This window comes from Megascapheus bottae, chromosome 15 (assembly GCF_031878675.1).
Source record: "Megascapheus bottae isolate mThoBot1 chromosome 15, mThoBot2.hap1, whole genome shotgun sequence".
Lineage (NCBI taxonomy): Eukaryota > Metazoa > Chordata > Mammalia > Rodentia > Geomyidae > Megascapheus > Megascapheus bottae.
This window is the reverse complement of record NC_143523.1, coordinates 5,167,627-5,455,984: the sequence shown is the minus strand read 5'-3', so window position 1 is coordinate 5,455,984 and position 288,358 is coordinate 5,167,627. Positions and strand designations below refer to the sequence as shown.

Below are 288,358 nucleotides of genomic sequence, written 5' to 3'. Positions count from 1 at the left end.
ACGCCATCCCCTTTACCCCGACCTCCTTCTTACCTTTAGGCTCCATTGCAAATCCTGCTTTCCCAAGGGCAACTCCTGATTGCATGTATTGGAGAGAGCTTTTCCACTTTTAAAAATTCTTTAGTACAAGGATTTAAAGAGAAAAAAAACCACTATCACTCAAAGTGGGTCAGCAGGTGGCAAACAGAGAATCATCTAGATTTTTGTGTGGCGTTTAAGCAGAGGCAGTCCCTCTGAAATCCAGTCTGGAAGATGTATCTAGAGGTTTTAGAATTTCCTCCTTATGCCCAGCTATTTTGCTTGTATGAAGTAATCAGGGGTATAAACATCTGGCCTGTGGGCTATGTAAGGCTTTTGAAATCATTTGGGATAGTTACCTCTACTTTTCCTATGCTTCTTGCTGGCTGCCTGCCCACAGCCAATATGGATAGGCACACATATATGAACATACTGGTGATTATAGCGATTTTCTTAGCTGGTGGCTTATGGATTAGTTTAGATAGCATTTTGTAGTCTATAAAACTTTCTATTTTTATTGCCTTTATGGTTGAAAATAAATCCTGACTTCAAAAGAAAGCAAACGAAAACCTTTGTACATCCTATATGCAGATGTTCCAGCCACAATTATCTTCATATTTCCCATTTTCCATCTTTTCATTTTCTTTTTTCTTTTCTGTCAGTCCTGGGCCTGGGCACTGTCCCTGAACTCACAGCTCCACTTCTGGCATTAGTTAATTGAAGAATTAACTATCTAAAGATAAGAATCTCATGGGCTTTCTTGGAACTGTGAGCCTCAAATCTCAGCCTCCTGAGTTGCCAGGATGACAGACAGGAGCCACCTGCACCCAGCACCATTTTCTTTTTAGATGGTAGCTCCCCTAAACGGCCTGAAAGACATGGATGGCACTTCAAATTGTTTTGGGGGTGGTTATCTTTGGGGCCCTAAGAGCCCTCGCATGTTTGGACATAGTAGTACTTGTTAACTGTTGAGAAGAATTGGAGTGGCTCTCTCAGAGGTCATCCCAGGCCTCCGGGCCTGGCAAGGCTGCGCTAAGAAGATCAGTGTGGCCGGAAGGGGCCTGCAGAGTTGGCAGGAGCTCAATTCTGGTCATTCCATTTACTCATCTGGAAATGGTTCCATAAATTGAGTAGTTGATTGCTGTACAGAATCTTTTTGTTCTTTAAGAACTTGTGCTTTTTTTTGTTTTTTTTTTTTTTTTGCTCAATCATTGATTTCTATTTCTTGATGGTTTGGGATGTTTATTTATAGACTTTGTTCTGGAAATTAAACTTCTGCCCTTTCTTGGTTAAAGCCCTCAAATCTCTGCGTCTTCCCTTTCTCTTTTAACTATTTATTTATTTACTTGTATTTATTTTTCTGCCAGTCCTGGTGCTTGAACTCAGAGAATGGGTGTTATTCCCGAGCTTCTTTTGCTCAAGGGTAATGCTCTATGACTAGAATTACAGTTGGACTTTTCTTTTGTGTGTGTGTGTGTGTGTGTGTGTGTGTGTGTGTGTGTGTGTGTGTGTGTTTGACTTAAGGGTCTCATGGACTTTCTGGTGTAGGCTGGCTTTGAACTCTGATGCTCAGGTTTCAGCCTCTTGAGTAACTAGGATTGCAGGTGTGAGTAACTGGTGCTTGGCTTTTTAATTTATTTTTATTTATTTTGTATGCGTATGTGTATGCCATGACTGAGGCTTACACTCAGGATCTGGGCACTGCCCTTAGCTTTATAAATCACCCAGTCTTGAGGTGATTTAGAATGAAGTTCTTTGACCCACCATTCTTCAGGCTAGCTGTGAAGCACATGACATGGACAATTGGACAGGGCCTTTGTGTCACATCATCCCTTGACAAAAAGCAGATAGGTGGGAGTGTTGAGAGAAAATGTGCATGAGTGGTCTTGAACTTGCTTTTATCCCATATGTGCTCTTGAGGTAATGAGCAATTCCGGAGACATCAGGCGTCACCACAACAGCGCTGTCCTGGTGAGGAAGTTTTCAACACAGAGACACAGATTCAACAGCTAAGGCATTTTTGTAGTCTCTGGCCTTTCCACGCCACTCTGAAGGCATCTGTGTCTCTGGATGGTGTCCACTGCGTGGGCTACTGGGCAGGCTGTGCTGGGTCTGGGCTTGGAGCCCCAGCTCTGTGGGAGGGTGACAGGGAACCTGTCTGGTTCCAGTCAGAGCTCAGCCACCCTGCCAGGAGGAACTGCAGGAGGTTGCTTCTCATCGCCTCCCCTGGAGCACTCACCACCCAAAAATCATCTGCGCAGGGCTCTGGACAAGGAGCCCATGAAGGGTCACCAACCAGAGAAAAAGGAGGAGAGAAGGCCCAGGCCCAGGCATCTGGCTGCACATCTATCAGAGCCAGACCTAAGATTAGAAGCGGTAGGTTCCTGGCTCTCAGATCTACAGTCAAGCCCCAAGGCCCATGCTGTTTCTTGGCAAAGCTCTTTCTACATTTCTCTAACTCGGATCCACCCTAGTTCATCTCTGGAAATATTGTAGCTGTCATAATGGTTGTTTTAATAAAATACTCATCTGACGACCTATTAGTAAGGCCTATTGTTGACAGGAAATGTGCATTCGCCATGTTTCCTATTATATCGTTTCTTTCCTGCCTCATTTTTCTTGGGAGGGCAGGAGTCATGGAGATAATAGCATATTGACAGAAAGAAAAAGCAAGGGAAAGAGATCTTGTGGAGGGGGGGAGGATTTAGTTCTAGGCAACAAAGGTTTCCAGCAGGAAATCCACAACTCATTCATTTCCTGTGGGGCCGCTTAAAACAGTATCTGCCTCTTCTCTTCACAAACTGTCCCCCTCTTTGGGGGCAGATGCCCAGGCCATATGGGGAAGCTAATCTTGTTGCTTCTGGGGGTTGGAGTGGGGAGACAGAGTCTGTAGAGTATATGACATAAACTCTTCTCAGTCTAACAGTTACCAGAACACAGTTGAGGTGAGTAGAAGGAGGAGTCAGAAAGCATTTTGCTTTCTAGAAACTTCTTGTGCTCAAAACTATTTCTTCTTCTTTTTTTTTTTTGCTATTGAATTGCAAGTAGTAAATTTCCAGGGGAATCCCCCATGCTCTCGCCACTTGGAAATGGCAATAAGGGGACCCTTTGTTTTGAGCACCACAGCCATGGATGATGGCCTCTCTGTTCTGCGGTTCTAGGATAACCACACCCTATCCATACTTGCTGTGCTCTGGCTTGGCAAAACATTCCCAGGAGCTGAGCAAGAACCCTGGACAGGACTGGGAGAGTGATCCGTACGAATGACAGTTATGGAAGCTATGAAATGGTCTGGGGGAGAGGGGTTGGGGAGGGTGGAGGTTCCTGGCTCAGGGAACCCAGAGTGGAGGCACTGTCTTCAGGCCTGCTGGCTGTGCTGCTTGCATTCCTTCCAGGGTAGCGCCCCCTGTGGAGAGAAACTGCAACTGAGCCCTCTGGCTGGGTGCCGGGGCTTAGGGACCTGGGACCACAGGTAGGGCAGGGTGTCTCCAAGAATCCTGGCTTGTTCTTCTGGAAGATGGCACAGACAGCTGTCTCCTTACCCCAGCCTCCACAAATCGTCTCTCTTCCTCTGGTCCACAAATCACCACTTTCCTTTTTTTTTGTTTTTTTTCTTTTGTAGTGGCTATTGAACCCAGGGCCTAGTTCTGGCTAGGCAAGTGTTCTGCCACTTGAGCCACGCTCCCAGCCTTTTAATTTCTGTCCCTATGAATTTGACAGCTCTAGGGATCCCAAAGAGTGTGTGTGTGTGTGTGTGTGTGTGTGTGTGTGTGTGTGTGTGTGTGTTTCACACTCTCACTTGGCTTTTCTGGTCAAGGTTGATGCTCTGCCACTTGAACCATATTTCCACCTCTAGGATTTTGGTGGTTAACTGGAGATGAGAGTCTCAAGGACTTTCTTGCCTTGCCTGGTTTTGAGATACAGTCCTCAGATTGCAGCCTCCTGAGTTGCTAGGATTGTAGGTTTGAGCCATTGGTACACAACCTCTTTCCCTTCAAGACTGAATAATATTCTACAGCTATATGTCCCACATTTTGTTTATTCATTGATTGTCTGATTCATAGGTTCTTCTGTTTTCTGACTATTGTATTGATGGGTTTTAAAAAAATCGTTGTATATGCTGGGTGCTGGTGGCTCATGCCTGAATTCCTATCTATTCAGGAGGCTTAGATCTGAGGATTGTGGTTTGAAGTAGCCCGGGCAGGAAAGCTTGGGAGACTCATATCTAATAAACCACCCCCAATTCTAGAAGTGGAGCTGTGATTCAAGAGGTAGAGTGATAGCATTGAGGGGAAAAGTTCAGGGACAAGATCTAGGCCCTAAGTCTGAGCCCTAAGATCAGCATCAAATAAAAGTCAATTTTACAAAAATGAACAATTTTCCAAAGGTACCCCAAGTCACCAAAACTTACAGGACAGAAGTGTGTCTTCCCACTAGGCCTGTTGGGTGCTGGTATCCCCTTTTCTCCCAGTCCTGGAACAGAGGGGTAACTGATTTGGCAAGGCCTTTAGGGCGGGTACTGTTCCACTAGCAAGACAGTAGCTGCTGTGACATATCAGACTCCATATTTCAGTTGGCGTAGTAGTGAACTAGAAGTTTACCTTTCATTTGTCTAGAGTGAAGCTGTGCTTTGGTTGTGGATGGGGTGTCACTTATCCCTAGGGATATTCAGAAGCCCCAGATTCTTTCATATTCTACCTTCTCTTAGGGCCTGGGCCTTCCTCTACTGGAAGGGGAAAGAAATATGAAGGCTGCAGGAGGTATATCCATTACTCAAAAGACAAAACCATGGCTTGAGCCAGGTGCCAGTGGCTCGTGCCTGTAGCCCTAGCTCTTCAGGAGGTTAAGATTTGAGGATGGTGGTTTGAATGTGGCTCAGTGGGGCATGGGTTTGGGTTGGACCATGTATAAATCTCTCACACCCACAAAGGTGGTAAATTTGGAATGGGATTTTTCTTTTTCATGGCAAGAGCTAGGAAAACATCGGTGTTTAAGAGGCCATGACCTCAGGGGTGAGCGGGTCTGTCTATGCAGAGTGACATCACATTACAGGTCCCCCCCCTCATGTCACTGTTGATCTGGAGGTGATTTCCTGGGTTACCTCCATGTGGAAGCACGTTTCCACAGACAGCAGACAAAGATCTCTTAACCCTGAGTCCCCTTCCTGTCCTCTCATCATAAGTAACTCATGTCTGCCGTGGCAGAGAGCCTGACAATTTCCACGAGGAGAGCTGGGTGCAGCACTCTCTCTTCTTGCTGGATATAAAGAAGCGTGACAGCATTCATTGGTCTCTGGGGCTTTGGGAAGTTGGTGTGTAGAGGTTCCCTCTGTCCATTCATAATGCCTGTTATAATTTTTAGGCTTTTAAACAGGGTGCTCTCGTCTAGTTTTCAAATGTACCCCCATTATCAGCTTGAGAAGCCATTCTCCAGTATCTCATTGTTCAAAGACTGACTGGATGATCTTCATTGCTGTGACGCTTCTGTCTCTGCGGGGTGGATTGTCAAGAAAGACTTTAATATGAGAAGGGGGAACGGGGGAAGTAGCTGCTGGATTCCCTAAGACATGTGGTCTTAAGCACAGTGAGGAAGTCGGAAAGGAGTTATGACAGGTGCTGGTGGCGCACGCCTGGGATTCCAGCTACTCAGGAGTCTGAGATATGAGCATCACAAAGTCAGCCTAGCCAGAAGTGGAGCTGTGGCACAAGGGGTAAAGTGCTAGCTTTGAGTGCACAAACTCAAACACAGTGCGGAAACTCTGAGTTCAAGTCCCAGGACAGGTGCACACACAAAAGAGTTATAACAGACCAAGTGTAGTGTGGGCTAATCTTGCTCCTGGAACAAAACCTCCTCCAAGCCATGTGTCTGTCATTAGGAAGATGGTTGACCCCTCCATCTGGGTGAACCATGTGGGACTCCAGGTCATTGAGGGGACAGGAATCGTCTCTCTGCTGCTCAGGGTACCTTCTCAGTCCCCAAGGAAGCAGCCATGTGGGTGTAGATGGAGAGTCACAATTGGCGTTGTTTCTGGATGTTTCCTTCTTTGGAAGAGCCATGCTGTCTCTCTTTCTTCTCCCTTTCCAGCATTGTCCTTGCCTGTGGTTTGTCTGCTTGCTTTTTGCAGGTTCATTCTAGTGGACTGGAAGCAACGAGTCCACTGTGGCACGTTCCGTGCACAAGCTGGGCACAGCTGAGGCAACCCTGAGGTGACTTAGATAAGAGGAGATCTGGCTAGTGGTGAACGAAGGGAACTTGTCAGCTCTGAGCTGCCCAGCAGAGCCACCAGGCATGACGTGAGCATGTGAGCCGCTCTGAGGACTGCAACATTTGACCTATTTTAGCAACAACAAATCCTTCCTCTCAAATGTACTTCTCTAATTACAGATGAGTTCCTAGTAGGCTTAGCGAGGGTAAATAAAATTGATTCTCTCCACAGAGCATTGGAAATGATAAATGTGTTCCAGCAAGAGCTTCAAAAGCCTATTTGTGGCCTCAAAAAGGAAAATAATTGTGAGATGGTGACTAGTGGGTGGAGAGTCGTGGCAGGACTTGGTCTCCTTGCAGGAATGCCATGGGTCTGATGGTTGAAGTCACTATCACAGGGCTATATGTTTTGCATTTTACACTTGGGGCAACTGAGGCGTCAGAGGGAGCCCCGAGCCTCTCGGCTTCTAGCTGCTTTGGCTGACTCTCTGTTTGAAGCCTGTGAAGAATCCCTGCTTGTTCCCTGGGGCCTTGAACACTTAGAGCACCGAAGGCATGTTCTGTACTCATTTAACGTCCCGGGCTGCTTCTGTCTTCTCTGGGCCTTAACTTTTTATTTTTTTGGCCTCTGAGATCTTTATTATAACCAACTCAGTCTCTACCCAGGCACAGGGTACAGATGCAGCAGGAGGTGTGAGATGTCCTGGCATCTGTATAAGTGGGCAGGGCATGAGCTGAGGACTTGAACTTGACTTCCTTTCCCAGCTATGTGAACTGATTGTATTTGTGAATCTTTCTGGACAGATGGGTCACACTGCATCCAGTGGGTTGGTCTTTTTAACTTCCATGTCTCTAACAGACACCATCATACCTGTCCTGGATATCTCCTGGGTTACAGTGCCTGTGTGGCAGTGGAGCGGCAGTTTCCTCAAGTCTTTGTATGGAGGGCTGAAGGCTTTATTCTCCGATCAGCTGAAGAGTGTGGCATCGACTAGCTATGTCTGTCACAGGCAGCAGGAGTGTGCATGCCTCTGCTCTTGTCAGCCTTGTCTAAAAGCTTCCTGCACTTGGAAAGCATCCTCGAGCCTCAGAGGGACTGATGCACTCTAATCTTTCATTTTCTTCTTTTATTTTGGTGGTACTGGGATTTTGAACTCGGGGCCTCTTGCTGGCTATGGTTATTATTTTTTTTTGCCAGTCCTGGGCTTGAAGCTCAGGGCCTGAGCACTGTCCTTGGACTTTCTCAAGGCTAGAGCTCTTCTGCTTGAGCCTCAGCACCACTTCCAGCTTTTTTCTATGTATGTGGTACCGCAGAATCGAATCTGGGTCTTCATGCATGCTAGGCAAGCACTTTAACCACTAGGCCAAACTCCCGGCCCCCAGGCTATGGTTATTTTTTTGAGGTAGGGTCTCAGTCTCTGCTGGAGAGACTTGCACTTGCACTGCAGTCTGCCTATTTTAAGGTTCCAGTCCTACCTGGGATGACAGGTGCATGCCAGCTTCCTTCTGTTGAGATGGAGCCGCATAGACTCTTCTGCCTGGGCTGGCCACGAGCTGTGATCCTCCCGACCTCAGCCTCCACATAGCTTAGAATGATGGAAGCATGCCACTGGGTCCAGTCATGTGGTAAGAATGGGGTCTCATCACCTTTTCTGCCCAGGCTGACCTAGAACCATGATCCTCCCATTGTCTGCCTCCCAGGTAGATGAGATTGTAAGTATGACCCTCCAGCACCTGGCCTTATCTTTTCTTTTCAGTTCATTTGGATCTAGTTGATGACCAGGATATGGGCTCAGGTTGTAGTAGGTGCCCAGTAAATAGCTGTGGAAGTTCTGAGCCACACAAGCCCCATGAGAGATCTTTGCATCCATCTAACTGCCTAGAAGAATTCAGCTCAGAACTCCAGGGCTGCCTGATTAAGGCCAGGGAGAATGGAAAAAAAGGCAATCCAACCCGAAGCCAGCAAAGGTATTAAGGGTGCGTCTACACTCGAGCCCTTCCCTGTCATCAGGAGATATAAGTAATTTGTGCAGGCTGATCCTGGCTTTCTCATTAATATGCAAATGAGGCATGCCAGTTGTTAGGTTAGAAGAAAGCTGTCATGTTTATTGTGACAGATTTAATGGATGTGTTTGGATTGTGCATTCAATGTGTTTTCAAGAGCATGTCTTATCTTTGTTTAGGCAGTAAATCAAAAATGTAAACAACAATTCATTAGCATCTGTCAGAAGCTCAAAGCCACATTGTTTCACTTGACAATCTTCCCAGAGGTAGGGTTGGGGGAAAAAAAATCCCCCATATCTGACTTATTCAAAATTAGTTAGAAATGACATCAGCTTCTCCCCTCCTTTTGCACTCAGATGTGTAAACAGGAATTGAAGAACAGTGGCTCTGCTTGGAGAGCTGTGAGGGCCGCAGGACTACAGATAGGGAGGGAATGCTTGCACCCTGATACAGCTATGCCTGTAGACTCTTTGAGCCTTGAGCTCCACAGCAGTGGTCCAGGTGAAAACAAAATCACCGACACCCAAGTGCATTGTCTCAGTTTATGCCACATCACAGGCAGCTTGCTGGGAGAAAACAGTGGAATACTAACACAAGTTAAGAAGGAATAAAAATTAGATTAGGAACCAAGGGAAACAGACAGAATATTATGATATGACTAAAGCAACACAGTTCAAAATTTCATGTTCTGTTCTACCATGGAGTTCTTAAATTTGGCCCGCAGACTTAACTTTGAGCTTCTTGGAGACCAAACCGAAAAGGAAGGAAAAGCTGTTATTTTAGGACAAACAAGTATTTTCATGAAACTTGATTCTAAAAGTTTCATAACATCTTATTGTATTGTGCAGCCAGGGCCTACATAAGTTCTGTAATTCTACTATCTATCTATCTATCTATCTATCTATCTATCTATCTATCTATCTATCTGTTTATTTATTGATAGTAGGATTTGAAGTCAGGGTCTTGTACTTTCTAGACAGGTGCTTTCATATTTGAGCTACATATCCAGTTCTTTTAGCTCTGGTTATTTATAAGGTAGGGTTTTACTCTTTCCCCAGGGGCTGGACAGGATAGCAAACCTCCTGTTTATACTTCCCCCCATATCTGGGAGGACAGACTTGCATCATCATGTTTACCTTTCTTTTTCTTCTTCTTCTTCTTCTTCTTCTTCTTCTTCTTCTTCTTCTTCTTCTTCTTCTTCTTCCTCTTCCTCTTCCTCTTCCTCTTCCTCTTCTTCTTCATGTGGGTCATGGGACTTGAAATTGGCCTGGGCACTGTCCCTGAGCTCTTCAGCTCAAAGCTACTGCCCTACCCTGGAGCCAAGACCCACTTCCCGTTTTCTAGAGGTTAATTGGAGATAAGAATCTCAGGTCCTTTTGTGCTTAGGCTGGCTTTGAGCCTTGATCCTCAGAGCTCAGCCTCCTGATTAGTTAGAATTACAGGAGTGAGCCATGGTGCCCGGCTCTTTTCTTCTTTCTTTTCCCCCTGAGTTCACTTGAACCTCCATCCTTCCAGTCTTAGCCTCCTGAGTGGCATGAGCCACCATGCCTGGCTAGTTGTTGGGCTCTCTAGCATCATTTGGCGGGTTTTCCTGAGTTGCTTCCAAAGCTAATTCCCCACACTCAGGACCCCTCCTTGTCTGACTCTATCCTCCTCCTCTCAGCTTCTTTGTCCTGTCACCTCAAAGTCCTTCTGTCCATCACGGCCACTCATTTTCCTACTGCTTGTGGAGGAAGCTTGGAACACAACTCCAATCTCCACATACACTCTGGCTTTTGTTCTAGCTGGTTTCAGCGGCTGAATCAAAAGGGCAGACTTAGGGGGTTCAAACAACATGCATTACAGTTCTGAAGGCTGGAAATCCAAGGTCAAGATGGCAGCCAATCCAGTGACTTCCTGTGTTGTCCTCATGTGGATGGAAGCTAGGAAAGGCAGCCATTTTTTGTGTCTTCCCTCCTGCAGGCAGTGACCCCATCACAAAGGCTCTATCCCCAATACTCCACCACAGGCCTAAAGGCCCCCACTCCAGGATGCAGACTTCAGTCTAGGACCTTGGGGGGTGGGGACCCCAAGCATCCAGCCTGTTACTGCTCTCACGGTCTTGTTAAACAAGTCTTGGCCAAGTCACCAGCTGCGTCCTCATGGCTGGATCCAGTGCTGTCCTCCAGTGCTTCTCTCAAGGCCCCTCTGGGGAGCTCAATACCGTGTTCTTTTTTTGTGGGGACTCTGCAGCTCCGTCTTCCTAGCTGCTTGGCCCCATGGACTGCTTCTCCCAGCTCCTCTCACACCACCTGCCTTGTAAAACGGGGGCTCCACTGCCGAAGTTCTCCCCATGCCCCTCTGTCCCCCTGCTTGATCGCTGGGTGAACTCATCAGCTTCCTCTCCATGGACATGAGTCCTAATTAAGAACCCCCTTCTGCGATGCCTCCCTCTTCTGAGATGTCCCCCACTTTCAGTCAGCTTCCGCCAGGAGGGCGGGCTCCTATGAGCTCTGATCATCCAGTAGCTTCTCTAGAACCTTTTTGTGCATCTGCCATCCATCCTCCTGTTTCTGCCTCCTTCTACCCTGCATTTAGGACACATCGCCGGATCACTCCCCACCCATGACTGTCTCCCACTGGAGGCGGGACATGCCTGCGTTGTCCCTGCAGGTCATCAGGAAGTGGAAGTTTGCGAGTGTCTGGCCCATACCCACCTCTTCCACGTGGTCTTCGGATGTTGAGTGTCTGGCTTTGAGCCTGGCAGGGGAGTGCAGGTTGGTGGGGGCATGAAGGAGGGTAGGTGGACTCTGTGGGGCCTCGGGCCTAGTGCCCAGGGCAGGAGCCAGCTGGAAACACGGAGGCAGAGCTACTCCAGCTGGTTTCTGCATGTGGCATGTCCATGAGTTGAAATCGGGGCGCCATGAAACACCCCAGAGAAGTTTCCTAATGCTTCCTTCCTCCTGACCACAACAATTCCGTCAGGCCCTGCCCTCCCCAGAGGCCATGGGTCACCTGGCTCGGACCTGATTTGGGTCAGGACTGGAGGAGATAGGTTAGCAGTCCTCACCTTGGCCTTGGTCGTGATGGAAATGCAGTGCTAATGAGAGCAGCCACCTTTCAGCTCTGCCCTGAGTGGGACTTAAGGTAATTGACGACCTTCTCCAACAGACATGGGTGTCATAAATAAAGAGCTGTGAGCACTAAAAATAACACTGCTTCATTTTATTTTCTTGTTCAATGAAGTACAGATCAACATGCCACCCCCACCCCCCCAGGAGGCTCTGTCCACGTAAAGCCATTAGGAATCTGGAGAGGATGGGACAAAGAAAACATTTATTCGAAAATCAATAGCTTTCTCCTAAAAGGGGTTAGGGAACTATATGAAGCAAAAACTCATCCCGTGGATTTGCCAGGGTCTAGGAGGCTCCAGGAAGGGAGGGGTTAAGATATGGATTTCAACTCTGAATCTGAAGGAAGACCCCTGGGTGAGCTTTTCATTGTGTCGACTAAAAATGTTTTAAAAATCAATATTGCAGTGTATAAAAGGATCTTCTAAAGACTGAGTCAGTCCTGACTGCGGTGAGGATGGGGGAGGAAGGGATGGCTCTCTCTAGGCTCCAGGCTATTGAGGTGGGAGTGTTTGGGTGATTCCTGTTTCTAAAGTGCTCATTGCTTCTGAAGACACCGGTAATAGGGATGCGGCTCTTCTCATCAGCTGAGCATTTTACTCAAAGATAGTTACCGTACCTTCCCTTACCTCAAACAGGTCAAAGTTGCAAATTACACATTCAATGGCCATGGTAGTGAACAAGACTCACTCAACAAATGCTCACACAAGTCCCCCAGACACTGTGGTGGCCTTCCAACTTTTTAACCTCGATCTATTGACAGAAAAAGAAATGATTACACTTCTGACCTGGGTATCTCAGGGGTCTACAAGGAGGAGGTGACATCTGAATTGGAGTGATGTCCTCCATTTAAGTAGTCTGAGGTGGGAAGATTTGTAATGGTTAACATATAAATTATATTATGATTATTAATTATTATTATTTTGAGATAGGGTCATGATAGGTCACCCAGGCTGGTCTCAAATCCAAGATTTTCCTGCCTCCCCCTCCCAATGCTGGGATTACCAGTACGACAACCACACCTGGTCCACTGATGATACTCTCTTTAGTTTTAATGTACTCAACTTGACTGACCTTTACAAGACACTCTCCACCTTTTGCTTCATTGGATCATTGTAACACAATTGGGCCACACTGTGACCTTGTGGTCCAGTGGGAAGGAGTTAGTCACAAGTTATCAAAGAGGACATCATCAGAGCAAGAGGGGACTTGGGAACTCATAGATTTTTGGCAGAGCAGAGGCAAGCACAGGTCTGCTGGACCCCAATGCTGTTCTTGAGGAGGAACTAGGCCTCCCTAGATAGCAGCCAGGAAGGGTTCCAACAGGGCTGGGCGAGGATGGTTCAGGAGGATGTGTGTTCTGCAGGGGGTGGGGAATGACTCAGTAAGATATGTGAAGAGATGGAACCAATCAGGAGACTCTCTGCAGCCCTTGTCCACTGCTCAGCCAACTGGACTAGGACACCCCCAAGGGGGAGGAACCAAGGGGTCCTAGGTATAGTAGCAGTAGCAGCAGCAGCAGCAACAGAGAGTAAATAAGAGGCAGAGACACATACAGACATAGAGACACACGGCCATCCAACTCTGGGACCATCCCTTATACAAGGAATGTTTTGCTGTTCTGCTTCTGCTTTCACACGCACCTAATCTGCTTTAAACACGTTCCTTCCTTTAATTCTTTTATCGGTGGAGAAAAATCAACCTGAACCCTAGATGGTATCATTTTGGCAGCCACCTGGCAACCCCGGTGCCAAGTCTCTGCCTGGGACTTGGGCACTGGTGTCTGGGAGCTCCGGTTGAGACTAGGTTCTGGGCACCGAGGGTACACAGTTCTTGTCCGGGAACACACTCTTGGCCAGATGAGAGCACTAGCCGGCATGACTTTGCCTTCCTCAGGCCTACCTCTTCTGCCTTTCTCCAAATGGAAATCTGAACATGGGTCAGAGAGACCAAGCACTCCTCTCCCTTCTGCAGTTCTACCTTCCCAGGCAGGAGGCAATGGCTACAGTCATGTCTTCTGTTCCCTGACTACAAGCAGGCTGAATTTCCAGCTTCATCTATTTGACTTCCTTTCTCTCAAGGAACTTACAATTTAATCAGGAGTCCCTAATAGTACACGCATTCTAAATTGCAATCATTTATTGCATCTAGCCTGGGGCTTTTCTGTCTGTTAGAAATATCAGGGTTATTTCCTTCTTTTAAGAGTTTATGTAAAAAAAAAAAGAGAGAAACTTTGCAAATAATGTTTCCTGTTTAATGTTCTCTACCGAAATATCAATCTGCAAAAAATAGAAATCCTTTTTTACAATTCATCTTAAGGATAGAGTTCCAGTTTCTTATAATGTAATGAATGTACTGCAGATAATGGTCCAATAGCGCAAATGAAAGGCGCATATAATCAAAATGATAATGGAGCGTATTGTACTGCTTGTATAATAAAATCCATACCAATATGGAAATCATATCTCAAGGCAACATTCCTCTCTTTGATTTTTTTGTAATAATTGTACATGTAAGAGCAGGGCAGTGAGGAGATGGGGGGGCACAGGGCTTTATTGCCTCATTAGGCAGCTGGCATTCTGGTGGTCCAGACCTGACAGTAGTCAGCCCCTAATTTCCAAGGGAACCTCTCCTGCCAGGGGAGATGGTTTGCTGCCTATGGCGGCTTCCTCAGCCCTTTCTCTGCAAATGGACTTACAGGGCTCTTTTGATCTCTTTTGGCTGCTGGGCTGTCGGGAGTCTAGGGCGTGGGGAAGGAGTGAAAGAGAGCCATCATCTGCGAGCTTCTGGTTGCTTGTGTCTTTCCTGCATGGAATGTGAGCTGGGTGGGTGTGCCAGCACGTGAGCTTTCCATGTGGAAGACCCTGTGCACACCTGCTGTGGAACTGTCCCACTGTGGGTTGGGTCCATGGACCCACATGAGAAGGATGTTGGCCTAAACTCTCTGAGCTTCACGTGTCCCTTCCCTTGGTGAGCAAGTTCCCTGCTCTTTCCACGGGATGCTTTGCATGCAGACTGGGCAGGGAGGGGTCCGAAGGGCAGCCTTCAGCAGCTAAGTGTGAGGTAAGGGAGCGGCGGGGAGTCCCAGGACTGAGTGTTCACAGCAACTGAAGTGGACTTCCGCAGTGGGGAATGGGAGGGGACCCTGGTGATGGTCAGAAGCTTGCTGCAGGCTGGGGAGTAAGACTTTGAGAGGAAGCTGATCTTTCTCACCAGCACGAAGGTGCAGGAGAGCTGGACTCGCGCTGCCAACACCTCGGTGGTCATCCAGGTGTTGAGGGGATAAAGGCAAGCACAGGACATTGCTCCCCTGCTGCTGCACCGGGAGGAGAATACGGTGGACACTGGACGCCATTTTCTTATTTACAAACGGTCACAGTCTTGGGATCCGGGTGGGGCTCAGTGGTAGAGCACTAGCCTAGTGCATGTTCTGGGTTCTAACCCATCTTCTGCCATTTTCCTTCCCAGGAAGCAGTTCCTCTTGGCCTACATGCTGAGTGGGAATAACAACAACAACAACGATAATAATAGTAAAATAAATAATAGCCTTTTTCTTCTTCGTCCTCATCCTCTTTTCTTCTCCCTTTCCTCCTCCTTATTCTTCTCCCCCATTCTTCTTCTTCTCCTTCCTCCTCCTACCTTTCTCTTCCTCTTCTTCCTTCTCTTTCTACTTCGTCCCCCATTTTGTTGTGTAGCAGCATTGACTTCAGGAAGGACTTCATCCTCTTGCTTAGCTTTCTTGCTGGCACTCTACCATGTGAGTCACACCTCCATTTCTGGCTTTGTGGTGGCTAATTGGTGATAAGCGTTTGCTCATGCTGGCTTTGTACCTTGATTCTTGGATCTCAGTCTCTGAGTAGTTAGGATTACAGGTGGCAACCACAGCACCTAGTGATCGTATTTGAAGTACCACACAACTCCTGTGCAGTGAAGAGGAGCCATCATGTACAAAATGCCATGTGGCCCCCAAGGTATCCTATGGTCTTTCCTCAGGGAGCTTCCAGGGCATTCCCAGGGGAAGCTCCAGGGACATGAGCTCACAACCTCATTGCTTTTCCCTCTGGGCCATCAGTGGTGGTTGCCAGTGTCTCTGGGTCTCAACCTGTAGGCCTTCCTCCTGGCATCCTACCTGGAACCATGTTCTGTTCTGTAGCCACCCCTAGTTACCTCCTGTCTTTCCCTGGCATTTTGGGAACATCAGCACTAGAGTAGCAGCTCAGAGGGGCCTGGCGTTGTCACTTCGGACCCTCTGAGCATTGGCTGCATCTCTTCTGAGGAGAGAACATTATGGAGTCCCCAGACAGGCTCTGGGTGCCATGAGCCCACACCAACCTCTGTGCCAAGATGCTTTGTTCATGTCAAGAGGACCACATGCTACTCAGTAACCAAGTGTGAGTGCACTGTAAAGCAAAATCACTGTTTTGTTTGTTTGTTTGTTTTTGTGCCAGTCCTGGCCTCGAGTGCTGTCCTTCAGATTTTGTCCTTAAGGCTAGCAGCTCTCCTACTTGAGCCACAACTCCACTTCCAGCTTTCTTTGGTGGTTAATTGGAGAGAAGAGTCTCAGGGACTTTCCTGCCCCAGCTGGCTTTGTTTTGAGATCTTTAGATCTCAGCCTCCAGAGTAGCTAGGACGACAGGTGTGAGCCAATGGAACTTGGCCAAAATTGCTATTTTACTTGCAAAGTTTGGGTTTTATTCACAAAGGCACTGTCATGCGTGATGGTCTTAGCAGCTCATTTATTTGTCTTGCTGGGTAAAACAATAAGCTGTAAAATCCTGGGCAATCTCCCAGCAGCTCTGAAAGTTGATTTCCTTCCTCACCCGTATGGTTCCCAGGGGCCAGCTGGGTCCAGCATGGGAAGGCAGCTTGGAGTTAAAAGTTAATTATTCTTCTTTATCATATTGAAGATGTTTAATTTTTCTAGTGATTTATTCTACTTTCTAATTATAGATAGAGTGATTAGAATGTCTTCTAGTCTATGCTTTTAAAAAAACTACCATTTATCCCCATTGCTGATCTAAAACTCTTCCTTGCTAAGTTTTGATGCCTGTTTCAGTGACAGTGTTTAGGGACTCTGGCCGAGCCTAGAGCCTCTATGAAGACTATTAGAGTTGCTGTGTACATATATAATTAAGGAATTTCAAAACACAAATTACTGCCTTTGGGGCCACTAGCCAGAATAGTTACCATCCATCACGTCAGCTCTTGAGACAGCACTGTATGTGTTTGGCAGAGTAAATTAACATACAACAACTTTGCTCAAATTTAAGATGTAGCAAAAAGCAGGAAAAGCAAACAATCAAGGGAGCCAGGGAGACTCAACATCACAGATCTCAAGGAGGAGAACATTCCCGCCTGGCACCTGCCTCATCTGGCTTTCTCTACACAGTGGTGCTGAGGCATGGTCTTTCCCTCCCTTACCTCCTTCTGCATCCTAGCCTTGGAGCGATCTTTGACCTTGGGGAGGACTTTGGAGCCTCATCTAGATCCCACACTTTATCCATGGGAAACTTATTGTCCTAGGAACAATGGCACAGCATTTCTGAGTTTGGAAAACAGGCGGGAAGTTTCCTAGCTTACCCAGGCGGTAGCAGAGGAACAGTCTCAAAGCCCAGCGAAGTGGGAGGCCTGCCTCCTGCCTTTTATGTCCACGCTGGGACTCCTGGTCTCAAAAGTCTGCTTCTGGTTTTGAAACCTGGTCCCTTCCCAATATTATAGCATTCAACACTTTTATTTATTTACTTATTTATTTATTTTTTGCCACCAATAAAACTCTTTTCAGGGCTAATACTCAGGCTTTAAAAAATTCAATTGTCCTTTGGAGCCCAGTTAATAGAAGCACATTTCTCCAAAACAGATGTTGTGCTCATGGTCTGATGCTAATGTGGACAAGGCACTGGCTGTAGGGATGGGGGTGGAGCCTTCCCAGCAGGCAGAAATTGTCAGGCTGGTGGCGCACTGCTATACTCCTAGCTATACAGGAGGCTGAGACCGAAGGATCAAGTTTTGAAGTCAACTCAGGTAGGAAAGTCCATGAGATTCTTATCTCCAATTGACCACAAAAAAAGCTGGAAGTGGTGGCTCGAGTGGTAGAACACTAGCCTTGAGTGAAAAAGCCAAGCAAAAGCAACAGGCCCTGAGTTTAAGCCTCACTGCTGACCCCTCCAAAGTAAGGCAATCAAGTGGTGTCACAATACCCAGTAATAACCACAGCTAGTATTTTGCTTCATCTCCTTTTAGAGCTATTTCCTCATGCAATTGGTATGTAAAGACTCATCTATTAAAGAAATTGCAAACATTCCTTTTTAGCCTTTTACCCTGACTTACTGTACTTTGAACATTTACCAAAGTGAGTGGATATTTAAACCTGTGATTTTTTTTTAAACCTGTGATTTTTAATGGTTGTAAAAGATTCTATCACTCAGCTGAGGCCATCATTTTTTAAAAAATCGTATTTTATTGTCTGGATAATGTATAGAGGAGTTCCATTTACATTTGTCAGGTAATGGGTACATTACTTCTCAAACCTTGATACCCCTTCTCATGTTTCTGTGCCCCTTTTTCTCCCCCACCCAATCATCTTATTTTTGCCCTTCCATTCCCTATTTCAAATAAATGTATATACAGTATACCAGGTAACAAAATCAGATACAGTAACCACATGAGATTAATCATAAGTGGAAAAAAAGAGAAAAGAAATAACTTCACATAGTACAATAAGAACAATCACAGAGACAAACCTTTTGTTTCCCTGTCCTAGAGTTCATTGTTTAGTCTCATCCTGTGTGACCATCTTGTATTGTGATCCTCTGCTAGGAGAGTCCTAGATGTGTCCTAATTATTACAAATGAGGGAAGCCATGGAGCCTGTGCTCCTTTGGGTCTGGCTTACTTCACTTAATAGGATTTTTTTTCCAAGTCTTTCCATTTCCTCACTTATGGGGCAATGCCATTCTTTTTGATGGCAACATAGAATTCCATTGTGTATAAATACCACATCTTGTTGATCCACTCATCAACTGAGGGGCATCTGGGTTGGTTCCATATCTTTGCTATGGTAAATAGTGCTTCAATGAACATCGTTGTGCTAGTGGATTTAGTATGTCCTTGTTTCTGGACGGTTGGGTAAATGTCAAGGAGTGGAATTGCAGGGTCATAGGGGAGCTCTATGTTTAGTCTTTTGAGGCACTGCCACACTGCTTTCCATAGTGGTTGGACGAGTTTATACTCTCACCACAGTGTAGTAGTGATCCATCCTGGCCACATCCCTGCCAGCATCTGTTGTTATTAGATTTCTTGATAATGGCATTCTAACTGGAGTGAGGTGGATTTTCCAAGTTGTTTTGATTGCATTTCTTGTATTGAAGCCATCATTTCTATTCTGTTTTTGTGACTGATAAAAATTTAGTCTCTCTCTCTCTCTCTCTCTCTCTCTCTCTCTCTCTCTCTCTCTCTCTCTCTCTCTCTCCTTACTATTAAGGATAATGCTTCAATGAACATCCTACAGGCATCCGTGTGCATGTCTCTGATAATTCCCTTAAGATAAATTCCTGGAAATGTGAATACTATATGAAAGGTTATATGCATTGGCATTACCATTCATTCCTCTTAAAAATAGCATCTTCCTTGGTAAAAGAAGCAACTTGCTTTAAGACACATCTGCCTCTTGCGCTTAACATCCTAGCAGAAAGGGCTCAAGGCATGTTGTCTCCTGCAGCCCAATGGATAGATGTCACTCGAGGCAGAGAATAGACGCTGCAGGAGGGGTGGCGTCTCCAACAGCGAAGGAGGACAGTAAGAGAACATCCTTCTCCCTTGTGAGTGCTGCCACCAGCCCCTACCAGGAAGCAGAGACCAAACATGAAACAGGAAATGCAGAGTGAACAGGACATTGCTAGTACCCCCCAAACTACAGGCATGCCCTGTTGGCAGGGCAGAGAGTGGGGACTCTTTATCTGCTGAAGGCCCATTTGGCGAAGGCAGGGCAATGGGACTTGAAGAAGTAAGAGAAGGGCCTATTGCCACTTGCACGTTGTAGTAGCATCCTGGTTGGAATCATGGCCAGAGAATGTTCTAGAAGCTTTATCAGTCAAGGAGTTTACAGAGTATCAGACTTTCGCTGGGTGGAATTGTGTAGGATATGGTGCTTGGACTGAGCGGTAGGTAGCATGAGTAGCTCTGGCTCAAAGCTGCTGTTATTTACCGTTTGTTAGAGAACAGCTGGGTCCCCAGGGGTAGCTTACTAGCTGTGTTAGATAATACCCTTCTCCTTGGGCTGTCACCCCAATGAGACAGTGTGGTTTCTGCCTCCTCAGCGTGCAGCCACAACCGTCTTCTGATAATAACTCCCTAAGTTTTCTTGGAGCACAAACCACCCCACTCTCAGTGTTACCTCACTCAACTGGACCACACCCTCAGTATGCCAGCTCCTCCACGCCGGCATCCATCGAGGAATGGTCGTGTGACAAAGCTCACCCGCTCTCAGATTTGGCTAGTTTAATTGTTAATAGATGTCTCTTCTTTGAAATGAACAGTGTGTGTGCGGTGCAGCCTGGCACTGCCTGGAGTCTTATTAAGGGGTGCTGCTCTGCTAGGGAAGCAATTTTAGAGAATTAAGTCAGTACAAGATAGAGCAAAATAGAAGGGTGCAGAAATGCAGCTGTGTGTGTACATATGTGTGTGTGCGTGCTTGCACATACGTGGTGCATATGTACTGGAACTGGGACTTGACCTCATGGCCTAGGCACTGTCTCTGAGCTTTTGTGCTCAAGGCCAGTGCTTTGCCACTTGAGCTACACCTCCACTTCTAGCTGTTCTTTGTGTGTGTGTGTGTGTGTGTGTGTGTGTGTGTGTGTGTGTGTGTGTGTGTGGTTAATTAGAGATAAGAGTCTCATATAGGCTTTCTGCTTGAACTAGTTCAAACCTCGATTCTCCCATCTCAGCCTCCTTAGTAGTTAGATTATTGGTATGAGCCATTGGCACCTGGCCACGAAATAGTTTTCTAAACATATAATTTGAGCTTCTAGCAGATGGCCCTTGAATGGTTGTGGTGTGGGGAAGGGTCAAATGGTGCTGGTCGGATGAAGGGAGAGTTCAGAGAGAAAGTAGTACTTTTGGTGGGTCCTAGACAATACCTTTGTTTCCACATAATTCACTGCCTGTATAACATGCCTGGAGAGTTCTATGTGGGGATGTGGTTGGTGCATTCGCCATGGGAATCTTCCTTGTGCTAGGGGCCCTTAGGAATATGCGTTGCTCTTCATTCACAAGTTTGAGCATTGTAAAAGGCCAGGGTGGGTTAGGATGCTCTGTGGCCAAGGCAGGGACTCTCCGGCCTCTCCTCTGGATCCACTGGGTTGGCACATGATGGGTGTGGGGAGGGGTGCCTGGGAGCTCATGAGTCAATGTGTTCACAGACTAAACTGCTACTACCCTCGTTCCTTGCTCCTGACAGCATCTACTCTCTTGCAGTAAGACTGCCTAGTTTCTGTAACATATCACTTTGGGGACACCAAGAAGTTGTCACAATGAATCAAGTCGTCTGCCAGCCACAGAAACAATAGTGTAAGGCTCCATCCCAAAGGGCTGTCTTTTCTCCTAGCCATTAACATCAGGAAGTATCAGCAGTAAATTGCTGAGGCCCAGAACTTGGCCCGAGGATTGGCAGACTCCTCTCCTTCTGTTTATGACTTGAAGTAATGGAATTCTGTTTGTTGATGGCAAAAACCTTCTTGTAGGTGCTGGGTCAATATAGTTTATTAATATGGATCTATGGCACCATCAACGACACAGTGTAGATGTCATGTACACATGTTTAATGTAGTGGTTTCTAAATAAAAACAGATCCCGTTGGGGATCTGGTAGGCCTGGGGGTGGAGGTGTGACTCCGTTTTTGCAGTCTTTCAGAGAGGGTTCCACCTGCCTTCAGAACCATCCAACATGGTTACAGAGACTCGTTTGCCGGGGAACCCCTCAGATCGCTTACTTAGGCTACGAGGGGCTTTGCATGCGCTTCCTGGGATGAAAAAATTTCAGGGTTCGAGCCCACAGCTCACTGAGCCCTCTTTGTGACGAACTTGAGTTCCCTGAGCCTTTCACCCTTAAAGGTTGTGGCAGTGTAGGGCTGGCAGGAAGATAATTGGAACATCATGGTGACTGGTTCCCAATGAGCAGGCGACAGCTGATCACATCATCATAAATGGTAGAAGGAACGAGAACCTCAAGGATGAGTCCGGGGGGAATCCTCACTTCACAGGGAACCCACGAGGACTGCAGGCATAAGACATCTGCGATGAAGTCTGAAGATTAGGGATTTCTTCTTTCTTTCTTTCTTTCTTTCTTTCTTTCTTTCTTTCTTTCTTTCTTTCTTTCTTCCTTCCTTCCTTCCTTCCTTCCTTCCTTCCTTCCTTCCTTCCTTCCTTCCTTTCGTCATGGGGCCTGAACTCAGGTCCTGGTTGCTAATGTCTTTTGCTACCACTTTGAGCCACAGTGCCACTTCCACTTTTTTTTTTTCTTCTACTGGTTAATTGGAGAACTCAGGGACTTTCCTGCTGGGCTGGCTTTGAACCATGATCCTCAGATCTCAGCCTCCTGAGTAGCTAGATATGAGCCACCAAGGCCTGGCTTAGATTTGGAATTTTGTTGAAAAAGAGAATGAGAGGAGAGAGGGGACAGAAAGGAGAGAGAGAGAGAGAGAGAGAGAGAGAGAGAGAGAGAGAGAGAGAGAGAGAGAGAGAGAGAGAGAGAGAACACAGAAGAAGAGGAAGACATTGAGCAAAAGGAATGGCCTTGAAAAGAGGCATGGAAGTGTGAGGTCTGAGGATGTGTTGGAAATTCAAGGTCTAAGGAATTACCTACTGTGTTCAGAGCCAAGGGGTTGTGGAAGGGGACTGGGAGAGGGTGGGGTGTGAGTGTTAGGGTTGGATCCAGGGGACCTTGGTTCATGGGCTGAGTGGGCATGCCAGGTGCTCCATTCACTAACCATGGGTCCTTTCTTACCCATGTACCCACAATCCCCCGGGAGGGGAGGGCTGGCTACTAGGGCATCGCTAAGAGGTCCTGCGTCATTCCTCTGCTCTGCTCACTCACTTTATCTGAATGCTGAAGCAAAGGCCAAATTAGACTGTGAAGGTAAATACACCTAGAGAGAGCCACAGAATTGAAAATATAAGGGGAGGGATTGAGTTGTTAATCATATCACAGCATTTCAAAGAAAATGGGATGAGTCTTCCAATGAAACGATGACTCCAGCATATAAATTAATCTTTTGTATAGGAGAAAATGAAAGTCATTAAATGTCATTGTCTTATTTTAAAAGCAGCAATATCCTGCCTGATTGCAAGTGCTTGGGGGGGCAGGGATGATTAAAGGAAACCCTTATCTTTGCTGTGGCAAGGAGAAAATTGGAGAAAAGTTATCCAATTACAGATGATAAAGCCGATGGGGAAAAAAAATCCAGAGAAGAGGCAAACTTGGGCCAGCAAATTGGGGAAGACCATAGAGGCTGTGGCTCGGGGATGAGCTGACCGAGGATTCAATGTGCTGCTGAAAGCTGCAGTATCCATAAACGCTTGCTTTTGCTTGTTTGTGTGCATACTGTTGAATGTTGGATTTAATTGTCTTTAGGTAGGTGTTCAAAGGGTTTTCAGTTCCACTTGTCAGTTTGTGAGTACGACATCCCTTGACCAATGTCATCCCCCCCCCCGCCCCGTCCTTCTCCCCCATCTCTCCCAACCCCAATCTACACTGACCATTGTCATGCTGGACAGTGACTACTTCCAGCATTATAACTGTTTTTTTTTTTTTTGCCAATTTTTCCTCTCTCCTTTCATCTGTTCTCCTCTTCTTGACACTCCCTCTCCCACCCCCACTGGAAACACGTGTTCCAGCTCCCTGGTGCTCAGCATACATGCTTCCTTCAAAAAAGCCATTCTCTAGTTCTTACTTTGGCAGATGACAGCTATTTTATTAGATATTGCTATAGGATAAACCAGGGCTTTCGGAGTAGCAATGGGCTGTGGACTTTCCATTCATTGCCCTTGAACTTGGTTTCCACCTATAGCTCAGTCTGTGAAGCACCTGTGTGGGCATTCTTGGTGAGTTTGTGCTCTGTGTGGAATAGCTTTAATCCTTAGGTCTGTTCACTGTGGTGCCGTTGAGATTCTAGTCTGAACAATCCTTTGTGGTGGGATCTGCTCTGTTCATCATGGAATGTTTAGGAACATCTGTAAGTCACTCATTAGCAGCCTGGTTCCCCCAATGTAGTTGTGACAACCCAAAATGTCTTTAGAGATTGTCCAATATCCTTGGGGGCAAACAAGCATCACCCCTGGCTGAGAGTTGCTTAAGTAGTTCGAGCATCTATCCATTACTTACCGCAACCCTCACTGCTGTCACCGCTCTCTCCATCTTCTAACAAACCCTTGCTTCAAGCCTCGTGTTGTTGTTGAGTGTACCCAGTGCATGATGGTTTATGAGGTAACTTCAGAGTTTTTTTTTAAAGTACTCAACTTTTAGACAGTGTGTTGGCCCATGTTGGAATCCTAGCTGACTCAGGAAGACTGCAGGTTGGAAGTCATCTGGGCTTTGGGCTTGGTGCTTGCTAGGTAGGTATTCTACCATTGTACCACTGAGTCATGTCTCTAGCCTTTTTCCTCTCTTTCTTTCTTTCTTTCTTTCTTTCTTTCTTTCTTTCTTTCTTTCTTTCTTTCTTTCTTTCTTTCCTTCCTTCCTTCCTTCCTTCCTTCCTTCCTTCCTTCCTTCCTTCCTCTCTCTCTCTCTCTTTCTTTCTTTCTTTCTTTCTTTCTTCCAATCCTGCGCTTGAACTCAAGGCCTGAGCACTGTCCTTGGACTTTCTCAAGGCTAGAGTTCTACCACTTGAGCCATAGCACCACTTCCAGTTTTTTCTGTGTATGTGGTACCAAGGAATCAAACCCAGGGCTTTGTGCATGCTAGGCAGGCACTCTACCACTAGGCCAAACTCCCAAGCATTACTGTCCCATTGCACTAGGCCCTGCCTCTGTGACTCCTGTTTCCCCCATTTCTCCTCTCCTCTCCGTGCCCCCCTCCACGTGCCCATACTTCACCCCTAGATGGCACCTTCACAGCCCTCAGGTTTCCAGGACCTTTGCTTCTTTTCCCAGCAGGTTTATCACTTTATTTCTCCCAGCAAAAATGGGCATCTCCATGAGAGAAATTCACATGTCAATTGCAGAATATTCTCTCGGTCTTGTTCCATTGAGATCATATCAAGATCACGCTGGTGAGATGACCCTGGGCCAGCCAGGGGAGCTCTCTTTGAGGGGTACCTCAGCTTTCCCAGTCATGAGAATGGGAGCAGTCCAAGGAAAACTATGCGCTGCATACAAGGTCTCTCATGGTCTGTAGGGCAGTCAAAGACTTCTCGGCCCGGATGCTTTCCAAGTTCTGGATCCCACTGAGCTGCTGCTCCGAGGCTTGGCTCTGGGATGACCCCAAGCTGCAATCCCCAACTGATTTCCAGTTGAGAAATGCAGAAAACCCAGTTCATCCGTTCTCCACATGGCTGGGGTTGGATTTTCAAAACTTAAAAACTTTTTTTTTGTTGTTTGTGGGTTTTGAACTCAGGGCCTGAGCTCTTTTGCTCAAGGCTAGGACCCTACCACTTTGAGCCACAGCTCTACTGCCAGTTTTCTGGAGGTTAATTGGAGATGAGAGTCCCATGGACTGTTGTTTTGGCCTGGTCTGGCTTTGAACCATAATCCTCAAATCTCAGCTTCCTGAGTAACGAGGATGACGGGCAGGAGCCTGTCTAGAGACGAGAGGTGGGAGCCTCTAGTGCTCAGCTTGAATTTTATTTTTGCTGTTGTTCTGGAATCTTCCAACTCTTCTGGCGCAGACCTCATCTTTGTTTAAAACACACCGCCATCCACTCCACCATCTGCCATCATCCATTGCTGTGTGGCAATGTGTATGTGACATTATATAAATAGCAACAGAAATAGCCATGGAAGCTTTGCTCCTAAATACTGCTTTTCATCCTCAAGTATCTTTGCAAATGTTAACTTAACTAACAAACAGAAGGCCACAGTAAATAAATACATTTTGAGCAAAGCAGTCACCACCGGTCAGGATGAGAATCCTTGGTGAGTATTTTTTTTTTTTTTGCCAGTCCTGGGCTTGAGCTCAGGGCCTGAGCACTGTCCTTGGACTTTCTCAAGGCTAGAGCTCTACCACTTGAGCCTCAGCACCATTTCGGCTTTTTTCTATGTATGTGGTACTGAGGAATCAAACCCGGGTCTTCATGCATGCTAGGCAAGCACTCTACCACTAGGCCAAACTCCTGGCCCTGTGAATGAGTTTTCAGATGCAAACTTTGCTGGTCTGGACCAATGACTACTTGATAAGTACAGTATCCACACATGAGCTGGCCCTGCAGGCCTGCAGGCCAGATGTGATTCTTTCTCTCCTGGCCAGGCTAGGACTCTCCACCTGCCTGTCTCATTCTTTTGCTCAAGACCAAGACTCAAACTCATTGTCTGATGCTAGCTTTCCTTCCCTGGCTGGTGCTCTAGGATCTGAGACACATCTCCAATCCCTTGCCTCATTCTTCTCATCCTTTAAAGCAAACATTTGGTGATGTCACATGGGATGGAAAACACAGGAGCGAATGTGATTGGTTCTAGATTCTCTCATCCACACAGCTCATTCACAGTGCAGCTCATCTTGACTGTGGCCCAAGCCGGCGCAGCAGAGCTGTCCTATTTCTTTTCCTCTTGATTTATCTGGCTTCCATTCCCATGATCTCTTGAATATGCAACTTGGATTGAGTTTACATATCTTCCGGTTTCCTGGAGGGGCAGTCACAGAATGGCATGTGTGTTGCTCTGAGAAGGGAAGAGATGGATGGCTGAGCTCGGCCGAGGGGCTGGAGCCTTACCAAATGAGCCTGCCTCTCTTTTTTACATAAGAAACTCATTGTTCTTGTACATTCACTCTATCGTATTGCGATCTGGACTTCAAATACAGTTTTATTTCAAAGTCATAGAAAATCATACTCACGGTATAACATTGTAACACCTCCAAATTTTGACTTGATTCTGATTTCTAGGAGTTTATCATGCTACCTCACTTAAGAAAGGAAAGGTTTGGGAATGTGGAATGTGGGAATCCAAGGTTGGATTTCTCAGTGCCACATACACACAGAAAGCCAGAAGTGGTGCCATGGCTCAAGTGGTAGAGTGCTAGCCTTGAGCAAAAGAAGCTTGGGACAGAGCCCAGACCCTGAGTTCAAGCCGCAGAACTGGCAAAAATGAAACAACAACAAAAAAAAAGAGAAAAAAAGAAAGAAAGGAAAAGAACATCACTTAGAAATGAACACCAAAAGCTTTGACAATCTAACTGTATGTGGAAAACTCTCAGAAACTTCTGGTTTTCATCATTATCTTTTCATTTTATGTATTAGTTTCTGAGACAGAGACTCAGTGTGTAGCCCAGGCTAGCCTACAACTTACTATCTTGTCCAACCTGGCTTTGAACTCATAATCCTCCTTTCTTGGCAGTGCAAGTGCTGGGGTTACAGGCTTGCACTGTTGTGCTTGCTTCTATCTACACTTGAGAGTCTTTCCTCTGCAAATTATTTTACCAGCTACGGAAAAGTCATTGCAGTTTTTGTCCTGGGGCTATTTACTGTTCCTGCCCATCCGCTCCCCGCTCTCTCCTGACACCCTTTGGCACACACTCCAGGGTGGCTGAACACAATTTGAAAGCTCGGCCCTCAGCCTGGATTGTCCCTTTCCTTCCCTAACATGAAGCCTAAGCCCCCTTTCTGGGCCAGGAACCTCTTGAGGTGGAGGGTGAGCTCCATCCTGGTCTCCTGGTTCCAACACCTGGCCAAGGAGGCCCAGATTGGAGTTGTACTAATGAACAGGGCAGACCTCACTGTCCCTTCCCCGGTTTTTCCTTGCCTGGAGCTCATGCACCCAGCTGGTGGCTCATATGCCTGGGGCCATTTTGTCTCACAGGTTCGGAGCTGTGGTTTCCATGACAACCCCTTCAGACATGGGTATCGCAGGTCATATGTGCACAAAGGAAGGAGCAAGCCCGCCTTGACATACATGTTGTCTGCATCTGTAATACACACCGTTTTGTTGCTACAGCATCTGAAAGCATGTGTGCTGGGCTTGGCCAATGCAGCTTCTGTTGTCTTCTGACCTCTACGTGCAATCTGAGCGAGTCTATTTATAACAACTTACACCTTTCCAAGAAGCGGGAGCCTAGTCTTTTCAATAGTTAAAAAAATGTTTTGAAGGAATCAGAATGCAAAACTAGGTTTTGACACCTCTGTGCCTTTATAATTAAGGAACAAGAGGGACTTTTGCCTTCTAGATACCTGGGAGCGGTAGGAGCTCTCCTGACTGTTTATGGCCCCGCCAGGGCTGCATCTTCGAAGGCGGGAGACTCAGTTTTCCTTCTCCATTTTCTTGTCCTGCCAGCTTCCCGTCCCTTCCAGCAGGGTGCTTTCTTCTTCCACTTTGCCAAGCTGATTGGTAGAACGGATTACCTGGCTAGCCTTCCAAATGCGTGGATGTAAAACAAATGCTTCCTGCAAATATGGTGCAGTGATCAGCCCTGAAAATTCCTTTATTTCAAGATGATGTGTGATATTCTGACTTCTCCTTGACTGTTAGCTCGGGGTTAGCAATTGCTGTCTATTCGTTTCCTTCAAAAGAAGAAAAATTCATGGCTCTGCTTATACATTTAGAGGACGAGTTTTCGAAAGGAAATAAATTATGCAAATCTCCTGTGAGTCTCCTGACCTAAAAGTGACATGGTTTCCTTCCCACGGCTCAGCTTCCATCTTGCCAGGACCTTGCTCCAGTCTCCTACCGCTGCCTCTCTTTGAATATCTACCTACTCACTAGTACTTGGCCTTCTTGGCCTCTCTGAGCCAAGTGGACCAGAAACGACGCCAGCCTTCAGTGGGTGCTAGTGGCTCCTGCCTGTAGTCCTAGCTACTCAGGACACTAAGACCCGAAGATCTAAATTCAAAACCAGCCAGGGGAGGAAAATCCATGAGATTCTTATCTTCCATTACCTAGCGAAAATCAGAAGTGGAGGTGAGGCTCAAATGGTAGAGCTTCATTCTTTAGGGAAAAAAGCCAGACCCTAGTACACAAGAGCACACACACAAACACCATCATGATCACCCCCCACCCCAAGATGGAAGACTAACTCTGATCCTTAAGAAACTCCCTAGTCAAGAAAGAGAACAGGATTTCTTTTTTTTTTAATAATTTTTTAATTGTAATTAATAAAAGGGTTACATGATATTTGCCAGATAGAAGGTGCATTAATTCACATACATTGATACCCTTTCACATGTCTTGGTACCCATCACCCTCCCCCCCATCCCCCATCTTGGTTTTCCCCCCTTCCCTATCAAATTTCAAATAACCAAATACCAATAAATTCAATATATCAGATAACAAAGTGAGATACTGCAACAATATGAGATACCCAAGAGATAGCAAAGGAGATGAAAGATAACATAGTACTTTAAGGACAACAATCATTCATTATATGGCTTTTGTTTCAGTATCCGAGAACAGGATTTCTGACTGGGTGCTGAGAGATGAAGGGGACAGTCCAGGCAGAGAGCCTGGCTTCAAATGGATCAACTCGCCTCCTGCCTCCCCTCCACCCCCCACCAGTGTTGGCATGGAGTTGATTTCCAGGAGTTATCTGCCAAGTGACAAGTAGATGTTACAGATTTAGAGTAGTGCCATCATCATCCAAGACCCGAGTTCGAGTCCTGTCCCCAGCGGCACAGCACTGGAAACAATTCAAGGAGCACAAGCTTTTTAATCCAAAACATAGGCACATAGTCTTTAGGTCTAAGGCAAAGAGGTAAGATCCACTGGGCAGCAAGCTGACCCCGTGCTGTAGGGGGGAGATGGGTGTCGATGGCCACAGTGAGCACGTTAGGGCACGTGAGGAGCTGATGTTTCACAGGCTTTATTTCAGCGCTTTATCTATCTGTCCATCAGGTAAGCATGGACTACGGCTTGCAGAGTGGGAGCTGTAATGGCTACTGATGCCCCAAGAAATGTGATCGTCCCTGTCCTCGAGGCTGATCTCTGTGGGGACTGTGGCGTGGGTAAGTGGTAAGTAAGGGGGGGTCAGGAAGGCTTCGTCGAGGGTCAGTCTCTTTGGCAAGGGCTTTGGAGGACGAGGAAAGTAATGGCTTAAGGGGAAGATGATGGTAGGGGAAAGGCAGGGAAGCCAGTGAGGGAGGCGTTGGTGAGCCAAGGCAAAGCATCGGGTCTTATGGGCATATGTGGGGACCAGATGGGAGCTAGGTTTGTGCAGAGAACTGGTGTTAGTGCCCACTGGTGGAGGGCTGGGACAGGATGGCCAGACCCTAGATGATGGCAGCCCCCCACCCCCGCAACCCCGTGTGCCTCCCTCTCCACACGTAATCCACTCTGCAGCCCTCTCTCCAGTGGGGGCACAGAGGCACATGAGGGCCAGTGAGCCTGTGAGCTCCTAGTAGGTCTGGGGTCCATCGCTCCAATGCTGGTCCCTGCGTCGTTTGTCCTTTCCCTGGGGAGGCTCTTGGTTTGAGGGTCTCTCTAGGGCCACCTCCACAAGGTGGACTGTGGGCTGCAGAGCTCAGCCCCAGGCAGCGCACATCCCACTTTTCAAAAGAGTCCTTTCTCCTTGTTGCTTTCGTGCCAAGGTTATCTACTCAAGTATGTGCCGAGTAAATGAGGTTGTTTGGCTTATGGATACAAATAGATCCTGCTTCTTTTTTGACTTGCAAAATGAATTCCACCGTGACTGGCTCAAACTTAAGTATGGTAATGTTCAATGAACCAGTTGTCTATTTATTTCTGTTTACGCCCGTAGATCCATTAGCAACTTTTTTTTTCTTGTTTTCTTTTAGAATATTAAGCGGTTCCAACATATTCTAAAAATTAGTTGATTAGCTTGTTAGGGCACATTTTAACTGCTAGCTCCACCGAACGAAAGGAGAAAATGAAGGTAATTTTGTTTGCAAGGAATGTATGATTCGGAGCTGACTGTTGAAAGATGCGCGACGTCAACGTAATGAGGGAGTGTAATATCTTAGTTTGCATCAATATGGAAATAACCATGCGCTTTGACAGACCTGACGCTGAAGGCACCCGAGCCTGCTCATTATGCATGCTGGCTCTGATTATGAAAAATAGTGTGTTTTCTTTTAAAGAGGAATCCACATTATCAATCAAACCACACCAATTATTTCAGAAAGGGATCACAGTGAAACAGACAACGGGGGCTTTTCAACCAGCCCAGTGTCTGATAGGCAGGCTGATCTTAAGGGGTGTGATATTTTTATTTCGTGACAGTTGTTAGTATTAATTAGGGGTGCTAACGAAGTATTTTGTGCAGTGGTTCCCAGACAACCTACTTTCCCGGCTATCATCTGGATCTGTATTATTTTGTTTTAATGAGCCCTGTCTTCGGTAATATCAATGCGGTTCTAACGATACCTCTCATCAGGTTTGACTGTTCCAGTGCTTTCCTCATGGGCTGCCGTGCCAGGGAGACCTAGAAAGGACGCCAGACAATGGGGAAACTATAGCCAGCCACTGCAAAATTCAAACAGATCCGACACCAATAAAACAATGTCCATTGCCTCAGGGCAATCCCGTTCCCAGGTTCACGTCCTGAGGACAGGAGGTGTGCAATCTGCAGGCGTGGGAGGGGAGCGTGGGCTTGAAGACACCTCACCTCTGGCATCTTCTCTGTCCACACTGGCCGTCAGAGGACACATCGAGGAGCCCCGTGATGGCTCAGAGGCTGTCCTTAACCGTGGTGACTTGGGTCACTGTTTGTCCCAATTTGTTCCACTGTGAACTTCACGAGGAGGGGATGGGTGGAGCTCATATTGGAGGATTGGAAGTCACCCCGAAAGCTTACGCCTGTGGCTTGTGAAGTCAGTTGGTATTAGGATCTGTTTGCGGACTCATGATTGAGTCATTACTTAAGCCATGTGTGGATATCCTCAGAGGGTATGCACACACACACACACACACACACACACACTTCCCGAAGGAAGCAATGAAAGTCTAAGAGACGACCCTGAGTAAACGTGTGGACACACTCATCCTGTGCTGTGTGCCGTGTCACTCTTCCAGAGCTTGACTTCCTGTGGGACAAGCAGGGGTGAGAGCTTGTGATAGGGCGTGTGTGGAGGGCGTTTGTTCCCTCGCGGACCATCACAGAAAACACTCATTGAATGAGTGAACGAGGGAAGAGTGGAGCACTTCTCGGTGAGTTTGTTCTGGTCCCTGGTGGCCAGGCAAGTCCTTCGAGTGGAGTAATAGCGGTGTTGGGGGACTGCTGGTGCTTGGGCAGGAGTGTGCATCCCTGAGTGGGGGGATGAGTGTGCCTCAGTGATCCGGGGAGTCCTGGTCCCTCGGGACACTGTCTTCCCAGGACACTGCTTGCCTCAACCCTGCTGGTCCTCCTTCTCCCATGGGCTGCAAATCTCCTACCTGTGAGGCTGGAGTCACAAACTCCAGACACAAATCCTCTTCTCCCGGGTGGACTTTATCAGGTCGAGGCATTGCTGTTTCCCGTGGGCTCTGGCAGCTGCACACACACTTAGCAGGTGGAGCTGGGGCTCTGCACACCAGGCTGTGGGGAGATGCTAGGCGTATTTTGGCAGAGCTGATGATGACAGCCTTGCACCTGATGTCCCTGCCCAGAGTCTTCTGCTGGCCCCAGGCACATAGCTTGGTCACCTGAACCTACCTGTTCAAGCTCCCACAGATGCCTTTATGTTCCAAACGTAGAGTTCATCCAATACATAGAAGGCACCGAGTGAGGCTTGCACTGCAGGAGCTTTCAGACTGGTGAGAAAAGATGCATACTCAATGACAGAAGGCAGGGATGACAAATGCAACAATGGTCTCCATTCTAGTTTCATAAGAAGATCACGTGGGGAGACCACAGCAGCTGGGGAAATCCGGGATGGCTTCCTAGAAGAGAAGGCATAGTGTCCACTCAACAATAGCATTTGTCTTGGAGCTGTCTTCTTGCCATAGGCTCTAGGCTACAGGTCTGAGGTATAGAGGAAGGCAGTGGATGAGGGGGATAGGAGTGAAAGCTCCTGCTCAGTGAAGCTGGGTGCAGAGTGTGTGTGTGTGTGTGTGTGTGTGTGTGTGTGTGTGTGTGTGTGTGTGTACAGAAGGAGGATGAACACTTAATAAAAGCTTTAGAGTTTCTTTGTGTCTAAAGTGGTTTTATCTTCTGGGTGTAGACTCTGAGCCTAAATTCCTTTTTACCTCTCTATTATTGGATCTGTCCATCTTTTTAATAAGATGTTTTTAATGGTAGCAAAGGCCTGCCCTTTCCAATTAAGATGGTCTGCTGGATCTGACATTTATGGGAAATAGAGCCCCGGGTCTGCAAGAGAAGGTGAGCAAGTCAGGGGCTCACTCTTGGAGAGATTATCCTGAGCTGGGGACAGGTGTAATTTCTTCCAGAGACTTTGCTGAGCTTGGCATAGTCCACCAGAGACAGGCCTGCTGCGTGGACAGCAGGACAAAGCCAGGGAGGCTTCTCTAGTGGTTTGCTCACACCCATTCCTGGTGGGAAAATTCACAGACACGCACAGAAAAAGCTGTGACAAAAATCAAACATACCGAGTGTCCTGAATGGCACACACAAAATGCTGCGTGGAGAGAGGCCATGTCCCTCAGAGGATGGGGAGAAAGGTGGTGACGTGTGTGTGTGTGTTTGTGTGTGTGTGTGTGTGTGTGTGTGAGACAGTCATTCTAGTTCTTGGAAGCCGCTGTCTGCCAGCATGGCAAGTGGGTTCTGATGAGATAATTCTAAGAAGGGAGGTGGGAGGATTGGCAGGTGTTTGCCTGGGTCACATGACTGAGGGGTGTCTTGGAGGGGCTGGCACAGGGCTTCTCGGGTGACTTTGAGAGCCCTGGGCAGTGGGAGAAGCAGAGATGCTCCAGGAGCTCAGGTTGTAAGCAACAAACTCACTTGGTCTTGGTACAAAGGATTCTGTTGGAAAAATGGCTGGACCCGGGCTGGAGAGTGGGCTCAGAAGTGGGAATCTGTTGGTCAGGGAAGGTGAACAGAAACAGAGGGGTCAGAATAGTGAGGAGGCACGTGGTATCACCGTCATTCCTGGATACTGGCACTCAGCAGCACCTCCGCCAGGAGTCCTCAGCTTGGGGAGGGCGTGGCCCACTCTCCAGTCCCTCAGGTGAAGTAATTTCATGGGATGAGACTGGAATGCTGCTAGAGAGGGGACGGGGGTCCTGTTGTCCCTCTTCAACTTGGAGTATCCCTGCTCACCTCACCTCACATGACAGCAGGAGAAGCCTAGTGCAAGAATCGGCTAGGGGACAGACCGTTCCCTTGTGGGTAGTGGAACCACAGCAGGCACATGAGAGCTGCTCTAAGCCAGCTCAGCAGGACACCACAGGCCAGAGGTCTAGCATGTGTCATTATTCCATAAAAATGCGTGTATTTCATGATGATTGCAATACAAGCTCAGAAAATATGACCAGTTTGGATAGACTGCTCCATGCCAAAATGAAAAGCCACGCGTGACATGATGGAATTTTGGGGTTGAGGGTAGAGTTAGGAGTAATTACAGTATCACCAACACAGCCTCCCTAACCCTCTGCTGTGCCGCTGGGGTCTTGTTCAAATAGATCGGAGAGATCGGGGAATGATTTGACTCTAATTTCCAGGCTTGTTCGTCTAATGGTTCCTTGTGGAATGATGTTCAATAATGATAATGATTACAGAGCCCTGTGCTTCAAGCCTGTCTTGTCATCTGCAGCTGTGGCCTGCGGGCTTTGCCCGTCTACAGATGTTGGTGGACTGTTTCCTCTGTCCTTCGTAGCTGTAATTTGGGTTGGTGTCCCCAGATGAGCACGCGTGTCTTGAGCTTGGCATTAGAGGCTAATCGGGGCATTCCATTGTTATGCATAGATCCGGACCGGGCTGTCTGAGCCCTGAGGAGGCTTTGCAAACAAATAGAGTCTACAGGGTGCAGGGAGAGATGAGGGTGAGGACATGACTGAAGGAAAGCAATTCATTTTGTTTGTGTGTGTGCACCAGTACTGTAGCTTAACCTCAGTGCCTGGTAGCTTTTTTCAGTTTGGGAGAGCTACTATTCTACCACTTGGGCCATACCTCCACTTGCAGCTTTTTGGTGGTTAACTAGAGATAAGAGTCATTCAAATTTCTCTTCCTGGCTGACTTTGAACCTCAGTCCTTAGATCTCAGCCTCTCAATTAGCGAGGATTGTAGAATGAGCCACCAGGGCGCTTCCTTTCTGAGATGGGGTTACTACATGACACTACGTTACCCTTCTGGTTCTCATCAGTTTTCTCCTTCCTCACATCATTTGTGTCTCTTTCCCTAGAATTGAGGTGAGCCTGGATAAGCGAGCCACTTTCCTGGCCTTGTGAACATTTTCCCTGTCATTATAATATATCCCTTGTCTATTATTTTGAATGACTTACCAGGTCCACATAGGCTTATGCCATGGATTTCTAAAGCATATCTGTTCTTTTAATCATCTAGCTTGTTGTCAGTGTTTGGCTTAATAATGTGGCCATGATTATGAAAATGAAACTTTTGGATAGCTTCTGTGGGATAAATTCCCGGGAATCTAGAGATGAAAAAATGAATATTTCTCAGTCTCTTGAGACACACTGTTAATTGTTCTCGCTCTTTTAAAATACAAGTTATAAAGGAACACACTCTTCTTCCAGGTAAAGACGGCAGATTGAACATGCTAATTTTGTTCCTCAACCCCTCCACTACAGGAAGGCAGTTTTTAAAAAGGCCCAAACTTTCAAGAACATGCGAGGAAAACAGCAGCGCCGTCTGGGAGTCAGGAACAGATGGATGAGTGGCGACTGCTCCAGCAGATTGGAGAAAGCTGAATCCCCAGCCGGTGGCTGAGAAAATAGAAAACCAACTCAATGCACACAGCCGAGTCTTCAAACCCCGCCAGTGTGGGCGGCAGCAGGTGAGTGTCAGGAAAGTGGTTAGATTCTGAGTTCCTCTACTGTCTGGCTTGCATACATTGGATGTTATTTTCTGGAGAAGGTGAAGCCAAGTAACTTAGTATCTAAGTAGGGTCTTCCAGGTGTCTCCTCCCAGATTCCTGGCTGAGGAGGGAGGAATCTGCTTTCAGGAGTTTGCCCAGCACAGGATAGACTAAGTAGGAAGGTACAGATCTGAGGAGGTTTTCAGATGGCCTTCTAGGGACGTTCACAGGAGACCTTCCGCACCAGACATGTACATGCACTGTCTACACAGAGTTCCGGTTCCTCGTGTTTGAGCACGAGAAGATGAGGGACTGCTAGCCATCTAAAGAAAGTTTCTAGTGTAAAAGAGAACAAGGCAAACTACCAATAAACACTGACCCCTACCTCACACCACGCACAGAAAACAGTTCAAAGTGTTCTATCTACTCTGATAGAAAGGTGAAAAAGTAAGACTTCCGGCAGAAAACCGCAGGTATAATCATGACCATGAGGTAGGCAAGGATTTCTTAAGCAGAATACAATTAGGCTCCTGTTATAAAATAAAAGATTGATTCTGAGTTCAATGAAATTTAGAATTTCTGCTCTCCCAAAGACTCCATTCAAGCCGTGCATTGGTAGCTCTTGCCTGTAATCCTATCTACTTAGCAGGCTGAGATCTGAGGATTGCAGCTCAAAACTAGCACAGGCAGAAAAGTCCAGGAGACTCTACCTTCGATAAACTACTCAGAAAAATCTGAATGGCACTGTGGCTCAAGTGCTAGAATGCTAGCCTTGAGCACAAAGAGGCTCAGGGACAGTGTCCAAACTCTGAGTTCAAATCCTCAGACCTGAAAAAAAAAAAAGGACATTATTCAGAAAATGAAGAGTAAGCCAGTGAATAGGAATAAATCTTTTCAATTCATAGAGTAGGCAAAGGTTTTATTCAGATTGTATAAGCTCTATAAATCAGCAGCTAACAGATAGCTAATAAAAAGATTGCGTGATGATAAAAGTCTTCTAGAAATGAAAAATCAAGACTAAGAACAAGGGTTGGAAGATAAGGCTAGGATGTCTCCCCAAAATTGAACAAAGACTAAAGGATGGAAAAATTAGAGGATCATCTCAGAAAGCTGGAAAAGAGAGAATGAGAGGGCCAAAGCAATCAGTGCCACCCCAACAAAGAACATACATTACAGATTAGATAGGCTTGTGAATTTACAATGATTGCAAATAATTGGAATCTTCACATAATGAAGCTTGGTTATTGTGAATAGTCCTGAATGAAACAGGCTATATATGTATCTCCATTAGATGTTGACATATGTCTCCGAATAGATACCTGAGTGGCATACAACAGGATCACCTGGTAGCTCCATTTTTAGTGTGTGTCTGGTGTGTTTGCGTGGATGTACATGTGAGATAGTAGGGGTTTGGGTACTATGCTTGCTAGGCAGATGTTCTGCCATGGGAAGTCTCGCCATCTTCCAGTGACTTCTATTTATTTCTTCCATGTTGATAGTTTTCACTGTCTAGGCCCTTCATCTCCTTAGTTAAATTTATTTCTAAATACTTCATTTTAGTTTTTGAGGCTGTTGTGAATGGATTGTGTTCCCGATTTCTCTCTTTGTATGTTTCTTATTGGTATGTAGAAAAGTTATGTTGATCTTGTATGTCAATTTTGTATCCTGTTTCCCGGATCTGAGAGTTTTTGGGTGGGATATTCTGGGACTTTGAAGTAGAGGATCTTTGCATCATCTTCAAATAGGAATAAGTTAACTTTTTTTCTAGTTGTATTCCTTGCCTTATTGCTCTGAATAGGAGCTCACGCCCTCTTCTGAGTAAGGAGAGTGGAACCCTTATTTCATTCCTTACTTTAGCGGGAATGGTTTCAGGTTTATTTGGCTTAGAGTATTGTTGGCTTTTGCATTTGAAAAAAATACAGCATTTGAAAAAATCATCAATTAAAAACAATTCTTTCTTTTCCTAGTTTCTTTGGGTCTTGTTTCATGAGCGTGATATTGTCAGAGACTTAAAAAATATCTGTTTAGATGATGATTTTTCACTTAAATTTGATTATGTTCTACACTATGTTAATTGATGTGCACATATTGAACCATCCTTGCATGCCTGGAATGAAACCAACTTGATTATGGTGTGTTATCTTAATTATTGTGTTGTTGAGTTCTTTTTTTTTTTTTTTTGCCAGTCCTGGGCTTGGGCTCGGGGCCTGAGCACTGTCCCTGGATTTTCTCAAGGCTAGGGCTCTACCACTTGAGCCACAGCACCACTTCTGGCTTTTTGCCATGTATGTGGTACCGAGGAATCGAACCCGAGTCTTTGTGCATGCTAGGCAAGCACTCTACCACTAGGCCAAACTCCCGGCCCCTGTGTTGTTGAATTCTGTTTGCAAGTATTTTACTTAGAATTTTTGCTTCTATGTTCAACAAGGAAATTGCTATATCATTTTTCTTTGTTATGTGTTATGTCCTTATCTCTTTTTGATCAGGGGTTACACTGATTTTGTATTTGTTAGTTCTTTGAACATTTGGTAGAATTTAGCAGTACATCTACTCAGACCTGGGCTCTTTTTTTGTTGGAGACTCTATAATTGCTTAAATCTCATTGTTTGCTACAGATCTTTTTTTTTTTTTTTTTATAAATTGTTGGGGTGATGTATAGATGGGTTACAGTTACATTCGCCAGGTAGTAGGTGCAATACTTCTCACACATTGATACCCCTTCTCATGTTTTTGTCCCTATTTCCCTCCCCCACCCCTTCCCAATCATCTTGTTTTCCCCCTTACCTTTCCTATTTCAAATAAACAAATAAACATATATACAATATGTTACAAATCTTTTGTTTATTCACCACTCAGGTTTTATTTCTTCTTCCTAGGGATTGAGCCCAGAGCCTGTGCATTATAGGTAAATGAAGTAACAGTGAACTATATCTCCAGCTCCCATACAACATACTTTTGTAGGCATAAACACTCAGGTGTTTTAACAACATTTATGAATGTAACAGTTGAGCTGATGAGCTGCATTTTGAGGGAAGTTGCTAAAGTGAAAGGTAGGCATGCATACTTCTGAGGGTGGTGATCATGTATTCACAGCTTTGTAGCTGTAACCAGTTGAAATACTGGGTCTTTTGATAAGATCCATTCAGACCCATCATAGGTCAGCACAGTATATGCAGTGGCAAAATGAGTGAGAATCTATCTCAAATTTACTATATAAACAAAAGGCCTGGTGCTGTGGCTCAAGTGTTAGAGCACTTGCCTAGCAACCAGAAGGCTCTGGGTCTAAGCCCTACTCCTACAAGTAACAGAAAATAAAACAAAAAAGATGACTAACTTCTTAGTATTTTTGGTTACTAGGGGATCCTTTTGTGTACATATGCAGATTTTCTTCTCAATAGATTCTTCAAGGATGAATTTGCCAAAGATGTTCTTGTCATGTGTGTTTAGGTCAGGGAATTGACAGATATGGGCATGTTTTAGTGTTCTATTACAGTATTGCTTATTGACATACTTTTAATCACAGCCAGTTTATCTCATTGGTTTCTTAGAACAAGAGTCATCTATGCTCCATTCAATCAAAGGAATGGGATTCACTGGTTAAAGTTAGTTTTACTGCAAGTTTGTAAGAAGATTAAAAATGCTTGCAGTATGCTGTACTATCACAATTAGATGAAGGAAATAATCTACACATAGGAAAAACCACGAAGGAAATGCAATGAAACATTGCATGGAAGTGTTGGGATTTGAAATCAGGGCAAACACTCTCACTCTGAGCCATGTCTCCTACCCAATTTGTTTATTACTTTGAGATAAGCTCTTGCTTCTTGTCCTGGTATATGCCTAAGCAAGATCCACCTATGTTAGGCTTCCTACTGTAGCTCAGATGACAGGTGTCATTCTCATGTTCAGTTTTCCCTAGAGAAGGGATCTTGCAAACTTTTATGTATCGGCTGGCCTTGAACTGTGATCCTCTAACTCTCCACCATCCAAATCGTTCTGACTACAGGCATGAGCCAACAGGGTGTGGCTTTTCTATTTTCTCTCTCTGAGAAAATTATGACTATTATGATGAAGATCATCTGTTAGACTAAGATGTATGTAATAGCTTAGATATGATGGGATCAAGCTAAATGTGTCCAAGTAGTTGAATGGATAAAAAATATGATGCACATACACAGTGGAATATGACTCATCTATAGAAAAAGAAATTCTGCCATTTGCAACAAAATGGAAGTAGCTGCAGGATATAATGTTAGGTAAAATAAATACAAACACTGCAAGTTCCTACTTACGTGGAAGTAGAAATGTTGGCCACAAAGTCTTAGAAAATAGAATTGTGGGCCGGGAATTTGGCCTAGTGGTTAAAGTGCTTGCCTAGCATGCATGAAGACCCGGGTTCGATTCCTCAGTACCACATACATAGAAAAAGCCGGAAGTGGTGCTGAGGCTCAAGTGGTAGAGCTCTAGCCTTGAGAAAGTCCAAGGACAGTGCTCAGGCCCTGAGCTCAAACCCAGGACTGGCAAAAAAAAAAAAAAAAAAAAGAAAATAGAATTGTTATCAGGGTCTTGGAAGGGTGTCAGGGAGGGAAGGACATACAGAGAGATGAGGCCCAGTGGGGCAGAGGGACAGTTAATAGAATGAATGACTTGTTCTAATGTGCTGTATCACAGTGCAGTGACTGATTTGCCACAGTGAAAGTGACCACAAAATAGTTAGTATGGAGGATTTCCTTTGCTTTTATTGGGACAGGGTCTTGCTATGTAGCCTAGGTTTGCCTTGAACCCACAATCCTCTTGCCTCTGCCTTCCAAGTTCTGGGATAATGGCCTCCACATCTGGCAGAAGAGAGAGCTTTGAATGTAAGAGGAAAGGTAAGTCAGATGCCCTGATGTGATCATTGCATGTTGTAACATAACATATACTCATACACACATACATCCATACGTATACATACACATGCATATATACACATGTATATGATTACTGTTTGTCAACTAAAACTAAAAATGTATTCAAAAAGGAATCAGAAGTATGCTGATAAAAAACTATGCAGACTTCAAAATGGCTCAGAATGTGTGCGTTCCCTATCAGAGCTGCCTCTTCCTGCTGGATGCTCTGTCTCCCCATGCTAATTGTTGCTGGCAGATCTGGTCCTTTCCTATAGCTGCACAGACACCAGACATTGCCAATGTTTTGTGAACATCATTTTTTCCTGGGCCTTGGGCCTCAGGATGCGAGGCAGGTAGGGCAGCATGGAGTCAAACCTCTCTAAGGGTTGTGATGAGATTCTGGGTACTTTTTAGAGGTGAAAATGGCTCTGTAGAGGTGCAGCAGCCAAGCAGGTGGTAGGAACAGGGTGACCTGAAGGTTTTCTTTTCTTCTCAGTCTTTAGTGCTCGGGCTGGCTTTGGACTATGATCCTCAGATCTCAGCCTCCCGAGGAGCTAGGATTACAGGCATGAGCCGCTGCACCTGGCTAGGTTTTCTGGAATCCCATGAGCAAATAGCCCATCTCAAGTTGCAAATTGAGTATATGTTTGCTTAAAATCCAGATCAGGGTAGCGTGCCAGACGCTTGGCAGCAGGAGCGTGAATTAACACCTTCTTTCTAGAGGACAATCCGGTGACTTTCAAGAACAGTCTGATGTTTCTGTACACACCTCGAGGCAGCAAGCCTACAAACAGGGATTTCTTCGGAGGAGATAATCCCATGTGTTTGTAAAAATAGAATTGTGAAGTCCACAGTAGCTAAGATTATAATAACAAGCAATTGGAAACAATAAAAGGAGTCTGGCTAAATAAATTATAGTACATTTATGTAATGGTGTAGTATGCTTTTGAGCAATATTGAGTAAAGAGGAAATTATTCAATATATATTGTCTTAATGGTATATAATAGCTTGATTCATTTTGCATTGAAAATATATACTTGCTAATTAAAAATAATGTAATATCATACACGAAATTGGTAGCTATTATTCTGTTTCTGGCTGGCAGGATTAAGGGTGATTTATGTTCTATATTTTGCTTGCTAGATTCTGTCATTTGTACAAATGTATCTTCGCTATCTTTCTAAAGGAGTGGCTTGAGGTCCCAGATGTGTGTCTTGGGTCTGGTCTTGTGGCTTGGGAGCTGCTGGGCGTAGGAGCTGGCCCCAGACATGCTAAGTGTCCTGCAGAGCCCCAATATCAGTGGCCTAGTTGTTGAAAGGATGACTCTTCAGACGAAGCAGAACTTCTCAATCAAGGAAGACTGAACTACCTGGAAAGTCCATTAAACATCACCCAGAAGGATAAGGCTGTGATTTTTCTTGAGTGTTTGTGACAAATGACATTTTGACTACCTAACCTTTTTCTTTTTTTTTTTTTTTTTTTTGCCAGTCCTGAGCTTGAGCTCAGGGCCTGAGCACTGTCCTTGGACTTTCTCAAGGCTAGAGCTCTACCACTTGAGCCTCAGCACCACTTCCGGCTTTTTTTCTATGTATGTGGTACTGAGGAATCGAACCCCGGTCTTTGTGCATGCTAGGCCACCACCAGGCCAAACTCCTGGTCCCTAACCTTTTTCTTCCATTTTTATTTTTTTTTTAATCACAGGGAATGAATTCAAATGTAGACCTGGGACAAAATGTGGTGGTACTGGGATTGAATTCAGGGCGTCATACTTGCTGTGGAGGTACTCTGCTAGAACAGGACCCTAAGTTCATTTGCTTTAGTTTGAGATACGTTTGCCTGGATTACAATCTTCTTTCTTACTCTTTCCATGTAGCTGGAATGACAGATGGGCTCTTGTTCACTTTTTACCTATGTTGGTCTCAAATTGTGATCCTCCTGATTTTAGCCTCTTGAGTAGCTAAGTTTACAAGTGCCAGCTATGAGAGTGCAGCAAATAGCTTCTTGTTGATTTGTGGTTGTGGCTTTAGTGACTTACAGGTCATGTCTGCTAATCTGATCTCTGCGCTTTCCACAACTTTTGCAGATGTGAGGCAAAGAAAGGCCTTTGTTTGTCAAATGTGGAATTCACATTAAGGAAGAAATGTGACTCCTGGGGCACCTGGGCAGTGGCCGCCTGGCAGGTGGCAGGAGTCACACGGAGAAGCAGGAAGTCCAGATTTCAGCCCATCTCTTTGATTCTGACTCGAGCATGGGGGGGGGGGGGTTGTGAAACGGGCAGTGCGTCTATGCTATTGTTTTCAGAGGCACCTTGGGAGGAGAATGGAGGTGAAGATGGTTTTGCTTGGAGTCTCGACATTGCTCATTGACTCTGAGTTATCAGGTTTTCATTTATTAGGGCAAAGGACATTTAAAAACCCTCCCCCTTCTAACCAACTGTACTGTCAGCATGGCTTTAGAAAACAAGGAAGTTCTACCACCATGAAGGATAGAAGGCCCACTTCTCCGAATGGAGAGCTCTGCTCCATACTTAGTACCCTTACACTCCGTTACTTTTCTTTTTTCCTTCCTTCTTCCCTTCCCTTCCTTCCCTTCTTTTCCCTTCCCTTCCCTTCTCCTCCCTTCCCTTCTCTTCCTTTCCTTTCCCTCCCTTCTCTCTCTCTCTCTCTCTCTCTCTCTCTCTCTCTCTCTCTCTCTCTCTCTCTCTCTCTCTCTCTCTCTCTCTCTCTCTCTCTCTCTCCTCTCTCTCTCTCTCTCTCCCTTTCCTCTCCTTTCCTCTGCCACCTCTCTCTCATCTCTTTTTTCCTTTTGCTTCAAATTAGTGCAGGCTTCCTCGGATGTCCGAGAGACTCAGCTCCCGAGTCGCCTTGACTCAGAGCCCCAGAGCCCACGGCTTCAGTGGAGCACTTCGCTCCCGGCTGCCTGACCCTCAGCTGGGCTCAGTTGTCACCATTAGCTGTATCCTGGCCTTCTAATGAACAGAACAGGAGTGGCTTTGTTGCATACTAACAAAGGGACCCAAGTGATTGGAGGCAGGTGAGTCCTAGACTTAATGTAGTGATTTGATTTGATTTGTGACCTTTATTCCCCATTTTAAGCAGAAGAATGAACAACTATAATTGTGTACAGTGTTATTTTTTTCTTTCTGTATTTAACCTCTGACATTACCTCTAGGCAAATGCCTGCTCCTCCCAGGGCCCCAGGAGAGGTCTGCTTGTTTACTCATTTAATTCACAGTCCACCTTTTCTCCCTTTCAGAGCTGACATCTTTTTCTGTTGAAATGGAAGATGGGGGAAAATGTAGGTAGAAATGTAAGATTCTTTATTTCTTGATTCTGAGCCAGAGAACTTGCCTCTGGTTTCTGACTAGAATTAGTTTAAGATTCTGTCCCTGGTCTCTAGCAGGCATTGGGGTACACTGCAGGTGGCTCCCCCTTGCCAACTGGGCCCCTCCCCCACTGAAGGGCAGCAGGTCAGTGGAGAGAACTGAGTCTGAACCAAGTGGGCAGGACTGGGTTAAGGTGATGGGTTTCCTGTGCCAGGGACTGGGGATCCAGTTTGGGTCAGTAAAATTTGCATTATTTTCCCTGCTCTGGAGCTTCTGGGAAAGTTCTCTCTCCAGAAAGAGTTTCTTCTTCCTCTCACTGTGAATGGAGAAGCTTGTTGGCTCTGAATGCTGCAACCAGTTCTTTTAACGAGTGCGGAATGGTGGACGGAAGCCAATGATGGATGTGGTAGATAGACATGAAAGAGCTAGCCCCTGCCAGCTCTGAGAGATTGTGGGGCTTCCGGGTCAACAGCCCCTGGCATCCTATGCACCTTGAGCTTTGTGTTCTGTGATCCGACCATTTCCCTTGTGTTACTCCAGTTTGTACCTTCTGCCTCCTCTGGGGACTTGTGTCTGTGCACAGAAAGTCGACAGCATTGATGAGAGTATTGTTCCTTTTCTGAGTCTCCCAAGTTTCCTCTCCCCACCTCAGGTTGTCTGAGCTCCATTTCCTCCAAGAACTAGTTCAAATGTCATCTTTTGGTGGAAAAGTCTTCCTCAGGGAGAGTGCTGTCACCTCATCAGGTCTCCACAGTATGTTGGCAGAGGCGGAACCAGCCAGGCAGGCACTTTCTGAGGGGTCCCACTGGGATATGGGTCTGGCTGCATATGCCATAGCTTACCCTGGACAAGCATCTGTTTCTCACTTAGGTGGAACTTTGAGCAGCAATGTGAAAAGTGGTCAGGCTCCAAGCTCTTTCTCTGTGGTAGGTGCACAGTCTCTAGCCTGTTACCCTGGAATGCCTGGCCTGACCTTTGAACCATGATCCTCAGGTTGCAGTCTCCAGGCATGGGCCACCAGTGCCTGCAACCATAACCTTTCTTTATCTACTGATTTCCATGGATCAAGATGAAGTAGGAGGGGCCAGGAGTTTGGCCTAGTGGTTAAAGTGCTTGCCTAGCATGCATGAAGACCCGGGTTCGATTCCTCGGTACCACATACATAGAAAAAAGCCAGAAGTGGTGCTGAGGCTCAAGTGGTAGAGCTCTAGCCTTGAGAAAGTCCAAGGACAGTGCTCAGGCCCTGAGCTCAAGCCCAGGACTGGCAAAAAAAAAAAAAAAGATGAAGTAGGATTGTTGTTCTCATTAGCAGGCCACAATTCCATGTCCCTGTCCCCTTCACAAGCATGTCTAGACTGTGTCTAGACTCTAGAGTAAATTTTCTGTGTCCCGTCACTGAGAGAACCTCTGCTTACACAGTCCTCTTTTGGAAATTGCTAGCATGCATTTGGACATGGAGGCTCTGGGATGATACTCCAGCCTTGGTCACTGCCGTGGTCTCAATCTTACATAGGTCCACTTTTTTTTTCTTTTAGTTACGTTCTGGTTTTCTTAAAATGTCATTGTGGTGATGTGTCTTGTGTACTGGAGATGGCTAGAGATCAACAAAGTGAGAACTCAGCCCTAACATTTGGTCTTTTTAGTCTAGATTTCTTTAAAAAAAGATCCAGCCCTTTTTCTCTCACGACACTTAGTGTGGTGGGAAGGACTCGATGTTGGCAGTGCTGGCCTGGGAGGAAGGCTTCCCACCTGCCTGGACCTACATGCTCCCCCCACACTGCTGTCAATCATCCCTTCACAACCTTTGCCATGGCAACGCTCTCTTTCCTCTCCTCTCCTTACCCAGCTCCTCATGGCTCACCAGGGAGACTCTCCACTCTTTTCCATCCCCAGGTTCCCATCTTCTGTCCTCAATGTGTATCCCCTGGGTTGTACAGCTTCTCACGCAGAGCATGTGCTATTGCTCAGAATCTGCCGTCCATCTGTTCTTTGCTCTCTGGGCCCTTCTCTCTTGTCTCTGGGTGACGTCGACTCTTTATTGAGGGAACAACTCCAGTTCCTTCCTAATCCTGCTCATGGTTGGTTTATATCCCACCTCTGCAGATAGATACCTGCGGTGAGCTTTGCTGTTGGGTCCAAGCCCTTTCAAAGCAGGGATTCTGTTTCCTAGTTTTGCGCCAATGAATGAATGAATGAATGGATGTAATACTGTACCTTTGGGTGGTACTGAGGGCCAGAAAGTAGTGAGGTGGAAGAAAACTTGCAAAAGTTATATACATAGTGTTTTGTGAGCCCTGACCTTGACAAGGGTTTTAGGGCAGGGAATCACAGGCGGTGTGGCCCCAGTGTGTCAAGAGGACCCCAGAGAGGGGAAAAGACATGGCTGCGGTGGAGCCAGACAATTTCAAACCTGGTGGTGCAGTGCAGCTATGGCGTGCACTGTATAATCTAAACGCTCTCCACCCAAGGCTTCCATGGGCACTGTGAAGGGAGGTTTGAAGTATCTCAAAGGTTTAGCATCGTGTTGCGATGTGGCTATGAAAATCCACTCCTCAATACATACTCCAAGGGATTTGAGACAGATCTTCAAGTGAAGACCGCCCTTCCCTTCCCTTCCCTCCCCCCCCTTCCCCTCCCCTTCCCTTCCCCTCCCCTCCATTTCCCCTCCCCTCTACTTCCCTTCCCTTCCCCTCCCCTCCTTTCCTTCTCTTCCCTTCCCTTCCCTTCCCTTCCTTGCTTCCTTGCACTAGCCCAGGGAGACAGGAGGTAGAAATTTACAGAGGGGAAATGGAAATACAAGATTCAGGGGCAGCTCTGGGTGGAGCTGGTCAGGAGAGAATTTCTATGTTAAGATGGTGGGTTCAGAGCATCCTTGGAGACAGAGGGAAAAGACCCTCAAGAGAGAAACTAGAGGGGGAAAGGGAAAGGTTCATGTGAAAGGTATGCCTTACAGGGTCAACTGAGGCCAGATGGGTTGAGCTTATGGGGTTACTATCTTGGATATCCGAGTCCAAGAGCCATAGTCACAGCATTATTGGCTTGCTGGCTGGCCCTTGGAGGCGGTGATCCTGAGAATGGATTGAGCTTCAAATGCCTTCAACTCTAAGTCCCTTTGAAGTACCTCATTACTGTCCACCAGTCATACCTTGTTTCCCTAAATTCTCCAACAGAGGGGTCAGCTGGCCACCTGTAACCTTGCTGTCAGGTTTGAAGAATGTCGTGATAGTTCTGCTGTCTCCCTGCTTCTTCCCTGCTGGCCAACAAGGGCTGGCATATGTGACGCCATTCTGTCCAAAACTAATTCAGTGTTTAAGAACTCGAGCACTTTCCAAAGGCCATCTGTTTACGCTTCTGCTTACGGAAGCCCCTCTCCTGCGGCCTCCCAGGATTGGATTCAATAAATCCTGACGTGGAGAGATGGTTTTTTGGCGGGTCCAGAAGTTGAATGTTTTCCAAACGGTACATTATTGATATTAAAACCGATTCGTGCATTGCCAGCCACCAAAGAAATGTGTTAAATAGTATCTCCAGGAACAGAGAGGGGCTGGAGAAGCCTGTCCATGTTCATTTATCAGCAACGACACTAGCCTTAACTGTAAAATTCAGCAAGTGAGAAATCTGTGACTTTCCTGAAAATGAAGACAACATTCTCCATGTAGAGTCACACGGAAATCTACTTAGTAACACCTGATATAAAACAAGCTTCACCATGCAGTCTGCCTCCACTTCCCCCTCCTATGCCTGAAGCCACAAGGAGAAGGTTTTGGAGCGTGAGAGGTTTGGGTTTGAATCCTGCTGTCCCATTTCCTCCCTTTAGCATCCTGAAAGGTATGCATGTGACCTTGCACACACTAATCGAATTCTCACTGGGTTGTGGGTGAATTCAATGACATAGCACGCAGTAGGTCTTTACCTCTTTCCTGTGTTCCTTTTCCATCTGGGGTTCTGTCCTCCCCAGCTTATAGGGAATCGAGGCAGAGTAGCATGAGCTTCTACTATCTTGACTGGTGTGAGCTCGCTCACTGCCTTGTTTGCTGACTCAAAGAATGTAATTTCCTATCGCGGAACACTAAACAGACTAGTGGATATTTAATCAACGTTTTGTTGAATGCATAAGAATCGCATACAATATAATTCCATGCGTAACTTAAGTAACTTAAGCACTGACATAAATATTTAAAGACTTGTTGAGGATGCAGCTGCAAATCTGTATTGATTGCTGCTGCATGCTTTGTCGAGTGCTCCAAGTTTCTGTGGATTATCGTCCTTCCAGAGGAGGGCAGGTCTCCCTGTGGCTGAACATGGCCATGATCTCTGTTGGCTGTGGGAGTGGAGTCTCCCTTTACTTTCCCATCAAGGGGGTGTCCAGCTGGTCAAGAACATGGGGTGTGATTCCCAGGGTAGAAGGCTACAGCAAAGTTCTTCTGAGACTCTCAGACAGTCCTGGTTTTGAACCACGTTCCTTACATCTCAGCCTTCTGAGTAGATAGGATTTCTAGGGAGGAGCACTGGTGCCTGGCTTTTCAAATGTTATTTATTTCACTTTTTCTTGGGAACGCTGGCCTGGTCACTTGGCCTAATGATGGAATATCTTCTAATAGAAGCCTAGGTGTGAATTTCCAGGGGATGTGCTGCTGTGACAGAGCTTGTGACTCTGTGGACTCTTGCTGAGTTTAGGGTTGTGTGTCCAAACAGAACCTCATGCTGTGATGGTGAGGGGCATCTTTGTGGCTCCTGTTCCCGTGGGGATGCCGCTCTGTGACACCTTCTGAACTCGTAAAGTTTCAGTGTTTGTTGTCTGACATTTGGTGGCTGAAAAGGTGACACATGTCATCTTCTGGGAAGCAGAGCCTGTCTTTCTGATCGTGGTTTACAGACATGGTGAGCAGCGTGCACACACAGTTACACAGCCAGGAAAAGGTCGCCAGATTTCCCTCAATCAAAACCAAGAGCTTTTACTCCTCAAAAGATCCCATGACGTTGATCAGGATGCATTGTATCCATAAACTGCTTTGTTAAATGGCAACCCATTTGTACAACTACTTAAAGGTAACAGTACAAAAAAAGATAACAGGGGCCGGGAGTTGGCCTAGTGGTAGAGTGCCTGCCTAGCATGCACGAAGACCCGGGTTCGATTCCTCGGTACCACATACATAGAAAAAAAGCCGGAAGTGGTGTTGAGGCTCAAGTGGTAGAGTCTAGACTTGAGAAAGTCCAAGGACAGTGCTCAGGCCCTGAGCTCAAGCCCAGGACTGGCAAAAAAAAAAAAAAGATAACAGTAAAAAAATCCTATTACCTAAGGCAAAAGGATCAAGAACAAAAGTATTGTTAAAAAAGCAAAGGCCATTGTTCAAAAAGAATGTACTCTTTACCTGACATATGTGATTGGTTACCCCCTTGAAAATCACCACATAACAACAACAACAAGAAACAAAAAGCAAAAGGCACTGGATGCCAGTGTCAGTGGCTCATGACTCTCAGGAGGCTGAGATCTGAGGACCAAGGTTCAAAGGCAGCCTGGGTGTAAAAGCCCATGAAACTCCTATCACCAGTAGATGTTTGCATCATTGAGAGTACTCTGATTTCATCATACATAACACTGCAATGAACATGGAAAAAGAATGGGAACCAGTGGTGTGCTGGCAAGCAACTGTTTAAACAACCAGCGGTTCCAGTTTAGTGTATGTGTGGGGAATCTCCAGGAGACCCCACTCCAGGCAGCAGTACCAGGCCAGGACCATAGACATTTACTTACATTTTTCTATGTATGTGGTACGAGGAATTGAACGCAGGTCTTCGTGCATGTGAGGCAAGTACTCTACCACTAGGCCAAACTCCTGGCCCATGACTTTTTGATTGACCTCACCACATTGTCTTCCATAGCGGGTCTTTCAATCAATATTCCTTCATCAATGTACTATAGTCCCCCAGATCCATGGGAGACTTCATTCCGCAACCCCCAGTGGATACTTGAAACCTTAGGAGGTACCAAACATATATACCTTATATATATATATATATATATATAAAATTTTTTCCCTTTAACTATATACCAATGATTAAGTTTATAAATAATTTATAAATCATAGTAAGACATTAGCAGCAATAATTAATGCAATGGATTTATTACAAACAATACCATAATGAAACAAAAAACTCATGAATTGTTTATTGCTTATATTTTTCATGTAATCTTTTCAGATGTCAGTTGACCATAGGTAACTGAAACTGTGTAGTTCCCACATGGGTAACTGTCTGTCACTGATACAATATGTGCAAAGGCTCTGTGTGTGTGTGTGTGTGTGTGTGTGTGTGTGTGTGTGTGTGTGTGTGTGTTTGCTGGAATTGGACTCAAATTCAGGGCCCTGCTCTCTCCCTTGGATCTGGAGTTTTTTACTCAAAGCTGGCACTCTACAGCTTGAGCTATACCTTCACTTTAGCTTTTGGCTGTCTCATTAGGGATAAGAGTCTCACAAACTTTTCTGTCCAGTGTTAGGTTTGAACTTCAATCCTCAGACCTCAGCCTTTTGACGAGCTAGGATTACACGTGTGAACCATTGGCACCTAGCAAGGCTTTGTACTTTAAATATGAAAGTGTAATTTAACAAACTCCAAACTATCTATTTCACTTGAGTGTTGGGGTCAGGTTGGTGTCGGACAAAGCATTAGTGGGCAGAGGGAGGACGTTTTCTAGGTGAGTACTGCCGCTGATTGTAAGTTTTGTACTTTTGTGGGTGCTGTCCACAAGAAGTGCTTCTGCCACTGGATTTGAAAGGTTTTAAACTCACTTTTGCTGGCATAACATTGATATTCTATAACCTGCCCACTCTTGTTGATTTATCCAAAAATCCTCCCTCTTGCTTGTTTTAATATAACATGTGTTTTAATTATCCAGTTTACAGGGATTAGGGAGACTTGGAAATCTAGCATGTATCAGAACAGTAATAACCTATCTAGTGATGCATTTTGGAAAAATCAAGGCCTAGAGGGGAAATTCATCAAGTAGCTACTGCATGTATAACTTCCTAAAAGGGTCTGTTTCTGCTGCATCTCAAGCCTTCCTATTGTCATGATGGATGGATTTTTATTTTAATTACTCTTATGTTCCAGGGGCACAAACTCAATGTCTATAGTGGTCTTGGCAGCTGATCAACAATGAGCAACAGGCCTAGCTTCCCTCCGAGTGGAGCTGATAGACAGCTGCAGAGTGGGGTCTGGGGACTCAGCCTCAGCTGGACTCCATGGTGCCAACCAGGCAAGAACATCTGTTAGCACATTCTTCAAAAGTTCCCCTCCCCTCCCCTCTGTATTAGTCCTCTTTGAGTCTCTCTTTTCTTCCTTACTTCTCCTGCTCCTTCTTCCAAGGAAAAGAAGATGCAAGTGAAAGTGGGGGAAATGTCAGTGGGGGAAAGAACTAACCATTTTTACTGGATGTCAAAAAATCTCAGCAAGTATCTTTGGGGAAGTTTCTATGTGTAGGCAAAAGGACTCAGAATATCCAACCTAACAATGGAAGAGGACAACGCTGGAGAACTGATCCTACCTGAACCTGACCTCACAAGTTATGACAAAGTGGGGGCCGGGACTTTGGCCTAGTGGTAGAGTGCTTCCCTAGCATGCATGAGGACCGGGGCTTGATTCCTTGGTACCCCACATACATAGCAAAAAAAAATCCAGAAGTGGCGCTGAAGCTCAAGTGGTAGAGTGCTAGCCGTGAGAAAGTCCAAGGACAGTGCTCAAGCCCTGAGCTCAAGCCTGGGACTGGCAAAAAAAAAAAAAAAAAGTTATGACAAAGTGAAAGGAATCAAGGCAGGTGGCACTAGTGAAAAAAAGAAAAGAGACAAATAGATCAATGGAGCAAAATGGAGTTTATCTGAAATCGAGACAGGTGGATATGATGAACTGATTCTTGACAGAAGTACAAAGGCATATATGGCAACAGAAATAGGTACCAGGGCAAATGGACATCACATGAAAACAGAGAGAGGGAGAGAGAGAGAGAGAGAGAGAGAGAGAGAGAGAGAGAGAGAGAGAGAGAGAGAGAGAGAGAGAGAGAGAGAGAAAGGGGAGGGGAAGGGGAGGGGAAGGGGAGGGGGAGGAAAAAGAGAAAGGAAGGAAGGGAGGAAACACAACATCTCCACATTTGCAGTGGCTAGGACAAGCTTATTAGATTCCTTGATGAGGAAATGGTGCACGTGATAAACTCTATGAATTAAAACTGTCTTATTCTGGCTGCAGTGGCTCACACATGTCATTCTAGCTACTCAAGAATTTGAGCTTTGAGGATTTAAAGCCATCTCAAGCAGAAAAGTCTGTCAGACTCTTACCTCTGATTAAACAACAACAATAACAAAAAAAGCCAGAAGTGGAGCTGCGGCTCAGGTGGTAGAGTGCTAGCCTTGAGCACAAAAGCTCAGGGATAGCGTCTAGGCCCTGAGTTCAAGCCTTAGGATTTGCAAGAGAAAAAAATAGGTAAAAAGATTTGAGCAGGCATCACACACACACACACACACACACACACACACACACCCCACACCACACCCCCACACACATACACACACCACACCACACCACACACACACACACACACACACACACACACACACACACCACACACACACACACACACACACACACACACACACACACACACACCCCTCCTGCCTGTGTTGGGAAGGTCATCACAGTGTGTGAAGGCTCCTGAGATGCTGTTTCTTCAGCATTTGCTGCCTGTGCCTCTGCTGCCTCCGCTGCCTGTTCTTTATGTACCCAGGAGTGATGGAAAACAATGAGAATGTGTCAAGGCTTGTTACAGCCAAGCGGGGGCTTCCGCTCCAAGCAAATAGGAGTGCAAAATACATACGTATGGGCTTTGTCCAGACTTATCTACACAAGCTTGTTAATGGTGGCTTCCAAAAAACCATATTTCATTTCTCTGAGTTGAAGAAAGTCAATAATAATATTAGGTTTGTGGCGAAGGTCAGAAGCCTCTGCACTTAGCGTCTCTTATCCTCGGGTTTTAAAGGAAACCATGAAGGAGCATTATTTCTGACAATCCTGCATGGGAAATATCTTGACTGAGATTCTTGGACTTAATAAAAAGATTTATGGGGGAAATTCTGCAAGTAATCTCTTGTTAAAATAACTTGTGTGCTAACCTCAGGTGACAAGTGATTGCTCAGACTTGTTCCTGCAGCTCCTGGGTCTTCTCCTTAATCTTTTATTAGCTCCTTTCTCCAAACTTGAAATACAAGGATGGCAATTGTTTGGGTCCATTATCTTTGATGTGAGTGTCTCTTGGCTGTATTTGGATATGTGTTTTCTTTTTCTGAATTACAAATGAAGTAAATGTCACAATTTGATGATAATGGATGGCATTTAAATGCACACTGAATGTCACATTGCTTAAAAGTCAAGACCCTTGTAAGCAATATTAAGAGAGCGTTTTCTGGGCTAGGGACAGGAGTGGTGAAGCACAAGACCCACCAGCCATTGGCTCTGCAGGAATCTGAGACACGGAGGAATCCAAGGCCTGCCTCTCGTATAAACGGGAACTACAGCACAGTGCCTGCATACATGGGGACTGGAATGGTCTAAATAATCACCCAACCTGGTCATGAGCGTAAATGATCCTGGTAACCTTCTGTTATGGAGTGAGTTAAGCTCCCCAAATCCATGTACGGAAACTCGAACTCCCAAAAGGAGCTTTTTTCGGAGGCAGAGTCTTCAAGGTTAGACCAGGGTGTGAGGGTGGGCGCCTGAGCTCATATTACTGCTGTGGTTGTAAGAGGAAGAGGAGGGCTGGGGTGTGGCTTAGTATCTATAAAGTTCAATGCTCTGGATTCAATCTCCAGCATCACAAGGGCTTCCAGACCCTGGATCTGTGATTCAATACCTGTCAGCCCTCCGGGCAGAGACATTCTGTTTTGGCAGCCCAAGGTCACAGATGTCTCTGCCCGTCAGTCAGTCTCAGAGGAATTGGAGGCCTGGTCCCAGACCCCTGATGCTATAGAGCCTCTGACAGGATCCGGAAAGTACATGTGGTGTACCCTTTATTGGTGAGAATATACTGACTATGGAACATTTTTCCTATTCAAAGGAAGTCTTCGTGCAGTCTGTCCTTCCATGTGGTGTCATGACCGATGGGTAAGTCATCTTGTTGGAGGGAATTCTTATTAACCCAGGCCATTGGAAAGTGGAGCACAGGGCTTTTCTGCTGTGGATATGCCATTGCCTTCTCACTGGGGACAAATCACAGTGACTATGTGAAACTAATACGTGTCTCATGGATTGATCTTCAGGGGTCCCAGGTTTTTTGAAATATTCCTTTCCTCCCTTTCCTCCTCTCCGCTATGGGGAACCCAGCCTCCAGTGCTCGTATGCAGCCATAACTCCTCCTGGTCTGGTACATGCACACCCCGTCTCCCACCTGAAGCTCCCAGCTCAAAACAGGACCACACGACTAAACAGTAAGGCTGTCCAAAGTGGCTACTAATGGTCTCTTACCTCCCCAGGCCTTTCTCCCCAGCTTATTCCTGGAGGCAATTACGTGAACAGTTGATAACATCATCACTTTTTTTTTTTTTGCCAGTCCTGGGCTTGAGCTCAGGGCCTGAGCACTGTCCTTGGACTTTCTCAAGGCTAGAATTCTACCACTTGAGCCTCAGCACCATTTCTGGCTTTTCTCTATGTATGTGGTACCGAGGAATCGAACCCCGGTCTTCGTGCATGCTAGGCAAGCACTTTAACCACTAGGCCAAACTCCCGGTCCCACATCATCACTTCTTAACTTTGTGTTCCTGACTCCTCTCCCTAGGTCATGACTGTAATCCCTACTTCTAGTTGTTGTTGTTGTTGTCATTTTTATAATAATGTGAGCTTTGAAAATATGCTTAATTATTTATAGTCTGGCAGTTTCTTAAAAAGCAAAACATAATTTTATCCTTTGATACAGAGATTTCACCCAGAGATATCTATATAAGAGAAGTGAAAACATGTCCACACAAGGATTCCTTGAAGAATGTAGCAATGTTATTTGTTATTCATAAAGGCCAAAAAGGCTCTTACTACAAAAGGATACAGATGTTTGAAAAGATAATTGCAGTGTGTGTGTGTGTGTGTGTGTGTGTGCATGTGTGTGTGTGTGTGTGTGTGTGTGTGTGTGTGTGTGTGTGTGTGTATTTGTCTGTATGTCCTAGGGCTTCAACACTGGGCCTAGACACTAACCCTGAGCTTCTTCACTCAAGGCTGGCACTCTACCACTTGAGCCACAGCTCCACTTCCAGATTTTTTGGGTGTTTATTTGGAGATGGGGTTCAAAGGCATGGAATTGTGCATCAGCTTTGAATAAAAAGGCCAGTGAGAGCACAGGGAAATGAGTTCAAGCACCAGTACTGGTATAGGCACACACACACACACACACACACACACACACCAAGTAAAATAAAATATAATTTGTATGTGAGTAGGAAATTAGGTTAGGTTAGTAGTAAAGAATCATGATTATGAAGTTAGATTAAGGAGAGAATTTAATATACAGTAAAAGAGATGGTTTATTTGGTGAGCAAAAGGAGACTAATAAAATTTTGCTGGCATAATTCACCAAATATCTAGAATAGAACATTCCTTACCTTACATACTACAAAAGAGCAATTTATAGAATTAAATACAAGAGGTAAAACGTGGCAGAGTCCATGTGTAATTTAGGGGTGGGGAGACCTTTTATTATACTGACCATACTCAGACGCTTTCAAAGAAAACTAGACTTACCTAAATATATGAAAATTAAACCTTTTGGGGCCAGGAGTTTGGCCTAGTGGTAGAGTGCTTGCCTAGCATGTACAAAGGCCCAGGTTCTATTCCTTGGTACCACATATATAGAAAAAGTCAGAAGTGGTGCTGTGGCTCAAATGGTAGAGCTCTAGCCTTGAGAAAACCCAAGGACCAGCAAAAAATCGAACCCTCTGTATGGTGAATTATATATTTATATATATATTTAAAAACAATTTATTAACATTGATTTTTATATCATTATGGTGAATTATATTTAAACAAAATCAAACAATAGATTTGAAAACATATTTAATAGTGTTGACAAAGGTCATTATAATCTATTATATTCAAAAAACTCTCACAGAATGACAAAATGGGGAAAGAAAAACACAACCCCAAAGAACAGTGAATAATGCCGTGAAGAGGCAGCTCACAAAAGGGAAAATCAGAATGGCCAGCAAGCCATTTACCTGGGAGAAAGGTAACAATGCCATTATCACTGACACCCATGATGATGCTTAAAATTAAAATAATACTGAGCTCAGAGAAGGAAGTGTCATCTGCTTACCTGTGGGGGTGCCTGTGTGTGTGCGTGAACATGAGAAGTTACACACCACTCCATGCAGAGACATCCTGAGAAACACTCATTCCACAAGGACAGTATGGCCCTAATAACATATCTTATATTTAGTGTGTCTTCTAGGTTTCTATAACACACACTCCATGGTGTTCTCACAAATCAAACTCACCTAACAAAAAAGAATAGCAGGGAGTAGTGGTGCTTTCTTATAATCCAACTACCTGATTAGAGGCAAACACTGGGCAAAAAGCACAAGGTGCTATCCAAGAAATAACTAAAGCAAAAAGAGTTGGAGGCATTGATCAAGTGACAGAATACTTGCCTAGAAAGCAGGAGGCCTTTAAAAGAAATGCAAATCAAAACCACGCTAAGATTCCACCTCACTCCAGGTAGAATGGCCAGGATCAAGAAATCTAATAACCATAGATGCTGGAGGGGATGTGGCCAGGAGGGATCACTACTACATGCTGGTGGGAGTGTAAATTCATTCAACCACTATGGAAAGCAGTGTGGCAGTGCCTCAAAAGACTAAACATAGAGCTCCCCTATGACCCAGCAATTCCACTACTTGAAATTTACCCAATCGTCCAGAAACAAGGACATACTAAATCCACTAGCACAACGATGTTCATTGCAGCACTATTTACCATAGCAAAGATATGGAACCAACCCAGATGTCCCTCAGTTGATGAGTGGATCAACAAGATGTGGTATTTGTACACAATGGAATTCTATGCTGCTCTCAGAAAGAATGACATTGCCCCATTTATAAGGAAATGAAAAGACTTAGAAAAAAAATCATATTAAGTGAAGTAAGCCAGACTCAAAGGAACATAGGCTCAATGGTTTCCCTCATTTGTCATAATCAGTAGAAACCTTGGGCTCTCCTAGCAGAGATTTACAATAGAACAAAACCTAGATACATAAGGCCATATAGTATGATGCTAAATGAAAGGAACTCCAGGATACAGAAACAAAAGCCATATAATGAGTGATTGTTGTCCTTAATGTACTATGTTATCTCTCATCTCTTTTGCTGTCCCTTGGTTATCTCATACAGTTACAGTATCTTACCTTGTTATCTGATATATCACGTATATGCTTATGTTGTTATTTGAAATCGGATAGGGAAGGGGGGAAACAAGATGAGGGGTGGGGGCAGGGGGAGGGAAATGGGGACCAAGACATGAGAAAGGGTATCAATGTTTGTGAAGTAATGTACCTTCTATCTGGTGAGTATAATGTAACCCTTCTATTAATTACAATAAAAATATATGAAAAAAAAAGAAAGCAGGAGGCCCTAAAATCAAACACTAGTTATTGTCCCTCCCTCCTAAAGACATACAAGTAAGTAGAAGGGGAGTATTTAGGAACAGGAAAGGCAGGAACGGGAGGGGGCAAGAGGGGTAATGAGGGGTGAATGTGATCAAAGCACTCCAGATGCATGTATGAAAATGTCAGCTAGAACCCCATTTTGCGTAGTTAATGTATGCTTAAAAGGATAACTGAAAGTACTTCTGGAACAACTAACATGCTGCTTTGATGTTAGTTAGGTCGGCTTTGGCCTATCTGTGCAGGTGATAGGGGCTTGTACTCAGGGCCTACGTCTGCCTTCCTTCCTTCCTTCCTTCCTTCCTTCCTTCCTTCCTTCCTTCCTTCCTTCCTTCCTTCCTTCCTTCTTTCCCTTCTTTTTCCTCCTCCTCCTCCTCCTCCTCCTCCTCCTCCTCCTCCTCCTCCTCCTCCTCCTCTTCTTCTTCTTCTTCCTCTTCCTTTTCTCCTTCTCCTCCTCCTTCTTCCCTTATCTCTCTCTCTCTCTCTCTCTCTCTCTCTCTCTCTCTCTCTCTCTCTCTCTGCCTCTCTGCCTCTCCTCTTTCTTTCTTGCACTTACCACTTGAGCTCCAGCTTCTCTTCCAGCTTTTAGGTGATTAAAGATAAGAGTCTCAGGGACTTTCCTGCCCAGGCAGGCTTTGAACTGAGATCTTCAGATCCCAGCCTCTTCTGGGTAGCTAGGATGGCAGGTGTGAGCCTCCGTGCCTGGCTACGGTTGGCTCTGCACAGTGTAAGGAGCATCCAGACAACAGCAGTACATGCAGGAGCATGGGCCATCACTCACCAGGGGTGGCTGGGTGGCAGGGCCGGCCGGAGGGTGGGAGGTCCTAGCAGGTCCCCATGCAGGTGCAGGGGGCTCTGGACCATGGTGCTAAGGGGCCCAGCCTCTCCCTGGGGGCGGGGGGGGGGAAGCGCTCAGCTCCACTGCCCTGGGATGGGGCCACCATTGCACACAATTACACATGTGGCTCATGGCCGGAGGAAAGGTGGTTATGTGGTGTGTGTGTGTGTGTGTGTGTGTGTGTGTGTGTGTGTGTGTGTGCACAAAGACTGGCTCCTCAAGGGATACCACTGGAAAAAACAGATACACCCAGCTCAGAAAATTCTTCCAATGGCCTTCGGGCCTCTGGCCACTGGAGACCTTCCATGGTCCAGCTTGCGTGGATCTGTGCGTGTCCTGATGCCCTGGACAGTGAGTGGCTGGGCTGGGCTGGTTCTCCAGGTCTAGAGAACCTCAGAGGGAGACTCTCCTGGAAGGCAGGCAGGTGCCAAGGCCATGCCGAGAACCTTGCTCTTCTCTGGAGTCTGGCCGGCTGGAGGCTGGAGAAGTGGCGGTAGTCCTGGCAAGCTTCTGGAGGCCGCCAGCCTCAGCGGGGCCTCACCCCATGCGAAGGGGTGTGGACGCAGAGGGCGCCCAGCGTCCGGCCAAGTGTGCCCAGATGTGTCCTCCTGAGCCATGATGTTAGCCGTTTTTATTCTAAGGTCTTGGCATTCCGGTCAAGAGACCAGAGCTCCTCCAGGACTTCAGCGGCCTGGCATGGGCCGGGCGCAGCTCTGTAGATAAAAGGCATGGGTTTTCAGGCGCGGTTGGGTCTTAGGTCCTTACAGCCATTAGACATTCTTGGCTGGAGACAACGGAAAGTCCAGCTAGAAGGGAGGGACTTAAAGCAAGGGTATTATTTCTCTTAGCAGGCATGTGGAGCTAGGCCCGGCAAGGGTGGGTGACTAAGCAGCTCAGACGCTATCGAGGCTCAGTGCTGGCCATTTTCCTCTCCATCATAATTCATGTGCTGCTACTGTACACTGCCGGCTCCCAGATACAGAGACTGGAGCCCCAGCTCGCAGCTTTTGGGATGGATGAATCCGTGTGAATGGAAGAGGAGGGGCCTTTCTCGCTTGTCTATTTTATCTTTTAGAAAAAAAGTCTTGTTCAGGGACCTGCCAGAAAGTTTCTCCTCCTATCTTACTGACTGTTCCATCCAGTGTGCACTAACTGATGGCAAAGAGAATGGATGAATGGTTTGGATTAATTAGTAGTTAACCTTCTGGGCTGCTGGTAGCATATTGTTAGTTCCCATGAAAATGGTTTTATGTGCTTTTAGCAATGTCAGTGGGGAGAATGGTTATAGCGCAAGCCAGGATTTCCATCTTCTTTAGTCCCTTTTTCTTCTTTTATCTCTTTACTGGAGATTGAACTCAGGGCCTTTCTCTACCACTTGGGCCATGCCTCCTACCCTTTTTTGCTTTTTGTGATTTGATTCCTGAGGTCTCACTTTTGCCCAGGGTCAATCTCGAATTACTGCCCTCCTACCTAGACTTTCTGTGTGGCTGGGATCACAAATTTGTACCGCCACGCCTGGGTTGTTGGGATGGGGGTCATTGGAACTGTCATTCTGAGGCAGGGTTGCAGCTTCTGCCCCTCTGATCTCTGCCTTCTAAATAGCTGAGTTATAGGCTTGAACCACTCCACCAGGTCCTAGGTGTTTTGATCACAGCAGTGCACTTATGCCACATGCCCACCCTGGTCTTGGGGAAGCTTTCTTGAACACTTCCTGTCTAGGCAAAGGAGTCTCCATGTATCAATTCCTCATCTCTCTCCTGCCTTGGCTGTGCACAGACACAGGACATCAGAGCACTTACTTGAGGAGTCTGAGACACTGTCCACTGTCTTCCAGTGCTCAGGAGTTGAAAGAGAATTCTGGATGGAATCCATTCTCAGATCTGCCCAGGGGAAATGATCTGTTCTCCTGCAGATGGTTTTAACGGATAGTTATTCTGTCTTTGGAGTCCTAAAATGTCACCGGAAGTATACATGAATAGACCTGCTTCTACCCATCCCCTGGGTACTCAGTGGGTGTTTTAGGCAGAAGATTTCCCCCTGGACTTGCCTCTTTATTGATTTTTCCCCTTCCACTTCTAGAGTTCTAACCAAATTAGAATTTAGCCCATTTCTGCCTATGTCTTCATCTCTTCCGCCTCTCTCACTGTCTGTGCTAAACAGTGAAGTTTCTTGGACTAAATCTTCTAGACTGAAGTTTTCAAATCAGAAAATATGGCCCAGTGCCCATTTTTTTTGTATAGCCCTTGAGCTAAGGATGGATTTTATATTTTTAACTGGTTAGAGAAAAATGAAAAATATTTCATGGCAGATGAAAATGATATGCAATGCAAATTTCAATGTTTATAAATAAAGTTTTATTGAAACTCTGCCACGGCCATCCATCTCCATATTGCCTGTGGTTGCTCTGTGCTACAACAGCATCTGTCCAGACGCTGAGTGGCTCACAGTTCCCAGCATGTTTTCTTCCTGGTCCTTTCCAGAAGGAGCTGGCTCATCTTGTTCTACACTCTCTGCCTGGCTTCTAGCCATGCACATTCTTCAATCCAAGACATTCACTATTTTTTTCCCAATAATAATGCTTCCATTTTTCTAAGAAACTTTGTCTTCTGTTATTCTTTTATAAGATGGACCAGCTACTTTTGTATGGGTTTGATAGTTATGTTTTATTTAACTTTTTCTTTTTGCCAGTCCTGGGGTTTGAACTCAGGGCCTGGGTGCTGTCCCTGAGCCTCTTTTGCTCAAGGCTAGTGCTTTACCACTTGAATCACAGCACCACTTCTTGAAACTTTTTCAACAAGTATGAAAAGGTTAATTACATGAGATCTGTTTGTGTGTAGCTGTGGAAAGCTCAGTAAGATTTCACAATGTGGACATAATCTACGTAATTAACCAAAAGATAAATGAAGTTAGCAACAACCCTGTTTGTATTCCCATGTAAGTACGCCCCACCTCATCTTCTATTATGGCAATATGCCATGATTTGTCTAATAATACAATGGCCCAGGTTGTTTGCAGTTTGTGTTTAAAATACTAGTACCATAGACATTGCTGTAGGCTTTAAGGAGCAGTCTGCATACATTTTCAAAAAGTGGGAGTAGGGTTGCTGAGTCCTAGAATGTAGCAGTGAACATCTACAGTTGGCCTGTCTTGTGCCAGACAAGAGAGCTGGCTGTGAGTGACTTCTTGATGTCACCAGTTCTTGGGAAGGTCAGTCTTTCTATTTTGGTCATTCTGACAGGTGTGTCTGGTCATATGCCACTTTATAGGGATATGTAAAGTTGGTGGTGTGTGTGTGTGTGTGTGTGTGTGTGTGTGTGTGTGTGTGCTGGTCCTGGGGAATGAAATTAGGACCTAGCACTGTCCCTTAGTGTTTTCCTTCAAGGCTAGCTCTCTACCACTTGAGCCATAGCTTTCCTTCCAGTGTTCTGCTGATTCATTAGAAATAGGAATCTCAGGTACTTCCCTGACACAGTGGGCTTCATATTGCAGTCCTCAGAGCTCAGCCCAAGCCCAAGTCCCTGGTGCCTGGCTTGAAAGGATTTGTTCTCAGAAACGCCTTCTGAGATGATCATTGCACAGGCACTGCAGAGTGCACTTACACAAATGGGTGGCTGCAGTGGCTCAGCAAAATCATGTATGTGATGCATTGTTGATGTGAACAGAGCACATGTAATATACTGGGCAAACACTGACCTCTTTCCTCCTGGGGTTATTAATGAGATAAGATTTCCTGCTATTGTTTTACTACAGCATTCTGATAGAGATCTGAACCAGTGCTGGAAGGCAAGGGGCAAAGACTGTTAAAACAAAATTCTTTTATTCATAGTCATTGTCATTTTCTAGTTGTGACTCTTCATTTAAAGATGCTCTCTATTTTCTTCTATGTTTTTATTATGAATGACTATTGAATTTGATTAACTGCTTTTTCTGCATCCATTGAGATGATTAAGTAATTTGATAATGTGGTGCATCATTCTGATTGAATCTAGAATGTTAAACCAACTTTACATGCTTAAACTACTTAATAATGTTGTTTTCTCCTTTTTGTCTGTCACTGATTCTGATTTGCTTATATTTGTTTAGGTTTTTTGAGTCTATATTTGTGAAGGAATTTAGACAAAATGCTCTCTTCAGGTTAACTGTGGACACTAACATATCCTATTTTTAATACCAGTTTCTTTCAGACAGAAGTTCTACTTAATAAAGCTCGCCTTAGAATCTGGGAAGTCTTGTTGGGGGCAGAGCCCAGTGCAACTTTAGCATATAGGTGGGCTTATGTCTACCAAGTCTTTTGCTTTTTATTTTATTATATTATTATTTTTTTTTTGCCAGTCCTGGGCTTGAGCTCAGGGCCTGAGCCCTGTCCTTGGACTTTCTCAAGGCTAGAGCTCTACCACTTGAGCCTCAGCACCACTTCTGGCTTTTTTTTTTCCTATATGTGATACCGAGGAATCGAACCCGGGTCTTCATGCATGCTAGGCAAGCACTTTAACCACTAGGCCAAACTCCCGGCCTCTTTTGCTTTTTAGTAGATGGTGTCACCATCAATTGGTTGATCGGGCCAGAGATTTCGTACCCATCCATCCCTGACTCTTCTTTTTCCCTCATACCACACTCAGAACCCAGGCATATCCCAGATCTCCACATCCCCATAGCCACAGATGGTCAAGGCAGAAGGAAGTCATGAGGTCCAAGGCTTGAGCTGGATGGAGTGCGAAGGCTTGTCGCATGCAATCTCAGGGTCCAGCTGTCAGTGTTGGGTGGGTGTGAGGCAGTCCCTGGGAGATCTCCTCCTCCTCCCTTCCTTTGCAGGGAGCTGAGCACAGGGGAGGCGGAAGGAAGAGTTCATTGCCAGGTGCACAGGGAGCGGGGGCAGGGAGCAGTTTTGGGGAGGGAACACTGGCTCTTTGGATTACCATTGCCCCTAGAATACTAAGAATAATAACAATTATGATCAATTTGCAAACATATTATGAGAACAGAACGCCAATAGCATGGGACTGGAAAATATTTTGCTATTAATTTTATTGAGGGCTTGAATGATGGAGCAGAGCTCCTCCCCATGATATTTCTAGTGCTAAGGCTTTAGTCTTGTTCCCTCCCAAACTCCCAATCTCTTGAAACTGTTTGTTCCCCATGTATCCAGCCATAGGGACAAGGATGGTGGGGTGAGAATACCCCAGCACTGCTTCCCCCTGCCCCTGCCAAGTCCTTCACGCTCTGCCTCCCTTGCCCTCTTCTCCCCACTGCATCCAGGCCTTCCTTGGCAGGTCCAGTCTCTTGTCTCTCCTATCACTTCTCCTAGTTCAGCATCCATTATCCTTTGATAAGATGGTCTAAGGAGACTTGCTCCGTGTCCTCAGACATTCTCAAAGTCAATGTGAGGAGGGCTTGTTTGAGCGGCTCACACACCTGCACGGAGAATGGTGAGAAAGACCCCCATACAAGTGTTGTCATGCACCGTGGGTCTCACAAGGGCTGCCCAGAGGACATACAGGGTGAGCCTGTTTCAATAGCATTCTCTACAATTAGTCCATAGTTGTCGGCAGAAAGAATGGCTAGGCGTTTTCAAACCGGTGACCTTCTCTAAGCTTAAACATTTACCTTCTGCTCAGCTATCACTGTTCATTTGCTGAGCACATGTCCTTTCTTCATGAGGAGGTTGGGGGCAAATTCCTGTCTGGCTTTCTAATGAATGCAGTTTGAATCCCTCTCCCTTGGTGGCAATGGGATAATGGGACAATGGGGGCTGCCATGGGCTCAGATTCCATGGGGACAACCAGCAGAACCTGTAGCCCACCGGGTCAGCCTGCTTGTGTCAGAGGAAAAGTGCAAGGAGACGCCTTGAGTGTCCCCTTTTCTGGGGCTCACGATTTTCAGCTCATGTCTGTCTGGTGGGCTGTAAATGTTTAGGAATATCCTGCGGAGGTTTCATGTTTCCCTACCATGCTTTTCTTCGGAGGAAGAGCGTGAGCTCTCGCTCTCTCCTTGTGGTGGAAGCAGGAGTCGGCCCTGGAGCCTCCCCTTGTGCAGGCAGGACAGCAGGCTGGTCCTTGGAGGTCAGGTGATGGCATCAACAGATGAGCAGAGCCAGCACGGCCCCAGGCCCAGTGAGGACCCTGGCTCCCCGGGAAGGGGAGCATGACTGGGCAGATTCCTCCTGTGGGAAACACAGGCCCAGTGTCCTGCCTGGTCAGGTCTTCTGATTATAACAAGGGAAGACAGACATCTGTAGCTTCCCTTGAAGTTGGCAGCGAAAAGACCATTGATGGAACAATGGGGTGCCTGTGGGGCGGCCAGCTTGTGGGGGCAGGGCCGCAGGAGTCTGGAGTCATGCTCCACTGAGCTTCTGCCTGGGCCCTGTTGGCTCTGTCAGGTCCCTTGGGTGCCTTGTTTTCCACACTGCAGAGGAAATCTAGAAGAATCTAGAGGAATGTAGAAGATTCCATCTATAAGGATGAGTTTAGGATTTTTGAGTCTCCAAGTACACAGAGTGCCATGCTCTAATGATGGGGTGGTCAATAAATTGATGTGGAGTTAATAAAAGAATGAAATATTCATCTAGCATTTTTTTAATATATACAAAGAGAATCAGCCTTGTAAGACTTGTAAGTCAGATTTACCTCTTGTTCCCTGGCCTATTTTTTTCTTAACTAATTCTCTGCTAAATCTTCCTTTGATGCTGTCTGCCCCTAGACTTTGATTTCTTTTTCCTACATTAAACTCCAGGTTTTAAGAAAACAAAACTCCCAAACTCCACTGTAGACCCGTGGACAGAGTCTGGGGTGGGGGAGGGAGCTGGCTGCAACATTTCTGGCAGCGGTTCTGAAGAGCACACCGGGGGCTTCCTGCATGTGAGCTAAGAGTCCTGCTGCCCAAACCACGCCCCTACTCATAGTTTTGTCTCTGAGGTAGGGTCTTGCCAACTTTTTGCTAGGATGATTTTGAACTCACCCCTCCTGTCCCTACCCCACAAGTAGGTGGGATTATAGGTGCTGGTACAGTCTCAACTTTGGGGTGGCTTTCACGTGGGCCCTATGGTCAAGGACTGCTGCTCTGCAACCCGAAACCACTTCCACATCAGGCGCGACTCTCCTTGAGAATAGGAAGCACTAGAAGAAGCCCAAAGCCAAGAAGGGGCCTGAGGCTCTGGGAATGGCATTGGTGGCCTGGTGGACAACAGGGAATTTGCCGGTCAGGTTCACTTGTTTGATGGGTGTAGAAATCCAAGCTGGCAGGAACGAGATTTGTCCAAGCACACTCAGCTCAGGTGATTCCAAGATGCCCATTCCTTTGTCCTATAGAATGCCCTGTCTACACGTGAAGTTGGCACATGAATAGGGCAGAGATCCATAGATATAGTCTAAGCTGGGTTTTCCTAAGTGAACAAGACATTGAAAGCAGAGACTCACTGCAAACAGAGAAGGAAAGACCTCTGACAACTCCTTTGGCAGAGGAGCTGTTTCTTAGGCTCTTGGTTCTCATCCAGCCTTGCTTCAGATTCTACTGTGCTCAGACATAACAGCGACTCTAGCAGGTAGCCTTGCTTCCCGACTCTTTGATCCTTCTGAGACCATTATTCTGAGCTGGGACGAGGCATTTGTAGACAATTTACAAAGGGACTATGGAGACTCAGGCAAGAAATGGAATCGCTTAAGATCCCAGCACTCACAAGTTGCAGCGCCAGGATGACGGTCACAATCATTTGACCCCTGAGGAATCTAGAGACAGCTGCTTACTGCGTCACCGGCTTTGCAAGGTCAAGAGTGTATGTGTCCAGCAGCTGTGCTGCTCTGCCCATTCTGTCTTTATGTTAGCCGCATCCTCCTGGAGTCCCCGTGATGCAGCCAGCAGCGCTGGAGTACATTGATGGAAGGAGATCCCTGAGCATCAAGGATGTGACTCCCTTCATGCTTCTCTTCTCTCTGCATGGCTTCAATCACAGGAGTCACGGGATCAGACCAAGGCACAGTCACCTTCCAGGAGAATCTGCTAGTGTGGTCATCCACTGCCTGGGACTGAAGGAAAGTGATCCAGGTGTAGGGGTCCCCACCCACAAACTTCTTTTTCTCCTTGGTTCTCGCTTCTCCTCTGGGGTGCTGACTCTTGTAGTGCTGCCAGGCCTGTGGTCCAGGAACTTCCCTGGAGACCACACCAAGGCTGACCCAGTTCCTTGGTGCCAGTCACTGAACTCTCCATGTCTGCCTCAGCCATAACCTGGCTGTGAATTGCAGTCACCAGCCAGCCCCGATTCAGATTATTTCGGCCTGGTAGGTCTCCCTGCCGTGGACCACCTGTCTCTTGAGAGGACACACAGCCAACACCTCCCACAGCAGATGGCCTATCCCTCCTGTCTTTTGCCCTGTTGCAACCAAAGCCAGGCCCCACATGGACAGAAGAGGACCTGAGGGGCCGCAGCCAAGGTCAAAGCATCCATCTGGACTCAGGTATGCTGTGGGGTGCCATAGACCAGTTTTGGCAGAGGAGCTGTTTCTCAGGCTCTTGGTTCTCATCCAGCCTTGCTTCAAATTCTACTGTGCTCAGACATACAGCGACTCTAGCAGGTAGACCGACCACTGTCCAAGGCCTATGCGGGTGTCCTTTCATTCATCCCAGGCTTTGTCCAGAAGAGGCCTGGTTAGAGAAGACCCCACTTCTGCTCAGCCACAGGCCCCATGGATGGTGTCTGAAGACTGTGGTTAACGAAGTGTTCATTCTCTACCACCGTGTCCTATCAGAGCCCAAGTTCAGCGTGTCCTTCAGTGACACCACCGGATCGGATCTTATTCTACAGGTCAGTCAAACCTGAATTGGAGGCAACAGGATTGTGCCAAATTGTTCACAAATTAGACATCTGGACAGGAAGCCATATTTTGTGTTTTGAACAGTGTGAAACTTAGAGAGATGCACTTCTGTTCAATTCTCCTGTTTTCTAGAAGGTCATTGAGGTCCACGGATAGAGCAAATATTCAGAAGTAATCTGTGTATATGGATGTGTCTATATATGTACACATATATGAATAGCATTACTTTCTGCATTTCTCTGCTTTTATTGTTGGGGTAATATATAGAGGGGTTACAGTTACATTCATCAGGTAATAGGTGTATTACTTTTCGCACATTGATATCCCTTCTCTTGTTTTGTCTCCATTTCCTTCCACCTATCCCCTACTAATCATCTTGTTTTCCCCCCTTCCCTTCCCTATTTCAAATAAACATATATACAATATACCAGGTAACAAAGTTATATACAGCAATAACATGAGATTAACCATAAAGGCAAAAGAAGAGAAGAGAAATAACAGTATATTAAGAATAATCACACAAGATAAAGCTCTTGTTTCCATATCCTGGAGTTCATTTCATTTAGTCTCATCCTATATGACCTCAAAAACATACATTTTGAGCTATTGTAATTCTTCACTAGGAGAGTCCTACATGTGTACTAATTATTACAAATGAGAGACACCATTGAGCCTGTGTTCCTTTGGGTCTGGCTTACTTCACTTAATATGATATTTTCCAAGTCTTTCCATTTCCTTATGAATGGGGCGATGCCATTCTTTCTGACAGCAGCGTAGAATTCCATTGTGTGTAAGTACCACATCTTCTTGATCCAATCATCTACTGAGGAGCATCTGAGTTGGTTCCATATCTTTGCTATGGTAAATAATGTTGCAATGAACATCGTTGTGCTAGTGGTTTCAGTATGTCCTTGTTTCTGTCATTTGGGTAAATGCCCGGGAGTGGAATTGCTGGGTCATAAGGTAGCTCTGTGTTTAGTCTTTTGAGGAATCACCATACTGCTTTCCAGAGTGGTTGAACGCGTGTTCCCTTCTGGTCATATCCCTGCCAGCATCTGTTGTTATCAGATTTCTTGATAATGGCCATTCTAACTGGAGTGAGGTGGAATCTCAGAGTTGTTTTAATTTGCAATTCTTTTATGGCCAGAGATGTGGAGCATTTTCTTTCTTTTTTCTTTTCTTTCTTTCTTTTTTTTTTTTTTTGTGAGTCACTGGGCTTGAACTTGGCCTGGGTGCTGTCCCTGAGCTCTTCAGCTCAAGACTACTGCCTTACCCCAGAGCCAAGCCCCACTTCCAGTTTCCTAGAGGTTAATTGGAGATAAGAGACTCAGGTTCTTTTATGTCTGGGCTGGCTTTGAGCCTTGATCCTCAGATCTCAGTCTCCTGAGTAGCTAGGATTGCAGGCGTGAGCCACCACACCCGTCTGTGGAGCATTTTTTCATTTTTCCATTCTTATTTCCTCTTCAGAGAAGTCACTCTTCAGGTCTTTAGCCAACCTTTTAAGGGGATGGTTGTTTCTTTGAGGATTTGTTTTTGCGACATTCGAGTTTTTGAGCTGTAGGTGTATTTTAGATATGAGGCCCTTGTCTGTGGTATGGGTAGTGAAGATCTCCTCCCACTCTGTGGGCTTTCTACTTAGCTAGCCAGCCATGTCCTTTGCCATGCAGAAGCTCTGCAGTTTAATGCAATCCCCTTTGTTCAAACTTTCTTTAATTTGTTGTGTTGCTTTCTGTATTTTTTAAACTAGCAAGATGCACTGCTTATTCTGAGCAAGTGAACAAACATTTGTCTTCAGGAACAACATGTCAACATGGAAAAATGTTTTAGAAAAGAAAGTGCAAATCCATACCTCCATATCTGGGTGAATATAGTCATACTAACTCGGTTAGCTGTTAGCTGATAATTTTGGGGTGCTCCGCTCTTTTTTCTTATGCCTCTCTCCCCCTCTCACTTGCGGTGACCTTGTTTTTAGTCCAGTGTGGCCTTCATTGGATTCGTTTTCTCAGAATGGCACTGGCGATGTCCTAGTCATTTCCAAGCGCCGGTGAAGCGGGACCGCATGGCTGATCCCTTTCTCTTGTGAGCAGTGTGTTTGAATGAAGTAACCTTATTCACTTGATCTGGTGCAAGGGGCTGGAGTGTGAATCAGGAAATGTTGAACTTGCCGATTTATTAGAGGAACCTCAGTGCCACTGATTTGCTGGCCTTCTTCGAATCACAGTTCTGCCATCTCAACATCTCAATGCATACTGGCTTTTTTTAATTAAAGAATTTATTCACATTGATTTTACATCATCTTTCAAATGACGTATTTAACAAACAAGTATTCTGGAAGGGAATCTCTATAAACAATCACTGGCACTTAGATTTTGGAACATAATTAAAATTAGGCTGAGGGTTTGTATGTCATAGATACATATTAATCTATGTAATAAAACATTATGTCTATAGAGTCATAGATTTTTATGTCTATGTACTTGTGTTTGTATTTCCAATACCATGTCCATAGCATTGGGTACGCAAATACTGAGTCCTCGATCTTGTACTGTTTGGATCTAATAGCCACATATTAAGGATACCATGCGCCTTTGTTCCTTAGGTCTTGACTTGTCTCACTCAACATGATTGGCTCTAGATTCATCCACTTCCCTGCAAATGCCATTATTTTATCTTGTATGTTGGCTATGTAGCATTCCTATATATATATATATATGTATATATATATATGTATATATCACATGTTCTGTATCCATTCATCTGCAGTAGGGCATCTGGATTGTTTCCATCACCTAGCTATTGTGAATAGTGCAGAGATGAACATAGCTGAGCAGGTGTCCTTATCATATCTTGGGTTATAATGTTCAGGATAGATGCTCAGGAGTGGTATGGCGGATCATAGATCAACTTTCAGTTCTTTAAGAAACCTCTACACTGCTTTCCAGAGTGGCTGAACTAGCTTACATTCCCACCAGCAGTGTAGTAGGGTTCCTTTTTCTCCACAACCCCCCCAGCATCTGTCATTGTCTGAGTTCAAAATCTTGGCCATTCTTGTTGGGGTAAGGTGGTATCTTAGGGTTGTTTTATTTGCATTTCCTTTATGACCATGGATGATGAACATTTTCTCGTATGCTTTTCTGCCATTTTAACCTCTTCTTTTGATAAGTCTCTCTTTAGTTCCCTTGCCCATTTAGTGAATGGTTTATTGGGTTTTGTGGGGATTAGTTTCTTGAGTTCCCTGTAGATATTGGATATTGAGCATTTGTCTGATGTATTATTGGTAAATATCTTTTCTCAGTTGGTTGGCTGTCTGTCTACTTTAGTGGCTATGCTTTTATCTGTGCAGAAACGTTTTATTTTTAGGTAGTCCCATTTATCGAGTCTCTCTCCAATCTGTTGTGACCCTGGGATTCTGGTCAGGAATCTTTTGCCTGTGCCTATGAGTTCCAGCTTACTGTCTTTTTGATTTGCTTCTGTTTTAGCTGGGCAAATCACCTGACCAGAGTTGCCTGGAAGGAGGCTGGGATGGCAGCCTCAGCATTCTTCTTCAGCTGTCATCTGATACCTGCCATCTCCTGCCAGCCTCATTTACATGTTGCCAATTTGAGACAGAAACATCAAGTCTAATTTAGGCACCATTTTATCTGCTTATTTTCCACAGACACGAGTACATCTCTCTGTATTGTGTAAGTATTTAAGCTTTCACTCCAACTGTCTTTCAGCACTTACAACAGACAACCAAACAGACAAACTCACAGTGCCAGAAATCTTTCCATGTACCTCATTCTTCAAATGCTATCAAAATCAGAATGTAAGCAAGATGAGTGGAGGTCACACTAAACTTACAACGAAGTGCCCAAACCCATCTCTGAGCTAGTTCATAGAGTTCAGAGGTGGGTTAGGAAGTGGTGGATGGAGTGCCTTCTGCGGTCCTGATTTCTGATTACTCTGGTTGAAATACTAATATTACTGCACTGGGCAATATGAAAGATCTTCCAGTCTTAAGTTAAATATATAGAACGCCTGTATTCATCTCAGGCAAGCAATGCTACATATAGTAAGTAGCTCCGTAGCTGTGATTCCTCAGGCATGTAAGTTGGCCAGGACTCAGATGTGTTGAGACTCTCGGGGAATAATTCATCCACTCACATGAAACGTCACAGGGAAAATGAGCGAAGGGCGGAAGGCAGCCCAGTTTTGTTCCCATGAACATGGGACCCTCCACATGCAAGTGGCTTACTGCTGGTGCCGTACAGTCACCTTTCAGGTGTTAGGCATGTGACTCTGAGTACAGGCACCATTTCAGTCTGGCAAATATCTGTGGTTATTCTGGAGGGCTCTGCAGGACAGATTGTCATGTGCTGTTAGCATTTAGAACAGGAGGGAAACCTGAGCCAAAAGTGACAATTGTAGATTTCTTTTTGTGGAGGGCAACTAATACTCTGATAAAAGCTAGCAGGAAATGAAAATAGCTCCAGTCACTGCTCAATGAGCTAAGAGAGAACTCACCTTACCCTGCTGGGATAAGGGCCTTTGGAAATGAAAGGAAATTAAAATCTTCCTAATACTCCACGCTCCCCAGCCTTCCATACACAGACATCAAGATGAGTTTGAGGATATACTTTTTGGTTTGAGTCCACAGAGGAGAGATGTGATTCAGGGTTGAGCTTAAGCCTTGCAGGATTCTGGAAGGAGAGAGCCTTGGGGACCTGGGGCCACGCAGAACACAAGATCTTCTTCCCATTTTGTGTGACCCTAGGAAGCCTGAAGCCAGGACTACTGAGATGAAGCTTTGAGACTGGGCCCCACTGCTCTCTGCTACTGAGGGTAAATATGTCTGGGGAAGGCCCTTCCTTTTATGTCAGAACATTTCCTTTTTTTAAGAACTTGTATAGGGATCCCTCATAGGACCAGATTCTGGGGTCAGAAATTGTCTCTCTATTGGAAAGAGGAAGAGTGGGTGAAGGCGGCCACGATATTCAATGTACATAAGTGAAAGCAGTAACTGGAGAGGATGGTTGGGTTTAGGAAAGCTTAGGGAAAATGATGGAGAGGGTGGAATTGACCAAGTAACATGGATCAGAACACACCATACTTATAAACTGACATGTTCAATTGAAACTCCTTCATCCAACTTCTGAAAGATAATAAAATCAAAGAGAAAAAGGAACTGTCTCATATATGCAAACTGCATAGATGTTTGAGATTTAGTAGCTCTTGGTGACTGAGATTCTACCTCTTCCTGGCTTTTGAGTCGGTAAGGTGAGAAATGGAGGAGTGGAATACCTTTCTACAGCAGAGGTTGGCAGACTCATTCTATGAAGAGCTCCCTAGCACATAGATGCGGCTTCAGAGGCCGGGCTGGCTCAGCTGGACCCTCTTGGGTGTATGAAAGTAGCCATAGACACAATATGGACAAATGCTTTCAAGTGGAAGACTGGAATGAATTCCAAGTAATAAATGAGAAGCTTTAGGAGTTTGTGATAAAAAGGTCTGTATGTCTCCTCTAGACAAGAAAAGAGGCAATCAGAAGCTCCAAGAAAACAAATACAGAACTATAGAAAAATATCATCATGGGAGCAGGAAGCAATGTATCCTACTTGGATTAATTTCCCCTCCTCCCCTTCACTGCCTGCTCCTTTCCTCCGCTCCAGTGTCCGCCCCTTCCCTGTCCTCCCCTGCCTTCTGTTCCCTTCCCCTCCCTTCCTCTGCCCTCCCTTTCCCTTCCCTCACTCCAAATCTGTAAAGATTCATTTTGATTTAAAAATTTTAACATTTGGAAGAAACATACAATTTATCATCTCAAGTGTGCTACTGTAAGAGTAATCTATGGCAGCAAGCACATTCTTCACTGTTACGCAGCTCAGCTCTGGAACTTGCTTTCTGTTTATGAAATTTCACCTCTTTATCTATGAAATTACAAACCCCACTCTCTACCTTACCTCAGCCTCCTGGCAATCAGCATTTGGCTTCCTGTCTATGAATTTGACTATCTTTGGTAGTTTGTGTAAATGGAACCACATGACATTTGTGGTTTTGTGATGAAATGACTCCAGATTCATCCATGTGGTCACATGTATTAGGGTTGCATTCCTTTTCAAGGCCAGCTAACATTCCATTGAGTGGCTATGAAGCATTTCGTCTGTCAGCTTATCCACCCAGGGCCACTTGGTTTATTCCTACCTTTTGGCCATTGTAAACAATGCTGCTTTTCACATAGAAACCATTGCTGTTGCTTTATTTACTTTTTAATATTTAAGAAATTAAAAATTATCTTTATTTATAGAAAGGGGCTTCCATTCAACCAATATTGTTGGTTTTAAAATGTTGTTTTTCCAGAAGACCAATCACATATTCCCAGAGAAACCATATTTGTATTTCCTGTTGGGATTGAAACATCACACCTCATCATCTTCATCATCCTCATTTGCATCATCGTCCCTTACCACCTGTCGGATGCCCAGGGTATAGAGTTTAGCCTGGAATAACTCCTTTAGTTCCACCAGGTGGCTTTCTTCATTAGAGAGCAGCCGTGAGCTGCAGAGAGGCTAAGAGACTTGCCAAAGATTGAAAGTAGGGAATAATTCTGTCAGCTTGAAAGACATTGCTGATGGACTCGAATTGTGTAGACTCTATTGTGGTTTGACTCTGTAGATAAAGGCTGCTCACTGATTATCTTTAATCTAGTGAATTTATTGCAACTCTTCTTAATGGATGAGACAGGGTGACATTGTACATTTCATGTAGAAAACAGAAATCTGCTGGAAACTTTGCCAGCTAAGATAAGACAGAGTAGCAGATACGATTTAACTATTTAACATGATCGGATTCATTTTTCATGGGGAGCAAGGTAGATGTGTGTGGGTTATTGGAGCTGCTACTTCTATTTGTATTTCTCTTCTAAACACAAATGTGTTGTTAATTCATCTGTTAATGACATCTGGTTACCAAACCATAAATATATTTATTGGGTCTAATGGTTTATGCATGTTAAGCACTCGACAGTGATATTTGCAGATATTTAGCTGAGAACTCTGTAACTATGTCTCAATCACTAGTTAGCTTGTCATTCTTTTGTGGAATTACCTGATGCTTTGTGGCATCAGATGAATCATGTTTTTTTTTTCTCTTCCCTTTATTGCTGTTTTTTTTTCTTTCTGACAAACAGACAGAAAAGGGTGAGAAATACAATTCTCTTGTGTAATGTAGGCTCCAGAGATCACATTTTCTCAATTTCTTCTGCAAAGCAGCAAGTGTGACTTCTTGAGGCGTGATTTCCAAATCATGTCAGAAACATTAACAAGTACATATCGCTCATTACTCTGGTCTCAAGTATGGAGGGGGAAAAAGGTGCGAACGTGCGTATTAAAGTTCAAATCCTGCTACCTTGCAGTCCCATGGCACTTACTTAGAATTGGAAAATATTTGGTCACTAGTGATTTGCTCGCTGCATGCCAAGACATATTTCTGATTTTCTCAGCTGGGTGTGCGCTGCTCCCCACGGGCAGCAGAGGAAGCCCCTTAGAATGTCTTCATTCTCCCAGGATCAAGCACCTGGCAGTGCCGGGTCTGCCCTCTGCCCTGGGTGGAAGGAAGGAAGATCTGGGCCAGGGTTCCAGCCTGGTCCAATGCAGGATGGAGAATGGAGCCTGCACAAAGGGCCTGGCTGGAGCCCTAGCCCAGTGACCCAGCGGCCTGCAGAGGGTGTGACTCACCCTCCCGGATCCTTGGCTTTGCAGGGAACTGGGGAAGGGTGCTCATGGCTCATTTTCATTTCTTTAATATCTGGGGCACCTGTAGCCCTATTTCCGTTCCAGACATCCCCCAAAACTCATTTTCTGCTGCCACATTTGCTGCCACATTGACCTTATGAACCCCCAGACTCTTACCTCACCCCCTGCTGGCAGCTTTGTTTTCTTCCTTTTCTCTGATTCTTCCTTCTCTGGAGACTGCTTTCTTTTCTTCCATGCCCCGCTTGTCTTTGCTGATCTTGGGGCTTGAACTGAGGATCTTGGCACTGTCCTTGGGATTTTTCAAGGCTAGCACTCTACCACTTGAGCCACAGCACAAGTGCTGGCTTTTGTTGTATATGTGATATAGAGGAATGGAGCCTAGGGCTTTGTGCATGCTAGGCTAGCTCTCTACCAGTAGGCCACACTCCCTGCCCCTGTCTTTCCTTTTTAAAAACAATCTCTAATGATGCATTTTTTTTCAATCACTATTTCCTAACATTGTCTTTTTTTTAAAGCAATAACTTTACATCTTTTGATTCCTTAGACATCACTAATGTCCATTTACTGTCTTCAACTATCATCCTCACTGAATGCAACCCCGGTCTAAATCATTTTGTAAAAATGATTGACTATTTCCTCTTATTTCCCAATACTTCCTGCTTCTTTCCTTGATGTATCCTGAACCACATTTGAATGATCAGTTTCTGCTTATGTATTATGCCTTTTCATGAGCTTTCTTCTGCTTATCCATCTAGAGAACTCCTACGTACCCTTCAAAACCCAGCCTGACTGTCTCATCTTTGGGAAGCCTTCCTCAACTCTCTCCTTTGTTCTAGTAGTTCTTTGTGCCTGTCCTGGGCAGGATGATCAAATTACTTCATAGTTTATTTTTTAGTTTTAGTTTTAGAGGAACTTGTAGACTCTTAGCTCTCAGGATCTAGGATGCTTTTATTTTCTGACAGTGTCGTCCTGAGTTGGGACTCAGCACTGTTTGCTGAAAAACAGGAATACATGAATGAGTGAATGAACCCTCATCATCTCTTCCATGTTTGGTATTTGCTACTCTAACATTGTAGACATGAAAGCCACCATAATTTAATAATGTAATCGTAGTCTACGTTGGCTATACATATTTGCATTGCATCACTCTTTTTTTTTCGCCAGTCCTGGGCTTGAACTCAGGGCCTGAGCACTGTTCTTGGGCTTTCTCAAGGCTAGAGCTCTAGCACTTGAGCCTCAGCACCACTTCCAGCTTTTTTCTATGTATGTGGTACCAAGGAATCGAACCCTGATCTTTGTGCATGCTAGGCAAGCACTCCACCACTAGGCTAAACTCCTGGCCTTGCATCACTCTTTTATGCTTAGCAATTTTATCTTGTATTGGTCACCAAAGCCCATGTTTGTTTGGAAGAGGTTTATAAACAAGGAAACTCAAAGTGACCACTAGATAACTAACTCTATTAAAGATGGGAGCATCACACTTCCTAGATTCCCTAGGGAAACCTCTCACGAGAGACCAGGAGATGCCCTCAGTTCCAGGGGCCTTGACCAAGAGCTGCAATCAAATAGAAATCTCAGGGATGTAGGGCCTTTGGTGAGAGAGTTTGTGACAGGGATCTGAACACAGGGGTGGGGAGGGACAGTGATCTAGATCAAATGTCAGATGTCACGAAACTATTCCCAGTGTGCCCTTCTGCTTAGATGTCACACTAGAAAAACAACAGCAACTTAGCTAAGCAGACAGAATATAAACTAGCTGCATCTGGAGAGGGAGAAGGATGAGGGACTGACTGTGTGGACGCACAGTGGAGACAGGGTGTAGGGAGGCCCCAAATTTGTGTGTTTCTAGAACCATGTACCTCAAGGGATGACTTATTTTCTTTTTAGAATGACTCAGGAAATAAAGTGTATTGTCTGATAAGATAAGCTCTATCTGGAAAAATAAGCTTTACATGCAATATCAGGGCAAATTCTAAATGAACCAAAGATTCACATGTAAAATAAAACACTATAAATGTACTAGGAGAAAAATGAGATAATTCCCTTTTAACCTTGGAGTGGAGAAGCCTTATCTATGATACAAAATCCAGAGCAAAGGGAAAAAAAAAGGTAAAAGAAAATATGGATATCATGTCAAACAAAAAAGGAAGTAGACAACCAAAACAGAACAAAGCCAAACGATACATAAAACTTGGACAGGTAAATTATAATTCAATTCTAGTAAAGAACTAGCCTTCCTAACAAGAGGTCCTAGAAATGTACTTTTAAATTTTTTTATTATAATTAATATAAGGGTTACATTATATTCACCAGATAGAAGGTGCATTACTTCACAAACATTGATACCCCTTCTCATGTTTTTGTCCCCATTTACCTCTCCACCCCCTCCCCTTATCTTGTTTTCCCTCCTTCCCTATCCTATTTCAAATAAACAAGTAAACATATATACAATATGTCAGATAACAAAAAACTCGGGGCAGGGAGTTTGTCCTAGTGATAGAGTGCTTGCCTAGCATGCATGAAGACCCGTGTTCGAGTCCTCAGTATCACATACATAGAAAAAGCCTGAAGTGGTGCTGTGGCTCAAGTGTTAGAGCTCTAGCCTTGAGAAAGTCCAAGTCAGTGCTCAGGCCCTAAATTCAAGCCCCAGAGCTGGCAAAAACAAAAACAAAAAACACCAAACTAAAAAAAAAAAAACCTCAAAAAGCACAAGAGAAAAATAAGCAAAGATTGTAAACAGGTAGTTTATAGAAAAGGAAATATGAATTTTATATAAGAATGGAGATATCAGTTGTTTTCTACCTTTTGATTAACACTCTGGCTGGTGAGGCTATGGGAAGCAGATACATTTATTTTTTTAAGAGACGCGATAATCACAAGTGGATTCGAATCCTTGTGTGCCGATCAATTAGCAGGGTGCAAAGGGAATTAATATGCCAGTTGCATGGTTGGTGGCCAGGAGAGCCAGGACAGCCACTAATTAAAGAGAACATGAGATGAAGTCGTCATCTGTGTCCCAGTAAAGGAAAACTTAATTTGGCCTTTGGTGAGAGTCAATCAATAAATTAGTTGGCTGAGGGCAGGGCCGAGCAGGGAGAGACAGAGTCAGGAGCTGTGTAAAAACAGGCATAAGGACACAACAAGCAATTTGCAGAGGTAAGAAAAAATAAAACAAAATCTAAGCAGCCCCAGCATTAGCACGTCATTTCTCTGGGGTGTGTGTCTACTGCTGACTTCTTAGCCTTGGGAGAGGCAGAGAGAATCCATTCCACCCTAGACCCCTGTGATTGTCTCCATTAGGACGGCATAGAGGGACCATCAATCAGAAAGCCACGGTCACAAGGACGTCTGGGCCTATAGTTCCTCTTCCACCCATAGCTAACAATACTAACTGCAGCTCCAAGAGGGGTCCTCCCTTAGCCCAGATCTGAAGTGCAGGCCTGTTGGGTGTTGAGCAGAAGGGTGGCTCTGAAGTGCAGGCTCGATGCTGCTGAACTGATGGGTGTTCCATCACCAGGAGGTGGGCGGGGCAAGCAACAGCCCTGGGCTCCCTGCTGGCCTTGTAAAACTTGAATCATAGTGACAGGATTCTTTCCATCATCGTTTATGCTGATCCTTCCTGGCTACATTACTGTTATTTAGCATCCTGCTGTCGTCCATAAAGCACCTCTCTGCCATTAGTTTTTTTATTTCTCACTCTCCTGAGATTGGCTGTTCTCATTCCCTGTCTGGAGCTGAAAGAGAGATGAAAGACTCTGTCATGGGCTGTGGCACACGGGCTCCTGTACGGGTGGAGAGCCTGGCTTCCCCAGTAGAGCCCTGGGCCTGGGGGGTGGCGTCTGCTAGGAAAGCTGTGGGCTTGGAAATCAGGGCTGTGGGTTTCCTGTCCTGTTCTGCTCTTTATGGCCCTGGGCAAATCTTCCTGTTTCTTTTGTGAGTCTTGAATCATAAAATGAACAAATGATGGTAGCCATATTGGATGTTATACTTTCTCTCATGTAATAAATCCAAGAGACCAAACATGATTATCAAGAAGGAAAGGATCCAAACTCCACAGCAGGACACAGTGTAGCTCACTTGGGTAAGGCTGGCACCTGGAGGGCATCCATGATGCTCACCCCTCTGTGTCCTGAGCTCCCCTCTGCTCCCATTGCTGCCATGTGTTGCATTTCACCCTGAGTCAAAGCCAGGCATTGGAGCAGTCTAGGCCCTCCCACTTGACCTTGGCCCCACCCCTGCTGTCCTTTCCCACTCTGCCCCAACCAAGTTAGCCACCTGGCTGTCCCTCACACCCACCGGATTGCACCTTTGACATCCGGTACTTGCTATTTTACAGTGCTACATGGCTGCCCTAGCGTCTCCTGGTTCTTCCCCCCAATGGCACCCTCTTGGTGAGGGCTCCTGCATCGTCCATGGCTCTCCTGCCTATTGTCTCCACAGTGCGTAGGAACAACTGGATCAGACCTGTGTCTTCCACCTGTGTATTCCCCTGTGTCACTCACCACAGGCCACACTGGAAGGCCCATGGGGTGAGCTGTTATGCTTTTCCCTGATGTCTCCAGTGTACCTTCCTCATTGCCTGGCCATATCTACCAAGTAAATGAACACTGCTCTGCATTAACAACTAATAATAGCAAGAATGATAGTGATTCACATTACAGGCTACAAAGCAGCTTGGATGCAAAGCCCAGTAGCACTGGGGTAGTATAGCCATGATTGCCAATTGGGAGCTCAGACTTGCAAATGCTTTATGTACACTGGGAATTATCTTATTTCCAAATCCAGATTCCACTGGAGTACAGAACATTCTTTGCTCCAATATAAGGAGATTTAGCATTTTATCCTTCCTTCTTCCCCAGGCCAACCCCTGGGCATCAGCCTTTGCTGTACTGAGTCCTACAACTGGTCTACCTTGTCAGTGCTTGATTTCCCTGGGCTGAGAATGGACCATCACTTGAGCTCACCTTTGAGGTGTTCTCCTCAAAGGACTGGGTTTGGAAGACCCCCACAGCTTCATCTTGGAGCATCACCATGAATCAGGTGCCATGCAATTTCTGGCAATTCATCTGCCTTTTGTACCTCACAAAGGACAGACAGGAGATGGCTGTTCAGATCCCCTACATGTCCTAAGAAATCATTCCTGCCCTTCTGCCTATGGCTGCAACTCGATCACGCTCCTCTAATTCTCTCCATGGTCTTTCCTCTCCAGTTTTCTAGGGAATGGTTTGGAATGTCTCACTTCACCAGGATAATCTCTGAGACCACTCTCGAGGTAGGAGACAGGAGAGGGTCCTCCACTAGCATTCATACTCTGGCTCTTCTTTTGGGCTTCTCTACTTTTCTCTTGGCCAGGGCATCACTCCATCTAGCTTACTCCTTCCCCATGCAGAGGCTCTTGCTCTAGTCCTCCAGTTTCCAGTGTGATGGTGGTGAAGCTTTGAGAATCTGCCAAGTCCCCAGGCACTGGGGACTGCAAGGCTGGGCTGTCAAATAATGGTGTAGGCGCTGTCAAGGGTAAATGCTTTGAATAATGTTTTAAAATGTTATGCATACTATTTCACTTCTGATTTACAGTTTACTAAAAATAGTTTCACCTCCATGAGAATATTTGGTCTGTATCATTCCAGGGAGAGACACAGCAAGAGGTCCCCTGTCATGAAGAGCACTGAGGTACTGCAACACAGCTTTTTGTTTCACAGCTTTCTTTTATCTTCTGTGTTTTGGCACTCTGACTGGGCCCTGTGATAAATGCCAAGTAGCTTATCCCACTGGTGAGTCTGGAGCTCATACGGGATTCAGTTGGGGAGTCCTCCACCCAGGAACTCGAAAGGTGGGAGCTAGTGAATTTCACATTCAAGGTGTGCCTACCCTGGGGTGGCTTATGCTGGATCACTTCCTTTATCTCGGTCTGGTTCCGTTTCCGGATGCTGATGTTTCTTTTCCATCAGCCTGGGGTGTAGCTTGCTGGATAAACTCATTTTGTATATTTCTTTGTCCAATGCCAGATTTCTAATACTTTAATAAAGGTTTAATGGTCTCTTTAACAACTTTAAAACAATAAATTGAAGTCTCCAGCTAAGAAATATGAATAGATAAAATTATAAGACCCTTTGTCTTCAATGTGGACAGTTAAAGTTACTACAGATCTGCAGGTGTCCATTATTTCCTAGAAAGCTTAACTCCTTTTAGGTTAATCAAGTGATACACTTTTTAAACATGGTGTGTGTGTGTGTGTGTGTGTGTGTGTGTGTGTGTGTGTGTGTGTTGTATATGCTGGTCCTTGTGCTTGAACTCAGGGCCTGAGCACTTGGGCACTGTATCAGGCCCTGAGATTTTTGCTTAAAGTTAGTATTCTACCATCTAAGCTACAGTTGCACTTCTGGCTTTTCGTGGTGGATGGGAGATAATGAGTCTCACAGACTTTATTGCCCAGGCTGGATTTGAACCCCAGTCCTCAAATCTCAGCCTTCTGAGTACTTAGGATTATAGGTGTGAGCCACTAGTATCCAGTTGATAGCTCCTTTTTTTTTTTTTGTCAGTCCTGGGCTTGAGCTCAGAGTCTGAGCACTGTCCTTGAACTTTCTCAAGGCTAGAGCTCTACCACTTGAGCCTCAGTACTGCTTCTGGCTTTTTTCTATGTATGTGGTACCAAGGAATTGAACCTTGGCCTTTGTGCATGCTAGGCAAATACTCTAACACTAGGCCAAACTGCCGGCCCCATGATAGTTTCTTTTAATTGCCTAAAAAGTCTTACTGTATTTCTCTGGTTGTTAACTACATGTTTTTTATTCTGGTAGTTATATGTTTAACACCTTTGAAAGGTGCTGAAATTAGGTTTCCTAGCAGGTGCTATAAGCTGTATTTCTAATTTTAGGATTAGTGACAAATTAAAGAAATCGTTAACAGTTGATTATGTGGTAAAAGCACAAAGAAAGGCAAACACCATCCAAAGTATGTGCTTATTTTTCTGTGTTCCTCTCAACTTTTCCCTCTCCTTCTTTGCCCATTCAATCAATTGTACACTTGAGCAGCTATTATGTCCCATGAGCTGCCTAGGTAGTGGAACGCAGAGGCTTTCAATGGCACATCTGAGTTCTCAGAAGGAAACCATGGAGGAAGGAGACTCTGCAAAGACTTTCCTAAGAGAAGGAAGCCTACTCTTGATAAGAGCTTTTTTTTTTTTTGTCAGTTGTGGGACTTGAACTTTGAACTCTGGGTCTGGGCACTGTCTCTGAGCTCTTCAGCTCAAGGCTACTGCCCTGCTCCTTGAGCCACAGCATCACTTCCAGTTTTCTGGTGTTTAACTGGAGATAAGAGTCTCACAGATTTTCATCTCCAGGCTGACGGTGAGCCGTGATCCTTAGATCTCAGCCTCCTGAGTATCTAGGATTACAGGTGTGAGCCACTGGTGCCCAACTTGATTATAGATTTGAAGGAGTGATCGGCTTAGTAAGAGCTCAAGTGAGAACCATTGCCACTTACCCACAACTCCTCCTTCCTCACTGCTAATGATGGTTCTGTGTGTTGATGCTTCATCCTCATACCTCATAGGACATCCTCTTGTTAAAGTCTCAGATCATGTAATTACCATCTGACTCCTTCTGCTACAGCCCTGTCTGAGAGAATGGCTTCAGAAATTCTTTGCTGGCTGTGCCTGGCTTCAGAGCAAGATCAGAAGTGTGTGTTTGTGTCTGTGAGAGTTAGGGATTGGGTAGAGTCTTCTGGTTCAACCAGGATGGAACAATGAGGCAAGGTCCTAGAGAGGGAGAAGACTCCCTGGGTTGGGAAACTGAAAGGTAAAGAGGGCCCTTGACGGTTTCCAGGGTGACCCTGTATTCAAGGTGACTCTGAAGGAACCGGTGAAGTAGCTGGAGAGCCAGTAAGAGCTCTTGTCTGATGAGGCCTCTCCATGAGCTGAAGAGTAGATGGGCTAGTACCCTTCTCCCACAGCCTTCAAGGGAAGACACAAATTTGATTGCCCCTGGCCAGTGTAAGCTATTTTGTGTGACCTACACTGGTCTCAATTTAAAAAAAAAAAGAAAAGAAAGGAAAACCTCGACTCCCTAAGTCTTAAACTAGAAGTGAACTTTTGTTCCTACCAAGTTTAGAACAGGCATTCTGGGACCCGGGAGAAAAGCCTTGTGAGGACAGAAAAAAACATGCTGTCTGGAGCCACAGAGGCAGGTCTCTTCAAGTGAGCCAAGGCCTTCATCTTGGATTTCCAGCCCTGACTGAGTAACTAGGAGGGTTGTAAGGCTTTTGTTTCTCTTGTTTGAGACTAGGATTTCGGTTCTTAATTGGACAATTTTTCTCTACCATATGAGCCAGGCATCCAACCCCATGGCTGTGAGTTTTATATGAAGAAGAATGCAGACCCATAGACTCATTCACCATCTTTTGCTATTGGTATCCTTTGCCACTGTGAGATTCTCCAGTAAGAAAGCTGTCATTGGATGTTGGCACTTGACATTGGGCCAGCCCCATTAGTCAAAATGAACCTTTCTTCATCTTAGGCATTTGGTTACAGCAACAGGGGACAAATGCAGTGGTTTGTGTGGAATCCACTCAGAGATTTGTAGGCTTTGGAGTAGAGAGCTTACTGTTTTTGTTTTTGTTTTTCTCCTGGCCCAGGAATCTTACTTTTCAGTTGACAATCATCATAGGATGTTAACATTCAAAAGATCCTGAGCGGGGTGATGTCAGTCAATAAGGTGGCATGAGAGCATCAGAAAATCAGCTTCTCTGCTAAGCAATGGAGCATTAGTTAAATGGCCTAAACCAATGTTTTCCAAATTCTGAAAATCATACAGACACACAGACACGCAGACACACAGACACACCCTAATCTGGAGAAATGTGTCCCCAAACATGGTTGAATCTGGGCATGAAAAGCAAGATGAATGACAAGTTCTCCGTTGCTCTTTCCCTCTCAGCGCTGCAGTGGTCACCTAGAACACCAAGGCCTCCCCAGTCTCCACCCAGATGAGCAGCCTGACAGCGATGGGAAAGAGAAGAACCGCTGGGAGCTCCTTCCCAGAAGATCCCTTGTCCGTAGCTTGTCTAGAGGTTTCCTGGAAGACCCTATGCACAAAGCTGTCTTTATGTAGCAGCTGGGAGCTTCCCCAGCAGGACCAGCCTTTCCCCAGAGACAGCTGTCCGGAACAATCAGGCAATTGTTTAGGGCTGTAGCTTCCCAAGATGGTAGATAGCAGTTGGGACCAACAGTATGCAAACAAACAGAAGAAAAAAAAACTTCAAAGGAAAATCTAGGAAATGAAATGTCTATGGAGGCTTTGAAAAGCTCTGACAAATTCCTAGGAACTCGGAAGGTCACACTAAGAAGGTCACACTCAGTGTTTAGAGCTGTGCACCTGCCCAGGGCTGTGCCCATGCTGAGGACCGATGTGAGAAGGCCCTAAGCTCTCTGCGCTGGCTAACTTTCAGACTGAACAAGTAAGGAGTGAAGGCTAGGATAGATTTGTGAACCATCTGGTTGAGTGCTAAGGATTACCCAGCATCCACACAGAAGCCCTTAGCAAAGGCTGGGAGACTGACAAGCATTAAGCTAAACTACTAGATGACCTTTGAGCTTGCTGAGCCAACATTTTAATGGCCACACTTAAAAAAGACTTCTCATTGTTGATTCAAAGTAGCAGCGATCATAAATCCTTAGGAAGAGGAAAAATCTGATTCCCAGACATCATATGTTATTATTATTATTATTATTATTATTAGTAGTAGTAGTAGTAGTAGTAGTAGAAATAGTTTGCTGGGTGTTTGAACTCAGGGTCTTATGCTTTCTTCACTTGCTTGTTCTGCTGGTGCTCTAGTACTTGAGCCATGCCTCTAGCCCTACTTTTTTGTACTGATCCTGGGGTTTGAATTCAGGGTGGGATTGCTGTCTTTGAGCTTCTTTTATTCAAGACTAACAGTCTACCACTGTGAACCACAGCTTCATTTCTGGCTTTTTCGTGGTTAATGGGAGATAAGAATCTCAGGACTTTCTTTCCCAGGATGACTTTGAACCGTGATCTTCAGATCTCAGCCTCTTGAATAGCTAGGATTACAGGAGTGAATTGCCAGTGCTTGCTGGCCCAGCCCTGCTTTTTTACTATTTGTTTGGGTGATAAAGTCTGGCCAGGCTATTTTTGGACTATGATCTTCCATGTCTCCGCCTCTTGAGTAGGTAGGATTATAGGCGTAAGCCGCTGGCACCCAGCTACATTAAATTACTTTAAATGTGTAGTTTTCTACAACAAACACACAAGGCTTAAACGAAAAATTGATGCACAAGAAGAAAAAAAGCCAGTCAATAGAAACCATTCTTGAGAAAGCTCAGATATTAGATTTATTTCAGTGTCTTTATATCACTTATTAACAAATTTACTTATTTAATAGATGAGCAAAATAAAAAACAAGTAAAGAAAACCATGCATGTAGAACTAAGTGAAAGCATGAGTGATATCTCATCAAATACAGAACACCAAAATGGAAGGAAAGAAGAACAAAGTCTGGATTTGTAAAGTACAATGGCAAAAATGAAAAATTCCCTCTTGGGATTCAGTTGCAGATCTCCAATATGAGGACAAAAAAACTTGAAAAATACAAAAGGCATTAAGACTGAAGAAGGATTGAGAGGTCTGTGGGAATCTGTGAAGCATGCACATATATACCTCTGGAGGAAAGCCAAGCACAAGAGTAGAAAGAAAGAGACAGAAAAAATTGTTTAAAGAAATGATCATCTGAACTTGCAGCTCTGATGGAAAACCTATGTTTAAGAAGCTCAAAGAACTTTAGATAAACTCAAAGGACTTCATAGCTAAAGCACATGATGACCAAACTGTCAAGAGCCACATGGAAAGAGAAAATCTGAAAACATCACGAAGGAGGTAGCCTAGCACATACAGAGAAAACTCTGAGCCACATCAGCAACTGCATTTCCAACAGAAGTCAGAGACCAGGAGAGAGTGGGCGATGTGGTGAAATAAGAAAGACTGTCAAAGAAGAATTATATCCAGAAAAAGTACCCTTCAAAAAGAGGGCGAAGTAAAAATACACCCAAATAAAAATGGAGCAATTTTGTTGTTAGCAAACTCAAGAAGAAATGCTAAGATCACACCTTCCAGACAAACTTAGACACAGGACACAAACTTATGGATGCACATAAAGACACAAAAAAAATCAGTGAAGGTAACAATAGCCAGGCAATGGAAACAATCCAGATGCCCTACTGCAGATGAATGGATACAGAAAATGTGGTGTATATACACAATGGAATTCTACATAGCCAACAGACAACATAAAATAATGGCATTCACAGGGAAGTGGATGAATCTAGAGTGAATCATGATGAGTGAGACAAGTCAAGACCTAAGGAACAAAAGGCGCATGGTATCCTTAATATGTGGCTATTAAATCCAAAGACTACTAGAGCAAGGACTCAATAACTGCATACCCAATGCTATGGATATGGCAATGGAAATATAAACATATATAGATATAAAAACCTATGACTCTATAGGCATAATGTTTTATTTCATAAATTAGTATGTTTCTATGACATACAAACCCTTAGCCTAATTTTGATTAAGTTCTAAATACTAAGTCCCAATGATTGTAAATAGAGATTCCCTTCTTGAATACTTGTTTGTTAAACTTGTCATTTAAAATATGCTGTAAAAATCAACGTTAATAAATTCTTTAATAAAAAAATCAGTGAAGGTAAACACAAAATACAATCTATTTTTCTGTTTGTAATTCTTTTGTTTTGCTAGCTGGTTTTAAAGAAAACTATATAAAGCAATGCTCATAAATTTGTTAATGGATTTAAATGTAACTTGTATGCCAATAATAGCACAAAAGAAGGGGGATGAGAATAGAACTGCCTAGGAATATATATTTTTATATAGTTTAAATTAAATTAGTATTAATCTGAATTAAAGTGTTATAAATTGAAGTGTTAATTATAACCCTAGGGCAAACATGAAGAAAACAACCCAGAAAATGGAGGAAGGGGAAGAAACGATGAAATTAAAATGATGTATGGATGCATTCAACACAAAAGATGGTACTGGATACACAGAGCAACAGACATGAGATACATATAAAAGTAAATAGAAAAATGACAGACATAAAACCCATCCTGTTAGCAATTATAGTAAATGGACTGGCTTAAACACTTCAACAAAGGGGAGATATTGACAAAAATGGTTAAAAAATGACTTAACCCTATGGTGTCAGACAACATACATTTTAGTTACAAAGTCATAAATAAGCTGAAAGTCCAGAAAGAAGAAGATATACCAAGCAAAGAGCAATTGAAAAAGAGTTGACATTGCTATGTAGAAGCTTCTCTACCGCTTGAGCCATGCCCCCCAGCCCATGATGGATTACATTTGAATAAGCTCATTGCATGTTCAAAATATTGGGGTGTTGCTTCTTGTCTGGGCTGGCAATACCCACAATCCTCCTTTCCTAGGTGCCTCCCATGTAGCTGGAAAGACAGGCATGTGGTATCACACGGCTTGTTTTTGTTTCGATAGGGGTCCTAGTAACTGGCCCCTGTGGAGATGACTAGCATTATTCATCTATGTCCATGGGTCTTATTGAAGAGCACGAGGGACCCGAATGCAGTAGATGAATGGGCTCAGGTGTGTGTGTGTATGTGTGAGCACGCGTGCATATTTAATGAGTGAATTCCACTGAAAGGAGAATGCATATGTTTACAATCCCAGGCTGGCCTCCAGCTACAATCCTCCTGCTCTCCCCCTCCCAAGTAACTTAGATTAGAGGCATGAGCCCCTGTGCCAGGCTTCTCATGACAATTTCTTCATAAGGTCTATTTTGTTGAATAGACCATGATTTACAATGTGTTGGTCAACAATGTCCTAATTTTAGGAATGTTTGAAAGTAATACACATTCAGTGTACAAAGATGTACTTTGAGTGTGGAAATTTTATATTTTCCCTGTCTACAACACCTCGTGAAACCACTAAAGCTTCACAGACTTGCCGATATGTGGTGCATTAAATGTGTCCTGACTTTTCGTTTTCTACTTGGATTGGGTTTATCAGAATGGAACTCATCATGAGCTGGAGACGTGGCTCATGTGGCAGTGTAAATGTACCCAGTTTACAGAGTAAAGATCAAACCATCCTGGTCATCTCAACAGCCTTTAACACCCTACCTAGAAACCCTACCCTGACACTCACGGGCTTCGTTGTCTTGGAAAAATGCCTTGGCATCTTTGAGCCTCAGTTTCCTTGGTAGAAGATCACATCAGTAAAAACACCTAGGATGCTTTAGCATAATTGATCTATGTTAATGGTTCTTACTACAGAGCATGAGAAATTCTGGTGTAATTGGAGATGAATGGGCTGGGATGTGTGTGTATTTAAGAAGCAAATTTTAATAAAAAAGAAAATAGATGGGTTAATGGTAAAAAATTATAGCCATGTATGATAAAAAAATCCCTCTCCCCAATGGCAAGCATTTTCAGAATTTTCTGTGGTGTGTATGTTTTCTCACGTGTCCACTGAATGCCTGCCACAGGATGCCAACGGTGTCCTGCGAGCACTGGCTGAGATTCATGAGCATGTGTGAAACATCTGACAATGCCTGGACCAGGTGGCTCTTCAGTGAATGCTGGAGCCTTCTCTCCTGATGCCTTTTCTCAGCCCTCTGGAATGACAAGGTCTTGCATATTAGAATTCATCTTCTTTTGCACCGTACACATGATCCCCAGAGCTCATGGCTCCTTATCGCCTGGGTCTCGCCACAGTGAGGTGTATAATTGTGTATAGATTTGCTCTAGAAATATGTCATGGAGAGCATATGAGAATCGACAATCTAAATGAAACAACGAATCATTCTAATTTGTAAGCTCATTTGGCAATTTTATCATCATCTCGCAGATGTATTCAGATTCACTAAGTATGCTCTTCTGGTTTCCCCATTAAAAGCAATGTGGACTGTGGAGTCATGTCTCCCAGCATAACATGCAGCACACAGTAGGTGCTCAACCAGCAGTGCTTGAGTCCATCCAGGAGCCACAAAATGTGGGCTCATTTTTACTGATGAGAGAAGAGAGAAAAACACAGAGTCTGTTTAAGACATGAGCGATGTTTGTGTCAGGATGAGCGATGTGTTCCTACCTACACCAAGTGTGCAAAGCTGCTGTGGGGAGACAAAAACAAAAGGTTATTTTGAAGGCAATCAATTCTGCTTAATTTTAACATGCCATGTGTGCCAGGCCGTTAGTGTTTTCTCGCTAGCTTAGCAACTGATGCGGCAGAAAAAAAAAATATTTGGCAAATGCTGACCTGAGATGTTAGATGTGCTGCCAGCCTTACTAAAGGATGTAGATACATTTTTTTTATTGGTGCCAATACAAAGGCTTCAGTGTAAGGCCTGGGCACTGTTCCTGAGCTTTGGTGCCCAAGGCTAGTACTCTACCACTTGAGCCACAGCTCCACTTCTGGCTTTTTTGACGGTTAGTCAGAGATATATGTTTCATTTTCCTGGCCAGGCTGGCTTTGAACTGTGATTCTCAGATGTCAGCCTTCTGAGTACCTAGGATTACAAGTGTGAGACACTGGTGCCTGGTTAGATACAATTTTTATTTATTTATTTATTTATTTGTTTGTTTGTTTATTTGTTTCTGTGGGTCATGGGGCTTGAACTTGGCCTAGTTACCACCCTACCCTTGAGCCAAGCCCCACTTCCTGTTTTCTAGAGGTTAATTGGAGATAAGAGTCTCAAGTCCTTTTGTGCCCAGGCTGGCTTTGAACCTTGATCCTCAGATCTCAGCCTCCTGAGTAGCTAGGATTATAGGCGTGAGCCACCGTGCTCGTCTAGATGCAATTGTTAAATCGACTTCACACAAGTTGAAATGGACCCTAGAAACTTTTCATCCAAAGAAAGAAATGGATGGGAAGGAAGCTATTTAAAGCACTGCCAATAAGGTTGAATACCAGAAAATAAGAAACTCAGTTAGCTGGTCATTGGTGGCTCATGTCTATAACCCTAGCTACTCAGGAGGTTCACATCTGAGGACTGAAGTTTGAAGCTAGATTGGGTAGACAAATTAGACTTATCTCCAATTACCCAGCTAGAAGCTGGAAATGGAGATGTGTCCCAAGCTGCAAAGCCTTAGCCTGAGTGAGAAAACTAAGGGACCAGCGCCCAGGCTCTGAGTTCAAACTCCAGCAACAGTACAAGGAACAAACAAAACAAACCAGGAACTGTTGAGGCATTTGAAAAGTAAATCTATTGTCTATTAAAGAAAAATTGTTCTCTGAAGAAATGCCCCTAGACCCTCAAGCTTGTTAGGTCCTGACTGTGCATCTCTAGATGAGACAGAGAAATTAGAAGTGCTGGAGCTGTTCACAGGGAAATTCCATCTCATTTTTGCCTTTGCTTTCTCTCCCCTTCTTCTTATCAATTAGAGAGTCTTTGTTAAAATGATGACATCCTTTTCGCAGCAGTATACTGCAGACGGCAGGGAAGCAAACCTCTTAAACGTGACTAATGTACTCACAGATTCCTGCCCAGAGCACAATTTCTCAGGAAGATTTTCTGCATAAAGGGTAGCAATTCCCAGGAGGCAGCTGGGCAAGGCTTCTGGCTGGAAGAGGGGATAAACCACTAGAAACCTCTACCACAGAGGCTGTTGGGACAAGGCTGTGTCCCTCTGCCTGAGAACCAGTCTCTAAACTATGCTCCATCTCTGCCTTGTGATAAGGTTACACTGAACCGGGTTGGCATCCTTCAACGTTACTGTTCCAGAAAACATTTGCAAATAATTTGATGTGCTGTCAGCCAGCAGGCTTCAGTGAATCCTTAGAATTCAACATATGAATGTGGGTTTTCATGCCTTCAGCTATAAATAAGTTGGATATGCAAAAGTTTCTGTAATGTTTATTTAATAACAGTATTTTAAGAAATAAATCTTGATTATTCCATCACGCTCCAGTGGCAATGTTCCACACTCCCCGTTTTCTGTGACCTGGGGCTGTTCCTTCCTTCCTTTGTCTCATTTGATACCATTAAAGAAACATGCTTGTTTTTTTTTTTTTTTTTCAGATTTTTGGAAGTGGCATTCTGGCGCTTATTATAAATGGCTGAAATCAATTTCAGTAGAATCACCCCCGCAAGATTGTGGGATTGTGGGTTTCTAGGCTCAAGGCCCAAGTGCCGGGACCTCGGGTCGTGGACATGGGAGGGGAGGCATTGTGGAACTCTCGATGCAGAAAAGACTGGCCATGTCACAACAATCAGTGCCCTTGGCTTTCAAAGTACCCAGGAGGGAATCTCTGATTGGTTTCTGGAAGAAGGGGCCAGAGTGGGACCAGTGAAGACATGGGATGTACAAGACACGCCAAGTGCGCCTCAGAAGGCAGGGTAGCAGGTCAAATGCGTAATCGTGCCAAGGCTTAGAAAGGTACAGCCCAGGACGGCAAGACCCTTGCAGAGATGGCTGCTCTTTCCTAGAATAGCGTCTTCTAAGTTATGGTCCAGCCAAGCTCACTGTAGGACTCTGTGTGACAGGAGACATATAGAAAGTTCTCGAAGCAAGTTTAGCCATCAGGTGACAGGATCCCAGGGGTCAGGCAGGCATGTGGTCAAGTGGGGTGGCCTTTCTGAGGGCCTATGATCAGTCCCTTCCCTCAGCTCACAGGGCTGACTCTAAAGTGACCTAACATGGAGGCAAAAGGACCCTAAGGGGATGGGCCTGCTGAAATGACGTGGGCACGCACCCACACCTGCCTCAGGCAGACACAAGCTGCCAAGGGGTGGCCAGGCAGGAGGTGAGGAGGTCTGACAATTTCTCACTACGCCTGGGCCATCTTCATTGCCAAGGCAGGTCCTGCCTTGGGGAATGTGTACAGCCACAGCCATGATACTGCGACCACTCGAGACCCTACCAGCAGCACCTCTGTCCTGGTCCGTGAGTGCAATCTGGTCTCTTAGTTTTTTGTCAGTCCTGGGGCTTGAACTCAGGGCCTAAGCACTGTCCTTGGGCTTTCTCAGGGCTAGAGCACTACCACTTGAGCCAATGTACCACTTAGGATCTTTTCTGTGTATGTGGTACTGAGGAATCAAACCAGGGCTTTGTGATGCCAGGCAAATACTCTACCACTAGGTCTAACCCCTGGCCCCAATCTAGTCTTTTGTTTGTTTGTTTTTTAAACAGCTTTAGTGAGATGGAATTTCAATTTGTCTAGCTAAAGTGTTAAATGACTTCAATGCATGTGTGTGTGTGTGTGTGTGTGTGTGTGTGTGTGTGTGTGTGTGTGTGTGTGTGTGTGTGTCTGTGTCTGTGTTGATCTTAGGGCTTGAACTTAGGGCCTGAGCACTGTCCCTGAGTGTTTTTGTTTGTTTGTTTGTTCAAGGCTAGTGTTAACTGGAGAGAAGAGTCTCACAGGCTTTCCTACCCAGGCTGGTTTCAAACCCAGATCCTTAGATCTCAGCCTCTTGAATACCTAGGATTACAGGGCTTGGAGTGCTCAGTTTCTTGTTTTACTAGATTCAAAATGAATATGCATGGGCCATCACAATCAATTTTACAATATTTTTAATACCCCCCCCCCCCAAGAAACCTCATATCCCTTCCTTGTTCCCCTACTCCAAGTCCTCCATCCCTCAGTTCTTGGCAAAACACTAAGTTCTCCTAGATTTGCCTAGAAGATGTGTCTAGATTGAGGGCATTTTGTATCAGTGAAACCACACAGCCCATTGTCTGGTTCATCCATGCTGCAACTGGATGGTATGCTTCCTGCCAGTAAGGAGCAGTGGCTTTCTTGACTTCTCTGTTTATACAGTCCCTGCTAAGTACCTGGCACCCAGTGAAGAATGAGACCAGTACTCAGACCTAGTATTCACTGTCATGGCTGTGGCTGCCATTGGACGGGAGACGTGAAAACCTCCTTTGCTCGCTCTGTTTGTAGCATGAGGTGGAGGGTCTCTGTCTGGCTCGTGGAGATTTTTAAAAATTCAGAGATTTGCAAGTGAGTTTTATAAATCTTAATGTGTCTCTAAATTTAGAGAGCTGCTATGCGCAGCGCAGTGGAAGGGTGTGAGATGGTCCCAGTCTCGGGGTAGGCCCAGTTGGTCTGCACAGTCTAACTGCCCAGACAAACAATTTCATGAAGATTTGTTTTGGCTTCCTCACCCCAAATTAAAATATGTAAGTAAAGAAAAGGGTAAATCACACTTAAAAATATTTGTGTTGCTTTTTGAGGATCTATAAAAGTTTTTGGGAAAATATGCTCATTATGGCTATTCCCTACTAAGTAGAAATATATCCATACATAACCATGATTTCTTTTTTACATTTTAAATAAGTAGACTGGCTTTTTTCCCCCTCAAGCAAAGTCATAATTGTATTTATTTTAAATTTATATCCTGTCAGCTTCAAAAAGGAATTTGAGGCAGCCAGGAAAATCATAAGCTATAAAATGAGCAAGCTCCATTTTCTACTAATAAAATAAAAGTTAGGATCTCATCAGCGAAACAACTTCTCTTTGTGCTGTACTGTGTGCAAATATTTGGATTACTAAAGTGAATTTATGAAGCAATTACTTTTAATGCTATAAGAGGAAATTAAGTACTCATTGATTCTTGATTTATAAGCTTGAGCTAAAGATCGTGAAAAAGCAAATATAACTTAATTAAATGTCCTTTGGCTTTGCTACTATTGAGGTCTTCACTCATAAAGTTAGTAAAACAAACCATTCCTAGGACATAAATGGATATTGGTTCTTCCAGTTAGGATGCAAACAATTTACTGGTTAAATATATTCAGCAAAGTTAACCCAAGTGAGAGATTTCCCAGTGTCCTCTGGGGCTTAAAGAGATAAAAGCTATTGTAGTTTTAAGGAAACCATTGTTCTGGGAATGATAGACACTAACTTGTTGTAAAAGTGAGTAAACAAAGGGGCATTTCATTTGTTCCTATTAGAAAATATCTATTAATATGCTAACAAAATAGACTATAGATTGGTGAAAGAAATAGAGCTTGACTCTCTATTTATCGGCTAGATCCTGTGGTTATTCAGTGCTGACAGTGAACACATTAACCTGGGATAATTTAATTGAGTCTTCCAGTAATGTTGCTATTTTTCTACCTTGAAATAGAAATGATTTTTAAAAATTGGGTTCTTGAAGGTAACACTTCAAGTGATGCATACTACAAATCACAGAGCCAATGTGAGCCATTTGTTTGTTCTTAGCGACTAGAAAAGGAAGAATAAAGAAAGGAAAAATGGAAGGGAAGAAAAAAACCCTACAATGGCAAATGACACTAGAGAGAAAGAAGGCCTGGAAGGAAGGTCAAGAGTTTCCACATTCAGTGGTCCCTCGGCCACCCTCTGCCTGTATGTTCACCTGAGTGCGCGCTTCTGATTGGCTGAGCCCTGGGAAGGTTGCTTTAAATAAATTTCAAAGCAGCATAAATGCTAGAGCTTTCAGTGTCTCGTGGAAAAGAAAGGGGGAAGATTGGAATCCCCTCTTCCTTGGCATATGGCTTCTTTTAGGAGAAGAACAGCAAATGCTGAGAGGGAGAGCTGACATCTTAGACTCTGGTCAAAGAGTATTAGGATAACAAAGCATTATGAGAATGAGAAGGCAGAGGCTCCAAGAAGATGAACTTGCCACCGGCAGGGCCTGGGCTAAACAGCAAACATTTTGCCTCAGTTGTGCTGAAAGGCCCTTTTCAGTGATGGAGATTGCCTGTTCCTTCTGTGTCATCCATGAGTTTGGACCCAGGCCCGTGTATTCTAATTCCAGGTGTTAACTGACCCACATTTATGTACCGTGTCTTACCATACTAAGGCAACCATAATGAAATCACAGTCTGGGGAGGATTTAATAACAGGAATTTCCTTGTGTTTCTTGAGGCTGGAAGTCTGAGGTCAAGTGTCTACAGGGTGAGTTCTGTGCACCCTTTAGTTTGTGGAGGGACATCTCCTCCCTGTGTCTTCTCCTGTCTGCCCCTCTGTCTCTGGCTCTTAAAAAAGAAGTCTTTCAAGGATGCCAGCTGTATTGAATCAGGGCCCATCTGGATTACTTCATTTTAACTTAATTCAGTCTTTCAAGACTCCATCTCAAGTACATTCCTATGCCAAGGTGCTTGGGTGAGGACTTCAACATGTGAATTTGGGACCCACAGTTTGTTCTGTAACAAGAATGAAAGCTGAGACAGGCATACATAATGACATCCCCAAAGGAGCAGAATGAGCAAGTCCTGTCTTTCCCACTGCCTGTGTTCTGTACACTTCTGGCAGTGATGTGTTGGTGAACATTGGTCAGCCAGCTCTTTGGGAACCAAGGACCGATGTGCTGCATTGCTGTCTTCCGTGATATCTTTCCCCTTCATGTGGCCCCTCCCAGCCTAATGCTGTGACTTCTTTGATTGTGGAGTGGGTAAGAAACGGGTGTGAGTAACTCTGGGGCAGGCCAGAGTTGTTTCTGGGTGCCACTGAGTTCCATAACCAAGAATGACAGGGGAATGGGAGGGCAATAGAAACTCAAATTTGGTGATTTTAAAGCTATTTCTGTAAATCTTGATAAAGGGAACAGGTTCAAAAATATCAAGCAAGATAAATTATCTATAATAATTTCTCTATTGTTAAAATAAGACCTAGTCAGGTGTTGCTGTCCTATATCTGCAATCCTAGCTACCCAGGAGGTGGAAACACGGAGGGCTGGGATTTGAAGCCAGCCTGGGCAGAAAAGTCCAAGATGCTTCATCTCCAATATCTTTAAGGGGAGTCAGGGTGTGACTTCTTTTGTAAAAGACACAACGGATAAAGAGGGATGGCCAAAGACGTGGCATACAGAATGAAAAAGATTTTTCAAAGGAAACAGGCCATAGTAAGAATCTCAAAGATGATTTCAAATGAAAAGGCACTGATTAAGGCAGTTAAGTAATGGACATTTTGTTGGTGACTTTTCCTGAGGATTCCCCCAATGTTATTCTAATTCCCACTTGGGGAATTTTTGTTCTCCCATCACTAGTGGTGCCCCTTGAGAAAGAACACAAAAGAATACAGGCATCTCCAAAGACAGACTGGATTGCCATAATTTTTATTAGCTAAATAATATATATTGTTGAAATGGGTAAGTTAAATTTTGTAGGCATCCAGGAAAAGACAAATAAAAAAATTGCAGTGCAAGACTTTAAACTGATCAGAGATAAAATGAGCACATTTCCTCCCCAAAGGAAACAGGGTAAGTTAAGTCCCAAAGCAGGGCTAATGGATGCATAAGGCACAGTAACCTTTTAAACATGAGTGTCCATGGCACATATGAACATTTTCACAATTCAATCACCCCTTCTCTCTTTCTCTCTCTCTTTCTCTCTCTCTCTCTCTTTCTTTCTTTCTTTTTTTCTTTTTTTCTTTCTCTTTTTCTTTCTTTCTTTCTCTTTTTCTTTCTTTCTTTCTTTTTTTTTTTGCCATTCCTGGGCTAGAGCTCAGGGCCTGAGCACTGTCCTTGGACTTTCTCAAGGCTAGAGCTCTACCACTTGAGCTTCAGCACCACTTGCAGCTTTTTTCTATGTATATGGTACTGAGGAATCAAACCCTGGTCTTTGTGCATGCTAGGCAAGCACTCTACCACTAGGCTAAACTCCCGGCCCCTCAATCACTATTTCTTAACTTGAAAAAGTATCATAATTCTTGCCAATTAGTCTTGGGGATAATAAGTATAAGAGAAACAAATCACTAAAATCCCATCTAACCAAACCCCAAACTTTCTCTGTAAGCAATTTTTTTTAAACAAGAGAAATAAAATTTGTCACTCTAGATTGAACAACTAGAAAGTAATTGCAATAAAATAGGACTTCAAACCCTTAAGATATGGCAAACATTGGACTCTACATCATTTGCTGTTAAGCACTTTATTAAAAAGAGAAGCATCACATGATTTAAGCATCCAATTCCAGTAATAAAAAGAAACTGCAGTTTTTCTTAGTTTTGCAGTGAACATGAAACTTTACTTCAATTTACATATTAGTGAACTTGCGTTTAAGTGACACTTGCTTGTTTTAAAGAAGTTAAAAAAAAAAAAGCAAATAGCAAAAAAGTCAGGTGCTTGATGGCTCATGTCTATAATCCTAGCTCTGCAGGAGGCTGAGATCTGAGAGTCACAGTTCTGATCCAGCCCAGGCAGATAAGTTTAAGAGATTTGTATTCACTTCTAATTAACAGCAAAAAGCCCTAACGACAGGCATGACTCAAGTGTTAGAGCTCCAGTCAGTAGCAGGAAATCCGACCCAGAACACAAAGCCCTGAAAAAAATAATAAAGGATCCATAAGCCTTAAGAAGATAGAAGCAACAGAGTTAGGAAAATATAATTAATAAGTGCAGGAAACAGTTCTGAAACTCTTAGTCTACCTGTTAGTTTATTCAAGAAGGAAGGAGGAGGAAACAGCACTTGTGATTTAGGTTTATAATCGTAGACGCTCAGGAAGCTGACTGAGATCCAGAGGATTAAAGTTTGAAATTAGACCTTGTAGAAAGTCTGAGAGACTCTGTCTCTAAAGTGCCTGGCAAAAAGTTGGGCTAGAGATATGGTTCAAATGTACAGTGCCATCTAATCAAACAAGCTGATCAAATGTGAGGTTCTGAGTTCAAACCCCCAGTGCCAACAAAAGGAACTAAACAAACCATTAACAGGAACCCAGATGGCACACAGGAGATAAAGCAAGAATACTGACCAAACCACCAGATTCTCAGGTGACATTTGCAGTATGAAATCAATGGTTTTTGAATAACATCTACAGTAGCAAAACCAACTATCAACTATAAGATAACTAGAAAATCCAAGGAAAGGCTGAGGATTAGGGAGAGGGCAGAGGAAAACCTTTCAAGCATCTTCTATTGGCGAGGGTTCCAGGGTTTCATGAAGAGCTTGTTCACATCTTTAAGGAGCATGCTTTAATTCCCGTGCTTTACTAGCTCTTTCAGAGTACAGAGAGATGAAAACAAAAACTCCCAAATCTTGTTAGAAAGGCAGAATTTTCTTTAAATGAGAGGAGACAGTGCAGAAACCAGATCAGCCCATTGACCAACAGCCTGCTAGTCTCATTTAACAGCAGGCAAAAGACCATTAAATATTAGATCCATTAAATATAAGATACCCACATGTTTATATCTATGTCCATCCTACTTAAGATAATTAATGTACTTACTATGACTTGTTAGAGGAATTTTGACCAAGGGAATTCTTAGTAGAAGAAAAAAGGGAGCCTGATTTAAATAAATCTATTAATATACTCCTATAAACTTTAAAAAGTCATTTAATTCGTTTCAGTGCCTACTCTTTATTTTTAAAAAGGCCGTGGTAAACTACAGATAAGTGGATACTTCCTAGATATAGTTTTATGATGTATTTTATATCATACAAAACAATAGACAGTATCCTGCTTAATGATAAAACACTAGAGCTAATGCCCATTATAAGTCAATAAAAGATGAGAATTTTTATTATTACTATTACAATCTGATAGTGGCATCCAATTTCCCTGCCAAAAAGGTTTTAGCAGCTGAAGATGGAAGTTCCTGCCACCCCACTCCTGCCTGCACTGCACTTATCATCCTCATAAATCTCTGCCACCTTGAGAGAAAAACAGTATTTTACGGTGGGTTTTAGCTATCATTTCTTTAAGCATTTCTGAGCTGACTCTTGATGTTGCAAAGTCTTTTGTGCATTTGCGTATAACCTACCTAGGTCCTATGTTTGGTATTTCTTGTTTGGTGTTTGTTGTATTCATACATTAACAATAGTAACTGATGACACCTGTTAGGAAACTGAGTCATGAGGGTATTAGAATAAAGAGCAGGAAATGACCTCCACAGGCCAGATCAACTTTAATGGAAAGTTGAAGAGGGCATAATGTGCTGAGCATGGCATAATGGGGGTAGGGGTGGAGGGACGTAAGTAGGAATCAAGGGTAAGGGGCAGAGGCTCAGGTAGCTGGAGGGTTCAAAGACTTTCATGAGTTTAGGGTGCAGGTCCGGTTCCAGGAACCTATTGTTTGAACAAGTCTCGTACCCCATCTCTCGGGGGCCTGTCACCAGGGGGGTGGTGGCGGATGGAGTGGGCTTTCATATTTGGATTAGATTCTGGGTGGGAGCCCTGGCTGGAGAGGCTCTGGAAGGTCACCTAGCAGAAGGATAGTCAGTGGGCCAAGCTTTGTGAGCAATATTGAGTTGTAAGAACAAAGTGGTTTCCCGTCACTGCCTCCACCCCCTGACTAGCTGGGATCACATCACATTCCATTTGCGGGCTATAGAGTCGTGTGCCGAACATCACCTGGACTGGCCTTCAATGGTACTCTGCCTTTATTCATCAACTCAGATGCTGGGATTACCGTGTCTAAGTCTTCAGTTTTATCTATCAGTAGCTTATACTTGGTGTTTCTATTTATCCACTTTTAGAGCAGAAAGTTCTTCCCCAGTTGTATTCTTTTTTGGCCAGTCTTAGGCTTAAGCTCAGGGCCTGAGCACTGTCCTTGGATTTTTCTCAAGGCTAGAACTCTACCACTTGAGCCTCAGCACCACTTCTGGCTTTTTCTAAGTATGTGGTACCAAGGATTCGAACCTGGGTCTTTGTGCATGCTAGGCAAGCACTCTACCACTAGGCCAAACTCCTGGCCCTCCCCAGTTGTTTTCTATGAACAGTTTGAGTTACAGTTTCACATGGACGTGATTGCAGTGGACACTTGGGAAGGACTGAGGTAGATGTCAAGTGGCTGGCCGACTTCTCCATGCCATCCCGTGACAGAGTGATCCATGATCTCAATATTGCTTTGGGTTCCGCCTTTCAGGACAACTTTCTTGTAGCTTCAGGTTTGTTTCCTTCCCTGTGGCATGTGTCTGATAGTGGCGATTCCAGTACACGCCGGTTTCGATGTGAGCATTAACGGTTCTCGTAGTTTCCAGGACAAGTATCCTACCATTAGAATTCTAACTTAGAGTGTCCCTTGTTGTTTCTCTGAAATCAATTCTTCTGAATAGACTGAGAATATTTTGTCAAGTTCCCCAAAGTTTTTGTCCGTTGATTTCCAGTTTTATTTAGAGAGAAATAGTATTTATTTTTTGATTTTGAGATGTAGTCTAAGCTGGCCTTGAACTTGTGATCCTTTAGCTTCCAAGTGCTGGGATTGCCAGGGTACACCGTGTCTGACTGTTTCTTAGTTTCCCACACCTCTTCTGAAATCCCTCCTGTTTGCAACCCTTATAATGATTGTTCTCATATTTGTCACAGTTATTTAAGCCCTTTGCTAATTCCAACATCCATGTTGTTTGAGGGTCTGTTTCTATTGATCCACTCCTCTCTTGACTGTCCAAGTTCTTTAGCAGTCAAATAATTAATTGTGCATGGATCCTATGAATATATTGGCATATTATGTAAAAGCATGGATTCTTTTGTATTCCTTTGAAGAGTGTTGAGTCTTCTTGTTGCAGGCAGTTAGATGACTGGCAGATCACTTTGAATGTATAGGTATTTGGTTTTTACTTTCTTCGGGTGGAAATACCTAGAGGGTGGCTTCTTTTTTGGGGGAGGGTTTTTGCTTATTGTATATTTTTGTTGGAGTAATGTATAGAGGAGTTACAGTTACATTAATCAGGTAATGGGTATATTACCTCTTGAACCTGGCTAGCCCTTCTCATGGTTTTCCTCCTCTTTCAAGGGTGGCTTCTTATTAGAACATGACTTTTGCTCCGAAGGCACATTCCGAGATTTCTGTGGGAAGCGTGACTCTTCCTAACATGTTGACATTGGAAGCCTTGATAATGTCTCTCTCCCCTATTCAGACTGGGAACTAAATTTCTGTTCAACACTTTTTTTCTCCCAGGTGTTGTTTTCCTTTTAGGGAAGATGCACTCTCCAGGGCTAAGCCAAGGACTTGAGTGTACATCTCTATCTGGAGTGTGCATTGTCCTCTGAGGCTCTTTCTTTTCAGGATTTGCCCCTCAGTTTCACCCCTCTCAGCAGTTCCCAACATATGCCTCCTCTTACTTCTCAGTCCAGTAACTCTTTTTTTTTTGGCCAGTCTTGGGGCTTGGACTCAGGGCCTAGGCACTGTCCTTGGGCTTTCTCAAGGCTAGCTCTACCACTTGAGCCACAGCACCACTTCCAGCTTTTTCTATGTATGTGGTACCAAGGAATCAAACCTGGGTCTTCGTTCATGCTAGGCAAGCACTCTTACCACTAGGCCAAACTCCCGGCCCCTCCAGTAACTGTTGAGCTTTCCATTAGAATTCTGGTTGCTCTAGGCTAGGTACACCGAGGAGAACTAACAAGGGGCAAAAAATATCCTCAATGTGAAATCTTCCTGTTGTAGGTTGTTCTCTATGACTTTGAAGACTTCCTGTTTATATCTTCAAAGCGTTGCTATGCAGTCTAGGTGTACCTCCACCATTCTTCTGCATGGTCCTTCCAATCTCCCCTGAGATTATTGGCATGTAACACTATCCCTAGTTAAAGGCTTTAAACCTTCTTGTTTAGACTTAATAATACATTTGAGGAAGAATTAGCCTGATGCACATTGTTGAATTGGTAAACTACTCCACTGTTATCAGAACAGCAGTCTCTACCTGATTCCTGCTTTCCAAAACTTGAATGGTGGCCACAAGAAAACTACCAGCTGTATGCACTCACCACCTTACTTACATTCATATGTAACTGTAACCACTCTGTACATCACCTTGACAATAAAATGAAATTAAAAAAAAAGAAAACTACCAGCTGTGAATCAGTATACATATCTGAGGAAATGAAGTACATATTATATAAAATATAACTTTAATAGTAATAATATTTTTAGAAATTAATATGTTAGTGTTGAACTCTTTCATACTTATTTTTTTATGCATGCTAGAACTGGGTTTTGAACTTAGAACCTCATACTTTGTGAGGCTGGCACTCTACCATTTGAACCACATTTCTAGACCTTAATCTAAGGCAGCTTGATTGTCATGTCTGAGTCTATATTCAATCTATTACAATATCATATGCCATATACCATCTGAGAATTTTACCAAATACTTGTAAAAGAATGCCAGTGAATTTCTGAGCATGGTGGGACAAGCCTGTCCTGGATACTTGGGAGGTAAAGATCAGAGGATCACAGCTTGAGGCCAGCCCAGACAAAAAGTCCTTGAGACTTCATCTCAACAAATGGCTGTACGTGTCATCCCCAGGTGCATGAAGAAGAGATGATATGAAGCACAAATGTGAAGATTGCAACCCAAGGCTGGCCTGGACATAACCAGAGAGATTTTGATTGGAATGTACAGAGGACTGACAGAGTGGCTCAAGTGATAGAGTACCTGTCTAACAAGCGCAGGCCCCGAGTTCCATCCCCACTATCTAGACCAAGGAAACATGACATCATTGTGTCGTGCCATTCTCAGGCTCCCGGGGTCCTCCACATGCACTTTGAGAACCGCTGTTCAAAATACTGTTATTGTTTACACGGGCTACAGAGTGCAGCTTTCACATAAAACCTAGAATTAATCTCTTGGGTGAGGACTTGGTGCCTATTTTATGCTAGACTCTTTAAAATTTCAGAGCTCTCTTCAGAGTAAGAATTGTCACCTTCCACCCTGCCCCTTCTGTCCTCTTCTCACTTTCCCCAACATCAGAGGAGGTGAGCCAACTCAGTCACTCCCCAGAGGCCTTGCTCTGGTAGAAAATGGTAGATTGCTGGGGAGATTTCAGAATCAAGTCCATCTAACTTCAAAGCTCAAAAATTTCCCATCATCCCCACCTCTCAACAAATTTCCCCTTATTAATAATACTATACTCAGGGCGGTAAAGGAAATGGTAGCCTTTGCTTTTGGCTCCCTGAATGATCTGTTTAAGTACAATGTGCTCATTGGAAGCTTGGTGTGGCTGGGCTGACCCAAGCCCTTTGCTGGTCTCTACCTGCATTCGTACTGATAGATTACTCAGAACATGTTTTAGCATACTGCATCACAGACTTGGGCGTGCGGGTGATCATTCTGTGGTAAATGAAAGGATCAGGCCCTCTTGTGAAGAATAGGCAGCAATGGCAGATCAATTCCTTAAAAAGGTTTTCTCTTTATTACCGTCAAGGGGTTAGATCTAGGATAGCATAGCATACAGGCAATAAAGGTGAAATACAGGATACTGTGCAGATAACGACTATGCACGTTATTTTTTTTCTGACAGTTATGGAGGGAAAGCAAAACCACAGATGTCTGATAAGACTCAGAGACATCCTTTCATTATGTGCTTGGAGACAGAGGAATAAGGCAGAGAGGACCAGAAAGAGACATAGGAAAATATAAAGAGGGTAGAGAAAGAACGGAACACTCTTGCATTATATAGGTAGTTTATGATGACTGCACATCTGTGAACAATATTTAAGATTTATTTCTTCTCTCTGGTAAGTCCTTGCTAGGCAAAAAGTTGATGTCTGGGGCTATCTTACCTTCTGTGGTAGGAACTCGTAGAGAATGAAATTCCACAGTGTTGTCTTCATTCATAATGCATGCGCCATATATTTCAGCAAGTGACTGCTGGCATTCCGACTAGGAAGTAGAACAGTCCTGGCTGCAGTTCCAAAATTCAGGAGTCATCTCTGATCACTTCCTCTTTCACATCAGATGGATCTTTTCCTAGGTCTTTTCCTTCCCACTTTCAGGATTAGTGAAGTTAAGAATAAAAACAAAGATCCTACAGAACGGTTCCCCAATACCATCCACAGGGAAATGGAAAGACAGTCATGGCAAATGTTTATACAGGAAAGGAGCAGCCCCCCCACCCTGTACCCACTCCTGCCCACACCGGTCTGTTCTTCAGAATGCTGTGAAAACCCTCTGGGAGTGACAGCATGCAAGGAAGAGCACAGATACACTTTTAACACAATTATTTCAAGGTCCATTCATAAAAGCCCCAGAAACACAATCTCAAAAGTTGTCCAGAGAGCTTCACCTCAGTAAGTTACAACCAAGATGACTTTCACTGTCCAGATCACCAGTTCAGAATGGAGATACGTGGAAATATCAGGCTGGGACTGAAGAATCTTACTCGTTGTCAGCTGATTTGGAGCTGTGTCAGGGGCCCAGATTTACTTCCTGTTCAGATAAAAATGTGGTTTGCATTCTTCATTTGTACGCCATCACTGACCTGTTTGAAAGAAAGGAAAGATATACATTACAAAGCAACTAATAAACTAAGGGCATAAACTATTATACAAATGTAACCCTAACAGAGTTGAAAGAAAAAGGAATATGATGATACATGATCTCACCATCAACTAGTAACATTTGTAATACTTCAGGTTTTCCGTCTGGTCTCGTTTCTCCCATGTGCATGTGTAGGTGCACGCTCCTTTCCTTGTTAAAAATGGTCATATTTGTAATGTGATATAATTTGCATCTGGTTTTAAAATTTTAGGACTTCCTTCAATATTCCTATGATAATGAATCTCAGATTGCCAACTTGATTGGAATAAGAGACAGCTTAACAATGTTTAATAAAGCACAGCTTTAGATCTGTCTGAGAGACTATTTCTAGAGAAAATTAAGTTCACGAGAGTTCTGACCCCATCAGTGAAGTCCTTCCTTGGTAGATTCAAAGCATGATGGTGTGGTGAGAAATGATGAGAAGCAGAAGATGGGGCCTGGTTGGAGAAAGTGGATATCTGTCCTTGGACTATATCTGCCTTGGTCCCTTCCTGTATTCCTTTTCTCTGTTTCCTGGCTGCCATGAGGTAGACTGGTCAGCAATTTGCCTTTCCTGCCATGGTGTACTGATTCCTCTAAAACCAGGAACCAAAGCAATTTAGTTTTTCATATCAGGCAATTGGCCACAGGAATGACAAACACTAATACAGAAAAGTGGCACCAGAGAAGAGAAGTCATTGTTGTAACTAAGCTTGATATAGCCCTGGGGTTCTTAGGTCTTTGGAACTGGTTTGTGGGAGGAATTTGGCCACGATTAGAAAGGAGTGCTAGAGAAAGCCTTTGATGCTGTGGGCAGAGGGTGATGGGCGATACTGTGGGAGCTCAAAGGGAAGAAACCCAGTCAGAATTCAGACAGGGCAGTCTCAGCTCAGGAGATGTCAGGTGGGGACAAGGATGCTATGGAGAACTGCATTGGAGGCGTGCATTTTATCTTCTGACACGGAATGTCCCTGCGTTTTTGTCTGTGTCCTGAAACTTGGTAGGAGGCTGAGTTAACAGTGGCGGACTAATTCATCTCAAGGAGAACATCTCGAGACAGCCTTTTCAGGCTGTGACATGATAATTGGGAGATGCTTTTGGACACATTTACAGTGAGCATTGGGAACAAAAAAACAGAGCAAAAGAATTTGAAAACCATGTAGAACAGGAGTGAGTTGAAAGCTGTGGACAAGGAGTGTGCAGTCTTTAAAGACATCAGCATCACTCCAAAAAAGCCGAGCACTCTGCATTGGGAAAACACTGTGGGGTCATGCCAGGAATTGGCCACAGTCTCCCACCACACCTTGCAGGGTCTAGATGATAAAATACAGGCTCACGTGAGAGACTTTTCTTGAGAAGACAGCAGCCTCTGGGGCACCGTGTGTGCCACAGGCTGTCTAGGGATGTTTTCCAGATACCCAAGAACTCAGTGGCTAAGCAGTTGTCTGAGGGTGCCTGGATACTGCTTGTATCTAGTAGCATTGTCTCATGATGCCGGTTTTGCAGCCATGCAGAATGCAGGAGTTATGGAGTGATGGTAGCTTCCAACCCTGATTTCAAAAGAAAGCCTGTGATGCAGGATCACGGTGGCCGGAGGAAGAGATGGTGATCAGGATGGTGATAATTTCAGGAATTCGGTAAACCTGATGAAGAAAGCTGCAGGAAGGAATAGAGTCAATCAATCTAAAGGAGCCTATGTGAGCTGCAAATGGTTTGTGCTACTGAGATTTCTTTTAGAAAATAATTTTCTGCCCGGCACTAGTGGCTCATGCCTGTGATCCTAGCTACTCAGGAGGCTGAGATCTGAGGATTGTGGTTTGAAGCCAGCTGAGGCAGGAAAATCCAAGAGACTTACTCCAATAAACTACCAGAAAAAAAAAAAACATCCAGAAGTGGAGCTATGATCTAAGAGGGACAGTGCCAGCTCTGAGCAAAAGAAGCACAGAGACAAGTGCCTGGCATTGAATTCAAGCTCCAGGACCAGAAACAAACAAACGAATGAACAAACAAAGGTAAGTCATTTCCTTTTCCTAGGTCATAAATACACAAATACACACAATCTCTTACATTGTATGCATTGATTTTACAATTTCAAATTTTGTATTTATATCTCAGTTTATCTGGAGTTTGCATTTGTAATGGTGTTAGGAAGGAATCTCTTTTACTCATCAGACCCTAACATTTTGAAATCCTGTCCATTAAAATAATCTCTCCTGTCCATGTTTGTCTTGTGAGATACCCTTTTGCCATGTGTTATCATCTTCATTTAAATCTTTCTCCATTTTGCTAGTCTACTTTCCTGCTCGTAAACGATCACACTGGCTTCTTTGCCTCCCGGGCTTTGTAGTAGCTTTTATAGAATACTTACCTCTCCTTCCCACAGTTACTTTGGCAGTTCATGAGCTCTTCATTTATATGTCAACTAAATGTGTTGAGTTTGTAAAATTCCAGTGACGTTGGAGACAACTAATGTCTCCATAATGTTATAATGTCATCCTGTCCAGGAATATAGAATTTATTCCATATATGTAACCTGGATCTATGTAATTACTGGAATTTGAAAGTCTTATAAACCTCTCATCTATTCTTTGTTAGTTCACAGATTTATTATAATTTGTACATGGGCTAAGCCCTGCTTGAGGTGTAAATTTCAGTGAAATTCAACAAACTTATTTCACTTTTCTTTTGTCAGTCCTGGGGCTTGAACTCAGAGCCTGGGCACTGTCCCCAAGCCTCTCTGTGCTCAAGGCTAGCACTGTATCACTTGAGCCACAGCACCACATCTTGTTTTTTTTTTTTTTTTTTTGTTTTGTTTAAGTGGCACTGAGGAATTGAACCCAGGGCTTCATGCATGCTAGGCAAGCACTCTACCACTAAGCCACATTCCCAGCCCCAAACATTTCTTATTAATGCCTATAGGAAAGAAAGGTAGACATCAACCAATCAGAAACAACTAACAAACTAACTTCACCAGGGACATCCCAGTGTGGCAAACTGAATAAGATAATTGTGTCACTGTCACCATGCTCTGTGTAACCTCATACTGCGTCACCACGTACCATGTCACCCTGTCACTGTAACCATTTATACATTATCCCTGCAAATACTTGCCCCTGACAACATCCTCATAGCAGTAATTTCCCTGTCTAGTATTCCTCAACTTGGAATTGCTTCTTACAAAAATCTCTTTAATGTTTTATTAAACCTCAGATTATTTCCTTTATAGAATTATTCTTTCTTTCAAAATTCGATAACATGTCATAGTGACAGCAATGAGATCTAGAGTTTCATTTGTGGGAGGAATTTTTTAATTATAAATTCAGACTTAAAATAGATATGGAGTTGTGCAGACTTTCTATTTTTTTCTCATTTTGGTAATTTGTGCCTTTCAAGGGTTTGTCAATATTATTCAAAATTTTAACGTTATTATCTTAAAATGTTTCCAGATATTCTCCTCTTATTGTTTTAATATCTATAAGATCTGGGATACTACCCATTTTTTCCATTTCTATTATTGATCATCTCTCCTTTTGCTTTATCACTCTAACCCAAGTTTTATAATTTTACTGATGTCTTTGAAGAACTGGCTTTTGGCTTCACTGATTTATTTGCATTACCTATTGTTTCTATTGGGTCACTTTCCATTTATATCTTCATTATTTTCTTTGGGGTTTAATTGGCTTCCTTCACTAGATTCCTAAAGGGAAAGTTTAGATCCCAAAGAGTAGATTGTTCTTTTTTTCTAAGACAATTATTTAATGATATGCATTTTTACAATACATGCCTTTAGCATCAACTTCAAAAGTCAATAAGTTGTATTTTTGTTTTCATTCAGTTTGAAATAATTTCTAATTTCTCTTGTGATTATTTCTTTTGTTATATGAACTACCTAGCAGTGTATTTCTTAATTTCAGAATGTTTGGGCATTTCAAAGGTATTATTGTATTGATTTCTAATACAGTTCTAGTCAGAGAATATATGGTGTACAATTTCAAATTTAGCCCGATTTGGTTTAGTGAATATTCTCTATCCACCTAAAAACAATTGGCATTTTCAGGTATTGGTTGAAGTTTCTTGTAACTGCTCACTAACTTATATTTGCTGATGACAGTGTTCTGCATTTGCCTGATGTCTGTCTCCTTGCTCATCAATGGAGAGTGGAATATTATGGAAATTTCCATCACTTTTTTTCTCCCCTCACCTACTCCTTCCACTTTGAGCCACAGTGCTGTTTTCCGTTTTGTGCCTGGGTGACTTCCAACCATGATCCTCAGGTCTCAGCCTCTTGAGTGGCAGAGCCACTGGTGCCTAGCTCTGATGGTCATTTTATTTCCAATATGTTCTTATGCTCTATAGTAACCGGGTAAAAGCACATTTAAGATTGTCTTTTCTTTCTAATTGCCCTTTTATTATTAAAATATTCCTGAATTGTAATAGCCCTTGAGTTCATGTAGTTTTCCAATAATTTACAATATATAGTTAAGATGATGGATATTTTTTTCTGTCCACACCATTAACTTGCCAATTCCTTTAAAGCCTATACACTTAAAATGGAATTCTTATACAGACAAATAGTTAGTTCTTGCTGAATTTTTAATTCCATGGAATTAGGTCAAAAGAAAGTCAACCCAGAATAAAAAATACATTATTTTAAATGGTCCAGAAACTGGTAAGATAGTAGGATTTAACCAAGAAGGCGTCCTACTTACTTGGAATAGAGAATGTTTTAATCCTTGGATAATTAAGTACTCTGGTAATAACCAAGTGCTAGGATATTGAAGTAGAGAAGCAAGATTTCATTATTTTCGAATAACCTGTGGCTTTAGGCGGTGGTGTTCCTAGGATCAATACTTTTATCTCTGTGAGGGCAGCCCACGTTTTTCTGGTTACTCACCTCATATCGCCCAAGAGACTACGGAGCCACACACATAGAAGAGCCAGGACTCTTTCTGTATAAAGTGCTCTAAAACTTGCAAATTCCTCTTTTAGCCAGCAGGATTTCTGGCAGTTTCAGTGAGTTTTCTTTTTAAACAGGAAAAAATAAAAACAATTGTTTTTCACAGGATTGTGAAGCTCTGACCACTCTTCAGATAATTCAATACCAATGATAGTTAAAGTAGTTAAAAGACCAAGTCTCAACTTCTGTCAACAGTTGTGTGTAAGTTATAATTTTCATAAGCATTTTATCTGTGTCTAGGTGGATTCTTGTTCAAGACCATCCCAGATAAAATAGTAAAATCCTGTTTTACTGGCAAGCTTGTGTCTTGATGAATACCTGTAATCCTGGCTACTCAGAAGGATCATAGCTTGAGACCAGCCCACTTTGTACAAAAAAAACATAGCTAATGTGCCTCAAGTGGTAGTGTTCAGAAGACCCTGAGCTCAGTTCCCAGTACTGCAAAAAAAAAAAAAGTAAGTCAATATTAAAAGATACAACTATTGAAATACTAGGCCCTTTTATGTAACAATACATTTTGTTATACAAATATCATGTGTTGTCCTATCAGATACCTCACAGTACAATTAAGGTTTATTGCAGAATTCTTATGTATTGGAATCTGAACTTTCACCTCAGAATTTAGTTTCTAAGTTCTCAACTTCATGTGGAAATGTGGCTTTTAAAATTCCCGAGTGCAGCATAGAACAGGTTGACCTTTTTGAAGGAGTTTGCTAAATGTTTAGGAGAATAGTAATTGTATATTCAGATTGGAAGACACATATTGGATAGAAAAAATTTAAAGTGCTAGTTACAAAAACTCTCCCTGAACTATGATGAAGCTTTTAAAAAAATATAATAAGTTCTCTGCCATGCTGTGTTTGAAATTTAAAGGTCAAGATTTTTCTGCTGCTGTCTTCCAACTATACATTCACTTGACTCTGTCTCTGAACTCGAACAGTACAAAGATCTATTCATTCACCACTTGCTAAAACAATGGTCCCTCTAGGTAGCCGAAAAATCTAAATTATGAATCTTGTTGGAGAAAGATGCTGGTCCATAAAGATGTAAGATGGCCTTAAGCCGACAGATGCATCATTTGAGCACAATTTATCAGACTGAGAGCAGGAGAGCCATTCTCCTGAGACTGGAGCTCTGGGCTGAAGTCCACTTTAGGAGCTGTGCACGAAGCTGGACCAGGAACCTTCCCTTTCTGCTTGCCTTGTCCCCAGCGGGGCTGCAAAAGTGAGAGACAAAGAGCCATTATTTAGACTGTCCAAGGGGAAATCTGAGCAATAAATACACGTGTAATCCTAATCTCTTCCTTGGTGATACCAAGATATGGAGGTGGATTTAGGTATGCTTTTAGTTTAAGCTTAAGCCTTGTGTGGATTTTTGCCTCTTTCTATGATCTAGGACTAAAAATTCAAGGTCAGAGCTGGAAATTTGGGCCACAGAATCATTTCCTTACTCATAGACTAGAATACATACCTCCTAAATAGTGAAGAGTTTTGAGATAACATGTACAAAATGTGCAGCATAAATTTTTAAAGCTCACCTTCTATGAAAATGATTACATATCACACTAAATAACTGCGATTTATGGTTCTCTGGGAAAATAGAAGGAATCAAATTATTCATGAAGTCAGACTCTTGCGCGATTATCAGTGGACTTGTAGAAGACTGGCTGACAGGTAAGAATGTTACCCATCAACACTGCATTATCATGTGACCTTAAATCCCTCTTTACCCCGTAACCTCTGATATTTGAGCCTGTCTTCCAGACTCAAAAACAGAACAAATTAGTGTCCATACTTCATTAGATTTAGGAGAATGGTACTTGTTACTATCATTTTCTTTTAGGAATGTAGATTAGAATATTTATCAAGTGAGCATAAGTTAAATTAAGTTGCAGGGAAATACATAGATAAATAAGGAAAAAAAGACCTCCATATTTTGAAGAAGATTGTTATCTGCTTCCTTTTCTCATGAGTAAGTACGCAGTGGAAGAGTTGGAATTTAGGCAAACATTTAACTTTTCGTTGTTTGTTTTGCCAGTCCTGGGGCTTGAACTCAGGGCCTGGGCATTGTCTCTGAGTTTCTTTTGCTCAAAGCTAGCATTCTAACATTTGAGCCACAGCTCCACTGCCACTTTTTTTTTTTTCTGGAAGTTCATTGATGGTAAGATTCTCAGAGACTTTTCTCTTACCTCGTCTGGCTTTGAACCTTGATCCTCAGATGTCAGCATCCTGTGTATCAGGAAGCCATTGGTGCCTGGCTTTAACATGTTTGTGAGCCTCTTAATTTTGCTTGGCTAGTTGCATTTATTTCATTTTTGTCGTCTATCTGCCTCCAGTGATACTTATTTTCCATGGATGAGTGACATGAAATATATAAACCAATATATTATTTTATGAAAGGTAGTCAAGAGAAAAATATTAATCAAGTAAGAGAACAGGGGTGGGGCAGAATTCACCACGGAACAGAGTAGACTTCCACTTCAGCCGTGGCTCTGCCGCTGCCCCATCCCTCAGTGGGCAGGCCACTTTCTTGTTAATTCTCTGCGATAAGAGGTGTGGGAATCCTTTTTGAACTGTAGGACTGCAATTAGCCATTTCCGATAGCTGTGGCTGTGGAAGAGTACCACCTCTCAGTCACACGCCTAGTCCTCCTTGTTGCCATGACCACAGTGGCCGGGCAAGGATGTGCAGAGCGCTGCCAGCGCCTGGCATGGGAGGAGAGCCACATGGCACGGGAGGATGGCTTCTGACATGAGGACAGACGCTTGCTTGTTTGCCTGCCGCAGGAACTTGCAGAGCCCCTTTCTCCTGATGGTCTCCCGAGGGTGGCAGCAGGACATCTCTGTCTCAGCTGGGCTCCTGGTTTCTAGTTTCCGAGAAGGAGAATTGTCCCTGTCAGGGCCAGATCCAGGGAGGCCTCAGGCGCCTCAAGATGAAGCGATGGCCTCAGATGGGGACGGAGGTCTGCAGCCAGGGAAGGACATCTTGGTAGATCGCCCCTCAGCCTCAGGGTGCTGCCTGCTGCAGAAATGACACTCAGACGAGAGGCGCTGTTTCTCTGAGGGCAGCCTTTCCCGTGGGCAGCCCACATCCAAGGCCTTGCCCTGGGCGGGGAGGAAGCCCAGTTGTGATGCCAGCTGCATGCGATCCTGTCAGGTGCCCTGGCTGCTGGACAGTGAGATGCTCACGGCTGCTTGCTCCAGCCCTGTGGGCTGGGGGCTCTGAGTCTCTGCATGTTTTCTGAGTCCACAGCTCTCCCTATAGCCCATGTCTTCAGACTGTGGCCCACTACCAGAGGGAATTGGAAGGGAGTGAGGAGTGGCAGACGGAATGATGACAGGGAGTCTGGGGGCTCCTGAGAGGAGGAGGAGGAAAAAAATGGCAGTGGAGCTGTGGCTCCAGTGGTAGAATGCTAGCTTTGAGCAAAAACAACTCAGACTCAATGCCCAGGCCCTGCGTTCAAGGCCCGGTCCTTTCAAGGAGAGTCGGCCTGTATAGTATATATGTCAGGAGGTGCTAAATAAATACTTGAAGAAATAGCAGAGAAACTGTTGAGGCTGGGATGGAGAAGGGCAGCAGGCATGGTAGAGCCCTGAGGTTGGAAAGAAGTTCCTGGGATCCCAGAGCCCCCGCCTTGACTCTTGGATCAAAGGCAGACACGAGCTCTCTCAGTTCAAAAGAACGCGCTCTACCACTTGAGTGGAAAGGGCAGCTGCACACTGGTTTCTGTGCCAAAGGCACGGGCCCTAGTGCCACTAGCTGTGTTCAGCTGTGGGGACTCAGGGTGCAGTGGACCAGGAGAGCTCTGACCACACCAGTGGACTAGTTTCTTGAAGGAGGCGTCATTTGGTGGCTGGTAGGAGGGAGTGGGTCCCAAGGGACATGCCTTTGGATGGTGCATGGAATGAAACCTCTGAAGCCCTGAGCCAAAATATACTTTTCTGCTTTGTTTTCCTCTGCATTTAACACAGCTTTGGAAAGCTGACTAAGGCATGGCTCTGTCTTCTTATTTAACACACCCCAACGGTACTAAAGCATAACCAACACATCCTAAAACATATTTACAGTGTTGAAAGCACATGCTGTGGTAGATGGGATTGTCTGCACACTTCCAGGATCATCCCGACACCCGGGATAGTGAATGTCGTCATCTGATCTAGCATTTCCTCCGCCCCTTTGCAAGCCTATCCTGAACCTTCGCTACCCATCACCTCTAGAGCAACCTTTGGTCCAAGCAGGTGAATTGTGCAAAAAGTTTCTGTTCCGATTCTTTAGCTCAGCCTGGTCACTTCGAAGATCACCAACATCGGGTGTGGCAGTGGCTCAAGGCATCACTGCGCTGTGTAGCAGCCCTGTCGCAGGGGTGGACCACGGCGTGTTGAGGGTCACAGCAGTCGCTCTTGGTGTCACTGTGCTGTGTAGTGGTCCCTTGGATGGGTATATCACAGGGTGTTTGGATGTTTACCTGCTGGTGGGCGTTTGTGGTTTTTTCCCAGCTCTTGGTTATCACAAAACTGCTGGGAATGTTTGTACACAGTGTTTGTATGAGCATATGCTTTCATTTGTTTTGGGTAAACACGAGGAAGGAAGGGATAACTCATATGGTAGGTCTATGTTTAAACTTTTTAAGAAACTGCCAAAATGTTTCTCAAAGAAGGATCATTTTATATTCCAAAAATAGTGCAGGAGGGTTTAGTTTGGTGACGCCAGGTAACGTCGCCAGCATTTGGTATGGTCAGTCTTTTTCACTTCAGCTGGCCTAGCAAGAGTGTAGTGATGGCTCGTTATAGTCTTCATTGTAACTGGGCAGTGATTTCCAGTGCATTTTGTGTGTATTTTTTGTACACCTTCTTTGCTAAAGTGTCTGTCTAAATATTTATTGTTTTTAAACGGAGTTGCTTATACTCATCATTTAGTTATGTTTTTGATGTATTCTGGGTCTAGTCTATTGTCAGATAAATCTTTGTGAATATTTTCTCGCTGGCTATGGCATGCCTTTCAAGATTTTCTTGTTTGTTTGTTTGATATGAGGAGCCAATTGTTCCACTACCGTCTGTTGGAAAGATTATCCTTTCCCACTACATTGCTTTGGTCCATTTGCTGAAAGAAAAAAAAAAAGATAAAGAAAAACCCAAGTGGACTGTCTATGTGTGGGTTGATTTCTGAATTCTTTTCTGTTGCCTTGGTCTCCACGTCTTCATGGCTTAAGACATGACTTGACTGCAGTAGCTTTGGCTCAAATCTTAACAATGGGCTAGAATGTGTCTTCCCATTTTGCTCTCCTTTGTCCAAGAAGTTTTGAATAGCTTAGACCCTTTGTGTTTCTGCTAGGTTTGGCAGCCAGCTCTCTGGTTCCACTTAGGGCCACAGTGGTTTCTTGGGTGGCTGTGCAGAGTGGTGAGTACAACCTATGTGCTACATGGATAGTGGGTGGAGGACACCATCGTGTGCTTCTGTCCGCTCTGTCTTACCCCTACCTTGTCTGAACACCCGAGGATACTTGTAGCCTTGCTGTGTGTCTTCATGGTCCAGTCTCGCTTGCACCATAGTGCCTGTGGTCAGGATTCGAGGCCCCCAGGACAATGGTAGAACGGCACTCGCTTGGATGGACTGCAAGTCATTCTGGCATGTTTGCAGCAAATTGTACTATAGTCATGTAGGACAGGGTTAGTGTCTGTTTGTAAATAAGAATCAAATGGTCTCCTGTTGTCACCCGGTCACATCTCCATCTGCTCTGTGGGGAAACATTCTTGTTTTTCCTTCTGACTGGATCTAGGAGAGCTCAGTCCCATAGCCAGAGCCAACCAGTTGGCCACCCAGGATTCAGGCTGAGATGAGGAAGAACACAATGGACAGCCCGGGTGGATGTCCATTGGCTCTTTGTGCTAATTCTGTCTTTGCTGGGACAGTTGGCTCAGGACCGTATAAAAACCACAGTAAACTCACCATTCCCTTGATCTCGTTACACTGATTTAAAGAAAGTGCTGGTCTCCATGAGAAGCTCCAGTCCCCAAACCAAACCACACTCTCAGGAATGAACCCTCATTCCCTGACCTAAGTTTACCTTGTGGGTTGATGGATTTGGTCCTTCATAAATCAGAGTTCTCATTGGTTGTGTGTGCGTAGAGTCCCTTCTGTGTGACCTGGGCCCTGGCCATGCGAGGAAAGAGAAGAGTGGCCTTCCAAGGAGAGAAGTAAGCTCAGAAATCAAGTGTCCCCAGAAGCTGAGGCTGCTGTAGGAGCCAGGCCGCCCCACCACACAGGGCAGGACAGAGGAAAGAGGACTTTTGAGTTGTACATGACGTTTGCAGCTCCATGCTGCAATGCACATGCTAGTTTCACATTACTTCAGGGAGGGCTAAGAAGAAGCGGGGGGGCTTCTACAGAGGCCATTGTCCATGTCTGGCCTATGCCTTGACATGTGTATATGTGGCGCTTGTCTTGTGTATGCAGAGTGCCTCCATTTCACAGATGAGAAACCCAAGGCACAGAGAGAGGCAAGGTCACTCCCCATTAGTAAACATAGTAGAGCAAGGTCACTTCTAGCTAGGAAACATAAGCTCGTAAGTCTCAGAAGCATGCTCTCCAGAGAGGCAATCTCATTTCCCAGACAAACACTAGCAGAGAAAAAAAAATCTTCATGTCAAACGGACTCATGTTAAATGTTGAGTGGAAATATTCCAGAACTTTCAGAATAGGCTCTGCTGAATAAAAATGCTTCGGTATTTGAGTTCAAGTGCACTGACAAGGGAGAGCCGACATCTCCTTTCCATCCTAAAGTGTGTGTGTGTGTCCTGCTCTGCAAGGTTCTGCCTGCAGCGCGCCTGCACTCAGCCCGGCCACGCTGCCCTCTGCCCTTCCCTGCATTCACCGAGCTAAATAAGACTGCACCAGCCACAATGGCATCCGTCAGTTATCTGGGCTGTAGTGTAAACAATGAAATTCTTATTATGCTCACAGAATCCACAAAGCCATTGCCATGGAAACTCTGTTTTCATGTCATATCTTTAATGAATAGGTAATGAAAGAAATGCTGCATTTACAACTTCATTACTAGTTTAAGAAAAAGACACACACACACACACACACACACACACACACACACCTCAAGCTATAAATCTGAATTATGGTGTTTGTCATGTTTTGGAGTATCATGAATGTTGCAGGATACTTTCAAGGCTGTCATTTTGCATTGCGTGAAGGAAGAGAGGACAGCGAATTATCTTCCCTCTGTGCTGACAGCATATTGCTTTCCCTTTTTGTCTCATTAGGATTTTCATAATTTTGGCTCCAGATAATTCCCCATCCTTAGAAACGAGCGTGCCTACTTGCGAGGTGAGAAAGGGGAATTTACCGTGGTCTCCTTCAAGCCCTCCTGGAATGACCGGCATTTTTGTAGAAGAGCATCTGGTCAAGATGGTTCTTTTCTCTTATCCTGAGACCCTACCAGGGAGATGAGATAGAGTTTGCTGCATGGAGCTGATTGCTTTAATACAGTGTAAAAGATCGTCTGATCTTGGCATTTAATCACAGAGGGGAATCAACTCTCGTGATACCAGAAGAGAAAGGACTTTTCTAAGAATTGTTCCAAAGAGCTATGTAGCTGCAATCCCAGCTATTTAGGAGGCTGAGATCTGATGATCATGGTTCGAAGCCAATTCAGGCAGCAAAATCTGTGAGATGCTTATTGCCAATCAAACCACCAAAATGCTGAAAGTGGAGGCAATGACTTAAGTAGTAGAGCACCAGTCTTGAGCAAACATGCTAAGCAAGAGTGTGAGGCTTTGAGTGTAAGTCCCAGAACACACACACACACACACACACACACACACACACACACACACACACACCTCTGTGTTCTCTGTCTTCACATTCCGGGCAAACCCTGCATTGATCTTGGTGACCAGCGGAGCCTCAGAATGACAGTGAAGGAGTAAAGGGCCAGGCTGCTGGCCCCATGCACCCATGCCACCACACTTTCTAGAACATTCTCCCCTTTCACTCCCATGCTATTGATGGGATATGCATGTAGGACAAGAGAAACTTCAGCTGTGATTTGATTGGCACATTCTACCAGCCAGTCTTTCCCTCCGTTCTTGCCTAGGTCACCTCCCGGTGCCTAGAAGATGCTGTATACATGGCAGCAGAGCTGTTGTGTGTCCCAGCTGGAGAGTGGTGCTGTAGGGCAGCAGATTCTCCTCCACTAGATCACACCACTGGCACTTGGGGTTTCATGGCAAACCCCACGATAACAGGACACCCCTCTTTGACCATTTCCAAGGAGCACAGGCTAAGAAAATTCACACACACACACACACACACACACACACACACACACACACACACACACACACACACAGAGGTGAAGAGGTCAGATTACTTTCAAGTTCCCTTAGGGGGAAAATGTCTACTTGTCTATAAAAACATTATAGACAACATTATTTGTGTATAAAACATTGAAGTTTTTCTCTAAGAGCTTTGGACAGGAAGCTTTTTCTCAGGGTAACTCTAAGTACTTGATAATAATCAAACTGCATTTATTGAACAGTACTTTGTAGATAAGAGGCATTATGCTATTGTGGAGAAAAATGTCTGGGCTTCCCTGCTCACTTGCTATATGGCCTTGGGAAATTCAAGTCTCCAAGCTTAGTTTCCCTGTCTGGAGTTTGAGCAGTCAGGTAGAGACGATGTTGGAGCCTTTGACTTTAACATTTTCTGATTCTATAGCTTCTCACAAACAGCCCATCTTGAGCACCATCTGCCAATTGTTACAAGACAACAGAAGGTAAATTTATATATTCATTCATTCAACAAATATTTCTTGAGCACCTACTCTGTACCAAATATTCTTTTCTTAAAATATTTTGTCAGTCATTGGGCTTGAACTCAGGGCCTGGACACTGTCCCTGAGCTTTTTATGCTCAAGGCTAGCTCTGTACCCCTTTGAGCCACAGCTCCACTTCTGGTTTCTCTAGTGGTTGATTGGAGATGAGTCTCATTGGCTTTCTTATCTGGGCTGGCTTTGAACTGTGATTCTTAGATCTCAGCCCCTGTATTCTTACTGGTCTGGGAAATAGAGTTGCACACAAGGCAGGTGCATGTCATGTCTAAAGGGCCTCGCTCATCAGAGGGAGGGAGGACAGACTGGCAACAACCCAGCAGATAAATGTGGAACAAGTCACGTGGTGCTCAAGCTACAGAGAGGACCATGAGGAGAGGGAAGTGAAAAGCAATCAGAGCCTCTCGATGGATTTAACCTCAGATAGGAATTCCATAACGGGCACAGCTGTAAGGCTATCTGTGGGAGGAGTATTCCCCGTACAGAAGAGCCAGTGCAAAGGCCCTGAGGTTAGAGCAAGTGTGGCTTATCTAAGGAGCAGCCAAAGAGGCAGAGTGGCTCAAGTTGCCACTGAACTTGAGTGAGCAAAAGCTGGAAAGGAAAGCAGGGCCAGTTTCATGGTCTCATAAAGCAAAGGAGCTGGGGCTGGAGCTGGGAGGAGCCCAGGTGACGGGAGTCACAGAAACACAGGAGGGCAAAGACAAGCTCAGTAGATGCGCTGTGCAGTCAAGGGGATCCCACTAAGACACAGGTTCCTTGGGCACCAAATCAGAAGCTGAGAGGGAGGGCTGGGTTGAGGAAGTAGGTCAGCTGCATTTATTTCAAGCCACTCTAACAAGGGGAGCAGAGCAAAGAGCACCAGTGGGGCTGGGGTGCCCAGGGGAGGCTTTGGCTCCCCCATAATCAGAGCTAGGAGAGCCTCTGTGGCTGAGGGGAAGACACAGGTGATCGAGGGGCAGAAGGAGGGCAGAGCTCGGGGAGCACTGAGTGCAGAGAACACTGGTGTCTGCCACAGAGACGGTGCTCACCAGGAATGGAGTGCTTCCTCCGCAGGCCATGAAAGGACGCAGACCCCAGGGCAGGAGCTGCCGCGCCACAGGCTTTGACCTGCGGGAGATGGAATATTTGTTCTGTGTGTCCCGTGCATGGGAAGACCCGAGGGGAAGGAGCATTCCTGGGTGCTGGGTGTGGGCTTGGCTGTGTGGGGGATCTCCCCGGGGAGGAGGGAATTTGACACTGGAGTGTCAAGACCTCTTTCATTTGCAGGAGTCTAAGCAGAAATTTAACAGGGCTCAGCCACTTGGGCAGGCAGGGGATGGAGAGGGCCAGGTGACAGGATGAACAGAGACATGTGACAAAAAGATGGCAGAGGGCCATCCCAAATACTGTCTAGATGATGGAGCTGGGTGAGAGACTTTTTTCTCTCACTCTTTTAAATTATGTATTTAAAGCTCTATAGATAGCTCTATATCTCTCTCTTATATATAATCTTCCAATTTTTATGTTCTTATGATAGTGGAAAAATTAATTATAGCTTTTAAAAAAGAAGCAACATATGGAAGCAAAAGGGAGGGTAGTCACAACTGTCTATCTGCGAGACATTTTTATCTGCGGTTCCTCTGTGACCCTCCAGCACCATCATCAAGTGATCTGGAGGAGTTCTGCTGATGCTCTTTGGATTCTTTTTTAAACAAAGCTTTTGTTTTGCATCGTTTGAAATTTACAGAAATGTGGGAGCCAGCATACATGGACCCACACACCTCTTGTTCTGTGGGGACCTCAAGTTACATCGGTTCGAATGATTAAAAAAAATCACGGGTGCATCACTGTTAACCAAGTCACGACACTGAATCGGGTCTCCCCAGTGTTTCATGAATAGCCTTTAGATTTTTCGTACAGAAGTCAGGATGACAGACCCCATTGCATGCAGCCAATCACCTCTAACGTGGTGTTGATTGATCGGTAAGAGTTGTTCATCGTCTCGCTCCCACTGGGTTGTTGTGAAAACGAACTGAAACCATCAGAAGAAGCCAGCTTGGTGCACTGTAGAGTGCTACACCGCCTGGGGTGATGGTGGCTATGACACAGATGTCACGAGAGCTAGACCCACAGGCAGAGAGCTAGTAAAGACGATGGAGGAAACTTGCCTTTGTGTGTCACCAAGTCCTGTAGTGTCAGAAGTCTCTCGGCTAAGAAGAGCTATCATTCACCATGTGCTTCCAGCGAGTGTCAAGTGCTGTGCTGAGTACCTCTGTATCCTACTGATGGAGTGCCAGAGCTGAGTAGCACTGAGTGATAACCCGCAGTCCCAGAAGCCACCGGTGTGAAGTGGAGGTGCCACCGGCCTCTTGTGGAGGTTCTGTGGGACACTCAGGGTTCTGGGTCCCTCCCCAGCTTCTGGGTGTCAGCAGCCTTGGATTGTGGGTGCATCACTCCCCCTTGGCCTCATATGGCATTTCCCCTATCTGTCTGTGTCCAGTGTCCTGCCTCCTCTGAGGACACGTAGTCATCACTGGAAAGCGGGCCGTCTCCCTCCTGTGATGCCATCAGAACTGGTCATGTCTGCAGAGACCCCATTTCCCAACAAGGACCCGCCCACAGGCGTGAAGAGGACATGCGTCTGGGGGAACGCTCGTCAGCTACCAGCCATGGTCTCCGCTGCAAGCCTCGCAACCTAAGATTCACATTCTTGCCATCCCTCTAAGCTCAATGACAACCTAAGTCTCTGCCTTCTTGTTTCTGTTTTTTACTTTTAAATTATATTATTATCGTCAAATAATTGTACAAAGGAGCTATATCACTCAGCAAATCCGTTTATGAGTAGAATCTTGATTGATGTCACCTCTTTGGTCTTTTCATTCTGATAATGGTCGTGTGGGGTATGTGTGTGTGTGGTGTGTTGGAACTGGGGCTTGACCTTAGGCCCTTATGCTATCCTTTGGCTTTTTGTGCTCAAGGCTGGCACCCTCTCACTCGAGCCATAACTCTACTTCCTGGCCTTTTGGTGGTTCATTGGAGATAAAAGTCTCAAGACTTTTCCTGCCTGGGCTGGCTTCAAACCACAATCCTCAGATACCGCTCAGCCTCCTGAGTAGCTAGGATTATAGGCCTGAGCCACCAGCACCCTGCTTCTGATAATTCTCCTTTAAAATTCTGGTCGGCGTATTGTGAACCGTACTTGACATGAACACAAATACTGCGCAGGTCTCTCCAGTCCATACTTCAAAATGAAGCCAAGGTTGCACGGAAAGCCAGGGCAGACTAGAATCCAATACCAGAGCCTGTTTTTTCGTCCCTCTGGGAAGAGCCTCATGCTGTCCTGGCACGTCACGCAGATGCAGGATCCCGGGAGCTGAACTGGGGAGTGCAGAGGCAGGGAAGGCAGCTCCCAGCGGGAGCAGCTGGCCCAGAAGTCACATCCCTGGGGCTGTTCAGTTCTAGCATGGCCTCTTCCGTCACATTAAACCCAGGCTTTTTAATTGGACTTTTATAGGTTTTATGGCCGTGCTTGGATTTAATCTTTAAATTTGTTTTGGTTTTTATAGATGTGTAAGAGCCATAAACATAAAGAAGTTACACCTGATTTATAGTTTGCCCATATTTGAGTCATATTATAGTTAAAACAAAAACCAAAAAACCCCAAACAACAACAACACCTCACAAACTATGTCTGCCCTCTCACCTCTGGCCCAGCCCCTATCACCAGCAGCAAGTGCAGGCTTCCTCTCTCCTTAGGGGTCAGATTTCCAGACCTGAGAAAAGCAGTGATGTCACGGGGGGGCCTGTTGGAAGAGGCCACAAGGCTCCCCTCCACCCAGGCCAGGACTCCAAGCCAATTCAGATTGGTGTAGAACGGAGTCATTCATCAGTGTGCATTCCAGAACAGATGCAGGGAGGGATTTATTTAGGTTGGTTTTGATCCTGGGCCTGCACATCCTCTTATTCCTCCTTCATATCTCACAGAGCCTGCTTTTCAGGCAGGCTCTTCTCCCAGGGCCATGCTGGCTGCCAGCAGCTCCCAGGACTTCACACTGCTCCATGCAGGTCCACTGGGGTCCTGGAAGCTTAGATACCCATCCCATGACCTCCGGCTGGCCCGAGGCCCATTCTGCAGCAGAGGTGGTGTCCTGCAGAAGGACACTGGGTGAGGTCAGCCAATGATGGACAGAAAAGCAATGATTATCATGAGACAAACCCGTTTCTGAGGTGGCAAGCTCTTACCTAAGTTCTTAGGCCACCTCTGCCACCTTTCTTGCTGAGTGACCTTGAGCAAGTTGTGTGAAGGCCCAGATGCTCAGAGTTTCCAGGCCAAGTAGAGGTCTATGCAGAAGCAAACGTTCTTCTGGCAGAAGTTAAAGAATACACTGAAGGTGATTAGCCATGCCATCTGTGCTATCTCACAATAGAAGTCAGAGGAGACTTGTGTCCAAAGAGCTGGCCCTGAGTGCTGCCCACGTATGAGGCCTACGATGTCTCATCCACCTGACAGGTAAGAGTTGTTCTCAGAGGCACCAGCAAAGCGCTGCTCCCTGAGCTGATTTTTCCTTACTTGGCCTGGATGGACCCAACTTAGCAGGTGGCTGGGGAACTCACACTTGAGAGCCGACTTTCCAGAGACTTCAAACCTAACTGTGTTCAGCAGGTAATGGGTGAAGGGAGTTTTGGTGGGCCGTGTGCAGGGGGCACTTAGGTGGATATGTGCATATATGCAACACCCTGGCTTCTTGGCCTTTTGGCTAAATGCAGTATCTGTTCTTAGAGTTTAATATCTATGCATGGGCAATCCAGGCACACTGGATTAACAGAATGTGACAATCAGCTTTGGGAAAATGCAAGAGTGGCTGGCGAGATCATGGGACCCAGGGTCCCTCCTCCCCTCACACTGCTCCCTGTTTCCAGAGATTTATTTATGTTTGAAAATGATTTTATTGTCATTACTAAGGTATTGTGCAGAGAAGCTACCATTTCATAAGTCAGCGGAGTGCATTTTCTTTTTTGGATAATGTCACCCCTTCCTTTGGTCTCCCCCAGTTTCTCCTCCCATCCCTGCCCACAAGTTACAGAGTTCATTTTCCACATAGTGTCTGCTAAATAGCATGATCACATTGGCTCACTCTTCCTTTCTGTGTCGCCTTTTTACTTCCCAGAAAAAAGCAACAACAAACACCATCACCGCCACCACTAACAACAAAGAAAATCATGTTTCCATTTCCTAGAGTTTGTTTCAATAAATAGTATTTTAAAGGTTCAGAGAAGTTACACCTTTGTGTTGCTCCCTTGAGGATAAGTTCCATTAGACAGACCGTGTGTGAATGCCTGTGTAGGTTGCCATATCCAGTTATATGTAAGATCTGGCTTATGTGTATGAAATGAAGCATACACTGTTTGTCAATATAAGCTTGGCCTATCTAACTTAGCAGGATCTGTTCTAGGTCCATCCATTTCCCTGCAAATGGCATACTGTTATTCTTTCTAGGCTTTTGGGCCTGGATGCGCATGAGCGGTCTGGGCATAAGAGGCCCCAGCATTACAGGATCTGTGGAGAGCATCGTGGGGCAGGGGCCCCACGGGACTTTTGTAGTTACTTCGTGGAGCTGCATTGTCTCTGACAATGGGGCTGCCTTCTCAGTTCCCAGATTCTGTTTCTGCACCCTGGGTCTATCTCTGCTGCCTGCTGGGGTCGTTGAGTTTGGGGCTGGATGGGGGGTGGAGGGGCAGAGAGGGGAGCAAGAGAAGGGTGAGCAGAAAAAAAAAGAAGAAAAGTCACGATTGGCTCTGGTGTCCACTCTGGGCTGCCGTGCAGCGGGCAGGGCCTCTGCTTCTGTTCCTCTGTTTGTTTGTCTCTGATAGACTCTTAAGTTTGAGTCTTCTTGGTTGGTGCCAAACTCTGATTATTCCTAGTGTGTTTGGTGTGGTCTCTGAAGTGGAGTTCTTTCTGTGCTAGGGGCTCTGTGACTTGTTAGGATGGGGGGGGGGTGGTGACACTACTCTGCCATCTTCACTCCTCTTCCAGGAATTGAAAATAAAATATTTTGAAAAATACGGAAAAATTTTCACTAGAGGGAAAACTTTCTGACCATGCCGTACTTAGTATACAAAGTAAAATATGACTCTTTTGTCCCTTTCATTCTTCTATTCTGTTCATAAGAGATTACTACTAACACCGTGGGTATTCAAGTCATCCTTCCTGATATTTCTAGAAGGATATGAATATATGCACATAGCATTTGGAATAAAATAGGGCAGGATTAGGCTATATGCATGGTTCTGGAAGTAGCTTATAAAATAGACCATTTTCCTACATACAGCTCCTTCTCATCATTTTGACAGCTGTGTAGTGTTTCATTATGTGGATAAACTATTATGTTCCTATAGTACTGCACATTTTTTTTGCAATGCAAAATGATTATGTTTACAACTAGTGCTAATAAATTACTTGGAGGAAACTATGTCTTCAATGAAAAGCCAGGGACCCAAACCATGGAAAAAAAATTAAATGTTAAGTTGAATCTTCATTTCAAAATATTCTTTTTTTATTAAAAATAAAGCCCTCAGGCTGGGTGTAGCTCAGTGGCAAAGTACTTGCCTAGCAAGTGCAATGTCCTGGGTTCGATCCCCAGTGCCAAAAAAAAAAAAGACAAAAAAAATACAGTTTAAAAAAAAAACCAACAAAAAAAATAAAGCCCTCTCTATACTTCCACTTTCCCCCATCTTAAGGCCTGTCTGTAAACTTTATCACTGGAGTTTATAAAAAATCTCGGACTAAAATATTTTTTTTGAAAGGCTGCCAAGAGCAGGCAGGACAGGAGCATCTCCTGCTTGTCTTCCAGCCTCGTTTGCTCCCAGCCTCGCTTGCTCCCAGCCTCGTCTCTCTCAGCTCTCTTTGTCTCTCTCTGTCTCTGTCCCTGTCCCTGTCTCTGTCTTTGTCTCTCTCTCTCCCAGAAATTATACCAGGTAATCAGTCATCTCAACCCATTTGAGAAGACTTGATGGTGGGCCCCCTGAATTGTTTGGGGACATTTTGAGTTCTGAGGTCTTGACACGCACAAATACTATCATAAATGATTAAAGAAGCAAAAAGTGCCCTGAATCAGTTATTGCTACACATATTGTTTAGAAACAATCAGGTCCAACAGAACTCCAGAAAGATTCTTCCATCCCCCTCTACTGCATATGACAATGGAGCCACACCGTGGGACAGGAGCAGTCACCGTGGGACAGGAGCAGTCCCGTGGTCAGTGCACCAAGGGTATTGGATTCCTGGGATTTGAAATTTTTCTCAGATGGCTGGGAGCGGAGCCTAGTGGTAGAGTGCTCACCTAGCATGCATGAAGCCCTGGGTTCGGCTCCCCAGCACCACATACACAGAAAAAGCTGGAACTGGTGCTGTGGCTCAAGTGACAGGGTGCTAATCTTGAGCAAAAAGTGTAGAAAGACAGTGACCAGGCCCTGAGTTCGAGCCCCAGGACTGACAAAAAGTTAAAAAAAAAGATTTTTTTTCTAAGCAGTTTACTCATAAAGTCAAGTAGCCATGAGAAAAACAGTTACCTACAAGATTTCAAGAACAAATTTCGAAGTGTATGGCTGTCACTGGATATGAGACCCCAAGCAGATCCGCTTGCCAAACCTTCACAGGACAATGGGGATGGAACGCAGCCAGTGGATTTGGATGTGTGGTCAGACTTTCCTCCCTTGCTCTTGTGAGCTTCTTAACCTACCTGGGTCACTGAAGAGACTTGGGGTTGGTCTGTGAATGACTAGGAAGTGACCACAAGTCAGAATCCTTCCGGCAGAAACAGGAGTGTGCAGACAGGCTGCCTTTGAGACATTAGATGGTAGCAGGAGACCTTTCCTGGTCTCAGAGTTGAGACCTCTGCGTGCCCGTTTGGAGTTTACTCTGGGCCTACTTAGCAGGGCTCGTGGGAGTCACTTGTCTCACTAATCGGCACAGTAGGGCCATGGCCTCGTGGTTCATGGTGGTGGACACAAGGCCAGAGCAGCCAAGCATGGAAGGGCTAGGGTCTTTGCCAAGAGCTCAGGATGATTCTGCAAGAAGTGTGTAAACACTGCTGAGAAACATCGCTTCCTTACTCGAGTCCACGAATTAACTAAAAGCAGCAGAAAAGCTTGGTATCTTCGCCTCCATTGTGCATGGGCCTCTGATTCACTGTATATCTGCAGTCACTTTGTGATCAGCTTGAATTCTGTCGGCAAGCACAGGACTGATAAGCATCCTTTGGACAAGGAGAAGCCTTGGCACTCACTGAGCAATGATGACTCGTTTATTTATCCTGACCAGTGATGGCTGCCATAACGTATTCTCCAGAACCCTTCCCAAAGGCAGAGAATAATGACCAGCCTGGGCCCTCTTCCCCCGTTCCTTGTCTAGTTAAAACTCAAGCTCTTATCTGTTCCCCAGAATGGCTCAAGATGTACTGGGGCTGTTAAGTAATAAAATGTCCTTTCTCTGCCCCTTTTCACATGTCTATATTTGGCATCTAGGGGTAAATGGTCAGACTCCCGCAGCTCAGGCTGAGGTCTTGAAACTCCATTTTCAATGATGATCCTGTCCATTTTCATGGGGATAGTGAATGGCTTAGCCAAAGAAGGCCTCCAGAAACTCGGAGACAGAGCTTACTCTGAAAGACAGACTGGATGTGATGACATGTGCTACTGGAGTTCCTAGATCCATTCCAAGCACGGCCACACAAAACAGAAACCTTACTCCCTAAATGTATCAGACAGGAGAACGTGAACTTGGTAAAGTAACTGAAACTTCAAGGAATCACAAGAAGAGCCCCACATGTGAGTGCCACAGTGACTACTTCTTGACTGCGTGCCCCTTCAAGCGTGTTCTTTGAATGTGTGGATGGTCTGGGCAAAGGTACTGGCCACTGTTGGGTCTCATGAATGCTGTTTGCCAAATGTTAATGGAGCAGGAAACAGAGCCATGTCTGCACTGCCTCAATCTTTTCAAGATCTCCTTCAGCTTCTCTGAGTGCTGGGTTAACTCCATCCCTAGCTGCCAAAGCAAATATAAAAACAAAGCCCAGACACACACTTGTTATCCCCCTCCCAGAATTACATAAAGTTAAGTCTGTGATAAATGTTACATTTTTCTTTTGTTCCTTGTAATTCTTGCTGTTGCTATTATTTCAAAAATCACTTTCTGATCAATGCAGCATTCCAACAGGAAGCAATAGAAAGCCAGAGTGACTGTAGTCATGTCAGATAAAATAAACTTTAAGTCAAAGAGAGTTTCCAAATGCGGAGATGGATAATTTGCCATGGCAACAGGGGTATTAGAACAGGAAGACATGGCAGTTAAGAAATGTAGGTCTGTATGCTAAAAGTTGCAACATCCATAAAACAAAATGGACAGAATCAAATGGAAAAGCAGAGGGCTCCCCTCTTGTATCTGCAGGTTTCAATACTCTTGTTTCAGTATCCACCCAGAAGGTATATAGAACACTCCACCCAATTAGGCTTCAGCTCATTTCATCCCATCCAGTGAGAGCAGATGCACATTCTTTACAAGAACTCATGGAATATTTACTAAGTAAGAGAAACCATATGCTAAGCCATTAAACAAGTTTCACTAAGTTAAAAAAGTTTATAAGTATGTTCTCTGACCACAAGAAAACAGAAATACGAAAGTATTAAGTGTTAGTAAAAAATGAAAAATGTTAGTCAATAATGGACTAATGTCACTAATGTACTCACACATCTAGGAAACATTTCTAAATATTGCACAGATTAAGGGAGAGTCTTTAAGATAGATTAGAAAATACCTTGAAAGGAATAAAAACGAAAACCCAACTTGTCAAATTTTATGATCTGCAGCTACAGCTGAGAAAGGAACAAATCACAAATCAGAGATTTTAGCTTCCATCTTGAAAAGCCAGAAATAGAAGAACAAATCAAATTCAAAGGAAATAGTATGATGGAAATAATGAAAAATGGAAATAAAATATGAAACAAAACACCAAGAGAAGTTTTCAAGACTGCTCTTTGAAAATATCAGTAAGTTTAATCAACCGTGATCTAGACTGATTAAAATGGATGATTAAAGATAACATTTATTAATAATATGAATGAGAGAAGGAACGTGGATGCAGACTCTGCAGGTCTTAAAACAACATAGCTAATACCAATGAGTGAAATGTATACATTTCTTGAAAAGAAACACCAGAAGGAGTCCAAGAAGAAGCAAAATATGAAGATAGACCTATATTAAGAAAAATATTGAAGCTTAAGACCATTCCAAGTGTAACTGTGGGTATTCCTGTCTTTGGTGGTAAGTTTTATTAAAGACAAAGAAGGAAAGAAAAAAAAAAAAGGAAAATGGGTACCAAGACATGTGAAAGGGTATCAATGTACGTGAATTAATGCACCTTCTATCTGGCAAATATCATGTAACCCTTTTACTAATTACAATAAAAAAAAGAAAAAAAAGGATACACTAGAAGTGTATCCATATACTACAAAATACCCATGAAATAAAACTTAAAAGATAAAGAAAGGACACTTGTAGCGGAAGATTTAATATTGAGTGAGTGTCCCCAGATTTTATGTAGAGAGTAAATATGATTCTAATGAAACACCTTCTTTTAGACTTCTAATTTTTCTTTTAGAAATGGACAGGTCAATTGTAAAATTTATATGAAAATTCCAAGAATGCAGGGTGGCAATGAGATATTTTGTTTTAAAGAGCAAAGATCAAGTGCCCTTCCTACTTTGTTGCAGGGTTAAGTGTAGAGTCACAGCAATCAAGACTGGGGAACGCTGACACAGAGGCAAAAAAGGTGGACCACAGCACTGATAGAGTTAACTGCTTTCCATAAAAGGGCAATATGCAGATGAATATGTAAACTACTATATAGAACTGTATGTAATTGTTGGTGCTGATAATAATTGTATGCAATAATCGGTGCAGAAACAACCTGAATAGCTGTGTAGAAAACAAAGAATCATACCCTTTACCTTCCACCACACATAAAAACCAACTTAAAATAGATCTGAGGCCTATCTACATGAGAGTAAACTACAGAAGTTGCACAAGTCAACGTCAGAGAAAACCTCTCTGATCTTTAGCTCAGAAGATTTCTGAGAACACACAGATAGGAAAATCATTTGTTCTTCTGCAGGGTTATGAAAAGGAAATCTCAGCCATCATTTGGGAGGATATATTTGTAAAATGTGTCTGGCATAAGTCTGGGGTCCTGAGTATAGAGAGGACCCCTGGACCTATATTCCATACAAGGAAATCTACAAAGAGCCAACAAGCAAACAAAAAGGTGTGCCGACAAGCAAATGAGCACTTCAATGAAAGGCTGGGAGGTGGCTCAATGGTAGTGTTTGCAAGACCCTAGATTCAGTTCCCAGCATCACAAAGTGAAAACAAGAAACCAACATCTCCACGATGAGATACCACCCTATGCCGATTCTTGCTGAAGACCAAGAGATGCAGTCACAGCCTGGGACTGCCACCCGGATGTGCCATGTCAGGGGTTTTCCTCCAGGGATTTCTCCTCACCATGGCGGGCAGCAGTGGATTTCTTTTCCTTTCTCCTGTCAGAGAGAAGCAGCCCTCATAACCTTTGGCTCTGAAGGAACCTTACACCTGCCACTTTCCCTCTTGCCTAGCCTGACAGCCCCAGGAGGATTGACCCAGTGGACTCCTCGCCACCCATTGTCAACGCTGGCCCATCCTCCCAGATTCAGTCCAGACCCCAGCACTCCCAATCCTCTTCATTCTCCTCCTCAACTTCCTGGCAAAGGGAAGCTTGCAGCCACATGAACATCGCCTTTCTGGCCTAGGAGAGAACCATCAGGTCCTTCCCATCCTCCCGGCCTGAGAGGAGCCCTCCCTCCACACCCCGTGTCTCACCTTCCTTGCTGTCTCCCTGGAGAAAGGCCGGCGGGGCCTCCAGTTCAGGGTCGACTGCTACTTATTCGTCGCGCGGATCTGGGGCAGGCAGCGGCCTCTCTGAGCTGCTTCATCTGATTATCTGGTGTCCTAAAATCTTTGAGAAGAGCTGGCGGTGAGTTCCTCTCCTCCACCTTTGGCCCCGGATACTGAAACATGGTGACTCCCCTCACCCCTGGGGCGGTGTCTTGTGGAGATGGCTGTGACCAGCTCTATTTAGGTGGATAATTAAGGTATTGCTTAGACGCTGTATTTTTTGAAAATTAATATAGCAGGGTAATGATACCTACCATTGATATAGTCTTTGGTCTGTTATCTTAATTATGCTTTATGAAGCTGCTGTAAAATGGTTAAGCAAGATTACGGCGAATTAATTAATATTTATTATACTCTGGGAAGCTAAGTAATGCCTTTATAAATCAGGTAGAGGGAACTAGAGAAAATTCTTCCTGAACTTGCGGTATCCACTGTCACCCAGCCTGTTGGCTTGTGATCCAATTTTCAGCCAAGATTACTGAACTCATCAGGGACATTTTGTACGAGACCTGGCAGGAAGGAAGAACCAAAGATTCAGCGAGGACCTGGAGCCCCTGGGAAGCGCTGTGTTTGGGAGGAGACCCGCAGTCTGACCAGACCAGGGCATCCCCTTCTCAGTTCCTTGTTTTTCTTTCCCTCTCATCCCTGACTTCCAAATTTGTTCCTGTCGTTTAGTCCATGTGTGTTCTTTCAGGAGAGAGTGGAGGGTTGAAAGCTGGAGGAAAGCCTGGACCACACATTGCTATTGCTTTGTTAATCAGGTCTGGAGTGCAACTGCAGAAGTATCCCTCATTACCTGTCCCTAGGTTAAGCTGGTGGCCCCTGTAATGTGACAGTTTAATAGCAGAACAATGACATTTGGTATCTATAGATGCTTTAATTTACTTGATCATCTAGATGCCCATAATAAGGTATACATAAGTCCCTCACTTGTCATCGTGGCAAGTTTAAGTTTGTTTCAGAACAGGTTTGCATTTAATTTTTTTTTAGAATTTGTATCCATTTTTATCACATAATGACACATTTTCCAACATTATGATTAATTTACATCAGTGGTGTACAGATTTTAGTGAGGACTCAAATCATACACTTCATTTCCTAATATAATAGAAGAACCAGAGATCTCTTAAAAGAGAGCTGGCTACTTTATATCTAAAAGCGTACCCTAAGCCAAGAATAGGCTGATGTATGTGTGTGTGTGTGTGTGTGTGTGTGTGTGTGTGCGCGCGCGCGTGCTCATGTACACACATAGTCGTGTGTAAATATTTACATAGGACCATATGTACAAACCATATTTCTAGGATTTGTTTAGATGTTGGGGTTTAACTACAGTGTGTGGAGAGGAAGAAGCCTGACATTCAGTTGAACAGCCCTGAGAACAAATCCAGCTCCTAGCAAGGCCAGGAAGTGATTGCATGCTCTCCTTGCCTCCCTTTCCTCTGCATTAAAATAATCCCACCTGTCCTCTGGTCTCATTTCACATTATATTTCCTAGAACACCCACTAGACATTCGAAAGTGCTTTGTAAACTGTGAAATTCTGCTCTAGGCGAGTTACTGAGTTTCCGTGTAATGTGGATATCCAGGCTCTCAGATTGGATCTGATACAGGATGAATAAAAATTTCTCATGTATGGGGGGGCTGGGAGTTTGGCCTAGTGGCAGAGTGCTTTCCTAGTATGCATGAAGACCGGAGTTCAATTCCTTGGTACCCTTGGTACATAGAAAAATGCTGGAAGTGGTGCTGAGGCTCAAGTGGTAGAGCGCTAGCCTTGTCCAAGGACAATGCTCAGACCCTGAGCTTAAGCCCAGGACTGGCAAATTTTTTTTCTTTTATATATATATATGTATATATGCGCACACATATAATTTATATCAGTAAAATATTATTTATACTGAGCATTGAATGTAGGACCTTGATAAGCAAATGCACTACCATTTGAACCATGTCCCCTGTCCTTTTGCCTTTTAGGTTTTTTTTCTCTGATAGGATCTTGAGCTGTCTTTTTTGAGGGACCTGTTTCAGACCACAATCATTCTGTCTTTGATTCTTAAGTAACTAGGATTAAAGATTTGTGTCACTATGTCTGGTAAAGTATGGAGAAATATTGAAATGCTATATGATTACACTTATGTGAGTTACCAACAATAGTCTAATTCATAGACATAGAGAGTAAACAAAGTTACTGGTCTCCAATTGAAATTTTTTATGATATATATATATATATACCTTAATATTAGATAATATATAATATATTACATATATACTTAGAAGGGCTAATTTTATTTTTTGTTGAAATTTGGTTCTGTTTGTGTGGTGGCAGCTTTGGTTTTGGTTGTCCTGTGTTTTCCCTTCACTTTTCTCCCCTTTAGATCCCACACCATATTCTGTACTGCGTGGTCACACCTGGCTGTGCCCTTGTCACCACCTGTACTGGCTCAGTTAGTTTATCATTGGCCAATTAAAATGCACGTCCTCCCTGCTGCATGTTTCAGACAAGCCGTAGATTGTTTTCTTCTACGGGATGTTCAGTTCCCTGGTGGCCCATGTCAAGGACCAGGCCCCTCCCCTCTGTCCCCTCCCTTCCCTTTCTTGGCTGCTCCCCTCCACCCCCTTCTCTTCTCCTGTCCTCGTTCTTTTCCTCCTCTCCTTTCCACTTGAACATCCTATCTTTCTTCACTAAGCCCTCTCCATGGCAGACCTTCACCACCATTGCTGATAGAATGTTCTGTCATTTCTAGGTACATTTCCCTCCCTCCTGCCTCAGTCCTGTTATTAAGCTCTACTCCAACACTGTTCTCTGGGTCAAATGCCCCACAAGTTGTGAGTGTGTATGTGCGTGCACACACGTGTGTGTGCTCACATCCTTTTCTCTCCTTTGTTGACCAAGATAGTCCTCTCCTCTTTCTAAGATGCTTTTATACGGGACCTGGGAAATGTAAGGTTTCTATAGTCTGCTTTTCCAAATGATATATCATGAGAGAGACTAGATTCTCAAGCACTGGGGTGCTTCTCCCGCCTTGTGCTGAGCTCACCACCTTTCCATCATCAGGGCTTCCAGCTACATAGGCCTGTGGTTCCAGAGACGCCTCCAGTCTTGGACTCATCTTTCCAGTGCTCTCCATGGATCGTGGATTAGAATGTGAGGTCTGCTGCTCTCTCTGCCTGGCCCCACAGTGGGGGTCCTGAGCTAAGTGTGGGGCCTTAGTCCCTGCTGTGTCCTGGTCTGTGTGTCTTCACAGTCTCTCCCTCCTGGTAGGCCCTGACGTGTGTACCGGAAGTTCCCTGTGTGGTACCCTGGGTCTGCACCATCCACCCACTCTGGCCAGGACCCACCTGGCTTTCTGACATCCTCACTGGTTTTAGGTGGAGCCCTAGATCCCAGCTGCCTCTCCTTTTTGCAATATAAATGAATGCATTCTTTATTATTTTATTGACCATCAATCTGAGCCCTGCTAATGGGCTTCTTCAGCATAGAATTTGATGCCAAATTCCTATGAAATCTTCAACGGTTCTCTTACTAAAATTTGGGGTAATGTGTCATAAAAGAGGGACAGGTGGGGTACATCATGCATAGTTTGCAGGAGTGAAGGTACATATAAGACGACAGTCCTTGGGAAAACTCCTCGGCTACTAATGTCAACCCAAGGGTAACACTCTAAAAGCTGTTTCTCCAGCAAGTTACATGGAACTGAAAGGGAAGGTGTGGGGCTATGGCATCATCTCAGAGCTTCTCCCCTCTTTGGGAGAGGAAAGCAAGCCTTTCTTACCCAGTCAGAGTAAGACAAGTAAATATGTTTGCAGCAATTGCTGTAACAAATTCATCTTCAGGATCTGAGCTGGTGCAATACAGATGCGGGATTCACCGTATCTGTCGCTAGGGTGCTAATGAGAAAGCATCTCACACATATCGCCTGAAAGCTGTGACTGAAAGAATGACCGCAGTACAGGAGGAGGCCAGAATCGGAATACCTCGCAGCCACAAAATCCATTGTACCTACATTGCAAAATTGAGGGATTATTTTTACCGCAAGTCAGAATGAAACCTGTTTACATTTGTCAGCAAAATGATCGCATTTTACACCATTAACATTGGCAGGAGAGGAGGCACCATCCATTAGCTAACCTGCAGATGTCCCAACTGTGGGAAAGCCGGGCAGCTGGCATCACTGCTTTGTCTTCACTGTGCCCAAGAAGGGCGCAGAAGCTGTGTCTGGGCCTCAGCTCAGGAATGGTGGCCTCGAGAATAAGCAATGGAAACAACCGAGGAGCTGGAGTCTGCCGGGGAACGGGGCGTGTCATCGAAATGCGTAGAAGGTCAAGAGGTATGCCAGCAGGGACCGCTGGCCCCGGCATGCATGGCACCAAAGGCCTGGCATCCTGCATTGCATTATCTCAAGAATGGAAACCTGCCGCTCGTGTATTTGGCTCTGACTGTTCCTCGACTCCTACATGATGGTTACTGTGCTGGGATCCAGGCCGTTCTCTGCCCTAGATTTCTCCGAAGGTGGCACTGCCAGCTTCACCTGCTCTCATCCCAGCGCTCCTTCTTGACTCAAAACTAGTTATCTCAGAGCTACAGTTGAGGGCACTGACACCCTCCAGCAGACCACCCACCATCCCAACATGCCTGTGCTGCAGGGATGGACGTCTCTGAACAACGAACAGTGAAATCCTGAACGCAGACTACCTGCCTGATGACTCGGTGGGAATTATCCAAGTATATCCATCGCCAGTACCTGGATGCCCACCCCCACCCACGTGTCTTAATAAATGGCCAGCTTTGTAAATAAGAACCTAGCAACATGTTCTAAAGTGTAAACGTTGTAAGATGTATTAAGAGAGAACTATAACTCAGACTCTGATCTGACACCAGATGGAGGCTCTACTGGTTATTGGATGAATGTATCCTGACCCCAGAAACAGACCCACTTCGATGGGGTAAAGCATTCTCTCTTAACACTGCAGTTGACCTACTTAACAAAAACCTAACTATACCTAGACTACACAGAGCAAACAAACAGAAGGCCCTGGCAGCTGAGCAGCCTGCGTGGTTGCTTGGTGCATAACCGTGAGGGATTGTGGGAACGGATGGCTGGTGACAGAATCCTTCAACGTGACTCGGTCAGCCAATGGGCCACGTCAGATGTAACAGTAGGCTGCCTTGAGGTGTCAGGGCTGGATCCTGTGCCCAGGGTGACCTGGGTAAGAGCCTACACCCTCCTCTCCACCCCTCTGAACAGATTCTGGCCATGTATTCATGATGTTTCCCTTTTTAGAAAATCACCCCTTCCTACTCCACTCATGCTCACATTCTGCAAGTGGAACTTTTGTGCTGTGCTTCATATCTCAGCTTCAACAAACTTTCAGAGGCCCTCTCCTTGTCATTCCATAAACACTATTCCCATTTTTCTCAGAATTAATTTATTTTTGTGTTCAATGCTTGCCTACCTCAGTAGTCCTAAAGTGCCCAGGATAGACCTCTCTGGCACCTCTGCTGTAAACTACTTCATTGTCACCTTTCCCTGAACTCTGTGTTTGTGCTGAATCCTGTCTGGAAGCCCAAACCTCCTAGGTGCCCAGATTCTAGCTGGCCTTTGGCGGGGGTGGGGGGGTAGGGATCTAGAGGGAAACTGGGCAGTGTGGGGGAGGAGGGAGAATGAGACTGCCTCTTTTTGATGGCTCTTCTGGCCAGTTTCCTGGCCAGAAAGTAGCAATACTTTTCATGGTTCTTTCTTTCCTTAGCATGTTACTGTTTTTTTTTTTCCTCCCCCCTTCTTTCTGCATTTCCAGACGTTCTCTCCATTCCTGCTCAGGGTTTAGAGACCCGAGTCTCAGCTCTTCAGGACTTCTTTAATAGCCCAGGTCATGTAACAGAGCAGTCCAGTCCAGTGTAATAATCAAATAATATAATATAAATAATAATACCAATGTCCACCTCTGGCAGTGAGGGCTGCTTCTTGCAGCTCCTGCCTCCGTGGCTTCTGTGTTCTTTTGTCTTTCCTGTTCTCTGAGCCTCACCTGTGCTTTATGTCATGTTCTGGTCCCCTAACCCAATTCCTACTGCCACAGCTGACACACCCATCAGCTCCCAGGTAACATGTAATGGTGTTTATGCCACACCAAAGCTGGTTTTACACAAGTCCCTCTGCTTCTCTGAACCTTTTGAAATAAGGACAATTCTTCCCCTCAATATCCAAAAAGAATGAGAGAAACAGACACCTAGCTAGTAATGAGGTGGGGAGGCCTCCCTTCTGGAATGAGGCACTGAACCAACGTATTGAGGAACAAGCCTTTTGTGTGGACTGGGGCCAGTGTTGATGGGCTCGTGGCATAGCCTTGGGCCCTGGGCTTTGCTTGCTTCCATTTCCCCTGTCTTGTGCCCCTGGTCCAGTTCGATCTCCAGTTGGCATGTTTCTGAGTCTGTTGTTTAGCCTTCTCCTAGAGACAGGCCTGAAAAGAGAAGCAATCTCCTTTCCCTAAACTGCATGGGGGTCTCTGGCCCAGGTGCTCCCCAAATGGCCGGGCAGGCATGTGAGGGGACCTTGTTGTGCAGGCAGTGGGAGGGGACCCTGGGTGGTCATCAGGACAATCTCTGATCAGCTTCTCATCGGCTCTGCAAGACCCCGAAGAGCCACTGGGAAAGGCAGAGGACGAATCAGGGGCATCATTTGGAGAGAATGATGCTTCAAAATGCTGGTGAGTGCTGAGCACTTAAGCAGAGCTACGATTTTGGAGTAACGGTTATTACGAGTTCCGTTGAGCTCTTTGTCTGGGGTACTCTTGGATAGAAGAGGTTTTTCTCTACTTTGCAAGATAATTACTTCAATTTCCCTCACTCACATGGATGTTTAATTTTACAACATTGCTATTGGGCTGGGGGAAAAAAATTCTCTCCAGAGTCCATTATTAACATCCTGAAAATGGAAGGCATAATCTCAGAACAAATAGCTAGAATAATATTTTGCCGGGGTTTTATTTTTTATTTTTTGCATTGTGAAAGAAGAAAGCTATCAAGTTATTTTCCCTTCCTTTTGGAGTTCTGTGTGCTTAAACAAACATACTTTAGAAACAAAGAAATATAAACAGAATGGGGTGAGAAGCTGCGGGACTCCCGCTTCTTCTCAGCCTTGGGGTCCAGGGGTCCTGACCTTTGCAGAGGCGAGGCCTGGTCTGCCATGACCTTGCCTGGGTCCTGTGAGATGGCCTGGCCTTCCACAGAACTGTGTCTATTCTACCTGCATGTTTGAAATTCTCTTCCTGTGTTGCATTCTCAGACCTGGCTGGGTTGGGGATTTTTACTTATGTCCTTCCTCTTTCTGAAGCTTCGAACTAGCCAGTAGCTGTGAACCCCTTTGCCCGCCTCTAGGCAGAGAGTTTGGATTGAACTTACCCAGAGGTCCCGGACAGCTTAGCTGTGAACCCCTTGGAAATGCCGGGGGTGGCTTCAGTTCCCTCCCGAGCTGCACGGAACTGGTGTCAGCATAAGCAGCATAAGCCGCAGCATTGATTGGTAGATCTTTGTGGCTTTGTGGCTGGACTTTGTGTGCCTGCATCTGACCCTCCGAGTGGCTGAGCTCTTATGGTCCTCTTCTACAGCCAGTGGGCCTGAGGTCATGCTCTGGGCCTCGAGACATCACTGACCTGGAGCAGTCCTGGCTGGGCAAGTAGTTTCTTGAAACGTGATTTTAATAATATGTGATTATATTTCATAAGTGATCATAATGAAGTGATTTATAAGAAGTATGTTAATTTATTGGCATAGAAAGCCCTTGCTTTGATACTTCTTCAGAAACATGCATTTGAATTGAAAACTAAAAATGTAATTTCAATTTCACATAAGAATACTCCATGGTGAGTGCCTTTTGAACAAGGCAAGGACTGGGACAGCTGGGACCTGATGCTGACATTTACCCTGGCTTTCTAGTTATTGTCTGTGAAGCCCTGCTCCGTGGCTGGGATCGAGGGGAGGTTGTATGGGAACCTTCCAAGGTTGCAGGAAGCTGGGTGCAGAAGACAGTCGTGGCATGCAGAGGCCAGGAGAAGGAACTGGGCAGACTGTGCCACAGGAACCAGTCAGTGAATACAGATGCTCGTTTTTTTTTTTTTTTTTTTTTTTATCACATCTGTGGCCTTATATACTGACATGCTGGATGCTGAATTAGTGCCCTCTACAGGAAATCCCTCCTCCTGCTCCCTCCTCCCCACCTCCTTGTTTCGTCCACCCCCCCCCACCCCCACACACACTTCAGGCTTTATTTCATTCACTTAATGCACTCTGCCCCGAGCTCAGGTACTTACAATCTCCCATTACTACCACTCTGGTTCTTTTACGGCTTTTTTTATTTGCTCTATCATTTCACAGGCCAGTTGTTCTTTTCGGTCAGGTGGACTATAAAATACTCCGATAACAAGTTCACACGAGGAGCTGGTGGCTGGCTCTATCCATAACCACCACAGACTCTTCCATTACCAGGACATCCCAAATCAACGCTTGCAAAATGCTGCCCCCCCTCCCTCCTCCTCCTGTGGGGACCCCTCTTCCTCCATCTTCTCCCTCTGCTCCGGGGATAGCTCCTGCCACCTTCACATTTTTTTTTTTCTTTTAAATAATCAAGGCTTTTCCACCCTTGCTTCTTAATTACCTCTCATCTCTGAAGGTATTTTAATCTATCGCTATGCATTTAATATTATTTCTCTCTACATTAGAGCTCATAAATATGAAATAAAATCGGTCTCTGTGGAATGCCTTCATTAGCATGCCACCTTGGACTGTGCGCTCAGGACTTGGCACGGGGGCGGGGGAATGCTGACTGACAGTAGCCCTTGAGGAAGCTTGACAGTGGGCCCACCGCACACCACCATTAGCCTGCCATGATTTCTTTCTCTTTGAGCCTCAGTTTCCCATTTCAGCTGGGCCATAGGACAGCAGTAGCTCCTTCTCCTTCCCCTGCGGGCAGAATGAGTTGTTCAGGTAAGCACCACTCACACCCAGGGCTACAGAGGTTTCTTTCTCCACAGGCCATCCCCTTCTTCTGTTCAGTTTGTCCTTCAGTCTCAAGTTCAGAAGTCATCTTTGCCGTTGCCTGCCTGCTGCACAAGCCCGCCAGAGCTGGTCTTGAGCAGGAGGGTATCTTCACCAGCAGGGTAGACGCTCGTCAGCAGAGTCCCTCACTTGAGGACAAGGCCTCTCTGAATTTCTGTGGATTCCATTTCATTGTATTTAACCAGATTTGCCTTGATCTTCCAAAAACACATCTGTGTCTTCTGGTACCATGGAGCGGACTCTGTACCCATCAGCCAGATTCAAGAGTGTTACTACTGTTATTTTTTCCTGAAAAACATAGTTTTTAACCTATTAACTGTATTCCAGGCAAAGTCTATGATGCTCAGCAATGGTTCCTAACTTCTAAAGCCCCTTACTCTGAACACTATTTTCACTCCTTCTACAGATAAGGAAATGAACGTACAGAGAGGCCAGAAGTCTCTAAGGGTCAAACAGTTAGAAATTAAATTGTAGATGGGATGAGGCCTGATGAGACCACCTCCAAGGGCTTGAGCTAGGGGACTGGATCTCCTGGACCTGCGCAGTCCCATGTGGGATGAGACAGGCTGGCCCCTCGCTTTTCACAGATGCCTGGTGTCCTGCTACCACAAGGGTCACAAGGCACCGAGAGCAAAGTGGAAGGATCTGGAGTACCAGCTCTGTGTGTGAAGGATGAAGAATTTATTGGCTGCCATCATTCTTCACATTGAACCCCTGTCATGTGGTCCTGGCTGGAACATTGCTCAATGCTGTCTAGTGGCAAAGGACCATTCCTATCACATCAATCTTACTTTACATACAATTTGGGAATCTTTTTTTCTTTCAATTCATTCAAATAAAAATAATCATCTAAAATTGAGGTTCTTTACTGTTCCATCTTATTTTTCGCTAAGATATTTTTGTAAGATGAGTGGATAATTCATCAAGAGGCTATAAAACCTTCCTATTATCCTAGATAACTATATTTATTTATAATGTACCCCATCATTTGTAAAAGTTATTTGAGGTAACTTACAACAATGGATATATAGAAGCCAAGATTATTAAGGCAAGTAAAAAAAATCAGTCTGTAGATATGGAGAAGAGTGTGTGATATTCAGTTAAGTGAGATCCTCACAAAAGGGCTATTTCCAGTGGCAATTAGATTAATTATAATGGCAATAATGATTATTCTCCTTCCTTCCTCCCTCCCACCCTCCCTCTCTTCTTCCCTCCTTTATCCTGTTCTCTTTCCTTCCTTCTTTCTTCCTTTCTTATTTTTCTCCCTTCCCTCCTTCTCCTCCCTTTCTCTCTCTTTCCTTCCTTCACTCCTTCATTTCCTTCCTTTTTTCTTCTTGGTTTTTGGGGACAGGGTCTTACTATGTCACCCAGACTCGTTTGAACTTGAAATCCTCATGCCTCAGCTTCCTGAGTGTTGAATATTTCTTAATATATAATCAATTGCGGTCTTTTTCATAGAAGCTTTAGTCATGCACTGGTAGTGCATTTTGGTTGATGACAGGCTATATCTAAGATAGCCTAGGGGCCACAGGCTGTCACAGAACTGAAAATTCCAATTGTTTAGAGGATTCCTTTTGTGTAGTTGTGGCCAAAATATCAGAGAGAATTAAAGGAGGAAAGATTTATTATGGCATCCTAATAACTTAAAGGAGGAAAGATTTATTATGGCATCAGAAGCTTTCATCTACAGCTCATTTGATTCTGGGCCCGTGGTTAGACAGAGTTTCATACTGGATAGAATGTGTGGAGGAGAGGACTCTGCACCTCATGCTGGATAGAGGCACAGAGACAGAGACAGAGATTGAGGAGAAGGGGGAAGACCACTCAGGCAGCTTCACCAACGCCAGAGACACAACCTCCGCATCCTCCGCAGAGGCTTCATAACCTCCCCAAACAGCGCCGCCGGCTGGTGACCAAGCTCTCAACACAAGCGCCTTGGGCAGTACCTTCTGCCCCAGCCCCAAAGGCTCATGGCAAAGTATATTTCAACAGCGTTGTGCAAACAACCCCCTGGAGTCTTCAACACAAACATGCTCCACAGGTCCATTGCCGGAAGTGGCTGCACAGTGCAATGTGCCTGGGTGGGGGGGCTTATTTGATACACATAATTGCTTGGGTCGCAATACAGTTGCTAAAGGATGCGACTATCAAACACATCTCATCGTGAAGCACTGCAGGGAGGAGGTCAGACCCTAATGGGCCTGAAGACATCAGGGTGGACTGACGACAGGAGCTGGGGGATTTGCCAGATGCTCCAACTGCTGCTGGGTGTCCTGGGGAACAGCGTCAGCAGAGTCAACTTCCACAATGGCCCAGAACTTTCTCTATGGCTTTCCACCTCCAACATCTCAGGAAATTTCTCTTCCTGGATTTTGCCTCCTGACCACTCGCTTCCTTCCTCTTCTGGTCCTTGGGGCTGATATCTCCCCCCTCTGATCCCCTACTTGTCTTCTCGTACCCCTCTGGCCTACCATCTTCCTTCCCATCACACTGTTGGACCTATGTGGACCAAAATGCTTGCCCTCCACTGCCCACAGGGAAGCTTCTGTGGGTACCTTCCAAGCCCGGTGGGCCTTCATGGACCAGTCTATCACCTGCCAGCCCCTCCTCTTTTCTCCAAGTGTACTAGCTCCGTCTCCATCACCACCCCTGAGGGACGTGATCATCGCAAAGATCCACTGAGTATGAGCTGAGTGAGCAAGTGCCTCACTGTGGGATAGAAAAAGGAATGGGTAATTGGCAGAAACCCTGCGCGTCTCAGACACTGTGGCCACAAACCGGTACGAGGCAGTCATCTCCAAAGCCTGGCCTCTTTCCCTGCACCTTGGCCTGTTATCATTCTGCGCACAGGAATGCCAGTCTCTGAGGGCACTGCAGAGCCTCCACTGTCCAGCCTGGATGCCATGTAAATGTCACCTCCTGGAGATATGGAAAGACCCTGCCTGGTCCTTGCTCTGTCACCCCAGTCTTTTGCAAAGGCTCCATGGTGGCTGAAGAGTCTGATTTCTGCAACTCTACTACCTGGTTCCCACACACAGATGCCCCTGGCTAATGACTGCAGGGGGTCCTGAGCGCACAGCCATGGGCTTAGAGAGGGTGCAAATGACTATGCACCAAGCATGGCAGCTGTCTCTGCCCTGGAGAGCAATGATGGGCCATTCCATGAGAATCACCGCTCCTTTCCTCATAACACCCATCCAACGGACAGCGTCAATGGCAACATCACAAATCAATTTTGTGAAAAGCCAATGACTTCTTTTAAACCCAGGAATTCAATAACAGGACATGAAACTCTGGGAAAGAAATAATCAAATTGTCCATCCAGAAGTGGAGGGGAAATTGTCATAAACATTGATCTTTCCTTGTAGGGAACAGAAATAATAAACAGTTGCTGAAATTGCAGCGCTGCCGAGATTTCATTCTCTAATTGTCAAAAGGCATCACACATCAACTATTTATTTTGTAGCAGAGGAAGTGGAAGCAGACTCCAGTGCATCCCTCCATTCGAGGCTGTCCCTAATTGTCATGCATAGATTGCAACAGAGGTTACTGAGGAAAAATTGTTTGCATTTATTAATCAAAAGGAGTCAAAGACACACAAAGATATCATCAAGCCTCCCTTGTGCTAGGGGGAGTCAGACAACTAAAATTCCTGATGAAGTGTTTGCTGAGTGCTTGCAATCTGTTCCAAGGCTTTTTTTTTTTCAATGCAGGTGCAAACCTTTCTCTCAGAAACATCAAAAGAAACAATTGAAAATTAAACCGAGTAAACATCGTGATACAAGTTTTAATCTCCCATTTTTTAAGACAATGGGAGAGGTATAATTAATTTCAAGGCAATATTTGTGTTCTTTCAAAATTCATTTGTGCACATTAGCATTTCATTAGCTGCCTATTAAGCCCTGTTGCTCCTTCCCCTTCTCCCACCCCTCCTCTCGCTCCTTTTGTTTTTGAAAAATTAGAGAAAGTTGAACCACTTCTGAGGTGCCTTTTGCTTCAAAGCAGCCATGCATAGATAATTACCCAGCTCTGTCTACTGGATCAATGGAAGAAGTCGGAACTCCTTGGGTAAAGTCAAACAGCAAAAATAGTTTGAGAAAGCATTCCATGATAGCAGAGCTAAGAACTTCTGAGGCAAATATGGCTTACTAAATTTTGCTCCTGAATAATGTATTTTAATATGTACATACTAGGCCCTTTTTAATATGTTGGTTTTCTTTAACTCCCTCCTCCCTACTCTATTAAGTTTGGTGCTCTTCTCCACTCAAGAAAATTTAAATGAAAACATAACCAGCATGTATTATTTTGTTCAATACCTGAATGTTGACATGTTTCATATGTTTTGATTTTAAACCATGTTCCTTTGGGGATACGATAGTCAACTGCTATGATTCTTCTCAATTATCTGAGTTGGACACTGATAAGCTTAAAGACTATGAATTTTATACATCCTTGGCAATATTAATTAAGGATTAAAAATTAGTTTTATACATCCTAGACAAGAAATTGACTTTCTCAATGTACAAGGTTACCAAGTGTCACTAAAAACATCTGCTCCACAAAACTCAGCACAATTTGCCATAAATTGTGTGGCCGTTTATCTTTTCTAGAAATATGAGAAACATTTGTGAGTTTGTTTGGAGCCAACAAGTCATTCAATTAATCTCTGCAGCGTTCAAGTATGATGTTTGTAATTATTCTACTTGTGTTTCAAATGCTTAATTTGTGTAGTTCTAGTAGGTGGAGAGTGAACGATTTGCTAGGGAAAATTCAGCACAGGAACCAAATGGCCCAAACCCTCTTGGTGGATTTCCTGGGCTTGCTCACTTTCCTGCATCAGTTAGGCCTGATATTTGTTCTGTGCAAAACAGAGCCATCAGGACAGGCCGTGACCTGTCACTTACCTAGTTAGTGCCAATGCCATTGTACTCATTAATGCTTGTTCTGTCGCCAGCTGTGATCTCTTGGGATGGCACAGAAACAAATAGGATGTGTGCTCATGAATATTACACACACACAGTGTGTGTGTGTGTGTGTGTGTGTGTGTGTGTGTGTGTGTGTGTGCAGCACATCCTTCAAGACTGGACGAGCGGTGATTTATTTTTAAATTGCTCTAGACCGGTACAAAGTTTAAAAAATTCTCACGGGAATTTTTTGTGATCTTTAAGTAGCTGCACAAAGAAATGTCACTTCAACCTGTTAGCTTCTGACAGGGCAATGCAACTTAATCAGTGACCCCCCCCCCGCCCTCCACGGGTCTCCCCATCTCTCCAGCCTCATCCCACCCCTCCCCCCGTGACCTGGTTCCTCATGCACTTATATGTGTTAAGGATTACGAGTGGGTCTGCCCGCCCTTTCTCTCGCCATTCATCTGTGATGTCGTCCCTCTCTTTTGACAACGCATCACTGTAGATTTAGAAGTGCCACAGCAGGAAACACACAGACATCTATTCAGGTCCTGAAAGCAAGGACTCCAGTCTGCAGTCAGGGCCTCTGAGAGACATGGCCAGCAGGGGGCTGGCCGGTGCCTGTCCACGTGGGGTTGTGCTGTTGTGTGTCCAATGAGCCTCTTTCTTCACCTCCATTCTATTGTGTGCAATGAGCCTCTTTCCTCACCACCATTCTGTTGTGTGTCTGTTTGATGAGCCTCTGTCCTCACCTCCATTCTGCTGTGCGTCCCACAAGCATCTCTCATCTCCATTTTGAAATGCTAACCAGTAGTCCAGCCAGGTGTGGTTCAACCTTGGGCTCCACCAACAAAGAAAGAAGGGCTTAGTGAATGATTCTTCCATTTTGATTTTGCTTTAAATGTGACCTTCTGGTTGGAAATGTAGGCTAAGCTCAGATGGAAATGAGTAATGTGTTTTGCTCAGTAAGCCAAGATAAGAAATCTCAGGCTTCTGAACCTCACTGAGAGGGATGAGGAAGAGGAGGAAGGGTTTCTCATCAATAAAAACCAAGGTTCCAGCATTCCCAAGACCCGTGTGAAGAAGCCCTCTATCCTCTTACTCTCTGTCTGTCTCTGTCTCTCTGTCTCTCTCTCTATTATGGTTTGTAGTGTCCAGCCCCACACTGTCCAAACATCATAAGCAAAGCTGAGACACTCAGCCATAGCACACTGAAAGGGGTTTTTGTGGTTGCTGTTGCTTTTTCAGAGGAAAGTCCCCTTATCAGCAGGCCCATCCTGAGCAATGTGGACTGAGATAACAAAGTAAATCTACTAGTGTCAGACGAGAGAGACATTTCTGGCTCCTTGGGCTCCCTTCAGGTGTGTGCCAGCTCCCTACCACCTGAGTGGCTTCCTCTGTGGCCCTCTGAGCCCTCTGTGGTCTTGGACTCCCACCTGACATCACAGGAGACCATTTGGCTGGGCCCCGCAGAAGCGCATCGCTTTGAAGCTGTCAGCTTCCCCCAGACAAGTAGTTGTTAAAGCACAGATTGCACCACAGGGCCACTTGCTGGTTCTAGGTGTCCCCGGGGGCTGCATTTTCCTGCTGGGTCTGTAGGCAGTGGGCACCACTCTGCTTGCTCTTCAGAGGTCTCACAGCTGCAAGGGAGAGCCACGAGTGGAGAGACTCCAGGAGGATGGGGTGCTTGCTTTGCATGTTCAAAATGGGGGGAGGTCTAGGCTAGCTGAGCTTATCTGCTAGGTCAATAACTCCATGACTCCTCTCAAAGACTTCCTTCGGCGAGGAGAGAAGTAGTTCCGCTCAGATGTGGAGTTAAAGGTCTTCAGTGAAAAACTCTAGGCTTTTCTTTTGAGAGCCGAAAGCCACATACAGATCAAGAAACACAATCTGCATTTTGCATGGAGCCTGGCGACTCGTACTGCGATAAAAACTCACTGTGTATAGCTTCCCCAAATTTCCTCTGCCCGCTGAGACTTGAAAAGCCTTCAATTCTTGGGAGATTAAAATTTTTGTATTCAAGTCCACTGAAAGAACACAGGATTCTTTTATTCATTTTCCCCCTGTGGTTCTACAGTGACTTGCGTGTGACCAAATGAGAAGGTATTAACTTATTCACTCTTTTTCCAGGAAGTATTTAGTAAGCACGTACTATGTAATCAGTCCTGACCTCATTCCTGAACATCAAGGTGAAAACACATGACTCTCGCCCACGTCCCCCTGGACAGTGGGAGCTTTCAGGTGTCAGAGGGATGAAGGATGTGTGGAAAGTCCCCGGAGAGGCTCTGCCCACATCTCCATCTCCCTGGCCAGTGGGTACAGAGGTGACAGGCTAGATTACTGGTGTCCTCCAGGGGACAGCTATAAACTCAGTGATGGCACAGTTGTTCGGTGATGGTGTTAGGCCAGGAAGCATGGCCTGGTGTTCTCACAGCTGTGCCTCCATCCCAGAACACTGCCTGGTGCTGATAACAAGTGAATCCAACAGGCTGGCGCCGTGGCTCACACTTGTAATCCCAGCTACTCAGGAGGCTGAGATTTGTGAACCAGGCTTCAGAGCTACCCCTGGCAAACAGTCTTTAGACTCATTTCTAATTAGGCAGCAAAAAAGAAAAAAAGAAAAAAAAAAGGAAGGAAAGAAGGAAGGGACACAGAGAGAAAGAAAGACAGAAAGAAAGAACCACGCAAAAACCCCAGAAGTAGAGACATAGCTCAAGAGGTAGAGTGCTAGCCTTGAGCAAAAAAAACTAAGCAAGAGAGGACCTGAACTGAAACCAGTATGTGTACAAACGAACAAAACCAAATGAATTCTACAGTAGTCTACGTAAGGGCAACAGGCATGGTGTAAGTGAGCGGCGTGCTGTGATAAAGAAGAAAGCAAAGGCATCCACTTAGCTTTCCACTCTACTTCAGCTCCCAGCCAGTTGTCTCCCATGCTCCTTCACAACCCTGTGAGTTAAGCGGACACGCTGGGCACCGAGCCTGCTGAGTCCCCTAGCTTAGTGGCCCAGAGCACTTTGGAGCGGTTGAGTGCCGTGGAGTGGTCACCTCTCCCCACGGAGAGCTGGCATCACTGCCCAGCCCCTGCCCGGCATCACGAGGGGACCTGATGGAGGAATAAGAAAAGCGAAACTCCCATTTCAGAGTTTGGTTCTACCATGGGTGTGTCACTTTTATTCCATCGTGACCTTGAAGAATGATAAGGCTAGCCCTTATAAGTTGGGAACCATCGGTTTCCAGCTGTCTGTGGCTCTAAGATGTAGATTTTATAAATGAGGGGAGTGGAGAGCCACAGACGCAGTGACTTTCCCCCGGTCATGTTGGAACACAAGGCAGGCATTAGCCTAACTGTACTGGTTAGCTAGGAACTCAGTCCAGTTCTGATCTGGGATGAGGCCAGCTGATGCACGGTCAAAAAATTATTCTGTATCTTTCAGTGAGGGAGTATTGTAAATGAGATCATTATATGAACTGCAGACGTTGAATAAAGCATCTTACTCTGGGTGTGGGCCATATCTAAGCAGTGGAAAGCCTTAACAGACTGAAGACTCAACTCCCCCAACAAGAAGGAATTCCAGCTCCAAAGCTGGAAATGCAACTCTTCCCTGCTTAACCCAGCAGTCCTTGGACTTGTTAAATGTGTTTCTCTCTCTTCTCTTCTGTTTCTTGGGAACTCTGATAATGCAACTACTGAGTGGAAATGATAGTGGATATAGAGGGGTTACTTATGGCAGAACCACAAGTGGGTTAAAAAAAATCTTACTTCAATGACAAGTTTATGAAATCTGATGTCATTATACCCTGGGATTTCCCAGCATGCAACATTCCCACAGGCTTGATCCATAACATGACAGAGCAAAGAGGTGGGGGGTGTCTGATGAGATTTCTTGTCACTCTCACAAGTCTGAAATATGGCCAAAAGGAGCTTTATGAGAAATTAAGGATATTTAATCCAATTAGTAGTAATCTGAGACCTTAATATGCTGTGATGTCTAAAAACACTTTTCAAATTTCCATGTTTGTAACAGAAAGATGAGAAACAATGCTATTTTATTAGATATTCATCTCATTAATAAATGCAAGGTAATCGTTGCTTTTATTCTGAATTAACTTTTCCATTTGGGTTCAGTGCACATTTCATAGACACAGTCTCTTCTCTTGATGCGAGAGGACTTAATTACAAAAGCACAATTGGACTTCTACTCTGTATGAAAATGAAATTGCTTTTTCTCCCCCCCGATGGTTGTTGCTATGAAGAAACACAATTGAATATGACAGGTCTGCGCTGCCCAGGAATTATTTTTGGATGAAGTTTGAGGTTTAGATGTGATTACACAGTGTATTTCCTATGGCCATTTTTGTTCAAGGACTTCAGTTAAATGTGAAATGAGAATCACACTGAAGAATAAACAAAACCACAATACATTTATTCTTCCAACCTCTGTCTCCCTGTCTCTGTCTCTCTCTCTCTCTGTCTCTCTCTGTCTCTGTCTCTCTCTGTCTCTCTGTCTCTCTCTCTTTCTTTCTTTCTTTCTTTCTTCCTTTCTTTCTTTCTTTCTTTCTTTCTTTCTCTTTTGCCAGTCCTGGAACTTGAACTCAGAGCCTGAGCACTGTCCCTAGGCTTTCTTGAGGCTAGAGCTCTACCACTTGAATCACAGCACCACTTCCTGCTTTTTCCTTTTTTTTTTCTTTTCTTACCAGTCCTGGGGCTTGAACTTAGGGCCTGAGCACTGTCCTTGGGCTTTCCTCAAGGCTAGCGCTCTATCACTAGAGCCATAGCACCACTTCTGGATTTTTCTGTGTACATGGTACTGAGGAATCGAACCCAGGGCTTCATGCATGCTAGGCAAGCACTCTACCACTAGGCCAAACAGCAGGGATGGCATTGAATCAGTGGATCAGAGATGAGACTAAGGAAAATCAGCTCACCACAGAAATCTTATACCGGCCTTTCTATGCTCCAAACATCCAACTGTTCTTTTCCTCATCCAGTTCTGCCTTTTCTATTATGTGGCCAAATAAGATAACATCTAGCAAAAGTCCCTGTGCATGGATGGATTAGAATAATCCGGGGTTCTTACCCTCCCATCTTTGTCCCTGACAGGTAGGGAGTCTTCAGATGGTTTCTCCCCACAAGCATGGAGGCTCAGCCATGCCTTCTAATGCCTCTCAGGCTGTGTTCTGCCTAATGGCAGGGTAAGCACCCACACAGACTGCAGTGTGAGTGGAGGCCTGTAGCTCCTATCTGGCTGACCTTCGAGACCTGGCCTCCAGCTTTTGCCTTCACCAGCCCATTGGTACCAATGGCTCTAGGAAATATCCAGCCCTAGAGACCACTGGACATGAATTGAACTCTGGATTCATGCAGGTACTAAGTCACAGCCTGCTTCCCACAGCCACTTGGGTTGGTTCAGGGCTACATGAGCTAGTTTCTGACTCAGTTTCCCCTCCTTCTGAAGACTGTTGTCTAGCTCTGGAGTCCAGCTTTCTCAGTGGAGGTGAAATCTGCCCATTTGCCTTCTTAGGTCTTGCTCAGCTCCTTCCTTAGGATCAGCACCCTGCCCGCGTCTTACCTGGGGCTGGTGGACAGATCTTTAGGATTAAGGATGGCTGCCTGTCTGGTGTCTGATTTGTCTCAGTTGGTACGATCATCCTGGCTGGATACCCAGCGACCCTGAGCCTGAGCTGTAGTCTGCCAGGTCCATCACACACAGTGTGTTCTCTCCACGATGCCTGAGCTCCTCTGACCTGGCATCCATGTCAATCAAAGAAGCTTCTCTCCACTCACTTGGTATGCTGCCCCATCTCTGACAAGTTTCCCCAGAGAGGGATTGCAGGAAAGAATTTTATCAGATCACTACAGGCAGTGATCAAAGAGAACTAATTCCACCGTGTTTGTTACAACAACGTCAGTGAAAGTCAAGACTATAGTCTCAGAAGGAGCATAAAGTATGCAATAAAGGCCAATGCATAATTAATGAATACCGTGCGTGTAACATCGCTGCTCTTCAGAACCAAGCACACAATGTGTAATTATTCCTCACATCATCGTAAAGTGCAGATGCTGGTAGTTTCTTTTAAATAAAGACACAGGAGGGGGAAAAAAAATCAAAAAAGAAAGTACCACAGAAAGGATCAGGAAGCCCAAGAATCTTGAACCCAGGTGCAGTACACTGAACATGTCGGTATAAATCTCCATGTAAAGTGGTCACTCGGCGAAGGCAATCCTTGCTGTAGCTTTTCCAGTTTTTGGTGCTAAGGATCCCAGGACTGTCACAGGTTCAAACCAGCGAATGAATCACACAAGAAAAACGGGTCTAACCACTTAGCAGAGGCAATGTGGCTGATGGCACTGTATCCTGCTCCTGTCCAATGCTGGCTCTGCCACCACTCCTATCTGCAGAGCTTTCATCCTCCTGGAATTAAGTGAGTCACTATGCAGATTGCCAGTGACTCTCTAGGAACACACATGCCAGCCAGCCGCGCGTGGTGAACACTCCGGAAGCAGGTGCTCTTGCCATTAGAACACACTCGTGTTTTATGCCCACTGCAAAATGGAAGAAATAGGCCATCCTGGCTGTGCTTGTTATATCATTGTTGAGTGATCTATTTTTTGTTGTTACTGTTTTGTTTTCTTGTGCCAGTACTGGGGTTTGAATTCAGGGCATCACAATCTCCCTTGGCTATTTTTCCTCAAGCTTGTTGCTCTCCCACTTGAACCACAGCTTCACTTGTGGCTTTTTACTAGTTAATTGGAGATCAGAGAGCCTCATGGACTTTTCTACCTGTGCTGGTTTTGAGCCATGAGCCTCAGATCTGCTTTCTGAGTAGCTAGGATGACAGGCATAAGCCACCAATGTCTGGAGAAAGATCGATCTTGTGAAAACGTGGAATGTATGTGTGTGTGCATATAACAGAAGGACTACTACAAGTTCTGGAAACAATGGTTTTTCTGAAGGAGTCAGACTCACTTTGTCAGGCAGGTACGAGAAATGTGGTCAGGGCCATGTGAAAGGATGGACAACCCATTTTAAGGCAATGCTGGCTAAACAGAGCCTTCTTCAAGTGATTCCTGTGGGGCCAGCCATGGTGAGTTTACCATGAATGGAGCATCTTCCTCTTCTTAGTGTCTTTATTAAGTTCCTCACACTCATATAAACATTTTAAGTAATATACACAGTAAATTGTAGTTAACATTCATCTCTCTTTTTATCGCCTAAGAGCTTAGAATGGGTCCTGGGTCTTGGGTGGAGGAGAGTTATGTGCTCAACTCCCTTTGCCTTGCCTCTCCTCAGCCTGCAATTGGAGATGTGCGTGTGTGTGTGTGTGTGTGTGTGTGTGTGCGTGTGTGTGTGTGTGTGTGTGTGTGAGAGAGAGAGAGAGAGAGAGAGAGAGAGAGAGAGAGAGAGAGAGAGAGAGAGAGAGAGAGAGAGAGAACGCGCACCCCTGGATATCTAATATGTGTTCTTAGGAAGTTGTGATTTCACGTGTTCTTTTTGTCCATCCAAGTGAACATTCCTTAAGGGAACAAGCCATATATCTGCTCAGCCTAATAATCAAATACATCTATTAAGTAATTACACTCAGTGCTAAGCTAGGCACTGGGTATGAGAAGATTTCAGAGCTTAGCCTGTCCTTCTGGGGATTCTCCGAGGCACTCACTCACCCCAAGCTCCTCCCTAGCCAAGGACAGTTCTGTTGGAAGTGTCTCATATTTGTTATTCATTGAGTCCTATAAAAGCCCTATAAGGCTGTCCTATTCTGTCCATTTTACAGACTTGGAAACAGCAGAGAGCACTTCAGTGCTTGTCAAGGTGGCAATTGATTTGTGCACACTTAGGGTGAGAAGCAGGCTGCGTCCCGCACAGTGCAGCTCTCCAGGCCACAGGCACAGGGTCCTAGCATGGGCCTGTGGCGTAAGCTCTCCCAGCACCCTGTCCAGGCTTCTCTCCCCACTGCTCACGTCCAACACATGTTGGAGTAATGAGAGGGCAAGGCGGGAGTAAGTAGACACAGTAGAACAACGTTAAGAAAAAATGAATTGCATAGCAATAAGAAGAAAAAGAAACGTTAGTGGTTTTCTGGATAAGAGAAAGCAGATGGGGCTGGAGAGTTACTGAGAAATGAAATGGGAGGGGACCATGGCAGCCGGAATCCCTTCTGAGAAATCCTTGGATCAAGCTAGCTGTATGATATTGGAATGGCATAATGTCATAGGCTCAATCTCATATTTTAATACAGATTTGGTAAGCCAACATCAAGATTAAATAGTGTATTCAAGCATCCATAAAGCCTTCCCCAAAACAAAACATAACTTTAGCTGAAAATAAAATTCCAGCCGGTTCCAAGACATGGGGGCCTTAGGGGGCTTCCTTTGCTTCCCGTGCTTGTGTTGACAATTGAAAACGGAAGGAAAAGGAATGGGTCTTTGGAAATAGGGATTGCTATAATTTGAATGTCTCCCCCAAAGTTTGTGGATGGAAATGGATCCCCAGAGAAGTAACAGGGCTAGGAGCTGAGGCCTGCTGAGAGGGGGCCATCCCTACGAGCAGATGAATGGCCTGCCTCAGGAGTGTCTAGACAGGGTATGTTACAAAATGCAATCTCACCCATCTGGCCAGCTTGTGGCTCTCCCTTCTACTTCTGGCCATGAGATGACTCAGCCTGAGGCCCTTGCCAGGACAATACCCTTGACCCAGGCCTGCCTAGCCTCCAGAACTGTAAGAAAGGTATCCCTTTTCTTTGTGAATCACCCACTTAGTGGCATTCTGTGATAGAGGCAAACTGAGAGTAAGATGAGATCAAAATTCATTCTTTAATCAGTTCTGTATTACCTATATTAAATATTTTAAATCAATGACATGTCATCTATGTGTCATCTAGAAACACAGATGTAATGAGGGGCAATTTTATAAAGTAGTGGCTGGAGCAGGAAGGGCAGAAATGAGACCCAGCGGAACTCAAGAGTATCACCCTCGTGGCTCACGGTCCAGTGAGATCTTGCTTCACTGGAGCAGGACCTTGTGCTATTCACTGCTGGACTCTAGGCCTTCACAGAGCCTCATACCCAAGCCAAGAAAATAATAGATTCTTGGTAGGCCTGCACTTAGATGTGATCTAACCCAATGGTCAGAGATACTGGGCTTGAATACTTTTCCCTTTCTAGTCACCGTCGTGCCAGACCAAGCCCCGAGAGCCAATACCCACCATGCACATTCTCTGAAGTTTACCAACTGCTCTAATGTCAGTTCTCTAGTGTTGGTCCAGAAGGAATGATATCATTAGCCACGTCTAGGATTGCAAGTCTGTAATACTACGTATTTGGAAGATGGCGATGAGGAGATCAAGGCATGAATGTTCTTGAGACTCCAAAACTAGTACCTGGGCTTAGTGGTGTGCCCTGGAGAGCCTGGTGAGCACAGTCCCGAGCCTCGTGGGGCCTGCCTGTCCTCTCAGCTACAGCATAAGCACAATGGCTGGATACAGTTGTTCACACTTCTCATCCCACTGACCATGGGAAGCAGGAATAGGAGGACTGCAGTCCAGGCCAGTCCGGCAGGAAAAAAATATGAGACCCTATCTCAAAACTTACTCATAGTAAAAGGGTGCTTCCGGAATGGATCAAGTGGTAGAGCACCTACTTAACACGCAATGGGCCTTGAATTCAAACTCTAGAACAGTTTGTTTGTTTTTTTAAAGAAGACATAATTTAATAAAATTTCAGATGTTGAAACCAGACTCTAATTTATTCAAGGTCACAACCGACAAGCGATAGAACGAAGATTTGGAGTTAACTTATACTAAAAGAAAATTGAAAAGCCCATGAAAACAAGGGAAGCAGCAGTTATTGAGCATCTGCTATTGCTACGCCGTGTGAGGTGCATTTAAAAAGAGTGTTACATGACCTGTTTCTCACAGAAGTTTTCCAGGATATTTATCATCACTATCACTCTTCTAAACCAACCAGGAAAGCAGATAGGAGCCTGCCCAAGGCTACATTCACACAGCCAACAAGCCAAGGAGCCAGACTTGGACCCCAGGTGAGAGGTCAAGATCCTGTTCTGTACATAGCATCCCCTACCCAAATCTGTGGGTTCAATCAAACCATCAGCAGGGCTCAGATGAATAAAAATGTCAGGGCACTTTAAATCTTCCCTGGGTCTTTCTGTGGAGGTGGTAGGCTCTGTGATTTAAAAGTGAGACTTTATGAAACTAACTAAGCTAAGAAACCATTTGAGAAAGCAAAATGCTATTGATTGTTTAATAGCTGCTGCATAAATCACCCTGGAACACCAATCATCCACTGCTCCTTAAAAAGCAGGAGCCCAATACCCATAAGAAGCCAAGGGAGTGAGCAGACACCAACACAGGTAGTTCATCAGCACTGCAGGCCCTCTGCACTTGTTTGTTCTACAGTTCTCATTTGATAAGCATCATTGTGAGTTATTTTTAGGGGGATAACTGAAAGAGACTCTTGCATTTGAACAGCTAACTGGGATGGTATTGTAAAAGCACAAATCATCTGGATTAATTTTAAGTGAATCTTAGTCTAAAATATATCAATTTATTGATTTAACAAGTAGATTTGGAGGCAGAAGCAATTCCTGACACCTCCATCCAGCAAAATGAATAGCTTTAATTATTGAGTTTGACGCCTTCTCTGTGTTTGCTACAAATTTTATGGCTGTAAATTAAAAACCTACTGAATACTATGGGTTTTCAGACTGTGCAAAGTGTGGGATGGGTTTTTACCCACATAGGAATATTGTCCTGACATAGTAAACTCCACAACTCCCATTCTTCAGAGAGGAGTAAAAATACTAAGGAATTAATAGCGGGCCTATGCGTATCTCTCCATTTGTTTTATTTACTCCTCCACAAGTTCAAGGAGAATTTATGAAGATGCCTTTGAATTAATTATTTGGGATAAGTTTATGGGATGTAGATATACTGGAAGAAATTTAATGTATCCATTAGTAGTTCTTAAAAGCTTTAGTTAGGTGTTCAATAGACTGTACATGTTTACAGTATAGGAACTGATGAGTTCTGGTGTATTATACACTTGAGAATTCATCATCAGAACTAAGATAATGAACATATTCATCACCCCAAGCTCCTTATGCCACCCTCTCATTCTCATCTCCTTCCCTTTCCACAAAACTTATCCCTGCCCCCATTACCAAGTGTATTGCTCATCTTTTATGTCGTTCTGGGTATGTATTTTGTAGAATTTCATGTAACAAGAAGCATGTATGCACCGTCTTGTCTGGCCTCTTGAATACCACTTAATTATCTTAAGATTTATGTATATTGTTGCATGTGTCAATAATTTATTTCCTTTATTTTGAGAAATATTCTATGGCGAGGCTGTTTCATAACTTATTGACTTGCTCATTTGTTGATAGACATTTGTGTTTCCAGTCTGGGTCTGTTACACATAAAGTTGTGGTGAATATTTGTTTACAAGATTTTGTGTGGATTTAAGTGTTTCTTTTTATTGAGCCAACATCTGGCAGTATAATGATTAGTTTACTTGGTGAGAGTAGATGTGACTTTAGAAACTAAAACTGCTTCCCAACTGCACTGAGGTGACCTCAAATAGACTTGATATAGTCCACCAGCAGGAAAAGTGTCTGTTACTCCTGGTTTTCTCAAATATTTTATTTTTTTTCGCCAGATCTGGGACTTGAACTAAGGGCATGGGCACGGTCCCCAAGATCCTTTTGTTCAAGGCTAGCACTCTACCACTTGAGCCACAGTGCCACTTTTGGTTTTTCTGTCTACGTGGTCCTGAGGATCAAAGCCAGGGCTTCATGTATGCTAGACAAGCACTCTACCACTAAGGCACATTTCCAGCCCCTCTCAAATACTTTCTATGGTGAGGATTTTACATGTTATCTGACACTTGCAACTATTATCCATAAGTCTATAACTCATCTTTTCGTTCTCTAAACAATGATTTTTTTGGCATTTTTTCCATATATTTTTTATTGTAATTAATAGAAGGGTTACATGATATTTGCCAGATAGATGGTGCATTAATTCCCATACATTGATACCCTTTCACATTAACAATGATTTTTAAAGCAAAAAGAAATACATAGTTGGGTCTTGTTTAATTTTTTTTCTAATTCCAGTCAGGTCACCTCTGCACATTAGAGTGTTCTACCCAGTCAAATTACATTATTGATATGGTTAGATTTATAGCTGCCATAATTTTGCTAGGCTTCCTGTATAATCTCTCTCTCTTAACCTTTTCATTTCAGTATTTCAATGTTATCTCCATTGTCTTATTAGTTGGTATCGTTTCTGTCAGAATAATCTTCTGTCACCAGTAGCTTCTCTCTTCTGTACAGAATGTGTCGCCTTTCCTCTGGCACTTGAGGATTTCTCTGATTGCAAAACTAGTAAAAAAACAAAAACAAAAATGCATCCCTCTAAGAAATCTACAATCTAGTTAGAAAGCTGTAATATATCCACAGATCAGTAAAGGTATCTAATAATCAATGAGGCCTAATAATCAAAACGAACAATAAGCAGGCAAGTGTAGAACTGTAACCCTAGGAAGTAAAAAGTAAAAGGAGTAATGCAGGAAGATTAAGTAAGGTGAATGGACAGAATGAAGAAGTAATTGTTATTTCAGAGAAAGAGAAAGATTTTCTTCTTTTTTTTTTTCTTTTTAGTCATGGGGCTTGAACTTGGGCCTGGGCACTGTCCCTAAGCTCTTCAGTTCAAGGCTAGCACTCTACCACTTGAGCCACAAGGCTACTTTCAGTTTTCTGGTGGTTAATTGAAGATAAGAGTCTCATGGACTTTGGTGCCTGGCTGGCTTTGAACCACAGTCCTCAGATCTCAGCCTCCTGAGTAGCTAGGATTACAAGTGTGAGCCACTGGAATCTGGCTTGAGAGAAAGATTTTCTAAGGTAAAGTGAGTGGAGGCCTGAACCACTGGAGAGCCTTGACAGTGAATGAATAGGAAAGCCAAGGGAAGATACTCCCTTCCAATGGAGTGACGAGGTCAGGGGAGGCTCACGAAATAGCTTCGAATTTCCGTAGGCTATTCTTAGAGAACAGTCCATTCTTAGGCCGGCCACAGGAAAGGAAAAAATACTTTCGTAGGGTAGAAAATAAAGATTCCCATATAACGAATGATTATTGTCCTTAATGTACTATGTTATCTCTCATCTCCTTTGCTGTCCCTTGGTTATCTCATATTGTTACAGTATCTCACTTTGTTATCTGATATATTGAATTTATTTGTATTTGGTTATTTGAAATTTGATAGGGAAAGGGGGAAAACCAAGATGGGTGGGGGGTGTGGAGGGGAGGGTAATGGGGACCAAGACATGTGAAAGGGTATCAATGTATGTGAATTAATGCACCTTCTATCTGGCAAATATCATGTAACCCTTTTACTAATTACAATAAAAAAAGAAAAAAACAAACAAAAAAACAAACAAACAAACAAAAAACAAACAAAAAAAGAAAATAAAGATTCCCTTGGAGCAGGATGCTCTAGGCAGTGGGTAGTGAAATGAAGAGAACAGTAGCTAAGGGCAACACTGCAAAAGGCTCCAATGGGTGGGCAGGGAAGTAGAACTCAATTTTTGGAGGGACAGGAAGTTGAAATTTTAAGAGCACCACTCGGCTCTCCAGGTGTGTAGGATGACTTTGAACATGGCGGGGTGTGACAGCATGGCAGGCAGGAGCCAGCCCATTAGTGGCTGGAGAAGGAGCTGTGGTCTCCGAGTGGGGTTGGGAAGATAGCAACACAGCTTGACAGAAGAATGAGCAGCTCACAGACACAAGCTGTTGAAATTAACTGTAAATGCTTACACCTCAAGGGTTAGAGAGAATAAGACGGAAATGGAGCCATTCTATAAAGGAAGACACAACTTAAAAACATGAAACTATCAAAGATCATTTTTTTTTTTTGCTGTGCCTTTTCTTAATTCACTGATAGGATTGTGGTGTCAACCAACTCCGGTAATCAAACAGACTTGGTTTTTCAAGGGAATAGCTCAAATCCCGCATTCTTGGAATATCTAAAATGTTCCACTGCCCCGCCAACTCAAGGCATCGTGTAATTAAAAACCAATATTTCCAGAAAGTCTTTGAATGTTCCCCTTAGGACAAAGATTTCTGAGAAGACACAGTCAAACTTCTTCAGACATGATACAATGCCACCTGCACTAGGGGGACAATCACTGCCAAATGAAAGGCAACTGGAGCCCAATGAAACGGGACAAACAGCTGTCATCTCCCACGTGGTCAATCAAAAACTGGAGCAACCTGGGTGCAACAGAAGTCTGGTATGATAAAAATAAGGAACTCAGGACGAGGGACACTTAAAGATGTTCAATTTTCAGTGCAATATAAATATGCATCCATGTCCAACTGTTAACTTTTGAGTTGCAACCATTTTGTAGGGTTGAGAATCGTCCCTGGACCAATGAAGACACTTCTAGAGTAGCAGAAGAAACAAATGATTTATCTTCCATTTTTAATTTCAACACAATTGCAGAATACAGTGGTACCCTTCACATGTGAATGAGACACACAGGGTATCTTTTTTTACATTCCAGAGTATTTCACTGTAGGGGAAATGGTTCTCTTACTGGAATTGTTACAAAGCAATCTATTGTATGGTGAGAGGTACCCTCCGGGCACCATTGAAATTAATATGAAAAGAATAATGAAGAATGCCAAGTGCAGTCATAAAACGCAGGTAGGTGTTAGGAGACAGATAAGGAGCGGAGGAGGTTTAAGTTTCAGAATCGGAAGCTGCAGAAAGATGCCTTATACAATTTACATTGCACCCAGTCATGATTTCAGAATGGGTAATGAAAAGCTCATAGAGTGAAGTATTGAATCCATAAAAGCCACAAAAAGCTTTGCAGCACAAGGGAGTTAAATGATGGGTAAATAGACAAAGAAGAACATCAGAGAGCAGCCGGGGAAAGCTGGACTTGCTTCACAGAAGGCTTCTGTCTTTGGCAACCTCACCTGCTCATGGCCCAGTACAATGCCTCAGTAGTTGGATTCATTGAAGAGCAGGGTCTGTCAGCCTTGGCACCTCTAACATTTCTGGCAGGGTGCTGCCCTGTGCTCTGTAGGGTGCTTCTCAACCTCCTGGCCTCAACACTGAATGGCAGTGGTACCTACACAACCCAATTATGACAACCAAAGATGCCTCTAGATGTTTCTAAGTGTCCCCTGGAGGGCAAAACGGCTCCCCCGTGGGGATCCATCACCCTAAAGGAAACTAACACTCCAAATGGATTCAGTCAGACACTTAATCCTTTAAAGAACACTAATTGTCATAAACAGTAATTTTGGTCACAAAGTCAAATTAGTCAGGGTGGGGAATAAACTAATAATAATTTATAATACCAAATTTACATGTATTTTAGGAAAATCTCGGTTGATTTCTTTCTTAAAAACAACTGGGAAAGTATTTGGTGTTTTATCTATTTATCTGATGTGCAGTGGTTTCACCAAATAAAACAACAGACTGTAATCTTGTGAAGATGTGGAAGGAACAGAGCTAGCCATATTTTGGCAAGAGAGAGACAGAAACAGACACAAAGAGTGAGAGAGAGACAGAGAAAATGTTAGGGAGAGCTTTAGCGTTGGATTCTAGGTTTGTCTCCTGGTCATAAGCCATCAGGAGCCTGAAAGGCCATCTTCCTTTGCAAGTTCCTCTTGGAGATAGCATGTGGGCTGCATGGCTTTTGCTATCATTTCTGCATTGTCTTTTCCTTACCTAGACCTAGAACTAGATTACTAACTCCAGGAGGGAAGGGATGACCTCTTATCTTGTTCTTCTTGGTATCTGTAACACCTAACCCTGGGCTCTGCTCTATAGCAATAACCCAGCACATGATTCTTTTTTTTTCTTTTTTTAAATTGTAATTAATAGAAGGGTTACAGTTATATTCGCCAGAAAGAAGGTGCATTACTTCACGTACATCGATCCGGCACTTGATTCTTGACTTGAGTGAAAAAGAATAAGGTTGGAAGCAGCAACATTACAGCAAGAACATCAGCTCTGCATCAAGGCCTCTTTCTGTTTCTGCTCCGCAGTGCCACGGTCAGTCTGCAGTGGGTGGCCATTGCCTGTGGACATGCCGCCTGTGTGGACTGTGCTTTCATCTGATTATGGCTTACCTGGTTATGTTCTATGGTGCTGCCTGAACCTTCCTCATAGCACTGAGTGTGGCCTGTTCAGTGGTGTCACACACATGTAGGAGAGTGTCAGTGCACACTTTACAGAGGGATGGGGCTGTTCTGTCATTTCACGAATGAGGCCGCATGCAGACATGGTTCCTCAACCCCGCAGTCCCATTCCTAGAGAATTCCTGGAATGCAGGATGTGACATGATTGTCCATGCTGAAGTGTAGGCATGTAGTCATCCAGGAATTTATCCTCATTCTTAAATGAAAAGTAAAGCATGTGCAGAAAGAGCCGGGCTGCTGGAAGAATAACAGCATAGCTCTTGGGAAAGGCACAGAGGCTCTGGGAGAACAGGGGCAGACAGAGATGTACATTAGGCTGGTGGAACGACAGTGCCCAGAAGCTACTGTGAACTGTAACAGTAGGTAACAAAATGCCCCTTAAAAGTCCAGCCAAAGACAGTAGATTGTAGAGGCCATGCTAAAAAAAACATAGCATTAGTAGATTAGCATAGGCAGGATGAGAAAACACAACTAAAAATTATTCAATCATAGCAAATGCTTACAGGAAACTAGGCCAAGAAAGCAATCAAAATCAAACAGAATGAAGCCATCTTTATATAAATTGGTGGTTCACAAAGATGGTGAAATGCATTGCAAAAACCTTTCAAGGGTTGATAGGCTCAACTTGAATGGGGACTGGTGGAGGGGAGGTAATTGAGATAACTGATAAGACCTTGATGATCCATGAAGAAAGAATAACACAGCTCCTCTCCCACCGCCTGAAGCAGTTTCCTCAGGGGATATCCACTTCTTGTGCGATTCCAAGAGGTGATGATAATATGTAACACACGCTCAGGCAATTTCTGTTAAGTTTGGTTATACAACCTACATGGCAAACCTCTGGAATTAATCGCATTAAATGTTTTCAGTTATAGAAAGGAGATTCCTGACTCATTGAGGCCATAAATGAAACATGGCATACGGGTAGTAATTACCTTGAATTGCATTCTCTGATCTTTAAAGATAAATTAGCCAACAATGAGAACTTGATAGTTAATGTTGCAATTAGTTACAGGTATAGAGCAATGACCTATATAACTTCCTATTTTTAAAAAGTTCTAAAATTTGCCCTGGCTAATAGCATGAGAGATTCTTCAATGTTACTTCATGGCAGAAATGTAGTTCTATAAATGCATGATCATGACCTTCTTATAATAATTGCTTAACTCTTCATAAAGACATAGAATTACTCATGTTAATTCTGTGGCTGTGAATAGGAAGGGCTCGGATTTACATTCTCTGAACACTACTATGTTCTGGCCACAAATGAGTTCTCATCTGTCTTTCTGTGGGTCCTGTGTGGTTAGATACACATCCCTTCTATGAGGGAGGGAAAGGCAGAGTGGTGGGGATGTGGCTTCAACCTCATCTCATTGCTGTTTAAAAAGGGATGAATTTTGGCTGAGTGAGATGGCATTGAAGGATTGCTACTAAGTCACGAGGTAGAGGCAGTTTACATGGCACATAATTTTCCCAGGAAACCACTCCTTCTTGTGTGTTAGCTACTTCCTCAAGCCCAGGAAGCTTGCAGTTGAGCATGGAAGAGTCTAGGAAGGAACATGTGGCCCTTTCCTGTCGTGGACACACACTGTGTGTATGCCAAAGCACAGGCAGGATGAGGCTGCATCAATCCCGGGACCTGGGCTCCTGGCCTCCCAAGTCAAAAGGTTCAGAGTCAGCCAGTCGCCATCGGCTTATGCCTGTAATCAAAAGGCTGAGATCTGAGGATCATAGTTCAAAGCCAGCCTGGGCACAAAGGTCGGTGCGACTCATCTCAATTAACTACTAGAAAGCCAGAAGTGGTGCTGTGGCTCAAAGTGGTAGAGCACTATCCATGAACTGAAGAGCTCAGGGACAGCGCCTAGGCCCAGAGTTCACATCCCATGACTACCAACACCACCAACAAAAAGGTTCAAAGGCTCTGAGATGCAGCTGTCACAATGCTTGATGAGAGATCATCCTGCCGGTAGAAGACCAGTGCAACATCACTTTAGTTGTGCCCCAACGCCAGCTTTATCTCTGGAAAACCAACCTTTAACCAACTGAATTTCACATATTATTCCAGTGTGATTCATTTTCCACTCAGGTCCTCTTCCTTTCCCCAAATCCCATCTAGACACTAGGATATACTTTCTTTCAGTCATCAGCTCTCTCAAGACTCTGGTTCTTGGAGTTTCCCTATTTTTGTAGAGTAGAACAGCTTTGAGGAGTACTGGTCAGATGGTTGACAGACTAGCCCTAGATTTTTGTCCTGGGGAGAGTAGTGCTGGGAGCAAGTGTTGCGCCTTTGGGAGCTTGTTTCTGGGTGAACACTAAGTCTGCAGATACAACCTGAGCAGAAACCCCACTGTCGCTGCCCACTGCAACGACATGTCACTTCGGAGGCAGACTGGGAATGATCACAGACTCAAATCGCTGCAAGCAGAGGTCATTTATTTCTCTTTCCTCTCTTCTCTGCCTCTCTCCTTTCTCCTTCTCTCTTCTCCCTTCTCCATCTTTTCTCCCTTCTTTCCGTTCCCCGGAAACCCCACACTATTTATAACCTTAAGCAGCCAATCACAGTAAAGGTCCTCTGCAAAGCAGCAAACAAACCTGGAAGAAATCTAGTGATCTACTCTATCCACGAGCATGGAAGAAACAAATCAACAAATGCAGAGAAACTTCCTGGTAGCACGTACTGACTCATTAGCGAGCTGCCAGGTGCCATCTTATAATCTTACTTCCTCAGGAGGCTGAAAGCAATGGTCTACCACATCTCCTCCTTTTTTACTTTAGAAAAGAAAAAAAGGAAAAAAGGAGAAGACCTAGGATATGTGGGGCTACCATCATGTCAGATCGACTGTGCCTGTCTTAGGTGTCTCCAAGCTCGTTAGTCTTCTTACCCGTCATGGGATCACCAAGTCCTTTTTACTTGGCTCCTGTCTTAGGTTGATAGGCTAACAACTGGGACTTACCCATCTCTGACTACCAGCCGTCCATTTAAGCAAGCCAGACCTGAGGGGAGGCACTTGTTTCCATGGCAGCAAACACCTGTCGTATCAGCATTCGCTGTCTACGTTGACTTTGCATTATTTTTTACACAAGCAATAGAGCCATATTACAATTATAACACATAAAACAAACCCAAGCCAATCAATCCTGCCCACCTTTGACCAAATTCCAAAACAGTCTCAAATAAACATGGCCAACCACCCAAGGTTGGAATATTAACATGTGTCCAATTATTTGTGTTCATAGAGAGGCCGTCAAGTTATCAACCTGATCATTCCATGTTATGTCCAAGTTCAAAATCCGGAATAGGCAGCTACACAAGAGGTGTTCATCATCTGCTCCAGAATACTCAATTGTGCTTGCAATAAATCAACTTGCTGATTAAGCATAACAATTCCAGTCCTCAGTTGGATTTTGATAAAAGATGACTGAGCCACTGCAGCGCCCGGCACCCCTGACCAGCAGGGAAGAACGGACACCACCCGAGGATCCTTCTTGTATCACGCTTTATTGAAGAGCAACTTGGTTGAAGGGAGAGCTGAAGCAGAGGGGCTCTGGGAGGGGAACTACAACCAAGGAACACGGGGCTTTCTACCATTGGCTGCTCTGTTGCCAGGGTCATTTTAGAACTCTGGATTGGTCAGGCCTATAGCATCATACGCGCAGACTCAGTGGAACGAGCAAAGGCTCCGCACTCACATACCAAATAAGGAGACAAAGAGCGAGGCAGGGGACAGGCACCATCTCGGCCGCTCCGGCTCCCCACAAGCCACAAAATTAGCTCTTGAGGATCCTTGACATCCAGTCCAGGAGGGTGGCCAAGATTGTTCAGGTTCCCAGCAGCGTGGTCCTCAGCGACGTTGACAGGGTTGTGTATCATTGGCATGTGGATTCATTCCGGGAACCGTACTCGTGCTAAGTAGAAGAGCCTTCATCTTGACCGACGTGCTTCTGAGGAGCCTCCACTGTCTGACGTATCAGTCTCTTCAGCACCCAAATGGGACTGTGAGCATCCTGTGGAAAAACATAAACACTCCCTCGCCCCCACATGAGGACAGGGTCTGGTCCTTTCCAGTTTCCAGAAAAACTATCTTTCCACAATACTAAAGGTTTATGACTTCTAGAAGGACTAAAACGTCTATCTCCTGCAGAACGTAGCAATTTGAATTTTTTGTGGCTTCATACATGTATCCATAATTTGATATCCCAAATAAAGAGTGGAAGAACCTGATTGTACTTTTCCTCAGCTATAGGAAGTCCATGACTCGTTAACATATCCAACATCAAGCCAAAAAGTTGCAAAAGTAAATTTAAATGAGAGTGTGCTAATAACACATCATCCATATAGTGTATTACCATTACGTCAGGATAGCGTTCTCTAAGGGGCTTAATGGCTGCACCAACATACACCTGACAGATTGTGGGGCTGTTAGCCGTCCCCCGAGGTAGGCCTCAAACACTGGAAAGCCCCACGCACCCCCCATTTCTAACACTTCTCTTTTTTTTCTTCAATTTTATAGTTTTATTTGGCACTCACTGGTTAGTTCTCGTCCACATTGACGGTCTGTAGAGTTTTGAAGGTGGTAACGGGGACGTAGGTTACCAGGGTGTAGAGCTTGTTTGGAGAGTCTTCATCCTCATTGCGCTTTCTGGATAACCGTACTCGGATCCGATCGGGAACATTCCTTATTCCTTTGGCCCAGACGGCTTTGTTGAGCCTGGTGTCGATGCGCACATCGGGAGTTCCATCTCCTTCATGGCAAACTTGCGGATTTCTTTAAGTGCACGAGGAGCACGCTTCTTAAAGCCCGCTCCATGGATGCGCTTGTGAATGTTGATGGTGTATTCTCGGGTCACCACCTCGTTGATGGCAGAACGGCCCTTCTTCTTCTCACCACCCTTCTTTGCAGGAGCCATAGTGCCGGGCCCAAGTTGGAAAGGTCTTAACGCTTCTTTTAGCTAACTTGGGGACAGATCGGAGGAGGCCGGCTGTTGGCTCCTTCCACTGAGGCACAGAGGGCTGAACTACGGGGCGGTGGCCCCTATCTTGCAATTCCACCCCCAGCACAGGCTTTCTAAATCGCTACCACTTAATTCCTCCTCTTCCTGTTTACTCGATTCTCTCTCATACATCTCTCCAAGCGTCTCTGCGCCTCTTTCCACCTGCGGTCTAGCTCTTTGTCTGGACGAAAGCAAGCACTCCCGGATAAGTTGCCACATAGGAAACGTTCCTCGCAGGAGGTCTCCCTGTCTTAGCGCTTTTTCCAAATCTACCTTATGTAAATCCCACTGTGGCATATGAAGAAGTCCTTCATTCACACACCAGGGACTTACTTTCGCTACGGTATCCACACAAGCCCTCACCGTGGCTTCTCTTACGACAGTACCGTTAACTTTAAGTAAATCTCTTAGGACTCGAACCATCTGGTCCTGGGAAACTTCTGAGCCCATTGTTCACATTTAACAACTGCACAACCTTTCCTTGGACTACAACATCCGGTTTTTGGAAACTCCTGAACCCACTATTCCCGGTTCTTTCTGAACCCCCTATTCCAGGTTCTTTACCGAACCCCTGATTGCCTCGCCCTTTCTGCTCTAGCCAGAGACTTCTGCGAGGTTCCTCAGTTTCCCCACCGTGCCGAAGTGACCTGTGGTTCGGAGGTGGACCGGGAATGACTATTGCCTCGCCCTCTCAGTACTTACCCACCATGCTGAAAAAAACGTCCCCGAACGGGCTATCACTTGTTGCTGCCCGCCGCAGCGACACATCACTTCGGAGGCAGACTGGGAATGATCACAGACTCAAATCGCTGCAAGCAGAGGTCGTTTATTTCTCTCTCCTCTCTTCTCTGCCTCTCTCCCTTCTCCGTCTTTTCTCCCTTCTTCTTCTTCCCCGCAAACCCCACACTATTTATAACCTTAAGCAGCCAATCACAGTAAAGGTCATCTGCAAAGCAGCAAACAAACCTGGAAGAAATCTAGCGATCCACTCTATCCACAAGCACCGAAAAAACAAATCAACAAATGCAGAGAAACTTCCTGGTCAGCACGTACTGACTCATTAGCGAGCTGCCAGGCCATCTTATCATCTTACTTCCTCAGGAGGCTCAAAGCAATGGTCTCCAACACCACACCACCTCTCAGAGTGTGTCCAGAACCGTGCAATGGCCTCCCGGTGGCAGGAATGTGCTGGGCAGTGAATGAAGCAGAAGCATCTGGCCTGCCCCAAGCAGATGAAGAAAATAGAGAAGAAATCTTTTTTTTTTTTGCTTTTGTTCTGCACTAGTAAGATAGAATTCTTTCACGTTGGCAGCCAGCCTTTACACACCACGAGCATTCTTCTGTGCAGAAAATCCAATAAAGACAGCTAGCAAGTGGCAACCCCAGCGAGGGCTGCTTACTAAGTGATTAAATGTTCCAAACCCCAAAGACCTGCACGCTTCGGGGAGACAAATCGGAATGAACACATGTAAATGGAATTAATGCTCAAATAATTTTCTAGTTACTTAGCACGAATGTGCAATTATTAGTATCACCATAATTTATGTTTGAATATTTATCCGGGGTTTTCCTCAGCATAAAACCCTTTAATCTACTTTTCTGACATAATTTGGAAATAGACATGGGAATCTTTTTTTAAAAAAATCATGTTATGCTCTCATAGAGAGGGAAGGAAGACAGAAACCGAACATCTTTTTGGACCCTTGTCTCGACAAGGGGTGATGATCCCTGAAACCCCACTTGCCCTGTCAGAAAGACGAGCATGCGCTTCTGCAAAGCCATGTGACACCGGAAGGAGATGCCAGGTTTCTGTCCTTTTCTCTGTTGCAAACACCCTGATGATGACATTAAAGGGCTGAACTGGTTTTTTGCAAGGAAGATCATTTGAGATACAGTGAATGTGCCTGAGTAGGGACGCGGTGCAGTTTGTCAGATCGTGACTGGTTTGTGTGAAGCAGGCAGACCCTCTCCTGAGAAGTGGCCATGGAAGCCAGGCATGATACTATATGGCTGCCACCTCAGCATGTAGATGACAGAGGCAAGAGGATCAAGTATTGGAGACCAGTCTGTGGGTACATAGTAAGAGCCATGCCAGTCTGTGGTACATATAAGTGCTATCTCAGTCTGGGATACATAACAAGTCCTTGTTTCAAAAAGTGAGGGAAAGATAACTCTTTGATCTTTTAGTGCTTTCCATGGGTTTTCCATGCAGGACAGACATACTGCCCATCTCCCTCATGGCTCTCGCTTGCTGCCTGGAGCAGAAGCAAGAAAAACCCAGCCAGGTCACAAATACAGGGGAGCCTCCTCTGACTTCTGCATTCCTTTAAAGGGAAAGGAGATTGGGCTTGGATTCTCTAGTTCTGTCATTCACTCGCTTGGAGAAATTGAGCCTTGTTTCCAGGGCAGAGAATTAGAATATGATGAAGGAAGGAAAAAAGGGAAGAAGAGGAGGTAAAGAAGAAAAGAAGGAAGGAAATAATGAAAAGAGGGGGGTTAGAAGGGAGGAGAAAGAGAGAAACAGGGATAACCTGAACTATCTCTAAAACTTTCTTCCAAACTTGGGATTCTATGGCTCCAAAAATCCCAGTACCTTCTGTCTTTGTTTTTGTGATGATTTCTACACGTGTCACGTGCCTGTCAGCTCCTCTCCTCACCTGCGGCACATGGGGGTGGTGACAGAGTCCTAGGCGATCAGAAAACCCAAGACAAGCCAAGGCTGCAATCCAGAACTGTCAATGCCACGAGCCTGAGTGCCAAAAAGAGAGGAATGTTTCAGTGCACAGTGAGAATTAAGCTATATGATGTTGGGGAATAACAGAAAATGAAAATTCAAGTAAAAAGACAAGAATAGGTATAAAAAAACAATAGTTATAAAAAAAGAATAGTTATAAAAGTTTATAAAAGGTAAATGCTTTTGTGTTAACCATTTACTTATATATCATTACCTCAAAAACTCATTATCCTGAAATATATATCGAATATATTTTGAAGTGAGCACTGGTTCCTCATACCTGTAATCCTAATTACTTATGAAGCTGACATCTGAAGATAGAGGTTCAAAGCCAATCTGGGCAGACAGATTCAAGACCCTTATTTCCAATTAACCAGCAAAATGCTGGTGGATGGATGTGGCTCAAGTGGTAGAGCACCAGTTTTGAGTAAAAACTGAACAAGAGCATGAGGCCCTGAGTTCAAGCCACAGTTCTGGCACATGTGAACGTGGGTACACACAGACACACAATTTAAATACATTATGTATTGAATTTTACTCGTGGAGAGTTTAAAAGTATATACAGTACCATCTACCTCTTGTCTCTCCCCTCAGCCATTCAGTTCCCATCCTCACTACTAGTCTCTTTCATATCTTGTTTATAAAGAAATTTTATGGATCATTATTTCTTCCTTTTGTACAATAATGATCCACCATAAATTGAGTATAGTTTATGTCTTTAAACAAAAGATCAAATGGGCTAAATATCCATTGTTTTCTGCTCATTAATTTAAAAATGGGCATGTTATAATGATCAGTGCCTGCATTTTTATGTACATGGCACCTGTATGTGCTAAGCTCTGTATGTGTACACTCGCTCTTGCCCATGGTTTGGGTCAGTGTGTCTACATAAAGTACATTTTCCTAGAGCGAGACTCCCTTCATCTAAGCCAGTCCTTCTCAGTGGAACTGACCATCATGGGGTAGTTTCGTAAAATTTCAGTGGCCATTTTTTTGGTTGTTATAGGGACAAGTGGACACCACTGATGATTAGCTAGAAGGTCTGCAATGGAAGGGACAATCCCACATGACCAAGTATTTCTTGTTTTTGGCACAGTGATTTAATATCCCATGGCACATTTAGGTAGGCAGAAAAACTTGCTTGTAATGATCTAACCCTACATCCTAACCCCCCTTGCAACAAGCAAGCACAAAATGCTTATGTGATTTTCATATGCACCGAAATGTCCAGAAATGTAAGAATTGTGTACATTGAGAAAAGATGTATTTTGTTTACCTGGTCACTTGATCTTGAGTTAGTTCTTCATGATTTCACAAGATCCAATTGCTGACAGCCCCTTCCCTGGTGGGATCTGATATCTAAAATATGCAATATAGCTTCATCAGCATAAGCTGAGCCCTTGTGAACTTGCAGGTCTCCATTACTAAAGAATTCAGGCTAGCTTTCTCCATCTTTTGAATCATGGTGTAGAGAAAAGAGAGCCAAAGCAGGAAGTTAGGCATCAGGTATTCTTTCAGACACCTGGGACATTCTTTCCAATCAGCAGACCATAACCAAGGCCCCTAAACAGAACTCCCCGAAAAACTGGGAATGAGTGTAGCTTTCATTCTCGGGACTCAAGTTGTATCCTGAATCTTCCTGAAGAGTACTTCCCTGCTCCTGGATGACTGGAAAGCTGGGACTCAGCCCAGAAGGGGCTTCTCAAAGCAATACGTACAAAGAGAGTTGCTTAAGTCCATACCCTGCCAGAGCTGACCCAGAACGGAAGGCGTTGAGTGTTGAAAGCAGGGGAATGGAGGTGAGGAAGAGAGAACAGACTATGTGATCAGAGGCATTCAGGAAGATTTGCCAAGAAAGTGAGGGTAAAGGACCTGCCTGGGGAGCTGAAGGGAAGCCAGGGATGATGGGAGGGCTTTGAGGATTCTGGGGAGTCTTCCTTAGACTAGCTTGTGCTGAATACCAACACAGAATGCATCTGGCCACCAGCTGCCACTAGGAAAGTTGAGGTTAGACTTCCCAATTGTTTTCAGTATATCATGGTGTTTTTAATTATTGTCCTCTGCTGCTTGAGCTTGACAGTGCAGTGGAGGCCAAGGAAATGAGCTTTACATCTAAAAAGACTTTGAGGACATATCAGCTTATTCTTGAAAGACCTGAATATAGAACTGACCAGTTAGCATATGTATTTGACAAACCTAACTTAAAAATATTTCTCAAGCAAAAAACAAAAAAATGTGATTACCTTTGTATTTTTGTATTTTTTTTTGGTTAGGTATGAAGACTAGAAGGAAGAGAAAGCCTAGAGAACGCAGATGGCTCCTGCAGAACGCCAGTATTTAAGGAGCAATTCTGTCCCCAAACCCCTACCAAAAGGAACTCCTTTCTTACACAGTCTGTCTCCCATTCTATAGTATCAGCAGCAGAAACATTCACATTCTCAAAAAATTAACTCCATGAAATTTAAGATCATCAGTGAGATGGTGAAATAAGAATAATATGAGTAAAGTTATGGGAATTTAAGGAAAAAATTGAGAGCAAAATAAATCCATTCGCAGAACTAATCAATCCATTGCAAATAATGAAGAGAAATTGGATTTGCAAAAAATAGAGTTGGAGACATGAAGAAATTTGGAAACATGAAAAAAATGCAGGAAGAAATAGGAATAAAAAAAGAAATGCAAAAATGGGTAAAGAGGGCAGACAACTGGGATCACCATAAATAAGATTCTAGAACAGAGAACTTACCAAAAGGAACAAAAGACATAAAGAACAACAGGGAAAAAAATCATCTATTGAATCTGCTCATCAAAAAAGCTCTTTTAAAAAAGGCTCTCTACCTGCAGCAGAATAATGAATAATATCAGGAAGGCCAATTTTTCAGTATATGCTGAACTTTTTTTTAAAATCATTTTGGTCATGGGGCTTGAACTTGGGGCTCATGCACTGTCTCTGAGCTCTTTTGTTTAAGGCTAGCACTCTACCGCTTTGAACCACAGTGCCACTTCCAATTCTTGAGTAGTTAATTAAAGATAAAAGTCACAGGGATGTTTCTGCCCGGGCTAGCTTTGAATCATGACCCTCAGATGTCAGTCTCCTGAGTATCCAGTATTACAGGCATGATCACTGGTTCCTGGCTTAAATACTGAGCTTTAGGAATGAAGAAACAATGTTTCATGCATTAAAAACGCATGTCCCTACATGGGAAAAATGAAGCTGGTCTCAGGATCCATCTGAGCCATATTTTATGCTACCAGATGTTTATAGATTTTAGGGGGAAGAGATGAGCTAGTATAGAGACTTTACTAGAGACTTTATGCAGTCAAAGGGTATGTTTGACAATAGCCAGATATCCACAAGTATGCAAGGGCCATAGAGTTTATGCTGTTCTTTGATATGAATCAGAAAATTCTACTTACGGTTTAGGAACTATCTTCACTAAGCCTAGTGAGCTAAGAGAAGAGGCAGAATAGCAATGCCCTGGATACAAAGGAAAGTGAGCACTGAATAGTCATAAATAAAGCTAAATAACCACACAATCGTGATATTAAAAATTGAATTTTTATATGCAAAATCTAAAAAAATAATGAAAAAGTTATATATCTTAATAAAACTTGTCATTACAAAAAGAATAGAAATTTTTGGTGCAAAAGTAAAAACAAAATGATAATAGACTAGTCAAAACATATACTAATTAAATATACCAGAACACATAAAAATGAAGAGAAATAAGACTGAAGAGAGTATAATTACTAATTTCTCTGGACAGTTTCCCATCCACAACTGGTAGAAGGAGAGATTTAAGTATATTGTTTAAAGTGGTAAAAATAGGCATTAAAAACTAAAACAGACTAGGTACCCTCCACACAACCCAGGAAAATCAAAAACAGTCAAAACAAGGAAAAGGATTTTACTCAAACAGGGAGAGTTTTTTTAAAAGAAAGAAAAAATGAATTAAAAATCCCAGGAAACATTAAATAAGATTACAAAATTGAAATCAAACATAGCGGTTACAAAAATAAGTACAAATGTGATGAAGTTAAGGTCTATTTTTAAAAAAGAGCTTGCATGAGGGATTGAAGACCGAATCCAGAGATACGCTGTTAGAGGCATACGTAGAAAGTGGAAGGGTGGTTAAAGATACCATCAACTAAACAGAGAGACTTTAAAGAAAATGGTTTTAATGGGAACAAGCAAGAAATTGCAAAATCTGGGACAAGGGTACTAAGACAGATTGTCGGTATGTTTGGGAAGGCAAAGTGAAGACAATGATATTAAGATATAATTCAGAGGTTTGGTAAATTGCTTAGAAAGGGTTATCTTTGCTCACAGGTATCAATAACAAGAAATTGAATGGACACTTGCCAGGCAAATGTCTTCGTAGAAAAAGAAATCTTTTTGTGACCTCTGGCTGAAGTTGTTCTTCTGAGCCTCCTGGCCCCAGTTTTGTAGTAGGCATGTATGTCAGAATGTTTCCTCCAGATTTGTAACTGTATCATTAGGGTTTGACATAAGGACCATTTCCACTCTGACAACTTCTGTAACACACCACATAAGGAGGAAAAGAAAGCAGGATTTCAATATAGATATTAGGTGAATTTGAATCCACGTTTAAATGCTGAGATAAAACCTGTGATGGAAATACGTATTTGCCTCATCCTAATGTGCCAAACAATTTAACATCACAACAAAGAGAAAATGTTAGGAAATCAAAGGAGAAAGCTGTTGGAAACAAGATAATAAAGGAAGATGGTCACATATTTTTTTTTCGTAGTCACTAATGACTTTCACAGACTAAAAGTAAGTAAATAAATATTCAAAAAGAAAACCGAAGGGACCCCTGAATTTGACTGACACAAACTAATGGAAATTTCTTTGCAAGTGGCTACACATGTATAAACATTTAGCATCAAGTAAAATCTCAGTAAATTCCAAGATAAATACTCCAAGCATTTTCTCTGCATTTTTGATTAGCGTCCATTTGGGGTTTCTTTTGACATGTCTATGTGTACATACCATGCATGTACCTTGATTAGACTCCCCCCTCTGTCACTCTCACTCATTCTTCTTCCCCTCCCAAGCCAATCATCACCATGTATGCGATGTATTTTAATCCTAGCCATCTTTCATCCTCTGTTTTTCTTCCCCCCTCTGCCACTGTACACCCACATTCTATAGGACTTGCTTTACATCCCTGTCATCCAGTTTCCAAAGCATTTTTAATACTGTGCAACACAATTGACTTTAATCGTAAAGGAGAAAAAGCAACTTTACTCAGCGCACATACAAATGTTCCCTAATATACTTACTTGTCAACAAAGAAAGAAAATAAATAAGAACAAACACAGCACACATTTAAATCTCAACATTGTACTCAGAGGGAAAAAATGTAGTTTTCAATTCTTTCACTACTAATCACTAAAGAGAGTGAAACTAAATGACTATGCATACAATCAAGCGGATAGAGTGATAATATAATAAACAAAAAGCCAAAGTAAGAAATCAATAAAGATTAAAAGCATAATTGAATGACTGAATTAGCCAAAAAAATGGCAAAATAAAATCAAGATCTGATGTTTAAGAGGAAAGGAAGAAGCCCATAGAAAAATAAAACAAATTACTTGTTGCAGTAATCAAGAAACAAATGAGAAATTATTCACACACAAATTAGAAATAAAAATAGATAAGTAGCCAAAGATACAAAGGGGGTGAAAGGAATTCAAAGTAATGCTTCTCACAGTTACAGATAATACACGTGAAAATGTGGGTGGGCAGTGAATAATGGCATTTATGTCTGTTGGCCAGCCGCCCTTCCCACAGGAACGTCCTTGGGGAAAGTGTCTACATTTCTGATAACGAACTGATGTGCTTCCAGAGAACTAGGGGTCCTTTTGCAACCATGAAGGAAAGCCACTGAGTTTTCTCTTATTTGCAATAAAATGTATTCCCAAGGGGAAAGTTTTTCTTGTCACCATGACAAACCAGTGTTACAGTCCCTTTAAAAACAGGAGCCAATCAAGGAAGCCTTCCTTACGGGCCTGGAATCTGGCCTCCATATTGAACAACTGGCCAAGGCAACGAGACAATAAAACCAAATGCAAAATTGAAATGTGAGCAGGGACAAAGCAAGATATTATTATTTTAGATGTTATAACTGGCAATCAGAGCATTTAAATAATACATTGAACACTATTATTAAAAATGTAACTTTGGCTAGAAGCCCATGGCTCATGCCTGCAATCCTAGCTACTTAGGTGGCTGAGATCTAGAAGATAAATATTAGAAGCTGGCTAGGAAAGAAAAGTTCATTAGGCTCTATCTTGGATTAACTAGGAAAAAGCCAGAATAGAGCATGATTTAAGCAACTCCAGCCATGAGCAAGGAAGCCAACTGAGCCCAAGAACTTGGAGTTCAAATCCTAGTCCTAGAAAAAAAAATTATGCCTTGATAATATAGCTAGCTATAAAATTAACACATAAAAATAAATGGATTTTTCTATTACTATAATCACTGGATAGAAAATACTTTTTAAAAATCTAACTTAAATAGAACACATTTGGAAAAACAAGACTTCAAACTATAAAGATTTTCTATTTCTTTCCCCTTTTTTACTTTTTGGTTGTATCGAGATTCTTGCTTTACGTTACTTTTCAGACGAAATTTCACTTTTTTTCTCCCGGGTTGGTCTGCAGTTATGGTCCTCCTGATTATGATTCCCATGAGCTGGAATTCCAGGCATGTGCTACCACATCTAGCTTATTGGTTGAGAGGAGGAGAGACTAGTCTAACTTTTTCTTTAGCTGGCCTCAAACCCAACCCTCCCAATGTGTGCCTGGTAATAGCTGAGATTATAGATATGAGCCACCGTGTCTGGCTAATTCTTTAAAAATTTGTAATTTTGGGGGCCAGGAGTTTGGCCTAGTGGTAGAGTGCTTGCCCAGCATGCACCAAGACCTGGGTTTGATTCCTCGGTATCACATACATAGAAAAAAGCCTGAAATGGTGCTATGGCTCAAGTGGCAGAGTGCTGGCCTTGAGGAAAAGCCCAAGGATAGTGCTCAGGCTCTAAGTTCAAGCCACAGGACTGGCAACAAAATGTAATTGTTATGATAAAGGTGATATACATAGAGGTTACAATTACTAAGGTTAAGAGTACATTTCCTTTTGGACAATGTCGTCACTTCTTCCACTCCTTCCCTGCACGTGTTGAAGTTTGTCTTCAACACAGTGTCTAGGGAATACCTAGACACTGCACTTGCTCAGGCTTTGTCCTTGTACTCCTTTGCCCTTTCAGAGACAGATAAACAAACAAGATAAAATAAAATAAAGTAAGACAGCAACAAAGCAACAAGAGCAGTGCTTAATATTAAAATCTGAATTCTCCATATATGAATTATGCATGCAGTGCAATCTAAACAAGGAGAAAGCTAGTGAAAATTTAGTAAATCAGGAGAGAAAATATTAAATGGAACAAAAATGCTTGATCTTGATAGAGACCCAACCAACCATGAATATATTTGTTTGTTTTGGATTGTGTAGTATAGAAACCTAGCAAATAAAACAAGAGCAATACTAACAAAAACTAATGAAACAGTTTAACTCAACTCTCACCTATTGACAGGTAAATGAAGAAAGTGGGGCTGTGATCCCCTACTAGAAAGAATAAGCTTAACTTAGTAGATATATGCTAAGGCATGTGCCCAGCAAACAGGAAGCAGTCCCTTCTGCTCAGTGTCAAACATACAAGTCCATGTATTATGCCTCACAGACACTGTTTGTAAAGGCAGAGATTCTACCTGCCACTTTTGTCTGACAATAATTCAGCTAAACTAGAAATCAATAGCTTTAAAAACCTGGGGCATTTCACTCTGGTCTAGATAATACAACTTAGAAAGAAAACACAAATTCAATTGTAGGACATTTCAAACCAAGGTTCAATAAATCAAAGTTGTTGGAAGGTGGCCAAACAGTATTAATAGAGGAAAATGTATTGTCTTAAGCACATTTATTAGACACAGAGCACTAAAGCTAAGTGACTCATCATTCCTCTTAAAAAGTTAGAAAAAGAAAGAATAACATAAAAGAGAATTTATTCATATCTCAAATATAAAATTGGGAAATTCTGAGGTAGAAAGCACAAAAAGAAGGCTTGATAAATGCATCAATCTTTGGTCATCCAAAATGGAGGACAAAATGAACCAGCCTCTGGCAATTCTAACAAAAAAAAGAAAGGAAAAAAGAAAGAGGGAGAAGGTTATAATTTAAAAATGCAAGAAGAAATAAAACTTCTTATCAAAACCAACCATCACCAAATGATAAATGTTCAAAATAGAGCTGCTGTGGGGTCGTGACTCATTGCACATATATATTGAGTTATCATACCATACCCCATAATATGTCAACTTAAAAATATTAATAGCAGAGCACTGGTGGTTTGGGCATGTATTCCTAGATACTCAGGAGGCTGAGCTCTGAAGATCAAGGTTCAAATCCAACCCAGGCAGACAAACCTGTGAGAATCTCATCTCCAATTAACCACCCCAAAAGCCTGCAAGTGGGGTCGTGGTGCCAGTGGCAAATACAGTATCAGCCTTGAGTGAAAAGTCCATGTGAGAGTGTGAGGCTTCGTTCAAGTCCTAGTACTAATACACCTGCACAAATTAGCTCTGTACGTGGGGGTGGGGGCAGGGTGGATCCAATAACAAAACCTCCCGCCCTCTCCCCCCCTCACCCCAACAGCAATTTTAAAAGTTTCCACTGAGTTCCTCAGAGCTGCTCTCTCAGCTGTGGAGTACAGCTGAGCAACACGAGAGCTGCCTCAGCCGGATGGAAAACGGCCAGCGTGGAAGCTGGTCTGCACCTGGGTGGCGAAAGGCTTCCAGGCTGGGCCCTGAAAAACTGTAAACCTATGGGATTCACCTGAACATGAGCAGGCGGTATCGGCTCCTTCAGAAACACCAGTAAAGAAGAAGGAAGACTAGAAAAACTACCATTCCAGGTAAGGGTGTCCCTCTGTCAGCATGTCCAGAGGGGTCATTCCAACGGGAATCACTGCAGTGAGCTGGAATCTCAGTGATGTTGTTCAATTTGCATTTCCTTTATGGCCGGAGATGTTGAGCCTTTCTCCTACTGGCCTGTTGTGTTTCTTTAGTGCAGGCTGTTGGGTTTTTGAAGGTTTAATGCTTACAATTCTCTGTATATTAGGAATGTTAGGCCATTGTTTGATGTACAAGTGCCAAAAATTTCCCATACTGTAGGCTGTCTTTTTAGCTTCTTACCTATGTCCTTTCTGTGCAGGAACATTTTAGTGGATGAAGTCCCTTTTATGAAATCTTTCTTTGATGTGGTGTGTTTCTGAATCTTTACTCAGAGTCAAGGAGTCCTAATGTTTCTGCCATTGTTTCATGGTTTCAGGTCTGACAGTGAGGTCTTGGATCCATTTTGAATTGGTGCTGGGCCAAGTTTCAGTTTTCTGCATGTGGACATCCAGCTGACTCAGCACCATTTGTTGGAAAGGCTGTCTTTCTTCCAGCCTGTGATTTTGGTTCTCTTATTGAATGTTACATGGTTATAGGTCTGTGGATTTATTTCTGGGTTGTCTATTCTGTTCTGTTAGTCTTTGGGCCTGTTTTTGTGCCAGTACCATGCTATTTTCATTACTGTAGCTCTGCACCAAAGTTGGAAGTTTGGTGTTATACCTCTAACACTACCTTCTCTGCTAAAATTGCTTTTGCATTTCAGGCCTTTCATGGTTCCATCTGCATTTTTGGATTGTTCTTCTCTATCTTGTTGAGAAAAGATGTTGGGTTTTAATGGGTATTTCATTAAATTTGCCAATTGTTTGGGCAGTCTTGCCATTTTCATGATATTAATTGTCAATGCCATTTGCTTGAAAGAATGGTTCCAGCCTTTCACCTTCAGTAGACATTTGTTTTTGTCAACTCTTTTAGAAAGCAGATGGGTAGATCTTGACTTTTAATCCAACCATCCACTTTATCTCTTTTGATTGGGGAATTGAGCCCATTGATGTTGAATGGCTCCGGGAGTGCTGTATTTCATTGATTTACTCTTATTTCTTGTATTTCTATGATGGGCTTTACCCATTTGAAGACCTTTTTGGTATTGACTTTCAGTGCCCAAGATCTTGTTCTTGGTGTTCTCATTGACTAGAATTGTTGACATCTAGCATATATATGGCACCTTTATTCATAGTTTCTATTCCTTCACTCTTGCTATTTGTTTATTGGATTGGAGTTCTTTCATTTGTTTAGGGCTGGGAGAGGCAGGTGACTACCTGCCGGATGAAAACCAGACTCTCAGGCTCTGCCACTGCTTACATCGAACCCGGCAGGGATCAGGTCTCTGCTGTTCTGCTGTGTCACAGACATCTCTGGATTTGGGCACTGCCCTTGAGCCTCTGCAGCTGTATGTGTGACACAGGCCTGTATTTCACTTAATTCTGATACTGGAGCCTTTCAGTCCCTTTCTCTGGGTTTGTGAGGAACTCTGTAGGAGGCTGGCCTGTTCCTCAGCAATGGCAGCTGACTTGGGAGTCAGTCTTAGGTCTGGAGCACCATTTTTTTCCCCAGTCCTGGGCTTGAGCTCAGGGCCTGAGCACTGTCCTTGGACTTTCTCAAAGCTAGAATTCTACCACTTGAGCCTCAGGACAACTTCCGGCTTTTTTCTATGTAGGTGGTACTGAGGAATCGAACCCGTCGTTGTGCATGCTAGCAAGCACTCTACCGCTAGGCCAGACTCCCGGCCCTGGAGCACCATTTTTGTCTCTGTTCCTGTTGGCCTGGAGTTCTGCTGGAGCTGAGCTCAGAGGTACATTTGGAGCCCTGCCCTTGGTCCCTGTCTGTATGGGTTCCTGACCATGCAGATTTCTATCCACATCAGTGTGGGGCTCAGCTAGCAGCCTTATTCTCCCTCTAGGCCCCAGGCCAGGAGGAGGCTGAATTCTCAGGTATCCAGTGCAAGCTGGGAACTGTGCAGTGGGGTTTCCCAACACAAAACGTTGTCCCTTGGCATTTACCCAACCATCCAGAAACAAGGGCATACTAAATCCACTAGCACAACAATGTTTATTGCAGCACTATTCACCATAGCAAAGATATGGAACCAACCCAGATGTCCCTCAGTTGATGAGTGGATCAACAAGTTGTGGTATTTGTATACAATGGAATTCTATGCTGCTGTCAGAAAGAATGACATCGCCCCATTTGTTAGGAAATGGAAAGACTTAGAAAAAATCATATTAAGTGAAGTAAGCCAGACTCAAAGGAACTTAGGCTCAATGGTTTCCCTCATTCGTCATAATCAGTAGAAACCTTGGGCACTACTAGCAGAGATTTGCAATAGAGCAAAACCTTGATACATAAGGCCATTTAGTATAAAGCTAATTGAAAGGACCTCCAGGATATTGAAACAAAAGCCATATAATGAATGATTGTTGTCCTTAATGTACTATGTTGTCTCTCATCTCCTTTGCTGTCCCTTGGTTATCTCATATTGTTACAGTATCTCACTTTGTTATCTGATATATTGAATTTATTTGTATTTGGATATTTGAAATTTGATAGGGAAGGGGGGAAAACCAAGATGGGTGGAGGGTGTGGGGGGGGGAGGGTAATGGGTACCAAGACATGTGAAAGGGTATCAATGTATGTGAATTAATGCACCTTCTATCTGGCAAATATCATGTAACCCTTTTACTAATTACAATAAAAAAAAACCAAAACGTTGTCCCTTGTACTGTGTACAATGCCAGTATGATGCAGTCAACAGGAGACTGAATCTCCTCCTGCCTGGTGTGGGCTGAGACCGGTGTGATCCTTGAGTCCTAGGCTCAGAATTTTGTCCCTTGTTTCTACTTCCTCTCCCAACTTTCTGTACCCTGTGCCTGCTTCTGAACCTGGGGCTCAATTCCACCCTAGCCTTTTTCACTAGTCACAGGGAGAAGATTGTGAATGTGACTCATAGTATTGTCTCTGGGTTTCCCCAGTGGAGTAGTTTCCTGTGTTGCAGCTCAGCTACGTTGGCTGTGTCTAGATCTGTGTGGTGATCAAACCCTGCCAGCTGGTGGCTGCAGTGTCAGGCTGCACCGACGAGTCACCATGTTGAATGGCAGTCTGAACTGAGTGGACTTCTGTGCAGAGAGGAGATTCATGTGGAGCAATGGGCTGCCTCACAGGAGGCTGCACCAAGTGCCAGGTTGTACCCTGCTGCTGGAGACCTGGTTTCGTGAACATGGTATCTATATCTCTTTCTGAGATAGAAGTTTTAATATTTCTTGATCTAGGCACTGACTGCTTTCCTTTGTCTGGTGTCCACTCCAGAGGTGGATTTCCTGATTAAAGCTTTGCATTTCTGATTGAGCAGACAGAACTCAGATACTGCCCTAGCTCAAATCTACCATCTTAGATCCCTCCAGTCAAAAAGAGATTTTAATAACTCATAATTTGTATTAAAGAAAACTTTGTAGGTGCCAGAAAGGGAATATTTTGGGGTATTATCATCACCTGCACATGACTGTATCTACCATGCCTTCCATTTTCATCTTAATTATTTACCTTACTAGCAACACAAACTGGTGAGCTTTAAACTTAAATTTAGGCACTGTAGCATCACATAAAAGACATCTGGCCTGGCAGCAGTGGTTTATGCTTGTAAGCCTAGTTACTCAGAAGGCTGAAAACTGAGGATCACGATTTGAAGCCAGTCCAGACAAGAAAGTCTGTGAGACTTTTTTGTCCAATTTATCACCAAAAAGGTAGACATGGAGCTGCAACTCAAGTGGTAGAGCACTAATCTTGAGCACAAAAGCTCAAAATCAGCACTCAGGTCCTGAGTTCAAGTCCTAGAACCAGTACACACACTCATGCACACACACAAGACTTCTGATGTCGTCACAACAGATCACGCAGTAATGGAAGGATTCAGACCCTGTTTGTGAAGACTTCAGAAAACTCCCTAACTGGACTGTGTCTTTTATTTACTGCATGGTTTAGGATGAAATCTGTAGGAAACAAAATGGAGCCAAACTCCAGTAAAACGGAGTGAGCAGACCTGGAAGGAAGAACTTCTAGGCATTCTCTTCACGCAGAGACTATGGAGGACCAAGAGAAAGGACCTTGCCTTTAGCTTATTTCCTAGAAGAGTTGTGACTTGACATCTCGCTCCTGAAGCACAGTCTGACTGCAGGAAGCAGTGTTCCAGTCACAACTATTTTTTTTTTTTTTGCCAGTCCTGGGCTTGGGTTCAGGGCCTAAGCACTGTCTTTGGACTTTCTCAAGGCTACCACTTGAGCCTCAGCACCACTTCCGGCTTTTTGCTATGTATGTGGTACTGAGGAATCGAACCTGGATCTTTGTGCATGCTAGGCAAGCACTCTACCACTAGACTAAACTCCAGGCCCCAGTCACAACTATTTTGAACAGCTTGTGCCAGATGTTTTGCAAGCCTAAGACTTGGTGAACTGTGCTGTGATAAACTGAAGATGAGAAACTGCAGACTTTGGTCACTGGAAGGATCCAGAGAGTTGCTGTAGGTGCAAGAATCTCAGATACTCTAGGCCCAAGAGCATTAACACTTGTGGTCTCAAGCTATCCAAGGCCTGAGACTAAAGCAAGTTTGTGGAGAGCAGGCGCTGCTGCTGTCACTCACGGATTCCTAAAATGGATGAGTGCCAAAGATGCCAAGTCTTGAAGCCACTAATAGTGGGCCTCTGGGCCTGAAAGTTTATCTCCTTGGCCTGTGGCATTCAAGGGTACAGAATTGTAGGACTGGCAGAGCTTCTTCTTGCCTACCCTTCATTTTTAGCTGAGTAAAGCAGAAGACCTTAGCCAACTGAGTGGTGGCTCTGACAGATATTCAAGTGTGCTGAATCTTCGCATTTTAAGAAGTGTCATGCTGATTAGGAAAAAATGTCAATAGATCAGAACATAGTGTTCAGAAATAGCCTCAAATATATGTAGGAATTTAACATATGATAAAAGTGACATTTCAAATAAACGAGGAAATGATGGCTAGCTCAGAAGGTTAGCCATTTGGAATACATGCAGTTCAATTTCTATGGTACTGTTCTCGTTGAAATGGATGCTTCCATAAAAGGGGTGGCATTAGTCAAGATGCATTGTATCATTCACCCGTTTGCTGAATGGTGACTCTTGTACAACTACTTAAAGATAATTTTTTAAAAAGATAGGAGAGGATTCTGGAAAATAAAAGTACACATACATAAAAGATTTAAATAGGAATATCGGGGGCTGGGAGTTTGGCCTAGTGGTAGAGTGTTTGCCTAGCATGCATGAAGACCCAGGTTTGATTCCTTGGTATCACATATACATAGAAAAGAAAAGCCTGAAATGGTGCTGAGGCTCAAGTGGTAGAGCTCTAGCCTTGAGAAAGACCCAAGGACAGTGCTTGGGCCCCGAGTTCAAGGCCCAGGGCTGGCAAAAAAATAGGAATATCTAAAATTAGAGTGCATGGGAAGAAGGCATGAGTGACACATGATCTTGGCATGGAGACGGCTTTGCTAGAATGATGAACTTATGCAAAATGATCATTAAGTACCTAAAATGAAGTCTTAACAATAAAGGATAAGGTGAAGGAACTCAGTGAAAAAGGCGAAATCTTTAGGGAAAGCCATGCAACAACGTGCTTACTCTGTCCTAGAAATGTCAGAGCTGTAGTATTGGTGGTCAAAAGAAAAACATGGAAAACCCAAATCTATGTTACCAGGGAACTGACTCCACGAATTATAGGGTGTCTATACAACGGAATGTTCTATAACCACCAGACACTAAAACAACAAGAGACTAGAGTGGAAGGGGTTAAGATAGTCAAGTGGAAAAAGCATTGGCTAGCCAACTGATGTAATTAAGAAAAATTATTATTATTATTATTATTATTATTAGTTGTATTAAGAGGTGAAAATTTCGTAGGTCAGGTTATGAGAACAATGCATCTTGATCATTTTCACCTTTCTATCGTTCTCCATCTGATCAAATTTCGTAAGCTCGTTTGTTCCAATACAGAAAAAGATCTTGAAAGAATAGATACCAATCTGTTACAAGGACAACTTCCAAGAAGGGGGAAAGAAACTGGAGGCATAGATGTTTTCATTTTGCTTTATATATTTATATACAATCTGCATATTTTTACAGCTTGCATTATACCATCAAGGAAAAATAACAGCTAAAATTCAGAAGCAACTTTAAAACTGTAAATGTTGCATGGAGCTCTAATATTCCTAAGGTTCTTTTCTCAATTTCATATTCTACATTAGTAGTAAATTGAAATTTTACCGGAACAACAAAAAGAAAAAAAGCTGAATGAGTTCAGTGTCACAGAAAACCTGGTGTCAGTGGTTCAGAGGGAACTTTCCAGCCCGTGATTAGGAGAAATGCCTGAAGGAAAACCCCCACAAATGTCCTGCTTGTCCTTCCCTCTCCTAGCAGGCGGATGGTGGTGGCATTAGCCAGAGACAATGAGTGGTGAATAAATAGCTTTGGACAGGAAGTTGCCACTCCAGTAGGAAACTTGGCAGAGAAAGCAAACGGATGGAAGCTTTGTGGAGCGAAGAAAGCCCACCAGCTGCGGAACACGACCGGGAACTGCAGAGCTGTGGAAAAAAAGAAAAAAAGCAATGGCCTGGCAATCGGGAGTTGGGGGTTCAGTGTGGCTCTTGACGCTTGAGATAAAGATCAGATAATGTCTTTGAGCCTCACTTTCTTCATCCAAAGGCAGGGGTATGGGGACACGAATGCTGTCATCTTCTGGGGTTGTAGTGAAGATTTAATTTAAATGTCCGTGGAGCACATGGCAAATAGACTGGTGTGCACATGGGAAATGTTGCTCTGCTACTTGTGGAAGGCGCTAGCTAACAGCAGGCCATGGTCAGGACTTAACTCAGCTCTGAACAACTCTATCCCGGGACTGGGGTTGCCAGGTACCATACAGGATGCCCCTTTAAATCTGTATTTCAAATATCAAGGTATATTGGGTTTTTTTTAAGCATAAGTACATCCCATGCTAAGTGAGCACAAGTTGGCTTTAACTATTTTCTGTTGCTCTCTCGACATCAATTAGATGGCTCTCCTCAACAATTTTGAAAGGAAGAGTCTTTCATGCTAATCTTTTTTTTTTTTTTTTTTTTGCCAGTCCTGGGCTTAAGCTCAGGGCCTGAGCACTGTCCTTGGGCTTTCTCAAGGCTAAAACTCTACCACTTGAGCCTCAGCACCACTTCTGGCTTTTTCCAAGTATATGGTAACAAAGAATCGAACCCTGGTCTTCATGCTTGCTAGGCAAGCACTCTACCACTAGGTCAAACTCCCAGCCTTATTTTATGCTAATCTTAGATCCTCCTGGCTGCTTGATCATCATGCTTAAATAATTAATCCTAAGAGCAAGGATGTGCCTTTACGTTGTTTTCCTTTCTAATATGCCAATGCTTGACCCCCTGATACCTTAATATCCAGGAGCTCTGGCTCTCCTCAGACTGCTCAGTAACTGTGAATTTGCTGGAGTCTTGACAGCAGGAATCAAAGAGAGAAAAGTCTCAGAGATACAACACCCAGAAGACGCCTTTGCAGTTACCCCAGAGGGGGACCATAGAACTTGGCTTCCAATCAGAAAATACCTCCTATTTGTCTGTTTTGATGTTGCTTTCTGGTTATGATTCAGGAGGTGATAGAAAATTTTAGACTTCATTTGAGGTATTGAAAAAGAACAAACATAATTTATGCCTATAAACATGGAAATGAACTCAAGTTTGGCTGAGGCTTTGGCTGCCAGATTTTCAAAGAGGCAGCTTTCTGAAGAATTGGTCCCTGTCATTCTTTCTTCCTTGGCGCTTTCTTGCTCAACATTTCAATGGGGTACTGGGGCTGCCCCAAATGTCCCTGGCTTGAAAGAATACATTAAAGCAGGGTTTGGTAAGAAGGGAGAAAAACCAACCACAGGAAACATTCTTTCCACAGATGAGATGATAATTTGGATGTCGTGCACATGACCAGTGGAGTATTTTGTTTGGTTTTGTTTCATTTTTTTTGAGACATGATACAAAGCTTTCTCTGGAATTCCTTGATAAAATACACATTTAAATCCCAAAGAAGAATGCAAACACTTTGCATACTGAATTGTAGCTATTCTTATAAGGAGTGTACATGATTTCTAACAAGACAAAGAAATCAGCAGTAGAAAACACTTAGAAAAAAAACAACCCATGATGGTTCTTTGAAAGAAGAGAGTGGGATTTTCATTCTACCTTATTCATTAAAGTTAGAAACTGCCATCCTTTTAATGAGCAACCTGAGGATGGAGAACCCTTCTTGAATAGCTGTATTCCAGAGAGCGCCTGGCATTTGCACAGAAACATAATGTGAGATGCGATTGTGTGAGGTTTTCTCCCCCACACACAGCCCTTAGTGAATGGGAAATGATCAAAGATAACATTGCCTGAGAAAGGATTAAAATAGTGTAACTTTGCATCAAGTTATAGTCTGTGCCAATCATTATATGGATGAATGAACAAGATCCTTGAAATAATGGTATAGACATGCTGGGACATTCACAATATAATGACCAACTTCAGTGGAGTTCCAATAAAAATGCAAAAGCATGTGCCCACTCGTCTGGCCAGCACAGTGAAGCAGGAGCGCGTCTCTAAATCGGTCTGCAAGCCACATCTTTCATTTACATCATCTAGGGGAAGTAGATTAATTCACAAAAGCTGCCCTTGGGATGTTAACAGAGCAATGGGAAATGGTGCCTAGAAGGAGAGTAGAAAAATTAGGGGGCACAATGGGGAACAAAATAGAGAGGACTCACATAATTGTATGTGATCACCTTTCACTCTGTTGAAAGGACAAGAAAGGGAAGCTCAGCACAGCAATTGAATTCATCATTGTGTAGATGAGTCCCTGGCATACACAGCTATTTACTGGGAAAACTGTTGATTTGTCTACATGCTAAGCAGTACCACCTTCCAGCTTCCTCGAGCAAATAACAGAGTGGCAAGGGAGAGAAAGAAAACACACAGTTGCTCCTGGCAGAGATAATCGGGAATCCAAACATCTTCACCTTCTGGTCATAAAATGGTCTCCTTAGCTTTGCAACACATCTCTAAAAAAGGCCATTGTTGCGTTGTTAGTAGCAAGAATCTGAGCAAAGAAATGACTTACAGTCCAGAAGAAACCACCGGACTGGGGCAGGGGTGAGGGTGGGGGAGGTATTACCAGCTTACTCCTCGATTTAGGAAAATGCAGTACAACTCTTTCAAAAATTGGGGAAAATATCGTGTAATCTTTGTCAGAGGATTCATATAGAAATCCAAATGTGCTCTCTGTGCTCTAGCCAACCAAACAAACAAAAAAGGTTTAAGAAAAAAAAAAAAAAGAGAAAAATCAATCTGATCTGTCGAACAAAGAAGGATGGATGAATGGAGGGAATTGTTTTAATGCAGTAAAGAGGAGATTTGTACAAAGAGATCAAAGGAGCCCCGAGGGTGAGGGCAACACTTTGCAGTCTCTCCTCAGCCATCGAGGAGCATAAAATCAGAACACTTTTCTCAGAGAAAGATTGTAGCTGATTTTGCTCGTGTTGTCTAATTGAGAAAGCCTCTGAAACAGTTCTCACTTTTTTGAATTAAGAAAAGAATGCTTGAACTTGCAATTGTTATGCATGTATTCTGACAAATACCCGGAGGGGGCCTGCAGGGGAAATAACACATTCATGATATTGTCTTAGCCTACTGTTTACCAAGTAATAAATAATGTGGTAAATAATTTTAAATTTGGTAAATGCTCTTCTCTCTGGGGAGCTATTTCTCAATTTTGTGTGTTTACTTGACCATAACCATTCCATCTAACAATAATTTTGTGAAACACCAAAAAGGTGATCACAAAAAATTTCCCCTAAAGCCTAAAAAGACTGGTGACAGAGAATTCCCATAGGAATCAGTTTTGATATTTGTGTGTTTTCTTTTGGAATTCGGGATTTAGTTGGCTGAGCCACGAAGTGTGGGCGGAAGTTGGCTAATATTGACTTCAGGGATTGGCATGAAGACTCCTGAGAGGTGACGGGGCTCAGACAGATAGTGGTGACTGGTGGGGCTGTGTCTGATTGTTGTTGAGGTGAGGTAAGTGTGCTGGTGACCTCACACTGAAATGGCTTGCAGGAAGTGCGCAGAGGAGTGCCACAATGAGGCGAGTGGTCCTGGCCCAGAGCCTGACTTTGTTCCTGTATGGATCCAGGGACCTCATGTGTTCACTGAACCGCTTTCCTGCTGGTGAGCATTCCTGAGGAGGTGCCCCGTGAGAAAATAGGTCCCCCCACAGCCACATCGCCAGGGACCTTGGGTGGGCCTAGGCCAGGTGACAGGGCTCTTAACCTGCCAGCTACTGCTGCTCAAGGCCTGTAGTCATAGACTGGGAGCCATTGTTAGAACTGTCAGGAGCTGGCACCCCACCAGGCCTGCCCCCACGGCCGCTGCTCAGAAGCCAGTGAGCAGGCATCTCTCGCCACTCGGCATGCAGCTGTCCCCACCAGAGCCGGCAGCTTGGGCTGGCTGTACAATCTCTCTTCCTTTCACAGCTGTGGTCCCAGACTAGGGGCCTGGGTCGTGTGATTTCTGGAGGGAGTCAGCGCATTTGCTGAAGGAATCCCGGAATCTGGAGAGGTGACGGGTTTTGGGGTCGGGTAGAAAGTGTCCTTTCTCCCATGGTGGATGGCGATGAAATCGGCTAAAAGCTGGCTACCTGGGCAGATGCCCACAGTGCCAACCTGCAATCCTTGTAGAACTGTAACGTGATTCCGAGCCTGTTTTGTTCACCATAGGACATCTCCATACTCGGGGCCGAAGACTACTTCTGTTCTGGTAGGACTGACAGGCCTAAGAGGGTAAGGGTAACAGGAAGCTTCTACTTTGCCCGACTGGAGGGGACCATGGCTGCTGACCTGTGTCTCTGTGTTCTTTCTGCTCCTCTTCCTCTTACCCCTCCTTCTACTCCCCCCACCCCCAGCTCCTCAGTGTTCTGTCTCTGCCTAAGCAAATGCAAGACAGGATTGTGCTACATGTGTTGGAAGAGGACTTGAGTAAAGCAGTATAGTGTGTCATTCAGGTTGTGTCCCAGACCAAAGATTGGTCACTGTGGTGACTTTGGTGTGGTAGGACAAGGCCTGGCTTGGTTGTCTTGCTAGCAGAAGTGTCCCCTGTGAAGTGTGGAGTGGAACAGAACCCTGGAGCTGCAGGAGGCCGCATCCTCATCTGCAGCCCCTGGGAAGGTTGCTGGGATTCCTAGAAAGCAGCCTCCGGCTTTCCTGACTCAGTGGAGTTAGAAGGAGAGAAATCTGGGTGCCTGTCATTGGGGCTGTTTCCCCCAACAGGCTGTGTGGCCTGGGAAATTTGGGTAACCAGGCCCACTGTGGAGCCTCCGAGGCTGGACGTGGGACAGACAAATGCTGGCAGAGACTGCTGGCATGGGAGCGCACAGTGGAAGCAGGCCTGTTTGTGGGCCGTCTTATGCTTGGATTCCTGGGTACCATGAGAGAACTGGGTTGCAGAACCCTGGCCCGTCCACAGCGGCATACAGCCTCAAACCCAGCTCACCTGTGCTTTCCACTGGATTCACCCATGGGCCTTGATTGGCTGAAACCTTCATACTAAGAGAGTCACTGGGTGTCATCAGAAAAAGTCCAAAGGGTCCTGTGAAACAATTTGTGCCTGTGGGTGAATTCTCAAAGTCCATCGCAGACCTAAATGCACATGGTCAACCTGAATGCTGTCCTCAATCGCCACAGAAAGAGGAAAAGTCTGGGAGGGAAAATGAGAGCTGCATCTTGGATGCACTGAAGTTTTTAAGGTTATCACGCTATTCTCTGCACCAGCTGATTATGGACATAAAGTGGTGAAGTGATCCTTGGGAAAGAAAATATTTTACATCATTAGTAACAATCCTCGAACAAGGCCATTTTAATTTGCTCTTGTTATTTATTTATGAAGACATTCCTGATGAGATTGAATCCACAGGCTCTAGAAGCCTCACCTGTGGGCTGCAGTTTTTATCCACAGTTATTCTAGGTCTGTGGACATCATGGATGGTGAGCATGCGTGTTCTTCCAGGGCGAGTGAGACCCAGCAAGCAGAGTATCTGAAAAACACCCTATTTTTTATAAAAGAAGGTGTTATAGAAGCTAAAGTTTGACAAAAATCTCTTCATAAACTGGGGCTATGCAAAGTGAAAAGGGGAACAGGGTAAATTAATTGAAGAAAGCATGAACATTGAGAAAGTGAAATATCAAGTCATTTATCTACTAAGAAGAAACGTAGAGAACATATCATATAAGAGTAAAGTATGGAAGAAACTGATAGAAACTTCTTAAAACCAGCATTAACATTCACTTCAACCATAGCAATGAAGAAAAAATCTGTGCTAACCGAATTTCCAAAAAGTTCAGGACTAAGAAAGTCAAACTCATCTTTGCATCCCCATGTTTAGATCAAAATAAACTTAAATTTGAAAGTGGGCAAGTATTCGGTCTTAATACTGTGATTTTAGTCTGAGTAATTGCCTTGTATTTCCAATGCTTATTGTGTCTTTACTGCACTTCATGTCACAATTTAATCTGTCTTTAAACTTAATTTAATGCCCAATTTAATCTCAATATGACAGCTAATAATTAAGAGAGCTCATGTTGTGTGTCTTTAATGTTTGGTTGGGCTGCTCATGTGTACATGTCACACCCGACATTGCTTCACACCATGCAATTTAATGAACGGAATCTCTTGATAGGTTTGTTTAGAATAACAAAAAAAAAAACCCAGCCACCATCTTTTGAGTCAAAACATAGGGTTTCATGGCAATATAGTGAACAGCAACTGCTTTGGCACGAGACAGAGACCCACTTTTAGTACTTGTGGTATCACATGTACAAATGTAGAAATCTATGCATGTCCTGTGCAAATGTGAGCATTATATGCACAAATCCAAAACAACCACTTTGTATTTACAGCGATTGCTTGGATTAAAATTTTATATCAGTAATTTTCAACTCTCCCCCCTTTTCTTGCCAGTGAAACCTTTCAAAGGAATTCTTACTTGGAAGTCCAATTTGCAAACCGACTGAGGTGGCTCTACTCTAATGGGAGGGTTTGTATGGCTGGGGTGGGGGCAGTGGGCACAGAGGCTGGCTTCCTGGCACTCTGCATGGTCAATGCACCCTTTCGTGTGGGCTGTGATGCTCCTGGACCACTGTTGAGAGAGCACTGGTATAGATGGTGCCCTCTGCGTAGAGAGAGCTTCCATTCCGATGGGAGAATTTCATTCTCACCCAAGGGCTCCGTGTTATTCCAGTCTATGGATGAATGAGAGACACATATCAATGGACCTTCCAATGGCCACATAACTATTAGATGATGAGTTCAAGAAGCTGAACTGAAGTCTTGTGATTCTAGCATTTCTTCCCCGTGTTTCATAATGACTTTGACCTGGGAAAGAATGTTCAGAGTCTGAGAATGACTCTAAGAAGCGTGAGGTAGAGTTTCCATGAAACAAGGGTGCTTCTTTCTTGATGCTTTCCTCCATGACTGGCCAGGAGGCTCACACCTAGTGAGTTACCCAGATTACCAGTTGCAGAGAGCCATGGGAAGAGTGGATTCCTTGGGCTGCCTGCTGTTTACTTGGGCCTTTCCCCCATGAGGAAGCTTGGGAGTCCAGGTTCAAGGGTGATATTAGCACCTGAATCTAGATCCATTTAGGACAAGGCGAAAAATTCAATTTCAATTTGGTTGTTAATGGGAACAATTTTATCATCCTCCTGAGACCTTTCGTTTGTGTGTTTCCATATATGTGTATATTCGTGTGTGTGTGTGTGTGTGTGTGTTTATACACCAACCATCTCTTGTTCCGAGGGAGACCTAGAAATTCCCTGCCTCTGTTTAGCTGACTTTGCTCACTGCCAGCATCCCCTCTGAACCCGCTGGCTACACACAGCTCCGAGTAGCTAGCTGTGGGAAAGAGAGGAGGAGGCCTTGTCCTCTAAGGAACTCGTGGTCTAGTACTTTTTGACCTGAGAGCTTCCAGCCTAACACACAGCTTCTGACCTGAGGCCCTGCCAGAATTTTCCCTCTTGTTGAGTCTTTGGAGCGTGCATATTCTACACGTACACTGCATTGATTAATTCTTAGTGTGTTTTCTTTTGTAAGCTAATTTTTTTAATGTAATAATGAGCACAGATTCCCTACCAGGCCCATGCTATAGAGGGTAAGGCCTTCGGAGGAATCAAGATACAGGCTGGCAAAGATAGATGTTGCTATGCAGATTTTAAATCCTCTGACTTGGGAGAAAACTTGAGAGATTTCCATTGCTTTTAAACAGTCAGACTGACAGACATGTCCTCCAATGATGAATCTTCCTTCCTAGTTCTTTCTCACCTCCCATCCCATACAGCACTCTCCCATTAAGTTCCAAACTCATCCATCTTTCTGCATTGTAAATATCCACATCTAAAGTGCCTTGAACCTGTTTTTTAAATTAAGTGATTTGATGGACAGGTAGGAAATTTAGTACTATTGCTATCCAATATTCTATTCTTTTTCTTATCTCCACAGTCTTTTGGATTTACCCTTTATTTATAAATTTGTTGTCTTCTCCCCATATATATATATATATATATATTTCACTTAAAGCCAAATAAAGTGAAATGAAATGGAAGTGGAAATATTAAAAAGAAAACAATTATTCAGTATCACCCCTTAGAATGTGCTTTGTGAAAATATTTTTAAAGCTATTACTCATTTTGACATTTTAGCATTCATTAATATATGTATTTTGTGCAAAATCAGCATACTCCACATTCCCAGTTTGGCTGTTATGCACACAAATTAATGAATGTACTTAAATGAATTTGATTAATATGCAGCAGTTTAAGATCCACTTTGTATTATTAGCACAGAAATTTCCCTCATTAAATGCCTCTGAATCAGAATGCTGTGTCGGCTTAGGATGGCACATGCACACGCACACACATACACACATACACACACACACACATACACATTACAAATAATGTAAAGCTAAGATTTTCATAATTATCATAATTTGCTCATTAAGATATTAGCAAACTGTCACATCCACAAGAGATCCTCAATGTCTGGAATTTTCCATCTTCTGCCTGTACCAAAGATATACATGTGGCATCAGAGAATGTTAAATAGAAACTCAAGTCCTGCATTTTATTAGCAAATTTTGCAAACTACAAACAGCTTGAGCTTTGTATTAAATTTATAGTTGTACTTGCCTGTTTGTGATGGTGGCTTTTAGCATGCAAGTTTTATCTAAGAGCGTTCATTTGGAACTGCACAGAGCAATTCCAAAACCTCAAAACTAAAGGAAAATAAAATTGAAGTGCTTTTACAATTGAGTGATTTATACATTAAAGTATTTATTTTAAAACAAGATTAAAAATATTGAACTCCTAGAAACATGCTCTTCTGGTAAAGGCACTCAGATGGAAAATTTCATCCATTTCAAACTGATTTTTTGCCTGAATGACTCTCACATATTTTCTTAAACCCTCATCTTGTCAAATGATTTATTCTACTTTTAACAACACTGTGCAGGTACCCAGGAAAATTCAAGAGTTGAAAGGGTAGAAAGTTGTTGGCTAATTAGGCGCTAGACTATATTTTTATGGGACCCACCCATCTTTATGTTCTTCCTACTCTCTGACCTCGCCCTCCCCACCCCCACCCTTGCCAGCCAACAGTATCTTGCTTAGATGGAGACTTTTGCATATTTCTCTCCTATGAGTGTTTACTCAAACTTGCAGAATTCGTTTTGATATGGTATATAGAGGATATGCACATTTTGTAAAATTTTTTTACTAGCACTTATTAGTTGTAGGGGGGTTGTTATAATATCTACATACGTGTGTGCAACGTATTACACCCCCACATCTCTGACCCTGCTCTCTCCTCCTCCTTTCTTAAAACTATGTTAGTAAATCTCAGTATTCTATTTACATATGCACAGACCCTCCTCACCCCCACTCACCCCTCACCTCTGCTGGTTCTCAGTTGCCTCCAACAGAGCTTGATCTCTGTCTTGTTACTCATTTAAAAAAAATTTTATGTTGATGATACTAAGGTTTGAACTCAGTGCCTTGTACTTGCTAGGCTGGTAACTCTACTATTTGAGCTCTGACCCCAGTTTTCTGTTGGTTATTTTTAGAGATGGAGTCTAGTGAATTTTTCTACCCTGTGAATCTGTATTTTCTCGAGTAGATTCACAGCTGTTGTGATTTCACTCAGTGAATCAAAGGAGCCATCCGTGTTTTCTAAATAGCAGAACCCAGAGCTAACAGACGCTCATTTAGGTAAGAGTCTTACCTTCTTCTGCCACACTGCTGAGTTCACAGAGAGGATGGAGCTCCTGTGGCTATATCAGTGAGTCCACGGAGAAAGAGAGGCAAAAATAAAGACCTGACCATGTCACCACTTGACTCTGTGACATCAAATGTCTGAGCCAGTCAGGCCTTAAGCTTCCTCTTTTACACTACCCTGTCTTGAGTACAGGGTTCACAAGGAAACAGACGCCTTCTTGCTACCCTAGTACAGAGCATGAGGAATGTAAAGGAGACCATTTTCCAGTGTCACTCATCAAATGTTTTTGTGGCTTTTATCTATTCCCTAGGGATTGTATTTTCCCAATTCTGAGATATTTATTTAAAGTAAGTGAAATGACATCTCCCTCTTTCCTTCTGCCCAATGACACCTTTAAGTTTGCAAAGGCCCTTGTTGGTTTATAACTTAAAGTCTCACACATGCTTGTACACCTGTAGATGGAACTAATTTTGGAAATGACAGAGGAGAAAATGACTGAATTTCACTAAATCAAGTGTTGGAAGTACAGTTAATAGCATTCTGTCTCTAGTTTGAGAGAATGTGTATTGCATATTTATTAGTCAGAGGATACTGTTCTAAATAATAGGATATATTTTCAGTTTATTTTTTAACCTATAGAGATACTACCCAGAAAATTAATAACTTAAACACTCATTAATAACTCAATCTATAGTTAATATATAATTAATTGTATATGTAATTAATATATATATATATAATTAATAAACACTCATCAAAAGGCCTGAAGAGTAGTCTGTCTCAAATGGCCTTTCAAGGAGTGGCCTACAGGAATCTGCAGAACTTGCCTTCCAAGGGCACTCAACCATGAAGCTGCCTGGCTAACTGCTACCTCCAGGATGCAGTCAATTATCATAGGCTAGCTACTTACGAGAGACCAGGAGGCCACTGGCTCCAGAAAGTTACCTGATAGGCTGCTCTCTGCAGATGAAATATGGCAACCAGCACATCAGACATGTTGTTCTCTCTAAGTCCACAAAAGGAAGGTGTGTGTCTCCTGCTTTGTGACTTTATCCTCAGTGTAGCTTAGACCCATATGCAAGATTCACAAGAATACATCTGATTGGTCCAAAGTAAATCACATCTAGCTCTCTAGCTGTAAGAGAGTCTGGAAAGGGCAGTTTTAAAGGTTTTGTAAAATATTTTTTTTCTCCTCTTTTCAGTCCAGGATAAGATGCCAGCTGGAGGTTAGAACAGAGATGGGATGCTTTATTAGTTATACTCCAACATCTATAGTTATCTTCTGGTGCTAATTGACTGTGTACCATTTTCTTCTAAGTTTATTTTGAAATTGCTGTTAGAACATGTTAAGTTTTTTTTGAAGCTCTGTACCTTAAAGTCACATTGAGATTGTTCTGTCGCTATCATTTTTCAGGATCATTTTACATTCATCTTCTGGTGTGTAATTTGGAATAATGTTTCCCAGAAAGACATCACCAAAAGGGAGCTGAGTTTGCAGATGGAATGAAGCTTATTCACCGACAGCCTGAGCACAGAGGCTATCTGGGTGATCAGGGTGGGCCTGGTGTAAACACCAGGATGTTTAATGTGGAAGTGGGGAGCAGAAGAGGAATGCAGTAGGGTCATGGAAGAAGGATTTTGCCTACTGCTGCTGACTGAAGATGACGACTATAGCTGGCCAGAGCGAATGAATAGACTCCCCGTAGAGCCTATAGGAAGGGATCTGGACCAGCTGACCCCTAAGTTTCTGCTGAGCTAGACTTCTGAAGTATAGAGCTGTACATGATAAATGTGTGTTGTTTTTAAGCCATTCGCAGAGGGTAACTTGTTATAGCAGCCACAGGAAATGAATAAGCCTTGGATCTGTGATAGTGGGCTCCATTTCCTGCTTCAAGTAGCAGGTTCATCGTGAGACTTACTGCCCCACCTACCTGTTGATGGATGCTAGGAAGCGTCCTGGGACCACAAATCTCCACCTCAGTGTCTAGTCCTTTGGTGCTATGGTCTCAGCCTCAGGTCCTTCTACTGGTCCAGTAGACAGCACGGCTCAGGTGCTGTTTCCTTTGCTCCTTCTGACCACTCCTCCAGCCATGCCACAGCAACAAGAGCTTTTCCTGGCTCCTTTCACATACCAAAAAGGCTGATCCAGCCCTCACTTGTATGAAAGAACCCAGTTCTGTCCTCTGGCTGAGCACAGGGTCTTCTGTCAAGGTTACTCCACAGGAATCAGATCTTCCCCGATCTTTTGCCAGCTTCAGCTCCCAGAGCCCTGCCTGGCTGGCTGATGATACTGTCTGCTTTGCAGCTCTGCTTCTAGGCCCTAATGAGCTTCTACTCTTTTTTTTAGTGTAGCCAGGCTCTTAAAATTTATATTATCTATTCAGTATATAATCGAATTTGTGTAATACTAACTGCATAGTTTGTTGTGGTTTGTGTTTGGAACAGAGGAGAGAAATCCCAAGCTTGCCAAGACCATTGTAGACACACACAGCCCCGCACCCCGTCTCACTCTATGGTTTAGATGAGGGGATAATGTAGTGAATGGTTACCTATCTCCATGGCTATCAACAATTTGCTTTCTCTATTCCCAGGCATGCCACTTTCTCCAACTAATGACACCCTCTTGGCAAGTGTTGGCCGGCTGAAAATTGTAAGAGAAAGTTTCATTGTATTGTACCTTAAGGTGGTGGTTCCAGAAATTCATCCTGCAACTTGCCATTTCCAGAAGCTGGCTCAGCTTCTCTGCCTTTTTCTCTAGTCCATCCATTCTATAAATGGTCTAGGCCTGACTCCAAGATGATTGTTAGGGTCAGGAATGGGGAGGAACTGAACACCAGGTGTTACATAAAAAAAAAAAAAAAAAGATGGCACAGGTCCCTGCTTCAGCCATGTACGTTAGGAGTGTGGAAAATAGCTATTCACAGTTAACATGAGAAAGTGTTCATTAAACTGATTTTCTGTTGGGAATGGTTCTCCCAAATGTCGCAGGCTATCAAGTAGCTAAAATTCTATCAGGATTATGATACCCACTGAGTTGCGCGTTATAAGAAATGATACTTGAAATAAAGGCTTTGCAGGCAAATTAAAATTGTAATAATTTCAGTTAATGTAATGATATCTTTTTTTAAATCCCTTTAATATCATTCAGCCAAAATTACATATTTGGAAAAAGAATGAGCCACTACAGAAGACTTTCTAATCGTACGTAATGTGCCTGAAGGCAGATTGTAATGCAATCTGGGGGCCTGGACACAGAGGAAGATGGCTTTGACGAGGGCCGTTGTGCACTGGAACTGCATTTTACTCACACACTGTCATAATGCAGAATTAGTTCCCAGAGAGAGGAAGCCAAGAATGTGACAGGATTACAGCAATGTCTGTAATCCTGGCTCCTCACTGCAGATCCATTTCTATATGTGCAGAGCTCCTTACGAGACCCCAGACCTTTTAGAATAAACTTTGACATCCAAATCACAGTATTTCATAAGCGATGATGCTCATTCTTCAAAAAGTCCACTGACTTTCATTTCTTTGTTTAGTCTATGCCACCATGACGTTCTCTTGTCTCCTTTCCCACCTTCCCATATCCCCGTACGTGGGGCAGCTGAACAATGGACTCTGTGGTCCTCCCAGCTTCTGGGCTTCCGTAGCTCCTTGGCTGCTCACTGTGCCCCTCCCTGCTCAGCCTGCAGTTCATTTACCCAGTCTCCCAAGCCCTGGGGGCCGGGTTTGTGATTGCCTTTCAGGGGTTTCTCAGCTCCACTGGAGCACAGCTGGGAGCTGCACTCTCTGTGAGCTCCACTGTGCCATTTGGCCAGGATTTGTCACTGGCTTGGGCTTAATACCTCCAAGGCAGAGCCTGGAGACGGGAAAGCTAAGCAGAAGGAACAGCTTTTGCTTTGGGATCAAAAGTCTCTCAACTATTTCCAGACTTTTGAAGGCAGTCGATGTTCAGGCAACGCCGAGTTCATCTGTCTAGAGGACAAAGGCCCAGTCCTACTGCCAGGAGGGCCTTGTAAGACTTGCCCACTGGGTTGGGGGGGGGGCTCTACAGCAGAGGCCTCTACTTCAGCTGGCTTCCCCTACTTAACGCTGTGTTACTATCGGGACACTATCAAGTTCTACATCAGTAGGCCAAGCTGAAGTTTCTCAGGACTATTGTAAAACTTCGTCCAAGGCCAGGATCTGGGGAAGGGAATAGACTATTTTGTGGCACCTCTTGTCATTTCCTCACTCCAGAGGTCTTCCATATGGCAGTAAGGTTATTGCTCTTTTTTTCTTCACAGGAGAAAGGCTTTATAGATGTCACTCAACCAGCATACTCTTGTACAGCCCTCCATTCTCATGTGAGAAATAGAGATATTGAACCAGGACTCTGGAGACCTTGGATTTTGATTTGAGCCTTCCTCCTTCCATTTTATTTCCTCTATAAAAAGAGTTGACAACAGGAAAAAATCTGCTGATTTTCTAGTTTTGATGGGAGGCAGCAGATACAAAAAAGAGATATTCATGTTCTCAGAGAAGTTCACAACCATGACTAGGGGAAATGTCTAGAGAGCTGCAAACAGTAGACCAGGCTTCAAAGTATAGATGTTGGCCCTGATTCAGGAGCCCAATCAGTGCTTTCTTTCAGCCATTAAGAAAGTTGTAGTTGGGGCTGGGAGTTTGGCCTAGTGGTTAAAGTGCTTGCCTAGCATGCATGAAGACCCGGGTTCGATTCCTCGGTACCACATACATAGAAAAAAGCCAGAAATGTTGCTGAGGCTCAAGGGCTAGAGCTCTAGCCTTGAGAAAGTCCAAGGACAGTGCTCAGGCCCTGAGCTCAAGCCCACGACTGGCAAAAAAAAAAAAAGTTGTAGTCCCAGTCCCCAAAGTTATTGCATGGTCATTGCTCTTACTATCTTTTTTATTTTTTTTATTGTCAGGATAATGTATACGGGGGTTACAGTGACATTCGTCAGGTAGTGGGTGCATTACTTCTCGAACATTGATGCCCCTTTTCATGTTTCCCTCCCCTGCTCTATCTTATTCCAGTGTTACCCTTGCAACTTCTTCCTCCTGTGAAATAATGATGCTTAGGAGAACAAAAAACTCTGTCAATGTTAGTGAGGGAAGTTGAGGCCCATCCTCACACCAGCATCTCATCCTTGTCCTGATTGCCTCTGACTCTTCCTGTTTCCTGACTGCTCACTGCGGGGGGGGGGGGGGAGGACAAAAACAAAGCCACAACTTGACATTTTTGAGGACTGAACACTTCATTATAAATAAAACTCAGTTCTCAGGCTTCACAACATACACAGGAAGTTCCGTAAGGTCTCCCTGCCGCTAATTCATCATGTAATTTATTGTTACTTATTTAGATCCCCTTCACTGAATGGTGAGCAAAAGAGGTAATTTTTTATTTTTTTTCAATAAGTCAATACAGACAAGAAAGTTCTTATGCATTCTAACCTATGTGGTCTCCCGCAGTGGCCTTTAATTTGAGAGAAGATGAAGAATTATTATAGAATTTCACCAAAATTTTTTTCATGCAAAATGAGCAGGGCTGTTTTGTTTCTGCTAGTGGTGCAATATTTTTCTCACGGTTATGTTCTTGAAACACGAATCTGTGATAGTTTAAGAGCTGAATACATAATTTAATACTGCCGAAGGCCAGCATTAGCTAAAGCAGATGTTTGTGAAAGATCCATGTCTTTATTGGAGGGTTGGAATTCCCTAATTTGGCCCATTTCACTAGACCTCCCTCTCCATGCTCTACCTATCCCACACTTCTGCAAGGATGGAGACCAACAACGCTTTCCTTGAAGGAATCCCTACAAGGGGGTGGATTCTGCAAAATGACTCCTATGCATGTGGCAGTGCTGAAGATGAGGTTACATAGCTCACGCCTGCCATTTCATCCAATCCCTGAACGCTACCACTGGGAGAACCTCTGAAGGCTGGTGCCCACATCTGCAGTGCCCAGACAGATGGCCTTTGGGGATAGGAAACTTCCATTGCCACACATGGGCTCTGGGAGGCCTTGAGTCTCACAAGGACAGTTTGGGGATGGTGGTGATGGCCTGAATCCTGGGGCTCTGGAATCCTCACACTGCACTGTCTAGGTGACCTGACGCTGGCTCATTTAACTTGTCTTTGTCTCTGTTCACATAACACTTACCACACAAGGATCTCTGGAGGACCTGAGCCATGAACAGTACATGTTCAAGGTCTAAATAATGTTCATTGCAGCGTTATTCACCATAGCAAAGATATGGAACCAACCCAGATGTCCCTCAGTTGATGAGTGGATCAACAAGTTGTGGTATTTGTACACAATGGAATTCTATGCTGCTGTCAGAAAAAAACGACATCAACCCATTTGTTAGGAAATGGAAAGACTTAGAAAAAATCATATTAAGTGAAGTAAGCCAGACTCAAAGGAACATAGGCTCAATGGTTTCCCTCATTTGTCATAATCAGTAGAAACCTTGGGCTCTCCTAGCAGAAATTTACAATAGAACAAGACCTAGATACATAAGGCCATATAGTATGAAGCTAATTGAAAGGACCTCCAGGATATTGAAACAAAAGCCATATAATGAATGATTGTTGTCCTTAATGTACTATGTTATCTCTCATCTCCTTTGCTGTCCCTTGGATATCTCATATTGTTACAGTATCTCACTTTGTTATCTGATATATTGAATTTATTTGTATTTGGTTATTTGAAATTTGATAGGGAAGGGGGGAAAACCAAGATGGGAGGGGGGTCGGGGGAGGGTAATGGGTACCAAGACATGTGAAAGGGTATCAATGTATGTGAATTAATGCACCTTCTATCTGGCAAATATCATGTAACCCTTTTATTAATTACAATAAAAAAAGTTGCAAGCAAAAATAACTAACTAAATAAATAATTGGAAGCTCTCATTATATAATTAGTAGTCAATATCTTCTTTATCTCCCCTTAGCGTGGCTGCCTTTCTAATACTTTAAGATGGTCATCCTTTTGGTCTCCATTCCTCATTCTTTCCTGCTTCCTCAACATCTCCATTCTCCCAAATGCCTGATTAAATCCAGCACATTTTTCAGGTCTCAACTAAGATGTCCCTTCTGCCTGGAGGCCTTCCTTGATCCCTACAACCATGCCCTAGCCTAGAGGTCGGCTGGGTATCCTGCTTAGTGTGTTGACTCTCCTCACTCAACAGATGGTTGCCTTTTTCTCCAGTCGATAAACTATACAGAGGCAGAAGCTTGTCTGGTAAAGCCTCCCCACCTACCACAATGTCTGCCTTTACCAGTTACCCAATCAATTAACTGAACAAAAAAAAAAGAAAAGAAAAGGTACTGGTTCTGTCCACTGACAAAATCCTATCTCCAGTGACCTAAATGGAGTTTCCACAGGATGGATTAATGGAAAATAGTTGTCCAACAAAATGCATATTTCTCCAACCTCTGAAAACTACAAAATAAAGAGCCATTAACAAAGTATTTTTTGTAACAACTTAGGGCACTTCCGTAGTAATCAAGAGCACAGAGAACCCCATCAAGCAAAATTCAGAAAAGCTGATGCTTCTGCATTTCAGCTGAGATGAGATATTTTCATTCCTTTTCCTTCTTCTCCCAAAAGCATGGGACGTCTCACATGTCTCAGGTCCTGGCTCAGATCAAGTCTGTGGCCCCACAACTTTCTTTCATGAAGGTGAAAACGCTCTTACATTCCGGTCAACAGTGTTCACCAGGGCCGACTCTTTAAAACTTGGGGAAAACTATTTTTCAAATCACATTCAAGGCTATCCCTTTCCCAATCATCATGAATACTTTTGATAAGTCTTAACATAAAAATTCTAGAATGTGGTGGAAAGATGTAGCAGTAGCCATTTTATAAAAGGTTTCTGACAACTTCAAGATATATTTACAGCAGATGGACAGAAAGGTTTTGTCTTAAAGGATCTGGAAGTGGCCAAATATCTCAGCTGGAATTGTCAAGTAGCGGGCAGGTGGACAGAGGATTCTCATTGAGGAGAATTCCCTCCCCCCCCCAACATGCAGCCTGCAAGAGAGCACGGTGGAGGTCACTGTGGGCCCAGAGTTGTCCAGGGACAATGATGGCTCTGGAAAGCTGCAAACCACACATGGGAGAGGTGTCTATGTTTGCCAGGCAGGCCTAAAGGGAAAACAAGGCAGGCCTGGCAGAGTGTGGATCACTGTCAGGACTGTGGTAAGAGCACGGAGGATTCCAAGGTGGGCACTGGGTGACAGGTTAGGTGGGATCTGCAGTGGTTGAATTGTACATACAGGACAGCAGAGACTGGGAGCTAGTGTGACCAGCCAGGCCTCAGGTCACGTGGTCACTGCAACTGTGAGGAAGGAGATGGGACCCATTTCTGGTGCTTTGCTAGCAAGGCCATTCCTCGCTGAGGGCTTCTGATGACCAGTGTTTACTCTCTTCGCGGTTCAGTGGTCTGAGCCTTCAGGAGTGTCTTAGCATGTGGTTTTGGATGTTATTGTTTTGTGTGTGTATATGTTGGTCCCGGGGCATGAGCTCAGGGCCTCACACTTCCACTTGGCGTTTTCACTCAAGGCTAACATTCTACCACTTGAGCCACACTTCTATTTCAGGCTTCTTGTTAGTTCATTGGAGGTAAGAGTCTGTAGACATTTCTGCCCCGATTAGTTTTTTTTTTTTCCTTTCTTTTTTTTGTTGTTAAATATTTTTTTTATTAAAGAATTTATTAACGTTGGTTTTTACATCATATTTTAAATGACAAGTTTAACAAACAAGTGTTCAAGGAGGGAATCTGTATTTACAATCAGTGTGCCCCGATTAGTTTTGAACTTCCATCCTTAAGATCTCAGCCTCCTGAGTAGCTAGGATTGCAGGTGTGAGTCACCGGTCCTGGCTGCATGTGTTTCACTCTTTGTGAAGCTGTGCACAATTTGAGGCCTACAGTTTGTTCTGTTAACATTTTGTTTCCTTTTGCTTCCCTAATCCAGTTTTCTTGAGTGTGTGTATGTGTGTGTGTGTGTGTGTGCGCGCGCACTCGCATGTGTATGTGTGTGTGTACATGAGTGCATGGGTATGTTAAAGCTAAACAGCATCTGTCAAAAAATGGTTTCATTTCAAATAGTTTTTATGTTTGTCTTTCCAAGGCTAGGGGTGGGTCTTCCTGTATCTGGCAAGAATGAGGCTCTGCCCCTGTCCTCAGTGACTCAGAGCTCAGGAGGGATTTGTAGCAGGCCTTTGTTTAACACAGGTACTGAAGCTGCCATTAAACAACCTTTACTTCCTCTCGGAGCAGCTGAGAGGCTGTCTTTCCTCCACTGAAATGTCAAATGAACACCATTCCTAACTAAGAACATGCATCTGACCTTTCCCGGAAGTCTTTATTCTTAACATTCTTTGGCGACATAAGCTTGGATGGGTTAGGACTCTTGCCTGATATGTAGCACGAGTGCTTCCTGTCTGCTGTTTTCGAGCTGCCTGAGGCTCTCTGATGTGGACCAAATGACTGCTTCTGTCGTAATGGAGCATCATTATTTATTCACCTAGCAGAGCTGAGGAAACAATTTCTAAAATAAAAAACACAACATGGGTTGTTTTGACCACAAACTTCCCACAAAAGCAGAAATCTTACTTCCTAAGTAGAACCAGACCCTTACTCCATTCTTTGCTCAGCAGAAAAAAATTACATGGCTTTTAGTTTTAATGGCCTTTTAGGCTTGTCGCCAAAAGAAGTTCAAAAAAAAAAAAACCCAAAAAACAAAAAACCATAGGCTGGTCCTAATTTTCCCTCCCAGCCCGGTTCTTTTTGTGAGCAGGGAAGGGAGTGGCTGGAGAAGGCCCAGTGCTAGGTTTTATGAAACTTAAGTCCAGAGAATTACTACATACAATTGCCAGGAGAAAGAGAGGGGAAAACCCAGGTTCACTCCACCACACAGCACAGTGTATCTGCAGAGCAGACTCAGGATGAAGGGCACAGCTCTTTGTTGGGTACGTGTGTACCATTGTGCAGTTTAATATGCAGCCCCGAGGCAGGAGTGTCTGGTTGTTTTCACGGGTAAATGGGACTCAGTACTCTCTACTGTCCCTATCTAAATTCCCATCTGTTTCTATTTTGGATACACGAAGAACATGGACTCTTTTCTCTTCAAAATTTGAAGTTTTATCTAAGCATTTGCCACCCCAGTGCCTGAGCTGATTTTGTAGTGGAGATTAGTTCTCTAATTCTTCCCAAGAGTCTGAGGGATAGAGATTGCAAAAGAATCTAAGAGCCAAGTGCCAGTGGGCTCATGCCTGCAATCCTCGCTACTCAGGAGGCTGCGACTTGAAGCCAGCCCAGGAAGGAAACTTTGTGAGACTGATCTCTAATTAAGCACTAAAAAGCTGGAAATGAAGCTGTAGCTCAAGTGGTAAAGTGACATAGAAAGAAAGAGAAAAAGAGAAGAAGGAAAAGATAGGAGGGAGAGAGGGGAAGGAGAAGAGAGGGAAGAAGAGGAAAAGAGAAAGGAAGAAGAGAGAAGAAGAGAGAGGAGGGAAGGAGAAAAGTGAGGCGAGGAGAGAGGAAAGAAAAGAGGAGGAGGAGCAGACAAGGGGTGCAAATGGAAGAGAGATGGCCCAACCCTTCCCACCAGCCTGGATGCCTCAACTTGAAGCAATAAAGGACAAGCGTCGGTCACCTCTGCAGAAACCACCTGGCACTCAGTGTTTATTTTCCTAATCATGGTGGTTCCATCTACTGCTCCCTCTCCATTCCTTCAATGGCCCGTGTGCTCTTTGGAGTTGCCCAGAGGGACACTAACGTGGACACTAACACAGACTGGAAGCAGGGGCCTTGCTCTTTTTGGAAGGCCGCAGAGCAACCACAGCAGCCAGGAGGCTGGTCCCTGGGTTGGGATTTGCAAAAGACCAGTGGCCATTTAAGTCACCCAAGCATGAAACTCACTTTCTGTCACAACTTCCAGTCTGATGGGGCTTAAAGATCTGGAACTTGCCTGCCTAATCCTGGGGGCTGTGCTCCAGGCCCCACCTTCCCCACAGCTACCCTAAAGCTTAAAAATAGAAAAAAAAAAAACCAGCAGGGCTCGGCTTGGCTGGTGGCTCACGCCTGTAATCCTAGCTACTCAGGAGGCTGAGATCTGAGGATCAAGGTTCAAAGCCAGCCTGGGCACAAAAGGACCTGAGACTCTTATCTCCAATTAACCTCTAGAAAATGGGAAGTGGGTAGCTCAAGGGTAGGGTGGTAGCCTTGAGCTGCAGAGCTCAGGGACAGTGCCCAGGCTGAGTTTAAGCCCCATGACCCACAAAACAAGCAAACAACAAAACAAAACAACAACAACAACAAAAAACATTGAAAAATGACCCAAACAGACCAAAATAAAAGCTTGCAGAGGCAGGGGCGGTCTTTATTTTCACTGCCTAGTTTAGCTAGGATCTAAACTTTGCCCAGTAGCTCATGGGTCCACCTGACAATTTCTATCATGTTCTGTACATCTGGGAAACACTTAGATACTATAGCCAGCTAGAACTCTGCTACCCCTGGAGATGGAGCTGGTGTGACAGTGATCAAATGACGTGAAACAGAAACCTGTGAACATGCAAACCAACTCACACCTTAGGTTTTATCTGAACCCATGAGCAGAATGTGCCACCATTATTTAAGTTCCCAGAGCATGATGCGCCTTCCTTCTGACCATCTCATTACTGCTGAGACCTCAGAGGGAGAGAACTAAGAAATGACTTCCCTCCAGGTTCGTGTCACAGAGCCAGAAGCCCCACAGCTGAGCATAAACATTTCTAAGCCTTTCCTGCAGAAGACAACACACTTAATCACTTTTATGATGGGCATAAAGTAAAAATTAGTATAAAATATTAAATGTTTACGAGCACAGACAACGCTTTTAACAATTTCCAATTTAGATGGGATGATTTGGCCATCAAAATTACTTCATGATGACCCTCCCCCATACGCTGAGTTCACCCACACCCCCTCAGATATTTAATGATATCTATATCACATCTGTAATAGTAGATCTGCCATCAGGATTATAGTCCCTGGAGACCATTCTTCACTGTCCCCTCCTCCCTCAATGGTGCCTGAAGACAGGGGCAGGGGCAGGCTCAGTCCTATCCCCTCTCATTTGGCAATTATGACAGGAAGTTCTCTCTTAGGCTGAACGTAAGATATGGGCAGGCAAGAGTTGCCATGGGAAGGGCTGGGAGGGTGACAAAGCCATCTGGTCACCAATGCCTGCAGTGCAGGCTTCACTGGGCTTGGGAGTGGCAGGTCTTCCCATTCCTGTCTGGGGAATGGGACAATTGCTAGGGTCTAGATAGGGCCAGAGCTGCCTGCCTCCCTCAGGGCAGGCAAGTCAGGAAACCATCTCTGCAACCTTGACTCTGGCATTCTGAGTCTATATAGCCTTAGAAACACCGTCTTTCAAGCGGGGCACTGGTGGCTCACACCTGGCTACTCAGGAGGCTGGGGTCTGAGGATCACAGTTTGAAGCCAGCACGGGCAGGAAAGTCAGTGAGACTCTTATCTCCAATGAACCACTAGAAAACCAGAGGCGGCTCAAAAGAGTGGCGTGCTATCCTTGGGTGAGGGACAGCTCAGGGATAGCGCCCAGGCCCTGAGTTCAAGCCACATAACTAATCGGGAAAAAAAACCCCACAAGGATCACCGTCTTTCTCAATTCTCACTAAGTAGTGTGGACCAGGAAGAAATCGCAAAGCTGGTTGGCAGAGAGTGGAGCAAGGCAGGGCAGGTATCGGTGGGAGGGAGTGGGCCATGCTGGAGGATCCAGAGCCTGGGGTTACCACCCTTCAGTGGGTGCATGTGGGGAGACAGAGGTGGGAGCTGCACCCCAGGTGAGTGGAGAGGATATTCACAAGGGTTTCAAACCATATAGTGTTGGGGTTTTTTGGGTTTTTTTTGTGGTTTTGTTTTTTTTTTTCTTTTGCCATTCCTGGGGCTTGAGCTCAACGCCTAAGCAATGCCCTTGGGCTTTCTCAAGGCCAGTAATCTACCACTTGAGCCACAGCACCACCACTTTTTCTTTGTATGTGGTACCAGGGAGTGGAACCCAAGGCTTTGTGCATGCTAGGCAAGCACTCTACCACTAGGCCATGCTTAGGGATTATGGAACTTGGGTTTTACATCAAGAAGGGCGTGGAAATTCTGAAAAAGAAGAAGCTCAAACTTGGTACACACTGGTGTGGGCATATGCATTCGAATATACACAGCCGCCGCGTCTGCCTGGACTCGAGCGTGTGTTTTTCCCTCGAGCTACCTCCTGGAGGGCCTGAGGGCAGCGCCACCTCCTCAGCATCGAGCTCACCGCCTGCCTCCACGTGGGCTGATAACTCTCCTTTTGTGCTGAAAGAATCCAGGCCTCCATGGAGAAATGGCCGACTTCATGGCTGGCACAGAGAAAGAACAGATTGGACTTCACATTACTTTTTGTATTCCAAAGAAAGAAAATGTCTGAAGAGCGAACAGGATATGTTAGAAAACACCGAAGCCAGATTGTGGGGTTCTCTCTGGCCACAGAGTAATATAATTTGAAGATTACATTGTGTTAGTCATGGATTTATAACTTATTAAGAAACCATGAATCCAATCAATCCAAATAAAAACACAGTGAAGGTGGCGCTGGGGCCCAGGCTTGTCATCTTAGTTTCTACAGAGGCTGAGATTGTGAGGATGGAGCCTCGTGATTCCAGGCTGGCCAGGGGACAATTCCAGACACACCATCACAACAGCAAATGCTGTTACGGCCCGCGTCTGTCATCTGAGCTATGGTAGGGAGCACAGATGAGAGGCTTACGGTCAGGTGAGCCTGGGTATACACGTAAGACACAATCTTCAAAACAACTGGAGTAAAAAGGGCTGGAGGCATGGCTCAAGTGGTAGAGTACCTGCCTAGCAAGCATAAGATCATAAATTCAACCCCCAGTACCACCAAATATAAGCAAATGCATAAGATGATGAGAAATACATGATCTCAAACGATCATCCTGTAAAAGATTCATTAATTGTAAGAGACAGAGAGCCTCTGCAGAGGTGAGGCCAGGTGGGCTGACATCAGGAGTGGAGCCCACTGAGACTGTGGGCTGCTCCCAAAGTGGGAGGGGCCAGCACCTCATCTGTGCTTCACAGGGGTGATGACAGTGGTGAATCTCGAGGAAATAGTAACCGGAAATGAAGGTTGCTGCGCAAAATCAGACAGGAAGCTCATGACTGTCCTGGTGAGACAGAGGAAAAGAGAATGCAGCGGCAGATACATGGCAGTGAACTGTGTCTTCCGCTCTAAAATCTTCTGCCCTAAATCCTGGGGTCGTTTGCAAACGTGAATGTACAAAAGGACAGTCGAACAGTCATACTATGCCACTGCTAATTCCCTGAGCACATGTCTGTGCTTCGTTATGTGGGAATCCCAGCCTATACTGATTATTCTGATGGAACTCTTAGGAAGAACTCTTTGTACCATACCTGTAAATTGCCTGCTAGTTTGAGAGTTTAAAAAACTTTTATTAGTAGATCAATATTTTTTCTCTCTTCAATGGACACTAACTCATGATGACCCAGGTCATGGCCAGCTCTGAAACCCACATGCTGACAGAGTTTGGAAATATTAAAAATTATTTACAATTAATACCCACTGAAAATAAATGTCATGAAAGCACACTCAGCTCTGTTATGAGGAATCAGCATGAGCGGGAGGGTAGATGGAGAGGGTGATGATGATGATGTGTGTGTGTGTGTGTGTGTGTGTGTGTGAATATGGTCATATGCCATTTGCATGTATGTAAATTGAATAATAAAACTCGTTGGAACTGTTTAAGAAGTGGGGAGGGAGGGCGAGGAAGGATGATAGAGGGATTGTATGCCTGTAGAGAAATGGCACAATGAACCTCCTTGTGCAACTAATATGTGCTAATAAAAATCTGAGCAATTGAAAAGAACAGTTTATTGTTTCAACAACTCAGTGACTGCTTTTGTGACTCCAGACAGATCCTCAGGTTTCTTTGTGGATCATATATTTTGTCTGTCTTTCAGGGAGTGCTACACAGCAGGGGTTTCCAACAGTGATCATGTCTAAATCCTGTTATTCTGAGCACTGTTCTTCAGGAGATGCCGTGATGTGATTTATTTTTGAAAAATGATATACTAATGATGCAAATTACTTAATTGTCCTATTATGAATGAGCCTATCATCTTGATTTATAGAACTTCCACTATAAATTCTCTTGGTTCATGGAACTTTTATGCACATGAGCTTCAGAGGCTGCTAGGCTGAGTAAGTAAGCACTTGGCAAGCATACTGGACGTCTGTTTACTTCCTTTCTCATGAAGACTATCATTTCTCTCCATACCGTGCTGTAGCGTATTTCTGGGAGAAAGCCCTCTGGGTGACCTTTCCCCCAACCCCACCGGGAAGTTTCTTCATTTCTGTTCTGTTATATAATCACTGTGTTATTCTATCAGAAACTACACAGTGTTTTCAAAGGAATCAACCATGAGGTAACATCTTTTAAAAGGGGAATAATTCGTTTTATTCCTTTCGTATGTTCTTCATTATTTCTCAAAACATTATATGCACTTATTTTCTGGGTTTTTTTTTTACAAATGTAATAGTTTTCAATACTGATAATTCTTTTTTCAGAGACTTCACTGTTTATACAAAGGATGATATACAAAGCATAACTTGTTCATACTAAGGGTCGTAATACACAAATATGTCTGCATGTTCTTTTTGGTGGTACTAGGGCTTGAACTCAGCAGTCTGACTCCCAGCTTGTTTTTCAGCTGATACTCTACCACTTGAAATATGCTCCAGCCCAGCATTTTGCTGGTTATTTGGGAAATGGAGTCTCATAGGCTTTATTGCCCAGGTGAGCTTGGATCCTTTGGCTATCAGCCTCTTGAATAGTCAGAATTACAGGCATACACCAGGCTTGCAGCATACGTTTTGAAACTCAAAATCACATGGAATTTTTCTCAGAATCAAGTGGTACAACTTTCATTCATTCTATTGTATTTTTGCTTTTGTGTGTTATCAATACATTCTGTTTTAATCCATTCTAGAGTGCTGTGTAACATTTCATAAAGTGGATGGGGTGTAATATACTCAGTCATTCTCCTAGGATATTTAATTTCCCTTTTTTTTTGCTGGCCAATGTTCACATGAACATTCACTTATTTGTTGTCAAGACCTAGCCTTTTATTTTCGTAGGTTAGTTTCTTAGGAGTGGTGACTATACTGCCATTATCCATGAATTTCACATTCAAAAATTCAATCAACCATTCACTGTTCCAACCAGCCATCCAATATTTCATCAAAAGTAATTGAAGCCAGGTGCGGTGACTCAAGCCTGTGACCTTAGTTTCTTGGGAGGTATAGAGATGAAGGGACTGAGAAGTTTGTGAGACGGCATCTCAATCAACGTCTGAGCATGGAAGTGTGAGAATGCCATCCCCAGTGACAGGGGGAGCAGAAGTAGGAGGATCACATTCCAGGCTGGCCCAGGACATAACGTAGGACCCTACCTAGAAAACAGCCAATGCCAAAAGGAATTGGAGGTATGGCTCAAGTGGTAGAGTACCTGCCATGCAAGTGTGAGTTTGATCCCCAGTTCGAAGATCGTATCTATCCTTGAACATCTGTAGATTTTTTTCTTCTCACGATTCCTTAAACAATACAATGTAATAAATAGTTACACAGAACATACATTATACTAAGTAAAATAGAGATGATTTAAAGTATGCCTAAGGATATGTGCCTGGCCTATGCAAATACAGCATTATTACACTGAAGGGACTTGAGCATGTGAAGATTTAGGTAGCTGTTGGGATTCTGGAACCAGCCCCTGTAGATAATGAGGGGCAGCTATCCATTTTTTAATGTTGACAGGTGTTTGCAGATAGCAAGGAAAACAGGCTGCCACAATTTACAATACACACTCAGCCTCTTACACTTATCCCTCAGGACATTCAACATCCAATTCCAGAGGCTTCTGCATCAAAAGGCATTCACTCCTTCACTCACTCCGTTGGCAAGCATCTATTGGACACTTCCTGCATTTCCAGGGATAGGGCAGTAGACTGGGCAAGCCCAGTCCTGTGCTCAGAGTTCCATGACTGTGGAGGAGACATGGAAATCCATGGTGAGGGGCCGGGAGTTTGGCCTACTGGTAGAGTACTTGCCTAGCATGCACGAAGACCCGGGTTCGATTCCTTGGTACCACATACATAGAAAAAAGCTGGAAGTGGTGCTGAGGCTCAAGTGGTAGAGCTCTAACCTTGAAAAAGTCCAAGGACAGTGCTCAGGCCCTGAGCTCAAGCCCAGGACTGGCAAAAAATAAATAAATAAAAGAAATCCATGGTGAGCCAGGGGGAGATGAGGAAAGGGGACAGCGGTGATGGTAGGACAGACAGTGCTGTTTCAGGGTGTGGCTTCAGGGGTGACGTGAAGCAGAGACTTGAAGCTAATATCAAAGCTGCTGAGCAAAAAGGGCTGTGGGGGAAGGCGCTGAGGTTGGAGCAGGGTTGTGCCCTGGGAGGATTCACGGGCAGATGTGACCTCAGAGGACCTGGACGCCGCCTGTAGGGTACTGTCCCTGTCCCCGTGAGTATCCTGAGACTGGGCACTGGCAAGTGTGTGTACAATACGCACATGCACATATGCGCACACACACATGTACACAGGTGCACACACATGCTCTGTTCCAGTCCCAGTGCAGGAGCATGTGAGCATGCGCACGTGTACACACACACACACACACACACACACACACACACATCCACACACACCCTCTGTTTTCATTTTCCAGTCCATGACTTCCAGTCTTCTGCTTGGGGAGTAGATAGGGGTCCACAGGCTTTGTTAGGATTTTTTTTACAGTTATATTTTAGTTTTTATTATTTTTTCACTTGCCTTTCATCTACCTAGGTTATATTTTTCAATGTAATGTAAGATTGGGAACCAATTATATTTTCTTTCAGACAGCCTTGAAGCGGAGGCTATTTATTATATAATCCATTTTTGCCACTGAAATGAACCTTTGCCATGTTTTTTTCTTTCTGTACTTGCTAGCCATTTATTTTGGGGGTTCCTATGCAGTTTCATGGATCTATTTGTCTACCCTAGCTGATACTCATGACTTGATTGTACGGCTTTTTGTCACAATCTGTTATTTTGTAAAGCAAATGTGCTCACAGTTCTTTTCCATTACTTTCTTAGCCATTCTGGGGACATTTATTCTTCTGTATAAGCTTTAATACCATTTCATTCAGCTAACAACAAAGCCTCGTTAAAGTTTTAATCAAAACTAGATTTCTTTTCTGCTTTCATAGAAGAGAATTGTCACTTTGTAATATTAAATCGTCCCATCCAAGAAGACCATTCATTCAGATCTTGTTTGATTTCGTTCATTAAGAGTCTTTGGTTTCTTCTTTTTAATTCTCAGATTTGTGGTTACTTTCATTTCTAGTATTTGTGTCTTTTGCAACTATTCTGAATGAAATACAGTTTCTAGTTTCCTCTTCTCAGTGTCTCCCAGGAAATCCTAGGCATACTCAGGTGAGGATGCAAGCTCAAGAGTGTTTAAGAACAAAGTACTTAAACTGTGCATGGTAGCTCACACCTGCAATCCTAGCTATTCAGGAGGCTGAGATCTGAAGGCTGGGGTTCAAATCCAGGTTGGGCAGGAAAGTCCATGTGACTTTTCTCTCCAATTAATTATCAAAAAAGTAGGAAGAGGTGCTACGACAGAAGTGGTAGCACTGATCTTGAGTGAAAAAGCCAAGTAAGAGCACCATTTCAAGCCCCTCCCCTAAATACAAAGTTGAGAGTGAAGTGTTTGGAAAGGTGTAAGCTGGAGAGGGCGATTGTCAAGCAGCAGAGAAGCATTCCAGGGCCAACCTGGCATGGTGGTACACGCTGGAGACACAGCTTCTAGAAGTTAGAGGAGGAGCTGTGCTGAACTTGTAGCTGCAGAACAGCCCCTGGGAGAGGGGCTGAGCGCTGTCAGGGGAGCCAGCCAAGCCAGCCATTATCCTGTAGCAAGGGAGTTTCTCTGCCCACCCTCTGCCCTCCATTTTCCTTCCAGTGTCCGCTCTCTGAAGCCGGCTGGAGGCCTTGTTTTTGGAACCTTAGAAATGACTATAATTTCTGTATATTCTTTTAAAAACAATTAGCCCCTTTAATGTATTCTTGGCATGTTTATTGCATCATTTTTAAAGGCAAGGAAATTCTATCTCTTCCAATGTTTCCATCAGTTATTTAATGTCCCTGTTACTTCAGTTTGCTAAAGTTGTTCTAACAAAGTAGAAGACAGCCGAACATATCAGCTTTCAGTTCTGGGGCTAGAAGTTCACGGTGGAGGAGTCAGCCACTCAGCTGCGTTTTATCTACCTTTTTAAAGATGAAATAAATAGATCAAATATGGATAACTTTGTCCTCCCCGGAAGACACAGGTATCCTAAGCCCCTGAACGCAACCTTATTTGGAAGTAGTATCTACAGAAGACAGTGCAGGCTCTGAGATGGTTGCCGAACATTGTGTTTTTGGCAGGGATAAGCACACCTTTGTACTTACTGGGCGTTCTGCCTGTGTCTGGGTCCAAATGTCACCTTTTTATAAGGATGCTTGTCTGGTTGGAGAAGGGGCCAGCCCTAGTGGCCTACTGTAACTTGTACTCCTCAAAAACCCTACTTCCAAAAAAGGTCACCTTCCTAGGTTATGGGAGGGAGGTACAACACTGAAATCTTTATTTTTAATGGAGGAGGAGAAGTTTATACGTTAAATAATCCACCTTGAAAGTGAAAGTAAATGGAATTGAATTAATTTTGGTGAAATCTTTGTTTATATTACACGGAGAGCGTTGACCGAAGCTTTCAAAGTTAGAAGAAGCCCAGACGTTGCTTCACCTTGTTCTGTATCTCAGTGACTCATCTCTAGGCAGCTCTGCCATGGGCCCATGCGTATGCTGTAGTTTTCTTCATGATACATTTCCAAGCAGCCTTGTGATTGGTCTATTCAAAGGTTTTTACCTATTGAATTGACTTAGGTTCATGTCCAGTCATAATATTCTCTATATTTTCAAGATGCTTGCTTTAACCTTATTTGCTTTATAAAAAGAATTCATGTACATTCTACTCTCTCACTGTCCCTTCCTTAATCCATCTCAAAAGCAACTGATCTTTATTTTGGTTCTCTTTGCATGTTTGAGGGTTGTTTTTTTTTTTGAGAAATAGCTCTAGGATTAAGGTATCTTCCTACCATTTTCCTTGCTATGATTCTCTAATTACTTTCACATTTTAAATTGGTAACTTCTCACTTTTTTGGCTTCTTTTTGTTAGCTTTTCTAATTCCTCTTCTAATGATCTTCTTTATCATTTTACCTTACTTTTAATCTTATGATTTTCTTACTTTGGTTTTGATGATTAAACATTTAAATCTACTCACTTCAAAATATTTGTTTCTTCTGCTTTTTGTGTAATTATCTAATAAAGAAACATACACATACAGCTATGTACTTGCAAATATAAAATATGTGTATAAATACATATATTTAAAAGTGTACAATTTGATGTGTTAATATATAAGATTGTTGTGGAAATAATTGTCAAAACCAAGCTTATTAGCATATCTGTCACCTTGCAGCCCTGTGGGGGGGGCATTGGTATATATGTGTGTGTGGTGTGAACACTAAATTAAGATCTGCTCTTATCCCTGAACTGGTGGCTCATGCCTGTAATTCTAGTTTCTCAGGAGATCTGAGGATCACATCTCATTGCCAGCCTGGGCAGAAAAGTCTGTGATACTCTTATTTCCAATTAATTACCTCCAAGCCAGAAATGGAGCTGTGGCTCAAAGTGGTAGAGCACTAGCTTTGAACACAAAGCTAAGGACAGCACCCAAGTTCTGAGTTCAAGCCCCATGACTGACAAAACAGCAGTAGCAACAACAAGATCTCCTCTTAGTAAATTTCAGTTATTGAGTACAGAGTTGCCCTGTAGGACATTAGGTGTTCAGAACTCGCTCCTTCACTGTGACTGAGTCTTTGTACTCTTTGGTTAACTTTGCCATCCCTCCTCCCTATGTGTAACCACCATGCTACTTCCTGCTTCTGTGAACTGAACATCTTTAGAACAATTCCACATTAGTGGCATAATGCAGTATATTTTTTTCTTTTTGTGCTTGTCTTCTTTCCTTCAGCACCATGTCATCTAGGTTTATCCATATGGTCACAAATGGCAGAATTCTATTCTTTTTGAAGGCTGGATAATATTCCATCACACACACACACACACACACACACACACACACACACACACACACACACACACATACACACACGCTGTTTCTCCGTCTTACCTATTATGAATAGTGCTGCAGCACCTGTGGGTGTGCAGAGCTGGTTTTTAAATACTGATTTCATTTCCTTTGGACATATATCCAATAGTAAAATTTGTTTAGTTATTTTCCGATGGGCTCTTTCATGTTTGCCTGAGGCCTGCCTCAGAGTAGGATGCTCTTTTACATGACTTCCTCATCACTGAGTCACACTAATGTACTTAGTTTTTACTTTTGTTACCTGTGTGTCTCATGTCTCAGCCAAAAGAAATAATTGCAGACACCCGTGTTGATGAGATTTCCTCCTGTGTTTTCTTTGAGGAGTTTTTGTGGCTTCAGGCTTTACACTTAGATCTTTGGTGCATCTTATGTTGGCTTTTGTGTGTGCATAAGACAGTTGTCTGATGTCATTTTGTTTTGCTCTCACAGCCTGTTTTTCAACTACCTCTTATCTTTTAGCCCTGTTTGTGGACTGCAGGGCCTTTCTGCACCTGCAGACTTACAGAATTAGGCCGCTTTTCTGTGCTGTGGACTTTTACACGAAGTCATCTCTACTATTTCTACATAGGTTTCTGTTCCTTTTCCCTTTGATCCAGTGGTCAGCTGAAATCGTGATTCTTAATTTACAACATTAAAATGTTTAATTATTCATTAATAACTTGAAAATTAATACAATAATGTGACCTTTAGTTTTCTGCTTTAGGGCTTTAAGATTTTTTATGTCGGCAAATAGAAAATGAGTGAGTTTTTAAAAATGAACTAACAATTTGTGGGGTGAGGGTGGGGGCAGAGGGGAGGAAAACTGGAAAAAAAGAAATGTAGTCATGTCAGACTTACATAGTTGTAACTGCTCTATACATGGCCTTTACAATAAAACTTAAATAAAAAAGTTAAAATGATTCATGTATATAGGAATTAAAGTATATTCTCATTTGAGATATTTAAGGATAAATTTATATCAAGAGTCAAGTTTATTGATGATATTATAGAATTCCTTTACATTTGTACTTTATATCTAGCAGATCTAAAGCTCTTTTGTTTTTTAGTCTCATTATGTAACACAGGGTACCCTTGAACTCATATGCACTTGGTTCAGTTCCAGTGTGCTAGGATTACAGGCATGTATCACCATGCTCTCTCAATAATGGTATTTCTAAAAAATCAACTTTTCCTTGCATGTCTAACTACTGTAACTTAGGTATTTCATTGCTATGTCATTGAGGCATCCACTTCCAACTATTTTCTCTTCATTGTAAGTTTTGCCTTTCTCATTATACAGTGTATAGCATTATTCTGTTCAGTGTTTTTGAAGCTAGAATTCCATTTTGTGGCATTAATATTGGCATATCACTTTTAAAAGTATGCTTCTATTACCTCTTTATTATTTTTATGGTGATATTGGGGTTTGACTCAGGGCCTCGTGCTTGCTAAAAAGACATTTTAACACTTAAGCCACTCACCAAGTCTTTTGTTTTGTTTTAGGTACTTTTTAGATAGGATCTTACACTTTTTTACTTTCTTTGCTTAGGTCTAGCCTTGAACTGCAATCCTCTTAACCTGTACTTCCCTCATGGCAATGTGTTCTACTAGTTATTTTATTGTTAACATTTTCTACTCTGGGGGGATATCATTGAACTGGTTTTGAGTTTTAGTTCATTCAGATTCTCTGTCTCTACATAGGATGGCATGGTGTTTCACTTTGTATTATAACTAACTGATATTCTTGATTCAGGTCCTTCGGGGTCTATGCTTATATTTTTATTTCTGTGTCCTCTTTTGTCTCTTTTATTTCTTCTTTAGTCAAGTTACTATTGGCTTCATTTTTCTCTTACTTCATTTCGATTCCATCAATGGTTATTGGCTTTTCCCCAGATGTCTTTGTCAGGAACATATTTCTATAATTCTTTACTTGACATAAAGATACTAAAACATGACTCACCAGTATGAATTATTTCTTTTCTTTGACTTTATTCTAGTAAGGTAAAACCATCTTCAAGATATTCTTCATTGTTTTGAAATATAATTGTGTTAAAATTTAGGATTTATTTATCAAGTAAAAATAGATAAACTTGGTGGTGGTGGCTCATATCCGATATTCCCAGCTACAGAGTGGCAGAGAAGGCAGATGGTGCTTCAGGGCCATCCTGGAAAATAAGGTTATGAAACCCCCATCTCATTCAACCATGGGGTAAGGCTGAGAATACCTGTCATTCCAACGGCGTGACAGGCTGATCCTGGGTTTATTGAAGTCCCCGCCAGCCTAGGGAAAGACGTTTATAAGACCTCATCTCCACAGAAAAAGCTAGGTATAGTGGAATATGCCTGTCATCTCAGCTATGGGCAAAAGAATAAACAGTAGGATCCTAGTTCCGGCTGGCCCAACCCCTTCCCGAAAAGAGCTAGAGCATAAAGGGCTGGAGGCATGGTTCAAATAATGGAACATCTTCCCAACAAGCACAAAGCCCTAAGTAAGTATCAACCCCATACCACCACAATCACTCTACTACTACTAATAATAATAATAGCACGAAACTGAGGAGATTGGAACCGTGGCAAGACAGAAGCAAGCAGATCTTGAGGTGTGACGGCATTTTGTATGTCATGCCTCGTCTGTCACATGACGCCCTTCATCCACTCAGGTGTGATGCAAGATCCTGCAAGGAAGTTTTATCTGTTTTGCTCATGCACAGCTATCAGTTCCATTCCCCGGATTTTGTCCTTTAAATTCCTATTTTCAATGGAACATCTCTTCCCATTATGCTTTCTAGCTGGTTGTGACAATCACAGCAAAAGAACTGAATGCACATAACATTATGTTTCTATTTAGAAAAGTGCCAGCATTGCAAACTAAGGAATTGGTTATAATAATTTTTCTACTGACTTGTTTGCTCTTTCTACGAAGACAATTATATAACCTATTAGTAATGATGATTCTACATTTGCAACTTTAATTTCCTTTTTCTTATCCTATTGCACTGGCTAGGCCTGCAATATAGTGTAACATACCAGTACATAGAGAAGGATTCATGTCTTAATCCCACCACCAGACCAATTACCATTAGTGCTATCCTATCAGGTACTAAGGAGCTGCATTTGAATGCCCACTGTATACCATTTTGTTAAAGTTTTATTTTTCATAGCTACTTTATGAGAGTTATTTCTTTTGTTCAAGTCCAGAGCAAATCTAAAAGTTTTAGGATGTCTTGATGTTTCAGCATGGTCACATGAGATTTTTTTTCTTTCTTAATCTTTCAGTGTAACAGTTTACCCTGCCAGAGTCCTTGAGGATGAATGACCTTCTTATTCTTAACATATTTGATATCCTGTTGACTGATTTGCCAATATTTTGTTTTGAATTTTGCATTTGTCTTCGTGAATAAGAAAGACTGTAATGTTTTCCACTTTGAGCTGTATCTGTCTGATTTTGTTATAAGGGGTATGTTACTCATTTAAAATATGTCTGGAAGACACTCTAAATGTTGTGGGGTTTTTTTGTGAAAAAAAGCAAAACATCTTAATCGTACTGAAAAGTGTCAGACATGCTAATAAATACTCCCTGAAAAGAAAAGATTTCATGGTCCAACAAGTCTTGGGAATGATTCTCTGTTAGCCATTCACCATGTGCTTTGTACCACGACTCTGACACATCCCCCAGGAGAGGGGTCCAGTTCTGCACACTCAGCTCACATATCTCAGCATTTCCCAAATGGCTGCAGGCAGAGGACACTTGAGCAGGGGTGAAGAGGGGAAATTTCCTATTTAAAACCCCCTACAGGCTATTTTTAAAAGAGATATCAGCTTTGGAAATGCTGCTTTAAGTGTGTCCTGAAAATCATATATACTAAGAAGGGTTAGGAAACAAAAGAAGAGTGTGTAGGGAACGGACGATAGAATGGAAAATTATGCAATCACAAGCTGGCATGTGCGAAGGTTTTATTAAAGACCCGAACATGCATTCATTTTAATATCAAATGAAAACTCAAGATAAAAATATCTTGCATGGTCACACCTACATTAAAATCAAACAAACAAATAAAAATGGGGAATAAAGGAAAAATAGAAATAAATTCACCAGGATGTCAAATAGTTATCTTGGCTGATGACGGTTTAAAATCTTTTCTTTTGATGTTTTTATAAGTAAAAGATTGCTTTCGCATTTTGAGAGATATGGAAGTATCAAAATGATTATTTTTGAAGTTTTATTAAAGCCTCTCATTGCCACCACAGGGAGCACAGAGCTGGGTGTTTGTTGACAGGGAGGAAATGTCAGAGGAAGCAGGGCCAGCTTGCAGAAGAGCTTTCAAGCAGTCTGGCCAAGATCTGGGTGAGACTTTGAGCCCGAGTAGCCTCCCCTTCCCTGCCGTGCCCAGCCCCAGATTCCGGCTTCACGTGAGAGACTGCTGCAGCACACGCTGCCCTTCCTCCTCCTTCCTCCCCTTCCCTTGCCTCACTCCCTCTTCCTCCTTCCTCCCCTTCCCTTGCCTTTCCACTAGCCTCCCCTTCCCTTCCCTCACTCCCTCTTCCTCCTTCCTCCCCTTCCCTTCCCTCACTCCCTCTTCCTCCTTCCTCCCCTTCCCTTCCCTCACTCCCTCTTCCTCCTTCCTCCCCTTCCCTTTGCTTCCTTTCCACTTTCCTTTTCCTTCTCTGCCCTTCCTTTTCCTTTTCCCCTCCCCTGTCTTCCCTTCCCCTCCCCTTCCTCTTCCTGTCCCTTCTCCTTCTTTTTCCTTCCTCTTCCTGTCCCCCTCTCCTTCTTTTTCCTTCCTCTTCCTGTCCCCCTCTCCTTCTTTTTCCTTCCTCTTCCTGTCCCCTCTCCTTCTTTTCCCTTCCTCTTCCTGTCCCCCTCTCCTTCTTTTCCCTTCCTCTTCCTGTCCCCTCTCCTTCTTTTCCCTTCCTCTTCCTGTCCCTTCTCCTTCTTTTTCCTTCCTCTTCCTGTCCCCCTCTCCTTCTTTTTCCTTCCTCTTCCTGTCCCCCTCTCCTTCTTTTTCCTTCCTCTTCCTGTCCCCTCTCCTTCTTTTCCCTTCCTCTTCCTGTCCCCCTCTCCTTCTTTTCCCTTCCTCTTCCTGTCCCCTCTCCTTCTTTTCCCTTCCTCTTCCTGTCCCTTCTCCTTCTTTTTCCTTCCTCTTCCTGTCCCTTCTCCTTCTTTTTCCTTCCTCTTCCTGTCCCCTTCTCCTTCTTTTTCCTTCCTCTTCCTGTCCCCTTCTCCTTCTTTTCCCTTCCTCTTCCTGTCCCCTTCTCCTTCTTTTCCCTTCCTCTTCCTGTCCCTTCTCCTTCTTTTTCCTTCCTCTTCCTGTCCCCCTCTCCTTCTTTTTCCTTCCTCTTCCTGTCCCCTCTCCTTCTTTTCCCTTCCTCTTCCTGTCCCCCTCTCCTTCTTTTCCCTTCCTCTTCCTGTCCCCTCTCCTTCTTTTCCCTTCCTCTTCCTGTCCCTTCTCCTTCTTTTTCCTTCCTCTTCCTGTCCCCTTCTCCTTCTTTTTCCTTCCTCTTCCTGTCCCCTTCTCCTTCTTTTCCCTTCCTCTTCCTGTCCCCTTCTCCTTCTTTTTCCTTCCTCTTCCTGTCCCCTTCTCCTTCTTTTCCCTTCCTCTTCCTGTCCCTTCTCCTTCTTTTCCCTTCCTCTTCCTGTCCCCCTCTTCTTCTTTTTCCTACCTCTTCCTGTCCCCCTCTCCTTCTTTTTCCTTCCTCTTCCTGTCCCCTCTCCTTCTTTTCCCTTCCTCTTCCTGTCCCCCTCTCCTTCTTTTTCCTTCCTCTTCCTGTCCCCTCTCCTTCCTTTTCCTTCCTCTTCCTGTCCCCTTCTCCTTCTTTTCCCTTCCTCTTCCTGTCCCCCTCTCCTTCTTTTCCCTTCCTCTTCCTGTCCCCTCTCCTTCTTTTCCCTTCCTCTTCCTGTCCCCTCTCCTTCTTTTCCCTTCCTCTTCCTGTCCCTTCTCCTTCTTTTTCCTTCCTCTTCCTGTCCCCTCTCCTTCCTTTTCCTTCCTCTTCCTGTCCCCTTCTCCTTCTTTTCCCTTCCTCTTCCTGTCCCCCTCTCCTTCTTTTCCCTTCCTCTTCCTGTCCCTTCTCCTTCTTTTTCCCTTCCTCTTCCTGTCCCCTCTCCTTCCTTTTCCTTCTTCTTCCTGTCTCCTTCTCCTTCCTTTTCCTTCCTCTTCCTGTCCCCTTCTCCTTCTTTTCCCTTCCTCTTCCTGTCCCCTTCTCCTTCTTTTCCCTTCCTCTTCCTGTCCCCTTCTCCTTCTTTTCCCTTCCTCTTCCTGTCCCCTCTCCTTCCTTTTCCTTCTTCTTCCTGTCTCCTTCTCCTTCCTTTTCCTTCCTCTTCCTGTCCCCTTCTCCTTCTTTTTCCTTCCTCTTCCTGTCCCCTCTCCTTCCTTTTCCTTCCTCTTCCTGTCCCCTTCTCCTTCTTTTCCCTTCCTCTTCCTGTCCCCCTCTCCTTCTTTTCCCTTCCTCTTCCTGTCCCTTCTCCTTCTTTTTCCCTTCCTCTTCCTGTCCCCTCTCCTTCCTTTTCCTTCTTCTTCCTGTCTCCTTCTCCTTCCTTTTCCTTCCTCTTCCTGTCCCCTTCTCCTTCTTTTCCCTTCCTCTTCCTATCCCCTTCTCCTTCTTTTCCCTTCCTCTTCCTGTCCCCTTCTCCTTCTTTTCCCTTCCTCTTTCTGTCCCCTTCTCCTTCTTTTCCCTTCCTCTTTCTGTCCCCTTCTCCTTCCTTTTCCTTCCTCTTCCTGTCCCCTCTCCTTCTTTTCCCTTCCTCTTCCTGTCCCTTCTCCTCCTTTTCCCTTCCTCTTCCTGTCCCTTCTCCTTCTTTTTCCTTCCTCTTCCTGTCCCCTTCTCCTTCTTTTCCCTTCCTCTTCCTGTCCCCTCTCCTTCTTTTCCCTTCCTCTTCCTGTCCCCTTCTCCTTCTTTTTCCTTCCTCTTCCTGTCCCCTTCTCCTTCTTTTTCCTTCCTCTTCCTGTCCCCTTCTCCTTCTTTTTCCTTCCTCTTCCTGTCCCCTTCTCCTTTTTTCCCTTCCTCTTCCTGTCCCCTTCTCCTTCTTTTCCCTTCCTCTTCCTGTCCCCTTCTCCTTCTTTTCCCTTCCTCTTTCTGTCCCCTTCTCCTTCTTTTCCCTTCCTCTTCCTGTCCCCTTCTCCTTCTTTTTCCTTCCTCTTCCTGTCCCCTCTCCTTTTCCCTTCCTCTTCCTGTCCCTTCTCCTTCTTTTTCCTTCCTCTTCCTGTCCCCTTCTCCTTCTTTTCCCTTCCTCTTCCTGTCCCCTCTCCTTTTCCCTTCCTCTTCCTGTCTCCTTCTCCTTCTTTTCCCTTCCTCTTCCTGTCCCCTCTCCTTCTTTTCCCTTCCTCTTCCTGTCCCCTTCTCCTTCTTTTTCCTTCCTCTTCCTGTCCCCTCTCCTTCTTTTTCCTTCCTCTTCCTGTCCCCTCTCCTTCCTTTTCCTTCCTCTTCCTGTCCCCTTCTCCTTCTTTTCCCTTCCTCTTCCTGTCCCCCTCTCCTTTTTTCCCTTCCTCTTCCTGTCCCCTCTCCTTTTCCCTTCCTCTTCCTGTCCCTTCTCCTTCTTTTTCCTTCCTCTTCCTGTCCCCTTCTCCTTATTTTCCCTTCCTCTTCCTGTCCCCTCTCCTTCTTTTTCCTTCCTCTTCCTGTCCCCTCTCCTTCTTTTTCCTTCCTCTTCCTGTCCCCTTCTCCTTCTTTTTCCTTCCTCTTCCTCTCCCCTCTCCTTCTTTTTCCTTCCTCTTCCTGTACCCTCTCCTTCCTTTTCCATCCTCTTCCTGTACCCTTCTCCTTCCTTTTCCTTCCTCTTCCTGTCCCCCTCTCCTTCTTTTTCCTTCCTCTTCCTGTCCCCTTCTCCTTCTTTTCCCTTCCTCTTCCTGTCCCTTCTCCTTCTTTTTCCTTCCTCTTCCTGTCTCCTTCTCCTTCTTTTCCCTTCCTCTTCCTGTCTCCTTCTCCTTCTTTTTCCTTCCTCTTCCTGTCCCCTCTCCTTCTTTTCCCTTCCTCTTCCTGTCTCCTTCTCCTTCTTTTTTCTTCCTCTTCCTGTCCCCTCTCCTTTTTCCTTCCTCTTCCTGTCCCCTCTCCTTCCTTTTCCTTCCTCTTCCTGTCTCCTCCTTCTTTTCCCTTCCTCTTCCTGTCTCCTTCTCCTTCTTTTTCCTTCCTCTTCCTGTCTCCTCCTTCTTTGTCCTTCCTCTTCCTGTCCCCTTCTCCTTCTTTTTCCCTTCCTCTTCCTGTCCCCTCTCCGTCTTTTCCCTTCCTCTTCCTGTCCCCTTCTCCTTCTTTTTCCTTCCTCTTCCTGTCCCCTTCTCCTTCCTTTTCCTTCCTCTTCCTGTCCCCTCTCCTTCCTTTTCCTTCCTCTTCCTGTCCCCTCTCCTTCCTTTTCCTTCCTCTTCCTGTCCCCTTCTCCTTCTTTTTCCTTCCTCTTCCTGTCCCCTTCTCCTTCTTTTTCCTTCCTCTTCCTGTCCCCTTCTCCTTCTTTTCCCTTCCTCTTCCTGTCCCCTTCTCCTTCTTTTTCCTTCCTCTTCCTGTCCCCTTCTCCTTCTTTTTCCCTTCCTCTTCCTGTCCCCTCTCCTTCTTTTTCCTTCCTCTTCCTGTCCCCTTCTCCTTCTTTTTCCTTCCTCTTCCTGTCCCCTCTCCTTCCTTTTCCTTCTTCTTCCTGTCTCCTTCTCCTTCCTTTTCCTTCCTCTTCCTGTCCCCTTCTCCTTCTTTTCCCTTCCTCTTCCTGTCCCCTTCTCCTTCTTTTCCCTTCCTCTTCCTGTCCCCTTTTCCTTCTTTTCCCTTCCTCTTCCTGTCCCCTCTCCTTCCTTTTCCTTCTTCTTCCTGTCTCCTTCTCCTTCCTTTTCCTTCCTCTTCCTGTCCCCTTCTCCTTCTTTTCCCTTCCTCTTCCTGTCCCCTTCTCCTTCCTTTTCCTTCCTCTTCCTGTCCCCTCTCCTTCCTTTTCCTTCCTCTTCCTGTCCCCTTCTCCTTCTTTTCCCTCCCTCTTCCTGTCCCCCTCTCCTTCTTTTCCCTTCCTCTTCCTGTCCCCTCTCCTTCTTTTCCCTTCCTCTTCCTGTCCCTTCTCCTCCTTTTCCCTTCCTCTTCCTGTCCCTTCTCCTTCTTTTTCCTTCCTCTTCCTGTCCCCTTCTCCTTCTTTTCCCTTCCTCTTCCTGTCCCCTTCTCCTTCTTTTCCCTTCCTCTTTCTGTCCCCTTCTCCTTCCTTTTCCTTCCTCTTCCTGTCCCCTCTCCTTCTTTTCCCTTCCTCTTCCTGTCCCCTTCTCCTTCTTTTCCCTTCCTCTTCCTGTCCCCTTCTCCTTCTTTTCCCTTCCTCTTTCTGTCCCCTTCTCCTTCCTTTTCCTTCCTCTTCCTGTCCCCTCTCCTTCTTTTCCCTTCCTCTTCCTGTCCCCTTCTCCTTCTTTTCCCTTCCTCTTCCTGTCCCCTTCTCCTTCTTTTCCCTTCCTCTTTCTGTCCCCTTCTCCTTCTTTTCCCTTCCTCTTCCTGTCCCCTTCTCCTTCTTTTCCCTTCCTCTTCCTGTCCCCCTCTCCTTCTTTTCCCTTCCTCTTCCTGTCCCCCTCTCCTTCTTTTTCCTTCCTCTTCCTGTCCCCTCTCCTTCTTTTTCCTTCCTCTTCCTGTCCCCTTCTCCTTCTTTTCCCTTCCTCTTCCTGTCTCCTTCTCCTTCTTTTTCCTTCCTGTTCCTGTCCCCTTCTCCTTCTTTTCTTTTCCTCTTCCTGTCTCCTCCTCCTTCCTTTTCCTTCCTCTTCCTGTCCCCTCTCCTTCTTTTTCCTTCCTCTTCCTGTCCCCTTCTCCTTCTTTTCCCTTCCTCTTCCTGTCTCCTCCTCCTTCCTTTTCCTTCCTCTTCCTGTCCCCTTCTCCTTCTTTTCCCTTCCTCTTCCTGTCTCCTCCTCCTTCCTTTTCCTTCCTCTTCCTGTCCCCCTCTCCTTCGTTTTCCTTCCTCTTTCTGTCTCCTCCTCCTTCCTTTTCCTTCCTCTTCCTGTCTCCTCCTCCTTCCTTTTCCTTCCTCTTCCTGTCTCCTCCTCCTTCCTTTTCCTTCCTCTTCCTGTCTCCTCCTCCTTCCTTTTCCTTCCTCTTCCTGTCTCCTCCTCCTTCCTTTTCCTTCCTCTTCCTGTCCCCTCTCCTTCTTTTCCCTTCCTCTTCCTGTCACCCTCTCCTTTTTCCTTCCTCTTCCTGTCCCCCTCTCCTTTTTCCCTTCCTCTTCCTGTCCCCTCTCCTTCCTTTTCCTTCCTCTTCCTGTCCCCTTCTCCTTCTTTTCCCTTCCTCTTCCTGTCCCCTTCTCCTTCTTTTCCCTTCCTCTTCCTGTCCCTTCCTCTTCCTCTCCCCTCTCCTTCTTTTTCCTTCGTCTTCCTGTCCCCTCTCCTTCCTTTTCCTTCCTCTTCCTGTCCCCTTCTCCTTCTTTTTCCTTCCTCTTCCTGTCCCCCTCTCCTTCTTTTTCCTTCCTCTTCCTGTCCCCTTCTCCTTCTTTTCCCTTCCTCTTCCTGTCCCCTTCTCCTTCTTTTCCTTCCTCTTCCTGTCCCCTCTCCTTCTTTTTCCTTCCTCTTCCTGTCTCCTTCTTTTCCCTTCCTCTTCCTGTCCCCTCTCCTTCTTTTTCCTTCCTCTTCCTGTCCCTTCTCCTTCTTTTTCCTTCCTTTTCCTGGCCCCTCTCCTTCTTTTCCCTTCCTCTTCCTGTCCCCTTCTCCTTCTTTTCCCTTCCTCTTCCTGTCTCCTTCTCCTTCTTTTTCCCTTCCTCTTCCTGTCCCCTTCTCCTTCTTTTCCCTTCCTCTTCCTGTCTCCTTCTCCTTCTTTTTCCTTCCTGTTCCTGTTCCCTTCTCCTTCTTTTCCCTTCCTCTTCCTGTCTCCTCCTCCTTCCTTTTCCTTCCTCTTCCTGTCCCCTTCTCCTTCTTTTCCCTTCCTCTTCCTGTCTCCTCCTCCTTCCTTTTCCTTCCTCTTCCTGTCCCCTCTCCTTTTTCCTTCCTCTTCCTGTCCCCTTCTCCTTCTTTTCCCTTCCTCTTCCTGTCTCCTTCTCCTTCCTTTTCCTTCCTCTTCCTGTCCCCTTCTCCTTCTTTTTCCCTTCCTCTTCCTGTCCCCTCTCCTTCCTTTCCCTTCCTCTTCCTGTCCCCTCTCCTTCCTTTTCCTTCCTCTTCCTGTCCCCTTCTCCTTCTTTTTTCCCTTCCTCTTCCTGTTCCCTCTCCTTCTTTTCCCTTCCTCTTCCTGTCCCTTCTCCTTTTTTTCCCTTCCTCTTCCTGTCCCCTTCTCCTTCTTTTCCCTTCCTCTTCCTGTCCCGTTCTCCTTCTTTTTCCTTCCTCTTCCTGTCCCTTTCTCCTTCTTTTTCCTTCCTCTTCCAGTCCCCTCTCCTTCCTTTTCCTTCCTCTTCCTGTCTCCTTCTCCTTTTTCCTTCCTCTTCCTGTCCCCTCTCCTTCTTTTTCCTTCCTCTTCCTGTCCCCTTCTCCTTCTTTTTCCCTTCCTCTTCCTGTCCCCTTTCCTTCCTTTTCCTTCCTCTTCCTGTCTCCTTCTTTTTCCTTCCTCTTCCTGTCTCCTTCTCCTTTTTCCTTCCTCTTCCTGTCCCCTTCTCCTTCTTTTTTCCCTTCCTCTTCCTGTCCCCTCTCCTTCTTTTCCCTTCCTCTTCCTGTCCCCTTCTCCTTCTTTTTCCTCCTGTCCCCTCTCCTTCTTTTCCCTTCCTCTTCCTGTCCCCTTCTCCTTCTTTTTCTTTCCTCTTCCTGTCCCCTCTCCTTCTTTTTCCTTCTTCTTCCTGTCCCCTCTTCTTCTTTTTCCTTCCTCTTCCTGTCCCCCTCTCCTTCCTTTTCCTTCCTCTTCCTGTCTCCTTCTCCTTCTTTTTCCTTCCTCTTCCTATCCCCTCTCCTTCTTTTTCCTTCCTCTTCCTGTCCCCTTCTCCTTCTTTTTCCCTTCCTCTTCCTGTCCCCTCTCCTTCCTTTTCCTTCCTCTTCCTGTCTCCTTCTCCTTCTTTTTCCTTCCTCTTCCTGTCCCCTTCTCCTTTTTTCCCTTCCTCTTCCTGTCCCCTTCTCCTTCTTTTTCCTTCCTCTTCCTGGCCTTCTCCTTCTTTTTCCTTCCTCTTCCTGTCCCCTTCTCCTTTTTTCCCTTCCTCTTCCTGTCCCCTTCTCCTTCTTTTTCCTTCCTCTTCCTGTCCCCTTCTCCTTCTTTTTCCTTCCTCTTCCTGTCTCCTCTCCTTCTTTTTCCTTCCTTTTCCTTCCTCTTCCTGTCTCCTTCTCCTCCTTTTCCCTTCCTCTTCCTGTCCCCTTCTCCTTCTTTTCCCTTCCTCTTCCTGTCCCCCTCTCCTTCCTTTTCCTTCCTCTTCCTGTCTCCTTCTCCTTCTTTTTCCTTCCTCTTCCTGTCCCCTCTCCTTCTTTTTCCTTCCTCTTCCTGTCCCCTTCTCCTTCTTTTTCCTTCCTCTTCCTGTCCCCTTCTCCTTTTTCCTTCCTCTTCCTGTCCCCTTCTCCTTCTTTTTCCTTCCTCTTCCTGTCCCCTTCTCCTTTTTTCCCTTCCTCTTCCTGTCCCTTCTCCTTCTTTTTCCTTCCTCTTCCTGTCTCCTTCTCCTTTTTTCCCTTCCTCTTCCTGTCCTCTTCTCCTTTTTTCCCTTCCTCTTCCTGTCCCCTCTCCTTCTTTTCCCTTCCTCTTCCTGTCCCCTTCTCCTTTTTCCTTCCTCTTCCTGTCCCCTTCTCCTTTTCCCTTCCTCTTCCTGTCCCCTTCTCCTTCTTTTTCCTTCCTCTTCCTGTCCCCTTCTCCTTCCTTTCCCTTCCTCTTCCTGTCCCCTCTCCTTGTTTTTCCTTCCTCTTCCTGTCCCCTCTCCTTCTTTTCCCTTCCTCTTCCTGTCCCTTCTCCTTCTTTTTCCTTCCTCTTCCTGTCCCCTTCTCCTTTTTCCTTCCTCTTCCTGTCCCCTTCTCCTTCTTTTTCCTTCCTCTTCCTATCCCCTTCTCCTTCTTTTCCCTTCCGCTTCCTGTCCCCTCTCCTTCTTTTTCCTTCCTCTTCCTGTCCCCTCTCCTTCTTTTTCCTTCCTCTTCCTGTCCCCTCTCCTTCTTTTCCCTTCCTCTTCCTGTCCCCTTCTCCTTTTTCCTTCCTCTTCCTGTCCCCTTCTCCTTCTTTTTCCTTCCTCTTCCTGTCTCCTTCTCCTTCTTTTTCCGTCCTCTTTCTGTCCCCTCTCCTTCTTTTTCCTTCCTCTTCCTGTCCCCTTCTCCTTCTTTTTCCTTCCTCTTCCTGTCCCCTTCTCCTTCTTTTTCCTTCCTCTTCCTGTCCCCTTCTCCTTTTTCCTTCCTCTTCCTGTTCCTTCTCCTTCTTTTTCCTTCCTCTTCCTGTCCCCTTCTCCTTTTTTTCCTTCCTCTTCCTGTCCCCTCTCCTTCTTTTCCCTTCCTCTTCCTGTCCCCTCTCCTTCTTTTTCCTTCCTCTTCCTGTCCCCTCTCCTTCTTTTTCCTTCCTCTTCCTGTCCCCTTCTCCTTCTTTTTCCTTCCTCTTCCTGTCCCCTTCTCCTTTTTCCTTCCTCTTCCTGTCCCCTACTCCTTCTTTTCCCTTCCTCTTCCTGTCCCCTCTCCTTCCTTTTCCTTCCTCTTCCTGTCCCCTTCTCCTTTTTCCTTCCTCTTCCTGTCCCTTCTCCTTCTTTTTCCTTCCTCTTCCTGTCCCCTTCTCCTTCTTTTTCCTTCCTCTTCCTGTCCCCTTCTCCTTCTTTTCCCTTCCTCTTCCTGTCCCCTTCTCCTTCTTTTCCCTTCCTCTTCCTGTCCCCTTCTCCTTTTTCCTTCCTCTTCCTGTACCCTCTCCTTCCTTTTCCTTCCTCTTCCTGTCCCCTTCTCCTTCTTTTTCCTTCCTCTTCCTGTCCCCCTCTCCTTCTTTTTCCTTCCTCTTCCTGTCCCCATCTCCTTCTTTTTCCTTCCTCTTCCTGTCTCCTTCTCCTTCTTTTCCCTTCCTCTTCCTGTCTCCTTCTCCTTCCTTTTCCTTCCTCTTCCTGTCACCTCTCCTTCTTTTTCCTTCTTCTTCCTGTCTCCTTCTCCTTCTTTTTCTTTCCTCTTCCTGTCCCTTCTCCTTCTTTTCCCTTCCTCTTCCTGTCCCCTCTCCTTCTTTTTCCTTCCTCTTCCTGTCCCTTCTCCTTCTTTTCCCTTCCTCTTCCTGTCCCCTCTCCTTCTTTTCCCTTCCTCTTCCTGTCCCCTTCTCCTTCTTTTCCCTTCCTCTTCCTGTCTCCTCCTCCTTCCTTTTCCTTCCTCTTCCTGTCCCCTTCTCCTTCTTTTCCTTTCCTCTTCCTGTCTCCTCCTCCTTCCTTTTCCTTCCTCTTCCTGTCCCCTCTCCTTTTTCCTTCCTCTTCCTGTCCCCTTCTCCTTCTTTTCCCTTCCTCTTCCTGTCTCCTTCTCCTTCCTTTTCCTTCCTCTTCCTGTCCCCTCTCCTTTTTCCCTTCCTCTTCCTGTCCCCTCTCCTTCCTTTCCCTTCCTCTTCCTGTCCCCTCTCCTTCCTTTTCCTTCCTCTTCCTGTCCCCTTCTCCTTCTTTTTTCCCTTCCTCTTCCTGTTCCCTCTCCTTCTTTTCCCTTCCTCTTCCTGTCCCCTTCTCCTTCTTTTCCCTTCCTCTTCCTGTCCCCTTCTCCTTCTTTTTCCTTCCTCTTCCAGTCCCCTCTCCTTCCTTTTCCTTCCTCTTCCTGTCTCCTTCTCCTTTTTCCTTCCTCTTCCTGTCCCCTTCTCCTTCTTTTTCCTTCCTCTTCCTGTCCCCTTCTCCTTTTTCCTTCCTCTTCCTGTTCCTTCTCCTTCTTTTTCCTTCCTCTTCCTGTCCCCTTCTCCTTTTTTTCCTTCCTCTTCCTGTCCCCTCTCCTTCTTTTCCCTTCCTCTTCCTGTCCCCTCTCCTTCTTTTTCCTTCCTCTTCCTGTCCCCTCTCCTTCTTTTTCCTTCCTCTTCCTGTCCCCTTCTCCTTCTTTTTCCTTCCTCTTCCTGTCCCCTTCTCCTTTTTCCTTCCTCTTCCTGTCCCCTACTCCTTCTTTTCCCTTCCTTTTCCTGTCCCCTCTCCTTCCTTTTCCTTCCTCTTCCTGTCCCCTTCTCCTTTTTCCTTCCTCTTCCTGTCCCTTCTCCTTCTTTTTCCTTCCTCTTCCTGTCCCCTTCTCCTTCTTTTTCCTTCCTCTTCCTGTCCCCTTCTCCTTCTTTTCCCTTCCTCTTCCTGTCCCCTCTCCTTCTTTTTCCTTCCTCTTCCTGTCCCCTCTCCTTCTTTTCCCTTCCTCTTCCTGTCCCCTTCTCCTTCTTTTCCCTTCCTCTTCCTGTCCCTTCTCCTTCTTTTTCCTTCCTCTTCCTATCCCCTTCTCCTTCTTTTCCCTTCCTCTTCCTGTCCCCTCTCCTTCTTTTTCCTTCCTCTTCCTGTCCCCTCTCCTTCTTTTTCCTTCCTCTTCCTGTCCCCTCTCCTTTTTCCTTCCTCTTCCTGGCCCCTCTCCTTCTTTTCCCTTCCTCTTCCTGTCCCCTTCTCCTTCTTTTCCCTTCCTCTTCCTGTCTCCTTCTCCTTCTTTTTCCCTTCCTCTTCCTGTCCCCTTCTCCTTCTTTTCCCTTCCTCTTCCTGTCTCCTCCTCCTTCTTTTTCCTTCCTGTTCCTGTTCCCTTCTCCTTCTTTTCCCTTCCTCTTCCTGTCTCCTCCTCCTTCCTTTTCCTTCCTCTTCCTGTCCCCTTCTCCTTCTTTTCCCTTCCTCTTCCTGTCTCCTCCTCCTTCCTTTTCCTTCCTCTTCCTGTCCCCTCTCCTTTTTCCTTCCTCTTCCTGTCCCCTTCTCCTTCTTTTCCCTTCCTCTTCCTGTCTCCTTCTCCTTCCTTTTCCTTCCTCTTCCTGTCCCCTTCTCCTTCTTTTTCCCTTCCTCTTCCTGTCCCCTCTCCTTCTTTTTCCTTCCTCTTCCTGTCCCCTCTCCTTCCTTTTCCTTCCTCTTCCTGTCCCCTTCTCCTTCTTTTTTCCCTTCCTCTTCCTGTTCCCTCTCCTTCTTTTCCCTTCCTCTTCCTGTCCCTTCTCCTTGTTTTCCCTTCCTCTTCCTGTCCCCTTCTCCTTCTTTTCCCTTCCTCTTCCTGTCTCCTTCTCCTTTTTCCTTCCTCTTCCTGTCCCCTCTCCTTCTTTTTCCTTCCTCTTCCTGTCCCCTTCTCCTTCTTTTTCCCTTCCTCTTCCTGTCCCCTTTCCTTCCTTTTCCTTCCTCTTCCTGTCTCCTTCTCCTTCTTTTTCCTTCCTCTTCCTGTCTCCTTCTCCTTTTTCCTTCCTCTTCCTGTCCCCTTCTCCTTCTTTTTTCCCTTCCTCTTCCTGTCCCCTCTCCTTCTTTTCCCTTCCTCTTCCTGTCCCTTCTCCTTCTTTTTCCTTCCTCTTCCTGGCCTTCTCCTTCTTTTTCCTTCCTCTTCCTGTCCCCTTCTCCTTTTTTCCCTTCCTCTTCCTGTCCCCTTCTCCTTCTTTTTCCTTCCTCTTCCTGTCCCCTTCTCCTTCTTTTTCCTTCCTCTTCCTGTCCCCTCTCCTTCTTTTTCCTTCCTTTTCCTTCCTCTTCCTGTCCCCTTCTCCTTTTTCCTTCCTCTTCCTGTCCCCTTCTCCTTCTTTTTCCTTCCTCTTCCTATCCCCTTCTCCTTCTTTTCCCTTCCTCTTCCTGTCTCCTCCTCCTTCTTTTCCCTTCCTCTTCCTGTCCCCTTCTCCTTCTTTTCCCTTCCTCTTCCTGTCTCCTCCTCCTTCCTTTTCCTTCCTCTTCCTGTCCCCTCTCCTTTTTCCTTCCTCTTCCTGTCCCCTTCTCCTTCTTTTCCCTTCCTCTTCCTGTCTCCTTCTCCTTCCTTTTCCTTCCTCTTCCTGTCCCCTCTCCTTTTTCCCTTCCTCTTCCTGTCCCCTCTCCTTCCTTTCCCTTCCTCTTCCCGTCCCCTCTCCTTCCTTTTCCTTCCTCTTCCTGTCCCCTTCTCCTTCTTTTTTCCCTTCCTCTTCCTGTTCCCTCTCCTTCTTTTCCCTTCCTCTTCCTGTCCCTTCTCCTTGTTTTCCCTTCCTCTTCCTGTCCCCTTCTCCTTCTTTTCCCTTCCTCTTCCTGTCCCCTTCTCCTTCTTTTTCTTCCTCTTCCTGTCCCTTTCTCCTTCTTTTTCCTTCCTCTTCCAGTCCCCTCTCCTTCCTTTTCCTTCCTCTTCCTGTCTCCTTCTCCTTTTTCCTTCCTCTTCCTGTCCCCTTCTCCTTCTTTTTCCTTCCTCTTCCTGTCCCCTTCTCCTTTTTCCTTCCTCTTCCTGTTCCTTCTCCTTCTTTTTCCTTCCTCTTCCTGTCCCCTTCTCCTTTTTTCCCTTCCTCTTCCTGTCCCCTCTCCTTCTTTTTCCTTCCTCTTCCTGTCCCCTCTCCTTCTTTTCCCTTCCTCTTCCTGTCCCCTCTCCTTCTTTTTCCTTCCTCTTCCTGTCCCTTCTCCTTCTTTTTCCTTCCTCTTCCTGTCCCCTTCTCCTTCTTTTTCCTTCCTCTTCCTGTCCCCTTCTCCTTTTTCCTACCTCTTCCTGTCCCCTTCTCCTTCTTTTTCCTTCCTCTTCCTGTCCCCTCTCCTTTTTCCTTCCTCTTCCTGTCCCCTTCTCCTTCTTTTCCCTTCCTCTTCCTGTCCCCTCTCCTTCCTTTTCCTTCCTCTTCCTGTCCCCTTCTCCTTTTTTCCCTTCCTCTTCCTGTCCCCTCTCCTTCTTTTTCCTTCCTCTTCCTGTCCCCTTCTCCTTCTTTTTCCTTCCTCTTCCTGTCCCCTTCTCCTTTTTCCTACCTCTTCCTGTCCCCTTCTCCTTCTTTTTCCTTCCTCTTCCTGTCCCCTCTCCTTTTTCCTTCCTCTTCCTGTCCCCTTCTCCTTCTTTTCCCTTCCTCTTCCTGTCCCCTCTCCTTCCTTTTCCTTCCTCTTCCTGTCCCCTTCTCCTTTTTTCCCTTCCTCTTCCTGTCCCCTCTCCTTCTTTTTCCTTCTTCTTCCTGTCCCCTCTCCTTCTTTTCCCTTCCTCTTCCTGTCCCTTCTCCTTCTTTTTCCTTCCTCTTCGTGTCCCCTTCTCCTTCTTTTTCCTTCCTCTTCCTGTCCCCTTCTCCTTCTTTTCCCTTCCTCTTCCTGTCCCCTCTCCTTCTTTTTCCTTCCTCTTCCTGTCCCCTTCTCCTTTTCCCTTCCTCTTCCTGTCCCCTCTCCTTCTTTTTCCTTCCTCTTCCTGTCCCCTCTCCTTTTTCCTTCCTCTTCCTGTCCCCTTCTCCTTCTTTTCCCTTCCTCTTCCTGTCCCCTCTCCTTCCTTTTCCTTCCTCTTCCTGTCCCCTTCTCCTTTTTTCCCTTCCTCTTCCTGTCCCCTCTCCTTCTTTTTCCTTCTTCTTCCTGTCCCCTCTCCTTCTTTTCCCTTCCTCTTCCTGTCCCTTCTCCTTCTTTTTCCTTCCTCTTCCTGTCCCCTTCTCCTTCTTTTTCCTTCCTCTTCCTGTCCCCTTCTCCTTCTTTTCCCTTCTTCTTCCTGTCCCCTCTCCTTCTTTTTCCTTCCTCTTCCTGTCCCCTTCTCCTTCTTTTCCCTTCCTCTTCCTGTCCCCTCTCCTTCTTTTTCCTTCCTCTTCCTATCCCCTTCTCCTTCTTTTCCCTTCCTCTTCCTGTCCCCTCTCCTTCTTTTTCCTTCCTCTTCCTGTCCCCTCTCCTTCTTTTTCCTTCCTCTTCCTGTCCCCTCTCCTTCTTTTCCCTTCCTCTTCCTGTCCCCTTCTCCTTTTTCCTTCCTGTCCCCTTCTCCTTCTTTTTCCTTCCTCTTCCTGTCCCCTTCTCCTTCTTTTTCCTTCCTCTTCCTGTCTCCTTCTCCTTCTTTTTCCGTCCTCTTTCTGTCCCCTGTCCTTCTTTTTCCTTCCTCTTCCTGTCCCCTTCTCCTTCTTTTTCCTTCCTCTTCCTGTCCCCTTCTCCTTCTTTTTCCTTCCTCTTCCTGTCCCCTTCTCCTTTTTTCCCTTCCTCTTCCTGTCCCTTTCTCCTTCTTTTTCCTTCCTCTTCCTGTCCCCTTCTCCTTCTTTTTCCTTCCTCTTCCTGTCCCCTTCTCCTTCTTTTCCCTTCCTCTTCCTGTCCCCTTCTCCTTCTTTTTCCTTCCTCTTCCTGTCCCCTTCTCCTTCTTTTTCCTTCCTCTTCCTGTCCCCTTCTCCTTCTTTTCCCTTCCTCTTCCTGTCCCCTCTCCTTCTTTTCCCTTCCTCTTCCTGTCCCCTTCTCCTTCTTTTTCCTTCCTCTTCCTGTCCCCTTCTCCTTCTTTTTCCTTCCTCTTCCTGTCCCCTTCTCCTTCTTTTTCCTTCCTCTTCCTGTCCCCTTCTCCTTTTTTCCCTTCCTCTTCCTGTCCCCTTCTCCTTCTTTTTCCTTTCTCTTCGTGTCCCCTTCTCCTTCTTTTTCCTTCCTCTTCCTGTCCCTTCTCCTTTTTTCCCTTCCTCTTCCTGTCCCCTTCTCCTTCTTTTTCCTTCCTCTTCCTGTCCCCTCTCCTTCTTTTTCCTTCCTCTTCCTGTCCCCTTCTCCTTCTTTTTCCTTCCTCTTCCTGTCCCCTTCTCCTTCTTTTTCCTTCCTCTTCCTGTCTCCTTCTCCTTCTTTTTCCTTCCTCTTTCTGTCCCCTTCTCCTTCTTTTTCCTTCCTCTTCCTGTCCCCTCTCCTTCTTTTTCCTTCCTCTTCCTGTCTCCTTCTCCTTCTTTTTCCTTCCTCTTCCTGTCCCCTTCTCCTTCTTTTTCCTTCCTCTTCCTGTCCCCTTCTCCTTCTCTTCCTATCTCTTCCCCTGTTCTCTTCCCTTCCCTTCCATTCATGGTGGCTGTGTGTGACTCTTTCTCATTTGATCGTAGGCTTCTCCAAGGATGGAGACAGTGTCTGTTCATCTTCTGAGTCCCATTCCTAGAATTAGCATCAGACTTCATCCGCAACACACACACAAGCAAATAAAATAAGAAATGGTGCTGTTCTCTTTAGATGGCCCTTTCAATCCATCCCATAGCTTAAGAATAGAGGGGCCACAGGTTTCTACATCCCTAAGAATAACAAGGTCGGGGAGGCCCCACAGCCTCTGTGACCAGGTCAGGCTCTCTCCCTCCAAATCTCCTTCCTCCATTCATGAACCTTGGCTTTCTTCATCCCCAAAAAGAGGACTTTCTGTTTTCACAATGGAGGTTTAACCAACTACATATGTTGGCGCCAATTTCAGACTAGCAATGCCATTTTCCACACTGGACAGTTATAGGGGACATCATTTTTTTTCCAGAGACAAAGGATTGGGATACTGAGTAACTGCACTCTTGACACATTTATTCATGGTACTCAGATTTCAACTAGTTACACAGAAATCTCCAGACTTGGTGACCTCTTGATACAGGGAACATTATGGATTCAGTGTTTGAAGGCTGAGGGACTGAATGGCCTCTGTGGGCTGAGTCCATACCAAAGGTCAAAGGAAACACTTCCTGTCTTCAAATTCCCATGTGTAGTCCAGGAGCTACAGAGCCGTTCCATCCCTCTGTCCAACTTCTATCTTGTCTGTCTGTACTAGTATTTTAGCAGAGCCATGATAAACCAAACTTATTTATATCATGTTTATTATCTCTCTTATCCCCACTCCTTCCCCCAACTTACCTAGTTCTGTTTTTCCTATGTACCTGGAATATTATGACTGTTTTTACCCCCACCTCCCGCTTTGCCTCCCCTCCATTTGTCTGTCCTTCCCCTTGACCTCTCCTCCCATTGAAAACACATATTTCAGCTTCCTGTTATTCACTTTGTTAAACTGTATATTGTTCAAAGGAACTATACCATTTTAAGGTTTTCTTTTCTGTGTGTGTGTGTGTGTATACGTGTTTGTGTGTAGGTGTGTATATGTGTGTGGGTGTGTATACATATTGTTTATGTGTATGTGTGTATTGTGTAGAGGTGTGTGTGTGTATACGTGTTTGTGTGTAGGTGTGTATATGTGTGTGGGTGTGTATACATATTGTTTATGTGTATGTGTGTATTGTGTAGAGGTGCATGTGTGTGTGTGTGTGTGTGTGTGTGTGTGTGTGTGTGTGTGTGTGTGTGTGTGTGTGATGGAGCTTGAACTCAGGAGCCTCATTTTCTCACTTTTCTAAGACTGGCGTTCTACATCTCCATTTCTGGACAGGCAGTAACTGAGTGTTGAACTTAGGTTGTGTGCCAGGCCCTGCCCTGCTTCCACCCTGTGTGCACTCACTGCTGCACTGTCCTAGGTCCATGCTGTCTCCCCCACAGCTCCGTGCTGTGTGTGCCCATGGCACCGTGCTGCATACCCACTGCTGCATTCTTCAGCCATTCTCCCCCAGGCAATGGCTTCTGCCTTACAGGTGACACACAGGAAATTAAGTGACCAACACAGTTAGAAAGTCCACAGCAGATTGGGGATTTGGTACAGAGCTAACTTTCTTCAAAATCAAACCATTTGTTTGGAACTAGTGACAGGCTCAAATGGGAGAGCACTTGCCTAGCAAGAACAGAGCCCTGAGTTCAAACCCCAGTATTTCCATACACTAAAAAGCAAACAACAACAATATCAGCATATACACATTTGTTTGTAACTACTGCATGGATAGAACTGGAGTTGGCATATAAAACAGATGTAACTCCTGCTGAATAGCAATAATAGAAGGAGAACTGTGATCCTCTTATCTGAAGCAAAGCTTGATATTGTGTAAGCCAGGCGCTGTTCTAAGCTCTTGCAGGAGATGTGCTTATTATCTTTTTCAAGTGACTCTTTTATTATAGGGCCAATGTCTAGGTGACTATAGCAGCACCCATAGGTCAGATAACTGGTCTAAGTCAGGCCTCTATCTGCAGCAGGGCAGGGCTTGAACACCACACTAAGCAACTCTGTTCTTCAAAAGAATGGTGGAAGCCTCGGTCTCTGCCCCAGCATGGAGAAACTGGGCATATCCTTGGCAATCAGCTACGCATTTGCTGCATGTCAGTCTAGGTCAGTCAAGCCACACAGGTTCCCTTGGGATCCCCAGGGGAAAAGGCAGTGGGGAAGTCTACCTGTAGACTTCTGATTTAAGAAAGTATCTCCACCCTGGAGCCAGGAGGTTGAGTAAAAAGGCCTTTCCTCCAGAGCTTCCGGAGTATGGAAAATAACCAGCTGTTGGAAAGAACCAGCTCTGAGCGCCACATCCTCACCTTCTGGGCCACCAGGTGCCCTACGACCATGTCAGCGACATGGAGAACAGTTTCACTAAGGGAATTCTTAACCATCAGATGAGAGCCCCCCAGTTTCGGTCCCCTTCGTATTTATTATTGGCTTCAAATGATCTCAGTCAATAAAATTACCATTGTTGGTTCGCACCCTTCAGCAAATTTGTGTGCATTAAACACTTTGGCAATATTTATTTATTCTGCCATCTGTCTCACCCTCTACACATTCTCAACAGATTGGCCTGAAAAGCGCCCCCAAAATCACCTGAGCATCATAAAATTAGTCCACGGCTGTCAGAGTACCGCGTGGAGAACACAGCTGCTGTCCTGCTGCCTGCTTTAATGAGGTTCTGAAACTATGTGTGTGAGGATGCGTTCCCTCGGCTGCCATGGAAACAGAGCAGGTGTCAGAAGCATTGAAATCAAGATGAATCAGCTGATGATGGCTTATCATCTGGGGGGGAGCACTGACCACACCCCGTTGTCCCCACCCCCCGTGATGGATAGTCTCTGCTGCTCAAGAACAGAGACCCAGTTCTCTCCAGACTTATTCTGATCATGTTGTGTTCCCGTATAAACTTGGTCAGCCTAGAAGGATCTATACTTGGAAGATTTTGAAATTAGAATCTCAAAGCACTTCTGTTCTTTCAGAGTCCAATTAATTGATGATCTGTGTTTTATTTAAAAAGAAGGCAACAATATACCATTCTACCCTGTATCTCCTGTTCTGGGTGTATTTGATTTTATTCACAGTCAAACTTTTTTCCAGGAAGGAACTTTTTGTTTTAATGTGCAGACAGGCTATTCAATATTTCTTGGCCAAACTCATCTGTTTTAGGGTCAAGGACTTTTTTATACAAAGATGGCTTTTCTCCTAAATAATTTTGCTAAAATGGTATTCTCAGTTCATTCCAAATTTATCAAATTGATTTTGAGGGAAAAAGGCAGGAATGGACAAAGTGGTAGTGAGTGAACAGAAAAACTACTGGGTAAAGCAGCTCTGCTGCTAGAGCTCCAGCCTTGAGTGAAAAAGCCAAGGAAGAGTGCAAGGCCCTGAGTTTGAGCCCTAGTAGTAACCAAAAAAAAAAAAAGAAAGTGATGGGAGCAGGGAGGGGAGGGAGAGAGCAAGAGGAATGAAAGAGAATGAATGGAAGAAAGAAAAAAGGAAGGAAGGAAGGAAGGGCAAAGAAGGAAAAAAAGACTACTGGAGCATCAAGAAAAAATTATGTAACTGCCATTCTTCAAATATCTCTAAACTTTTGCAAAGGTGAGCGATAGTCCACTTTTAAAACTTGGTCTTCAACTTTATCTCCATCTTTTTCAGGGCCAAACAGAATGCATGAACCAATTAGCTCAGAGAAAACAATGCTGCCTATATTCTATTTCATGTAGAAAAAGAGCAAAGTGTTCCATTTTTTTCCCTCCTTTCAGCTGAACTGACAGGCTTTGTTCTTCACGAATGTGATGAGTTAAGCCAAAATTTTGCTTTCTGAATAATTCAGATAATTGCCTCCCCTCCATACTTAACCTGACTGAAAGGGATTTGACTTGCAGAGGCAGGTGGTCAAATTAGCATCGTGTTTTGATGGACTTTATTTTAAGCTCTTTTTGAAAGGAAGAGATAGGTATTTACCACTTAATTAAACACTGCACGTATTTTGAAAACATAAACAAACCACCCCAATGAAGAACGCCATTACTGTGGTTAGCAGTGGGTAGGACAGACCTCCATGAATGACGTGTGTGCCACTCTACACTTGGTTCCCCCAGAACCAGCCAATCAGCAATCTTCTCAAACAGACGTTCCAGTCCTGAGACAAAGCTTTTCTCCCGGCCCTCGGGAGCTGTGGGCACAACGTGATGCTCGTTACTCTAAGTCTGTGTCACGTCACTCAGCACCATTGTTCCACGCTCAAAAGAGAGGAGAGGATGCTGAGGGCGGGAGTTTGAGTGGGGCACTTCTTGGGGAAAAACCAGACAGAGGAACACCTCACATGCACATAGACCAAAAGTCACCTCGTAACAAGAGATCTCAGAGAGACTACTTGATTTGCCCCTGTAGCAGAATTGGATTGCAATCCGATATGCCAGGGTCGTTGCTGAGCCACTCTGTGGATATTTTCCCTAGTATTCGGGTGGGCTTCCTGCTTGGAACAGCCATCTGTGCCTGTGGGGTTTGAACATTCAGGTTGTCAGCTGAGCGGGGTCCATCACTGACCATGAGCTGGGCATGCACAGGGGACCAAAGTGTCTGAATTCGTGTGCATGTGTGCGTGCACACCTGTCTCCACACAGCAGAAGGGGGTCTGCAGGGTGACACGAGGGCACAGGAGCCACCGGGGGCTCTTGCCACAGTCGAAGGAGTTGGGCTGAACCCAGAGACAGTAACAGCATCAAGCGTTGGTGAGAGACTGGGGTTAGAGACACCAAACCCAGCTAGACGCCGGACCTGCAGACGTGCATGAGAACATGCATAGATCCAGCTGCGGGCAGACGCGAGTGGAGCTCCCCGGGTGGGAGCTGTGAGGGATATCAAGCTTGGCCCCCAGCCTCCTTCTCTCCTGCCATGGAGACTCCTGAGAGCCCGGGAAGGCCGCCTGCAGGGCCAGCAGCAAGAGAGTGCGGGAGGAATCACCCTGCAGGGTGACTGGCAGGATGGCTGGCAAAGGGTTCCAAGTCTTTGGGACTCCGTGGCTCGGAGGTAGGCCAGGGGGAAGCCATCCTGTCTGGTGGGCACTGCATACTGGCAAAAGATGGAGTTGGAGCGCCTTCTGAGCACGGGCAGTGAGCGCCCTGTGTCTCCTGCTGCCTGAGTCTGCCTGCCCAGGGCACTGCCCCCAGCAGGAGACAGGACCAGACCAGGCGGCCCTGCCTGCTCATCCCGTCCCACTTATGCTGACAGGTTTCTGCCACACGTGTTTTAGCAGTATATATTTTAGGCCTGGGGGCCATGCCATGGCTGTTGCAACCCTCAGCTCCACCTTGAGAGGAAAAAGCAGCCAGTGGAGGTATAAAGAGCAGGCATGCTTAAAAAAACAACAACAAGGAAGACAGAAGGGAGGTATTCTCAACTGTCAAGAAAGAATCTCAACTCCCCTGGTTGAGATGTAGAGCAAACTCAGTTGCCATGAGGGTCTCCTGCCCATGAGGCTGTGGATTTCCATTCTATATATAGTTAATATCAAATACTGACATGTAGTTAATATTATATAGTTAAGATGGAATATATACAACATAATATATTATCCATTATCCGTTGTCAGCACTGGTGCTTGAACTTGGGACCTCACAGCCCCTTTTTCTTTTTCTTTTTTCTTTTTTCTTTTTTTTTTTTGCCAGTCCTAGGCTTGAGCTCAAGGTCTGAGCACTGTCCTTGGACTTTCTTAAGGTTAGAGCTCTACCACTTGAGCCTCAACACCACTTCCGACTTTTTTCCATGTATGTGGTACCGAGGAATCGAACCCAGGTCTTTGTGCATGCTAGGCAAGCACTCTACCACTAGGCCAAACTCCCGGCCCATCTCAGCCCCTTTTTCATCAAGGCTGGAGCTCTGCCACTTGAGCTACATCTCCACTTCCTGCTTTTTGCTGGTAAACAAGAATCTCTCAGATTTGTCTGCTAACTTTGAACCTCTCAGATTTCAGCCTCCTGAGTGGCTAGGATTACAGATGTGAGCCACCAGGACCAGGCTAGTAGTGTGTGTGTGTGTGTGTGTGTGTGTGTGTGTGTGTAGTAATAGATGTGTAAGATATAATAATATATGTGTGTATATATATATATACATATACAGAGCATTATTGTAACCTTTCAGTGCTGGCAGAGAGCAGTATAGATCAAGAAGAGAGGAAGAGACAGGCCCAGGGTTGCTAGGGACACCAAATGACTTCAGTGGAAGGAAGAGTGCCAGGTTGGCACTAGGTTAAAGCCATGATTCCCTGGCACCTCTGCCCAAGGGCACCATGCCATCCTGTGAGGTGGGAGAGAGACCAGGCAGCGGGGGATCATGTGTGTCCCGCTGTGTTTGTTAAACAAACTGCTCCCAGCTGGGGATCCGGGAAGCAGCTGTCACTCCTGGTCTCCCAAGCCCATCATGAATCCATCTCTGGGAAAAATTACCTTCCAACATCCTCTCCTTAAAGAAACAGTAGAGCATGCCTCACGCCTAAATGCAGAGAATCTCAGAGAGGTATTGACATTGATTTATGCCTGACTCTTCACGCTGAAATAAATGTTATCCATGGTGACTGGAGGTAGTAAATTCACATGCTGAGCCCTGACCAACGAGGACTCACATTTGTCACTTCTCATGTCTGGAGGTGACAACTGTACCCAGCCCCAAATTACAATACCAAGTGCTTCTATGGCTCCTCCTTGCTGTGAGTGAAAATGGACTGTCTGCTTGGCTATGCACTCCTGAGTGGAGCCTCTCAAAGCCTGGCCAAGTCAGGTTGCCATTTGGGGCCACAAAACCAAGTCACAGCTTTGTCAACCTTGGACAAGTACTCCAAACATTCTAGATGAGTGACAGGCTTGGATGGACCATGTGACTGTCAGGTACCAGTGGCTCATGCCTGTAATCCTAGCTACTCTGGAAGCTGGGATCTGAGTAATGCAGTTCAAAGCCAGCCCGAGTAGAAAAGTCTGTGGCTCTTTTTTTTTTTTTTTTTTTGCCAGTCCTGGGCTTGAGCTCAGGGCCTGAGCACTGTCCTTGGACTTTCTCAAGGCTAGAGCTCTACCACTTGAGCCTCAGCACCACTTCCGGCTTTTTTTCTATGTATGTGGTACCAAGGAATCGAACCCGGGTCTTCGTGCATGCTAGGCAAGCACTTTAACCACTAGGCCAAACTCCCGGCCCCAAAGTCTATGACTCTTATCTCTACTAACCACCCAAAACCCAGAAGCAGACCTAAGTTTCAAATGATAGGATGATAGCCATAAGCAAATAATAATAATAATAATATTTTTCAAAAATAAGCTAAAGGATAACACCCAGGTCCTGAGTTCAAACACAGGTCCTGGCCCAAAACAAAATCATGTAACCTGTACACGATTCCTGTAGGTGACACCTGGGAATACAAGTGACATTTGCCCTCTCACAGGAAGGTAAGGTAGAGGAAATCCTGACTCGGAAGGACACTAAGTATTCATTCTGTACCATATTTCTTCTAGGTTGCCTGATTTGGAAGGGTCCTACCTTGAGACCCCCTCTACTTCCTGTGCCCCTGCCAAGGGCAGGTTCTAATGAAGGAGCACAAGAACCAGATGGCCTTGGTCATAAGGCTCTCCATAGGTATGTGTGACTGTATACTTCAGATGTCACCATTCACCTTTCTGACCTAGTATGACATTGTCGATAGCCCTGGCAAACTATTTGTTAGATAGTGAATTTAGCTGGAGTTCCCTGGGCCATCCAAATCTGTCTTCCTTCTGAACAGATTCTTGTTGAAATGTCCACTCCCCGCTCAGGTGAGCTTTTCTTGCAAGCTAGAATCTGAAGCCAATTAGACCTCTGTGCTCCTGGGGACACCCTGTGGGAGTGGGGGGCAGAGAAAGGAAGAAGCCCGGGAAACCTCAGGAAAAGTTTGAGCCTTAGCCTGGTCCCAGGAGAAGTTAGGATGTGAGTTGTCTATAGCTCAGCGTGGACATTAGCCGCAGCCATTGTGGCCAGAGCCGCTGTCCCAGGCTTGAGCCTCAAGATCTCTCTGCTCCAGGGTCTGGGTTACAGACGAGTGCTGGCTGCTGTGTGCAAGAGTCTACTGCTACCTGTAGCCGGTATGGTGCCAGAATTGACTTAGGCCATCGCTCCACCCTAGCACAAGCTCCCATGGATCTGCCTGGCTTCCTCTCTCCAGCCCAGCCTGAATGTTCCCTCAGCCTCACTTCTCTTCAAGGGGACGGAGAAAGAACTTCCGCCAGGATAAGCATACTCCAGCTTGGAGATGGCTTGTGGGACAGTATGTGGCGATGGCCTCACAGGCTGTCCATGCCCAGAGTACCAAATCCTCCTCTGTTGTGAGTTTATTTCTAGAAACTGAAATTACTTTTTTAGCAATACACAAAGAGCTATACTCGTGGTTACTGTTGTCTCTCTTTACTCCCTACTGTCTGCAATGGACAGAAATGAGAGCAGTTTTCTTCAGAGAAACGAGAGAAGAAAAGAAAAAGAAGACCAATGTTGAAAAGAAGCAACTGGGGGAGTTGGAGCATTCACTGGCTTCGTAAGTGTTTACAGCAACCACAACCCGATGGTAATTCTAGAGGGCAGGCGGAGCCTTTCAAAGCCCCGAGAGGCAGCATCGCCCCTCTGACATGGGGCACTAGGAAGGACTGCACATAAAAGGACATCTTAAGACTCTGCAGGAATGAAGGAAAGCTGGGGAGGGGGACCTGCGGGGAGGGAGGCTGAGGAGACATAAAAAGATGACATTATTCCCGCTACTGCTGATTGCACAGCTCAAGCCCATCTTCCCACACCGGAAAGAACAAAGTGCTCGTTTTTAGCAACCCAAGAACAGAAGAAGGGGATATTGGCGGAAACGCTTCATATTAAGGAGCAATTAAGTTATTAGGAGATTTCAGAGAAGATCCTGCAGCACTGAGCTTTTGTCTCACATTAGTAGGCCTCTGAGCACATAGTGGAATCACAAGATTCTCTGATGGTTTCATCCATCCATCTATCCATCCAATAAGTATTTATCAAGTGACCACTGAATATGGGGTGTGGAAAAAGATCTTATAGACACAACAATAACCAGTAAGAGAAAGAATTCAAGTGTGTTTTGTCACTGTGACAAAATAGCTATGAAATGAAAGGTTTCTTTTCTATAATTTCAAAGGTCTCAGGCCATGGTTGGCTGGTGTCACTGTTCTCAGCCCTGTGGAAAGACAGAAACAGCATGGTGGAAGGGTATGGCAGAGGAAAACTGAACCTCATGATGACCATGAAGAGAGAAGTAGGGGGAGAGAGGAGAAGAGAGAGAGAAAGAAGGAAGAGGAGGAGAGGGAGAGAAGAAGAAAGGGAGAAAGAAGAGAAAGGGGGAAGAAAGGGAAAGAGGGGACAGGGATAAAATACACTATTGAAAGCCACACCCACAGGGACTCCTCCTCCACCAGGCCCCCTCCCCACTTCCATCATTTCCCCCAATGCATGGAATTTTGGCTCTGGCAATGGGTCAGTCCACCGAATAGTTCAACACCATTATGACCCAGTCACTACCTAAGAACTCACCATGTCTCAACCAAGACTTCTACCCAAGAGCCAGGGGGCACGGAGCAGGGGGGGGGGCAGCATTTGAGATCCAAACCAGAGCAGAATAATTCTTAGAAGTTAGGATTCACAGGCTAGAGCCACCCTTTGGACAACACATGCTTTTTAATGTGCCACTAAAATGCCAGCTCCTGAGCCTCCATTTTCTCATCTGTGAAATGACACCCTGACATGCTTGGCAGAGTCTATAAGGGCTAAGTACTAAAGTCCTTTAAAGGATTATTTTTTTTTGTCCAGGAAGAGAAGAGAAGAGAAGAGAAGAGAAGAGAAGGGTGCTGGTGGCTCCTACCTGTAATCCTAGCTACTCAGGAGACAGATCTGGGGACTGAGGTTCAGCCTGGGAAAGCAAGACTATAAGACTCTTATCTTCAACTAACCATCCTAAAGCCCGAAATGAAGCCATGGCTCCCATGACAAAAGCTCAGGGATAGCACCCAGTTTTAGATGGCTCAGACAAGCCCCAGGACTGGTACAGCAGCAATGATTATGATGCAACGAAGATGAAGGGGAGGGGGGCTGGGGGAGGATAAGAGGGACAGAAGGCAAACCTTTCCCATACGGACATTCTTCAGGGATGCCCCATATGTCAGGGAAGCAGGGCAGCTGGGCACTGAAGTGGGCACAAAGCATGTCCTCGAGGTAAGAGGTGAAAGCAAGCAAGGTGCCTGACAGAATGCATAGTCGTGCTGGTGGGAACAGACAGGTTCATCCTCCTCCTTCTGCTGCTAGGGAGCACTCTGCAACAGGTATGGAGCATTTTCACAGATGACAGGGGGCGCGTCCTGCGTATGCCTTCTCAGCTTGGGCCTTACTTTCAAATATCCATGGGAATTGTCTAGAACGAAGCCTCTCAAGTGTAGTCTGTGACTTGGGATTCTATCAAATCAGTTGGCTATTGCTACAATGGTACTTGTAACAAACAAGCCCCGAGTAGCTTAAAATGTGTGGATATGTTCTCATCCATGTGGGTGTCAGCTGACATTGGGTCGAAGAAGAAACCCTGGCTGGAAGAAGTAAGAAGTAACTTCGTGCAGCTGAGTTCTCTCCTTCTCCTGCAGCCAGTAGCCTGGTGGAATGAGTGTTTTGTTGACAGCAGGCGCCCCAGAGGGCCAGCAGAGACACCCCATGTTCTCCTGTTCTAGTTCAAATCCAGTCATACAGTCCAGCTCAGGCCAACGGGAAAGAACACACTTTCAGAGGGGCCATGGCAAGGCTGTGGGGACAGAGAGGGGTGAAGAACCTGGGCCAGTGACAACTAAACACGACGCCCCAAGTCATCTGCCAGCAGTAAGAAAGGAACTACGAAGCCGATGTGAAATACCCGCTGTGGGCCCAGAGTCATTTCAGCCTCAAGAATCCCTGTGTCCCTGTTGTACAGGTGGAGACAGAGGGTGAATCTGAGCCAGCAGCTCTTGCTGCACAGCAAGCCATCCCCAAACTCCCCAGTGCTCAGAGCCACAGGTGGGTCTCACATGCAACACTGACAATCTACTCTTAGGGAGGCTATCTGGGGTGCTAAGGCTTCACACACACACCCTCCCCCTCGGTGTGGTAGTTGGCCGGCCATCCATTATACAACAAAGATGGCTGGCCATGTGTCTTTCATCTCCCCGCAGCCTCATTCGGGTTCCTTTACTTGTGGGTGGCCGGGTTGCAAGGTCAGAGTGGCAGTCAGCCCCATATGCGAGCACTTTTGAAGCCCTTCCTGGCTTGTTTGTTAAAGACCTGAGGTCAGTGCAGAGTTAGTGAGGGAGAGGATTACCTGGGGGGGGGGGGGGGAGGAAGTCAAGTAAATTACAGCCCTTCTTTGTAATCTGCCATGAGCACCTTGTTCAACGCACACCATAAATGCACGGCAGGCCGGCTTGGGTCCTTGGGGCTGACAAGTCTGAGGCCAGCTTCCCCTCACAGGTCCCTAATGTGTTCCAGACTCAGACTAGTTCCCACATGGCTTTGCAAACATCCCGGCCTCACCAGCCTCCCTCAGCCCACTGGTCTTAAGAGTTAAATGGATTCACAAATACATGTATTTACACCGTCTTTGGAAAAGCCACGTGAAGGCCTTCGAAGCAAAACTTAGTCTCAGCCAAAGAACTCTGGATATGAGAATGCCCATGAACTTGAAAGCATAAGTGGGGATCCACGGATCTCTGCCCTCGGGCCATGCGTGGCAGTAATCCACTTGTAGGTTGTTCCTGAGGTCACCCCCAATGAGCTTTTGTGATGGAGATGTGTCCGGACCCACTCAGCCATTTTGCATCAGCTATCTGGAAAAGGGCAAAACCATTTTCCAAATTGGCTAGGGCGGAGAATGGGGAAATGTGTTCGGTGTTATTGCAATTAGTCACGCTTTCGAGTATGCTGGGGAAAGCCTCCTCTCCAGTTATTGTTGACACAGTGAAGTGGAGGAGGTTAAAAAGAACTCTGCAGGCACCATTAATTAACCTTTCCATTATTTTTATTTCCCCGTGCATTTCTCTGACAGACAGAAGATCACAGGGTCAAACCCTGTTAGAGCGGCAAGCATCCCGGCATTCACACTTTGTGCAGTCTCCTGCTTTCCGGAGATGGCAGGAATTATGGGCAGTGACCGGTCTTAGGCTGGGCCCCTGAGGGTGGGGGACACTGAGGTCCTGAAACCCCACTGTTTAAGTGAGCTCCTCCTCCGTGTCCCACTGCCTCCAAAGCTGCCATGCTAGTCTTTCTCCAGCGCCTTCCTTAGATGGGTTTCTTCCTCTCATGGACCCTCCAGCCATTCTTTGCACTGGATGCCAGCTACTCTGTCTGGATCTCTTTAGGCTCAGGGCGCTGGCCGCCAGCTCGTCACAGCCTCACGAGCCGTTGCTTCGGCCATGGAGATCAGCTTCACTCAAGGGGCATCTCAGATCCAGAAGGTGGGAATCCAAGTCCATCCCATTTCCTTCAACCTGGGGACAGGGCAGAAGGGCCGTCCTGGCTTCAGAGCTGGGGCAGCGCCGGTGGCAACTGTGGTGGGGATCCTCCAGCCGAACCAGGCTCTACCGCCCACAGCCTCTGCTAGGAAACTGCGGCACACAACTGTCCCTTGTCTTCTAGAAATTTACCTGGGACATTCCCCCATGTCTCGCTAAGGACTTGTCTGTTTGCTAACTGGGTGCGCTGAGCTCACCCTGACATGGTTTTCAAAACCTTGAGGGCTAAAACAGAGGGAAATGGTCAATTTAACACTGCCCACAGTTTCCTGCTTGTTATAGGAGGACATCGACCATGTCCCCAAAGACACACTGCATGCCTGCTTGTTGGAGAGTGACGGGGACATTTCAATGTCCTTGTCATGAAAGGAGAACCCAAAGCTATGTGACGGTGCAGCGCATTGACCTATACAAAGGGATAAATAGATAAAAATGAGTAAATAAATAGATAAATGGATGAGGGATTAGAGAAGTTCAGAGCAGGAACTGGGCTGTGAGTCTCTTAGGTAAAGTGAGGTGCCAGCTTCATCTTTGCTATTTCGTCAGGAGCCCCCATCACCGAAAGGTTTTACTACATTATTAACTATGTTGTCATTCATATTTCAGGCAGATCCCTGCCCACACTGTCACACCAGCAAAGCATCTAGGTAGGTCACAACGGAAGAAATGGAGCCAGCACAGTGCCTGAAGAGCAGAGTGCAAGCACAGAACCGTCTCCTGCTCTCCACGCCATGTCTGCGCGTCGGCATCCCACACAGTGATTCATGAGTTACCCGGATCACAGGCCTCATGTTATCTCCTAGATTGCTGAAGTTTCCACCAAGCATTTTCTTTTAAATGACAGTTATTTCTATTAATGGGTGGGTTCTGTCAGTTTCCTGACCTCGGGCGGGAAGAATGTCTCTCTGTTCAAATGGCAGTCATCATTTCTGTGAAACGATGCATAGAAAGGAAGCAGCAGCGCCAGGCACTGCACGCGGGCCTGCCACTCAAGCTGACATCTCCATGTCGGAGCATTTCTTCCAAGTTTTTTCTAAGTGACCCACAAGTGAAAGATCGGGGGACTCCCTTCATCCAAGCCATCCGTGTGCCAATCATCCTTGCCTAAAAATGAAATAAGCCACAACGATATTTACACTTCCTGCCTGGCCCATCGTTTTATCCTGTCAGTCTCAACCCCTCTCTCTCTCTCTCTCCCTCCCTCCCTCCCTCCCTCTCCCTCCCTCCCTCCCTCCCTCCCTCCCTCCCTCCCTCCCTCCCTCCCTCCCTCCCTCTCTCTCTCTCTCTCTCTCTCTCTCTCTCTCTCTCTCTCTCTCTCTCTCTCTCTCTCTCTCTCTCTCTCTCCCTGTCTTCTGAAGGACATAGGCCTTCTTCCGGGTCTAGATGGCATATTAGCCACCTCTGTTTCTTCACTGTATTCTTTACATTTAGGCTTTTTTTTTACTAACAGATGAGAAAATTTCCTTTTTCTTTTTGTTTCTCTCTCTTCTCCTTCTTCTCCTCTCCTTTTCCCCCTTTCCTCCTTTTTCCCACCTTCTTGCTTGCAACAGTTCCCTCCTTCCTCCTCTTGTTATCCTCTTCCTGTTTCTTTTCCACTTCTTCTCACTCTTTCTTTGTCCCTCCTTCTCCTCTCTCTTTTCCCTGATGGCTTCACACAGGATGTTCAGAAATCACCAATCCTGCCCATCTCCCTCCATAGCCTGCCTGCTGTCTGCCCCAATTACAGGAGACCTCCTCCCCCGACACCCCTGCTACACTGAACTCAAGATTCAACAGACACCCTCCTCTGCCCTTGCTGGGCTGCCCGAGGCTGCAGGTCCTTTTCCTAAGATGATTTTTGCCTCTTCCCCTTAGATCAGCCTCCTTCCCCCACTGGGGCTCTGTTTCCCTTCCCCGTCACTCCCAAGCATCTATCCTGGCTCACCCTCATAAAAGTGCCGCCCGAAAAACCATGAGAAGAGGTATCAATGAGTGAGAAGTAATGTGCCTACTACCTGCAAATGTAACTGTAACCCCTCTATACATTACCCCGACAATAAAAACAAAACAGTGCCACCCAAGTAAGTTCTCTGTTCATTCACACTACAAATATTCACTGAAATCTGCTGCCAGCCTGGCTCTCGGGAGGCGCCCGGAGCCGATGGTTAATGAGACAGTTGAAGGAACCTGCTAGCAAGAGGTGTGAGGTCCACTTGGTAACACAGACACCCCAAGTATCTGTGACATGTACAGTTGTGATTCGCGTCACAAAGGAAGTGTCTGCCGCCAGTCAGCTCCCACTCCGGTCCCCACCTGGTCTCTCAATGGTCATTAGCTCTACTCTTGGAGAAACAGGTTCTGGTTTTAAGACTCTCCTCCCCTGCCTGTGGGGTTCTCTGCGTGTCCCCTGCGGTGGCAGCATCCTCGGATGTACACGAACTTGGGAGGTGGAAGCACGGAAGCTTGCTGCTGTGTGGCCTCCGGGGCTGGTGGCGAGAGCCCAGCCTGTTTACAGCTGCCGCTCAAGTGTTTTGTTCAGTCTCAAGTGTCTCCTCAAGTGTTTTGCTCTGGAGTGAGGCGTGAGCGCCTTCTCCCAGCCTTCCTTCCACATGCATGCTGCTGCCTGTCCACACTTCCTCAGTCCTCATCCGTAGTCGCATGGGAGTAAAGCCCAGCTTCCAATTAAAACACCCGAATGTGAACACTGAGGGCAGAGGGGCACTGATCAATAAAAGGAAGAAACAAAAGAGCGTCAAAAGTCACACATGGGCCGGGAGTTTGGCCTAGTGGTTAAAGTGCTTGCCTAGCATGCATGAAGATCCGGGTTCGATTCCTCGGTACCACATACATAGAAAAAAGCCAGAAGTAGTGCTGAGGCTCAAGTGGTAGAGCTCTAGCCTTGAGAAAGTCCAAGGACAGTGCTCAGGCCCTGAGCTCAAGCCCAGGACTGGCCAAAAAAAAAAAAAGTCACAGATGTTGTACTAACTTTATGATTCTAGTACACACACACACACACACACACACACTTTACATTTCTCTTTGAGAATCTCAAAGACATTGAGCATATTCTTGATCTTTAGTCAAGGAAAGCCGAACAGCACCTCACAGAATTCATAGCTAAATGCTAAATAAACTAATGGGTGGGTGATTATTATATAACTGAAAAATAATGCCATCTCTGGAAATGGGAAGCCATTGAGAATTAATAATATTAGTAATGAATAAAAACAAAAAGAAGTCATAGATGTACTGGGGTCAGGGAAGACACTGATTTATAAATTTTGTCAGACTCAATTTCTGAAGCATTGTGGACCTCATTTGCCTCAGCTGTGTCAACCCTCTTGCGCTGATACTGACAGTTTAAAATGATCAGTCGAGCCAGGCACTGGTGACTCACACCTATAATCTTAGCTGCTTAGAAGGCTGAGATTTGCAGATCACAGCTAAAGCCAGACCTCCAATCAACCAGCAAAAAACAAGCTGAAGCGAACATGCGGCTCAAGTCATAGAACTCCAGTCTAAACCAAATAAAGCCAAGGACAAGGGAAAGGGCCTGATTTCCAGACCCTGTACCAACACACACACACACACACACACACACACACACACACAATCTCAGCTGAAGTTGTATACACACCTAATATCTAACCTTTCAGACCCTCTACTGAGACTCAGCCACAGGGTAAGCTCTGGGATGAAAATCTACAAAGATTCCCAACCAGCATAACCCCCGTTTGTCAACTGTTATGTGGAAAGAAGGTGTTAGGAGTAAATGGAGGAAGCCAGGCTGAGCTGCCCAGTGTCTGAGGGTAACTGGGACTGCTCTTTGCAAGTCCATCATGTTAATTTTCCTGAAGACACTGACAAACTCTCAACACCTCCTGTTTCTCCTGGTAATTTCAGAAAGTGAATATTTACACACACTAATTTGAGTCCAACATTACTTAGTAGAGAAGCTGTGAGGAAATCACTACTTTCTCTGGAGGCTTGCTAAAAGATAATAGAATTTCTTTAAAAAGTAAAATAGAAAGCCTTCCCCTTTAAAACACCAACCCAAAGTCAGACAATTAAACAGGCAAGCCAGGTACCAAAGTCACACACAAGGAGAAGATCAAAGAAAACGGAATCTCTGATGAAGATTAGGAGTGACAATTTAGATTTTTATAGCATTTGCTGACAAAATGGAAAATGAAGAACCACCCAGCAACTTCATTTCTCACTGTGCCTACAAACTGGCTGGTGATAGAGCAGAGATCAAAGGGTAGCCTCGGAAACAAAATACCACCAGAAATGGCATAGGCCTTGTCTTTATTATTATTTCAGGGAACAATTTTGTATTTCAGATCTGTGTGTCAAGGTTGGAAATGTATGAGCCAGTGTCAAGAGAGGTCAGTCAGCTAGCTGAGGAGCTTGGCCTGCTGCCCTTGGAAATTCCTTCCATTCTATCTCATCCTACCCAATGGGGAAGAAGGAAGAAGGTGCCAAGAGTCCTCTAAGCTATGTCACACCTCCAGTAAGCCTGCCCAGGCCAAAGGCCACCTGCATTCCTGAGCATTACATGTCTGATGGTGCCCATCAGATTTCCATTCTTGTTATCTTCTGGCATTCTATTCTCTCCTAAAATATCCCCCAAGCCCATGGACTTTGCTCACTCTAATGTTGCCTTTTACACTTTCTTCATCATCCTCTAAGTCTAATCTCTTTTTTCTATCATTTTATTTATGTGGTATTATCATCCAGTAGTTGTACAAACGGGCTTCAGTTTAACGTGTCACTTTCTGCGTTCAATCCCTCTTGATCAATCCATCTCTTCCAGCATTCTCTGCCATCTCTCCTGACCCCAGGCATCCCCTCAAGTTACCTGGTACCATTTTCACATATGTACATGGAATGTTATGTAAGTCTGACTTCCTTTGATTGCCCATCAATACATCCCAATGAGGAGCACTGAAATATATATGTCTCCAACTCCAACGAAGTATGCAGGTATTTGGTGACAGTAGGTAAGTAAAACAACACTCGATTCTCATTCAGAATTTGGCATAACACAGGGACAGCTCAGATGAAAGTGAAGCTAGTCAGGATTTTCCACATTTGGTTATCTGCTCTCATATTCATTTCTTATAATTGGCTAATTCCTAAGCAGCCATCAACAGGCATAATAATCTAGTTGATATTTTCCACAAATAATTATCCTTCAAATGTAGTTGGTAAATGGACTATGAATGAATCCAAAGATATGTTGGCAGATGCCCCTGTGAAGCTGTGTTGGGACTAAAGCCATGGTCACAAAGCAAGGTGTTCTGGCTGGGGAATTGATGGTGTGCTTGCAAAGCTTAATAAACAATAAGACCGTTGATATTGCTTACTCCAAGAAGGCAGGTAGAGAAGTTTAATCAGATTCCAGATGACAAAGGGAACATAAATGAAATGGATCAGAAATATATGTCCTGTAGTTGGTAGGTTGATTTATCATCAGTAGAGAATTTGAATACAGATGAGTGTGTTACACAGGAATTCAGTTGAGAGAGGGGGAATTGGAAGACTCAGAAAGCCAGGGACTCAGAATGGACACATGAAAAAGAAATCTGTAAAACTTTCTCATCTGGAAAATCTGAAATTGTACCTACTAAGCACTAACTCGTCTCTGCCTCAACTTTTCAGCCTCATGGAAGCTACCTTTGTATATTCCTTACTAAGGGAAGTTAGGCCTCCCCAGGGAGGTGGAGGATGTTGGTCAGAACCAGTTCAAACAAGGTAGTGATACATGCAGAGATGAAGGAACCAACCAGGAGACTCCCCACTGCACATGTACACTCTTCGACCAATCACAGACTCCCCACTGCACATGTCCACTCTTTGACCAATCACAGACTCCCCCCCCCAGCACATGTCCACTCTTCGACCAATCACAGACTCCCCCCAGCACATGTCTCCTTGGCCAATCATGAGACTCCCCATGACACATGTCTACTTTTTGACCAATCATGAGACTCTGCACAGCACATCTTTGACCAATCATGAGGCCCCTCACACATGCTCAGTCACAGACTTTCCACAGCACATGTCCACACCTTGACCAATCACAAGATTCCCCACCTGCCCACCCCTTGACCAATCATGAGATTCTCCATAGAATATGTCCAGCCCTTGACCAATAGGAGCAGGAGAGGAGGCAAGAGAGGGAGAGGAAGAAGAAAGGGAGAGAGAGAGAAGGGAAGAGGAGGGAGAGACAACGTACTGTTATAGACTATGTGTCTGCATACACCCTGCTTCACCTGTCCTTGCACAAAGGAGCCTCTCCCATTATTTCTTTCACTGTTTCTTTTGCTTTCAAACAAACCAATTCTGCTTTAAACACTTTCCCATCCTTTAATTCTATAATTGGTAGAGAAACCAAACCTGATCCCTAGATAGCATCGCTTGCTATGAATTTGACTACTTTAGAGACCTCATGTGAACGAAATCAACAGTATGAGTCTTTTTCATGACTACATGTCTCGCTTAGTTTTCTGTCCTCAGGGCTCATTCAAGTTATAGCATGAGAAAATTTGCTCCCTTCTTAAGGCTGTATGAAAAGCCATCTGTGCCTTAGTCACTCCTTACCTAGTGGACAAGGTTCTCCCCTGTCCACTAATATGAATAGTGCTGTTATGGTTGTAGACGTGTCTCTCTTTGAGATACTGCTTTCAGATATACATCCCAAAAGAGGATTGTTAGACCCTGTTTTCCACTGAGGAAGCTCACTACTGTTTCCATAGCAGCAGCTACATTAGATTACAGTCCATCAGCCTGGCACAGGGGTTCCAGTTTCTCCACCTTTGCCAACCCTTGTGACTTTCTGTTTGGTTTTGGTTTTTAGTGGCAGCCATCTAGTGGGTACAGGCCTCCATTGGCATTTCTCTCATGCTTAGCCACTGAACCTTTCTGTGTGTACTGCTGGCTATTTGTGTACCGTCTTTACAGACATATCTACTGAAGCTTTGTGCATACTTTGTAATTGGGTTGTTTTGATCCTTTTTCTTGTTGTTGACTTACGGTTTCTTCAATAGAGTCATGGGGGAAGGTTTCTAGTTTGGGTTTGTTATTGATCAAAGCAAGTGAAAAAAACTACAAGGTTGATGCAATGGAAATAATGATATTCTTGTAGAAACCTTCTCATTCCAATAAAAGCCAGATAGAATTAGTAGGTGAGTTTGAACTAGTTATCCCTATGGATGAGCAAATCACCATCGCCACAACAGGCATTTAGAGGCATTTCTCAGCCAGTCTCACGAAAGCCCTGGAACCTGGATGTGGAGGGGGAAGGCCTTCCTTGTGCTTTAGATACAAAGACTCCCCACAGCTAGGTGGGTCACACCTGTCCTCCTAGCTACTCAGGAGGCTGAGATCCGAGGTCCATGGTACAGAGCCAGCTTAGGCAGGAACATCTCCAGTTAACCACCAGGAAACCAGATGCGGAGCTGTGGCTCAAAGTGGTAGAGGCTAGCCTTGAGCAAAAGAACTCAGGGACAGTGCCCAGGCCCTGAGTTCAAACCCCATGATCCCATGACCACCCCCCCCCCACACACACACACAACGAGTCCCCACAAAGGCTCACATGCTGAAGGCTTGGATCCCAGCTGGTGGCAATACTGAAAGGTGATTGGGTCATCAGAGCTGTAACTGCACCGCTGACCACACAAGGGCATTAATCCATTAATGAGTTCTTACCTGAATGGACCACAGCAGCTAGGTCCTAGCAGGTCATTGGGGATGTGCCTCTGAAGGATATGCTTTGTCCCCAGTCATTCTCTGTCTCTCTGTCTCTTGCCTCTCTTTGTCTCCTCCCTCTCTCTGTTTCTCGGTGTCTCTCGTCTGTTTGTCTTTGTCTCCCTGACTGTATCTGTCCTTCAGTGTCTCTATGTGTCTCTCAGTATCTCTGTTCCTCTGTCTCCACCTCCTGCCCCCCGCCCCTGCATCCTGGCTATTGTGAAGTTGGCAACTCTCCTCTACCACTCCCTCCCATATCCACAATGCCCCAGCTCACCACAGACCCTTGGCAATGGGGCCCAAAAGGCATGGCCTAAAACTACAAGACCAAATAAGTCATCCTCTTTTAAACTGTGCTACACTACTTGTCACTGCAAGAAAAAGTCTAGCATAGTTTCCACCTTACAATATTTCGGGACAGGCAGGGACTTGGGATTTAATTTGAAAAAAAAAACAAACAGTTATTGAGTTATTTACCATGCAATTCACCTATTTAAAGTATACCATTTAGTGGTCTTGATATATTACATTATTAAGTTAAAAAACTATCAAGTAAAAAATAGCATAAAATAGCCTATTTAGCCATGTTTGAGAATGGGGGGGGATGTTTTTGCTCGTCCTAGGTCTTGAACTCAGAGCCTGAGCACTGCCCCTACCACTTGAGTTATAGCACCACATGCAGCTTTTTCAGTGCTTCACTGGAGATCAGAGTCTCAAGGACTTTTCTGCTTGGGCTAGCTTTGAATCATGATCCTCAGATCTTAGCCTCCCAAGTAGTTATGATTACTGGTGTGAGCCACCAGTGCCCAAAGACTGATTAACTGTCAGGACACCTGTCTGTGGGGCTTATAGAATCTTCTGCAAGGAGTCTCTTCTACTGATGAGTTAATGGACAGACATGGTCAGAAGACATGCTCTGGACCTCTGCACTTGGTCTAGCTCTGCTCACTTAACACAGTCACACACAGTGTCACAGCCAGGGGAAGCACTAGAACAAGGTTCTTCCAGCCCGCCAGCTGTTCCTCTTTTTGGATAGCCTCTATTCTAACCTCAGTTGTTCTCTTCAGGTTCAGGACCAATACCAGAGAGGAGCTGCTGGGGTACCTTTCATTTTGTGCGCCCCCTGTAGGCACCAATCACCAATTGTTGGCAATACAGACTTTTAATTATTTATTATGGGTTTTTTTTTTGCCAAGTTGTTCCTTTTTTTGTCAATTTGTTCATTCACATGGTTCAAACATCAACACTGACAAGTACAAAGCCTTCTATCCATTACTACCCCTGTCTGCCAACTTCCCGGCCCCCCAACAGGGGACCAGGGATATTAGGTTCATTTGTTGTTGTCATTCCTTTTTCCTTTCCTTAAAGACATTATAAAGCATTTACAAGGCAATGCACATATACATTCTTCTGCTCTCTACATTTATTATAAATGGCAGCAGATTATATGCATTGTTCTGCATCTTGCATTTTTCACTTTAACAATGTATTTGGAGAGCTTTCATGATGAGTTTTTGATCATCATAAATAGTAAGAAATCAAGTCCCCTGATGGGAGTAATTTTTGCAAAGTATTTAGTTATTCCTTGATGACTAGTGAGAGTGATTTACAATCAGCTCTGCAGAGTGCACCATAGTTCACAGCCTAAATTACCTGGACCATTTAGGTGGAAAGAGACCCTGTTCCTACCTGAATTATCCTGGCAATTGTGGCTGATTAAAGTGGATCTAAAAATACCTGGCCTTTCCTACTTTCCATCGGGGACACACTCCGAATCTTGATCCCAGCTTATTTTCACAATCGGCATAGCTGGGTCATGGCTTCGATTGATTTGCTGATGTTTCCCAGGTAAGGTAATGGCTCAGAAAGATGAGAAATGGCCCAACGAGAGCCATTTTGTATTTAGAACATGACAGACCATTCTGAAGAGTCAATAAAGAGCACCTGAAACATGAAGACCATTCACAAATGTGAGGTGGTGGCACATTCAGAATCAGCTCAGCTTTCCATAAGGAAAATGGCATCATTAATCAAAAGTGAACAAAACTACCTTTTCGGGAGTGGGACGCTTGCCTGAACTTGAAAACTCACCTTGACGGCATAGACGAGCTGTTCTTGAGCAAAGCTGCTCCTGTTCTCGGCCAGAGAGAGCTCTGGACACAGCTGAAAGGTGGGTGGAGTTACCTGCTCAAAGGAAACAGAGACAGGGGTTGTTGAGGATTCAGGGGGAGTAAATAAATGAGACTTCCCTGTGGACCTGAACTAGAGAAGCTGGATGACTGGTGGAAAGGAGAGAGGATGAACAGAGGAACAGTGGCAGCACCCGTTGAGCTAGATATTGCTCTTCTGAGTAATGATCTTCAAACTCCTCCAGTGTCCTGGCCCTCGCTTACCCAACTCTTGAGACGCAGTGCTGGCCACTAAGCGGCAGGCATTGTCTGCCACTGAGCTGCCATGTTTAGCAGGGCTGGAGCCCAGTGATCTGTGCTGGCTGCTGAGCCAGAAGGCAACAGCAGTGACCACTGCAAAGGCCCATCTCCTCTTCAGTTCTAAGATGAGGCTTCGTCAGAGTATGTGCAACCCCCCTCGGCGGGGACTCCATCCCTGTGCTCTTTTCCTCTATGATGAACTGAGCCTTCCATCTTGTTCTGCCCTGCACACTTTTCTTCCTCCTCGGGCATGCTCTAGAATTTGCATGATGTTAACATCTTCCTCAGATGCCCCCCCCCCAAATTGTGCCAACCCAGTGTGTGGAACATACATCTGTATAGTATATTTTCTTAAACCATTCAACAGATTCCTGATTTCACATTCCCTCATCAGCAGAACTCAAAGGGGATTTTAGCCAGAGACAGTGGAGTTAAGTGGCTGGAAATTGCCTGTGGCCGCACTGCTCTTGTTCTCAGAGGGTTTCGGGGTAGGCCTAGGGGTGACTTCATGCCTGGCACCTGTCCCCAGAGCCATGACACTGCCTGAAGGGGGAGGACATGACTTTGGAGCTCATTGTTTAGGGGAAGGATAAGTGGCAGGAGGTTGTTATTTAATAACCAGCTGCCTTCTGAGCTGGAGAATTAATCACTACCATTAAGGGCTGATCACCACAGGTGAGAGGATGAGCAAAGCCTCCCGTTTGTGTAAGTTTGGAAGAGAAAACCTAATGGGCCAAAGCCAGGAAGCTTGACAGGGAGGCTGTTTCTCATGATTCTCATGGCATTTCTTGTGGGCTGAGTTCTTTTTTTCCAAATGGAAATTAAAACAAAAAACAACTAGATACCAGGGGGACTGACTCTTTCTAGGTTTTATCTGTTCATCATGCTTCATTTTTTTTTCCCTTTTTACAACAAGTCTGTATAATTAGAGGGGAGAAACAACCGACATTTTTGAAAACAAAAGAGAACAGTCCAATTTTTTTCTTCTTCTTGCTTTTTGTCTAATGCACTCTTCTGTGGCTAGCTGGAGGAGCCCACGGGTTCAAGGATGTTTATCCAATTCTGATAAACAACAGCAGACTCTTGCTTGTGTTTTCTGACTCTGAAAGCTGAGATCCATGAAGACTATTTCCGAGTAATACAGCAAAATGAAAAGCAACAAAGAAGATGGAAATGAAAACAGCCTTCATTCCTGTGCTATTCAGTATTTGCCTTTCAGTTCTTTGAAACCATCGGTGCTCTGTGCCAGGGACCAGCTCTGGCCTCAAGGTTGTGTTGGGAGCGATTGGTTTCTGGAGTGGGAACTTGGGCTGCTCTTGGCTCTGACACCCTGCCACTCAACCCTGCAGCAATTTTAACTACCTGGGGAGCTTTACAAAACCCTGATGTCTGGGCCCACCCCCAGAGACTGTGATTCGATAGCTCTGGAGCCCTGCCAGATGGCTCTATTGTGAGGCCAAGTCCAGAAGTTTCAGTGGGCCCCTCCCAATCTCCACCCCTTTCCTCAGATTGTAAGTAGCACTGACTGGCCCCCAGCCTCTCTTGCCCAGCTCGCTTCTCTGATGTTTCCTATTTTCAAGACAGTCTCCAGAATGACGTCCGGGATAGGCCAGCTGTGCCATACATCTTACCGTGGCTGAAAGCATCTGAGTTTGTGAAATTGCTTACCTGTTGTAGAAAGGAAGACTCCCAAAAGAACTTAATTGCCATCAACTTCCTGGCATGGAGACCAGAGCTGGCCTTGAGCCATGAGTCTTCTGACCTCAGCCTCCAGGGAGCTAAGATTACAAGGATGAATCATACCATAACATTGGTTTTTAAAATTACTTTCAATTTAAATTTTATTTACTTTAAACATCATTATATTCAACAGTGATCTTATTTTTTGGAAGTACTGGTATTTGAACTCAGGCAGGCTTGGTAGACAGGCACTCTACCACTGAGCCACACCACCTGCTTTTTAAAATTTTTGATTATTTTGAAGGTAGTGTCTTGCATTTATACTGGAGCCTGCTAGGACTTTGATCCTCCCATTTTTGCTTCTTGCCAAAATTAGGGTGGTAGGTTCCTGTTATTTCACTCAGTGATTGGTTAAACTAGAGTCTCGCATAACTTTTTGTCTAGGCTGGCTTCAAACCAGCCTGCGGCTATCTGTCCCACCACATCTGGCAAACTATTTTCTATTTTTAATTTTTTAGTTACTGAGAAAAAATATAAAGCAAACTTATGGTAGGATTAAAAGTGGAGCTCGGGGCGGGGGGAAGAAACATAATAATGTTAAATAAGTGGTTTTCCTAAAAATTTAAAGATATTCATGAGAAATGTTTTAAATAAAAATGAGGAGGGGGCCGGGAGTTTGGTCTAGTAGCAGAGTACTTGCCTAGCATGCACAAGGACCCGGGTTCGATTCCTCAGTACCACATACGTAGTGGTGCTGAGGCTCAAGTGGTAGAGCTCTAGCCTTGAGAAAGTCCAAGGACAGTGCTCAGGCCCTGAGCTCAAGCCCAGGACTGGCAAAAAAAAAAGAGAGGTCCCCCATAAGCAGTGACCCCCTCCTCATAAGTTTCATTTGTAAGAAATGGCAAGCTTTTAATCAAGTTTTAATTGCTTACCAAGACAACAAAAACAAGAAAATTCATCTCATGAAATCCACAGCTTTAAGAGATCGAGCTCAGGTAATTCTAACTACTAGCTACTAGCTAAGTTCTGAGTACTGGGGTTCAAAGGCAGCTAGGGCAGAAAAGTCTGTGAGACTTTTATGTCCAGCCATCCAGGAAAAATCCAGAAGTGAAGGTGTGATTCACATAGCAGAGTACCAGACCCTTGTAGACTTTACTTCTTGAATATTTAATTATTGATCAGGAGCAATTAGGATGAAAAAAATACACAGTTTCGGTGCAGGGACAGTGTGACGTATCCCTGAGGAAACGGGCACATCCCTTCCTGCCTGTGCAAACTGGATAAGAAAGATGAAATCTCAGGCTTTGCTCATCTAGGAAGAGCTGAAAAATGGGGGCCATTACATACCCCTGACAGCAAGACAGTTCCCACAAAAACGTAATCTGATTCAAATTAGCAGACCCAATTTTTCACTGGATGTGTGTGGCAGAAAAGTTACTCTTTCATTTCATATCATCAGTCTTTCGAATGGGAACAGAGCCTTGAGAAGAAGCTGCACTCGAGACGCCAATGACAAAGCGTCCTGTAATAAGTGCTGCCTGGATCACACCACCATTCACAACATCCTTTGTTGTCCAAGAACACGTGTGTGTGTGTGTGTGTGTGTGTGTGTGTGTGTGTGTGTGTATGTGTATGTGCGTGTGTGTGTGTACATGTGTGCTGAGAGAGCTCCTAGCTCCTATGTACTGTGCTTCTCCCTGCATACACACACACACACACACACACACACACACACACACACACACACACACACACACACACGCAGTGGGTAAAGAGCTATAAACACTTGGAATTACTTATTAACCAACTAAAAACTAAATGTCGTAGCCAGGTACCAGTGGCTCCCTCATACTTGCAATTCTAGTGGCTCTGGAGGCTGAAATCTAAGGATTGAGGTTTAAAGCCAGCCCAGGTGAAAAGCCTGTCAGACTCTTATCTCCAGTGAATCAAGACAAGACTGGAAGTGGAGCTGTGGCTCAAGTAGTAGAATGCTAGCCTTTAGCAAAAGGAGCTCAGGGACAGAATCCAGGCCCAGAGTCCAAGCCCCGGGACCAGCAAAACCAAACTAACTAAATGTGGGTTTTCCCTGTTCAACACTTATTCTATTATTCAGAACTCTGAGGGAAAAAAAAAAGAGAGGGAACTGCTATTCCATAAAGAGCTTCAACTACCAGAAGATGGATTTGTTGGTTCTCAGGCCTGCAACAGATACTGGGGGGCACGCACCAGCTCTCAGGACCCCATTCCCATCAAATATTCCCCATGGGTCTGGCATTTTGGTTAACTGAAGATAAGAATCGTATGGACGTTCCTGCCCAGGCTGGCTTTGAGCATCAATCCTGGTGGTGCCTGACTTTATAGCCTGCTCTTTTTATTTTAGATTAGAGCAGATTTTCCCATGCGGAACCATCCCTCCCTTTCCACTCAGCTCCTTGCCAGGAAGAATTGCAGACTGCACGTGTAGGGAGTGCTGGTGGTGTGGATGTGGGGAGGAGAGAAAGATTCAAATGGCAGTATCTGGCTGACTGGGGGGCTTTGTGTTAGAACTGTTAGCCAGAGTCGTCGTTGACAGCCACTCATATGTGTCCCGACTTCTTACATAATGGAGTCCCCACAGTCTAGGGTTTTGGTCTTCAGCCACAAAGGAGCACATTCCAGAAGTCCACGGAGCTCTGGTGAGTGGGGCAGAACCGAGTGGCTCCAGCTACAGAAGGGGGAGTGGATGCCATGCTGAGAGCTGCTGGTAATCAGAGCCAAACCCACGAGAGCCTGCTTAATTGAAATTCACATCAAAATCGAATTCTGGCTTAGCTCGACTCGACGACTCCAGAAGATGCGAATCCATCCCTGGTCACACGGGCTGATGACTGACAACAGCTTGTTTGCTGACACAGAAATGACATTTCAACTGAAGTTAAATGGTCTTCAGTTAAACAGAACTAAACTTCCTGTCATTCTCTGACTTGAATCTGCTTGGTTTTTTCCCTCCCCAAGACAGCATGGGCAGGGAGCACGCAGCCTCTGCGCCGCACAAGACTGTGCACACGTGTGCCAAGTATGGCTTGGCTTCCTCCAAAACCAGCTGGCTGAGTCCCCTGAGAGCGGAGCTGCCGGAAGCCTGGTGGTGGCTTCTCTGTCCCCTCCTCCTGCCCCTCGTGTCCCGCCAGCCCAGAAGTCCTCTCAGCCCTGCCTCCAGAGCCACCACTGCCACCACCTGCTGTAAGTCCATTAGGGCCACAGCTGTCCCAGCCAGCGTCTCCCCCAAATAGCAGCGCCACTCGGGCCAAACCCTTTCTTGTAGCTCCCAACAGCTTCTTGTTTGCATTGGACCAACATTCTCATTCTTTCTTGTTTTCTGGAGGTGTGGGGGGATTTTGAGCCCTCCCTCCTCCTGCTTCAGCCTCCTGAGGGCTGGAATTATAGACCATGCCCAGCTACTATCTGCATTCTCTGAAGGAATCTCTCTGACACCCCCTCCCACCTTCCTTTTCCTTCTTCACATGCTGTGCCCCAATCTTTCCTAGACCTGGAATGTTCCTGACCCATTCTACCCCCTTGACACCTGCTTGCATATTGTCTGCGCCTCTCCCAGCTCAGCACATGGACTTAGAAACACCTCCTTCCTGGGGCTTCTGTGGTTTTCTCTGCTGTGCTTCACCTCTGGCATATTTTTCTTTCTTGCAAGATTGAACAAATGTGCTTCTCATGCATGTGTGCTTCTCTTCTATTTCTGCAAAGCAAGCAAGTCCCTGGAAAGCCAGGGTGGTGTTGGTCTGCTGGTCCCCTAATTCCTACTACTAGCTTCCAGGATATGGAGTTCATCTTTGAGGTGGGAAAGGGTCTGCTTAACACTCATTAGCCCAGGCAAAGGAAAAGCTCATTTCCAGGAAGGGTAGACAAAGGGAGGGCTCATACTAAAATGCCAATTGCTCTGAGTGCGGAAAAAAAAAATAAAAAAAAAAATCCTCCTTTGCTCTTTTGTGTCAAAACCTTATCTCCAGATTTTAGTCATGCTTGGTAAGTGGAAGAAGAGAGGTTTCTCAGAACACTGTAAAACCCTGATGAGCCTGATGTGTTATAAGTACTCTAAACTCTCTTCACCAAGGGCAGGCACTCTTCAAGCCTGTCCATTTAGCTAGTGGGTACTGGCCAAAATCTGATGGCCAGAAAGGACTCCAAATTCCCTCTCACCTCACACTCCCACTTTTGATGCCAGGACCCCTCCCTCTCTCTCACTAGGTGAGCAAATAATCCATCCTGAGCCAATTGGAGGATTCCATCACACAAGCTACCATGGCGGACCCAAGGGAAGCACAGAATCACCACTGGACCAATCAGAATCCTCCTGTGGGATTTCCCTGGTGGGAGGAGGAAGTGACTGGCCCTCTGTAATCTGAAAACAGCCAGCCCAGAAAGGCCTAGATGCAGCTCTCTGGAAAGGGCACTGCTTCAGAGAGCACAGAAAAACCCAGGTGTCCAGGGCAGAAGGGCTGTGCCCACACTGTAGCCCCTAGGCCACCCCTGACCAAGGGCTGTCTCTGACAAGGGGCACAGGTCAGCTGAATTGCAGGGTAGAGTGAAGTGGTACCCTGAGGGTCAACAGATGGGCTGCAGCCACCCCTCCCCCACCCAATAACTGTGTCATCCAACCCTAAGAAGAACTCAGTGATGATGCCAAACTGGACAGCACTTGAGCAGCCATTACCTGATGACTTCTTCTCACCCAGAATTCCAGACCTTGGGTTTTGTGTGTGTTGCACAAAGGAGGGAGCTCAGGCATTTTCCTGGGGCTTGGGAGCTAAGGTGCTGGCTCTGGAGGCAAGGTGGCCCACCAGGGCACGTCACAACTCCTCAGACTCCAGGGGATGCCTGTGTGTTTCAAATGCACATAAGTAAGGTTCACGCTTGGCTTTTCCATTCTGCTGAGTGCATGCATCTAGGTCCAAACTGATGGCTAAAATGCATAGTTGCTTTGTTTTTTTTTTCTCCCTGTTGATCTGAGTGAATTGAGCCACTTCATTCGCTGCTTAGTACAAATCCATTTGTTCACTCAGATAATCAACAAATAAACCTCAGCAGTTACTGGGATTAGGAATCCAAAGATTTCTTGAAATATCATTTTTTCAAATGCTTATTTCACTTTGGGTTGCTAGGAGATAAATTGTATTTTTTAAAGCAATTTGCATAAAGACCAGGAAAGCATTTTAATAATGTCAATATATAGCCAAATGGACTAACATGCTAAAGTGACAATTTTTCACTGGATAATTAAGCTTCCAAATCTAAATGTTATCAAAGAGATATACTTATATTCCACGGAGGTCTTGTCCACTTAGGGAGCTAATTATTTTTCAAGAGCAACACTGAGTCGTGTTAGACATCTTCTTGCTAATCTAATCATATTAAGCTACTAGGAAATGGCTCCTATCTTACCTCATACTCAGGAATGGGAAACTGGTAGGTTTTTAATTGCTGAATTCTGGGAAATTCATTCTTCTAATCACTAGTACAAATCTGACCATCTGTCCAGCAGCCAGGAAATAAATTGAAGTGTGGAAACTTAGAGCTCTGGTCCTCAGCTGAAACTGTCTTTTCTTGAGACATATGCTATAACTTTCACTAATTTAAACTGATAGAGAGAAAAAAAAACCCATCTTAGTTCATGTTTATGCTGCTCTAATGAAATACCTGAGGCCCGTTTGTTTATAAACAAGAGAACTTGTATTTTTCATGGTTTGGGAAGATGCAGGCACCAGCAGGTCTGCCTGTGGTTGCAGCATGGTCTCTGTTCGAGGTGGTACTGCCGTTCCCCCTCCACAGGATGGAAGGAGCAGAAGGGAAAGGAGCTGGGAATGCATCAATCCCATAGTAAGGGCAGAGCTCATACGACTTAATCACCTTCTGGCGGTTGCATCACTTAATACCATGCACGGACTATTGAGTTTCAACCCAGAAATTTTAGACCCTAGTTCAAAGCTGGTCTGTTTTTATCAACTACTACTAAGAACCAACTACAGGGTTTATTTAGCACTTTCTTTTTCCTCTCAAATCCAAACAGCACCTGGAGTCTGACATAGACAACCATTGTGAAAGTGGAAGACATTCCTTTTGCCTCGAAGCACAGACGGGGAGAAACTTCTAAGTGCATCGGGATGGTATGGGAAGTTGCCTGCTCCCGTGTGCTGGCTGCTTCATTGGGACTTATCAGTACTTCCTCCGTAGGTCCACAGGGAAGTCTGTCCCGACCCTGGGAAACTGGGCGGGACTGTGCTGTGTGAGCACAAGATGGTGGAGGTAACAGTGGATGAGCTTAGGGTCTAGTTCTCAGGAGCCCGTGCAGCTTCTCCTCCACCCCCTTGAAATACTACAGCTATGAGACAAAGCTCCATCTGGAATCCGGGGACCCAAAAGACACCCAAGAAAGAAGTCCGCGGATGGTAGTACTGACTGCCAGCACCTGTTGTGGACCAAATAGCCCCAGAAAAGCTACCACACCAGTGGGACCACCTGACCGACTGGAGGCTAGACTGGCAGAAGGCCTGAACTTCCCCAAGTTGCTGACCCACAGGATTGGATACTACAAAAGGGAGGTGTTTGAGTCTGCTGAATTTAGGGATGGTTCATAATGCAGCAATAGATAACTGGTCCAAGTAAGTTTTCATAAATGATGACAATGCAAGATGAAGAGCACAGAGTAAAACCTTTTCCCACAATTCCATCCTGGAGTCAGGCTATGTCAGTACCCTAGCATTTTCCTTACCAATTTTGCCTTTATTTTTTCACAAAACTAAAAGTATATCGTATACTGTCATGAACTGAAGAGTTCCCCACCCCCACATCCATCCCCAGATTTCCTGTGTGTCTATAAATGTGGGACCCTAGTTCTGAGACAAGACTGATGTGCGCGCGCGCACACACACACACACACACACACACACACACACACACACCCCACACTGTTTTCTTTGCTTTTAGACTCATAATCTGCAACGTTATCCAAAAAGAAAAAGGAAAGAGCAGAAAAGGGCAGTGCTCGCTCTCTCTCTCGCTCTCTCTCTCTCTCTCTCTCACACACACACACACACACACACACACACACACACACACACAAACCTTGTTACTGTTCAAGTAATTAGTGCACCTGGGAACTGACCAAGGAAGACACATAGTGGTGGGGTGGGGGTGACTCCTCCCACACTAGTGTTTGAAAGAGAAACACTTATCTCATGACAGAAGCCTGTTTTGAAGGGAACATCTGGCAGAGTCTCTGCTTGGAGGGACACTCTAACATTTATGTCATAATGACCCAAAGTCCATGAATAGACAACTTTGCAGTCCCTGGGCTCCACAGATAAAACAGTGCAACAGTAAGAATGACCAAACAGACCAGGTGTCTGATCAAAGAGGAACACTGACCCTGTGGTGAGTTTCAGGCAACCTCCTGCCTAATTTCCCACCATAACTGTCTGATGAAAGCATTCTGTGCACCTGTTACCCAACGTGCCCACACCAGCTCCAGGTCAGGTACCTGTCCTGATTCTGCTTTACTAATAAAACTTTCCTGGGCTCAACCCCGATACCCCGAAGTTCTTTTTTTGGAGAGAACATCAGGAACTTGGAACCCAAGAGTTTGGAGGTGACCTCCCTTTTGGGGCCCTCCTTCCTGAAGCCTCACCAGTCACACTGTAAGAGTCCAACAGGACTGGTGTCATAAGAAGGGAGAGTGATCAAAGAAAACTGAAAAGTTTATGCTTAAATTAGTAGTACCACATCCTCATATTTTAAAGAAAACTTTAACAAATGCTTTTCAGAACAGATTATCCCCATAAGAATAGGAAATTGAGCCATGTAGAAGTCTGTCCAATATATTCTTCAAGACTCCATAATCTTCCTTCCAAAAACTGAACAAGGAAAAGGAAATAAAATAAAATTGTGGTCTAATTTTAAAAAGAAGAAGAAGAAGAAGAAGAAGAAGAAGAAGAAGAAGAAGAAGAAGAAGGAGAAGGAGAAGGAGAAGGAGAAGGAGAAGGAGAAGGAGAAGGAGAAGGAGAAGGAGAGGAGGAGGAGGAGGAGGAAGAGGAGGAGGAGGAGGAGGAGGAGGAGGAGGAGAGAATGACCAGAGCGTCAGTCCTACACTCTCCCTGAAGAAAGGAAGAGCAAGGACCCAGCAGGAGGCCAAGGACAGAGCTCTCACCAGCAACCAGCTGTGACTCTGGAAGCATGAGAAACTATAGTTTTGTTTAGGCCACCTAGCAACTTGTTGTGGTGACATTTTGTGATGGCTTATGGTGCCCAGGCATGCTGATACCCCTAGGGACATTGTTCTGAATATTTGCCATTTCCTATGTCCAGTGTGAATGGTTTCTCCTGTCCTGAAATAGCTGCCATGACCCCTCAGCGGAGGGCTAGACCTATGTGTGGATGTGGGGCCTCAAGAACTTCACCTGCCCACTACAATTCCTGCACAGAGACCTCGAGAAGTTAAGTGCAGCAGCACATGAGGAAAACACACCCATTAGCCTACATACTCAGGAGGCTGAGATCTGAGCATGGAGGTTCAAAACCCCCCAGTCTAGGCGGAAAAGCCAGTGAGACTCTTACCTCTAATTAACCAGGCACGGAGCTGTTGCTCAAATGGTAGAGTGGTAGCTTTACTCACTAAAAGCTCAGGGACCACACCCAGGACGGAGCCCCAGGACTAGCACAGGTAAAAAAGTTCCATCTTCAGGTATTTAATTATAGTCATGGAAAATGGACTAAGATTGCCCTGGCACATAGAATTTTCATTACGTAAGTTGCCCTCCTGCTAATCTTTCTTTGCCATTTTTCTTTTCAGACCCATCCAGGAGCTTCCTTGGAGGGTTGATGAAGTGCTCATCTGTCCTGAATCTGTCTCACTCGTGCAAATTGTGTCGTAGGGTGCCTTGGTTTGACTCAGAAACTCCTGCTTATGGTATTTGATCTCTGTTCAGTAATAAGGGGTGACAGTGAATAGGCAGAACACCCACCCCAAGTGACAGGAAGATGGGGTTGGAGGGCTGTCCGGGGGATCTAACTCATCATAGCATGATCTAATCAATCGGTTCACTCTATCCTCATACATTAGTTTGTTTTTGATTTATTACATTGTAGGCAGGACTGTAACCAATATCCTCACAGAGTAAACCCTTTCTCCCCTATGACTCTTAGCTTGGCATTACTTCCTACAAGTGAAATTGTTGGGTCGTAAGTTACATGTAATTGAGAAGCTCTTGGCAAATATTTACTATCATATTATGTGGTTTTTAAGTCCTATATATTTCTTGTTAAGTTAATGCCTTACTAATGTATATTGTATATATAGCCTAATATATATATACTAATATATACTAAATGTAGTATATATACTATTATATACTAATTTCTTAATGCCTAACTAATGTACAATATATATTAGTATAATATATACTATATAGTATATGCTAATATATATTATGAATTAATAAGGCTATAGATAATATACATTAGTAAGGCATTAATTTAACAAGAAATATATATATATATAGTGTATGACTATTATGATAAGGATCATCTTCCAATATATTCCCTTGTGGGTTAAGTATGCATGACAAGCTACCAAGGATGCTATTTTTGTATCATCATATTTTGATTCGATTTTTAAGAGTTTTTACATTTCTTTGGTACAAACTTTTAAAATATAACTAAAAACTTACAAAGTTAAAACGTCTGAGATCAGAAAGATGGCAGATCAAGACCAGCCCCAGGGGAAAAGAGTTTATGAGACTTCCCCTCCCCCCTGCTCCTCCCCCACCATCTCAACAGAGAAAACTGGATGCCATGACAAGAACCTGTCACCCCAACGTAGACCAGGACTCAGGCTGGCTCGGATGGAAATCAAGACTTTATCTCGAAAATGACCAAAACAAAAAGGGTTAGCAGCCTGGCTCACGTGGCAGAGGTCCCCACATGCGCCCAACAATTAATTATAAGGCTCTGAGTTCAAATCCCAGCACTACCAACACACAAAAACCAAAATGTTTCCTCTCAAGATGCTCATTCCTCCAGTCAACAGAGCTCAGTTTCTACTCTGGGTATCAGAGACCCGGGAGTTGTACTGGAGCCAATAACACACACTCGCACACCATATTCCTTACTGCAGTGGAGCTGCTCACTGTGTCTTCATTTCACAATGGTTCTTGGAGACCATGCCAAGTATTAGCACCATGGACTCCGCCTCCTCATGTGTGTGTTTTTTTCTACCACAGTATGGGTATCCTCATCTAGTTCAACCTCCCACTGTTGGTTGGCATCTGGAATAGTTCTAACCTTTTTCCTATTTCCAAGCACATAGCAATAATAACTGTGTAAACATAGCGTCCCACACAGGTGACTCTATCAGGATGATCCACTTCTAGCTGTGGGATTGAAGGTCAAAGGGTAGACACAGTTGTGATTTTGACAGATTGTTCTCTGTACATGTTGAGGCAATTGGTATTTCAAAGGGAAGTGATGGAGAGTCCTATACCCTGGTCTCAGTGTGGGATTAAATGTTTTCATCTTTGCAGGTAAAAATGGCATCTCATTGCAGTTTTCACTTGGTTTCAACATCCTTTCACTCTTAGAAGCCATTTGTTTCTGCTTTTTGGAGAGCTAGCCCACTCATGTTCTTTGCTTCTTTGTATTTTACATATGCATCTATACACCATGTATATGCACTATATGTATCTGTATGTATGTCATACATATGATTTTCCTTCAGTTCTAACACCTTGTCAGTTGACCAACTTGGGCTTTCCAGGAAGATAACCGTTAAGACTTGCATTTATCATTTCTTATCTAATAGTCCTCTCTTTTCCTGTGGGTGTCTTTTTTGTACTCACGACTTCCAGAAGAGCATGAACGAGTAGAGGTGGTGTTGCGGCCGTTCTTGTCTTTAAGGGGAGGCTGATTTTAAAGGGAGGCTGCAGCATGTCCCTGGCAGGCACGACTGTGGTTGATCATTTGAGATCTGTCTTTGTTAGCATGGAAACCAGTTGTCCTACTTCCACTCCAGTGAGAGACAGGTAGTTGTGGTTTTTAATTTAGTCAATACTAGGCTTTCGATATTTGCTCATCTTTTTAGAAAAAAGTTTAGAGAATCATACATCTGCTTGCCTTTGTTTGTATAAAATGCATATATAAATTTCCAATCTTGAACTATCCTTGCATTCCTGGGATAGAGGGCTAAGTTTTTAATATAGTGTCTTACTCTTACTTGTATCCTTACATGAGAAGCTACCAGATCTATTGTTCAATGAGATGTTTACAGTATGGTCTTGGGCTTTGATAAGAACAATATTATCTGATGAAGACATAGAATGATTTACTTAATGCTGATCTTTTTTTTTTTTTTTTTGGTCATGGGCTTGAATTCTGGGCCTGGGTGCGGTCCCTGAACTCTTCAGCTCAAGGCTACCCCTCTACCCTGAAGCCTCAGCCCCACTTTCCAATTTCTAGTGATTAATCAGAGAGAAGAGTCTCATGTTCTTTAGTGCCAGGGCTGGCTTTGAACTGTGATCCTCAGATCTCAGCCTCCTGAGTAGCTAGGATTACAGGCATGAGCCACCATGCCCGGCTTAATGCTGACGTTTTGTGGATATATGTAAAGTCTGGATATGAAGATTAGATTGTTCTTGATTTATCTTCATGTGTGAGTGTCATTTTGCTTTTCTAAACCTACAGAATCAAGTTATAACTTAATTTCATAATTACAATCATCTGTCTGCAGGGTTTCAGTGAGGGCATACCTTGCTTAGTACTGTATGGCTTGGCGGAAGCCCCCAATCTCTCCTGCTCGTATTCTCTTCTTTCAGATTTATAAAAGAGTGGTGGTGCAAATAACCTGTCTCAAGGCAGCAGTGTTTTATTATGAGTTAATTCACATTTTTTAAGATCTTCAGCTCAATATTATGGAGTAAGTGCTTGAAAGATGATAGGTCTTACTGGTTTTGTTTTTGGCCAAATGCCTGTATTGTAGGCCAGTCCCATCTGCTGGAAGGAAGTTCACGGCAGATCACACTGTGAAAATGCTTTGGAAACCAAAGCACCATACATCCTTACTATTATTGGAACCATATTGTTTGAATAAGAATATAATATAAAATATCTCATAGTAGCTTTGTCAGTTGGTGTTGTTTATGGGAGCATACTGTGACACAACAGAGCTTCTATGCATGAACACCCAGATACATCCACAGGAGTTGTTCTGCTGCACAGTCTGAGTTGTTCCTCTGCACTTCTGCTCACATGGATTGGAGTTTTGACATCTATGATTCAGGGATAAATTGTCTCTGCAACAAAAGTGACCTGCATTGCACTGCATCTACGCCATAAAATAGAGCTCATGTTTTTATGAAAATTGATTTAATCCTTATGAAATACTCTTACCTTGAGATATCCTGTTGGTCTCACTGTTTCTCAACTTCTCTTTGTCGAAACTGCCCTCTAGCCAGGCACAGTGGCTCACGCCTGGAATCCTAGCTACTAAGGAGGCTGAGATCTGAGGATCATAGTCCCACAACCGACAAAAGAAACGAAAGGAAGGAAGAAAGAAAGGAAGAAAGAAAGAAAGAAAGAAAGAAAGAAAGAAAGAAAGAAAGAAAACAACTGTCCTCTGCTCTCTTGGTGAGAATTATAAAAGGAAAGGCAGGCCTTTATCTCTCTAGTCAGCAAGATTTCCAAGATTTCATTTCTGAGCATTACTCTGGCTCACCAATATTTTCACAAAATGACAGCTATAATCAAATCCTAGCAAATGATGCTCCTGTACAATGGAAATGCAAATAAAAATCTGTGTGCTGAATGTGTCATTGTTCCTTCTTGTTTGCAAACATGTGCTCTGTGAGGTTCTGATTATTTCAGAGTTTGGAAAAACAAAGTGGTCTTCAGCCTGTGTGAACACTGGGTGAGCTGCCTGCCTCCTAGCAAAACACCCAACGGTTTTGGAAGAGTATAGCTTGTGCATCTAAAGCTTCCACTGGGAGAAAATGCTTGAGGAAGATGGCGGGCAGGAGGAAAGTGAGTCAGAAGTAGCCGATGGAGACCATCCAGAGGCAGCCAGGCATTGTCAGGCCGCCCCACCCGCAGCCTGTCCTCAGGGATCACCACTGGATTCTGACCTTCATGAGAACACCACCAATGCCAGGCTCACAGTACATGCCCTTCTCTTGCTCCAGTGAGGAGTAGTTATTTGCATTTTATGATTCCATTTCTGTAGGTGATACGGGAAGGAAACACATTCCTGTTTATATTAAATACAATACTCCTGACACCAGGGGTGTGGATTCCCCCACCAACATCCTACAATGGACATGACCACCTAGAGTCTTCTTTTGGCCTTCCTTCCTTCCTTCTTTCCCCCTCCTCCCCCCACCTGCCCCCCCCTCCTCCTTCTTGCCAGTGCCAGGGATTGAACTCGTGCTCTTACTTGGCTTTCTTGTTCATAGGTAGCCTCCAGGCTAACTTTTTGCTGGTTATCTTGGAGATAGACTCCAATGGACTTTGTTTCCTTGGCTGGTTTTGAACTGGGATCTTCCATGTATCAGCCTCATGAATAGCCAATAGTACAGACATGAACCACTTGACCAATACATTGGTTTTTTTCTTTATTAATTTTTGCCAGTCCTGGGGCTTGAGCTCAGGGCCTGAGCTCTGTCCTTCCGCTTTCTCAAGGCTAGCACTCTCTCTACCACTTGAGCCACAGCACCAATTCTGCATTTTTCTGTATATGTGGTGCCAGGGAATTGAACCCAGGGCTTGCGTGCATGAATAAGCAAGCACTCTCTACCATTAGGCCAAACTCCTGGCCCCTTTTCCTCTATTTTTATTTTCATATATTAAGTGATAGACTATTTATAGAACTTACTTACATAACTGAAGGTTGAAGGTAGAAGAATGCCAAAAGATGCTGCAGCTTAGAGAAACAGGAAAACAAGTGTGGCAAAATCAATAAACATGTACTTCCACCATGAACAAGTGTAAGGAGGCCCGCAGGGGTGTTTTACACTGGTGGAGAGTTGAAGCTTGTGCTGTCAGATACTGCATAACCTCCACATACCTGAGGTTGGAAGGGGCTGATAAACTCACAACAGCAGAATACATCTCTCTCAGAAACTGATTAAATACATAAGGAAACTTCCACTCCAAAAGAGGCTCCTGGCCCACATTGTTAGAAATTTGAAAGTACAATTCTCTAGAATGTATGGGTCAAAGAAGAAATTAAGCTGACATGTCTGCAATATTAACTGAGAATGTATAAAATATCAAAATTTATGGGTTTTGCTAAACCATTACTGAGATAAAAAGCCAGAAAACACACATTTGGGGGAGGGGAACTGATTACAAATTTGTAAACTGGCTTATGTTAGAAAAGCAAGGTAAGCAGAAGGAAGGAAATTACGAAAATAGCAAGAAATAAACAGAATGGAAAAGCAAGAAGCTCCCACAAATCAACAGCCCAACACCTGCTTTGTTCACTTGGACAGAACTCTGGCAAGACTGGCCGAATGAGACAAAGATAAAAGGAGAGAGAGACAAGCGGCACGGCAAACATTATGACATGGCTGGGCACACAGTATGTTCCTACCATCCCAGGGCTCTGCTGGAAAAGGCAGGTGGACCGTAAGTTCAAAGTCAGCCCGGGCTGAATGGTGAGACTTCGCTCCAGACAAATGAACGGCATCAACCATAGCCAGAATAAAACCACAGGCTTCAATTAAGACTCTAAAATTCAAATAGGACTATACAAACCACCAACATTTAAACACAAAGGTCACAGTTAATGTCTATTACAAATAGGAAAAAAAAGAATGGAATTATTACATAAGTGGAATCCGAGTCAAGAATGTTCTCGCAGAAAAGGCTTCTGACCAGCCATCTTGACAGGTGAGTTTGACCAGACTTTCGAATAATAAATAGATTGTTCCCCTCTTCTGTAAACCATCCTTCCTCCAAAATAAATAAAGGGAGAACAGAGTTCCACAACTCAATTTATGAAGCTAGTGCTATCAAAACCAGGCAAAGAGATCCAGGAAAAGGGACATGGTTGGCTAGTCTCCTGCCCTGAACATCCCTGCAGGGCTGGAGAAATCTGTCTATAGTATCAGTTACAGCATGTCACTGCTCTTCTCAAGTCTCTTGCCCAGCAAGTCTTAGCCTTTGTACTCTGGCTGCCCAGCCTGCTATCTGCTCTTCAACACAGAGTCCTCCTGCCTCAGGGCCTTTGCACAGGCTGTTTTCCCCACATAGCTTGCTCCCTACCTTTCTTCAGTCTGAGATGACAGCAATGACAGTGCATGTTGCTGAGGACCTGGGGTGGCACTTGCTTATCCATATGTGCAAGCTGGCAACAACCTGGTGGGTAGCAGCAGTGAAGGGACCACAATGACAGAACCCAAGCCACTCATGGAGTGACGTCACCCCTGGGTGACCAGACTGCTGCCCCTCCTGTCTTTTACCAGCCTGGACTGGGTTTGCACAGATCAACAACCAGTCTGTGCTCATCACTAATTAGTGGCCCCTGGGAACAACTGTCTTCAAGGGGCAGGACAAGACACCCCCCTCCCCACCCCCAGAGCCCAGCTGATTACCCAGCGACAAGTTTGTCCAACTTTTCCTGCGGAGAAAATGAATCCAGAAAGTACATGCCTGCCATTCTCGATGTATTTTTTAACGTCTTAGTCATGGGTCCGTTAGATTTGACTACTTTTCCCTGGTAGCTTTGTAAAGACCTGGTAGATTCATGCCAGGAGAGGAGCCTGGCTGTGAATGGCTGGTTGGACTCAGAGTTGTCTCCACAGTAACTCCCCTCACTTGAACTCAATTGCACCTTTGTTGTTGAAGAAATGTCTAGGCTGAGAAGAGCCCACGCCCTTGTTGGAAAACCTTCTCCTTGCTCCTCAGTTCAAGATTAAATCTTAGTCCTGATACCAACCAGCTAAACAAGGTGTTGGAAGCATGACTCGGTCAGTAGAACACCAGCCATGAGTAAAAGCATCTGGTACCAAGTCAGTTCTGATCAGAAGAGCACGGTTTTCAATACCAGTCTAGGAAACAAAATGTTCGGGGGACTCCATCGGACGGATTGCTAGGTTTGGTGGCACCCGCGGGTCATGCCATGAAATGGGAGAACGCAATGGCTGGCCGAGACACCGGCTGCGATCATGTCATCCCAGTGGCATAAAGAAGCAGAGCGAGGAAAACCACAGTCCAGGTTCACACAGGCTTGATAGCAAGATCCTACCCTGCAAACCACCAGCCTCTAACGGGGCTGGGAGTGGCTCGCGTGGTACAATACCTGCATGGCAAGGACAAAGCTTCAAGTCCAATCTACAGTTAAGTACTGAAGGAAAAATAAAAGACCAGTGAAAGCTTAAGATATGTCTAAAACCCCAGATGACCTTGAAAAGGCTACAAATAAACACCTTGCTGAAAGAAAGAAGACAATGAAGGCTATGAAAGATAAATTTTAAAAGTTGCAGAAATCCTAAAATTCTGGAAATGAAAAGCTTAACAAGCCTAATTTAAATGTAAACAAAACATTGAAATCTCTCTCTATTATAATGGATCAAATTAAAGACAGAATGCCCGGGCTTAAAGACAAGACAGATATAGTGGAAAATAGTCAAACAAAAAAGAAATAAAGCAAAACCAAAGAAGTACAAACTGGATGTACAAGATCTCTAGGACACCCTTGAAAGACCAGAACTATAAATCATGGGCAGGCTCACACTCAAGGGATAGAAGACATTCAATAACATAATATGAGAAAATTTCCCCAATCTTGGAAAAGAAAAACTACCCATCTCCTGTGGGTAGAAGAAGCTTTCAGGACACCCAACAGAGAAGATCAGAAAATAATCACTCCAGAGCATACAGTAGTTAAAACACTGAGTGCACCGAACAAGAAAAGAATGGTGAAAGCTGGAAGAGAAAGAGGACAAGGCATGTACAGAGGCACACTGTTAGAATAAAGGCAGATTTCTCACTATAAACACTAAAAACAAGGAAAGTATGGAGTGATATACTTCAAGCCTCGAAGAAAAATACTGTTGCTCTAGATTGCTTACTCAGCAAAGCTATCTTTCAAAACAGAAGGTGAAATAAAAACCTTCATGAAAAGAAAAAACAGAAGTAATTCACCAGTATTAATCTCGTGCTCACAACTGATAAAGGAATCCTGTACACTAGTGGAAGAGAAACACAACCAGGAAAATATGGGGAAGAAGAAATTTCTCTAGATGAGACAAGAGTAAATGAGGGATAGAAAAGTACCAAGCATTACTAAACAACAAGATGAGAGTTATTACCTTTCAATAAAAGCCCTAACGGTTAATGAGCCCAATTCTTCATCCAAAAGACAAAGATTGGCTGATTCATTTTATAAATAAAAACAAACCAATGGTCAATTATATTCTGTCTACTGGAAATACACCTTGCTGACAAAGACAGTAAAAGAATGAAAAAAAAAGATACTTCAAGAGAAAAGAGCCCAAAATTAAGCAGCAGGAATGCCATACCTGTGTCTGTATGTATACACATAGATGTGTGTGTATCTGACTATATTTATATTCAAAGTAGACTGCAAAGCAAAAATCATCAGAGAAGATAAGCGTGTCTCTTCATATCCATAAAGGGAATAATCTATCAGAAGGAGAAAATCGTTATGAACATTTACACACCAAATGCTGGCACACCCAATTGCATAAAACAAACAATACTGTAAGTAAAATCACAAATACAATTTCATCCAATAATAATGACACTACAGACCAAATGAACTTAACTCATTTCTACAGAATATTCTATCCATCAGCTACAGAATACACATGGAGCTTTGTCCAAAACAGGGCATGAAGCAAGTCTTAACAAATACAATAAAATATAAATAACTTACTGTATATTATCAGACCACAACAGAATAAAGCTAAAAGTCACAAAAAGTATCACAGAGAAGATTCAGACATTCAGTGACTAGACAAGACATTGTTGGATAGTGAGGGGCAAACTGAATGGAACTGGAGTGAACAGTGAACCCATTACACCAAGCTCAGAAGGACGAACACCAGGTTTCTATCAGTATGTGAAATCTAGATCTGAAAAAATACAGTCTGAAGATAGTGCAATGCAATCCACCCAAAGAATAGTTCAGAAAAGGAAAAGCTGGAGGATGGCTGGGATAAAGAAATGTTCAAAGGGGTGAACTTGATCAAAATTATATACAAGCTGTAAATACCACAATGAAACCCCTTTATGTAATTAATTTATATTAGTATTTTTAATCAATGAAGAAGAACAACAGGGTTGACATTAATCAAGATACATTGTTCTCACAAACTGATGCGTAGAATTGAAGTTCGTTAGTACAACTAACATAAATATATTTTTAAAAATTAAAACGATTCACTCCATCTTGGTACATAAATGACTCATGGATGTAGAGATAACAGCTAAATTTTAAGAAAAAGCAAAACGCAAACCATTCAGCTTCTAAATACCAGCCCTGGGGTAGGACCTGCACACCTTTCGGCCCCTATGAGTGTTACTAGGTACGTGAGGGCCTGTCGATGAGAGAGAGAGAGCAGAAATTTGATCTTGTAAATTTAAAATGTTAAATACTACAACTCTTCCCTCTTCCTCATTGTTTTTGGGCTTCCTTGGAACTACACTGACAGCGGGAGCCTAGCGGACAGCCTCAGCCTGCAGCAGCCATCCCTAAGAAGCACCAGGATTCAGGAAGTCCTGGCTTACTTGTCTGACCAGAGAAGTCGGGGGTGTAGGTGTTTCTTATGATTTGGTTGTGATGCATTCCCCCAAAAAGGCTGGGGGGGGGAGGCTGGCGGTGCCTTGGGAAGTCACTAGATCCTGTGGGCTCTGGCCTAATCCAGGGGCTAATCCCTAATGGATTAACAATCGGACAGTCTTATTGGGAGGAGGTGGAAACCAGGAAGAACTGGATCCCCGGAATGCGTGCTGGAAGGGCAGACGTTGTTCTGGCTCCCCTCCTCCTCTTCAGCCTCGTTTCCTCCTCTTGTCTTCTCCTCCTCCCTCCTTCCTCCTCTTCCTCTTCCTTCTCCTCCTCTTCCTTGCTCCTTCTCCTTTTCCCCCCTCCTTTCCCTCCTCCTCCTTCCTCCTTTTTTTCTTCTTTCTTCCTCCTCCTCCTTCTTCCTTCTTTCTCTTCCTTCTCTTCCCACCCTTTTCCTCCTCCCTCCCTCTCTTCCTCCTCTTTTTCTTCCTTTTTCTGCCTCCCTATTCCTCCTCCCTCCTTCTCTCTTTCCATTTCCTCCTTTCTCCTCCTCCTCTTCCTTCTTTCTTCGGACGCTTCCTCTTTCTCCTTTTCCCACTCTCTTCCTCCTCCTTCCTTCCTCCTTCTCCTTCGCCTCTTCTTCCTATCCACTCTTCTTCTTTCCCCCTCCATTTCGCTATCTCTTCACAGTAAACAACTCTGCTTCTGCCCAGACCCCTGACCTCATCACCACTCAGGGTCAGAGCTCTGGGGCCTGGACTTCAGCCTCTAAATGGGGAGCCAGGACAAATCTTTCCTCCTATAAGCTGGTGTTCTCAAGAATTTTGTGACAGTGATGAAAAGTGCACAAGTACAGTGTTGATTCAATGTGGCGCTCTTGTCAGAAGAGAAGAATGAAAGAAGAGCGTATTTGTAACATTTGTACAAACTTGTATCAATGCCTCCATTCTAATGGTTTCAGTTTAACTTTTGGTTAATGACAACAACTGGCATTTATTTTATGGGTGCCATATACAAAGAACTTTTAATTAGTAATCATCCTTATCTTCACAATAACCAGAGGGGACAAATATACTATAATGATGATTGCAAGAAGAACTTCCTAAAACTTCCTGAAGATGCGTAGCCAGGACGTGGCAGAGGAGGAAGAGCCGCCTGGCGGCCTCCTCCCTCCCAACCTTTTAGCCACCTGGCCCCAAAGAGTAAGGTTAGCTAAGGAAACAGATGATTGCCTGTTTATGAGGTACAGACATGGAGGGCAATTCAGGAATTTGTAATTGCTCATCCCTGCTGGGGATATTAGCTAGACAGTAGCTGTAATGCAATCATGACACTTGTTTCCAGCTGAATTATTACCTGTGCACGTGGTGTTTGCCAGCGTACCAGCTTGCTTTAGGAAATGCTGAGAAAAGATAGTGCTCCCTGCTTCCAGTTGCTCCCCACTGGATTAGGGGGTCTCCCCCTCCTCACAATTGTTAGCAAGCAGCCTCTGGCTTAGCCCTCCGTCTGGAGGACAAGTTGTCACCTGTGATCATTTCACAGGCTGTCAGCTTATCACGCAGTCCATGCTCCCTCCCGCTGACATCACTGACCACAGGTCTCCCCAGCCCACTCTGCCCTGGGCGGGCCTAGCCTGGCAGGGAGCTGGAGAGTGGCTCAGCCCCCCCCCCCCCCCACACACACACTGAGTCTCCCTTTGGAGACTTTGGCCGTGGGGAGATGGCCAGATGCCTAGCAGGACTGAGTATGGATGGGGTGGGAAGTGCTGCTGGGATCTATCTCCCTGCTGGGCGCCTCCACTTTCTTACTTGTCAAAAGGAAGAATCATTGGATCTGGGGAGAAGGAGCCGTGCAGCTGGGCCTGATGAGACAGAGTCCTTCCCATTTCACCTCGGGCTGTGACTAGCCCAGTCTCCCGGAGGGTGTGTCCACACGACACAGGGCTGCATCCTCACCTTGAAGTTTAAGGTGAAAATTGTCCATCTACCCTGAAAGTCATAGGAAGGGCTGGGCGTGGTGGCTCACGCCTGTAATTCTAGCTACCCAGGAAGCTGAGATCTGAGGATCAAGGTTCAAAGCCAGTCCAGACATTAAAGAACATAAGACTTTAACTCCAACTCACCACAAGAAAACAGGAAGCAGGGGCTGGGACTCAAGGGGTAGGGCAGTATCCTTGAGCTGAAGAGCTCAGGGACAACACCCAGGCCCAGAGTTCAAGCCCCATGACCCCCCACCCCACCCCCCAAAAAAGTCGTAAGAAGAGAAGTTCTTTTAATTTACTCCAAAAAATGCCTCCATGTTTCTGTGTTCAAACCAGGAAAACTAACTTCCCTCCTTCCTTCCCTTTTCCCTTCTCCCTTCCTTCCTCCCTCAGGTCTCACCATATTACCAAGTTTGGTTCCTGGGTACATGTGACCCTCTGCCTGGAGCAGATGGATGTACAGGGTCGAAGACAAAGTCCATCACTCCCTCACCACCCCAGGACAATTTCCTCCCCTTTGTCACGCTGTGCCCCACATCTCTGCTTCTAGAGTCATCTGAGCCCTGCCTGATTCCTTCTGCCTGGACAGCTGTCCTCCCTAGCAGGATATCACATTATTCTGACTTGTGTTTGTTCACTCAGCAAACATGTCTGAGCAGCAGCCCTGTGCTCTTGAAATCACCAGATGGGAGAGAGAGAAGAAAGAAGCAGGCAGAGAGCACAAAGGTGGGGGTGGAGCAAGTTCCCAAACTACTTTCTCCTGGGTGTGTGTGTGTGTGCGTGTGTGTGCGTGCGTGCAATATTCCTATGCTATACGGAATTATGTTTTCTTTGAAAAACATTGAGTATGTTCCCCCTTTTCACAGGCTGAGCACCTGATACGAAGATGCCAAGGCAGGTGGCATAAAGGAGGACTGGAGCAGGGTGCATATCTCCCACACCTGGAGAGCCCTGCTGGGGCTCCTAAACTCCACCTGCAGGACACTGCGCCCACCTGGCCAGGGAAGCCAGCCCGGGCCTCTGGCCGCTCGCTCCAGCCCTATCCTTCTCCACTTGGGGTAAGACGACCACCCGTGTAATATCCCAACTAAAGTTAAGGGAATCGAAGATCCTCCTCTCCCCGGGCCAAGCCCCAGGAGGAGAGGTCTTCCTTAGATGACTCCACTTCCAAGGACCTGAGACCACAGGGCGGGCAGGCTCCCAGAAAGCCCACGGCCCCTGTGTGTCCCTGCCTTCCCCCGCCTCTCCCCTCAATCCTGGCTGTCCGCCTGGTCCCTCCCACCCCTCCCTTGGCTTCCTCCCTTGGTTTCCCAGGACTCCTCCCGCCATGCACTGGCCTTCCTGCTGTAAATCCTCCACCTTCCTTTGACCACCAAGTCTGGGGCCTGCTAAGCTGTTGGCCAAGGCCGGTTGCTGGGGAGTGGGGGTGCGTGTGCACCCGCCAGGACCTCATGATCACGGTAGGGGGCACTGTATGATGTCCTCCACAGGCTCCACAACCCCTGCCCTGTCCCTGGTAGAAGGCTGGGCCTCTGGCTGTGAAGTGTGGGAGTCCAGGGCAGAGTCCATGTGAAAGGGGCCCTGGCCGGGCACATCGGAAGGTCAGCTAAGCTCCGAGGCCTTTAACTCCCCCACCCCTCCAAGAGGATGAAAGAGCTGGACCTTAGGAAATGGCCTTTCTGGTTTAGCCTTTCCTGGATTCCCAGAAAGCACTGCTGATGGGCCTAGAGTGAAGGGCCCTGGCGGAGACCTGGTAGGTGAGGACCAAGCCCTACGGGAGGAGGATGAGTGGAGAGGATGTATGTTTTCTAGACTGTAGTCTATAAAACTCTGTGGCCAGAGCTGGGGCCTGTGGCTTATGCCTGTAATCTTAGCTACTGGAGAGGCTGAAATGGAGGATTGTAACTGCAGGGCAAACCAGTCCAACAGGTCTGGAGACCCCCACCCATCTCAGCCAATAGCTAGACACAGTGGTGAGTGCCTAGGATCCAAGCTAAGGGGCAGCACCATGGGGGAGGGAACACTAAGAGCTCAGTGCTTCCCCTTGTGGGGTATGGGAGGGGACAGGGGTGCGAATGGAGTGGCCTGGCTCCTTTCTTCCTTCTCCCCCTCTGGCTTATGCCTTGTGCTCACCATCTTCTCCCCCAGCTGTGAAATCCGTAGGATCACTTTCCACATGCAGCACAGCGCAGTGTGCGGTAAGGAAAGGCCCAATGCGCTTCCTGTGGAGTGAGGGAAGAATGTGCACCACTAAGCCAGGGAAGCAACGGAGGAAACCATCAGGTTCAGCGTGTCTGTTTTAAAATTCTAGGTGGAAAGCATCTGTCTGGCTCTCGCTCCGTTTATCCAAAGACTTTCAAGGCATTCAAAGGATTCACCTGCACAGCTTTTCTGAAGCACCTACTGTGTGGTTTTTGTATTCGCAAGTTTGCTCCCCCTATGGGAACGTTGGATCTGGGAACTGTTCGAGACTAAGACAAAACAGTCAGACCGAGTCGGTGTTCAGGACATGAATTCCTCCAGTCAAGCAGGTAGGAAAGGGAAAGAATCTTTCTCATTGAGTACTTTTAGAGAATTCTTTTTCCTACCAAGTACTGTATTCAACAATGATGACATGTCAATCCAGTTCTCTAAGTCTCCAAACATCTCCACAAAAAGCCAAGCTCCTAAACCACATCTTCCTGTCCACCCCACCAGGTAATTATACTTTGTGTATTAATGTCTTATATCATTGACCTATCCAGTGCACAAAAAACAGTTTAACCTTTAAACCAAGTCTTGTACACCATTTTACTCCTAGAAAGATGAATTTATGTTACTCCGTCAAACCAGTATCAACCTGACCTTTAAACACATCAGTGTTTCTTGGAAAAAATATTATGGCTGGGGTTCCTTCTCTGGTAAACAATATTAATGGCTCCGCGCCCATGCTGTGCTGAAGCTTATCAAAATAAGGGGTTGGAAGTCAGCAGGGACCCAGCTCTTCTGACAAACTCTACAGGATATGAAGAACAATGTAAATGCACTGAGCTGGAAGATGGCTCCCTAAATTAGTGCTCCTGAGAAGCAGCTAAGGTACATCATTGTTCACCACCCACCATTCCGAATGATTTCAAGTTCTGAAGGGACCCTATTTATTTCATTGGTAGCTAGCAATTTACTTAGCTCAAGATCATTATATTTATGTATGTGCAAAACCCTCGCAATAATTATACATTTGAGCTGTCTGGGGTGTGTTATACATATTCTCATTAGTCATATACTTGCAAGGATTTTATCACATTTTGGGGGTTGTTCCTGTTGTAACAACCTTTACAGAGCACACAGAAAGCACCCAACAGGATGTGAACTTGGATTCTCCTGATTTTCTTCCCTATCAGATTTATCAAACAGCAGGATGGCCTTCATTCACATGCAAATGCATACAAGAATGCTGGCAAATTGTCTTCATTTCTCCTTTCTTGCCATCTCCTCAGAGCTGCTGCCAGGAAGATATTGTATTGGGCAGCAGGGAGAACAAACCTAGCTGAGATCTGAAATTGCTTTAGGAGATTACACAAAAAGTTCCATAATGGGCAATATTTATAAGGCAGTGAGCTTTCTCCCAGCTGTAAAGTCGCCCAAGGATCATCACAAGACATTTGTAATTTCCAGTTTTCTCCAGCAAGCATCCTATGTTGAATTCTGGACAATATTCAGGAGGCTGATTGGCTTATGGGCAAGGTCTGTTTTATTTTGTTAAATCCTGGGAAGTGCCGGGAGTTTGACCTACTTGTAGAGGGCTTGCCTAGCATGCATGAAGACCGAGGTTTGATTCCTCGGTACCACATGCATAGAAAAAAAAAGCTGGAAGCGGTGCTGAGGCTCAAGTGGTAGAGCTCTAGCTTTGAGAAAGCCCCAGGACAGTGCTCAGGCCCTGAGCTCAAGCCCAGGACTGGCAAAGAAGAAAAAAGCCCGGCTGATGAGGAACTAGCTTGGTGGGGTTTTGCTGGTTTCTGCCTTCCTCCTGTTTATTTCAGAAGAGCTGGCTATTATTATAAACATGTGATTCTTAGGACATCTTTAACCTTGACAGCAAATAACAATTCTCCCCCCTGAGCAAGGATCCCCAGAGAACATGGGGATAATTCACAGGTCAAGAACATCTCCGAACCTCTGTGCCCCACATTGCCAGGCTCATATTGCACTTAACTGCACATATTCTTGTTATTCTGTGTGCGGCTTGAACTCGGGGCCTGGGCGCTGTCTCTTGAGCTTGTAGTTTTTTTGTTTTTTTCCCCCTCAGTGTTATCACTCTACACCTTGAGCCACAGCTCTGCTTCTGGCTTTTCCTGGTGATGATGATAAGAGTCTAACAGACTCTCCTGCCCAGGCTGTCTTTGAACCATGATCCTGTGATCACGCGTAGGTAGAATTACAGGTGTGAGACACCTGCGCCTGGCAGGTGGTACCATTTTGAAGATGGCAAGCTTCCCTCTAGCCCTGGGGCCTTGTGGGCTGTAAGGAACTGAACTTCCCTCCTTCCACCAGCCTAGAACTTTAGCCATATTTGCATAAATAAGAAATAAATTTCTGCCAGGAGGAGTATAAACTGAAGCAGTAACCCCAGCCTAATTAATACAATGTATTTATGGTCAGTTGGTTCTCTGTTCTGAGGTTTCCTGCTCAGAAATCCTCTACCTTTCTGTCTGCCTGCCTGTCTGCCTGCCTGTCTGTCTGTTGTCTGTCTGTCTGCCTGCCTGCCTGCCTGTCTGTTGTCTGTCTCTCTCTGTGTATCCATCGTAACTTGTTCTTCAAAAGTGCCAATCGGATGTGATCATTTATACTTGTAATCCTAGCACTGAGGAGGCTGAGACAGGAGGATGGGAATTCGAGGCCAGCCTAGGCTAAATAGGAAAAGTTTATCTAAAAAGAAAAAAACAAAACAAAACCCCACAGAAAACCAAATGCATTCTGTTGATCAGCGGTCTCTGAGACCTTGTCGGAAATGCAGAATCTCGGGCTCCACCCAGACTTGCTGAGCGGAAAGCTGCCTTTCATTGGAACTGGGGAGGGAGGTGGCGCCTCTTCTGCACACATGGCTTCCCTTCTGCTGCTTGATAGCTGCCTTTGCATTTTGCTACCTTTGCTATCTTCTGATGTTGTGATCTTTTCTCTGTTTTAACACTGTAGTGTTTATCCACTTTTTTACTCTTCAGTTTGTCCTGTTGTCCCTTTAAAAATTCTTCTCGTTCTGGCCAAGTCTAATGGCTCATACCTGTGATCTTAGCCACTCAGGAGGGTGAGATCTGAGATTCATGGCTCAAAGCCAGCATGGGAACACAAATCTAAGAGACTCTGATCTCTAGTTAACTAGCAAAAAGCCAGAAATGGAGGTGTGACTCAAGTGGTAGAGTGCCAGCTTTGTTCAGGGGAAAAAAAGGGGGGGGTACAAGGGTACAAGACCCTGAGTTTAATATGGTATAATATGTTTATACTTTATTTATTTATGTATGTATTTATGTATTTTTTCATTTATTTATGTGTGGGTCATGGGGTTTGAACTTGGCCTGGGAGCTGTACCTGAGCTCTTCAGCTCAAGGTTACACCCTACCCTTACGGCAAGCCCCACTTCTAGATGTTAATTGGAGATAGGAGTCTCCAGTCCTTTTGTTTCCCAGGCTGGCTTTAAACCTTGATCCTCAGAACTCAGCCTCCTGAGTAGCTAGGATTACAGGCCTGAGCCACCACATCCAGCCTCTTTCTGAGGCCAGGGAGATAATATACAATATTTTCTTTTTTAAAATTTATTTTTGACTGTGATTGTACTATACACAGAAGTTACAGTTACATAATAAGTCAGGTAATGAGTACATTTCTTTTTGAACAATGTCACCTCTTCCCTAGTTGTCTCACAGTTTTTCCCTCCACACCCTCTCCCCCACAAGTTGGATAATGCTTTTTCAACATAGTGTTTAGTGAGTATCACTGCTGCAAAATCAGTATCGGCCCCACAAAATCTGATAAACTTACATACAAGACAAAAAGTACAAAAATCAAAGGGAGAAAAAAACAAAAATACAAAAAGTGAAATTAAAAAAAACCTCTTGTTTCCATTTCTTGGAATTCATTTCAATAAACATCATTTTATATGAATGCCCATAGCTACTGAGCTTTTTTGATCCTCACCTAAGAATATCCTCCTTCGATCTCATTATGTGAACGTTTAGCATGTCCAAGTGCAGTTTTGTTGTCTTTTACCATTCATTCTGTTTTCTTGTAGAGTTTCAGGCACATTCTAATTGCTACAGATGAGGGAAACTATGCAACCTATTTTCTTTAGATCTGGCTTACTCCACTTAATATAATTTTTTCCAAGTCTTTCTATTTCCTTATGAATGGTACGGTATCATTCTTTCTGATAGAAGCATAAAATTCCCTTGTGGTAATATATAGTATTTTCTTCTGAAAGTTTTACTTGTACTCTTCACAGACAATTCTTTCCATCTGGATTTTTGCGTGTCTATGATATTCTGTTATGCTCTCCATACATTTCTTAATATGGATAATCAATTATCCTTGTGCTGTTCATGAAATTATCCACCCATTTTCTTCTATATCTTAATGTGACCCCAGTCTTAGGGAATAGAACAAGTTTCTACACACGTGTAACTCATGTTTCTGGTTTCCTTATTTGAATTTTTTGGTGGTCTGGCCTGCTTGCTTCTCCATCTAGCCGCCCATAGTGAGCATTCTTTCACCACTAATTGTTACCCTGTAGTGTCTATTCTAATGGCAGCCTAGTACTGTGTCACACTTGATTTTGTAAGACAGTTATATTGTAAATAATGCTGAGGTTAGGGCCAGCACACCATCTCTTTCTAGGCTTAAAATAGATTCTTTGAGTGAGAATTACCAAGTAGGCATATTTTTTAAGTGTTTGATGGATATTGCCAAATTGCCTTCCAGAAAAATTGTACCAATTTATATTCCCACCTGTTTCCCGTCACTTTCTTCAACATTTTAATGCTTCAGCATGTAAATCCCCGCCAATTTCATCAGCAAAAATACATAAATAAACGCATGCCATTGTTGTAATTCACATGGTTTTAATTACCACAGAAGGCAAATGGTTTTCTTTCTGTTTATTGGCCTTTGGTATTTAACATTTAATGTGTGTGTAAGACTTTCCTAAGTCCATGCTGGAGGTGGGGAGATACACATTTCTTTTTATTGATGGTTAAAGTTCTTTGTAAATGAAAATTATAACTCTTACTAATGTTGATTGCTTTTTTGCCCTCTCCCTTTTAGTTTTACCAATAGAATTGGGGGGGGGGGTTCTTTTCAGTACAACAGTTTTAAATGTTGCCAGGATCAAATCTAGCAGGACTTTTCTTTAGTATTGTGCTAAGACAAAAAAAAAGACTACAAATGTACTCCCTTGTGTTTTCTTTTTTTCCTTTAGATTTTGTGTTTCACATTTTGCTAGTTAGACTCAGATTTTGGGGTAGAAATGTGTCATTCTCAACTTCCACAACCAGGCAAATCCCACCCCTCACCTCAGGATACTCACAGAACACCAAGTACCAAGCACCAAGCATGGGGCACAAAGGTGCTGTTTCCCAGTTATCTATTTTGGGGGAGGTATGTGCCCTCTGTCTCCTTGCTAGGATGCCTTAGAGCTCCAGATGCCTGGAGCTCTTGTTCATGTATTACTCAGCCCACCTGAGGATTGCTGTTTCTTTCAGCCAGCCCCTGCCTGCGTTTCATTAGCTCAGCTAGTCTTGTGCAGAGTCGTACTATACAGTGATGTTCTATCTGTCTCCTCGTGAGCTTGCCTCTAGGCGGGGTCTGCATGGTTCACCGACTGTGGCTCTTACCTGCTGTAGCTCTCTGGGGAGTCCTTCCTGGCTTATCTAAAAGTAATTGACTTGACCTTGCACTAGTTATAACTTGCATCTTGAGCAGCCTTTCAGGATGGGAAAAGAATCTACATCAAACCAACATATAATCATTGAAAAAAATCTACATCAAACCAAAATGACTGCATTTCATTTAAGTTTTAATTCTTGCCGACTCTAAATTCTAAGATGTCTAGAAGGTCTCCTGGTGTGTACATAAAGATAGCTTGTGCTGGGGGAGGCTGAAATCGGTCCCAGGAGCAATCAGCCAGCGTTCTGAAGGGAAACAGAGGCTGGGGCTTCTCTAGCAAAGAGCGTGAGCCAACAGAAACAGGGGTGGGGTACAGGTTTGACCGTCAGGAAAGCTGTGACTGGCCTAGCTCTGCCCCCAGGATGGCACCTTGCCCCTCCGAGGGTTTCATGTCCTGCCATCTACTGGAGGTGCCAGCCCCGTTTACTCCTTACTACAGAGGAGGGATCCAGGCTTCTGCAGCAGTGACCCTCTGGGCTGTGTAGGTCCCACCCCCAACCTTGGTCTCTGAGCAAGGCACTTCTTGCTAGAGTGGATGCAAGCCAAGCAACAAGTGAATAAGTGGGCACCCACACTCTGGGTAAACCTCAGAGGCGGTGCATTGTGGGATGACCTGAGCAAATCATGGCAAGCCCTATACAAGGAAAGTGCAGCAGGGGAGCATCGCAAAGACCCGACATGCCCCTCACTGGGGAGGAGCACCGAGTGGCCTGGCCTCCACGGCCAGAGGAGGCAGCCAGGGGCAGCCTGAGCGCCCTGTGCAGGGACAGAGGTGAGGGATCCATCGCCCTGCCGGCTTCTTTTTGAGGACAAACAAGTAAGCGCCTAAGCGCCAGTTTTAGATGCTCAGACAGTTCAGGACAGTGCCCAGGCCATGAGTTCAAGGCCCAGATCTGAAACAAAGCACACACCCAAAAAGTGAGATGTCACTTCAAGTACATCAGGATGACAACTATACACAGACACAGACAGAGATGCACACACACACACACACACACACACACACACACACACACACACACACACACAGTTAGATGGGGACCTAAGTTTTCAAATCATAGCCTCTCTGATTACAGCAATAGCAAATGCTGGTAGTAGGGTATTTAGAAGCTACAGAAAAGTTCAGGAAAATCTTTTCATCACCCCCCCACACACACACACACCTCCTCCTCAGCCACAGGTCATGCTTGGATGTGTTATTTTTCCTCTCTTTTTCTGGGTTATTTTGTAAATTTGCTTGTTTATACAAAACTGATCTTACTATATGCATGTTCCACATGAATTTATCATTGTAAAATTTTCTCACATCATCCAATATCCTTCTAAAATATGATCCTTAATTAACTACAAACATTTTTGTCTTGTACCAAAGCAGTCT

General features: G+C 44.5%; 1 pseudogene; it reads right to left on the bottom strand.

The window, feature by feature from the left end:
• Positions 1–164,329: 164,329 nt before the first annotated feature.
• Positions 164,330–164,749, bottom strand: LOC150053699 (large ribosomal subunit protein eL31 pseudogene; annotated as a pseudogene).
• Positions 164,750–288,358: the final 123,609 nt, after the last annotated feature.